Below are 228,758 nucleotides of genomic sequence, written 5' to 3'. Positions count from 1 at the left end.
GGCATAAAGAATGAGATTATAAATAAATTGGAAGAGCATAGGATAGTTTACCTCTCAGACCTGTGGAAGAGGGAGGAATTTATGACCAAAGAAGAACTAGAGCTCACTATTGACCACAAAATAGAAAATTTTGATTATATCAAATTGAAAAGTTTTTGTACAAACAAAACAAATACAGACAAGATTAGAAGGGAAACAATAAACTGGGAAAACATTTTTACAACCAAAGGTTCTGATAAAGGCCTCATTTCCAAAATATATAGAGAATTGACTCTAATTTATAAGAAATCAAACCATTCTCCAATTGATAAATGGTCAAAGGATATGAACAGACAATTCTCAGATGAAGAAATTGAAACTATTCATAGACATATGAAAATGTGCTCCAAATCATTATTAATCAGAGAAATGCAAATTAAGACAACTCTGAGATACCATTACACACCTGTCAGATTGGCTAGAGTGACAGGGAAAGACAATGTGGAATGTTGGAGGGGATGTGGAAAACAGGGACACTGATACATTGTTGGTGGAATTGTGAATGCATCCAGCCATTCTGGAGAGCGATTTGGAACTATGCTCAAAAGTTATCAAACTGTGCATATCCTTTGATCCAGTAGTGTTTCTACTGGGCTTATACCCCAAAGAGATACTAAAGAAGGGAAAGGGACCTGTATGTGCCAAAATGTTTGTGGCAGCCCTGTTTGTAGTGGCTAGAAGCTGGAAAATGAAAGGATGCCCATCAATTGGAGAATAGTTGAATAAATTGTGGTATATGAACGTTATGGAATATTATTGTTCTGTAAGAAATGACCAGCGGGATGAATACAGAGAGGACTGGCGAGACTTACATGAACTGATGCTAAGTGAAATGAGCAGAACCAGGAGATCATTATATACCTCAACAACAATACTGTTTGAGGATGTATTCTGATGGAAGTGGATCTCTTCGATAAAGAGTGCTAATTCAGTTTCAATTTATCAAGGATGGTCAGAAGCAGCTACACCCAAAGAAAGAACACTGGGAAATGAATATAAACTGCTTGCATTTTTATTTTTCTTCCTCGATCATTTATACCTTCTGAATTCAATTCTCCCTGTGCAACAAGAAAACTGTTCGGTTCTGCACACATATATTGTATCTAGGATATACTGTAACCTATTCAACATGTAAAGGACTGCTTGCCATCTGGGGGAGGGGGTAGAGGGAAGGAGGGGAAAAATCGGAACAGAAGTGAGTGCAAGGGATAATGCTGTAAAAAAAATTACCCTGGCATGGGTTTTATCAATAAAAAATTATTTAAAAAAAAAAAAAAAGAAAAAAAATTTGAGGCCATGCACATGAGTTCCCTTTTTACTCTCTCTTTCTCATCTAGAACTCTTATTATCTTCTATCACTGTCCCTCTTCATACCTATGGCCTTGTTCCTTACCAAGACTATCTGGTCAAGCAATCCCATTCCATTTTGTCTGCTCCAATAGATTTCCCCTTCTGTCATCTCGCCTCTATCACAAATTTTCAGTCTCTCCTTGTCTATAGACATATATATTCAACAGCCTTTTCTAAATTCTAAATCTTGACTTGTTGCAGCCCTTAATTCAGTTGATCACTGTAATGACTGTAAAATCAGCCAGAGTCAGGAATTCAGGTTAAGGGGAAAATCTTCAATCTTTATTGAAGTGAAGAGATGAATAAGGATTGCGATAGCAATATGGGCGAGAAGGATTGCGATAGCAATATGGGCAGCTGCGACAGGAAGCCAGCTAATAGAAGGGGATCTGAGCTGAAAAGGCTGTGGCAATGGCAAATGCAAGCAGTCTCTCCTTCCCCTTCCTTTTCCACTCCTCTGCCTCCACCTACCAAAATCGTCATTTCCTATACAACACATCAGGACTTGCACAAAGAGTGGACAGGGACCATTCTTTCTCCAAGCTTATATATTAATAGAGTATGTTCCAATTACTATTTTAGCCTCATGTGCTTGGGACCTCAGTGCATCAACTCAAATCTCAGCCCATTACAGATCACTCTTGTCAACTGGACTGAAACTGGCCTCTAACCTATGAGTAGTCAGAGCCAAAACAGACCAGACCAAAGGCAAGAGACTTTTGTTAATTATTTCAAAACAAGGAAAATAACATTTGTAAGCTTAAGCATTCCCCTTTCCTTACCCTAGGAAGACAACTTGCTGATACTTAGGCTACTTATATACATGAAAGGGATTGGACTACAACACAATCATTCTTAGGTCTTGAAACAGTTCCCATGGTTGGCCCTTCTTAAGACTATACAGGCATTCTTAGGTTCCATGAGAACAGTCATTGTCTCAAGTCTTGGAGGTCATGATTACTCTGCAGGGTATAGAACCAGAGTTAGAAGGGAATGGGAGTGCAGTAGTAGGTAGTTATGAGAAATGAAGATTATAAACATCTGATATATGGCCCTGGGAAATAGGGGGAGTGAAGTCCTTCAGTGTACATTTGGTGTTGGTCTAAGCAATATACTTTGCCAAGGGGTAAGGTCATCCAGAACACAAAGAATTATTGTTGTGCCAAAGTCAGGGCACAGCCTGCTTGCCAGGCCTTAGCTCTGGGAAACAGGATGTCTCCCAAATATTTTGACACTCTTTTCCTTGATACCCTTTTCTATGACATCACCCTTTCTACCCATCTAATTACTTCTCTTGTCTCCTTTTCTGGATCTTTTTCTAAATCATGCTTTTTAACTATAAGTGTCCCTCAGGGTTCTGTTCAAGACCTCTTTCTCTTCTTACAACTTCACCTGGCAATTTCTTCAGGTGCTATGGATTTAATCATTATCACTATGCTTATGTTTCTCACATCTACCTATTCTGCCCCAATCTTTCTGTTGACCTCCAATCTTTCATTTCCAACTGCCTTTCTGATCTCTTAAAACCAATTATCTAGTAGATATCTTAAATTCATTATATCCAAAACAGAACATCTTATCTTTTCCCTCTCCCCTGCTACTTCTAATTTCCCTAATTCTGTAAAGGGCAACAACATCCTCTCAGACTCACAACCTAGAATCATTATAGATTCCTCATTATCTCTCCCATACCTGTTGCTAAGATGTATTGGTTTCACCTTTCTAAGAATTTCTCTCTTATCTTCCCCCTTCTCTCCTCTGACATTGCCACCGTTGTAATATAGGCCCTCATCATCTCACTCCTGGATTATTGTAATTGCTGCTGGTGATCAACCAGCCTTAATTTTCTTCCCATTGCAATACATTCTTGATTCAGTCATTAGAGTGATTTTCCTAAACAGCTCTTGCATTACCATCCCCTACTCAATAAATTCCACTATGCTATGCCTGGTCAGAAATCAGAGTTATGTCAAACCGCTCAGGTTAAATTTCCCCTATAAATCTATCCTTAGCTCACACCATCTTTGCTGAACCCCTTTTGGGTTACACCCTGCCACAGTATTCTTCCTTGTGGTATCTTTCTCCTCTCCCTTCCCCCCAACTACATCTCTTCTTGATTTTTCCTTCTTATAGGTAAGTAACTCTTTTAGGTGCTAAATCCCTTTTAGGAGTTAGCCTGTCAATTAAGTGCATACTCCAATCTCATGGAATGTTCCCTTCCTCCTGGTTAATTATGTGTTTCACTGGGGAACTTATCTTTTCCATTATTAATTGTTACATACTCTCCTCAAATCTATTTCATACTTACCACCCCTGGTATCCATTATATTTCTTCATTTTATCTGTAACCTCTTCTAAATAAACCTACCTTTTGCCAAAGAAAATGGCAATTGTGAATTCTTCACAGGAACCTAACATTTGGTGCCTTAATATTCAATGCCTAACCTCAATCTAACTAGCAATTGTTCTCCTAATCACATTATTCGGTGCCTACATCAACCACAACAGTGACTTATTTCCTCCAGGAGCAAATAGAAAATGCTCTGTTTGGCATTCAAGCCTTTCATAGCCAAGATCCTACCTACCTTTCCAGTCTTTATACACTGAATTCCTCATACTCTTCAATATAGTGACACTGACATCTAGGCTCTTCCATAAAACAAGACACTCTTCATTCCAGACATTTTCTTTGGCCATCCCTTATGGCTGGAAAGTTCTGACTAGAGACCTCTCTAGCTTCCTTTGAGTCCCAAATAAAGTTCCACCTTCTATAGGAAATCTTCCCCCATTCCTCTCAATTCCAGGGTATTCCCTCTATTAATTACTGCCTATTTGTCTGTAATACTCTTCTCTAAAATGTAATGTTCTCTGGGAGCAGGTTTCTTGGGGGGCTTCTGGAGGCAGCTTTCATTTCAGTTCAGTAATCCCCCAAAATGCAGCCAGGTTAAGTCCAAATCCTTTATTGTCTCCTTCAAAGTCTTATCTCCACTTGGGGCTCGGCTAGTTTTTCTTAGAGGCCTTCTGTAGTCTTGGTTCCGAGAGCTTAAGCTACCTTCTCTGGCTTCTGAATCTTCTCGACTGAATCCTGGCTGAGGCTCTGAGAACTTCTAGTGGGCTTCTCCTTTCTGGCCCTGACAGCTCCTCCTTATATGTTCCACACTGAGTATATACCAATCATTATATCACTAGGAAACCATTATTTGTTGTAGGATTAAATCAATGCTAAACTAGATTTAACCACTGTCTACCTCAATTTCACTTACTTAGCACCTTGTAAGAATTCTAACATTTATCATATATGTGTATAAATATATATATATATATATATATATATATATATATATATATATATATATATAATGTGTGTGTGTATAGAGAGAGATAAAGAGACAGAAAGGGAGAGGGAGAGACAGAGAAAGGGGAGAGAGAGAAAGACAGACAGAGAAGGGAGAGAGATAGACAGACAGACAGAGAGTGCTTGCTTTGAATACATTTGTTTACATGTCTCCCCCATTAGATTGTAAGCTTGAGAGCAAAGACTGACTCTTTTGCCTTGTTTTGGTATCCTTAGGGTCAGGCATGTAGTAGAGCTTAATAAAAATTGAATGTTTGAATATTGTTTAAATTAAGGGATTTGCATTTGGTCACACAAGTGCCAGAAACAATATTCACAGATCTAACCAGACTGCAATTATTGTTATCTTTCCTCCAAACTTTACCTCTTTCCCTTTCACCTTTCTACCTTTTTTCAACTAGCTAGGAAATGATAATTTTTTTCTTAAATATAATTGTAAGAAAATACTTCCTTTCCAAAGACTATACTGAGATACTTCTCTATTCAGTCTTTGATAATTCAAATTAGTTTTTTAAAGATACAACTATTTATATAATTTGAATGCTTCTTAGGATGTTTTGTTGTATCCCCTACCTCCAGAGTAGACTGCAATATATTTCATGGAGTTAGAAATGTGCTTTGCAAAGTCCCTTGCTAAACCAGCAACTCCCAAACCCAAGAAAGAGAAAGTAAGGGACCAAAGAGAAGTTATTCTGCAAGCAATGATGTATACATTTGACACTAATACTTATTATAGAACACTCCTGAGGAGAAATTTTTTTTGTATTGTTTTCACTTTCTCTGTATCTTCTTTGCTCCACTCACAACAATCTTTTACGCTACCACAGGAACTAATATGGAGTTGGTGGGTGGGAAGTGTCCTTTACCCAGGGCCTAAATTACTCCTTAATTCACACTCCTCCACACTTCTATTATTTTTATTATTGCATTGGTTCTAATCATGATTTTGTTCCATTTCCTCCAGTACTTCTCAACTCTTTTCAGGAAATAAATGAGATCCAGGTGAAGTCAAATAGTATAAATAAAAGCAATTATTCAATTATGGAATATTATTGTTCGGTAAGAAATGACCAACAGGATGATTTCAGAAAGGTCTGGAGAGACTTATACGAACTGATGCTGAGTGAAATGAGCAGGACCAGGAGATCATTATATACTTCAACAACAATACTATATGATGATCAATTCTGATGGACCTGGCCATCCTCAGCAATGAGATGAACCAAATCAGTTCCAGTGGAGCAGTAATGAACTGAACCAGCTACACCCAGCGAAAGAACTCTGGGAGATGACTAAGAATCATTACATTGAATTCCTAATCTCTATATTTTTGCCTGCCTGCATTTTTTTTTAATTTCCTTCACAGGCTAATTGTACAATATTTCAGGATCCGATTCTTTTTGTACAGCAAAATAACGGTTTGGACATGTAAACTTATTTTGTATTTAACTTATACTTTAATATATTTAACATGTACTGGTCATCCTGCCATCTAGGGGAGGGAGTGGGGGGAAGGAGGGGAAAAATTGGAACAAAAGGTTTGGCAATTGTCAATGTTGTAAAATTACCCATGTATATAACTTGTAAATAAAAAGCTATAATAATAAAAAAAATCAATTATTCATCTTCTTTTATACTGTTTTACCTGTAACAAAGCGTTTGTGTTTAGCTCAGTAGATTTATTAAATGGTTTCTACTTAAGACCACAAGAGGGAGTGGTAGTAAAATGGACAGAAAATAACATCGTCTGCCTCCCCAACTGGTCATTGGAGAAGAGTCAGATTCAATGTAATGAGAACCACAAAATCAGGTGCTAATTCATCTGTACTGGGGATTCAGGCCAAATAGATCGCTAAAGTATTAAAAGTAAACGATTAGCTGTAGAAAACGGCAGAAAGGCAAATATAAGTAGAATAAGTATTTGTCTACTTAACCACAAAGGTCTATAGCTCATGTTACTAAATTCCAGCAAATTATTTTTGCTTGACAAATTTGCTTTTAAAATGAAATACTTCAGTTTAACCTAGGCTAATTTGAAATCCTACTAAAAATTAATTCAGTTTTAATATTTATTGATCACCCATGTCAATTGTAATTTTGCTTCTGCTGTGACTAATTTATCTGGTACTGATTAGAACTTCAGAAATAAAAGTAGGTAAATGGCATAAAGATATTGAATTTCTGTCACAAAAGATAATTACCAGTTGCTTAAGTATCTGTTGACAGCAACCAGTTATAAACTGGTCCTGCAACCTTTCTCCTTCCAATTTAAAGTTGAATGAACTTTAGTGAAGTCACACTGAGCTCATAATAAGTCTTACCTCATTCACCAGTCTGTCTTTTTTTGCTCTTCACAGTAAGTAGTCCCCCCTCTTTTATTAGAACATGGCATTAAAAATGTCTTGTGAGTGTTGTTATGTAATCAATATCAGTGTCAAAGTGTACACCATTACTCGTAGAATGCCAGTGGTCACCTCTCGGTGTGAGGAGGATGAATCCAATGGAAAGGGTACGGAAATACAAAGTATGAGCACTACTAGGTTCAAACCACGTTACTACGGATAATATTGCATATTCAAGGTGCTGGCTACGCATATCCATAACACAGCACAAACTAAAGTTTAGTGACTAAGCACTGGACATATATTTGTCTCAGGAAGATGAACTGCAGATTGGGTCCAAAGTTCTCAGTGCAAAGATGCACTGAGGTTTCCTACCTAAGAGTGTCGGGAATCTTAAAATTGATCACTCTTTCTCTGCATAGCAAGCTCAAGGCCGTCCCTTTCAAAATTCGAAGCTTCCCGGACTTCACACAAAGAAACAAAAGGTCACTCAAACAAGCGGCCCATAGAAGCAAACATCAAGAGCGGAGGACGCAGCACAACATTCCCTGCCCCGTGACGCCTCCTGTCCCTTTCCCACACCCCAAACACACATGCGCAGAGCGATCTCAGCACCTACTCCCAGCTGGGGACCCAGCAGGGTGCAACTTGACCCCCTACTAGACTCTCCTCTCCACCCTAAGAGTCGCGCGGGACTTAGGACCCGCCCCCCTCGCTAACGGAACATAGACGATTGGTCGACGGAGGCCCGGGGCGCAACCGGCGCCGGGAGGTGATTGGCTGTGTGCCGATGACGGCCCTGGAACCTCCCAGCTCCGAGTCCGAAGCCGGTGAAGGAGGCGCTGGCTGTTGCGGCGGGTCTGGTGAGCTGGAGGGGTGGGGTTAGGGGGGTCTAGAAGAGAGGAGAGACTCGAGAAGGCCGTTTGCTCAGGTGGGGAGGGGGCGGCTTCTGGATTCTGGGAGTTCCGGGAGGGAGAGGGCGATTGGAGCGGCGAGAGCGGGAGGCTGGGGCAACGGAGCCGCAGCTATGGGCTCGCTGGGCCCAGTTGGTGTCGGTAGCCCAGGGGTAGCAAAGAGGGAGCTGGTCGAGTCGGGGCGAGGGCCTGCGGGAACGGAGCGGGGCGGACTGGGAGAACGTGGGCACGCCTTCTATTTCTCTCACATGTCTACAACGACACGTCGTCCTTGGATGACTTGAAGTCACCTCCCTCGCACCCTCGGACACTCGCTCCCACGCGCGCTCCCTGGCACCCCCCGGAGGGTATGGGCTCCCTCGGGGTCGGGCTTTCACCCACGGCCGCCTCCATGAACCGGAACCGAGAAACCTCCCAAATCTCAAAGTAGCCGCTGCTAGCCTAGGGAAGACCGCAATAGCGCGCCGGGGAAGCCCCCCCACACCCACACACACGCGTTGGCTTTTGTTTTTTTAACCCATTTGAATGTGAGAGTCATTGCTTTAGAAAGTCTGGATGGTCTATAAGCATTTATTACGTGTCTGCTGCGTGCCAGCGCTGGGCAGGAGAAAGGCAGCAGACTGGGGCTCTCGGCGTAATAGGGGGAGACCGCGCTGTTTACTAACAAGCTGTGCGTGCTGTAGGATTGAGCTAGTCAAATTATGCTTAGCCGCCCCAAATGCGGGCTCGTAACTGAATGTGCGGTCGTGAAATAGTGATTTATTATCCGTAAATGTTTGATTTGTGTACATAATTTATGTACCTATACACCCAGGGTTTTGTAAAAATTTCTCGGGCGAAAAGGGAGGAAAAGTTTAAGCAGACAGTGATAAAAAGGGTAAATTAGAGGTAATCCGAGCACTAGTAATGGAGAGGGAGGGAGGGAAAATAAGCAGATTTGTTTTTATTCGAGATTGAGGGAAGTCAGAAGGGGAAAGATAATTTTTGTGTGTATGGATCACTATGATTTCTAGTCTTTTTGAAACTTAAAAATATCTTTTGAGTCTTGTGTAATTGATATTGCTTGCCTTCTCAATGGATAGGGGAGCGGCAGGAGGAAGAAAGAATTTAGAATTCAGAAATCTTTAAATGCAAAATATCCAAGTTTAAAAATGACTGCTTTCTTTGGAATGAACATTATCTTACAGCTAGGTGGAGATGGGTAGTGGAACTTGATCTGGAGCTGAGAGGTGGGAAATGGAACAGGACAGAGCCTTTTAAAGTTCCTGGTTTAAGACAGGCACTGTGCTAAACACTATAAATATCTCATTTAATCCTGCTTTAATTTAATCCTACCTTTAAGGTATTAAGCTATTGTGATTACAGTTGAGGAAACTAATGCTGAGAGGTTCATTGACAAAAAATTAGTATCTGAGACTGAATTTCAACTCAAATCTTACTGATTACAATCCCATCTAGTTCTATCCTCTGGGCCATCTAGCTGCTTCTGAATTCTGCTGCCTTCCAGCTGTAAAATGGAGATAATAAATACTTGAAAGGATTATTTGTGAGAACCAAGTAAGATAAGATTTGTGAAGTATCTGGCTTATAGTAAGTACTTAGTATTTATAACCTTCTCTTCCTCCTCTCCCCCAAATGTGTCTTGGACCATTTTTCAGAATGTCCTTAGATGCATAAAATCTAATAGGATTACAAATCAATAATAATTGAAGTAGAGTTATTACTCCCCAAAAAATGTTTTAAACAAATTCATAGTTATGAACCTTTACCTCAGTAGATATAGACTAGATCTTGAGTAGGAAGAAATCGCTTGGGGGTACAGCTAATTTTTATAAGTGAGTTAACAGGATAGACAGGTAGTAAATAGCAAAACACAAAGCATAAGTGAATCCAATTTAACATTTTTTCCACTATACATTTCATGAGTTTTTATAACTGAAAAAATTATATTGATGGCTATCCATCTGGAAACTCTAGGCCCCACTCCCAGTTAGCTAGACTGTTCCTCATAAGAAGTACTGGGAGTCCAATCCTGAGTCTCTTTAAAGATCTTTTTTCATGTTGGTAGGGTAGAACCCAGAGTCCTTACCCCATCAGTGTGATGCGTTAGAGTTAGATTTTTCCCGGAGGATAGTCAGTTATCCAGATTTTCTAGATTTATTTCATATTTATAATTTCCTCAGCAAATTGACCCACTTTCTGTTTTTGGAATTTGATATTCTATATCTAATCCTAGTCTAATCCATAATCTCAGCAAGCAGAAACAGTAAATGTCATTCTTCTTTATGATATAGAAAGACCACTGGATTTAGGTCTAGTGGAATCATATTAGTATATAGTACTTATAAGTTATATAATTTTCAATTTCCTCATCTCTAAAATGGAAGCAATACTTTTTCCCTGCTTCATAAAGCTCTTGTGAGAAAATTATTTTATAAACGCTAAAGAACTATACAATGTAATGTACTTTTAACTTGAAGTGCAGATTACCTTTTAAGAAAACAATATCTTTTTTATATTTAAAACATGTGAGGGCCTGTTAATGGCTTAAATCATCAAAAAAAAAAAAAAAAGAATCAGGAAAAAAAAAAGCAACTTAATTTATTTAGGGGTAACATTTGTATGTGTTTTGTTTTGAAAGTCACATAAAAGAGCTTAAACATAAACTTTGAAACTCAGATAACTTTTATATGAAAACTTAAACTGTTTAATAACTATGGCAAACATTTTAAAATAGACTTCATTTTTCTTTTGAGGGGTTAGGGAAGGCCAAAACCTTGTTTTGGGGACTATAAGTAAAATATTTCAGATTAAGTAAATTAAGTTTGTGTATTGGTGAGTAGTAGTGTGATTAAGCTGGAAAATAGGGTGGGATTTGATTGGCTAAGGTCATGTTTGCCACTGGGATTTGGACTTTATAAGTAATTGGGGGCTTTGTTTTATTGATTGAATGACTGGCTGACTGAATATTTTGGGTAAAGAAGTTCCTCACATTGAAAAACAAAATCATTCTTATTGCCACATATGTAACTCTCTATTCACTTGGTGAATTCACTTAGTCTCTCTCTCTTGCTCTTTGAAAATTTTCCAATTTGGCAGATATAAGGTTTTTTGGGGTTTTTTGTTTTTAACTTTTAAGCTCTCTGAGTTAATAGACATAGCTACCCACCCCAAAAAAATTTTTCTGTGAGCTTCTGTGGAATAAGCAGAATAATAACTTAAGTAGAATACCCTTTGCCTCATTTTCAATCTCTTGATCCAGTGATCTATTTAGAATTAATTCAGTTTTAAAATCAAGATAATTCTCTGAAGTTGTTGCCAAGGTCAATTCATCTTTATAAAATAGTAATTTCAATTTTTGTATTACTAAAATCTTGTCTAGTCCCAACCCTCTCCTTTTAAAAATGAGAAAAAAGCCCATTGGCTTCAATTTGTCATTCAAAATCATATAGTAACTTAATGGCCAAAAGAAAACTGGAACTCTGGTCTCCGGGCTCTTAATTATTTTAAGTTCCTTTTTTCAGTCATCATATACATTGTTGTTGAACATCAATTCTAATTACAATATGGATTTACTATAAAAAATGTTATATTTACGTTTTTAAAAAATACAAAAAGTGAAGCAACTAATTACATAGTTCGAATTTTAATTTTTTTTTTTCAATGATCAGATATTGCCAGAATAACCAACTTTTAGGTTGAGTACATAAGTAAAGGGGTGGTGGTACATGCTTCTTAAAATCTACTTCAGTTGATTATCATTTCCTTTATTGCATGAGCATCTCATACACACACACACACACACACACACACACACACACACACACAATCCTCCATTTAACTATTTTAGGCAGGCATTTGAAATAATTATTTTGTAATCTTTGCTAGTAATTCCGACTCATTTGAAAATTTAATAGACTTGCATAAAAGAAAAAAATGCCCTTCAAGAATCGCTAGATTGCACCTTAATACAATGCTTCTAAGCTTTCTGAGAGTGACTGCCCTGAAGCAAGTCCTGGAATCCTGGAAAGCTACATCCTCTAGAAAGTAATTTCTTTTTTCAGACCCTCATATGTATGTTCTCACCTCAGGTTTTCATTAAGCCTTCTAACCAGTTTCTCTTGTTCTATGAAAAGATGTAGTAGAATAGGTCAGAGAGTTTAAATTCAATTAATCATCTTTTTAAGTTCTGTGATTTTAAATTTTATCCAATTAAAATTCACCCATACGTTAATTTGTGATAAGTGAATGCAGTAATCATAAAGTGTTATCATACTATATAAAAGCTTCTGTTTTTTAATTTTGTAATTTATTGTCTCTGACATATGTTGGGCACTTAAACTTGTAAGCTCTTAAGACAGTGATTTTATGAAGAGAGTACTGGAGTTAGCTTGTATTTTTGTCCATCTATAAAACGGAATATGTGATTATCCTATCATGAATGTCCTGAAGAAAAATCAAATAGCCACTTCTTGGCATAGCTCCTATCATGAATGTTCTGAAGAAAAATCAAATAACCACTTCTTGGCATGGGCCCTGATGATCTTACCATGTTTTGAAGTTTATGTTTTTAAATATTTTTATTAGATTATTTTGATTATAATTCATTTATTTCAATCAAAGTTTGTGAAGAGTGATCTCCTTGCTGCCACTGTTTGTAATAGCATTTTGAGTCTTCTAGAACTCTTTTGGAAAAAAAGAACTCACTAACACCCATGGTTTTCCCTAACCATGCAGATCAAAATCCATTCATACTTTTAGGTCCATTTCTCTCCTGTGTTCTCCTATATCCTATAAGTGCTCCACAGAGGTCTTCCCTATATGTTGGAGCCCTTCTTCAATGTCTCTCATCACTTCTTTAGAATACAGCTTGCTTAAACTGTGGGTCACAAATCCATAAGGGAGTATTGTAACTGAATGAAAGAGTCACAAAATTATGATCTATTATCTTTGTATACCTATTCTGCACACACACACACACGGGATCATGTAAAAACTTAGTGAAAGAGGAATAGCAAGTGGGAAAAGTTTGGAGAATCCTTGCAGGACACAAAAAGTATTCTATCACAGATCCCATCACAATCACACAACAACTTGTTTAGCCATTCCCCAATTGATGAGCATCCCTTCACTTTGCTATTGTTTGCCACCACAAAAAAAGAAAAGCTATAAATGTTTTTGTGCATTAGGTCTTTTTCCTTTTTAAAAAAAAATTTTGGGGGATGGGGGGAGTGAATACAGACCTAGTTCAGGTATTGCTGTGTCAAGAATTACACCTGGTTTTTATAATCCTTTAAAAATAGTTCCAAGTTTTTCCCAGAATAGAAGAGTTCACAACTTCACTAGCATTATATCAAAGTTCCAATTTTTCTCCATCTTCTGCAGTATTTGTCATTTTCTAGTACTTTTTTTTAATAGTACAAACAATTAAATGTTCAAAATGACCTTGCTATATTAAATTCTGGGATATAATACAAAATACTTGTCAAAGTTTACAAATGGATTTAGTTCATCAATATGCACAATTTATTAAGGAGGGATTGGTTAATTGCTAACATTGGAATGTCAGTCTGTAAACATTTATAAAACACCTACTATGTGCCAGCACTGTGCAAAGCACTGGGGATACAAATGCAGGTTTAAAAAAAAACCAAAAAAACAGCCTCTGCCCTCAAGGAGGTTGCAATCTAATGGAAAACTGAGGCCCTGGAGTTCATGGTTCTGTTCTCCAACTAGAAGGACAGAAGGTACTGATAAAGAGGTGAGTACCAGACAGATTCAATCTTTGAGGATAATGAGGTTTCTCCATGATAAATTTCCTGGAGAAGAAAGGCATGATAGAGAAGTCCAAAAGCAGTATAGCTGGAAGAAAAGGGAATGTAGAAAAATAAGTTATTTCGTTTGCCAAGTTTTTCCTTTTATCAGTTTTTCTATTCCAATCATTGATTTCTGCCCTCTAGAAGTTCAGCCCCCTGGCATTCATGTTAGGTATTATGATTTCATTTTAGCCTTATCTAAATGGCTTACAATATACTAATGCTACTACACATAATTCAAAAATAGTGAACTTAAAGCGGATCTCTTATGTTAACAATGCAGCAGCTTACCGTGGTATCAAAGAACTATATTTTCACCTTACTATTCATGTCTGTAATCTACATCCCACACAGTTTATCAGTTAAATAGTTGTTTTACTTAGCTTATTATATTCTTTTGTGACAATGCATCATAACGTTTTCTTTTTTTTACTTCTTGCTAGATAGGTACCTTAATCTTGAACATAACTCGGCCACTTAAAATCAATTTGTCTGTAAGGTCATAAATATGGTTACTATATACATACATACATAGAGAATATTTTTGGCATTTGTAAAAGTTTTTGGTCTTGTTTTAATTTAGCTTATGGACGATAATTGCCATTAATTGATTAATCCTCATTAACATTCCAAACAAGATTTTAAAATAATAATAACAATAATAACTAGCATTTATGAGCCTAAGAATTGTAAATCACTTTACAAATATTGTCCCATAAGTGTTCTTCTTATATTTATTTTACAATGATTGGTGTTATCAGACATACTTGCACTTTCTAGTAATGTAACAGTATTCTCCAAACCATGTCCATTGAAGTCCTATAGTTCAACAAAGTTTCCTTGAGAAAATAAAGCTAGCAATGATTTTCCTTTTAAAGCATTAAATACAACAATATTTGTTGTTTCAACAACATTTAGAACGAGCAACAGTTTTTCTGGGTGAAAATTACTCTTAATTTCTTTTGTTTCAATTTTCTAGCCTTCCTGTTTTGCTAAGTTTTTTCCATATTTCCACACCAGAATTTATAGGATATGTGCATGTGTACATGCACATGTATATGAATTCATTTGTTGGTAGTCCTCAAATGTTCTATATTCAATTAGTTTGGAAAATACAGTATTAATGCACTGATTCTTTCTTTGTTAATTTCAGTGTTCTTTCCTTAAAAGGTAGTGGTGCTTATTTCCTATATGGTTCGGAAATGGAAGGGGTAGAAGAAGAGAAAGAATAGTGTTAACACTTTGGACTGTGTGTGCTAAGGTGCTGACCATAAAGGCAGTAAATTCAGTGTGGGCTGAAATAACCTTGGAATGGATATGAGTTGTGAGCTGTAGACAGATGGGTGGGTGGGTAGGTAGGTAGATAGATAACTCATGACTTAAGTTTTTATTTTCTATTCTTAGAATAGTAATGGGCACCTAATATTAAAAAGGAGGGAGGGAGACAGAAAGAAAAAGAGACTAGTAGTCAGTGAACTTTGTTAGAATGGGACAAGATCATGAACAGCATTGACAAGCAAAGGAATTCAACAATAAAAGAACACCTTAGAGTAGCAAGCTGCATCACTTGATGCACTGAGCTTTTTTTTTTTCAATCCATAAATTAAAGAAAATAGGTAGTAGGATGAAAATTTTTTATTTAAAATAAAATTTTAACATTTGGTGTCAAATTGACAGTGCCTGGTCATTTTAGCATTAAAGTCTGATGTGCTGGTTGAAAGCCATTTACTTCTTTGAATAAAATAATTAGATGAAAGTAGGACCTTAGAAGATTTATGCAGCATCAGTATGGAGAATGGATTGAAGGGAAAAGTTATTACATAATCTAGCCCTGCTCATTCTTCCTGTTCAATTTGATTGACAAGCATTTATTGATTGATTGCTTTGAGTCCCTAGCATTATGGCTCAAAGACAAAAATAATGCAGTTTTTATCCTCAGGGAGCTTCAATTCTTGGGGAAGTGGGAAGAATGAACAACAAACACACAAATACACAAAGAGAACTATACATAAAAATATATAGAGAGGAATTACAAATTAATGGGGATGATTTATCAACAAAAGGTATTAGGAAGGGCTTTATATAGGAGGTGGCCTTTGAATTGAAACTTTAAGGAAGTTAGGGATTCTAAGGCAGAAGCAAGAGAGGATGCCTGTGCAAAGAAAGGGACAGGGATGAATGAGAATGGTTATGTATAGAAAAATAAGCCATTTGGAAAATAGAATGTATTTGGGAATATTAGATGAAATAAGTTGGTAAAGATATATTGAAGCCAGATTGTGAAGAGCATATTTTATTAGTAATATTAGTACATGGACACATGTACTAGGTGTCTTTAAGATATAATTCAAACTTGGAGTTTATAACTATCAGTCTGGCACTCTAGCCACTCTACCTTGCCACTAGGAAGGGAAACTTAAGCTTGATATGTGGTAAACTATCTAGACCTAATTTTTTTTTTTTTTAAAGATACAAGAAATGGAGCTGAAAATTCCATTCAATTCAGTAGATATATTAAATGCCCCAGCCATGGTGTGGAAGAGAATGTGGATACAAATAAGTAAAAGGAATACAGTCCATGCCTTTAAGGAGCTTGTAATCTTTGGGAATAGCAGTATAACAGAAGGAAGCTGAAGAAATGTGTTTTGATTGGTGGTGATTATGATAAGTGTCAAATCAAAGGAGTCCAGCTGGTGTGAAGTGGTTAGGCAAACTGAACATAGGCTGGTAATTCATCAAGAAGTTTGCCCATGAGTATTGCAGAAGTTTTTCGGCCACAGTGACTTATGAAGTTGGTTTTCAGTGCTGTTGAACTTTGTGATATGCTTCAATGGAGATAATCTCCACATCAAAGAAATCATAAAACTATGAGCAGCAGTGTGCAAGATGTAAAATAAGTTGAGCTAACATTTTGTACTAATACTGAAATGAATGGATAAAAATGTAGACTACAGTAGTGGAAGAAGAATAAAGAGGAAGGGATGCATAAAAGAAGTATTTCAAAGAAGAAATTAATAGTAACAACTTAATTAATATAAGCGATTTACAAAAAGTAATTCAAAGACTGATGAGACTAATTCAAAGACTCATTCATCTAGTATCTCTGAACATATTAGTAAATGCTAATTTGAGCGTAGATGTATATTTCATTTATGTAGACAAATATTTAACCCATCTATACAGAGAGGATATGTGTGTGTGTGTGTGTATGTGTATTTGTTGTAATTATAGATTTTTTCCCCTACCTATTTTTGTTTATTGATACATATTTCATAGACATGAGATTATCAGCTTTCTATTCCATTATTGAACAAGCTTGGAAAACAAGTACAGAGTAGTACTCTTACTACTGTTATTGAATGATTGTAAATGGCTATGGGTTTGGCACAATTACTGAATAAATGCTGTTTCATTCATTCATTGATCAGTGGGAATAAATATAAATAAACTCACAGTTATAGAAAAAAAATTTTTTTTGAATAAGAAAGGTAAAGAAAGTTTCCTGCTACTTTTCTTTCCATTTCTGCCATGTTTTACAGATTTGGAGGATTTAGAATACTTAATGGAGACTTAAAAGTTTAAATTGAATAATTATCTGTAAGCTTCTTAGGGTCTACTTTGTGACTTTTGCCTAAGAGTTTTCAAAATCACCTGTAGCTAAAGGAAGAACTTTCCGAATTACAAATCCTGTTTCTCAAAGAAAATATGAAGAATTTATATTTATGTATACTTTTATATATAAAAGTGAATGTTTTTTGGGCAACTGCATTCTTCTTAGAATATTTTCCCAGCTGTTAGCAGTAGCATCTGTAGTTGGCTAGAGCTAATGATTCCCTTCAGGCCTAGTGGAACATTCCAGAAATTGCTATTTCCTGAAGACCAATTAGTAGGCTTGTGCCTATATCTTGACATGAGACTGAGAACCACAGACGGTAGCCAAAAATTTCAGTTCTATAAATCTGACTTTAGATATAATCAAAGATCTGTGTTGAAAGAGATCTAAGAGGCCATTATTCAATCACCTTACTTTATAGGTAAGAAAAGTGAGATTCCCAGAGAGGTAACTTCTTTACGAAATTTAGAAGAGGGTTGTGTGTATTATTTGTGGATTCTTTCGTCTTTTAGGTTTAACTTTTGATATAATGCAGACTCAGCCATGAAGACGACGTACTATTAAGTGAAGGAAAATTTCAGGAGAGGATCAACTCCTGCTCCCAGTTTCATTCTCAAGTTGGAATCCAATGCACATAATTATATCTGTATCTTCTAATTGGCCATGAGGTTTGGCAGAATGCAGGGGGCTCCAAAAGTTAAAAGTTCTATTATGTGGTCTTTCCAGTTATTTCATGTTTTTTTCCCTTGCTAAGTTAATAATAAGGTTTTTTTTTGAATATTTGGAAATAGTTTCCAAATATTTGCCATATCGTACAAGAAAAATCAGACCATCTATCTTGAAAAACAACAAAAGAAATGAAAATAGTATACTTCAATCCACATTCAGCCTCCATAATTCTCTCTCTGGATGCAAATATTATTTTCCATTCCAAATCATCATAAGTCCTTTGTGAATAGGAACAGTAGACCATGGAATAATCATAGATGTGCTTAACACTATTGGTACTTGACTAATGTTATAATTTCCCCCTGTCTCCCCACTCCTGGTTCTTTAGTCCCATGTAAGTTCCTTCAAAGCCAAGGACTGCTGCTTTTCCTTTTATCCCTAATAACTCAGATAGAAAAGTATTTAATAAATGTTTCTTGAAATATATCAGAACCAGAACCTTAAGAACCACAGCCTCCTTGTTTTAAATTGCTTTCCTAAGTTGTCCTGGGAAATAAATGGCAGAATTAAGACTAGAACCAATTTATTATCTTAGAGTTCTATATTCCTGCCACTCTATACTATGTTGATTGATAATGTTAATTTAAAGTATGCCAATCTAAATGCTTCTCTTTTAATTTCAGTCTGATAATGGACCATGTGCTGATGTGTGTGCTTGAAATGTTGCAAATAACAATTTGTGAAGACTTTGCCATCTAGATGCTTAACTGGATTAAACGCCTAATTAGGATGGTTTGCGAACAAGTTGGAATAAGTATGGAATCAGTAAGTATCCAAAATTGATTTCATAAAGCAGTGGTAAAATATATCTGTGAAACTGAGTGGTTCCAAATGTTGAAAAATCACAAAAGACAATTTTCTTATAACACTGTTGCATATTTCAGAAGTATACTTTTTTGTCTAAATTTATGTAATAGAATTATACTATGAATGAGAAAACTTAAGTGCTATAAAGGATCTTAGAGACCTAAAAATCCAGGCCAAGCCCATTTACCAATTTTAAGAAATTTTAAATTAGTATTTTCAGTTCCAAATTCTCTCTCTACCCATTGAGAAAGAAAAACTATCTGTTAAGTGAAAGGAAAATTATTTGAATATGATACTGTAATTTTACTTAATGCTAATGGTCTCTGTTGTATGTAAAAATCTAATAGTTTTTAGCTATGAAGAATTTAGGGCCTTTTAAGAAGGCAGTGGTTCTGCTAGATGGCTCTATAAATTGAGTGCCAGGCAGAGTCAGGAAGATTTTCTAAATTCAAATGTAGTCTTAGACACTTATTAGCTTTGTGATACTGAACAAGTCATTTAACTGTTTGTCTTGATTTCCTCATCTGAAAAATGAACTACAGAGGGAAATGGCAAATACTTCAGTATTTCTGCCAAGAAAACCCCATGGAATTATGAAAAATTGTACACAACTGAAAAATGCAGACAGGAAGATAATATAGTTTTAAGCTTTTTAAAAGAGTGTTTTGGCTAACAAAGGTAAAAATATTTCTAGCTTCATTAGAGGAAGGTTGTGGAAGAAAAGTACTCTAAATGATGATAATATATAAAACAAACTAAGACAGGTTATTAACATAATCTAAAAAGAGGATTGAGTAAAAGGAAAGGAAGTTGGGTGTTAATTAACAATGAGAAGGGAATATCAATTAAATATCAATAAGTGGTTTACCAAAGCATTTTTTCAAGAGCTTCTAAAAAGAAAGACTAGGACTAAAGATCTCATTTACAGTAAATGAAGAGTAGAAAAGCTTTTTCAGTAATATGAATTGAATATGAATGTGAGATGTTTTTATTTCTACATGGCCAAGCTAATTTCTCTCTTAAAAGAGAAGGTAAAGAGGCTTGAGGATGATCTCTTTGCTATAAGTCTTTAGGGAAAATGAAGTGGTCATGTTTGTGTTTGTGTGTACATTTTTGTAATTGCATTACACAGACTCACCCATTAAGAAAACATGCTACTAAGTGAAAAAAAAACTGTCAGGAAAGAATTAGCTGATCCTTGTAAGTCTCTTAACTGCCCAAAACATAAGGACAGATATGTAGACTTTTATTGCAAATATATTCTATTTGATTCTCGAATTGGAATCCACAACACATAATTATATTTGTATCTTCAAATTGACCATGCGTGCCCTGTCAGAGTGAAAGTCATGGCACCATTAGGTAGTCTTCACAGTCATGAGAAAAGAAATTAGGGAAGAAAGAAAGAAACTTTATTGTGAAAACTGAGAAAGGATTTGAAGAGACAGAGAATTTTGAGTTGGGTCAGTAGGAGAGCCACAGCAGCTCTTCCAAATCTTTACATTCCCTCTCAGATGTCCCATGATCCCCTTTCCATTTCTCCAAATGTAGTCTTCTACCCAGTGACAATGGTCTGCAGACTATTCCACAAAAAAAAAATTCCATTTCTTGGCCCTGTGTTTTCTCTGGCTTTCCCTCTGCCTGAAACATTCTCCCTTCTTATCTTTGCCTATTGGCTTCTCTGATTTTATTCAAGTCTCAGTGAAAATTCCATCTTTTACAAGAATTCCAATCCTTCTTAATTCTAGTGCCTTTCCTCTTAACTATCTCCTATTTATTGTATGTACAGCTTGTTTATAGCATGATTATTTGCTAGTCTCACCCATTTGATTATGAGCTCCTTGAAGGCAGGGACTATCTTTTGCATCTTTTTGTATCAGCAGTGTTTAGCACACTGCCCTACATGTGTTAGGCATTTAATCAGTATTCACTGACTGACTGCCCAATTGGTGTGTTGGACTTTTTAGAAGCTTCTCCCCCTTCTCCCCTCCCCCCCATTCATCTATCTATCTATCTATCTAGTTGTTTGTTGGTTTGTTTATTTATTAATGAGATATTGTGGCTGTTAGGCTAGGGGAGTAGAAGGAATATATAAGGAAATTAAGGTGAAAGAAAAACAAAAGCTAAGGGTATATAGGTGGCACAGTGAACAGAGCACTGGCCCTGAAATCAGGAGGACCTGAGTTCACATTTGATCTCAGACACTTAACACTTCCTAGCTATGTGACCTTGGAAAAGTCACAACCTCAATTGTCTCAGGAAAAGAAAAAAGAAAAAAAAAACAAAAGCTAGCAGTAATTTTAAAAAGTTCTTTTTTGACTCCAGCTGTGAACGGTACAACCTCCTATTTTCCTTTTTATGTTGAGATCTTTAACATTAGATCACATACTATTTGAAAATAAGTAAAACTATTTGTTTTGACTTTTGTTAACAGTTTTCTTTGTGAGAGTCAGAATTTTTTTTGGATAGCACCTAGACTTAAAAACTACACGTTCACATAGTTCTGAATAGTTTATCTTCAGTTAAAATCATATAAATATAAATTTGTGCTGAAAAGGACAAAAGGCTGAGTGGTGATTTTTACACATATAAGGAAACTGAGACTCAAAACAGTTATATTAATCTTGCTTCAAGATCATTCAATTAATGACAAAAATGAGATTTGAACTAAGTTTCTTAACTCTACCACAGTGCTATATTCACATTACCCTAAATCTGACAAATTGAATTAAATCTTATTATAGTAAGCTCTTCAAGATCAAAGACTTATGTCTTTTAACCTTCATATCTTTTCTTGTACAAAGAAAATGTTGCCAGAAAGTTAAGTGGGGCAACATGGTATAGTGGGTTCTGATTCCATTTTGTATTGGATAAAGCATTAAACTTTTAAGTCAGGGAGACTCAAGTGCAAATTCTGGCTCAGACACATACTAGCTGTGTGTGGCCCTGGGCATAGATATCTAGTTTAACCTCTTTCAACCTCACCTTCTTCATTGACAAAAATCACAGGATTGTTATGATTATCAAATAAATTAACACAAATTAAGTACTTTATAAATCTTAAAAGCATTCCAGTAATGCTAATTATTATCATCACTCCTACTACCACTATTACTATTACTATTACTACTGCTATTGCTGATACTACTTCTGGGGTGGGTGTGTGTGTGTGTGTGTGTGTGTGTGTGTGTGTGTGTGTATGTGTATGTGTATATATATGTATATATACATATATACACACTACTTGATTCTACTACTTCCCTTTCCTCTTCTTCCCTAGACTTCTGTTTCTTCATATATAAAATGAAGGGATTATACCTCTTTAATGAATTCCATATATCTTTTTATATTACTTTTTCTTTTTCCATTTGAAAAGGCAAGTTTTGTGGAACTGATGGGTTGCTGTTCTCTAGCTTGTAGTGGACAGCCAATATTTCATTTCTAGGCAAAGAAAATGGAATTCAGAAGTTTCCTATTTTAAGGAATGAACTTTGTTGCTTCCTATATTCTTAAGTAGAACATTTATATGGCTAAGAATTTTCAATGAAAAAGAAAACAACTAAGAACAATGTGTCCTTTGGTTAAGGATTTTTATGAAAATCCTAGGGTGTTCCACTGTCCTAAAATCTTTTTTTTTTTTTAATGTACAACTTAATTTTTCTTTTCTTTCCCCTTTCACATCTATAGTCTAAAAAAATCCAAGAGCTTATTTTTTCTGGCTTGTCTTTAAAACAATTCGTTCACTTAACGTGTTCATTGGGATTGAATTTACAGTTGGTATTTCCTACTAAATATTGTCTATCAGATTATTACATGAATCTGAGTAAGTTAATGCAGAACAAATTTAAAAATAGAAAATAAAGTAGAAATGTGGCAGCATTTAATTATAATTCCCTTTACTACCACATAAAATTAGGATATGTAGCCAGCACGACTCAGACAGATGACAGCTTCAGACTCAAGCCTCACACTTCAACACCTCTACTGTACCATTTCACAATGTTAAAATAGAACAAACTGCTTTCCTAATGTCACCAGATTCCCCCCATTTTGCTGTCATCACATTCAAACACTGTTGCTAAATGTTATGGACTGTCACAACTAGATACACATACACACATGCACACTGTCTCTCTACCTCTCAAGTCCTTTCCCAGAATTTCTCTTAACATTAATATAGCTATAGTTGCCTTCCTATGTGCATATGATTTTTTATATATGCATATGTACTGTGTGTATAACAAATGGATAAAACCAAAATAAAATTTTGCTGTTCAGAAAATTTTTTGAAAGTGATCCACTTTAAAGATTAGGCAATATTAGATCAATTTAAAGAAGCTTTCACATCTTCTCTGATCACTATCTGTGTATATCTAAATAACAATATATCTTTAATTGCCTCAAAATAGAGGAAGTCATTTTCTACACATCTACATTTACAAGGCACAGTTGAGCCAGGAGTAGAGGGAGAGAGACCCACTTGGGTCAAACAGCCTCCCAGTGTACAGATGGTGACTTTTCAGTACCATCTGTTCCCTATTCCTTTATAGCTATTTGCATTTTTTTCTCATGAGGGCTGAAGGGAAAAAATAAAGGAAGACCTAATTCTGTGACTCCTGGAGGTTAGCTGCTCTTTTTCTCCACTTATCTTTTTCGTCCTGTAACAGAAGCAGCTATTTCGTCCTCTCCCTAGAGGCCCCAGTGAGCAGACTGCACAGACCTTTGCCTCCTGTTTCTTTACACAGTGCAAGGTGCCATGCAGAACACAGGTAACCAAAGCAGAAGAAACTACTCAATATTTTTAGCCCACTGTGGCTAAAACTACCGTCCTTTCTGTATTGTTCAGGCATGGGGGTTTTTTGTTTGTTTTTTTTTTTTTTAATTACAACTTCCTTTTTTTTTTTTTTTTTTAAAGATATATATATAGTGGCCTTGTTTTATTTGTCTATAAAACACTTAAGAAAATAATAATATAAGTCAACTTAGGAAGTTTTACCTGCATGTTTACATACAAGCCATAGGGTCATAAGCTAGAAAAAAGGTATTGGCAAATACTTTTTTTTGACTTTTGTCCTTTCTCATTGTGGATCTACTTGTATTGAAAAGAAACTTGGATTTCTTTTGAACATTAAATTGTTTTTCCTCATGCCTTATTACAATTGTGATATCAAATTATATTTTGCTTTAACTAAATCCATTTCTTATGTCATAGTATTAGTTGAACTGTGCCTTAATGTTAGAATTACAGGGGGAAAATTAAGAAGGCAGAATATTAGTAATAATTTTTTTGCTATTTTTTGCCCTAATATATGATTCTATTTTTAAAAGATCAGAACTAAGGAAGCCCATTGAAAAATGTTTAAGGTAAAGATTTGTTTAAATGTTATCTGTTGAGTCTCTGCCCATTGCATGCCCATTCAATTTTTTTTTTCTTGGCTTGGCAATTGCTTTGTTTTATTTATCCATTAATAAAACTCTGTGTTGCCTCACACTTTTCCATTTTGTCAGATGTCCTTTCTCTCCCAAGGATATATTCAAATAATAGCCCTCTCTATTAGGTGGGAGTTGCATCATCTACATTTCAGACCTAATTCTTAATTCTCTTAATCTATTTTTTTTTTCCCCTGGCCTTTATGTACTTAGAAATTAGTGAGATTCTGAACATGCTAAAAGTGGAAAATCACATAGAATCCCTGAAGGGAAACAAATGCTGTTCCTGCCTTGTGTTTGGTCCTGGCCCAACCTTCAGAGTTCATGGTCAGAGTGGGAAGAATGGAATTTGACTTATAAAGAAGTTCTCCTTCATTTGAAGAATTGCAGAGTGATTAGCTTAAGCTCAGTCTAATTTGTGATAATGGATGCCCCAGAGGCCAGTCTGGATTTGGTTCCACAATAGCCTATGGCATTGCATTCTCTGAACAATAGTAAGGGAGAATCCAGGTACAATCATAGATTTGGAGCCATAAAGGGATTCAAGTTGAGTCTAAAGCCTAATTTTATTTCATAGTTGAAAAAAGGGAGGCCAAAAAAGAGTAAGTTACAGAACCAAGATTCAAAACCAAGCCTTCTGAGTTTTGATTTTAGGGCTTTTTGCACTCAGTGCTGATGTATGTTCCCAGCCTCTAAGCTACCTGGAGTGAGAAGTCTGTTTAATTATGTAAGATAACAGTATATAAACATTTAGAACATAGTCATAAATGTCACAGATATAAATGGATAGTGGGAAGTACAGTTCAATCTTGTATTACTTCCATTCCCTTCTTTAGGATTTACTCTTTAATGGCTCACTTGTCTTTCTTATTAATGACTATCTTATCCTGATCTTTCTACCAAATTATTTGCCTCTGTCTCATCTCTCTTTTCTTTCAAATAAAGTATTCATGCAATCACAAATATCATTTTAATGAAAGACCAGTATACTTAGAAAAAAACACTGTCAAGCTTCATAGAGTATCCACTTATCTACATGTGCCTGGTATTGTTTTCTTTTGCTTTTTTTGGTTGTTGTTGTTTTCTTTGGCATATTTTAATAATTATAGCTAATACTAAAGTGTTTTAAGGTTCACAAATTATTCTGTATTTGATATAAAGAAATCTGATAATGCTAATTCAAATCCCAATACATCTATGTTATACTTGATCTTATGCTTTGAGGCTAAATCTTTAAATTTTCTAACCTGAGTTAATCTACAAGATTATTCCTTTGTTAGAAAGCAGTAGAGGGAAATAATCTGAAAGTAGACATTGTGATATACTAATAAACATGATGTTAAATTAATTATTAGTTTCAGTATATTGCCATTGCACATGCTCTCTCTAATAACTTTTGTTGCATTATTAATAGTTTAAGCTATGTGCTCATAATTTTTAATTGGGAAACACTTGAGCTATTCCCCCCAAATGTGGAGCATTTCTCTTATTATAGTGTGCCATCTAATTATGTGTCACAGTTGGCGCCTGTGTTTTATAATTGACTGATACACTCATATTAGCAATGTTGTAAGGATTGTCATTAAACATTTGTGTTTTCTGCTTTCTCAGGTACTCTGGTCAGGCAAACCATATGGTTCATCTCGAAGTATTGTGAGGAAGATCGGTACTAATTTATCTCTGATTCAGTGTCCAAGAGTTCAATTTCAGGTATTTTAAAAAATGTTTTAAAATTATTAATTTTTATGTTATTATATAAATTTGGTTTTTTAAGATGTCATGAGACTTTTATATTTCGGTAGCCACATTAGTTTACAAGAAACAAAATAAGGATTGAGAATGCTCAATAACCTATTCTCTCATAAAACTAATTTTTCTTCTTAAGCTGAGTCATGTATTTGCATATACTTTCATTTTTCACTATTGGCAGCGTTCATGTTGCTCTTCACTAGAAATTGCATCACATTATATTTTGTAAAGCACTGTAGATTTTGTTGCAAAACAGCTCACAGCTATAAACAGCAAATAGGTAATAAATTATTCAACAGAGTTTAAGATTTAGCTTTGTTATGAGAGAAAGCCACCTTAATGTGTATGTGGACCTATAGAAGCATCTTAAATGAAACAAAAAGCTCCTAGACTCCAAATGACCATCAGGTATTCCCCTCTATCATAGTACACATATAAAATGCCTCCAGCACTACTGTTGCTTTCTATTAGTGCTAGAGTTGCTTCCTCTGCTGAAAGGGCTTCTCTTTGAAATTAACAGGGTTTCTTTTGAAATTTTTCCCTGCTATAGTCAATGGTAGATAGAGCTCTGCAATGACTACAGAATCACACTGGTATGTAGTAGTAGCACAGGGAAGGAAAACTTACCGTGCTAACAAGAACTGAGATACAGGTCCACACTGATCCAAAACCATTTGGAATAATGAGAAATCTTTCTACTTGTTTTTCTTGGAACTAGTTTGAAATTGGCCAATGATTACAAGCAGAGGGCCTTCCTTTCCTCCTGCTACAGAACCACTTTTAAGGTGATGAAGTCTACTGATGATATATCTGCTATGCAGTCAAATTGCTATCTGGGGCTCTTTTTTGAAAGTTTTTGGTTCCTTGGAGTATTCTGGCAATGAAGCCCTAAATCATATGGAACCCTTGTTTACCTGGTACTTAGGGATCCCCCTGAGTGTATCTGAGTGTCATGTTAGTAACGTTTCCCTTTTTGCATAGAAATATAGTCAATTTCTCTGGCTTAAGAATTGCGAACAATCCTGCTAATAAAGCTTTTGATACTATAAACTCACATTCTTAGTCTTCTCAAATATAAAACAGACAAAAATATGACAAAGCCTCTTTCAGTGTAAATTTTTTCAAATGTGACAAGTTAGAATTTTGTTTAAATATTTGGGGGGAAATAGAAGAAAGACACCTCCTATCCAGGAAACTACTAGTACTCTAGATAATAATTGCTAACTGTCCCTTATGTGAGAAAGTGACAACTTATCACTATTCATTTGAAGGAATAGAAATAGGTAGATAAAAAAAGATCCAGTTGTGTGGTTCAAGCAGAAAGACAGTAATAGAAGTTATTTAAATCCTTAATTCTAACAAAACTACACACTATAGTAATCATAGTTCTATAAACTAATTGTTTTAGACTTTACATGAGCCTCAAAGTTAACAAATCAGAATTTTGAAGAGGGAATGCAGAATTTTGGTAGAGTGTTTGCTTTGGGTTCAAATCAGAGCTTGAGGGTTTCTGCAGATATACTTTATGTAGCATATTCCTAGTAATTTTGTAAAATTTCCTTGATTATCTGCAAAATATTTTTTAAAATTTATTTTATTTGAAAAAACGTAAAAAAAGGAAAAATAGGAAAGGAATACAAAACAAAATAAAGCAAAGCAATAGAACATTGTCATGTGCCTAGTAGAACATTAGGGAGGTTTTATATATATATATGTCATAGGTTCAGAATATATGACAACAAATTAACAGATCAAGAAAGTATATATATAATTAGTAGAAGAAATTAAATTCATGAATGTCCGTTTTTCTTTACTGCCTTGTAAATTGTTCTTTGGTTTTCTGCTGCATATCTTATTTACTATATTCTTTTTCCCCTTTTTAATCCCTCCCAAGTAAGCTACAGTTAAAAAAAGATATATTTATGTATACATATGTAGATATATACATACATACACATATTCTCACACCCCACATATACATGTCTTTCCTATCCTGCTGCCTCTTTAATTAAATTCGGCTCCATAACTTGTCTTGCTATTCTTTAATCTTCCCCCACCGATGGATCCCTCCCTTGTTCTCTTCCCTTATCCTTTGCTTCCCCATCCGCCCATTCCTCACCCCTTATATATATCCTTCATGGTATGTGTGTAGTGTTGTCTGCTAAACCCATTCCAAATATTTTTGTTATAATTGATGCAGATCTTTTTTTTTTTCTTGCCAAGTTATAGGTGAGGTGAGATTTCAAAGAAAAATATAATTCGTGTAAGATTATTTGCAAATTTTTCACTTTTGTTATCAAAATTTTAAAAATTGCAATAAATGTTCTTTATTAAAACCACATTTTAATAACTATTCACTTTGACATGTGGCCAATTTTATTAAATCCCAGCATTCTTTTAAAAACTAAAAAGAGGGTAAAGGCTTAGTTTTTCTCTTCCTGTCTCCAGAATCTGATCCCAATCATTCAACCAGCTTAGTGATTTAAATGAACCTATTAAGATTGAGATACAGAATGACATACTTTTGTTCATGTAGTTGGTAACAAATGAAAGTATTTTGGGATAGCACTTAATTGTAACTTGAATCTGCTCTGATAATGGCCTTTTCTGACTCAGTATTTGAGAAAGAAAAGCTTCTTTGGAAAGTTTCTATTTTACCAAATTTATTCAAGTTTAGAATTTAAAATGTTTATGAAGCTTGAGAACTAGAAAGGACTCTAATTAGAGCTCATTCTAGCCCAGCCTGCTTATTTTATACATGAGCAACTTTAGCCTCAGGCAGGTGAATCAAAGATTATAGTTCTATTATCTGAAACTAAGGTGGCAGTTGCATATGCCCCAGTGGCTATTTCTGGAATGTGTTCTATTAAATACTGTTCAATACAAACAGTATCTTTCTTTGGAGATTCAATGAAAGACATTTGTTTATAAAAAGAGAGATTATATTGTGTATTTTAAAAGCCTAGTTTCTTGAGGCTAAGTTATTTGAAGTAATAGTAGGTCTGTGAGGGCTTCAAAAGCAAGATACTTTTCTTGATGCTTGTAATTAGTACTTTGTCTTTGTCACATGACCCCTTATAACATCTATTTGATTTGATCCTTAGATCCTTTTATTTATTTATTTATTTTTTTAAGGCAGAGTTAAATACCTTAACCAGACTCACTCACCTTGTAAATGTCTGAGGCTGGATTTGAACTCAAGTCTTCCTGACTACAGGGCCCCATCTAGTGACCCTTGTTCTCAGTCTTTTAAGAATTAGTCAAGACATTTGCTAATCAGTCCTCCTATTTGCAAAACACTGTATTAGACACAAAATATAAACTCAACGTTTATGATCTCTGCTCTCATTGGGATTAAGAGGAATATGGGTAGGATTGGTTAAGTTGATTTGATTGCCTTTCATAATTAGACTGATTTAAAAAAAAAAAAAAAGCAGAAATTTTGCCTTATTTCAACCATTTTATCCCACTTAATATTTCTGAATAGATTTTGTGTTTCTTCACATTTGTAGTATCACTAGCCCCGTGTTCAGGAAGAAAAATATGTTGGAGATATTTCTTAAAAGACTACTTACTTTAAAGACCCTGATTGAAATCCCCTAGACCTTTATAAAGTAAAATGAAGTGCTGCATTTCATTTTGTAGCACTCCACAAATTTCATTTATGCTTCCAAAATGCCACTCTGTGACCTGTGAAAATCACTTTAAAAAAACCCTAAATTAAAATAAACAATAATAATTATATATGGAGAACAACAGCTTGGGGTTTACCACAACTCAGTCCCTAGCTCAAGCTTGCTTACACATTTGCTACAGTATAATGCTCTTTACAATTCACAGGGTGCTTGTTCCAGTTTAACTTGGTAATCTCAGAAAAATGGACAGACTTTGACTTTTACACATAATCATCATAACTGGCAAATATATAGATATCTGCATATCTGTGCCCATGTCTATGGTTTGCAGAGTACTTTGCATAGGTTATCTCCTTTGAGCCTCATGCACAATAGCCCTGTGATCAGATGTTATAAGGTATTCTATTTTATAGGTCAGGAGTTTGAGGTTGAGAGAGGTTAAATAATTTGACTGTGGTCACAGGGCCGCTTAAAATGGCAGAGGCAATATTGGAACATACTTTTGCCTAAGTCCAACACTGTCCACAATGTTTTGGCAAGGTTTCTTCTTTTTACTGAAAAAATTATACCTATCTTAGGTTGTTCTTCTTTTAAAATTGTGTAGAAAACAATACTAACATTAATTTTTTTTAATGATTATGAAAAAGTATTTGCGGACATAGCATGTTCAAAACTAGTTTTTGTTTATTTTTGAAGACTAGTTTTCAATTAACCTATTTCCTCCTTTGAAAAGGTGGTTTTTGTTTTAGGTCTTTAGTGGAATGGCATTGCCATCTATTGACAGTCATGAAAATAGCCATTAAATCAGGAGTAAGCTTGGCTTCATTTTTGTCTTGTTGCACAAAACAGTCAAAATTATGTAAGGGGAAAAAACACAAGAGAAACTCAGTAGGCCTTTTTTATAGTTATGAGGTAAGAGAAAATAGTCAGCAGAAGGTTATGTCATATAAATCCACCCTGATTGCTTACCATCACATTAGGATCATTTGTGTAACTGAAAATTTTAACTGCATAATCTTCTCCCACCTTCCCCACTTTGAAATGGAATGATGGTCTAGGATGATTATCTTGAACCTTTGCTAACATGGCTACAAGAGAAAACCCAAGTTTTTCTATTCATGGGCTTTGTTCTAGTCTCTTTCTTCTATAAAATATTTGAAACAGAAAATACACAAAGGGTTTAGAACACATACCAGTGTTCAAATAATAGTCATTTCCCAGGCCCTTTTCCCTTATGTGTTATTTTTGTTGAAGATACAGAAAATGCTAATGTAATTTCTCATCAATTCCATTTTACGTAATCATAAGAGCTCAAATTGGGGATCTAAAATCACTTACTTCAACTCCTCTTATGCTGTTAATGAAACTGGGATTCATAGAAGTTGTAAATTCCTTATGGACACACTGTTAGTAGCAGAGTCAAGAGTAAGACTTTGGGTCTTAAAATTCATAGTAGTTTTTCACATGCTATATCCTCCATATAGAAAAGCAAATTTCATTGGATTACACCATGACTTATCTGTATTGTATTTCTTACATCAAAAATGGTGGGTGTAGAGAACCAGAATTGTTAGCCTTTTTAAAATAAAAAACTGAAAACCATTTTATTTACTATTGTATTTTTTTTTGTTTTACTACAAATATTGTAGTAGTTCTGATAATAAAGTTTAAAGTAGAAATGTTAAAAGATAGAAATGTCTATCAGTTAATATAGACTTATTAAGGGCCTGTTCCCTGTGCCAGTTTACTTGAAAGAGTGAAAGAAAAGATTGTTTACACCATAAAAAATGCTAGCTAAACTCTGCAAAGACATCAAAATTTTACTATTTTTTATTTTAAAAGCCAGAATTTAAAATGTGTTGTAACCTAATGTAGTGCATAAAAAATGAGAATTCACATGATAAAGTAGTTTGGTACACTAAAATTTCCTATTTTTTAATCTCAGTTCATGCAATTTTTTTCTACTTTGCTTTTTTCCCTTTTATCAATATTATTTCAATTACTCAGTTTACTTGAGTATTTAAAATTAAATCCAAAATTATTTCAAATTACATTTAAAAGTCCCAATTTAAAATAACAAGTCATTTTTATCTGCTGTTGTCTAGTATTTTGTCAAAATATTTTTCCACAGGATATGCTGTTTTATATGAAATGTTATAATACTTTGTGATATAATTTTACTCTTTATCAAGCAGTGATTTTCTTAGTGATGTTTAGTACTATTTTCATTTTTGTTCGGTAACAAACTCTTGAGAATATTCTATTTCTTTCTTTTTACTATTTTTCCTTTTTCTTTTCTGCTAACATTAGTAGGAAAGGACCATGCTGTGAAACTTCAGTAAGTCAGCCTTGTCTACTTCAAAATTTCTATCAGTTATTGGTGCATGTTGATATTAGTATCTAAATAATGCTATAGTTAATTATAAAACTTGACTACTAATATATGCCACAGACTCACCTTTTAACATGAAATTTTTATAAATTGAGTTATCCTTCGGGTATTAAGTTAGGTGTTTATTTCCCATGCTATAGCATCAGATACCTTTCCATTCTGAATGTTTTGTTGTCTTCTCTCTATATTGAAAATCATTGAAATTACTGTTTGAATTTTGCCTTTTGAGTGAGTTTTTAATATTTTGGGAGGGATGAAACTTAATTGAAGTTTTTTTTTAGTGGTACTAAACAATGATCATAACACATGGAAAACTTTGAGTCAAAATCCACTAAGTTGCTTGTATACTACTTTTAAAGTAGCCTATGGTTACTTTTCAAGGATAAGATATGGAGATCCAAACATGTCACTTTGAGATAGGTAGAGATTACTTTCACTGATTTTGAATTCAGTTCTTTACAACAGCTTGTTGAGTAGCTATTGTGGACATGACCTATTACAAAAGCATGGAATTTGCATGATTTAAACAAGTGAAGAGACAATACTTCATGTAAACAAGGAAATATAGATGATATGTGGTTTTTTATATCCTTAAAGAGTATTTTGAGAAAGTAATTATATTCCTTGATCTTTCATTGCCATAAGATATCTCAAGTTAGATTTAATTTATCCATGAGAACATGAGCCAAATAAATCTTTGGAGATTGAATTGGGCTTTATGTAGTGCTTGTGTATTTATTCTTTGAAAGTCATTTCTTTAATATTGACTCCTTTTACAAACAAAAATTCATTAAAATGCATGCTGCTTGGAGTCAAAAGTATATAGCAAGACATAAAAAGAAGAGAAATAAGACATGCTTAACTTTTTGATAGAAACAATTTTGCTATAATGTTTCTCTAAATTAATTTTTGTGAAAATAGTATCCAAATTGAAACCACTTCCAATTGTTCAGTAATAAAGAGAGCCATTTACACCCAGAGAGAGGACTATGGGAACTGAGTGTGGACTACAACATAGCATTCTCACTCACTCTGTTATTGCTTGCTTGCATTTTTATTTTCCTTCTCAGGTTTTTTTTTTCCTTCTACATCCAATTTTTCTTGTACAGCAAGATAATTGTATAAATATTTATACATATAGTACATTTAACATATATTTTAATATATTTAACATGTATTAAACTACCTGACATCTAGGGGTGGGGGTAGGGAGAAGAAGGGGAAAATTTGGAACAGAAGATTTTGCAGAATTTTTTAACATTGAAAAATTATCCATGTATATGTTTTGTAAGTAAAAAGCTATAATAAAAAAATTGAAAAAATAATAAATTTAATAGCATTAAGCACAGTGCCTGGAACATAGTAAGAACTATTTAGGGAAAAAAAAAAAAAAAGAAAATTGGAAACAGAAGATCAGACTGAGATTTTGAGGTTTACAGATTAGAAAGCCCATTAAAATGTGTTGTAGGTGTAATCAGTCTTTGTAGGACTTAGCAGATTCATATACCAAGGAAGCCCTAATCCAGAATCTTGACATATATAGTCCACCACCAACTAATTCAGGGTCCTTTCACCAATATATAATTTAATGTATCTGTTATTTCATTAATTATTTCATACTTTTCCCAAACTATGCAAAGAAATGCCTTCTCATCCTATATAGTTCTGAATCCTGCACTTCTCTTTTTTATTATTATTACTATTATTTTATTTTATAATAACTTTTTATTGACAGAACCCATGCCAGAGTAATATTTTAAACATTATCCCTTGCACTCACTTCTGTTCTGATTTTTCCCCTCCCTCCCTCCACCTCCTGCCCTAGATGGCAAGCAGTCCTATATATGTTAAATATATTCCTGCACTTCTCTATAAGGAAAAAATGCAAGCTTTCTTTTTTCTTTTTTCACAAGATATTAATGTAGGCAAAAATATAGATTGCATTTGCTATAAAGTCACAAAGGAAAACCTGTCAGATAATGAGATGGAATTCACATTTACTTTAATTTTTAAAATTTACTCCAAACTTTTCAATAACTAACTTCTTAGAATTTTTGTTTGTTTTTGCTGAGGCATTTGGGGTTAAGTGACTTGCCCAGGGTCATACAGTTAAAAAGTATTAAGTGTCTGAGATCAGATTTGAACTTGGATCCTCTTGACTTCAGGGCTGGTACTCTACCCATTGCAACACCTAGCTGCCCCTTTCTAAGAGTTTAAAAAATATATATTTAATATTCCAAAATCTTTTCATTTGTGCATCTTAATTTCAACTCCACTTACTATAATTTTATTTAATTTGGCCAGCTATCCCTCAGTATCCCTCAGACCTACTATATTTAGTTTGTTAGCAAAAATAACATCTCTCACACTTTTTCCATCTGATGAAATAAAGATGTTTTATCATATTTAAGAGTTTTCCATATTAGGATATATTAGATACAAAGAGGTGTGTGTGTGTGTGTGTGTGTGTGTGTGTGTGTGTGTGTGAAGCATGTTGAAAGGCAACTTTGAGAGAACAGTGAACAGGGTGGTCCTCAATATACACCGCCACGGAGGGATACTAAGCTTGAAGAAAAGAAAATTTGTCTACGATGTAGAGAGGGGGATAGTAGGCTTGTTCTGATCCAGCTCAGAAAACAGAAATAAAAAGAGTGGGTGGAAGTTTGCAAAGAGTCAAATTTAGGCTTGATCTAATGAAAAATGGTAATAATTTGAATTTGTTAGAACTGGAATGGCCTGTCTAGGTTGGAGGCCAACTCCAACTCTGAGGTTCTATTGGGCACTTTGCCCTAAATACTATATTATTACTATTCTAATTTTTCATGCCCTCTTAATAGTGTTACTACTGTTTAGAGGCTTTATGACACAGGGTACATCTCAGTGTCCCAGACAAAACTCTAAGACTTGTAAATTTCCGAAAAAATTCTCACCAGTATTCTGTTTACTGGAAGTTCCCCATGGCAGAAAAATCAACAGGTCTGGTTTCTGTCTCCTAAATACTTACTTGAAGAAACTGATTATGTTGGTTTGATTATTCCATTTATTGGCATAATAGCAGCTCCTATGGGGGTGTCAATAAATGATCCTTTAAAATTGTTCATTTAAAGAAAGTTCACCATCTTGTGGTAAAGAGCCTCAATGTTTAACTTATCCAAACTTAACTAAGCTGTTTGTCATAAGATTGAGCACTATATTGAAGTTTTTCTATCTTTGTAAGATCTTTCAGACTTTGAAACCTTGTTATAACATAGATTTCTTTCTTCTTTTCTTTAAATTTGTTTTATAGAATAATACCAGCATTTCCATAACAGTAGTACAATAAACAAGATGCTTTGTACATGAAACTTTTAGTGTAAATGTCAAGACATCCAAGTCATCCCCTGATCATTTTCACACTCAAGTGAGACTTTAGAGCAAGATTTTATAACATTCAAAAGAGCCAAACAATTAAATGCTTGTTGATTACATATTTGGCTGTTTTTTTTAAATTGGAGTTTACTGCTATTAAAGGCTAATTACATCCCTCAAGTCTTAGCCCATTCTTGTTCTCAGTTGTAGCTTGTAAGCTACCTGAGAGTAGGAACTCTTGGTTTTTGTCTTCATGTGCCCAATTACTAGCTCAATAATAAGTGCTTAATCAATAATTTTTAATTCCATCAAATAATTATTCCTAAATATCTTTCTAAAACTGTTATCAGTTGTTCTAGAACATCTTTCACATGACTGTCTTCAAATATTTTGATAGCTCCCAGAGTCTTCTCTTTTCCAGGCTAAACATTTCTAATTATTTCAACCAGTTCTCATTTAACATGGACTCAGTTTATACTTGCTAAAATGTGGTACACAAAAGTGAAAATAATACTCTTAGATACCATCTGTCTTAATGAAGCCCAAGATCACATTAGCTGCCTTTTTTTTTTTTTTTGGATAGCATATTATTGACTTAGGTTGAACTTTGGACTATTAAAACCCTCAAATCTTTTCCATACAAAATCCTATCTACCTACTTCTCTCATTTTATAATTGCAACATTGATTTCTTAAACTCAACTAAAACATTTAGTTCATAGTAGTCTTCAATGTGGTCTACAAGCTATTAACTTCCTTCTTGCTTTAGGTTAGATGCAAATAAGATAAATTTTTTAGCTATATCTTTATCCAAATAACTGATAAAAAATGTTAAGTAGGGGCAGCTAGGTGGTGGAGTGGATAAAGCACCAGCCCTGAAGTCAGGAGGGCCTGAGTTCAAATCTCATCTCAGACACTCAACACTTCCTAGCTGTATGCACCTGGGCAAGTCACTTAACCCCAATTGCCTCAGCAAAAAGCAAAAAAAAACCATGCAATACAAGGCCAAGCATAGATCCTTAGGGCACCTCACTAGACACCTTTGAAGTTGACATCAAATCATTCATTGCTACTCTTTGGGTTTAGTCATTCAGACATTTCTATACTCATCTAACTCTATTCTTCTGTAGTCCATCTTCCCAAGAATTATTTTCCCCAATTAAGTTATTTTGCCAAACTGTGTTTCTACCAAATTCCTCTGAACTGCTAGTCAAATCATCCTATAAAAAAAAAAGGATATAATTTTAGTTTGGTATGTTTTTTCTTGATGAAGCCATGCTCTTTGGGATTGCCATTTTATTCATTCCATCATTTTAATAATCTCAAATAGAATTTTGCCCAAATTATAAGTCAGACTTACTTATCAATAGTTTCCAGACTCTCAGAACAACACTTGACTTTTTTCAAATCTTTGAATGTCTTTATCACTTTCTGTTCTTTCAGGCATCATTGACATTGATTTGCGCTCAGCATTTCCTTATCACTGAAAGTTTTTTTAGTATTTTAAATCTTTCCTTTGGGCCTGATAACTTGAACTCATCAAAAACAACCAAATTGTTTTTTAGTATTCCCCTTCTTTCTTATCTTGAGTTAATCTACAATTCTTTGAATAATGGGTATATTGGGTGTTTTTTTCTGTGAGAAGGCATTATTCATGTAGTCTCAGGATTATACAGGATGAATGGAAATAATGATTGGTGTAATGGATGATTTTCTATTTGTTTCATTTTTATTAACTTCTGAAATTTATCTGGTAAATTCCTTGCCTTAGCAATTTTTTTTTTACAAGATAACTGTTGGTGTTTATTTTGTATTTTAACTCTTTAATTCTTCCATTCAAAAAAGATAACTGCAATCAGAAATTATATTTCCAAAATAAATCTTAATGAAGTTCTTATATAGCAAGTCATATTAATTACAAAAATATTTATAATCTTTGTTTTACAATTTCTAAATTCCTTTCTTGAGTTTACATATTTGAATATTTGTGATGACTAAGCAAAAGAGTAAGGGTTACTGAGGTTGGACTGAAGTTGAGTTAAGTTACTTTTATACTGATGCTCAATTGCATGAGTTCTTTTGACAGGCTTAGCATTTTTCTTACAAACAATGTAGAGATCAGTAAAAATGGCAATTGTTTTCCCTTTTATGCCAGTAATAAATTTGTTTCATACAATTAATAAGACTTTTCAATATAGAAAATGTTTTTAAGATCAGTTTAATAAATGCTTTGTATTTTTAGATTGTATTTTACAAATGAAAATACTTGAAAAGGAAACAAAACTATCCTGGCTTACTTAAAAAGCTAAAGCTATTAGAAAGATTGACCAATATTCAAAAATTGACAAATTATCTTAGTACTACATAGGAAATAAAAATAATATTAGTAAAGTCTTTACAGAGAATATATGTCAGGAAAGTTAGAAATAATGCTATTATGCGGTCCTAGTACCTGAGGGTTTTTTTTTTTCCTTTTGGCTAAGTTTTTCTTAACTTACTCATTTCAGCATCAAAATAATAACTTTTTGCCTTGTTTCTAACTTTTAGCTTACCAGTCATTTGACGGAATGGAGCCCTAATCAACATCAAGGGGATGCAGTGGCTTCTTTTGCTGATGTGGGATGGGTTGCTCGAGAAGAAAGAGAAGTTTCTACAAGATTAAGGTTAGTCTTGAAAGCTGCTAAAAGGAAGTAAGCTACATGTTTTTACCATCAGCAATAACTAACTAACCTTTACAATATTTTCTTAAGCATTTGAGTCTGTTCTTTGTTCTTATTTTCATTAATATCACAAGTTATTCTAAAACTTCTAAATTCTATTTAGAAACTTATAATTTCTATTCTAAAGCTTCTAAAATTTATCTAGCTCGACAGTTCTTTACTTGGGGGAAGGTGACATGATGAGCCCTACACTTGAGGAAGACTGATTACTGAGTTCTCACCAGGCTTTTGATATTATAGAAATTTGACAGTAATACATTTACAAGTTATTCTCACCCAAGGGAAGTTTTGCAGTATCTGAGATATGAAAGAACTAATACAAATGTGTTTTGCCAGTAAAAATGTATTTGAGAATCCATTTATAAATTTAAGAACTGTATATAGTTCTGGAAAAGTATTTTCTGAAGAAGAGGAATTAAATTGTGATTATCAGGGAAGGCTGTATATAGAATTCCTCGCACAGAAAGAGGAAGACATAATTAAGAATAGCAGAGAAGCACACTAGTTTGGAACAGAGGATAGAAACTAGAGTATAGGAAGAAATACTAGTGTACCGAAAGGAGCAGGGTTAGGTGGTGAAAAGCTTTGATTGCAACTTGTTCACTTTGTATTTGGTCTGGAGGAAAGCCAGTGCATTAGAAAGATCTAAGTTTCATTTTGTTTTAGTGATAAATATGAATAGTGGACTTTAGCTAGAACAAGCATGATAGTTTGAAGGACAGTAGGTAACAACTGCTCAAAAGATGGTTTGTTCTAGATCAGTCAGTAAGTATTAAGCATCTATTGTGTGCCGGGCACTCTGCAAGATGAGGAGGAAGAACTATTCCAGGAATGTGAAATAGCTAGTAAAAATGCCTGTAATCATGTGTGAGAAACAGCAAGGAAGCCATTGTAACTAGATAGTAGAACCTCAGGTGGGAAGGTAAGGTGTAATAAGATTGGAAAGGTAGGAGTGGGTCAGGTTGTAAAGGAATTAGACCAATCAGGATTTTATAATAGACCTTACAGGTGATATTTAGCCATTGGAAGTTATTGGGGGGAGGGAAGAAGAGGGGTGGATATGATCAGACTAGTAGTGGAATAGGTAGAGAATTGAGGCAAAAAAAGGAGGGGCTCTTGCAATAGTAGCAATAGTCTAGGAACGATGTAGGGGGTCTGCACCGTATCAAATATGAGAGTATGTGGGAAACAAATGGAAACAAATGTGAACTATCTGCATTTTTGTTTTTCTTCCCGGGTTATTTTTACCTTCTGAATCCAATTCTCCCTGTGCAACAAGAGAACTGTTCAGTTCTGCAAACATATATTGTATCTAGGATATACTGTAACATATCTAACACATATAGGACTGCTTGCCATCTAGGGGAGGGGGAAAATCGGAACAGAAATGAGTGCAAGGGATAATATTGTAAAAAAAATTACCCTGGCATGGATTCTGTCAATATAAAGTTATTATTAAATAAAATAAAATATTTAAAAAAATATGAGAGTATGTGCAAGAGATAATGATGTGCAATGGTCAACTGTGAAAGACTTCACTATTCTGATCAAGATAATGATCTAAGACAATTACAAATGACACATCATGAAAAATGCTATCCACATCCAGAAAGAGAACTGATGAACTCTCTGAGTTGCAAATTGATACTTTTTTCATTTTCTTTATTTCTGCATGTGGGTAAAATCTAAGATGTTATAAAGGTAATTTTACAAGACTTGGCAACAGATTGGAAATGAAGGTTGAGAGAATGAGGAGGAGGAGATGATACCTAGATTTCAAGCATGAGTGACTAGAAAAGTGGTGGTGCCTTTGGATAAGGGAAGGATTTGGAGGGAAAGATGATGAATTCAGTTTTGAACATATTGAGTTTAAGATATCTGTGGGACATCCAATTTGAGATACATATTTGGCAGTGGCAGTTAAGAATCAGCACCATAGAGATAATTAAAACTAAGGGAACCAATGAGATCACCAAGTGAGATAGTACAGAAGAAGTTTAGAGAACCCAGAACAACCCTTTGAGACATAGTAGCAGGCATGATGTGGATGAAGAATCCAATCCAGTAAAGAGGACTGAACAGTAGTAGTCATGTAATTGGAGGAGAACCAGGAGGGAAATGTCACAAAAATTTAGAAAAGAACAAGGTAAAGAGAGAGATTGATAGTGTTAAAGGCTGCAGAGGTCAAAAAGGATATGAATTGTTTTTTGTTTTTAAAAACAATAGATTTGGCAACTAAGAGATAATTGGTAACTTTGGAAATGAAGTTTCTGTTGAATGATGAGATTGAAAGCCAAATTGTGTGGAGTTAAAAGGAAGAAGAGGCATTACTTATAGATATGCTTAAAGAGTTTATCCTCAAGGGGAGAAAAAAGAGATAAAAGGACTAGGGCTATTAAGGGTAGAAGTATCAAATAAAGGTTTTTTTGAGAATGGGAAAACATTTTAGATAGTACGGGAAGCATCAATATACAAGGAAATATTGAAGATAAGTGGGAATAGTAGGAAAGGTGGAAAAAGGCAGCCTACTGGAGAAATCAGGATAAAATGATATTGCTTGTGCAAATAGAGGGAATCTCTGCAAGATTTTTGTTAACGCATACTTACAGAGTGATTTGGATTTTATTGGTGGTGTGGGGAAAAATGAAAGTATAAGAAGACAAAAGACTAGTATTGAAGAACCCCACAGTTTCAGGTACTAGAAAATTTAGTGGCATAACTTGCCATACTGGAAAACTTGGTCAGCATTGACCAATTGAAGTTCAGCATATGTATGGTATTTATGAATTCTATCTCATATAGATAATTATAACAACATAAATTTATTTGTGTAAAATCATTTAGAAATAGTAATGATGGAGGTTTGGGGCTTTTTTAAAAAAATAGATTATTCAAAAGATACCTCAGAAGTTTATTCCCATAGTTGAGAAATATTTGAATGAACTTAAAGAGAACCTGCTGTATCGAGAGTTGATTTGTCTCAGTTGTCTCCAGGTCTTTTCCATAAAGAAAATGAGAGATCCCTTCTGTGAAAGAAGAAATTCAAATAGGCAGTGTAGACAAAACATATTGTATTATTTAATATGGTAACAAAAGTTAAAATTATGTTTCCTGAAGGCAAAGATTCCTGAAAACTTTGGTACTAAATAGATAAGTGATGACAGTTTATTTTATATTGACAGATAATGAATATCTGAGACAGAAGTTTGGACAAGATGGCTTCTTAAAAATTAAAATATACTTTCCACTTGCCTTCTTTATTTGCATTTCTACTGACTCACTCTTACTAATTTTTCCCCAAAACCTTCAGATTCCTTACGATGTAAAATACCCAGTACATTTTTTTAATAGATTTAATTTGCATTCTAGACTGCTTAATTTTACATAGAAACAACCTATTCAGAGACTTCATTCTATTTATGGTAGTTTGTTTCCTTATCTCTCATATTTGTATTTATATGAAAGCAGAAACTCTTTTTTTTCTTATTTTTCAAATGAAGTTTATGTTGATGACATTTCAGCTTCAATTAATTGTGATATCAGCATTATATCTGTTAAGAATAGCAGCAGGGCCATATAAGTATGTAAGAGAGAAGATACTAATACTGTTTGTAGGCATTTTCTTTGTATTAACAGAACTGCTTAGGATTTAGAAAAACTTTTCTTCTGGTTTGTTTTGGGCATTCTTGAGTCTTTAATCAGATTAATCAATCCATGAGGATTTATTAAGGACTTAAAATATGCCAGTCATTGTTTCAGGTAGTGGCTACAAGTAGAAAAAATACATATATTTAGAGTTATGTTAAATCTTAACCACTGTGGAATATTAATAATTCAACGATATGCTACTTTATTTAAGGAACTTTATTTAAGGAGGTGACAAAGTATTAAGACATTGCCCTATTATTACATAGTTAACAGTTTTAATCAGAAGATTAGGCAAACAAATATAAATACACATTCTACAACTGCATAAGAGAATTGCAAAATAAAATGCTAAATGAGATTTGGAAGTAAGGAGAGGTAGGAAGTTACGTGATAGTCACTGGACACAAAAGTTGCTGGGAATCTCATGCAGATAAATCTGAATGTGAGATTAGACTGGATTCAGATTGCAGAGATCAGACAATCTGGAGATAACTCAGGAGATCTTTTGCTGTGGTGGATAGTACTGTCCTTAGAACTGCCTAGGTTCTTACTGTACCTTTCCCACACTGGCTGGTAACCCTGTGCAAGTCACTAAACATAACCTATTTCCGCCCTAATGTCTCCATCTATAAAAATGGAGTCAGATAACAGCACCTACTTCATAAGGTTGTTCTAATGGTGAAATAATATATGTAAAACTATGAAAACTTTAAATTGCTGTATAAATTGTTAGGTGCTGGTACTATGAATATCCTTTGAAAGATGGAAAGAGTGTGGAGGTAGAATGGCCTCTAGATAGTTAGTGTAATTATTAGTCCAGGTAAATGGTAATATAAACCTGATTTAATGATGTCATTGGGGAAAAAGAGAAGAGAATGAATACGATAGGGGTCAAGGAGGTAGCATTAGCAGAAATTGGTATGATAAGACATGAGACATAGAGAGGAATCCAAGTTATATCCTACTTCCTGAAGGTGCCCTTTAAACATTTGCACAATTTAAATATGAAAGATGTATGGTAAAGTGAAGTCATTTTTCTGTAATTCTTTAATGGGATTTAAGTTATTTCATCCAATGTTATTCTCCATTAATTGTGCAGTTTAGATTATTGATGCATTTTATTTTGCTCACAAAAGGCACTTTAGTTCATCAAATATGTTTATGCTACATGCAGAGCACTGTAGGTATTGGGAATACACAAATAAAACTGAAATGATTCCTATTTCTATTCTATTGAAAGATAGAATATTTTCAAAGAAGTATACTACAAAGAAAATCAAGGTGGAAGGGAACCCATCTGGGCTTAGACAAGCCTCTGCCTTCAAGAAACTTATATTCTAATAGATAACCACGAACAGGAAGTGATACAAACATTGCCTTCTGTTATGATTCAACAACCAAAAAAAAAAGATTAGAATTAAAAAGAAAAGAATCTGATTAAAATGGTAGCAAAATTTTAGAATTATTGAGATATTATTTGGTTCAAAATGAGATTGCATCTTTGTCATTTTAGGTTCTTTGTTAAAGCCTTAAATGAAAGGATTTTCCCTCAGTGTTTGTTTCTTTAGAGATATGTAATTTGTAATCTATGTTTGTCAAAGAATGTTGAGATCTTTCCATTTACATGGATTTGAAGGTTTATTTTTTCCAAGTCTGACTGATACCTAACTTTTATTCAGTTCAGTTCAAATTCTAATTATTCTATTATTGCTGGCTTTTAGCTTCCAAAATAGATAAACTTTGTATTTACATGATAGCATATGTATAATCCTTATCACATTGTTTGCTATCTCGGGAAGGAGGAAATGGGAGAAAGGAAGGGAGAAAATTTTGAAATTCAAAATTTTATTTAAAAAAAAAAAGGAATATTGGAAAAAATTAAAATACTCCTTACTCATAAATAATATGAAAATAGTTTGGAAGAGTAGGAGTATAAAAAGCATAAAAGTAGAATATATAGTCTGAATATTATAAAAAATAATATTAATATTTATTATTAATATACTATAATATAATTTAGAAAAAAGTTTAAAAACTAAATACATTTAATAGTATTAAGCTAAAGGAGAAACATTACTTAACTTTTTTCTTTTAAAATATTAGTTTTTTGTTTTCAAAATATATTCAAAGATAGTTTTCAACATTCATCCTTGCAAAATCTTGTGTTCCAAATTTTTCTCCCAACTCCCCTCCCTTAGACTGCAAGTAATCCAATATATGCTTACTTATTTTCTATTTTTAAAAAAGCTCAATTATAGTTCATAACTGTGTTTTAATTTGTTATCCTCCCTCGATTTTTACAAAATTGAAGAAAAGACATTGACATCACATAATAACCCTGAGCTACTCATAACTATAACAAATCATATAAAATGGTAAAATGTTGCACAATCTCCTAATCTCACTGGTGAATTCCATTATTCAGTATAACAAATAAAATTTAAATTCGAAAAATAATAGACGCCTTGATTCCAAATACAGCCTAACTATTATTCTCTCCTAAGTTATCCTTACCTTCTTCTCCCTCAGGTTTTCATTTTCTGTTAAAAATACTTTTCCTTATTCTTATTTCTCTGTTCTCATTAAATCCCTTATCACACTACTGGATCCTCATTCTCTCTTTGCCTCAATCAGCCTTCCATTGAATTATAGTCTGTCTGTAGATATATATATCCTTGTTTCTAGCTTTACAATTTGGTCAGAATATATTTGCTTTGATTAGAATGTGTTGCTAATAAAGGTAAACAATATGGTTTCGTATTCAGGTAGTTTAATTAGCTTTGCTTTGTTACTTGGCCTTATTAGTCACAAGGAAGACGAGAGAGAGGATGTGCATACATTGTCATGTAGTGATGTCTTAATTATATGTGATCCATTGATTGTCTCAGAAGGCAGAATTATAAAGATATGTCTGTATTTAAAAGAAGAAACGAGATAATTTAATTTGCTTAAGGTAATAGTGTATTTATTTGAGGATAAGTAATAAAAAATTTTCTAGCAGCTTTTGAAATTATCAAACAGTAATTTAGAATTTTCTTTTCAAAAATGTACGTTAAAATACTTAGTATTTTATTGCTAGTTTATAGCATATTTTAGATTTTTTGAAAAGTCAAGAACAAGAATGTTTTGCAAGGTTCTAAGCTTTGTTTTCCTTGTAATTACCGTATCTATGTAGCAACCCTCTGTTTAGTGTTAACTCAGATCAGAAATGATTCAAATTAGTTATTACTAAATCCTGCTCTTTACCTGTCCCAGTTTTCTCTAAAGTAATTCTGCTTGTCACTACCATCACACCTACCACAGGGGCACACTAATTCCCCTTATATCTCCCAACTGAGATATTTTTTTAAATTACTGTTGGAGGTTTCCAGAAATAAGTATGATTTTTTTTTTAAGGGATCAGAATGGAGAAGAATGCACAAAATCATAGGAAAGGACGATAATTTTTAAATAATTCAAGGTATAAAAAATGATTCATTTCTTCAAGGTGTTATTTCTTGTGACCTTCACAACAGCCCTCCAAGATATGGACTATATAGTTAAGCCTAACTTCTTTTTCTATAGCACCATAGTGGCTCTTTAGATCACTTTATAGAATCTGGTTTATGGCTCCAAAGATAGTAAAAGTTTAGCCATGGATAATATTTGTTGATACAACTTAAAAACATTCCCTTCCCCATACTTTTTCCTCCTATATCCCTGGGTAGAATGGCAAATAAAAATTTTAAAACTTCTAGTTAAGTTGGATTTTCCAAATCTTTCATCTCCTTTCTAAGGCAGGGGGCTGATTGTTTCTGAAACTGTTTTGTGATCAACATCTATACCTTTCTGGCTTGTAGATTATTTCTAGTTCCTGGACTTTGGGTGAAGAAACAAGACACCACAATCTCACTGGACAGAAAAATAAAAATTCTCTTCTTTCTCCTCTGTCCCACATAAGAATGGCTCCTTTTATGAATCCAAATTAGTCGCTCCCCTTTATTTCATCTACAGACTGGTCAAAATGAATCCCATTATGAATTTTGCTCACCAATTTCAGCAGACCCTCCAGTCTTATTCTAGTATCCCACCTCCAAGTAGATGAATTTATCTTGTTGAATTAGTTTTACCTTTCCTTTTTGTCTGCCTCAAGGAATTTTATGACCAAAATAGTCATCAGATTAGTCATCAAATTATTTACCTTTCTCTTGATGTTTATCCCGTATGTGATAGTTATTTATTGTTATCTAATATAAGAGTACTTAGAATTTCAGTTTTTAGTATGTAGGAGACTATAATAAGAAGAAAGGACCAGAGGTTCTTCCATTTGTCATTGGATGGTGATAGTTGTGTTTTGGTTTTTTAATTGAATGGCATATTCTAACCCTTAGTTTCATTACATTTCTAAGTAATATTTAAAGTTTTTGTCACTGAGATTACTTAGGTACTTTTAGGAGAAATGTGATCTTTGTTATACTACCATTCTTGAAATTTCCCAAAATTAAGAAAAGTTCTAGATAAAACTGCAATTTCGTGTGTGTATGTGTGTGTGTGTGTGTGTGTGTGTGTGTGTGAGAGAGAGAGAGAGAACGAGAACTCGCGCCCGAGCACGTGCGAGAGAGAATGCTCTGTTTTTACATTTAAATTTCAATGGCTATCTATTCTTAAGTATAATAAAACAGATTGGTTCTATTTCAGAAATTTTCGTTGGCTGTTTTTGTAAAACAGTTGTCTGTGTGGGTGATGGTATATGTTTGTTTTTCTTTTTTTTTAAGTAAGATGACATCTAAGAATTAACAGAATGCAATCTTAAACTTTGTCTCATTTATAATGAAAGATTATACTTTTCTATTACAGAATTTTTATATAATCGTATAGACTAACAGTTTGGAAAGGTTTGACCATCTCACAGTTACTTGCTTTCACCTTCTAAAAATTTTTGTCCTAAATAACAAGATGTTCTATATTTGGCAAGGATTAGGAAGGTGGTGTGAGATGGGCTAGTGATTCAAAGTAACAAACATTCCCTATTAAACCTATATCCAATGGTTTGTAAAACAATGAGATTTGTTACCATTATCTGAATGATTCTGCTAAGGGCCCTGACAGTTTTTTTCTGATTACACTGTATTCAAGGCTGGAGACGATTTTGTCCTTAATTTACAAATAGAAACAGAAGAATAATATTCTCCTTCAAGAATTATGTAGAGAAAGTAGTTTAAATCTGGCAGATTTATTAATGACCTCTTATACTATATTAAAGTTGAGAGATCTATTAAGGGAAGTTAAGCTAAAATTAATCTGGATTTTTCAGATGTTGCACATTTTACTCCAGAAATCCTGAACTGCTAAGTATGAGTAATCATAAAATTTGTGAATTAATTAGCCTTTGGAATGAAAGTATTAAAGCTTTGTGAAGAATTAGTGTAATGTTTACGAAACCTATAGTTTGCAGAAAAATTTTATTTTCATTTATTTATTTATTTATTTATTTATTTATTTATTTATTTATTTATTTATTTATTTATTTTATAGCTTTTTATTGACAGAACCCATGCCAGGGTAATTTTTTACAGCATTATCCCTTGTACTCACTTCTGTTCCGATTTTTCCCCTCCCCAGATGGCAAGCAGTCCTTTACATGTTTAAATAGGTTACAGTATATCCCAGATACAATATATGTGTGCAGAACTGAACAGTTCTCTTGTTGCACAGGGAGAATTGGATTCAGAAGGTATAAATAACCCGGGAAGAAAAACGAAAATGCAAGCAGTTTATATTCATTTCCCAGTGTTCTTTCTTTGGGTGTAGCTGCTTCTGTCTATCCTTGATCAATTGAAACTGAATAAGCTCTCTTTATCGAAGAGATCCACTTCCATCAGAATACATCCTCAAACAGTATCGTTGTTGAGCTATATAATGATCTCCTGGTTCTGCTCATTTCACTTAGCATCAGTTCATGTAAGTCTTGCCAGTCCTCTCTGTATTCATCCTGCTGGTTATTTCTTACAGAAGAATAATATGCCATAACGTTCATATACCACAATTTACTCAACCATTCTCTATTCCAGCTTCTAGCTACTACAAACAGGGTGCAGAAAAATTTTATATGAAAATTTAATCCTAATTAAAGTAACCATTGTCTAGAGTCATTAGCATCACTACACTTATGAGTATCATAAAAACAGACCACTGTCACATCTCACTGTGATCTTCAAATCTTGTGGACTATTGTTTAGATTTTAAAATTAAGGTTAAATTAACATTTAAAAAATAATAGCAATAATAAAACTTTAGAAAATTTTTTCTTAGTGTGGGATTGTGGCCTTAAGAACAACCAACATACTCCATTTTTGCTTCCTCTTACTAAGAGGCAGCTCAGCAGCACCATAGTACACAGAATCTGGAGTGTAGAGTCAGGAAAAACTAAGTCTTGCTAATCATGCAACCCTGGGTGAATCATTTACCCTAAATCCTAAAATGGTCTTAATAATAGCACCTGCCTCCCAGGGTAACTATTATACTAAAATGAGATAATAAGGTGCTTATCAGAATGCCTAGCACATAGAAAAAACTTAATAAGTGCCCATAATCACTCCTACTCCAAGACTGTTCCCAGGTATTCTTCCACACCCTTAAAAACCCCAAAATTCCTAATGCCTGCTCTCTGTAGATAAGGGAATATATCTGCTACCAGCACATTTATATTTTGAAAACTCTCATTATCAGGCCAGTTTCTAGTTCTCTTTAATTGTGAGGGTAGTCTACACTGTCTACAATCATTACTTCAATGCTTCTTCCTGCTGGAATTTTATTTGAAGTCCAAAATTCTATCTAAGCTCTATCCCAATGTAATGCCAGAGAAACTGAGACAAGAGAGAGGTTAGAGAATTTTTAATATTTTATTTGAGAGGGGAGATTGTGCTGGGGGCATATTGCCCCCAAGGCTGATGTCTCAAAGCATCCAGCAGATTCCCATGAAATATATATATGCGGCTCTAAGCTATTGGGGTAGACTGAGGCAGGGGCCGAGTCAGAGTACTGAGAGTGGTAAGGGACTATCAATTTGGTTTTGACAGGGTTGGGGGAGGCACTGGGCATTCTGATAAGTAGGGAAGGTCTAGTGTCATGATGTCTAAGATAGAAGGTCTTTCTCTTTATCTGGATTAAACATTTACAGTTTATAATTTTAGTACAGCCAGCCCTAAATTATACCAGTTCTAATGATCAGAAAGGAAGGGTGGTGTTCCAACCAGGAGGGTTGAGGCAGAACAATTTAAGGGAAACTGAGGCAGGACAATAAAGGAACTGTGGCACAACACCACTAGTTAATTTTCAATCAGTCATTCAAGAAATATTAAGCACTTACTGTGAGTTAGGAAATACAAAGATTGATATAATCCCTGCTTGCAAGGAACTTGAACGTCATCTGTTTTGTACCAGACACTATGCTAAGCACTTATAATTAATTCAGTTGATCCTCACAACAATCCTGGGAGATAGGTTGTATTATTATCCCCATTTTATAATTGGGGAAATTAAGGCAAACAAGTTGTGTGACTTGCCAAGACACTCACAGATAGTGTCTTAAGGCTGGACTCAAGACCAGCTGCTGTATCCATTGTACACCTAGCTGCTTCCTTCTAATGGGTAGACAGTTGGGCTGTTGTGCCACAGTTCTCTTAATGTCCTGACCCAGTTTCCCTAATTGTCCTATTCAGTTCCTCTGCTTCAGTTTATAACCATTCCCTCTTAATAGTTGATAGGATAAAGGTCTTATATCTTAGACCTTAGGCTATACTTATTCCCTTTTAGTGTTTAATGGGGTAAAGGTCTTTATCCATGTTAGACATCATTAGCATATCAGGAGCCTTTCCAGTACTTCCCTCCATTATGTCATCCTCATCCTAGGTTCCTCCCCCTTACTTAGGTCATCCCCATCCAGGTACCTCCCCCATTATGTCATCGGTCTTGTAACTCTATAAAAGAATCTTGTATCCCACATTCATCTCTGGATTCTTTGAGACAATAGTCTCATTCAGCCCTGGGACCAAACCATAGATCTATTGGTCCCAGTAAATCTCTCCCTTTTAAATAAATTATTAAATTGTTCTCTAATCTCTATCTTGTTCAGTTTCTTCGGCATTACAGGGCTAATATATACACAGTAGTTAAACAGAATATAGTTTGAGAAGGAAAGAACAGAAGCAAGAAAGAAGTGCATTCCAGGCATGTGGAACAGCATGATGGCAGGAGATGAGTGTTATGTGTAAGGAAGAGAAGGAAAGCTAGTTAGCCAGATACAGAATTGGTAATGATGCTCATTGAGACTGGCAAATTGGGTGTGAGCCAGGTTTGTTTAGAGCTTTAAAAGTTAAACAGAGAAATTTCCTTTTTATCCTAGATGCCATAGGGAGCCACTAGAGTTTGATTGAACAAGATATCAGATGATTAGGAATGTGCTTAAGGAAAAATTTTGTTCAGTTGTTTGATTCATGTTCAGCTCTTTGTGGTCCCATTTAGGGTTAAAGGTAATAAGGTGATTTACCATTTACCAGTTCATTGTACACATTGAGGAAACTGAGGCAACCAGGTTTAAGTCTCTTATCCAGATTTGAATTCAGGAAGATGAGCTTTGCTGAACTATTCTCTGCATCACCTAATGGTAACCATTAATTTTATTCAACCTAACAAGCATTTTTTAAGTATGCTCTGTAGCACTATGCAAGACTCTTAAGAATTTGAAGGAGCCATTCTCCAATTGATAAATGGTCAAAGGATATGAACAGACAATTTTCAGAGGATGAAATTGAAACCATCACCACTCATATGAAAGTGTTCCAAATCCTTATTGATCAGAGAAATGCAAATTAAGACAACTCTGAGATACCACTACACACCTGTCAGATTGGCTAAGATGACAGGAAAAAATAATGATGAATGTTGGAGGGGATGCGGAAAACTGGGACACTAATGCATTGTTGGTGGAGTTGTGAACGAATCCAACCATTCTGGAGAGCAATCTGGAATTATGCCCAAAAAGTTACCAAATTGTGCATACCCTTTGATCCAGCAGTGTTTCTATTGGGCTTATACCCCAAAGAGATACTAAAAAAGGGAAAGGGACCTGTATGTGCCAAAATGTTTGTAGCAGCCCTATTTGTAGTGGCTAGAAACTGGAAAATGAATGGATGCCCATCAATTGGAGAATGGCTGGGTAAATTGTGGTATATGAATGTTATGGAATATTATTGTTCTGTAAGAAATGACCAGCAGGATGAATACAGAGAGGACTGGCGAGACTTACATGAACTGATGCTAAGTGAAATGAGCAGAACCAGGAGATCATTATACACTTCGACAACGATATTGTATGAGGACATATCTTGATGGAAGTGGATTTCTTTGACAAAGAGACCTGAGTTTCAATTGATAAATGACGGACAGAAGCAGCTTCACCCAAAGAAAGAACACTGGGAAACGAATGTGAACTATCTGCATTTTTGTTTTTCTTCCCGGGTTATTTATATCTTCTGAATCCAATTCTCCCTGTGCAACAAGAGAACTGTTTGATTCTGCAAACATATATTGTATCTAGGATATACTGCAACATAGCCAACATATATAGGTCTGCTTGCCATCTAGGGGAGGGGGTGGAGGGAGGGAGAGGAAAAATCGGAACAGAAACGAGTGCAAGGGATAATGTTGTAAAAAAATTACTCTGGCATGGATTCAGTCAATATAAAGTAATTATTAAATAAAAATTTTAAAAAATAATCACACACAAAAAAATAAAATAAAATAAAATAGTTCAGGTCATCAGATGTGGGCAATTTATACTTCTAAAAAAAAAAAAAAGAATTTGAAGGAAAAAAACAGATCCTGCCCATATTGCATTCAATTTGAGGGAAAACAACTTATACCCAGATAAAATTTTCAGACTACAGAGGCCAGTTTTAGTACCATACTGTTATCAAAGGAGATAGAGATAGACACACATAGACAGATGCGTGTGTTTATAAGCTCATCTTTTTGCTTATCAATTAAACAAACTGTTTAATTAACAAAACAAAATAAAAATAAAACTATTATGCAGGAAATGTAAAGAGATTCCTGTAGTTAAGAGCTCCTGTTTTGTTTAGGTCCAGACCTGTGGTTGCATTACTGTAAGAAATTTATGATAATGAACCTCCTTCTTCTAGTGCAAATCCCTAGCTGTTTTGCAACTTAGTCTTAGAATTCCCTGGGGCATTGAGATGTGTCCAAGGCAGCCCTTGAACCCTGTTCTTTTCCTTCTTGGCCAGCTTACTATGCCAAATTGCCTGCCTTCTAATGAGGACTGCATAAAGAAGCAAAAGTCATCATCAAAGGAGATAGAGATAGACACACATAGACAGATGCGTGTGTTTATAAGCTCATCTTTTTGCTTATCAATTAAACAAACTGTTTAATTAACAAAACAAAATAAAAATAAAACTATTATGCAGGAAATGTAAAGAGATTCCTGTAGTTAAGAGCTCCTGTTTTGTTTAGGTCCAGACCTGTGGTTGCATTACTGTAAGAAATTTATGATAATGAACCTCCTTCTTCTAGTGCAAATCCCTAGCTGTTTTGCAACTTAGTCTTAGAATTCCCTGGGGCATTGAGATGTGTCCAAGGCAGCCCTTGAACCCTGTTCTTTTCCTTCTTGGCCAGCTTACTATGCCAAATTGCCTGCCTTCTAATGAGGACTGCATAAAGAAGCAAAAGTCATCATCAAAAAAGAAAAGAATAAAAATAATTATTAATGAATTGGCCACTTGTAAAATTAGGTCTCCAAACAACATCCAGATCTTCTCCCCTTAACATTAGGTTCTCTAAAAAAAAAAAAAAAAAAAAAAAAGGTTCTCTTGCTGCCCATTTATTTTTTCAATCTTTGATTATTTATCTTCAAAAGAATTAATTTAGCTTTAACATATTTAACATGTATTGGTCTACCTGCCATCTAGGGAAGGAGGGGGAAAAATTGGAACAGAAGATTTTGCAATGCTGAAAAATTACCCATGCATATATCTTGTAAATAAAAAGCTAAAAAAAAGAATTAAATAAATGATTAATAAATAATTATAATATACGATATTATAAATATCGATTTAGATATATATATAAACGATTAAGAAAGACCCTTGTGAAACTGATGAAGCTATGGAGTGTTTTTGTAGTGTTGATCCTCTTTATGACATACTCCATAAGATGTAATGTTATGTACAGTTTTGTAGAAAAACATATGCTCCCAGAAACACTTGCTTTGACCACTTATTTATATTTTTTATAATAATAGCTTTTTATTTTTCAAAATACATGCAAAGATCGTTTTCAACATTCACCCTTGCAAAACCTTCCGCTCTAAATTTTTCTCCCTCCCTCTTTCCTTCCCCCTTCCCTATATAGTAAGTAATTCGTTATAGATTAAACATGTACAATTCTTCTAAACATATTTCCACATTGTGATGGAGAGAGCCATTCACATTTGTCATGCTACACAAGAAAAATCAGATGAAAAGGGGGAGAACGGGGGAGACGAGAATAAAAACAAGCAAGCAAACGACAAGAAGGAAAAAAAGGGTGAAGAAACTATGCTTTGAACCACTTCAGTCCCCATAGTCCTCTCTCTGAATGCAGATGACTCTCTCCATCACAAATCTATTAGAATTGAGCTGAATCACCTCAGAGTTGAAAAGAGCCAAGTCCATGACAGTTGATCATCAAAAAATCTTGTTGCTGTGTTTAATGTTTCCTTGATTCTACTCCTCTTAGCATCAGTTCATGGAAGTCTTTCCAGGTCTCCCAAAATCATCCTGCTGATCGTTTCTTACAGAACAATAATATTCCATAACATTCATATACTATCACTTATTCAGCAATTTTCCAATCAATGGGCATCCACTCAGTTTCCAGTTTCTTGCCACTACAAAAAGGGCTGCCACAAACATTTTTGCACATATGGGTCCCTTTCCCTCCTTTAAGATCTCTTTGCAGTGTAATCCTAGTAGAAACACTGCTGGATCAAAGGGTATGCACAGTTTGATAACTTTCTGAGCATAGTTCCCAATTACTCTCCAGAGTAACTCCAAAGAAAAAATTATTTCTTTATTTTAAAAATTAGTTCAAAATATAAAGAATAAAATAAAATAAATTTTAGTGATATTTAATTCCACTTTTAAACATGAAGTTCCAATAAAAAAGTTTTTTCATTCAACTTTGAAATGTCTGTCCACATTTTAAAATGAATTCAGTTTAGGTGACCTTTTTCCATTATGTGTTGTTCTTTTCAGTCAGCAAATATTTATTAATTGCTAAATATGTTCTATACACTCTGCTGAACACCTAGAGGAAAGGGACTTCTTGTAATTTATAAAACTTAGGTTTTTGTTGGAAATGTCTGTTCTTAAAGTAAAATAGCACATTTTATCATATTAACTGCTAACATACATAATAGATAAGTAAATGACAGTTTGTAAAAATTAAGTTCTGATCACTTTACAGAGGTTTTTCAACCAATTCAATTGTGATCCAACAGTATGAAAGAAAAAATCTTTTAAAAGCCATTTCAATCCTTGGCAGTATTCAGAATCAGTTGGATGACAGTCCTAACATATCCTTCTACGTTCAGACCATATATAAAGTGGAATGCTGTAGTCTTTCTGGTAACCACATTTCAGTAAGGAATCTGAAAAATAAAATGCATTGAAAGAAAGTTGATCTGATTAGATATCATTCCATATAAGTCTCATATGAAGGAACTAGGAATATTTACCTCCAAGAAACAAAGATTTGAAGAATTCTGATGCAACTATCCCCCCTCTGTATTATTGAGTGGGGAGGGAGGAACCTAAATTTTAATCAGGGGCCTGAAAAGAATCCCTTGCCAAAAAAAAAAAAAAAAAAAAGAGTTCTAGTAAATGAAATTAAGAGACAAAAGAACTTAAAAATAAAAATTTTCAGCTTCCTTCTAGTCACATGAAAATAAAACTACTTGCCTTTTCTATCTAGCCCACAAAACTATTAAAAATTAAAAAGTTTAACAATTTTTTCCCTTTTTGAGTCACTGTTAGGTTTGCTTGTAGCATGGCAATATCTTTTGCAACATAATTTACTGAAACTATAATGCAAGGAAAATGCTAGTGACATTTATGTGCAGAAGCTTGTTAGTAAGATGAAGATCAAGTGAACTTTTAAAGTTAATTCTGCTTGTGATAAAGCTACCAGTTCAGATTGTCTTCTCTAAAAGTGTTAAACAGCTTCTTTTTACTTTAAGAAAGACGCAAACTTCACAAAAATAATTTTAGAATTTATGGCTCATCTTTTGCCAGTAATATGAAGATTATATGGGAATTAAGAGAATGATAGCAATATTTTAAGAAGTCTTGAGTTGAAAAATGTTTTGTTTTTAAGGATCTTATTAGAAGGTCAAAACATACAAACATTTATTAATTGTCTATTATGTGCTATGCTTTGAAAATACAAAGAAAAGCTTTCTTGTTTTGTTTCCAAGGAACTCACAGTCTAATGGGGTTTCTGACTAGCAAACAACTATTTATACTGTGTGTGTGTGTGTGTGTGTGTGTGTGTGTGTGTGTGTGTGTACACATATACATAGAGGTTTCATAGAATAACAGAGGGAAGGTACCAAGATGGAGGGGGATTGGGACTGATTGGAAACAGATGAGGGGAGAGTGAGACATTGGGGGCAACTAGTGAAAATGCTTAGAGTTAGGTAAAGAGATGTCTTATAAGAAACAGTAAAGTGTCATAAGGTCTCAGTACAGAAGAATAAGGGGAAAGAAAACTGGACGTGTAAAACAGTCAGGTTTGGGGGGGGACTTTAAATGACAAAAGGATTATAATTTGAAAGGCTCTAAACAAAAGGTTTATATTAGGGGTCCTCAAGCTATGGTCAGCAGATCAGATGCGGTAGCTGAGGACATTTATCCTCCTCACCCAGGGCAATGAAGTTTCTTTATTTAAAGGTCCACAAAACAAAGTTTTTGTTTTTACTATAGTCCGGCCCTCCAACAGTCTGAGGGACAGTGAACTGGCCCCCTATTTAAAAAGTTTGAGGACCCCTGGTATATATTTGATCCAAGAGCTAATAATATTTAGCCATTGGAGTTTATTGAAATAAAAAAGTGTTGTAACCAGATCTATAGTTTAAGGAAGATCAGCGTGATGGCTGAGTGAAGGTCAGATTGGAGGGCAAGAGATCTGAAGAAAGGAAAGCAACCATTAGGCTATTGCAGTAGTCCATGAATAATCTCATGCACTGGGATGGTGTCAGTGTCACAGAAAAGAAAGGAGGGTATTAAAGAAATGTTATAAGAGTAGGAAAAAAACAACAGAAATTTGCAACTAATTGCATAGAGGGAGTGAAGAAAAGTGAGAATTTGAGGGTGACTCCTAAGTTTGTGAGCCCTGGATAGTAATAGGAAAGTTGGGAGAAAGATAATGAATTTATTTTGGGACCTTTCAAGTTTAAGGTGTTTATAAGGAGATCCAGTTTCAAGATATCCAATAGTCAAATCCAATAGATTTGAAACTAAAGGACAAAGTTAGGATTGGATAAGTAGGTTATAAAATCTTCTTAGAAGTGATCATTGAATCATTGGGAGCTGAAGAGATCACCAAGTGAAATTATTTAGAGGGAAAAGAGGAAATGACTAAGACAAAGCCTGGGGTGGGGCACACGGATGTAGATCCTCAGACACACAGGAGGAGACAGGAATGCACTGAACACCTCACAGGGCAGTTTAAGTAAGGTTAATCTCTGTGGTAGGCATTTAGGGGAGGTTCTTTGGACTATTACCAGTTTTGGTGGCCAGGTAGCTCAGCCTTGTCAGGTAACAATAATAGTTACATTTACATAGTGCTTAATTTTGTGCCAGGTACTGTTTTTAAGCCCCTTAAAGTTATTGATCCTCACAAACCTGGGCAGTGGATACTCTTATTATCCCAATCCTACAGAGAGGGGAAAATGGAAGCAGAGAAGGGTAAGTGTCTTGCTCAGGGTCACATAGTTAATGTGTCTGAGGCTGGATTTAAAGTCAGGTCTTCTTCTTTTTTTTTTTTTTTTTTAATTTTAATAGCTTTTTATTTACAAGTTATATGCATGGGTAATTTCACAGCATTGACAATTGCCAAACCTTTTGTTCCAATTTTTCCCCTCCTTCCCTCCACCTCCTCCCCTAGATGGCAGGATTACCAATAACATGTTAAATATATTAGAGTGTAAATTAAATACAGAATAAGTATACATGTCCAAACCATTGTTTGCTGTACAAAAAGAATTGGACTTTGAAATAGTGTACAATTAGCCTGTGAAGGAAATCAAAAATATGGGGATTGGGAATTCTATGTAATGGTTCATAGTCATCTCCCTGAGTTCTTTCGCTGGGTATAGCTGGTTCAGTTCATTACTGCTCCATTGGAACTGATTTGGTTCATCCCATTGCTGAAGAGAGGCCACGTCCATCAGAATTGGCCATCATACAGTATTGTTGTTGAGGTATATAATGATCTCCTGGCCCTGCTCGTTTCACTCAGCATCAGTTCATGTAAGTCTCTCCAGGCCTTTCTGAAATCATCCTGTTGGTCATTTCTTACCGAACAATAATATTCCATAATATTCATATACCACAATTTATTCAGCCCTTCTCCAATTGATGGGCTTCTACTCAGTTTCCAGTTTCTGGCCACTACAAAGAGGGCTGCCACAAACATTTTGGCACATATAGGTCCCTTTCCCTTCTTTAGTATCTCTTTGGGGTATAAGCCCAGTAGAAATACTGCTGGGTCAAAAAGTGTGGACAGTTTGATAACTTTTTGAGCATAGTTCCAAATTGCTCTCCAGAATGGCTGGATGTGTTCACAATTCCACTAACAATGTATGAGTGTCCCAGTTTTCCCACATCCCTTCCAACATTCCACATTATTTTTCCTTGTCATTCTAGCCAATCTGACAGGTGTGTAGTGGTATCTCAGAGTTGTCTTAATTTGCATTTCTCTGATTAATAGAAAGTCAGGTCTTTTTGACTCCCAGACCCATCATCTAGGCTGCCTTTCAAATCTGATGGCCTCAAATATAAAAGTGTGGAGCAGAGGGCAGGCAGATCTTGTTCTGCCTCCAAGTATCTTCTTGATTTGATGTATATGGAAAGGAAGGGATATTGTATATAGTATGATAAACTTTCCATTTTCAGATTATACTTAGAATGTTTAAATAAAGTCATTTTAAATTGGATTTTATGATAGGCAAATGCTAAATTTGGGTTTCCTTCACAACATTTGGTGCTATGAGCAAAGGAGTTTGAATTTAAGAGTTTGGTTGAGAGAGATGGAGCAATTGTGTGTTTGTTTGTTTTTCCACTGGTATAGAAGAGTAAGCCCTGAATCATAGACTAGTTAATTAGAAACAGGTTCTTTCCTGCCAGTTAATGTCTTGGTTAGAACTTGTGGAAAAACTTCCTTTTGGAATAGAAATAATTTGTATTGATCAAAAAAGGGTTATTAAGGGGCATGTATTAGAGGAAAGTATAAATGTGGAAAGCACAGTTTAGTTCCTGCTAACAGCCATGGAAAAGAATACTGTATGATCAGAGTAAGGAGAACAAGCATGAGTTGTCCCTAAGGATTAAGCAATTAGAAGAAATAGCTTTTTTCTTTTTCTTTTTTTATTCATCACTGAATTCAGAAGTCTGCCTAAAGGATTTGCTAATTATCTAAGTGAAGAGATCAGTGTTAATGGAGGCAGGATTAATAGGCTACTGGAAGAAATGATGTTTTCAACTTAGATATATCTCTGAAGAATGGAATTGAGTGCCATATAAAGAGGATAATATAGAGTTATCTGACTTTTTTACATTAAGGGACTTAAAAGATTAAGGGACAGAAGTTTAAACCAATCATTGAAACTTTAGAAGAGTAGCTGATGATAGCATCACCTAATGGAATGACTCAGAACATTCTCTTTAGGAAGCAGTTAAAGATCTCAGAAGGGCGATCATCCCTTTTCTGGTTAGATTATATATGGGGTTTGTATAATAGGGAATTCTGATTTGATGGGTTGGAGTTTTGCCCCATAACCCTCTATTTCTTATGGCCTACCTGGTTCAGGTGCAGCTAGTGTTGCTGGTTGTTCACACAATTAGGTATTCTTAGGATAATGGGCATGATTTGCATTACCATCACTTGGTAATTCCATAAAAACTCCTAAAACACAAAGTAGATAAGATAATTGATCTTCTGCCCTGTTAAAATTTCAAATATTCCTGAAAGTTCCTATTTCACCTAATTAAATTCCTACCTTAAATACACACACATATATGACAATCTGAGAACTCTTTGTAATTTATAAGACCCTGGATGGGGAGAGCCAAAATTTATCTTTCTTTGTTCCCACCCCATGAGCCAAAGGCTGTATACCCAAATTACTATTGGTTTGAAAGAACAGGGGTCTGAAATACATAAAAGGGAATGCTAGAGACTAGCAGCCAAGTTATTGCTAATACCAGCATACCCTCTATGACTTTAAAAAGGTTGCCCCATCCTCTTTTTGGGGGGCAAACCACCAAAGTAAACCTATTTGGGCCTCAGTTATGGTGCCTGATCAGGGGAAATGTATTGTGTCCATGGGCATTATTGAATTCTTTGGAATACCTGCTCTGGATATTTACATTAGTAACTTATATGTTGGGCATTGCTGGTAGTGCACTATGAAAGCCTAAATCATCCCATCTAGTTAATGTTAAATGTGGGGTCGGGAGAGGGAGTTTAAAAGATATTTTGTTCTTAGTAATAGAAGTATTAGATGGAGTACTGATACATAAAAGTGCCCTTTTAATAACCCTATGTGGTCAGTAATGGAGGACAGTACCTAGCAATTAAGAGTAGATTATCAAGAATTAAATAAAAGTTATACCATTTGCTATAGCTGTTGCTGATCTTGGCATTGTTGAGCAGATAACCCAGGCCCCAAATAAGTGGTATGGAGTTACTGTTTTCACCAGCAATCAACTTCTCTCTCCCATTTGCTGGGACTGATTCAGGATTGGTTTGTTTTTACTGGGAAAGTTACTTCTTTTAGTCTTGTATCCTCTCATTATCTTATCCTTGTGATTCTTTGAACTCCCTCTTCATGTTGCTGCAGTTTTGAGGGCACAGACCTTAAAGGTCCCACTTGCTGAGCACATTTACTGACAATATTTCCTTGTGATCGTGTTTCCCCAAAGCCCAAGGCAACTCACATTTTTTTTAAATCTTTCTTTCTCACAGAACAGAGGTTGGATCAAAGCAGGCCCCTCCAGATGAATTTCATTTTTTTGAGAAGCCCCCAAATAGACACCTTTCTTTACCAAACCTCGCTCCAGAGGATCCAGAACCCAAAGTGACAGCTTTAGCCAATGATGAAGCATTGCAGAAGATCAATGCACTGGAACATGAACTGGCTACTCTCCGAGCACAGATCGCCAAAATCGTGACTTTGCAAGAACAGCAGAGTCTTACTTCAGGTATTTGAAGTTTGAACTTCTTTGCTTTAAACAGATAAAATAAAATCCAGTAGAAGAGTCACTTGTCCTAAAATTTACATAATGATGTTTATCATCCACTAATATTAGGTATTTTTTGGACATTAGCTTGCTGAGCACCATGTCCAATAAATACCATTTAGTACATTTTTATAATACTCTCCATACCACTGGAAAATATAGGCTCCATTGAGTCAGAAGACATTTACTTAATAGCATCACCCCACACAAATACTTTCTTTTAATATGATTAATTCTGGCATCAAAAGAACAGGGAAAGTGAAGGGAATAAGCATTTATCTACCAGATGCTGTGCTAAATCCCTTTACAAATATCATCTCATTTGATCCTTACAAGAACCCATTTTATACTTGAGGAAACTGAGGCAGACAGATTAAATGACTTGCCTAGGGTCCTGGTAAATATCAGAAATACTTGAGAGTTCTTCCGGACTGTAGTCCTAGCTCTTTCTGTCCTGTTCCACCTAGCTGCCTGAGATAATCCCAAAATCTTTATAATCTAATTTGGAATACATTCAGAGATATATTTAAAGAGACACACACTCAAGATACTCAAATTAATTCCCTTCATACCTAGCCTGGCAATATGGTAAAGTGGAAAAAATATCAAATATAGAGTAATTAGATTCACATTTAAGTTCTAGCTCTGCTAGTTATAGCCATGATGTTGGGCAGATCATTATAACTCAGCAAGCCTCAGTTTACTCATCTGTGAAAAAGAGAGGGGTAATACTTTCCCTTCTAATTGGTATTAGTGAGAATTATACATCGGAAAAGATGGACTATGGCATTTTAATCTCTACTACCTTTTCCATTGACTTGCAATTCTTAAAGAGTTGAGGAAACTGCTGTGAGTTGAAGACATGAGGGCAGTTAACCCATAACACATGTAGCCTACCCATGTAAGCTTTCACATCATTCAGTATACTTTTTAAACATTAGGTGATTTTGTTACTTCACCTCTTATTTTTTTTTAGATTAATCTATTCATTTAATAAACTTCACTCAGATAACTTTTCTCTATAGTCTTTTTTGTTTTAACTCTTTAAATTATTGTTTGTTTGGTTTTACCTCCCTCTGCTGGTACATTGGAAAAAGTACCACAAATGTGAGTTTAAATGAGAGAGTGAGTGGGAGTGAGAATAGGGGGTTATACCTTCCTGTATATGAGTATATATTTGTTACATTCTGTGACCCAGATTTTTTTTTGTATGTGTGTGTGTGTGTACGTGACCTAGATCTTAAAGAAAAATTTCTTTTGGATTGAAGTACTTCCCTCCTAGTAGCTCCAAATTACTGTCTGAAGTTCAAATTGTATAGAAAGTTTACATAAGTCTACTACAGTTAAATAAAGTAACAGATTTGGTCTTAAGTTTTATGTGTTAGATGAAATAAAATAGATGAATTCCCTTCTGTCACCATAATTTTATTGGATCCTAATGATTATGAATTAAATGTCTTAACTTGAATCTATTTTTTAAAATTATATTAAAAAAAAAGAATTTAGGTCAGCAGTCTAAATATAAATTAGACAAATGCCAGTGTATGTCATACCTTTGATCTTAAAAGTTGTCAAATAGTATAAATTTAAAAGGACTCTTTGTGGTATTAATTGCCATATAATATGGCAGAGTTTGCCACCACTACTGTTATGGATCCAAACTTGAACATTTGAGATCTCAAAAGCACCCCTGTAAAAGCAGAACTTTTCCACTCTGGGAAGCTTTGAGTGGAAAATTACTGTAACCTAGATTTGGGCATTTATAATGAAGTAACTGAAACCACAGTTCCATTTATGTAACCAAGATAACAAAAAATGTATTGTTTCAGTACTTCAGTCACATTCCAGATAACATTTTTATTCCCAAAAATATTTTTTAAAAATAAATCTGGAATATTATTTATTTTTCAATGTCAAAATAGCATTAATTTTATTATGATTATTATTTGTATAGGTGGCTTAAGTCCTACCACACCCTCAATTGCCCCACCATCACCTGCTGTTCCACCACCACCATTACCACCACCACCACCACCACCACCACCACCACCACCGCCACCTCCTCTTCCTTCATCAGGACTACGCCAAAGTGTATCTGCTATTGATCTGATTAAAGAGAGAAGAGAGAAGAAAACAAGTGCTGGAAAGATATTGATAGAAAATAGCCCAAAGAAACCTGAAGTGCCAAATATGCTAGAAATCCTAAAAGACATGAACAACGTAAAACTTCGGTCTGTAAAAAGGTAAAATGTGTATATGTTTTATGTATACCGTATATACTCGAGTATAAGCCGACCCGAATATAAGCCGAGGACCCTAATTTTAACCCCAAAATCTGGGAAAACTTATTATATCAGTAGGTTTAGGTAGCGCACCGGTGCCCGCAGAGGAGGAGAGTGGGTGCCGGTATACGTATGTAGAGCAGTTGCCAGCATTAGTCTACAATCCAGTTACCGACTGTGATACTACAGGAACAGCAGCATCACTGTAGCAACGGCCGGCCCTGTAGTATCACAGTCAGCACTCGTGCTGTATACTACACAGCAGGGAGGCATTCAAAGGGATATTTACACATGTTTTATCTAGTGACTCGAGTATAAGCTGAGGAGGGGATTTTCTGCCCAAAAATTGGGCAGAAAAACTCGAGCTTATACTCGAGTATATATGGTAATTTAATTTATACATATAAATATAAATATATATATATAAATTTATATATATATATTTAATTTAATTCTTGAATAAAGTTCTGTCCAGTGAAAAAGCCCTAACTGTTAACCCTCTTAAGAGACTAGTTAGGAATACCTTCAAGTCAATTTTGTTCTTTTAATTTTTAAAACAATATTTTCTCTACATAATTAAAAGTACACTGTTCTGGAAGACATATTTATTGTTACTTTATCACAAAGCATTGAATCAAGAGTGCACCAAAAAAAAAGACTGATTCAAAAAATACAGCTTTTTTAACATTCCTAGACTTCACTTTCTCAATGTTGTAAGTAAATATCCTTAGATAGCATATAACATGTTGGATACAGTGTTCACTAAAATCAGAACATGTATATTTATAACACATTAAAATCTGACCCTTTTTTTTTTATAACGTCTTTAAGATCAGAGCAAGACATAAAATTCAAACCAGTGGACCCTGCTGACCCTGCAAGCCTTATTGCAGAAGCTTTAAAAAAGAAATTTGCCTATCGGTACCGAAGTGATACTGAAACTGAAAAATCCATTCCAAAATCTGAATCAAAGACCACCTCAGAAACAATATTGGTCAGTATTTTTCCTTTCTAGTCATAATGCATACATGGGGAGTGGGAGCTTATATTTAAATGTAATATTGATTAAATGCCTATCATCTTTTAGTATTGTCCAAAGTGTCCTTCTCATTATTGTAATAAATCTTGATATTTGAGTTTTCCAGTATCTGGAAATGCAATACAGAGATATAATATTATCACCTTTTACATTGCATTTTATAGTTTTCAAAGCACTTTGTCATTTTCTTATTTGGTATGTATGCAAATTCATAGGCAGCATTGTATCAATGTTCTTTTTTTTACTAATACAGACACTAATGCCATAAGAGTGGAGAGGAAGAAGAAATCATTTGGCTAGAATGATTGGCATTGGTTTTGTGAAGATGAATTAGGACTTGGAGGGTAGCCAAAATTGAAATCATTTAAGTGTAACATAAGTAATAGCTATTTTTTAGAGGTTGATTACCTTGATTAATAATGGTTGTCAGATTATGCACTTTTGTGTTTGCAATGCTAACTTCTTAAATTAAGATTTTAATATTATTAAATTATTTGAACTTTCATTCCAGAAATATTTATCAGTAATCATGCATAATGTCATAAGGAGGTTGTTGCTGTTATTGAACCAAAGCCTTTAATGATTCCTTCTGTTTGTTTCTTTTTTCAGTTTGGGCCACACATGCTGAAGTCTACAGGAAAAATGAAGTCTTTAATTGAAAATGTTTCACATTCCTAAGTAGACACTAAGTAGAAGGAAAAGACTATTTTGTTGAACTGTTGTTTAGTTAGGGTTAAGTAAGACTGATAGAAATCAACATTATTTAGCAGGCTGCTTGTGGAACCAAAAAGTAAATTAAACCATGATAAAAACACTATTTTTTGTTTCTGAAAGATGGTCTGTTCTGAAGCCACTCATAGAATATGTGGATTCTGACAAGTTTTCATGTATCCAAGTTGCTTGGATTTAAATTGTCCATTCTTTAAAAAAAAAAAAAAAATGTTTAGATTTCAGAACATTTGTGGATATTACTCTGAGGTTTTTAATTCCTAAACACTATAATTTATCTGTACAAATGTTTTATTTGCATGTATTTGACAGATTTAAAACAGTTTGTGATGATGGCAATGAAGTACTGTTAAGTTATCTTCATTCATATTAAATATTAATTTTGTCTACAATGATGGAACAGCTGGTATAACATAAGTTGTTGCAGTGAAACATTTAATTTGAGATTTGAATCTTCTTGCCTGGAACAGAGCTCAAGATTTACTTTAAAACTCTAATTTCTTTCTCGTACTTGTTGGAAGTTAGAGGTCAGAAAGTTGCAAGAAGACAACTTAATGCTGAAATATGTGTCAAAATGCTCATTTTTAAGTTGAAGTGGATGACCTTGAAGGCTTCTTTCATCTCAGTACCACTCAGTACCAAGTGAAAAAAAATGCAGGAGAAAGAGAGGAATCAAGTTAGCTTTTGACTTAGAATCCTTTTGTTTGTAAAGACCAAATGTATCATTGTGTTTTTCCCCTTTTGATGGCTCATTGTTTAGTAGATAATTCTGAAATGTCAGCATAATTGGAGGATTTCAGAAAATGTAATAGTTGTTTGAAACATGATGTTTGAGTGTTTCAGAAAGTGTTTGATTGTTAGTGAACTTAGTAGATAGGGAAAGGAGTTGTTGAGTCTAGCAGTAAGAGAAAGTAACTTCCTATTAATTGGTATATATCTGGTCACTGTATTGTTTCCTAGAACAGCATCAAAAAAACAAATTCCAGGTATTAAATATTAAACACTTTCTGCTGTTTTAAGCTACATTTCCTACTTTTACAGCCCTCATGACATCTTTTGTAATACCAACAGTGCTGTGTCTCCACTTGACAAACACAGCTAGAGTCAGTGCTTGAAAAATCTTTAACCATGATTTTTTTTTTTTTACTCATTGAATTTAAAATTCTAATCTCCTAGGGAAAATCCTACACTTCTTTGAGAGGCGTAGGGAGAGTTTTCACTTTTAATTTATTTACAAATCTGTGCAATGGCCTCTTAAATATTAAAGTTTAGTTGAAGTATATGGTACAGTCTTCAAGGGTTTTGATTATTCAGCTTTAATTTTGAATTGTGACTACTCATTTTAACATGCATTTTAAAGTTGTGTCTCTTTTACATATTTTAAAAGACTACCTATCCTTAAAAAAAATTTCAAAACATCTAGTTTCATAAATATTTTGGCCTTCTGAGAGGGATATATTTGTACTGATATTGAACTTATGCCTGGGCACAGATTTAAAAGACATTACTATTTTAAAATAAAGCAAACTGTTGTTTCTCCTGGATTATGTGGATTTGTATCATTCTCAGTAGACAAGAGTCCTTTACTTCCATTACAAATGTAACTTCACTAGCATCCTTTGTCCTTGCCTTCAGTATTTTAAGGAGACATGTGTTCCCTAAAATAAGCTACCAGCAGAAGGAACTGTACTTAAATTTTAAATCTTTTCCAGTTTTAACTTTCTTAAGAAATCATTCCATAGAAATTCATACACACATGCACACACACACACACACACACACATACATACACAAACACGTTTAAGTAGACACTTTCTTGAAACTCTAGCTTAGTTCTTTGCCCCTCTTTGTTATCCAGTTTTTCAAGTCTAGTGTTCGATTTTTTTTAACCCTTTTCCCCAATCAACAGACATCTTAATGGCAGCGCAATTTTAAAGTTGGAAGACAACATTAGAGATGATACAGCTAATGCTAACCACCTCTGTGAGTACTACTGTAAACAGAACAAGAACTCCTGTTTTTAACTAGCAGGTTTTTTTTTGGGGGGGGGGGGTGTTGGTCTCAGGACTTTACACTCATAAAAATTATTTAAGATTTCTCCCCAAGAGCTTATGTTTATGTGGGTTATATCTGTTCTTACTATGTTAGAAATTACAATGTTTAAATATTATTGTGAAAATAGCTTTGACCTTTCAGATCCTTAAAAGGATCCAGGGTTCCCTCTGTGAGCCACTGACTTAGACAAATAATTCAAGATGGGAAAGTGAGGAAGAAGGATCTAAGCTACAAGATAAGCATGCATGCTCCTGAGAACATATTTGATACCAGTAATGCAAAGGAACTGCAGAGTTAAGTTGTGGACCCTATTGATGTTTCCTTATTTCCTACACGTCTTTGTGCTTTTTGTGTTGCAATCATGGAGCTCTGTAGTTGTGTGGAAAAAGGACTTTATACCTAGCCTTTTTATAGCCACATTTTCATATATCCCAGAACACGGGCAAGAAATGCATAGTGCATGTGGAGTTAGTCAACTAGGAAGACCAAATACTGACCTGGCATTGGTTGGTACAACAATAGAATGCAATGAAATGAATATACACCCATTTCTGTCATCTAGTGTGATGCCCGTAGGTTTGTCCTTGCCCCCAGCCCTGCCTGACAACAGAAGTTGCTATTGTGGCTATTCTCTGTGCTAATAACTTAAGCACTTTAGGAAGATGTTTGTAGAACCACAAGGGGGAGAAAAGAGGGTCCCGCATTAAACTGTGCCATTTGAAACGACTACTGGTTGGTTCTACAGACTCAATATGACTCCCTCCATTCTCCCCCCAACGCACCCCCAGCATGTGCCATTCATGGGTAGTGCAGAGAACTCTGAATTTTGCGTGAGAAGGATCTAGGTCCAACTTTTGGCTCTCACTGAATCCAGTCTTTTGTTAGCCCCTTTCACTGTGGTCTTCTCTGTAGGATGCCCATTCTGTTTTTGAAAGAAATTAAATACATTCTATAACATTAAAAGTTAAAAAAAAAAAAAAAAGGCTGGCCACAACATGCCACTTGACAGATGTTGCTAATAAGTGATAAACTGGAATGAGTATTTTGACACATTAAGTTCAAAATCTGTTCACTTGTCAAAAGTTTAATTCGAATAAAAGTTGGCATCACAATACGGTGTTCTGCACTTTTGTATGTACACACAGACATGAGCAGGTGTTGGGGGGAAAGCCTTGAGTCTTGTAAGACATAATTTTATTTAACATTATTCTATATCCAAGCCGTTTCCAGCTTGGAGAGAGATTCAGACTGACATGCTAGCCCCATGTCCTCAGACATTGTCTCACCAGTTTCCAATAGAATTTACAGGAACTTTACACAAGGAAAAGATGCCTTAAAATACAGCCAGAATTTATAGAATTGAGCAACCAAATCATTATTATATTTCTCCTTGACTACTCTCTTCATTCATGGGGGAGTGGTGGGGGGACCTTCTCAATAGAGGAACATTGGGTCTTGGGTCAATCACTTCTAGCAGGTGGCAATGCAATTAAGGGGAATAAGGTGGAAATTACTCTATATTGTTTTGTCCACTTTTTAAAAATTATTTTTCCAATTATAAGTTTAAATTATTTTTAAAATTTTGAGTTCCAAATTCTCTCCATCCCCACTTCCCTCGTTAAGATGACAAGCAATTCTAAAGAGAAAGTCTGAAAAAGAGTTCTAGGCTGGTCAGATAACACTGACTGAAATAAAATGCCTTGCCATTTCTCCAAAATGAAACTCCTCCCTGGTCTACAGGGGCAAAGGCTACCTTACTCTTTGCAGAGAATTATAAAGGGTCCTATTTTTTTCTTAAGTGAACACAGATCTTTGCAGGAGCCTTTGAATAGACACTCTCTCTGAGATGTTCCCAGGGCTTTAGATGTGCCAAACATCAAATTACTGCCACATTAGGTTGGACCCTCCTTCTCAAAGAGAATCAAAACTTCAAGGAGGGGAGGATTTGCAAGGTCACCTGCCTCACTTTCCCCTTCAGAGCCACCTGGGTCCAGTGGAAAGTACAGATCAGGACGACTGGAGATGGCCCAGGATGCAATGGGACACTTGGCCTTTCTAAGCTAAAGTCTTCAACAGGTCAGTTTGACTGAGGCTGAACCATTCGGTGATTAAGGCTGGGGAGCAACTAAGGCAAAGAAGCTCTTTTTTCACCTAGTCAAATAAATTTGGGAGGGAAAGCAGAAATTATTGGTATTTATATTCAATCATCTGAACTAATCAGGAACCAATGACAAATGGGTTTGGCCTAGGACCTACTGGCAGCTGATTAGAATCAGATTGGTTTTGTTTTTAGGCCTGGTTCTTAAGAAAGAAATCTAGCCAATAAAATACTAAGATATCTTGGGAAAGTTCAGAGATGTAAAAGAGAAAAAAATGCTTTTAAGAGCATCTGTAAGTAAGGATATGATACTCTTTGTGGACAGAGGGAGGGAGGGAGGAAAAGAGAAAAAGGGAGAGAGAGTTCTTCAACTGACCAATTCCAGCTTGTGTGCCAGCTTTCCCCAGAGGTTGGTTGTCCTTCAGTCTCAAGGACCATGACATTTGGGGAAAAGGTGCCATGACATGCAAGTGAATTGGATTTAAGTGGGGGAGGGCTGTACAAGGTCACCTGCCTCCCTTCCCCCTCCAGAGCCACCTGGGACCAATGGAAAGATACAGATCAAGATGAGTGGAGATGGAGCTGGATGCAATGGGAGACTGACCTTTTTAAGCTAAGGTTTTAAACCTTGATCTCAGTTTGACTGAGGCTGCACCCATTCAATGATTAAAGTCAGGACTTCTATTTAATTGGGGGACAATAAGACTAGACATTATAGCTCTTTTCAGTTTATCACAAGAATGAGTTATACTAGTCCAAGTTAAACAATGGACCCACATTATATAAACTGTGAAGTTTTTAAATATAATAAGGGATGGGAATTTTCTATTCATTGCAGAGAAATCTTTGTGAACCTGGAGAGCTTAGCAAGGTTGCTGTAGCTCCCCAAAAAGCTCTTCCACAATGACCTAAAAAAGCCTACACAGAATTCTGAACTTGAAAGTTGACATAAAAGATAGAAACTCAGGCTAAGGCATCTCCTTTCCCACCCTTCCCTCCTCCCCACAAAAATAAGCAAAACTCAAGAATAACAAAAGTCCTATGGCAGGAAGTAGGCTGGAAAAAAAGAGCAAAAAAAGAAAGAACCTGGCAATTAAAATAAAACTACTGTGGTGATCACGAAGTTCACTGTTGCAGCCATCCTCAGTGAGAGCTCAAAGCATGAGCCCTTGGATCTCAGAGGTGAGATGAATGAGGCGGGAGACTCATAGAGTAAAAAGAGCTCCAGTTCATTATGCTGTACAGCCTTGCTGATATGCATTTTTGCAAGTGCATGAACAGTAGGCAATCCCCAATCCCCCAATCACCATTCAGAGAAGCAGCTCGTGGGCTTTGTGCGTGCTAGGTATCTGCCAATGGGAAGAGAGCCAATCCAGCATTTCAGCAGCTCACTCACAGGCGAGAGAGGTCCTGTCAAGGCATTCCTGCTTATGAACCACTGGCTGTGACCCCGAGGCTGAAACCCCTTCCCATGATCACAAATCATTGCTTCTTGCTTAATAAAGGCTTTTCTGCAACATGGCAGAAAACTTATTGCACACCAAAGGTTAAGGTGCCCTAAGGTGCCCATAGCCTAGCAGTTTACAACACAGACTCAGAAAAAAGCACAAAAAAGTAAAAAACATATGCAGACTGGACACAAACATAACAAGAATTCCCAGAAATGCTTAATAAAGATGGGTTTGTTTGTTTTTTTAAAAACAATTTTAAAATCAAGAACAGTAAAGGAAAAATTAGGGAACAAATGCAAGAAAATTAGAGAATGAGAATTAACAAGTTGGTAAAAAGAGTATAAAAATTGAAGAAAATATTCTCTAAGAAATAGAATTGACCAAATAGTATAAAAGAAGTATAAAATTCATTGAGAAAAATAACCTATCAAAAATTTGATTTGGTCAAATAGAAAACTGACTCCATGAGACATTAAGAAACTAAAAAACAAAAAAACCTGAAAAAAAAAAAAAACAGAATATGAAACAACACTGAGGAAAAACAACTGGCCTGGAAAATAGAAGAGAGAGAATTTGATAATCAGTGGATTCTGATTTTTGATTTTTTCTTCTATCTTCTTCCATTTTATAGGTGACTTCATCCCATTCTCATTCACAGTTATGATAGTGTGTATTTCTCTCCATTCTATTGTGTTATATTTTTATCCTTCTCTTTTTGACCCTGCCTCTTCTCTGTGTCCATTTTACTTCTGATCACCACTTTTCTTAATCTACCATCCTCATCTCCCTTTCCCCATTTTTCTCTTATTCCTTTTTCTCCTACTTTTTCTCTTGAGGAAATTTCTGCACCCAACCATGTATATATATGCTTTTCTTCTTGAATTAGTTTGAGATGCTCTGCTCCCTTCTCCCTTCCATTGTATAAATTTTTCCTTGTGTGCCTCATTTATGTGATAATTTTCCCCATTCTTCTTTCCCTTCACCCTTCTCATTCTTCTGAGATCATCTCAAGATAATAGCTTTACATCCATAATCATCTTCCTATATAGAAATATAAACAGTTTAACCTTTAGTATTCCCTTATGACTTCTCACTCAAGATTCTCAGTGAATCTTAGGTTTGGATGTCAGATTTTCTATTCATCTCTGATCCTTTCATGTAGAGTGCTTAAAAATCCTCTATTTCAAATATTCATTTTCCCCTTGTAGGATTGTGCTTAGTTTTCTTGGGTGGGCGCTATTGGTTATATTCCTACCTTTTTTTGCCTTTTGGAATAGCACATCCCCCCCCCCCTCCAAAAAAAAAAATAAGATGGAGAAAAATATAGTAATCATAACTGTGAATGTAAATAGGATGAACTCATGCATAAAATAGAATCGGAGAGTAGAGTGAATTAGAAACCAGAATCCAACAAAATGTTGCTTACAAGAAACATACTTGAAAAATATACATAGTAAAAATAAGGGTTTGAAGCAGAAGCTATTGAGCTTCAACAAAAGTTAAAAAGACAAGGGGGCAATCATGATCTCAAGCAGCAAAAATAGACTTAATCAAAAGAGATATCAGGGTAATTATATTTGCTTAAAGATACTGAACATGTAAGCAATCAAATTCTGCAGTGAAAAATTAAAATTAATTATGAGAGGAAATAAAGAGAAAAATTATAATCACTGAGAACCTCAATTTATATGTTGGATCTACTAATAAAAACCTACCACATAGAAGGCACTCTTAAGTGCATAAGGTACAAAAAGGACACTGATCTCCAAAAGCTCATATAAGCATCTCTCAACAAAATTTACTATTGAATTCTGTGACATCACCTTTACATCTCTGTTTCTTCACATTAGAATCACAGAATTCTAAGTCAAAGGGGAAAGGATTCATCATTCAATATCATTTGCTAAATTCCAGAGCACACCCCTTTTTAAAAGTACCTACTGGTTCACAGTCTTCTGATTGGGAGATTGGTTTTCTCTATTTCTCCTTATATGTTTTAACATTGCTGGTAAAAAATTACAAAATTGCATTGCTTGCCTCCACTGAAATTAATACTGACTTTTTGCAGGTGGTTATGTCTCTTAAGATCTAGGTAATCATAAATGGATTTCTTCAACTTTTTTTTTCATTTCACTTCACTCACTCACCTTATTTCCACATGTCTCAGACCAAGACATAGCTTTTATTTCCAGGGTTAACTTCTCCATTTGGGTTCTTGTTTCCATCCCTTTTGATTTCCTATAGACATTTGTTCCAGCAATTACATCCTGTCTCTCTTTTTCAGTGTTTCCCTGCCTCTACTAGCTTTCTCCCCTCTGCTAACAAGAATGTTTACTTCCCCTGAAGCCTGGGAAAAAAATCACAAATCGCTTTTCCTAGACCTTACCATCCTATTCTCTCTACATTCTTGCAAAAAGAGCACAGTTGATATAACATAAATTTGTAGTAGATCTAATCAGCATAATTTTGTGACTTTCTCCAATTCATTCAGTAGTATGTAAGTTCTAAGGTAGCTATTGGTAGGAGTAATGCCAAGTTATATTGTGCCACAGTTCCTTAATTGTTCTGCCTCAGTTTCCCTAAATTGTTCTGCCTCGGTTCCTTGAATTGTTCTGCCTCAATCCCCCTGGTTGCAACCTCCCAGCTCTTGACCATTAGGACTGATATAATTTAGGGCTGGCGGCTACTCTAATGTTATAAACTGTAAATGTGTAATCTCAAGATAAGAGGGGGTTCAGACATCCTGGCTTCTAAGTTCTTCTAAGTTATCAAGAATTGATGGTCCTCACCCCCACTCTGTCAGAACGAGATAGATGGTCTGTCCTTGGAAATTCCCACCATTTACCAGTGTTCGGACTCCCCCCCTTTCTCTCTGATCTATGGAAACATATGTAATTCATTAGAACCTCATATTCAATGCCGGATTCTTTGAGACAAGAGTCCAATTCAGCCCTGGGGCCAACATGGATCCTATTTTGGCTACAGACAATCTCTCCCTCTCAAATAAAATATTAAAAACTCTCTAATTTCTATCTTGCCTCATTTTCTCCAGCATTATAGTTAGAGCTATAAGTCACAGGAAAAGGAGGTAAGGGACTTGAGTGCAGAGGACGGCATATAACTAGATTCAATAAGAAAGTCAAGAAAGGTTAGATTTATACTTAGTGTTAACTTTGAATAATAAATAACCCAAGAGCCACAGAGGTTATACACAAACTTGTTCTAAAAATGCCAAAAAGATCACAGAGGTGATAAAGCAAAAAGCTTGCTTTGTTCTTTTGGAAGAGGGAAATTGGACCCATGGGAACGAGACACCCAAGGCACTGAGGTTAAGCTCTGCTATATATAGTTGGGGCTAGACAACAAGCACTGAGGTCTAACAGCAACCACAAGGCAAGTTTGCCAAGTGTCAAAAAGTCTGTTGATAGCAGAGCTTCATGACCAGAATGTGGTTATTGCAGGTGCTGGTCCAAGTTCAGGGTGCTTTGAACCAATTATGTGATTTAGCTGCAGTCCAGAGTTCATCTAAAGGGTGAACACAAAGGACCTTTGTCATGTCCAACTTTGGGCAGTTTGTTTGCTGGGCCATAGCTCTGAAAAACAAGGTATTACCTAATACTAAGAAAAGGGAAGTAAGAAAATGAGGAGTGGACTTGGGAGTGAGGGGTCCCTGAAAACAGCAAATGGATGATAATTTTGTTAAGAAATGAGTGGTGGAGAAATCTGAGGTCATGATTAGGGGAAAAAATAGGATTAAGAATCAAAAGGCAAATAGAATGGTAAAATATCATGATCAGACAAAATTTCAGAGTTCTTAAACATGAAAGGACTCTTTGAGGGATGACAAAATTGAGAATAAGGCCAGCTCAGTGTGTAGCTGAAGAATGGAGATCTAGGTCATGGGAAATGAATCAATTGAACTACTAGGAAATTGAGTGATGAATCTCATCCTTTTCCTTCTCTTTATAAACATAGCCATTACCTCAGCTCAGGCCTTCATCATGTTTGGTGTAATAACCTAGTGCAATAGACTCTTAAATGGGCACCCAGCTTCCAGGTTTTCTTCTAATTCTCCCTCCATTCAACTATCAAATAGTTATTCCTAAAGCCTATATCTGACCTTGTCCGTTTCCTTCTCAAGAAAGTCCAGTTTAATTTATACAATCTGGCTCTTTCCAGATTTCACACATGTTTCTTTCTTTCCAGAACTACTTGTTTCAGTCAAACTGGCCTTCTTGGTATTACATAACTTCCCTTTTGTCTTTTCCTCTGCCCAGGCTGTGCTTGGTACCCACAACTCCCTCCCCACTTTTACCTCTACCTCAATCAGAGCTTCCTTTTCTTTCCCCCTCTCCCCACCTCTTCACTCCAACTGGCTTGTGCCATTCTTCTGTAAATTACCTTACATATTGCATATTGTTTTTTCTTTCTAAGAGACAATATATTCCTCAAGGGAAGGGATTGTTTTGTCTTTACATCCCAGCCCCTAATTCTGTACCTATAATGTATTGGGGGCGAATGAATGAATACATGGCATCCCAGTTTCTATCTCCAACTCCCATATTCACCTGAGTTCCAAAAGGATAATTCCCAACTGTTCTGGTTTATCATGACTTTGATGTACCAGCCAAAACTCAAAATCAACACTGGATTCATCTTTCCTCCAAATTCTATTCCTCCTCCTGATTTTTTCTTTCAGCTTGAACTACTCCCATGGCTACTGTTAAGGGGACTATGCAGGACTGGGGAGGTTTCTAAACATGCATTAGTGGCAATGCAATATCACAGGATTATTTTCACCATTATCTTTATTGTTCAGTCATTTTCAGTTGTGTTCAACTCTTCATGACCCCATTTTGGGTTTTCTTGGCAAAAACATTGGAGTGATTTGCCATTTCCTTCTCCAATTCATTTTACAGATGAGGAAACTGAGGCAATTGTTAAGTGACTTGCCCAGGATCACACAGCTAGTGTCTGAGAATAGATATGAACCTAGAAATATGTGCTTAGGAAAGAAATCATAGATTTACAAGAACTAAAGAATAAGTATTTGTCATCATTCTGATCACAAGCACATATAGAGTTGTCTGAAGGTATTATAGCATAATGTGGTAAACTGATAACTAAAAAAGAATAAAGATCCACATGGCAAGATTGCTTCCCCAATATTTCACAACACAGAAAAGTATTTATATTCTAGTACCAAGGTAATCCAGTGGATAGAATACTTGTACCTGGGGCTGACCTCAAAGACTTATATTCAAATTTAGCCTCAGACATTTAACCTCAGTATGTCTCAATTTTCCTTATCTATAAAATGGGGAAAATAAAAGCACCTATTTCTTGGGGTTGTTGAGAGGAGAGAATAAGATTTTTTTTTGGAAATTTTTTAAAATAAATTTTATAAGTACTATATAAATGCCAAATATTATAGCAATAATTATCAAGTTGCCATCTTGACAGAACATGCAGAATAATACTTGAGAGCAATTTAGAATTCAGCTAATATTTATCAACCAGCCAAATAAATATATCTTAAACACATACAATGTGCAAAGAACTAACTGTCCAAAGTCCTAGGGATGCAAAAAAAAAGTCAAAAACATAAAAATAGTCTCTGTACTCAAGGAGCTAACATGTTAATAGAAGAGACAACATATGACATAAAGGAAGGATAAGGCTCAATTATACAGGAAAAATCCTCAAAAAACATATTGAGGTAAAAGTAATCAACTTTCTAGGCATAGAAGATAGTACAAAGACAAGGAAATGGAAAAAGGAATGTTGGGGGTGAAGAATAGCAAATAGATTAGTATTACTGTATTATAGAGTATGCAGAGAGAAGCATAGTGTAAAAAACACTATAAAACTAGGAAAGAAACAGGTTAAAAGCCCAGAGTGCCAACCAGAGAGCAGTATAACTGATCCTGGAGGTAATAGGGAGCCAGTGGAATTTATTAATTAGGGATGACAGATTCACACTATAGAAAAATTACCTTAGGAGTTGTGTGGATCATGGTCTAGAGTAGGGAGAGATTTGAGGCATGGAGACCAATTCAAAGACTTTTGCAGGAGCACTAGAGAAAGGTGAGGGAAGGCCAGAACTAGAGCGATGGCTGTATGCATAGAGAAGGGGCCATAAAAGAAGAAAGACTGTGAAGGTAGAAATGACAAAACTTGGCTATCTGGAGAATGTAGAGGGGTGATGGTCTAGGAGAATCTAGTTGAGTGAGGGGATGGTAGTGCTGTGACCATTACAATCAAATTGTGGAAAAGAACCACCAAAAAAAAAAAAAAAAGCCTTTAAAGTAGAAGAAAATTTTCCAAATGGCTAGAAAGCTCTTAATTTTTGCTTTTCAAATAAAAACTTTAAGCACATTCCTTTAAACAGACGGAAAAGGACCAAGTGGAAGGAGTATGGGATATATGTGGGTTTCTTACCACATGTGTAAATTTGAAAAAGTACCTTCACTTCCCTGGGCTGAGTTTTCCCAACTGCAAAATAAGGGGCTTAGACTAGGATTATTTAAAGCCAGAAGGGAGGTTCTGTAGACACTGAACTCTTTTTACTGTGCCATTACTGCCTCAGATAACCTCTAGGATCTCATCTAGTTGTAAAGCTAGCACACAAAGACCTTCTCCTTCTAAAAGTCTGCTCCATTACAAATTCCAATTTAAGATTACAGGATGAAAATTTATATACTTTTTTGTAGCCAGATGGTATTACCTAATCATCCCAGAAAAGTTAGAATGCATGCTTTATAACTAAAATTTGGCTCTTCCCAAATTTCAGCAAACTACTTCAAACCTGTATACACAGATGCATGCACATATATGTATGTGCATAGAGCAATGGATTTTATGTACATATATACATATATAGAACATTTAATTCATATGTATGTATGAACATGTATATTTAATGTGTGTGAGGGGAGACAGAGAAGCAGAGATACAGAGACAGAGAAGCAGAAACAGACACACAGAGACAGCAGAGACACAGACAGATGGAGAGAGAGAGCAGAGACAGAGACATTCAAAGAGAATAAGTCTCTCTGTGGGTGCACATGCTGGACCTGGAGTCAGGAAGGCCTGGATTAAAATCTAACTTCAAACGCTTACTAGTTGTGTGACCCTAGACAAGTCATTTAATCTTTCTGCCTCAGTTTCTTCATCTATGAAGGGTATAACCTTGGCTAATTCCAGGATTACTGTGAAGATGAAAGGAGGTATTTAAATTAATAAACATTTATTAAGCACCTCCTATGGGCTGGGTACTGTGCTTAAGAGCTGAGGATACAAGAAAGGCGAAAGATAGTTTCTACCCTTGAGAAATGCAGTCTAAAGGGAGACAACCCACACACCACTATGTATATAGAAGTTACATACAGGATGAGTACAAATAATTCAAGAGAAGAAAGACAATAGAATTAAGACAGCCTGGGGGAAGCTTTTTACAGGAGGCAGGATTTTAGATGACTAGAATCAAGGAGGTAGAGATAAGGAAGGAGAGCATTCCAGGTGTGATGATAGCCAAAGAAAATGCTCAAGAAAGATGGATTACTTTGTATGAGGAAGAACAAAGAGTGTCATTGGCTCAGAGTACAAAATAGGGGGCAGAGTAAGTGTAAGATTTGAAAGGAAAAGTGAGAGGTAGAACAAGAAGGTAGGTTATAAAAGGCTTTGAATACGAGGATTTTATATTTTTAAATTATTTTAGAATAAACTTGATTTCAAGAAATAGAATCAAGGAGTTTGCTAATTTATTTGACGACATTCTAATTAACCTTTAACATTACAATATCAGAAGTTATAAACTGAATAGTTTTATGAAAATATTGATTATTACGCATGGTTAATTCTAAAATTTATTTCTTTACATATTGAGTAGGAGATATACAAACTGAAAGACTGAGAACCCTGATCTAAGCAACGAAATCTTTAGAAATCACCATCTTGTCACTCAATGGCACACACAATCAACATTGAAAGTATTAGTATTTATTAAACATATAATATGTTCAAGGAATTGGGGATATGAATGTATTTGGCCCAGCGAATACTTCCTTTCCAAAGAGACTGAGTATTCCCACCCTCTCCACAAATAAACGTTTTTCATAAAGTGTTGTTTGATTATAAATTTTATATTGTTGTGTCACAGTATCATAGAACTACAGTTTGAAATAGATCTCAAAGAAGTCCAACCCTTTCATTTTGCCAAAAAGGAAATTGAAATCTAGCCAATTTGTGAGGAGGTAAGATTTGACTCCAAAGCTCTTTCTACTATATTTCATTGCTTATAAACAACTTTTAAACATTTTGTAACTTGTACATTATTATCATTTCTTATAATCTCTCTCTACAATCCAACAACAGAACTATTCTTTTGAAACAATAGATTTTTTAAAAAAACCACCACCACATTCATCATATCTGACAATACGTGCCTTATTCAACATATACTTGTTGGCAACTTTCTTGATCATTAACTCTAAACCATTTATAGTCTTTTCTTAATCATTTTATATGCATATTACCCCTTAAAGTGACTTCCATCCTCAGGTCTAGTTGCCTGATTGATAAAACTCTCCCTGGAACTACCTTTTTAGAAAGGATTCCAATTTTGCTTACTTAACTCTGGCTTGAACTTGGATCTTCAGGCTACCCCATAACAAAAATGACTATAATGAGACATTCGTATCTAGTGCTTCGACTATTTGCAAAGTGCTTTACAGACATTATCCTATTCTGTTTTAGCAACACTAGGAGATAGAAGCTATTGTTATCCCATTTTACAGCTGAAATTAGACAAAGAGGCCAAGTTAGTTGACCAGGATCAGATCACACACCAGTAAATATCTCAAAGTTTGGACAGCACTTGTTTATAAGTGCAGCATTCTAACACTGAGCCACCTAGTTTATCTTTCTAGCTCTTTGCAAGGTGTTCTCTTTCCTCATCAGAAAAATCTTAGTATTTGAGAGGGACAGCCATGTTAATTTGTTACCCACAGTACTTGGCACATATTAGAACTAGTATTGCTGTATGTGTGTTATCCAAAGTCCAGGATAAAAATGAAAAGATTTATGAAGAGCTATATCTTAGCTTCTCAAATAATAGTTCAATCATTGGTTAACCATACAATGGCAATTTAATAACCTTTATTGAGTGCCCATATGCTAAGGACACAAAACCAAGAAGAAAAGTTCCCATTCTCAAAAACGTACATGATGGAAGAAAGACTAAGGAATACCAGTTAATATTACTTTTACAAGTAAATGCAAAATACAAAGAAATTAGGATATACATTTAGGTGGGTGGGGAAAAGCAGTTAACAACTGAATGCATCAGAAAAGATCTCATGTAAGTGAGCACTTGAGGTTATCTTTGAAGGAAACTAGAAATTAATTCCAAGAGACAGAGGTGAAGCATTCCAAACATAGGGGACAGTCTGAAAAGTCAGAAGCTAGAATTGGAATATTATATAAAAAGGACAGCAAATATGTTTGCATCAAATTGAAGTTAGTTTGAATATAGAAAATATATTTTAAGAGTAAAAATGTCAAATGAATTTGAAAAGGAAACTGGAGCCAGATTGAGAAAAGTTTCAAACACCAAAGGACTATTTATTTTGTTTTGTAGACAAAACAGATCCATTGAAACTTGAGCAAGAGAATAACCTGATCAGACTCATGCTTGGGAATATTATTTTGACAATGATATTAAACTTCATTGAAGTTACCGCAATAATCCAAGTTACTGGAAAACATTTATAGAGCATTTCAAGGTTAAAAAACTGGTGTGTGTGTGTGTGTGTGTGTGTGTGTAAATCTCATTTGATCTTCATAACAATTTAATAATGGAGGTATGATCATCCTCATTTTAAAGATGAAGAAACTGAGGATGAGAGGGTAAATGACATGCCCAGGATCAAAGAGTTACAAGGATTTAAATGCAATTTTTGATTCTCCAATGTTCAAATAAAGAAATGCTGCCTTTTAGTTTAACAGAAGTTATATACATGTATGTGTGTGTATACATATACACATATACATGTAACACACATATACATGTAACATATATATATGGAAAAATAATGTAACCATGTAGGATCAGTGTGAAAAGATAGGATTTTATTCATCAAAAATTAACAGCAACAGGCACATATTAAAATGAGTATGGCAAAGCCTGTACAAATGGCTTTACACTGAAGCTTTCTCCTCCAAAATGGCTGTTGCAACAAACTGTAAACATAATTAATAAACAGTCTTTTACAGTAACAAGGGAAATACAAATAAACTAAAAGAAAGCACCAGTTTCTCTTAAAACTAGGTTACAGTTGTGCTTACTGTACTTAAAACAATTTAAAACGAACTACAAAAATGGAATGTTTTAAGTTTAAAATTAGTTCTTAAATTTTGTCCTAGAAAAAATCTCCTTTTCACATCAAAAGGCCCACTGAGGGGTAACATTTCACCAAAGGGAGGGACAAGAAAACAATGAACTTCTTTTTTTTTTTTTTTTTTCCAAATCAAAACAAGAAGTTTGGTCACTTAGCTGTGTGCATAGTTTAAGGCATCTGTAGCAATTTGTTACAGCTTCCAAAACTCCCTCCCCCAAGTGTGGTTGCTCATTAAGTCATCACATTCTAAAAGAATAAATTAAAAGTTTGCAATTTAAATCCTTTCCCACAAGGATAAACACACACACACACACACACACGTACACACACACACACACACATTCACACACACACACACTCTCTCTCTCCTCTATACCCATGCAAAAGTTTAAAATTCCTTTTTCTCACTCTCACTGCAGCGAAAGGGACATTTGTACCCCTGGCTCTGAAGGACATATTTCCCCATCCCACTATATTTCAGATTGGCAAATACCCTGAGCTGATTATGGTGTTTTAAAATATTCCACCTTTTCTTGCATGTGCAGGTCAAGTGTACAGTAGTGAAAAACCACATGCAGCATCTTCCCTGCTGAACAGCATGTAGACAGCTCGGACATTGTTCATGTTCCCAGCCCCACCCCACCCTTACCCTCCCATCCCACCTCTTAATTCAAAACTGGGTATTTCTACTTTAAAAACAAAATTACATTCCCACGCAGCACTGGAGTGGAAATAGGGTTGTATTCTCTGATAAAAGCTTAGTTACCAGTGCATAAAGTAAAACCATAGAGAATGGGAGACTTGTGTGGCATCCAAATGACAGGAGAGAGTCAAACAAAAAGGGGATGTTTGGGTAAAGAGCTGCAGTTTCAGATTTGATCTTAAAATTTGAGTGGTTCTTTCACAATCATGCTCCAAGGCAAATTTAGAACCCACATTTTTAGAGTCAATTTGTAAACATCAAGTCTTGTCACAGGCAGCAGAGGCTGGGCACTTCACAGTCCCATAGTTTCCATAGTGAGAACTAGTGGCGGCAGACCTTCTTTACATTTTGTCCCATCAGCTTGGTTATGTTCCAAGAGACCTCTGCTGAAGGAGCCACTTTAAGGCTCACAGTTTTGCTTTGAAAAACACACACATGTGGCAAACCATGAAATGTCCTGATCCTCCAGGAGGATCCTGTCCCTGCTGCGATTTGCATATTAAAGGGTTCACGCAAAAGTCAGCTGAGGCATATGCATATTGCTATATGTTCAGGTCTTGTAACAGAAAGTGGGTTTAAAAGATCCATTAAAGGAAATAAATAATGCTGGCATCATTCATTTAGAAACCTCAGCAGACAAGAATTAGGTTCTCTCACCTCAAGACTTCATTTCACAGTTTGTAAAAAAAAAAAAAAATCCTCCAAAAGTCTGTTTTGTGCCACTGATTCTGGGCAGCTCAGGCGGAGGTGGGGTCATAACAATCGATTTTCCTGAGGTAATAATTCAGAATCTACTTCTTCAAAGGCAGTGTCAGTATCATCACCACTGCTACATTGTTCTCTCTGCATTCCCTTCCAACTGGCTTTATTGAGTCCCACATGACCAAGCATGGTCTGTGATAGTCTGGTATTTGAAAATCTGGCCCACTCTGCAAATAATGGTTCCACTAGATATGTCATAAAGCCTTGAAGAGGAGAAAACAAAAATAAAAACATTAAATATGAATATATTTTTACATATCTTAAAAAAAATCTGTTAGCAACTTCAAAAGTCCAATTCAACATTGCCTGTCTATAATTCTTCACATGAGACTAACAAATAAAATTTATTTATCTTTTTGGTGAACTCCATTTTTTGAAATTCAATGTACTACTACATTGTAATACATACAAAACTTCAAAACAGTTAAAAAAACAAATACAATCATGCCATTTTCACATGTGAGAACCTACAACTCAGCTGCCACTACTAGTCAAAATGTACTTGAACCCTTTCAGGATAAATGATTTGGGATAGATAGTGGCTTGGACATAAGACTAAAAAGCAGAGAATCCAACAAAGTTGTGCTAAGGACTTAAAAGAATCTATACAAAAGAGGTCATAAGAGCATAGTGACAAGAGCATAGGTTGTAAGCAGTGGGAATGGGGAAGGGGGAACTACTGAAAAGTGAACTTCTGTTGTGAAGTTCTTTTATCTTTTCTTTAACTTAATTAAAACCCCATCACTGATTACATTCTATGGTTGATTATTATAAATGTTATTCTACTAAAATGGCATGAAAGCACAAAAGCTGATTTCAAAACGCCAAAACTTATTTTGTGAAATCCAAATACTATCATTGACAAAAACTAATGTGCATAACAAAGCCAATAGAATACTTTTAAGCAGCTTAAATTTTTAAAAAGAAGTCTAACTAGTAATGTAATTAAATAGCTCCAATTTATTTTCTTTGATGCACAAAAGGTTAATATACAAGTATAAAATTTCAAATTATACTCTAGTGATCATTAAGGGGTAATGGGTCTAAAGTACCAGATTTGAAAACATCAAGAACAATTTGTACAGAGAAAATTCTGGATAAGACTCAGTAATAATAAAATTGCATTAAAAATAAGATCCTAAATGACTCTTTTCAACAAGGAGATGATTCAGACCAGTTCCAATGATCTTGTGATAAAGAGAACCAGCTACACATCCAGAGAGAAAATTGTGGGAACATGGATCACAACATAGTATTTTCACTCTTTTTGTTACTGTTTGCTTGCTTTTTGTGTTTTTTTCCTTTTTGATCTGATTTTTCTTGTGTAGCATGGTAATTGTGGAAATATGTATAGCAGAAGTGCACATGTTTAACATACATTAGATTATTTGCCATCTAGGGGAGATGGTGAGAGGAAGGGAGGGAAAACATTTGGAACACAAGATTTTGCAAAGGTGAATGTTGAAAATTATCCATGCATATATTTTGAAAATAAAAAGCTTTAATATAAAAAAATAAAATCCTACATAAGGTTTTAAACCCATAGACATTATGTAAATGTCAATTGTTATTATGCAAGTGACATTCAATTCAGTAAATGGCAACTCTGAATCAATTCTTATACTAGACAGAAAGACATATTTAGACAAAAGACAAAAATAAAATAGTTCTCTGTCCTCTAAAAGTCTGATCTAAGAATGAGAAATATAATAAAGTATATACTAAACATATACAAAGTAAACAAAGACAATTTTTGAGCACTGGATAAATTCAATTCCTTGGAGTCAGAGTCAAACTTTTACTAAAATGAAGACACTGGTTATCTTGATAATTAGTATCTATGAGGGAGAAAAATAACATACTTTCACATTTTCATTCCTACTAATTTTCACTACTAAATAGTTGCTTATCCAACCCTTTAAAATTCACACAATGCTTTGCATATATTATTGCATTTGACTCAACAAAAATCCTATGAGGTAGGTTTTATTATTTCCATTTTACAGAGGAAAAAGCTAAGACTCAGGAAACCAAATGTTGTATACCAGGCTTAGAGAGATAATAAATGAAAGAGATGGGATACAAGTTCAGGAAAGATCTGAAATCTGGCTAAAATAGTAGCCTGATGCAAATATACACATGAAAAAAACATCACAAATGAATTCCTATTCAAAAATTTTGAAATGAGCCATGAATAATACATTGAAGAAAAATTTATTCAGAGAAAAATTAAAGGTAATGGAGAGTCTAAAAATACTATTTGATCTCTAATCAGGAAAAGCTTCTTAGATGAAATGAGTCCAAAATGGGATCAAAGAATCATTAAATTATCCTGCTGTGTGAGAATAAGTGCAAGGATAAAGACCTGAAACAGTTTAAAAGTTCAAACTTCAGATTAATTTTGGAACTAAAATGAATTACAAAAAAATTCCAAAGGCTCTTTTTTTCTAGACATCAATAAACTCAAAATGTTTTCTATCTAATTGTAAAGAAAAAATGTCACAGAACACTGGGCAATAATGTAATTTAGATTTAAGAGTTACTGTAGGGTATGCAGTGAGAAAGCAATTAGTTCAAACAACAGGATTCTGCTTCTTGTCCACTAGTTGATCAGATCCTTCAGTTAGTAATAATAATCAATGAAACTATTAGATTATAGGTAAAAATAGGTATAAAATAAAACAGTGTTATATTTCTGAACTACAAATTAAAACTTAGATCACATGTTATAACAGATGGCTTACTTACCCTTTGAAATCTAGTTAGTGGCTTATAAGAACTTTGATGATTTAATTCAAACTGTCTAATTCACATTAGATATCAAAGGTTGGAATAGAAAGTAGCTTTACTATCTAAAAAATAAGATAGAAATCAAATAGAAAACTATGTTGAATAAATATACCTCTTTTCTATATGTGATAGTCAAAAGAAAGGGACACATAGAAATAAATCATTTTTTGGTGGGTAAAGAAAGTAGTAATCATCAAAAAAGGTAGCAAGTACTAGAGGAAAGAAGTGGACAAGAGGCGGAGCCATTAGGAATGAGAAAATGGGTAGAAGACAGTTGTGACGGAACAAAAAAGACAACAAAAATGATGGGGAAAAAAAAGGCAGGAAACTGGACATAAAAGTATGTTGGGACAGTGTTCTCATATAATATGAATACTTTTGAATTAGTTTTTTGCTTTTTTTAAAAAAATAGGGTTTTTTTTTTTGTTACATTTGAATTTCAAACTGTTTCTTTTCCTCCCTCCCAACCCCATACTAGAAAAGGCAAATAACTCTTCTCTGTTCCCCCCCCACACACACACCCCCCACACTCACATACAAACAAAAGATAAGACAATACATAGTTCCATTATCAAGTCTTTCTCTGAAGAATACCACCTTCCTTCATGGGTCCTTTGTAGCTGATTTGAATATCATATAACTCAGAATAGCTTAGTTATTCACATTACCTCTTTAAAAAAACCTGCTGTTTTAGGCATACGATGTTTTCTTTATTCTGCTCATTTCACTTTTCATTATCTCATGCATATTTTCCATAGTTTCCTAAAATCAACTTGTCATCACTTCTTACGGAATAATATTCGATCACAATCATATACTATAACTTATTTAGCAATTCCCCAAATTTTATCACAACAAAAAGAACTGCTATAAATATTTTAGATCATATAGGTTCTTTTCCTTTTTCTCTTATCACCATGGGAAAAAGACCTTATAGACCTAGTATTGTGGAATCAAAGGGTACAGATAGTTTTATAACTCTTTGAGCATAATAGTTTCGGATTGCTTTCTGAATGGGTGAATCAGTTCACAGTTACGACAACAGTGTATTAATGTCCCAATTTTTCCACACTTCCTCCAGCATTTGATACTTTCCTCCTTATCATTTTTGCCAATTTGGTAGGTGTGAGATGGCATCTCAAAGTTGTTTTAGTTTGAATGTCTTTAATCAATAATGATTTTAAATGGCTTTCATGTGACTACATATAGATTTTGATTTCTTTCTCCAAAAACTGCCTGTTCATATTCTTTGATCACTTATCAATTGGACAATGATTCATATTCTTATAAATCTGACAAAGTTTTCTATATATTTGAGATATAAAGTTTTTAATTGAGATGTTCATAAAACCTCTCTCCCAATTGTTTTCCTTCTAATCTTAATTATATTAGTTTTAATTGTACAATCTTTTTAATGTAAGGTATTCAAAATTATCCATTTTACATCCCACAATGTTATTGCTTGTTTATTCATAAAATCTCCTATTCATGAATTTGATAGGCAATATGTTTCATGTTCTTTTGATTGAGTTATGATATCTCCATTAATGTCCAAGAACCAATTTTGACCTTAACCTGGGGTAAATAGTGTAAGATATTGGTCTATACTTAGGTTTTTATCTGTCAGACTTTTCCAGTTTTCCCAATAATTTTTACCAAATGAATTTTTACCCTGAAAGATTAAATTTTTACATTAAAATATATATATATATAAAACACACAAATTAATCTTCATTTTATTTATTTGTTTTGCTGAGGCAATTGGGGTTAAGTAACTTGCCCAGGGTCACACAGCTAAAACGTGCTAAGTGTCTGAAGGCAGACTTGAACTCAGGTCCTCTTGATTTCAGGGCTGGTGCTCTATCCACTGAACCACCTAGATGCTCCTAAATCTTTACATTTTAAAACAAAATGATATGATCATTTATTAGTGTGTATTATATATCTATCCTATTCCATTGATCCACCATTCCATTTCTTAGCCAGTACAGATAACCACTTTATAATAATATATTTTAAGATATAACACATGTTCTTTTGACCTCTATGCAAGAACTTCTTTCCTTCAAGTGAGCACCTTCCTTGCACGAGTTCTCTGTAAAAGTTGTTCTGGCAAATGTATGTTTGGCATTTGAAAAACATGACTAACAATAGGAGTTGCATTTTCTTCAATAAAGTTTGAATGCTTGGCAGTTCAGTTCAAGAAAGTACTTCAGTGTCTGGGCAGTTTAGCAAGAAGTACCTCAGTGTCTGGGCCCTTATTTTGACAGGTGATATTTAGAATTTTCCTAAGCTAATTCATATGGAAACAACAGTTTCCTTGCAATGCATGGTGCTGGTAGACTTTCCAGGTTTATTGTTACATGTTTGTGAAATTTGTTCCATAGGTTGTTTAATATCTTTTCTTTACCATACTTCCTTTCAGAGCTACCCAAACACTGAAATAGCTATGGCAATGCATGCATTAACCCCATTATCTCTGTGTACATTCCCTAGAAAGGATTCTACCAATTTAAATGAACTTATCTACAGAATTCAAAATTTTTTTATTTGCTGCAATTGATAGCTCCATGTATGGATGGTGCAGTGCAGCTTAGGGGAAAACCTGTGTTTTCTTAGTGTTGTTACACCAAAATTAGCAAAAGCAGCAGAAAATCAATCTATACTTTGTTGCATCTCAGTGTTATAGATTGCATTGGGTTCTGACATCAATCATCTGTCAACAACAACAAAAATTCATGCACCAACTCTCCCTGCTTTGTAGCCTTTTTAAGTTAAATCAGTTTCCATTGATGCAATAGTTAACCTTGATACTATGTTCATCCTTGTTGAAGGCTACCTGACAATATTGCTGAAAATATGCTAAAAAGCATGGGAGCTTCACTCCGCTGGCAACTGAGAAAGTGCAACAGCCTCTTTTTCTCTCTTTTTCTAAAACTAGGCAAGCATGACATCATGAAAATGATGTACAATACTGATGAATTTCTCTGGGCAACCAAATTTGGATGTAATTTTCCATAAGCCGCCACAATTGACAGTATCAAAGACCTTAATTGGATCAACAAACATTTGTGTACAGATATGTTTTGTTTTTCTGAACTTCTCCTGAAGTTGTCAGGCAGCAATTAGCATATTGACCATTCCTTAGCCCTTTCTGAAGCCATATTGGTTCTCTCTCAGATAGATGACCATTTTCCAGGTAAAGGATCAGCCTTATTAAGGATGACTCTGGCAAAGATCTTGCCAGTAAAGATGAGAGACTCCTCACTCCACATCCCATTGTGATTGTCACAGGACACTATATTTCCTTTACCTTTATAGAGATGGATGATGGAGGCCTCCTTGAAGTCTGGGGGAATAACCTCTCTCGCCATATAACCTAAAAATTTCCAGTCATCCTCTGGATCCTCTGCCTTGTCAATCTCAACTAGAATAGAAATCAACACCATGTGCTTTTTCCACACAAGAGGAAACCTAAGAGCATTCAAAAATCTCTTCTTCCAGTGGAAATTCATCTAGAGAGAGACTGAAGTAACTGGTCATTGGCTTCAGCATTGATAGCAGTCTACTAAAAATATTATGTAAGTGTTCACTCCATCTTACCAGGATCATGTCCTCACTAATCAATATGGTTCCAATGGTACTGGGTAATTCAGATTTACCATATATGTTGCTGACCCAAAAATAGCTTTCAGAGCATCATAAAATTGCTATGAATCGTTACTATCAGTGTAAAACTGAATTTAATTTGCCTTCTTTCTAAGCTAAGGATCCCTAAGTATATCTAAGTTTGACTTGCACTTTACTTTTGATGGAGTTAAATGCTACTTTAAATTTTAGAGACAGATGAACTATCTTGCAGATAAACCCTATGGAATTCCCGTTTTAGCATTTATCAGCTTCTAAATTTCCTTTCGTTTTTGTCAAACTAATTTTGATATTTGCAAGATGATTATATGCATTGCTGTATATCAAATCTCTGAAAACTTCACTAGCATTTCTAATACAATACTGAATAATATCAGTGACAATGGCCATCTTTGTTTTATTCTTAATCTTCAAGAAAAAGCTTCTAGCTTATTAGCCTTTTACAGATAATGCCTGTGGATGGAGAGTTTTAGGTAGATGCTTCTTATCACTTAAGGAAAAAATCAATTTATACCTATTGTTTTGAAGTGTTTTCTAATAAGAATGAATGTTATTGTGTCATAAACCTTTTCTGAATTTATTGAAATAATATGGGTTTTGTCATTTTTGTTATTGATACAATCAATTATGTTAATAGTTTCCCTTATATTGAAAAAGCCTTCAATTCCTAGTATAAATCCCTCTTGATCATAATATATAATCTTTGTGATATGGTTTGTAGTCTCCCACCTAATATTTCATTTAGGCTTTTGGATTAATATTGAGAGAAATGATTACTTCTTCCTCATATTAATAATCAATTATTAAATTAGAACTAAACTTTTCAAAAGCCCTATAAGTTGTTCAGTCTCTGATGGGCATTACTGATAAGATCGAATTAATTTTTTTCTCTATCTTGTTCAGACTCCATTCAACCAAATATGGAATTTAATTTAAGGTTGGGAAGCCCACTGTTCCCCACAAGTATGGGTGGGAATAAATTCTTTGGTAAGACTGCCCTAAGGCTGAACAATTTAGAAGGAAAAGACAAAGTTACATCCCAGTGTCTCATTGGAATAGGTTTACCTCTCACTGTAATATTCATTCTCTCTCATTAATTGTTAACTAATCAATTGATGGCAACTTTTAGCAGAACCTACTCTTCTTCCAAGGGCACATAAACTGTAAGCCCAGTCATGATTTATCTTTGGTATTCAAGAGTGCCACTGACCCACTTTATTGGCAATATACTAGCATTTTTAACAAAATATCTATCCAGAAATTATGTCTTTTGAATTTTTTAAGTGTTATAACACTAGTGAAATTATTCTAGAATTTTATTTCTCTAGTTTTTTACTTTACTGGTTTAGGTATCAGCACCATATTTATTTCATAGAAGAAGCTTGATAGGACTTCTTTGCCTATCATTCTAAATAATTTAGTTAATATTGGAATTAGATGATCTTTAATTTGTTAGAATTCACTTCCGTATCCATCTGGTCCTGATGCCTTTTTCTTCTTAGGAAGCTCATTTTTGGCCTTTTCAATTTCTTTTTCTAAATCAGGTTGATTTAAATATTTTATTTTCTCTTCTGTTGATCTGAGAAATTTATGTTTTTGTATGTATTCTTTCATTTTACTTATTATATTTATTGGCATATAAATGAGCAAAATCTTAATAATTTCTTTAATTTCATCTTTGTTAGTGGTATAGTTACCTTTTTCATTTTTGATACAAGATGTAATTTCTAATAACTTATCTATTCTATTAGTTTTTTATAAAACCAACTCCTAGCTTATTAATTCATTGATTTACCTATATTTGATTTTATTAAACTCATCTTTAATTTTTCGGGATTTCCAATTTGGTGTTCAGTGAATTTTAAATTGTTCTTTTTCTAGAATTTTGAATTGCATACCTAAATCACTGATCTACTCTTTCTTTTATTTTGTTGATGTAAATTACATTGACTTATTTAAATATTTCTCTGAATATTGCTTTTGCTTCATCCCTTAAGTTTTGATATGCTGTCATTATTATCATTTCTTTTTAATAAAACTTTACCATTTTATTATACTACTACTTTAATCCACTCATTCTTTAAGATTAGGTTATATACTCTCTCCAATGACTTTTTAATGTGTTTTCATAGTCCTTTATCGAATGTAATTTTTATTGCATTATAATCTGAAAAGATGTACTTAATATTTTTGCTTTTCTGCATTTAATTATAAAGGTTTTATGGTGCAATAATACAAACCTCTTGAGAAATATTTTCCTTTCTATTCCCAGTTAATTCTCTCTAAAGTCTTTCATACAAAGTTTATTTAAGAATTTATTAATCTTCCTGACTTCTTATTTACTTTTTGATTAATCTAGTTTTGAAAGGAGAAAGGTTGAAATATTCCATTTATAATTTTGCTATTTACTTCTACATGTAATTTTGCATTTGGTGTATAGAAGTTTAGCATTGATATTATTTCATTATCTATGATACTTATATCATAATGTAATTTATGTTTCTCTTTTTAAATTACATTTATTTTAGTTTTAGCTTTGAGATCATGATTCCTACCCCCCCCCCTTTTTTTTGGCTACAGCTGAAGTATGTAACAAATTCTACTCTACTCCTTTAATTTGTGTCTCTCATTTTTAAATGTGTTTCTTATAGACAAAATATTTCACCTTCTAGTTTTTGATCCATTCTGTTATTTTATGTTTCTTCCCATTCACAAAGTTATAATTACTAGTTGTGTTATTTCCCTCCATCCTATTTTCTGTTTCTAGTCTCTCTCTTATTCCTCCTTCAAATACATAATTCATATCTGACTACTGCCGTCCAATTTGAATACCTTTCATAAATCCCTCTCTTACCCTATTATGCCCCTTGTCCTATTTCTTTATCCGCAAATCCTTTTAAGAATCCCTCCCTTGTTCTCCTTATTTCTAAGAAGACTTTTCCAACCCACACTACTAAATATATGATTATTCCCTCTTCAGTCCAGTTCCAAAGAGAATAAGGTTCCTGCACTATTCACTCTCTCTACCCTATCTTTCCTTCCACTGTAACAATTTATCCATTCATGCCTTTCATATAAGATAATTTGCTTCTCCATATTGAATATTATTTTTTAGGATCATTCCATCATCAATCAACTCCAAGACTTCTAGCTCTTTCAAACTACACTAGTGATGATAATGTTTTAAAAAAATCACAAGTACTTTTCTCCACAAAATAAACAAGCACATTAATCTTATTAAATCTTTGAAAATTTAGTCTTTCACATCTGCCTTTTGTTGCTCTTGTTTCTGTTCAGTTTGGGTTTTTCTTCAAGAATACCTGAAAGTCATTTAGTTCATTAAATATCTATTTTCTCCCTTGCATAATTACACTCAGCTTTGCTGGGCAGGTTTTTCTTGGGTGTAAACTCAAATTCTTTGCTTTTCAGGATATAATACTCTACATCCTTCAGTCTTTTATGTAGAAGATGCTAAATCTTTTGTGATCCTGACAATAACTCCACAGTATTTAAATTGTTTCTTACTACTCATAGTATTTTCTCCTTGACCTGAGAGCTTTGAAACTTATACTATAACTTTAGGTAGTGTGACAATTCTTTTATTATATTTCCTCTTAAGTAGTTTTTCCTAATAATATATTTCACATTCTTTTCTATTTTTTCATTGTTTTATTATTTCTTGAAGTCTTATGAAGTCATTAGCTTTCCCTTGCCCAATTCTAAAATTTAAGCACGTCTATCCTTTCCCTCCATTACGTTTTTGGATCACTTTTTTCAACTGAATAACTTTTCCTCCATAATTTTCTTACTTTTCTTGCATTTTTATTTCTTTTCTCAATTTTACCTCAACCTCTTTTATTTGATTTTTAAATTCCTTTTTAAGCTCTTCCAAAAACTCTTTTTTGGGCTTATGACCAATTCACTTTTTTTTTTTTGAAGCTTTATAAGAAGCTGTTTTGTCTTTTTTTCACATTTGAATTCTAATCTATATCATCACAGTACCATATAGTCAAACTATTTCTCTGTTTTTTATTCTTTTTAACAGCTTAATTCTTGACTGAATTTTACATTAGACCTGGGTTCTGCTTCTGCGGTGTGGGGATAATATCTCAGGTTTTTCATGCTCTTGTTTTTTTAACTTGATTTGGGGAGTCTCTAACCTCTTGGTACTTCAAATATTCTATAATTCTATTCTAATTATATATTATATATAATCTATTATAATTCTATAATTCAAGGTCAGGTGAGGTCATTGCTCTTCCAGCTGATGTCTTGATCTCTAAGTGACTTCAAGCAGTTTTCTCCACCCTTGAGGCTCAACCAGAGCACCTAGGATTGCTGTCACCACAAAGCCTTTTACATCCTGCAGTCACCCTCAGGTGGCTCCAAGTTTAAGATCTCTGCTGCCCTGGAATTGAAAAGCAAAGCCAGGAACTCTGCTCTCCTGAGTGTCACCACAACCAGCAGGGCCCACCACCCTTCTGTGATCACACTCACCAGTGTTTGCTTGCTCCCCTTTGCCTGAGAACCCATCTGTTTAGCACACCTAGGTCCCCTTCAACAGCACTGGAAGTGTGATCTGAAGTCTTTTCTGGAAATCATCTGTGGAGTGAAAGCTCCCAAAAGATAAGACTACAGCTGATACAGTTGCCCTAGGCCTTGCTATTAGTTGAATCAGCTGACTTATAAGTATCTCCCTGTACCTTCCCTCCAGCCAGGGCAATACCCACGGAGTTAAGATTTTCCTAATCTCTTCCTAAATTGTTTTAGGCTGATTTCTAGTCACAGGAAAAAATGTTCTAAATCACCACTGATGAGAGAAATGCAAATTAAGACATCTCTGAGGTACCACTTCACACTTCTCAGATTGGCTGAGATGGTGAGAAAAGGTAATGACGAATGCTGAAGGTGATGTGGGAAAATTGGGATATAAATACATTGTTGATGGAGTTGTGAACTGATATATTATGGAAAGCACTTTGAAAATATGTCCAACAGGCTATCAAACTGCATATCCCTGTGATCCAGCAGTATCTCTACTGGGTCTGTATCCCAAAAAGATCCTCTCCCTCCCGAAAAAAATTAAATAAATAGAAAAGAACTCACATGTGCAAAAATGTTTGTAGCAATTCTTTTGTAGTGGCAAGGAATTGGAAATTGAGTGGATACCCATCAGTTGGGAAATGGCTGGACAATTATGGTATATAAATGTAATGGAATATTATTGTTCTATAAGAAATGATGAGCAGGAGGATTTCAGAGAGACCTGGAAAAACTTAAATGAACTGATGCTAAGTGGTGAGTAGAACCAAGAGAACATTATACACAGAAACAACAAGATTATGTGATGATCAACTGTGACGTACTTGCTCTTTTCAACAATGAGGTTAATCAGGCCAATTCCAATAGATTTGTTATGGAGAGAGCCATCTACATCCAGACAGGAACTGTGGGGACTGAATGTGGATCACAACATAGTATTTTTATTTTTGCTGTTGATATTTTCTTGTGCTTTTTTTCCCCTCACAATTTTTCCCCCTTTTTGACCTGATTTTTCTTGTGTGGCATGATAAATGTGGAAATATGTTTAGAAGAATTGAACATGTTTAATTAACCTACACTGGATAATTTGCTATGTAGGAGAGGGAGCAGGTGCACACAGGGAGAGAGAAAATTATGAAACACAAGGTTTTGCAAGAATGAATGTTGAAAACTATTTTTGAATGTATTTTGAAAAATAAAAATACTACAAAAATTAGCTAGAATAAAAAAACTGTCTTAGGCTGAAGGACTGTCTTACTGTTAACTTTTAATTACTTCTGCCACTCTAAAATTGACTTTGAGGCATTATTTTAAGTTATTTGTGGGAGGATGTGGGAAAGCTATTTGCTTTCCCACCTTATTCCATCATCTTCTCACAATTCTCTCTAAATAATACATATTTTTTAGGAAGTAAAAAGGGTCATATTTTTATTTTTCCAGCCAATTTAACCACTATGTTGAAGTAATCATTAAAGAGATGTATGTGACAGTCTTTTAGGCTGTATTTACCTAAACTAGATATTTTTTGGGGGAGAACGGGGCTTCATATAAAATCAAATGTGTAAACTTGAAATAAAATAAAAATGCTGAAAAATATTTTAATAATAAATAAACACAATATTACAGGTGTACCATTCTTGAAAAAACTGAAATGAAAGCAAAAAGTAAATACACAAAACATATACACTTACCAATCTGAATGTTGGCTATTGATTCTGTTTGCCGATCACATAGTGGACTCACACTCAAATGATACTTTTTTTCAATATCTCCTATGCAGTAAAAAAAAAAACAGTAAAAGACAAGAATATTCTCAACTTTTATAACAGTAAAACAATGTCTCTAATGTCTTTCCCATATTCAAGACCTGATACTGAGTCAGCAGATGTAAAAGATTTCATTTTATAATATAAAATCATTCAATGTTAGAAACAGAAAACACACCTCAGAAAATATCTTTTTATAACAGTCTAAGAGATTAAACAAATTCCCAAGGGTGTACAATTGAGTTAATAGTAATGTTGAGATTAGAACTCAGGCTTTCTGGCTCCCAGATGAAAATTCATCACATTTGCTATTTATATAATGTTGGTAAAATTAAAGACTTAGTTTTGCCTGTAAATTTTTATTAAAACATGGCTACTAATCCTTCCATGAATTTTTAAAGCTAATTTAAAAATTATCCATAGTCTCTGAAGACTAAGTTAGCATCCTGTCGAATGAAGTAGAGATTGCATTAAAATGGAAATTCTTGCAAATAATGCAGATCACACTGCATTTAAACCTAAATCTGTTTCAATTTTGTTCATATATTTTGTCTTTGGATTTCCTTATTTGAGCTATTTCTTTTAACATCCTATGAGTATCAGGATAGGCTGTATTCAAGGCCTTTGGTATTTCAGTCAGCTTACTTGAAAGAACCTTTGAGACTAAATTTTTTACTATGCAAATACTTTTTTTTTTTAAAGCAGTCAACCAATGTATACAGCAGGATCCTATAAATGATGTAGTATATATTGTAGAAAAATTTTGCCCGTTCTCTTTTCATATTTCCAGGGCACATGTACTATTGAAAATTTTACATTCTGTGAGTAACTGACTCCATAGTCTTCTCATTTGATACCTTGATGGAAGAATTCTTCTGTAACTTTTTCACTCCACTGCTTGCTTAGTTCCCAGGTCCGACACGGGTTGCATATATCAGCACACTTCAAAGCCATCTAGACATTAACAACAATTATTACAGTCATTACATACAAAAATAAAATACTTTCATTTTTATTGTAGAGCATCAAATGTTCCCATTAATTTCTCCACTGCTAAAATTAAACTATGAAAAATTATTTTAAAAATGAAAAATTATCTTTTAGATTTTGAGATAGTGCTAACAATGGTATTGTGTGTGCAGGAAAGTGGGCTAAAATGCAACAGGATTTCTAATAAACATTACTTGAGACTGAATCAGTCTTTGCAAAGTTTTTGTAATTTTACAGGTTGCCCTTCTGGAGCTGCTCAACTTCACCATGCTTCTGCTCATATAAAACTTTCTAAGTTTCTTAAAAAATGTATCATCATTTCCTTTAATACAATAATGTTCCATCAAATTCATATTCTATAATTTGTTCAGCAAGTATACAACTTACTGTATTCTTTGAAGAAAGAGTTGCCATAAGAATTTTTGCATAAAACTCTTCTTTTCTAGACCTGTTCATGGTACACTGGTTCCAAGGGCTACAGTGTAATGACTTTGGTGGCAGAGTAGCAGATTGCTTTCTAAAGTGACTAGATCAATTCACAGTTCTACCAAGAGTGCATTAATGCATTTATTTTCCCTCAGCTTTTTTCAACAGTAGTCACTTTTCTTTTTGGTCATACTTGTCCTATAGATAGATATAAGATTTGTTTTAATGTGCATTTCTCTAATTATTAATGATTTGGAGAAAGTTTTCACACAGCTATCAATAGCTTAGATTTCTTCATTGGAATATTGGCCATCCTTATTTTGTCTTACCATAGTGAAGTTGGGGAATAGCTTTTTATTCTTATAAGTTTGAATAAATTACTTAAAATTCTTGAAAATGAGATCCTTCTCAAAGCAAGCTACACAAAAATGCACCCCCTGTTAACTGTTTCCCTTGTAATTTTGTTGCATATGTTTTCTTTATGTAAAAAGTTCTACATTTTATGTATTCTAAATGGACAATTTATACTTCTTGTGATCCTCTAAGCTATTTATTAGCTTTCCTTCTATCTGTAAATCCCAAAAGTATTTTCTTCCTTGCTCCTTTAATTTGGCTATGATGTCACCCATTATATTTAAGTTATGCATGCCTCAACTTTGAGTTTATCTTAATATTGGGGGTAAGAGGTAGTTCTATACCTAGTTTCAGTTAGATTCCTTTCCAGTTTTCCTTGCAGTTTTTGTCAAAGAGCCCCCTTATTCCTCAATAGTTAGGGACTTTGAAATTATTAAACACTGAGCTAAAAGTTTGTTTATCTGAGCTATTGTGTACCAAATCTTTTTCAGTGATTGCCTTCTTTAATCATTATCATATTTTCATGAAGTTCTATAGTATAATTTGAGATATGGTATTACTAGAAACTCTTCCTCTCCTCACCCCCACTTTTTTATGATTTCCCTTTAAATCTTGCTACTCCAGATGAATTCAATATTTATTTATTTATTTGTTTGGTTGGGTTTTTTTTGCTGAGATGATTGGGGTTAAGTGACTTACCCAGGGACACAAAGCCAGAAAGTGTTAAGTGTCTGAGACCAGATTTGAACTCAGATCCTCCTGACTTTAGGGCTAGTGCTCTATCCACTGCACCACTTAGCTACCCCCTCCCGATGAATTTAAAAAAAAATTTTTTTTTCCCTAGCTCTATAAACTGGTAGTGTGATAACTAAACAAAGCAATTAATTTAGTTGACAATGTCATTTTTATTACTGGCTTGCACAAGAACAATTTTTGTTCAATTATTTAGTTCTGTCTTTATTTCTGTAAAGATTTTGTAGTGTTATTCATATAGTTCCTATGCATATCTTACTTTATTTTGAATACAAATCTCCCTTTTGATTCTTCCTGCTACTTTTCATTTCTAACACAGAGAAGTTCTGTTGAATTATGTAGATTTATTTTATATCCTGAATCTTTGCTAATATTTTAGTTCAATTTAAAAAAAAATGACTGTGTACAATTCTTGAAATAAACCATCATTATCTTAAAAAATTCAAAAGTCTGCATCATCTTTGCCTATGCTTATTTCCTTAATTTTTTTTCTTCTTAGTATAGCTAGAATTTTCATTCCCATGTTAAAATAGCAAATAGTTAAAATAATGGTGATGATGGACATCATTACTTTAATCCTGTTCTTACTGGAAATACCTCCTTTCATATGTGGATGTTTTACAGAGACATAAACACACAGACACCATGTCAAGTTTTTGTTTAATACTACTATGTTGAGGAAAAATACATTTAATCCTACGTTTTTTAGTGTTTGCAACAGAAATATTAGATTTTAACAAAAGCCTTTTCTACATCTATTGATATAATCATAGTTTTAAATTATTAGTATGATCCATTATTGTTTACAGTTTTTCTTATACTGAACCAAATCTTTATCTGTAGTATAAATCCAACCAGTTTATAAAGTATACTCTTAATCAAATGAGAGAATAAAGGTGCCTAAAACATAAGTCAGCTAATATTATTATCACTTATTTGTTAATATGGTATATTTACCATTTCTGTATCAAAATTAGATATACTGGTCTACATATGCTTTTTTTCTCTCTCAGTTTTATCTATCTGTGGTTTAGATATGAACACCCTAATAGTGTTATTGGTGGAGTTCTTTTACTGTTTTTGCAAACAGTTTATGTAATAATGAGTACAAAATTCATTTCAAAGTCTATCTGATTTTGACCTTTTTTTTTTTAAAGGATATTTTATATTCTTTTTTTTTTCCGTTTATGATTTTTTTTTCCCTAAGCGAGTTAAGCAATCAATTCATTTACTGATTATTATAGGTATTGATATCTTTGTAAATAGTCATCCATTTTATCTAAGCTATTGGTTTTGTTAGCATATGATTGGGTAATATAGGTTCTGATAGTTTCCTTTGATTAATGCAGATTCTACTTTCTTATTTTTATAAGACAAATGTGGTCTCACTATTTGATTATTTGTGCCAGTTTAGCGAATTCTTAATTTATTTCATTCATTAAATAATTCCTATTTTTATTTTATTAACTTAACTTTTTGCTTTCAATTTGGTAAGCTCTTTGATTCTCAGCAGTTCTAATTTGTTTCTTTTTCTTTTTTGTTGTTGAATACCTAATTGACTTTTTTGCTAATTAAAACAATTTAGACAAACTTTTTTGATAATAAAGAATAAATGTTTTAAAAGTATGGATTAAGTAGAGTTGACAACTAAAAAGTATCAGATTGACTCTTTTTTCACATCTATGTGCAAGGTAATTTCATTAAAACATTAGTAATCAAATGCTAACAGTTCTCCTTTTCAAAAACATCATTATAATATTACATGTAGTTTTCTGCTAGTTATACAATGAGTAGTATATGCAGATTTTAAATAAAAAGAATACATAATCACCTGTCTTTAAAGGAATATCTTAAAAACAGAACTACTAACTTCACATATTATGAAGTGATACTACAAAGATATTGCCTGCTACTAACTTATAAACATTAAACAAACTCAGAGTATTGTCTCAGAATTTATACATAATTAGAATACTACTCTAAAGTAGTATATTTTTATTCTGATATCTATCCATATGTCTGTCATATATTAGAAATACAAGTTTTTTGAATCAGTGTCACCTGTAAAATGAAATGTCGATGACTGGCATCTTCTAAACATAAATCTCCTTTGTCCAAATGGGATCTAAACAATGACAGATATTCATTCTGTCGACTAATGTCCGTTGCTAGAATCAAAGCACCTATCTGGTTTTCCATCTGTTGCCTGGAATTATAAAAAAACACCAAATACATATTTACATAGAGTACAAAAACCATAAACATTTCTCAATTTTTCTTCAAAGTTTTCACCTAGCTAAGTGAATAAAACCAAGAGAACATCATATATAGCAACAAGATTATGTGATGATCAACAGTGATGGGACTTGGTTCTTTTCAACAAAAAGGTGATTCAGGCCAATTCCAATAGATTTGTGATGGAGAGAGCCATTGACACCCAAAGAGAGGAGTATAGGTCCTGAATGTGTACCACAACATGGTATTTTCACCTTTGCTGTTGTTCACTTGTTTTTTTTCCTCTCATTTTTTTCCCCTTTTGGATCTGATTTTTCTTGTGCAGCAGGATAAATGTGGAAATATGTATAGAAGAATTGCACATGTTTAACCTATATTGAGAATTGCTTACTGTCTAGGAGAGGGGAAAGAGGGAAAGAGAGGCAAAAAATTCAGAACACAAGTTTTTGCAGCAAGGATGAATGTTAAAAATTATCTTTGCATGTATTTTGAAAAATAAACTATTATTATAAAAGTTTTTATCTATAAAATATCCAAATTTCCAATAAACGGATTATCACAGGATGAACATATCTATTTACATCATCTTGTGATTTATTCTAGTCAAAATAACTTATTTAAATAACCAAAGCTAATTCTATGATGGTTTACAGAGAAGTAGCATATCCAAATACTCTAATGACAACACTTAGCACATTGTCAGAACTAAGATTAAATTTTCTACTTTGGTAAGCTTTTGGAAAATTTAAATGAACAATTATCCAATATGTTATAGAGGGAATTATTCAGATGTGAACTGAACTAAGGTGGCCACTAAAGTTCAACTCTGAAATTCTATGGGCTAAGATGGATCATTAAAATTAATTGCAATTTAAATGACTTTTAGGATGTTAAATATTGAAGTCATTACATACACTATTTTGGTTCTAACTTATAAGGTTCTGAGAATATATCTAGTCCAATCTCCACATTCTACAGGACAGGAAATTAAGGCCCAGGGAGATTAACTTATTTGCCTCTGGTTACTCGTATAGTGCCCACAAAATGAAATTTGAACCCAATTCCTCTTATTTTAGAGCCATGCTTTTCCCATTATACAAGGATGCCTTTGGTTCATACACAGCTTCTAATTGTTAGTCAATAAACTTTTTTTCACCCATGTCCAAAACTGCTTTATCTTATTCTATACTGGGTCCTTCATTTGTCCATCAAGAAGGTGGAAAGCATGTTTCACCATTACTCCTATGAAATCCTGGTTGATCATTGAACTGTTTAGAGCACAACGATACAGCATCATATTTATATATCATAAGTTGTTATTCTATTACCTAATTTATGGGGACTCTTTCATATTCCCATTCTTTGTCACCTCTAAAAACAAGCCAATTTGATGTTATAAATTATACAGCTCCCAAATAACTTCTATCATTTCCCTTTTATTTTGATGTGTTATATACCTTGACATGTCTTTTTGAAAGCAAATGAAATATCTACAGTGCAAAAACTTTTTTTTTTTTTTGGTTTTATAATAACCTTTGGTTTTTTATTGACAGAATCCATGTCAGGGTAATTTTTTTTTACAACATTATCCCTTGCACTCGCTTCTGTTCCGATTTTTCCTCTCTCTCCCTCCACCCTCTCCCCTAGATGGCAAGCAGTCCTATATATGTTAAACATGTTGCAGTATATCCTAGATAAAATATATGTTTGCAGAACCAAACAGTTCTCTTGTTGCCCAGGGAGAATTGGATTCAGAAGGTAAAAATAACCCGGGAAGAAAAACAAAAATGCAAATAGTTCACATTCATTTCCCAGTGTTCTTTTTTTGGATGTAGCTGCTTCTGTCCATCATTTATCAATTGAAACTGAGTTAGGTCTCTTTGTCAAAGAAATCCACTTCCATCAGAATACATCCTCATATAATATCATTGTTGAAGTGTATAATGATCTCCTGGTTCTGCTCATTTCACTTAGCATCAGTTCATGTAAATCTCTCCAAGCCTCTCTGTATTCATCTTGCTGGTCATTTCTTACAGAACAATAATATTCCATAACATGCATATACCACAATTTACCCAACCATTCTCCAATTGATGGGCATCTATTCAATTTCCAGTTTCTAGCCACTACAAACAGGGCTAGTGTAAAAACTTGAGATAATATTTTGGATACTGTATGTAAAAATTTTTAAACAGTGAATTTTGAGGATATTAAAAACCAGTGGATTTTGTAGATTAGTACTTTCTCTACCTATTTTTTCTTTCCTTTTCTATTTGTTTGAATTCAGGTTTAAAGAGAAGCCAATTTAACATCTACTTGAGAAAATCATGGTGATACAATCTTAATATATGATTCATTCTCTTGCCTGCTTGGACTGGAGTTGTAAACTAATCTACTGGAATGGATTCCTATACAATAAGTTTTTGATAAAATTTTTAGGTTAATTTAAAAACTAGTATAAATATCTTCTAAAAACAAAAGAAATACTGGAAATGAGAAATGTCACATCTACAGAAGTTTACATGAGAACCTTATAAATCAGAACCAAAATAGTATATATAATGACTATAATAATTTACAAATTTACAATATATAACAAATGTATACTTAATATATATTGTTTGGAGATATAGATGTATAGATTTTTTTCTTTTCCAATTTACTTACTATTAAAACAAAAACAAAATTTTGTTAAATGGCAATGTGTTGGGTAATGGAAAAATACTAATTTCAAAACATTTTGGTCAAATTATTTTCTATGGTTCATAATAAAATTAATTTAAGGTTAAAGAAGTGAATTACATCTATCCAACATACCTGTTTTCTAATGGCATATGGGCAAATAAACCAGATTCTCTCAATAACCCCACTGCTGATCTCCAATGATGATTTTCTAATACTGAGGTATTCTAAAAATAAAAGCAAAGCATTAATTTAACTTATTATTATTATATATTATATTACAATAGATATGTTAATATATTTTCATGATTGTTTCTAAACATAAAGAATGCTTATCAAACTGCTTAAAAACTTCATTCCAAGAGAATGTCTACTCTTTGTTTTCATGCAAAATATGTGATATTCTGGGTTTACTTAAGTTTTATTTTATGTTATAATTGTACTTACCTTGTACAAAGTTGCTAAGTAATGATTTGTTTTAATAAGGAAAGGCTGATTAACACCTGGGTGATCAAGATCATGTGTGGCAGCTGCAATTAAACTCAGTAGGATGTCCCAAGGAGTTACAGAGTTGGCAAGCTATAATTTAATAAAATGGATTATTAATCACCTGAATACACCTGAGAATTCTGTACTGTTACTACCACTATATTAGTCAAAATGGATATAATATCACTTTTATTTTAGTGACATTCTCAAAGTGATGTTCTGTAAGTTAATTAAAATTATTACATTTATTTTTTATAAACCTAATTAAAAGATCTATAAGCTTTTTCATTTCATTATTCATTTCATCACCCAGAAATCTCTCCTCTTGTCTTCCAGACCATTCTTCACTCAAATTGTCAAATTGATTTTAAAATGCAGGTCTAATCATGTCATTTCTCCTATGCAATAAATTATAGTAGCCCTTAATAACCTTGAGGATCAAATATAAAATCCTCTGTCTTTCATAAGCTGGACCCTTCCTACTTTTCGAATCTTCTTACAGTTCATTCCCCCTAGCATAATCCCTTCCTTAGACGTGACATTCTAGTTTGATTCTGAGCTTTTCCTCTGAATCCATGCCTGGAATTCTCCCCCTCACAGTTTCTGTCTCTCTGCTTTCTTGGCTTCCTTCAAGACCTACCTAAGATACTATCTTCTATTAAAAAAACTTTCCTTTGTTAAATTACCTCTAATTTATTCTGTATGTATCTTGTTTCTACATACTGTTTGCATTTGTCTCCTTCTCCATTCCCCCTACCTATTTGTCATTAGACTCTAAGCTCCTTGAGACCAGAGGCTGTTTTTTGTCTTTTCTTAGCACACTGCCTGACACATAGTAAGAATTTAACAAGTGCTTATTAATTGTTCATTAATTCTGGACTTGCCCACTAACATTTCTGATAATTTTCCTCTTGGGATTTCTTTCAGGAAATAATTGGTGAATTCTTATACTTTTCACTCTGCCCATTGGTTCTAATAGTTCTGAACAGTTTTTGCTCATAATGTATTTCATAACATATTTTCTAATCCAAAGAGTATAATGATTCTTAAGTCAACTTTTCTTGATCTGTTTTTTGATAGCTAACAGCTTACATTTTATTCCTTTTTTCAATCTTATGATTCTATTAGACTGATTCACAGTCTTCGTACAGGTTTCTGGGTCATGTGAGCAATAAGAGAGAGAGAGAGAGAGTAGAGACATTTTCTTTGATCTTCACAATGTTTCAAACCGCTCCAAAACAGAAATTATGCATTATATAAAACAAAAAAATTAGATTAAAAAATTATGCATTAGGATAAGTTGTCTCCATTGTCTAGAAACATCAGAAATTTAAAAAATATGTATTTTTAAAAAGCCATAAACTCACAACTACTTTGAGCTTACTTATTAAATTTAGGTTAAAAATAGTTTTTTTTTTTGAGTCAAGGAGAATATTGGGTCAATAAAACAACTCTTTATTTTCCCCAAAGTTATTGCAGCCTCTTCTTTTCCTCCTGTTCACTTCTTGGCCCAGCACATCATTCATCAGCTACATCATACCAATGGGTACTGACATGCTAATGGTTTGTCAGCTTTCTCCCAAATTCCTCAAGTTTTTCTCATTCCAAGAAAAAAAATATTATTGTTGTATTTGTTCTTTATTTATTCAACATTTATGAAGCACACATTTAATGTAGAATACTTCACTATATATTACTAATTCTGTTAGAAGATAGATACAAAGATGAAATACATATTCGGTTAACTAGCTTTAAAAAAAGTGCATATACAGGGGCAGAATGCTAGGTGAGGTCCAAAAAAGGAAAAATCATTTCTGTATGGAAAAAATAAATGAAATTTATGGAGGAGTAGGCATTTGAGATAGGCTTTAAAGGATGAGTCACCCATTTCTCCTCTAGGTCACCCAAGTCTATTTTGGATGTCTCATTGTGGAATGGGTGCTCTTGTTTTTTGAAGGCAATGCAACAAAGTACAATTCAATTTCAAACTAGTACAGAACCTAAGATGATATACATTTTTGTCATCTTTTTTTTTTTTTTTTTGCTGGATACATTTCTCATACTGGCCAAAAGTGATAGTATTTTTTTGCATTACTAAGATTAATCTGGCAACAGTATTAAGGATGAATTACACAGGGAAGTAAACAGAGGTGGGAAAAGCAGCTTGGAGACTAGGTGAAAACTAAAATACCCAGGCGAATAAAAAGAAAATAAGAGAAATAATCAAGGGAATTATTGGTAATGAAACAGTGACCATTATCTATCATTAACTTCAAGACCCAACTTTGTTGGCAGATCTAATCCAATCATTTCCCAATCTTAAAACCTAGGTTCTTCTATCATGCTACTCAGAATTCTTTATTAGTCTAGATCCTAATTTTACATAGGAAGTTACTAACTTTTGATTTAAGACATCAAAAGAAACATGGAGCATTTGAAAGTGAATATTCAAACATACAAATTATATTTTCTTCTTTTAATAGTATGTGAAATCAATGTCAACATCTTACCTTCAGTTCTTTTAAATAAGACATCTTACCTTCGGTTCTTTTAAATAACAGTGCATGGCCTGAGTCACATCAGCAGCATGAACTGCATTGTGATAAGGATTTTGACTGTGATAATCTTCTTGAATCATAACTAAAGAAAATAATATGAATTTAATTATAATGGAGAAATAAATTAACCTATGATAATAAATGCAGATTATCTGTTAATATACATTTCAAGTAATCACATAAAATAATAATATTATTAATAATAATATTATTTTTATTTTAATAAATAAAAATGGGGGAAAGAGCTGGATTTAGAATCACTAGATCTAAGTCCAAATCCTAGCTTTGCTACTTACTGCTTTTCTATGACTTAGGGCAAGTTATTTAATTTGTCACTTCATTTCTTCATCTCTAAAATAAAATCAGACTAGAGGATCTCTTTAGTACCTTTCAACTTTTAAGTCTATGGTTCTGTATACAAATGATATGAAATATATTCAATAATAATAAAAATAATAATAAATGATTTCTAAGCCTGCAGTTTATAGTACTGTCAACATTTTCTGTTTTGATTAAGATTCAATGCCCTGACTACAAGTTGAAGTGTCTGTCAAAAGTATTTTAAGAAATTTCTTAGCTATTTTCTTCTATTTAAACAAAGTTTTAATCATTCCCCTCCCATCCAATGAACAAAGATACATAATGTATATTACCCATTAGTTAGAAAAGATGATTCCTTATTTGGGATATATTTTGAAAAGTTAAGTTAATAAATAAATATTGCATGTGAATATTTAATTACATGTATATTTAAACTTAGGTTTCTATTACATCCAGGGGGTGTCAGAACCAGCTTATACCTAACTGTGAGAAAATATCATTTCAAAATGAGCATATATACCTTGGAAATTAGCAAATGCTATAAATCAAGGCTTGTTGTTTTCTTAATTGTCTTGATTTTTTAAAAAGTGATGGAGAAAATGCTAAAAATACAGATGAAACAAGTGTTTCTGCATTTTATGAGATCTGGTCACAAAAATTAACCAGCAAATACTCGGATTAGAGCAAATCCTAAAGTGCTTTCTGTCTCTATTTTATTGTTTACTTAATTAGTTAAAGCAATCAAGTAAGAAAAGAGCACAGCGTGAGCTATTACAGTGTACACTCTTCTTATAGTCTCTTAGAGAAGAAAAAACAGAAAAGAAATTTTTACATTTTGGGGGAGTAAGATACAACATGAAAATTTAAGCAAATTTTTTTATGTACTAGGTTACCTACCATGACATTAGCTAGAATTCCTTACCTAAAAACCTCCGAAGTTTCATCATATCTAAGTGGAAGTATTCAATTAGTCCATGAAGATTAAATAAGTGAAAGGTTAAGCTCACTAGACTGTTTCCTAAAAAGAAAAAGGGAAATATGTTATGCCAGAGAATAATCAACAGAGAAATTTTTATTGCATTTTCACCAGGAAGTGTATTTGGCATTTTTAAGTATTGGGGGAAATATAATAATGCATAAGACATGTTTCCTGCTGCCAGTGAGTATTTTGTCAAAGAAGATGATAATTATATTAGCATACTATTCATTGATATGAGATCGTTCTTTTCAAAATTGTTTTATAAGGATGATTTTTGTTGTTCACAATTCATAGCACTTATTCACCTTTTAAAATAAGTTGGTAAAATACAAATCGTCATTTTTTAAAAAAGTGTAACCCAAAAGAAATCATTTTTACATAGAATGTTAATAACATTTCATTTTTAGAATGTGACTTGGTAAAATTGAAGTTGAAAGTCACCATAAGGTGGCACATTGTATTTAATAATATCTGTACATATAGAGTAGTCTTTAAATGTAGTGAGAAACATTAATATTATAGATATGCCAAATACATTTCCAGAAGTAGAAAATTAAAGAAAACTTTCCAGAATGGGGGGAAAGAGACAACACCATAAAGTCAAAAGATAAAGTGTTTTGTGGGTTGAATATCAAATAGATCAGTATAGCTTGTGTGTGTGTGTGTGTGTGTGTGTGTGTGTGTGTGTGTGGGAGAGAGAAACAGAGAGAGAGAAAGAGAAAGTGAATTATAAGAAGAGGAAGGGACCAGGTTGTGAAGAGCTTTAGATGTCAAACTGAGAAATTTATATTTATCCTGGAAACAAACAGAAAGCCACTGAAATTTACTAAGAAGTGAAGGAGAGGCATATGGACAGTCCTAAATTTTTAGAAAATCACTTGACAGTCGAATACAGAATGGATTATTTGAAGTAGGGAAAGATTTGAAGCAGGGCAACCAATCAGAAAGCTATTGCAATAATCCAGATGAAAGATATGGAGGACATGTACTAAAGAGGTAGCTATATAAGTGGAGAAAGAGGGACATATCCAAGAAATTTTTAAAGGGAGAAATAAAATTTGACAACAGACTGGATATGGAGGATTAGAGAGAATAGGGAATCCAGGACAATACTGTGGTTGCAAACTTGGATAAGAGGATGGTGGTATCCTCAAAAGTAATAGCAAAGTTTGGAAAGACAGAAAAGTTTGAAGGAAAAGATAATGATTTCTATTTTAGATATGCTGAGTTTGAGACTCCACTTAGGGAACATCTAGTTTGAGATGTCTAAAAAGAAATTGACAAAAACTAATACTTTCAAAAACCTGATTAAGTATCACAATTTATTAAACAAATAATGATAATTTGGAAAAAATAAAACTATGTCAGTCTAGAAAATACTTGTAAAATGGTAAACTATTGTGATCCATGTTTCTTTCACATTTCACCTGAAGTATCTAATCTGTCTCAGGAAAGTTAGTAATTATTTTTATAATATTCCATAAATGGTAAATATCTTCTTATTCCTAGATTATTCATGTAGTATTATTACTACACAGTGATGCCCAATCATTTCTTTCGCAAGAATGTAATCTATTGATTTCCTATGGCTGAGGGAATATGGGCTCAGAAGCCTATGGTCTACTTTCATAGAAAAATATCCCCATCTTCTGGAGATCAGGAAAATTGCACATAAAAATGGAACAAAGGAGAAAATTTATAGCTATCTAATAAAGCCTGGAACACAAATTAAACCAGAGGGCTTTTGTTCACAATATGTTTCTTTCACTGTTCCAAAATACAAAATGACAATTATAATAATAGTGAATGAGAAAAATTACTCAGATCAATTCTCTGATCATATAAATTTTGATGATCTATCCAATGACGAAGATTATAATGAATTTATACTGGCTAATCTTGTGCTACTCTGGAAAATCAGTACTTTTTATATTCAATTTATAAAATTTTCAGGCTGCAATAAACTTTATTTTTAATCACCAAAAACTACTGAAATATTGCCCAATAGTTACTAAATCTAGGTATATATTATACACAAAATTGGTAAACAAATCATTTTTTGATTAGTTGTATCATTAAGAATTCCACTTATGTAATAAATTTCAACTTGGTCAGTAGCATTGCTTAGCACAGTATTCAAACACACAAATATGTGCTAGGTATAATTAATTACATGATAGGTATAGGGGGAAAGGCTGGATTTAGAATCAGTAGATCTAAGTCCAAATCCTAGCTTTGCTACTTACTACTTTTCTGTGACTTAGGGCAAGTTATTTAATTTGTCATTTCATTTCTTCATTTCTAAAATAAAGTCAGACTAGAGTATCTCTTTAGTACCTTTCAACTTTTAAGTCTATGGTTCGTATACAAATGATAAAAAACATATTCAATGTTCATAGATCAATTAGCTACCTACATTATGAAAGACAATATGGCGAAGTGGACAGAATGTCAATCTAGGAATGAGAAAGATGTAGATTTAAATGAGAGCAACTCTTAAATGTTTCATAAGCATAAAATTGGCAGAGTTTAATTTAAAAAAAAAAAAAAGGAAAATGACAAGTATTGAAAGAGCTGTAGGAAAATAAGCACTTTTTAGATGGAACTGTGAGTTGGTAAAGACATTCTGGAAACTGATTTGGAACTATGTCCAGAAAGTTCATGAATTCGCCTCCCTTTTGACCCAGCCATACCACTTACTACCTGACATGACTTTAGCCAAATTGCTTCACTTCTATATATCTATTTCCTTATCTCTATAAATGAAGGGCTTGAATTAGATGACCATTAAGATTTCCCGCAGCTCTAGATCTATGAGCCTCTAATCACAATAAACTACAGAAAACATCATTTCTCTAAAGTCATGGGTTGATTAGCTTCCACTGGGTATTATATTTCCTACTAGCAATATTTATTTTCCTTCCAAAAGAAGTGATAGAACTCACTCCTAAAAGGCACAGAGCTTAGCACAATATGGTAGAAAAGTACTGAACTAGAGGTAAAGAGGCCTGAGTTTGAGCCTTGGTTTAAATAGGTACTGGCTACAATTTAATTCCTCAGAAACTTTAGATTCTTCACATAAAAAAAAAAAAAAAGAAGCAAATACTAATTATACTACATACCTCATTGAGTGATTGTGACAAAAACCTTTTATAAATCATTAAGTGCCATAGTAACATAAGCTGCTGATAACTGAGTTGATTTGCTACCAATTAAGTTTTGTTGGTCATTCATTTCAGTTGTGTTTGGCTCTTCATGCCCATAACTGAAGTTTTCTTGGCAAAGATACTAGAATGGTTTGCTATTTTCTTCTCTGGTTCATTTTACAGTTGAGGAAACTGAGGAAAACTAAGTTAAGTGACTTGCTTGGATCACCTCAAGGTAACATAATAGATAAATCATCAGACATGGAGTCAGGAGGGCTCAACTTTCTGAGTTCAAATCTGGCCCCAAATATTTACTAGCTAGGTGAGCTTGAGGAAGAAAAAGATTTTGGGAGTGATTGATCTTATAGGAATCTTTATTAAGCATTTCCTTCAGACTTTCATTATTCTACAGTCTTTCTTTATTTCCCCCCTCATTTCTCTAACACAGACGACTTTTTCTTCGATAGAGCAGATTAGAACAGAATATTCCTTACTTACCATTAGTTAATCTATCAAAGAGAAAGATATCAAAATTCCAATTGCCAACTTTTTCCAACATACACTGAAATAAAATAAGAATGTTTTGAGTATTAACATAATTTCAATCAACATTTTCTGTGATCTGTGGTTACATCAAAAAGAAAAAATCAATAGAAATAGAAATTGATTTACTCATATTGTGAAGGAACATTTTATCAAATGATATATTTGTTCAAAGACCAATCTACTTGACTCAGAAAAAAATAAAATTAAGTGATTTGAAAAACAAATCATTTTATGTTACTCTATTAGTTTGGGGTGGGAAGGGAAAATGACAGGAGAAAAGCAAGAAGATGTTTCATTTTTCTTACTTTCTTAATACTCTTCAGAATTCTGTATAAGTATAATTTAAGGTCATCAACTATTGTGATCAAAGATTTTGCAAATTACAAAGTGTTAAAATGTTATTATGAAGACCTTTATTTGAGATAGAGTTAAGTTAATATGGATTATATTTTGGGTATTAAAAATTGCCTCCCTAAAAACAAAATTAAATGGTTTTTATATTAATTGAAGATTCTCATTTCTACAGGGATGTGGTTAAAACTATTCTCAACAAGTTAGCCATATCTGTATGGATATTAAAAATAGGTTGTACTGTAAGGTCTAGGTTGAAATAACAATTTGCCACCAACTACCTGGATGAGATTAAGCAAATAAGGTTTTTAAATCTCAGTTTTCTCATTTGTAAAACGAGATGGCTGGACAAAAATGTTTCTAAGGTAACTCTTAGCTCTAAAATCTTGTGAAATAACACTTGTCAATTCTAGAAATAGATGGCTCTTAGTCATCAATTACCCATGTTACAAATTGAGTAAATCTCTCTCAGATTTAGTTTCTTTATCTATAAAGTTACGGTTGAAACAATTTCAATGTTTTTGTTTCAAATATATCTCTATACTATAAAGATCTAATTTCTTCCTCAACGTTAAATCAAAATGAGAAAGTTTACTTTCTTTCATTACTGTACAAAATCATGCTTTGCAACTTTCAATTTCAAAAGGAGTCATTCAAAAGAGCATACAAAAAGTTAACTCAAAAATGTATATTAAACACTGGATTAAATCTCTACAAATTATGCTAACATATACGTGTGTGTGTGTGTGTGTGTGTGAAATTCTTTGCTTATGTTTATTCAGAAAACTGAACATTTAAAAATAAAGTATACAAACCTTAGCTTGTCCATTATAGTCGTCATCTAAAATATTTAATGAACTTGAAACAGCAACACCACGGAAAAAATGAGAAGATCGAAGATATCGCTGGAAACTTAATAACCTTCTTATATTCCTGGCCGACACAGACACTTCAATTTCAGATTGTGCTGAAAAATAATAATAAAAAATCAGTACATCAAGTCAAAACTCCCATTCTGTAAAATAACACAATTACCTTTCCTGCCTATTCAATTTACTTCTATAGCAAGTTTTTTAAAAAAAGAACTTATTAATAATTATTAATAATTACTATTATAAGGAAAAAGTCATTAAACAAAATTTTCCACTGAATTGGAATGTTGAAATAGTCTACCTGATTATCACTTAAAAAACATACTGAAACTTAAACAGAAGCCAAACTTTGTGCCTCTCAGACCATCTACCTCTAAGTTGCACTTCATTTGGACTCTTAAGTAGCATATGTACAAAACAGTCAAACCTAGATTTACACTAACTTTCATACTTAGAAAGAAACCAGTTCCCAAGATACATTTGAAACTCTCAAAATTATCCAGTACACTTTTAAAATGTTTTCCTAAAAAAAGAAAGTATTTACTGAGAGGAAAAAAAGGACCTAGTTAATTTAATTATGATTTCTATATAATTCATATAGGGATGGGAAACAAATTTCCTAAAAGTAACTGATTCTACATTGTTTCTGGAAAAGCACATCGAATATTTTACGAATGATAAACATACGTAAATATTTTAAGCTACTAAAATGTAAACCAATATTATAATTTGAAGTTTATTTATTTCCAAAAGAAAAGTAATATATTTAACAATCAACAAATATTTTGCGCCTCCAATAAAAGTTCTTCCAGAAAGAACAAATTTTACTTTCCTTTTCATTAAAAAAAACTTCAATTATATTATAAAAATAGCTTAAGTCACATTCAAAAGGTTTAAATTTAATAATTATGTGATTGATTTGAATACATGCATTATTCTTTCTTAAGTCCTCCTCTTTAAATATTCTTCCTTCTACTTTCTTTCTCAACTGTATTATCCACGATTAAAATTTATAGTCTAAATTCCAAAATACTCATGACGCAAAATGCTATCTATCCACATTCAAAGAAAGAATTGATAAAGCCTAAATGCAGATCAAAGTATACTATTTTCCTTTTCTTCAGTTTCTTCTTTCACAACATTACTAATACTCATGTATAACTTCTATCAGATTGTTTGCCATCTTGGAGAGGGAGAAGAAGAGGAAGGACAGTTGAATTTTGAATTCAAAATTTTATTTAAAAAATTAATGTTAAAAACTATATTTAATTTGAAAGAATAAAATACCATTTATATAAAATTTAGTTTTCCAATGTCACTCAGATTGCCTGAGAGCCATCAATAGTCATGTGGCTGAGGAAAGATAGTTGCTAAATTAAGCAACATTTAATTAGAAAGGTAAAGCTAGTGCTGCTAAAAATCACTTAACATCTGAATGTGTTAGTCAAATTTGTTATTAGCCATGCCCCTATTTTCACATCCCTAAGGATATCTCCAAATAACCTGATTCTAACATTCTGTCATTTGTACTTAAAAGAAAATATTTCCAATCAATTGTCAAATCCTCTCAAATCCACCTTCAACAAATTTCTTGTGTATGTGCCTTTTTATTCTTTGAGACACACCTAGACTATCACAAGAGCCTGTTGGTGGATCTGCCTATCTCAAAAGCTCCAGTCCAATGTCTACACGTGTCCAAGTGATTTTCTTAAAGTTCAGATCTAAGCATGGTGCCTAGGAGCTCCAGAAATGGCAAAACGATGCAATGAATAGAGCACTTAACCTGGAGTTGACTTCAAATCACTAATTGACCCTCACTAATTGTTTGACCAGGGGCCAAATCCTTTCACCTCTCCCAGCTTGTTTCCTTATCAGTCCTCTCTTACCTTATACTTCATCACCTACTATATACAAATCCAGTGACACTGGTCTCTTTGCTGCTCCTCCCAACTCTGAAAATTTTTCAAGGGCTGTTTCCCATGTCAAGATTTTTTTTCCTTTTTCAGCTCGACATGCAGACAAGTCTTTCTTACAGTCCAAGCTAAAATATTACTTTCTACAAGAAGCCTTTTGCAATCCCCTTTAATATTAGTGCCTTTCTTCTATAGAATACCTTATCCTATTTATATATTGTTTGTACATAGTTGTCTACATACCTTCAAATCTATCCTACCCTTACTGAACATAAGCTCCTTGTTCTCTTGGTTGTTCTTTTCTTGTTTTTCTTTTTAAGTACTTGACATTTATGAAGAGTTTAATAAATGTTTATTGACTTGCTTTTTTTTTTTTTTTTTTTTTTTTTTTTTTTTTTGCTGAGGCAATTGGAGTTAAGTAACTTGCCCAGGGTCACATAGCTGGGAAGTATAAGTGTCTGAGGCCAGATTTGAACTCAGATCCTCCTTACTTCAGGGCTGGTGCTCTATCATCCACTACGTCACTTAGCTGCTCTAGCTATTTTAATTTTTAAAGAACTTACGTTTAAAATGTAAAGAAATAACTGTATAAAATAAAATGGAATGCTGTAACTATCTCAGTCTTGGGCTTCTCAACCACTAAACTAGAATAAATTCCCCAAATGGAGTTGCCCAAAGCTTCTTCCCCTACTCTATCTTATCTCAATGAAAAGTAACTATTTCAACTATGAAACTAATTTTATAATCATTAATTTAAAATCATCTGTTTTCCCTATCTCATTAAAAAGAAACAGGTTTTGCCTACTATATTCAGTGTCAAGAACAAAGTGGGTCTGAAATATGCAATTACTAATAAGAAAAGAGTATAGAGTGCTAACAAGATTTTATATGATAGAAACTTGGAATATGCTAAGGACCCACTATGGAAAAAAGAGGTCAATGGAAACCACGAGTGATTAAGAGGAAGAAGGAATAGCTTAGGAAAAATATTAAAGGAAAAATTATCATGAAGTTCATGTGGCTTTTGAAGTCATATTAACTTGAAAATATCAGAAGAAAAAATATAACATTTGTTTAAGTAGGCTGAGCTATGGAGGAAAGGGAGGGAGGAGGTCCAAGGGATTCTGGAAATCAAAGAAAAACATATAACCATTTAAATTTCAACTCTTCTATCTCTGATTCAGTGGATGGCATGCCGGCTATCTGATCAGCTGCCTCTGGCACATACTAGTCATGTCACTGGGCAAGTAATTTAATCCTTCAGTACAGATGAGCTGCTGATTTTTGTCACTGAAGGGTGTTTCCCAATCAAGGAGCCCTCCACTGCAATTTTATTTATATATATATATATGCAATTTTATATATATATATGTATATATATGTTGTCATATATTAACAATGTTCAAATGTGATCATGCTTGACAGATTATAATAACATGAATAGGATGTAGGATGAATGTAAAAGGCAACTAACTGGTACAATGGATAGAGCAATAAACCTGGAGCTGAGAAGATCTGAGTTAAAAATCAGCCTCAGACATTTACTAGTTGTGTGGCCCTGGGCAAGTTATTTAACCTCTGATTACCTCAGTTTCCTCAACTATTCAATGGAAATAATAATAGTACATATCCATTTGAGTTAATCTAAGGATTAAGTGAATTGTAATTTGTAAAGTGCCTAGCATAGTGTCTGGCATATAGTAGGTGCCAAGATGTGGAGTAAAGGTAAATAAAACAGGATGTAACAACAGATTTTATAAGAAAAGTAAGGATGAATCAAGATGATCCTGATATTTTGAGCCTAGGTGACTGTGAAAATGGTGTCTAAGTAAAAAGAAATAATAAAAGAAGGGCCAATTCAGAGGGAATATGATAAATTCAGTTTTGAGTATAGCGAGTCTGAAGTGCCAGCAGTCCGAAAGGTCCAGCTTTACTGGAGTTCAATCAGGAGAGAAATTAGGACTAGAGATCATGATTTTTAGAAGGGGTGTGGCATAGTGGATATAGAGTTGGACTTGGCTGGAATCAGAAAAATTGGGGTTCAAATCCTAAGTCAGATACTGTGTGAATCTAAGCAAGTCACTTAACTTTTCTGAATTTCAAGTTTCCTCATCTGTAAAATGGGGATGATAGCAATTACATAAACCTCATAAGATTCAAATGAGGATCAAATGAAATAATACATGTAAAACACTCTATAAACTTTAAAAGTGCTATATAAATGTTAAGATCATGATTTAATCAACAGAACAAAGTTCAACTGCCAGTTCTGACATTTACTAGCTCTATGACTCCAAGAAAGTCTTTAATTTCTCTGTGCCTCAACTTCTTTAATAAATTGACAAGCACTTACTGAGTATCTTACTAAGAAGTAAGGTATAGTGCTAAGAACTGGGGATACAAACACAAAAGTGAAAAACAGTTCCTGCCTTCAAGGTTATAGCAATTGTACATACTGTTTTCCTGGTTCTGGTACTTCACTGCTTTATGCCATTTCATAGAAGCATTCACATGCTTCTCTGCTGACTTAATATCCCATTATTTACCAAGTTGGAGTTGTTTAATTCCAGTATACCCACATACCAAAATTGGTTTATAGCCACCTCTCAATCAATGAGCACTACTTTGTTCCTAGTTCTTTTTTGCCTCAACAACTTTCACTGTGAATATTATTTTAAACACAATTTTATGGCTTTCCAGAATGGCTGGGTCAATGCAATTTCACTCATCGGATTACTATCTTTGCATACTCCAACATCATCTATTCATCTTTTGTCATTTTTGACAGTATATACTTATATAAATCAGGTGGTAATGGTTAAGTCAATCATTTTCATTAAGGCCTTTGGAGATTCTTTTATATATCCTGTATATAAGTGCATTAAAAGAAAAAAGTGGACCTTTTTGTTGTCAATTTGACAGCTGCCTCAACAATTGAGTGACAGAATCAATAACCACCATTACTCTTCTCTTTTTCACTTTTACTCTTTGATTTACTCAAATTACTTTTTGCTAAAAAGCTACCCTCCCTCAATTTGTCACTTTCTCCTAACAATTAGTGCTTAAATTTCCATTTATTTCACAAAACCCAGGATCATTTCTGTTGCCAATGTTACTAAGATCCTATATTATTGCCTGAGAAGTAACATTACTAATAACATAACTTTCAATTGCATAAAATTTCTTTTACAACTCAGCTTTTTTTAGACTACATTCTTTTAAATTATAAGTTAGTTTTAAATCACATCATTATTAAATAATCCATCCCAACAAGTAAAAATAGTATGCTTGAGTGAACAAATTACTGTTATCTTTCTCAATTCAATAAGTACTTGCTGTGTACAAAACACTATTTTTTGAGAAGACAATTAAAAAAAAAAACCAACAGTTTTGGTCTTTCAGATACTTAATATTCCATTGGGAATGATAAAGACAATATATAAATAGTTGTTGTTTGTCCTTCACTCTCAAAGAGGACCATGACATCAGGGAGATGATGGTATGATATGCAAGTGAATCGGATTTCAGTGAGAAAGAGCTGTTCAAGGTCATCTGCCTCACTTTCCCCTCCAGAGCCATCTGGATCCAATGGAAAGATAAAGATCAAGACAACTGGAGATGGCCCTTGGTGCAGTGGGAGACTTCAGCCTTCTTAAGCTAAAGCCTTCAACAAATCTCACTTTGACTGAGGCTGACCTCATTCAGTGAAAGCTAAATAACAATTGAGGGAGGAAGGAGGGAGAAGGAAACAACCTAAAAAAAAAAAAAAAAAAAAAGAATGAAACAGAGGGGAAAACCTTTAAGGTTTCTGGCCAAAGCCAAGTCAATCTGGACCCAAACAATGATCAAATGGGCCTTGGCCTAAGGCCTATTAATGGCTAATGAGAATCAGATCCTTACGTACAGATGCTCTTAAATGTATATATTAAATGTACATAAAGACAAATAAATACAAGATAATTTGATGTGGAAAATAACACTAACTAAACAGAGAAATTAGTAAAGACTTTCTGAAGGAGAAAATACCCAAACTGAACCTTCAAGTTAAGAGAAAAAGTGGGGAAAGAGTGCTTTCTAGGTAAGTGGGACCACCTACATAAAGAAAGACTGGAAGGTGAAAGACAATACTGAAGAACCATTTTGGCTAAAATTTGGGATTATTTCACTCTTCATTTTGCAGCACCTAACACACAGTAAGTAATTTTTTCAATTAATTGATTTTAAAAGTAAGCTAGAGTGAGCCTTTAAAAGGCTTTAAATGCCTCCTAATTTTTGTTCCAAAGATTCATTATAGCATTAAGTGACACTCAGATTTCCCAACACTTAACAATAGAGCTCAAATTAAGGCAGATTGCTACCAAGATGCAAAGATTTTAAATACATGTCCAGCAATAGATACTGATGACCCAGGATCAGCCTAGTCTTAAAAAGGAGTTGTAAATTACCAGAAAGTAGAGACCAGGGTTTCCCCCCCTCCCCTAAAGTAATTGTTTTTCTTTACATTTCTTTCTTTAAAGTTTATTCATCTAAGACCAATTGTTATATATATCCACTAATCTTTATCAGATGGCACATACCCACATTAGTGAAATCATGGATCATTTTAAGTATAAGTATTATTCACATGATTATTCTATTCTAAAATAAGAGTTAGGTATGTGATAATAAGCAATTTAATATCCACCTAAGTTTTAGTGAATTAACAATTATGTACTAGGAACATGTCTTAAGACCATAAATTAAAACGCTGGATTCTCAAAAGACAAAACTGCTGAAATATAAGCTCTTGATATAGCTTACATAGAGACAGTCAAAGACTATGAAAGACTGAGTTTATACAAAGACAAAAATCAAAGTCTCTACCTTCAAGTGTCAAGTGTCAATGAAGGTAACACGTATGTGTACGTGTGTGTGTGTGTGTGTGTGTGTGTGTGTGTGTAAAACATGCACGCCAAAAAAAGTAGATAACTTGGAAGGCATCATGATATTGTGAGAGTGAAAGAGATAGTCATATAAGCTTTTGAGTCAGGATGATTATTTGGGTGCAAGTATCATCTGATAGAGCCTTATTGTACTTCCTCCTCCTTCCCCCAACTCTTTTATGTTTTAGCCAAATTGACATACTTGTTACATATTAAACCAAAAGAGGAAAAAAAAAGAAATGGTAGCATACTTGGAGAATTTTAATAAATGAACTGGTGGAATTATAATACCAAAGAAACTGAGGCAAGATAGAGATTAGAGAGTTTTTAATAATTTATTTGAAAGGGAGAGATTGTGCTGGGAGCATGCTGCCCCCAGGGAATATCACACACGCACACACACACACACACACACACACACACACACACACACACACACACACACGGCTCAGCTACAGGGGAAGACCAAGGCAGGGGCAGAGTCAGAGCACTGACAGTGGGAACGGAATACCAATCTGGTTCTGACAACAGGGTGAGGGGAGGCACTGAACATTCTGAAAAGTTGGTATAAAGAAGAACAATGACAGAACGGGGTGGGGGGGAGGTAGAGGGGGGATAGGATTTCAAATTCTAACAAACTGGGAGTTAAATCTGGCCTCCCCCTTATCTTGAGTTTACACACTGACAATTTATAAACTTAGAGTCATATCAGTCTTAATGAACTGGAAGTGGGGGTTTGCAACTAAGAGGAATGAGGCAGAACAATTAAGGAAACTGAGGAAGAACAATTGGGGAAACTGAGTCAGGACAATAAAAGGGAACTGTGGCACAATAGAATGAGCTGTATGTTGTTTTAGAAGGCAAAAAGAAGCAATTTTTCTTGGGATATTTGGTCAGCTTACATTTCCATATTCATTATAAGAACATATGAGATAAATAGGAAAGTAATTGAGGCTTATATGTCAACATCTGATACTACCAGTAAGGTGGCAGAATATTGATGAACTCAATAAAGATGTATCAAATGAAATCAGCTTAATACTCTGAAACTGAATTCAGTGCATAGGAAAAGAAAGAGAAGATGACAAAAATGTATGCTAAAATATAGTACTCAGTATTAGATAAAAGAGTTCAATGGCTTTTGAGGATACTTTTTTCCAAGACAAATCAGTAGATAGAGAACATAGTGAAAACTAACTAAAACATCACTTAAAAATAAAAATGATAAAAAAATTTAACTGACAATAAATAGCTATTATGAGTCACTTCTAAATCAACATGAACAAAATCATTATCGAATTAGAGCATAAGCATAAAAATGAGAATGACATGCAATTAAAAGCTTTAACTTAACAAGCTACTGAAAAATGAATACACATTGGCACTATTACTATTTTCTAAGTAAGTTTAATTAATGAAAATCAATTGTCATCAGGAGACAAAAAAGACCAGAAACTACCTCAGTTACCTAATCTTTGATCTCCTTGATAAATGAGGAGATAAATATGCAAAGGACAACATTTATCTTTTGCTTTGTGGAATTATCATATTTCAAGGTCTTTGTTTTTCAAAGATGGTGATAGTTATATCTTGAGTGATCCCGACCATGGCTTTTTGTTGCTGAAATTCTTTCTGGTTTCTTGCAGTATTTTTTCTGTTACCTAGGAACTCTAGGTTTTGGCTATAAAGTTCCTGGAAGTTTTCATTTTGGAATATCTTTCAGCAGGTAACCAGAGAATTCTGTTTTGCCTTCTAACAGATCTGGATAATTTTGTTTCCTGATTTCTTGAATTTTAGTGCCCAGTATACTTTTCTTATTATAATAATATAATTATCCCTCCTTGATCTGTTTTCCATATCATTATATTTGATGAAATCCTGTATCCTTTTTTTTAGTCTTCTAATATTTCTTGCTATTTCATGGTGCCATTCATTTCTTTGATCCTTAATTTCCAAAGAATCTGTTTTTGTGAGGTTTTATATTTCTGCTAAACTAATTTACTTCAACTTCCATGTCTTTCCTCTACAGGTGTCATTTTGTTTCCAGTACTTTCTTCTATGAATTATTTCATTGACAAAATCATTTTAACTAAATTTCTTTCTTCATTTCCATAGGAATTCTAGTTGGGTTTATGTCCAATTTGTCGTATCTGTCTTTGAAGCTTTGCTTGGAAATGTTTTGGAGTTATGGTTCTGAAATCATCTTTTGGACTAGTTTTTGTTTATCTCCTTGTCACCTAAGAGTTCTTTATGATGAAGTTCTTTTTTTCATTTACTAATTTCATCCAACCTTACTTCCTTAATACTTAAGGTTCTGCATACTTCTAGAATGAATGTCTGGGCTTTACTTAGATCTATTTTCTATTATCTTGAATCTGTTGCTGCTTTCTCAGGATACTACATGCTCTATTCTTCAAGTACTTCCAAAAGCAGCTTAAAACTATAAACTCTGAGTGTATTCCAAGCTTTCAGACCAAAGTAAATTTGCCCTCCTGGTCTGAGATTTGACTTGGGATTAGGCAAAACTGTGGGGCTTGCTCCTGGTTGGAGCTCCAGTAGACTACTGCTACTATCAGCTAGTCAGAAGGTTTCTACAGGTTTCAGACTAGGATGGGAGCTGAATTGGAGAACTCACCTTGAAGGTCCAAAACACACGGCTGCTAGTTACTTCTGTTTTTGTTCCTTGTCTAGTACGTAGCTTTGGGCTGAGGGCTATTTCTTGCCCTAGACCACCAATCTAGGGAAAAAAATCCTTTTTTCAGTCTGTACTGGATCTGTGAAACAGCTCTAGAGTACTAGTTATCAACCAGCACCATTTCCTATTGTTCTGAAGTTAATAGGCAGGTCTATCCCCGCTAGATTTCAGACTTCTCTTGGCTCTAATGCACAGATGCAGACCTTGATTCAATTTCTATGCAGAATATCTAGCTGCTCTTCTGGATAGATCTAATCACCAGTTCCAAAGATCTGTTTCCTTATGCTGAGCTGCTCTGAAAAAATGAATTGAGTGTCATTCCCTTCCCCTCTCTTCCCGTTCCCCCCCTTCTCCCCTCCCCCGCCTTATATTTCCTCATCAGGTGATCTTCTGATGCTTTTTCCAGGTCTTTTTGAAGTAGACATCTACTAGGTGGTAGAAAGAATTCTGGACCTGGAAAAGGAAGCCCTGAATTCAAATTCTTTAAGAAACCTACTAATTGTATGACTCTGGACATTCCTCCTCAGTATCCTCACCTATAAAATAAGAATAAAAATAGCATCGTCTAGGGTTGTTGTAAAAGTGCTTTGCAAATCTTAAAGCACTACAAAAATACTAATTATCAACAATAGTAAGTAGTATAGTTGAAGGGGTAGTAGGTGGTGGTGGTAGTGGTATTATCATTGTCATCACTGTTATTGAGATCTGGATTGTAACTATTATATTTTGCCTTTGTTGGTCTCCAGTAAATTTCTTATTAAAAATCTAGCTGATTGGTAATTTCTGTATGCATCATATCTTTCTTGGCATACAAATCTCAATTTTTAAACTATTTAACACTGACTTCTACAAATAGATATTTCCTGAAAAGATAGAGCAAGAGCAAATGTACAAATATCCCCCTCCCAAAAAAAAGTCTTGGCGTTTTGATCTCCCTTATGCCACTTGGGGATGGGGATGGGAATTAAGCTCATAACTAAGGTCAGTGCCTACAGAGCATCATTTCTACCAAGTTCAGGTCCAAAGGAGGCATCTCTGTCAAATAGGTCCTTGTTTCAAATTTTGTTGTTATGAAAGTTACTCCCAAAGATCACTCTTTGATCAATCCAATGCTACACTAGCTGTAAAATCTAGGCTGCATCCCTGTGGCTTACCTTCTCCAAGAGTCAAGAACTTCCCTTCACTTAAGAGTGGAAAATAATGAACAAAAAAGCTGAAAACTAAGGTTTATTTTTCACAAGGCAAGAAGACCTAACAGCACTTTCCTTTGTAGCATAATCTTTCACCAGACTCCATCACACAAGTGGGCAACTTAAGAAAAGGAGACTGAGAGAGGGTTGGCAGAAGCAGCTACAGACTTTTAGATTCTTGTAAGCCCAAGAGACTCCGACTGACTATGCAGTTGGTGAAACAGCATCTATACAGTCTCCAAAGCCTTCCTCATGCACTTTGTTTACACAACATCAAGAGGCAGGTTCTCTCTCTCAGGTAGTTTATAGAAGGTCCAGACTTCCATTCCATGGGTCCTTACACTTTTTTAAAAGCAACAAGAAAATGTTCTCAAAAAATTATCTAGCAATGTAAGATATAAATTACTTCATTTTGAAAAAAGATCTCAAAGGGCTGAAGCATTATATTTATGCTTTTGTTTTGAAAATACCATGTTTAAACTTTTGTCACTTCACTCCTGAATCCACCATTGCTTACAAAACTCAGTCAATAAACCATTCAGAAATAACTAGAGATTTACATGAATTATATGCAACTAGTTTTAATAAGCTAGCTGAATTCAAAAAAGCACATTTTAAGGTTTGTTGAACATTTAATATACCTTTAAACATAGATTTGAATAGATAAGAATTTAGGCAATCTGTTCCCTCAGTGAGTTTATTTGTATTCTTACATCTAGAACATTAACTGATACAGAATAAGCATTTAATAAATCCTTGATGACTGATATGTATGTATAATAATTGTCTATAAAAACAAATAGCATGGGGCAGCTAGATGGCGCAGTGGATAGAGTGCCAGCCCTGAAGTCAGGAGTATCTGAGTTCAAATCCAACCTCAGACACTTAATATTTCCTAGCTGTGTGACCCTAGGCAAGTCACTTAATCCCAATGGCCTCAGTGAAAAACAAAAAAATAGATAGACAGAAAAATAAATAAATAGCATTCAGTATTGAAGATTAGGCCCTTAAAGATTCATTTAATCTAATTTCTTTAAATTTACAAATAAGAAATTGCACCATTACCATATGATGTTATACTCCAAGAACCTTACAGAGGCAACTAAAAAATAACTTCAGCAAAATCACAGGATTCAAAATAAATCCACATAAAATCATCAAAACTCATTTTGATTCTTTAATTAGACTCTTCAATCCCTTTCTACTAAGAACTGAAAAGATATTTCTACCGTATTTTGTTATTTTTTAAAATATCCTAACATAAGGATGTTAATTCTTTGCAAATCTGCAATTTATGTCACTGAAATAAGTTAAAATTTCTACTTAAAAAAAAAAAAGCCTCAATGATATGCTAATTAGCTGCTAATTAGCAACGACTAATACTTACAGTGAAAAATACGAAAATCAATGTATGGATGAGAACCTCTTCTTTCTGATTCAAATCCTGCCCGACTCCTTACTCGTACATCTCCTAGATAGGGTCAAGAATAAAATACAAGCTTGGAAGACTGTAGAGATAAATACACAAATGAAAAGATGTTGCTGTCAGCAATACTGCACAGCAGCCTCAAAATTAGTGATCTATATATCTCATCTATTACTTATGTTATCTATGGATCAAGTAACTAAAACACTGATAGTACTCATTTCTAAGGACAGTCTATTGTAACTTTTCTATTACAAACCCAGTTATATTATTTATTTTAAAGTATGATATCTTAAAGGAAATGAACACAAATGAATAATCTATTTCTATGCAATGAGCACAGAGAGTGCTTCTGAAATCAACAAAAATCCAAATCCATCTAAACAAATGTAAATTTGTTAAATTTCAAAAAAAAATTGGTCAGCAAAGAAAATTTCACTTTAGTAAACCCAAGATTTAAGCACAATATATGAGTTGTGTTTTAATGTTAAATAATTTATCTGCTACTTTGATAAGTTAACTAACTTGGCATTTTAGTGAGTTTGGATAAGACACAAAAATATTGAGTACAATATCATATGTATCAGCTCTATTTTGAAGCATTTAATAATTTTAGCATTCTAGAGGTATTAAATTTCTTCATATGATTGATCTGAACAAGAAAGAAAATACAAATCATCTTTAAAAATTTCTTGCCTTTTAAATCTAACAGAAGCAAAATTTCACATATCACAAGGGAGAAAAAGTACTTTCTGTGGTTCTGTTTATTACTACAGTGAATATAATAAATGGGGTATTTTTTTCTGTTGATTAAAAAGTATGTTTGAAGTAATGAAACTGATTTTGGTGAGTTGAAGTTGATTCTTTACTTCATAATAATCTCCTATATTTATAATTCCAAATACTGAGGTAAGCCCCTTAGAAATACAAATTGATTTGTTACAGGTTAGTGAAAAATCAATTTACTTTTTAAAAAACATTATCCTTAAAGTAACATGGATCTCAAACTCTTATGTCCTAGGTAACTTTTATGATTATATTTTCACAGAATTCTCACACATAATAAATAATTCTGGAAGTCATAACTATTAAATCAGGTCTCTTACCTTTAAAATGAAGGTACTAAATTAGATTAAGTCTAACTTCTCTTACATCTACAAGATTTAGTTGCGTGTAATGAGTGGCTCATTTTAGAATTAGAATGGATTAAAATTTACAAAAAGAAAAAAATGAACATTTTCTAACTTAATGTTTGTTTTTACATTATGTAATTATGTTAATGTGTTTTTACAATGCACATAAATATCTTAAAAAGTACTTGATAATTATACAAGGAGAGTTAGCACCTCATCAGGTCTGACTGGCACTTATACTTGAATGTTTAATATCTATAAATCAAGGATACATAATTTCATTAGTTCAAGTATTGCCTTCAACAAGACAGACAACTGCACTAACTCAATAGTAATGTCTTTCCTAAGTCTTATGATCCTTCCAATCCCTCAAAAAAGCAAACACCTAGTATGGACTTGGTATAAAACTTAAAGCACTAGAGTTTTGTTCACTTCCCAACATAACTCTGCAGCAAACAAAACAAACAAAAAAAAGGTGATTATATATCAATAGATACTAGGTATTAATACGATCACCTAAAGCTTAGGAGGGGCAAGTTTTAGTCAACCAACAATACTGACTACTAAAAGAATAAAGTCCAACATTACTAATCTACAGACAGTTCTTTTTTTCTTGCCAGATAACTTTTTAAGGAAAAAGTTTTTTAAAGGGTCAGATACCCTGACAGTAATTTCAATACTGAGTACTAAGATAAATAGCCTTAACTGTAAGGAGAAAAGGGGTGGGTGGGGGAACAGAAAGCAGGCTATAACACAAATTCAAATTAGTCCTTTTTTTTATAGTCAAATAATAAATTTAATAGTTTTTCAATCAATAAGCATTTTAAAGGATAAACCATATTCAGAATACATTTGTTTTTAAGAATATAAATTTGTAGGCACTTTATCATTCTAATCTTTCTGATATATTAAAAATTGAGTCAGTTTAATTTTTTCTTTTCTTTTTTTTGGGGGGGGGGATTTTTTGCAAGGCAATTAGAGTTAAATGACTGACTTGCTTAGGGTCACACAACTAGAAAGTGTTATGTGAGGCTTCATTTGAACTCAGATCCTCTTGTCTCAAGGGCTGGCGGTCTATCCACTATGCCACCTAGCTGCCCCAATAATTGAATTTTTTCAACAAGGTTTGGTGTTTGTGTTGCAGTGTAAAGGAGATGGTTCCCCCAAATGGAGAGTTTACACAATTATACAGGCAGATAAACCAACAGAGATCTATTTTTAGGATGTTCTCTGACTTACCTGCCTATGTGCTAGACCTTTTATTTAGACTTTTTCTAGTGATCTCCTGGTATTTCAGCCTTTTTCTTGCATTACCTCTCCCTCTCTGAGTTCTCCTCTTTCCTTTAACATGAACAATCCTTCATGTTGAAGGGGTCATTTGGGCCTAGGCCCATGCCCTGAGTAATCTCTCGGGAAAGAATATTGGCCTCAAATACCTTATTAGGGGCTTGGTTCCTTCTGGCCTTTAGTTTTTAAAAATAATAGCAATTTTTCTGTCCTTTCCCAAAGTTTCACTTTATTATTCCCACCCCTTAGTTTCAGTGGCTGGGTATAATGACCACCTGTTGCTTTTTGAAGAGTTAGAAAAATTCATTATCATTACTATGCGAGAACCTTTAGTCACAAGTTTCTGCCTCTCCGTCTCCTTGTATCATCCTTATGAAGGAATCTGTTCTGCTGGTCAGAATTAGATTCCCAGTAGCCACTAGAATAGGTTGTGCCCATAACAGTGGAGGGAGATTCAAAGGTGGGAGTTTCCAGTCTTTTTATCTTATAGATTTAACTATAATTCCTCTATGTTGATCCTTTTCAATGAGGTTTGAAATTTGGAATAGCAAGTGAACTATTCAGCCATCTTGCTAGTGATGTGAAAGCCTAAACTATTCCATCTTCCACATGATAGCCCTTCAAATGCCTGAAGGTAACCACTCACCAGCAGCTCAAATGCAGTATCTTCATCTTTCCTTTAAAACATGTTCTTTATATAGATATCCCTTTTTCTGTCACTATCAAGATTAGTATTCTATATTCAAAAATAGTGTCATTATTTTTTACTCTTCTCTCATCTTTAATAATACACATCAATTAATAAATTTTGTTGAATATATTTCAGCTATTTTTCTCTAACCATCTCTTTGGTTTTCTATTTCTAACCTGGCACATACAGTTTTGTTGCAACCCACTTAGTTTACTGAAATAGCCCTCTAATTCATCCTTAACAGCCCTGAAAAGGCTTATTCTTTTTATATATATATATTCAGTTTTGCATTTCTCTGCATTAGAATCTTCAATGATTCTAGTGGTTCCTATTATACAGAAAAGTATAAAATCCCTAGCCTAACATTCAATCTACTATTCATTTCCAGTCTTATTTATACTAATTTCTTCATATATCATTGCATAGCCAAATTGTTTTATGCTATCTAAAGTATCTAAAGAAAGCTGATACCACCAACTCCCACAAACATTTATGCTTATTTAATTCTAATCCTTTTAAAAAGCTCAAACTCCATATTTTTGAGGAAGTATTGATTCCTTTTCTGCAGACTTTTATTTTGCTCATCATTAAAAATCATGAATTTCTAAAAAGTAGTTATTTATGTATACATGAATGAACAAATTTTTAAAAAGCATTATTATTAGGCACTATGTGTAAAGTTCTAAGTAATGGTGATATGAAATGTAGGAAGGATAGGCAAAGACACATACAAAAAGTAAGACAATCCCTGCTCTCATGGAGCTCACATTCTAATGGCAGAAACACATATAGAAAATTTCAGCTTTAAACTAGAGCAAAACAGATGGCAAAGTATTTAGTAATAACCTTAATTCTTTATTGTCCTTTAGATTAATAAAATCAATTTCTAATGTTGAGAGCCATTTGACAGTGCCAACTATGGTAGCAAAAACTATTTTTCAGAAGCTTTGCAGAAGCAAGTGAGAGGCTCGATTTCCACTAGTGTTGCTTCCTAGGATAATGGTTCTGAAAGCAAGGCTAGTGGTTCTTGTTGTTTCCTATATTCTAAAGCTCAGGGTGTTAGGCTATCTCTATTAGGGATCAAGGAAGCTAGTAGTCAAAGTAGTTTTAATTGCCTGACACTATCTCCTGTCTCTCCTTCAGGGTATTTTGCTACTTTAGCTAGGGTAGTAAGCCTACTAGCAATGTAGGCATGTGTGGCTAGCCTTTTCTGCATGGGAATTCCTGCCTTGGATAAGGGCTTTGAGCAGCCTAAGTTCCATCTTTCAAATGGACTGAAAACTACATGGAATCCAGTAAACAACTACAGATACTGTATACAAAGGCAAAGATGATTCGCAATATTATGCTCTGATAAAGTATAACCTTAATATATACTTTCTATAACTCACCTGGTCACTATTTCAAAATTTCATCTACATAGCAACAATAGTTTTTGATAGACACTGAAAATTAGGTCACACATATGAGATGTAATATATAGTTATGTAAAGCAATTTAATGTCAGTGAATTTATCTTTATTGTGTATCTTATATTTTTGTTATGCCTTATAATTTAAACTTATGAAATCATCTTAATACATCCTTGTACATGAATTTTTGTTTCAAGATCATTTTATAGAATTTTGGAACAATAAACAAAAGACAGTTAAGCATAAGTATAAATATTTATAAATATAAATATATAATAAACATATGTGTGTATATATATGTATATTATATATATATTAAGGACAGCATCCCAAGATTTGTCAAGTCTGAATATCACTACCCACTTCTGATGATTCATGCAGGAAGCAAGTACTACAGTAGGTATACAAAAAGCCTACTGGATCTCATGTCAGAAGACCTAAATTCAAATGCAAGTTCTGCCACTTATTACCTGTATGACTATGAACAAGACACTTTTGGGGGGCACATGCAAAAAATGCATAAATTAGAATGACTTTTAAAACCCCTTTACACTCCTAAATCTATGATCCTATGATACCACCAAAAGGACCTTAGAAAGCATCTTGAGAAATTATAAAGTCCTGAGTGAGAAACTAAAGGATTTTTATCACTATCAGTACTTGAAGATAAGATCTTCATTTAGAGAGAGGAGAAAATATAAAGTAACAGCTAATTAGGTAGATGCTGTCAAATGATTACATTTGGATTTCTGGACCAGAGTTTGAGATACACAAATGATAAAAGATTATTGGTCCTGATCAGCCACAATCAGACACACTGTAACTTGACCCTAACATAGTGATGTCATTTTGGTTCTCTTCAACAACGAATAAGCACCACCACAGGTCATTATTGTAGTATCTTGGATGGCCAAGAAAATATATTAATTAGTCTAGAGACTTAAAGAAACCCGATCAAGAGGATTTTAAACTGAACATAAGGCAGAGGTGGGTAAAACTATCTAACGAGATTTGCCGAGCAATCTACCAGAAAGAACAGTTGATATGATGCAGGTACGATTGCTATGGAAAGGACCATTAATTCATAAGAGACAATATTTGAGAGCCAACAATAAAATTCATGACCTCAGATGTTCATAAACACACAAAAGAATGAATAAAAGATAAGAGAACTTTAAAAGGTCAATTCAATCTAATTTGATATCAGTGAGACTTAAGACCAGACTAATGGAATATCTACAGAAAGACATGCCTTATGGAAAAGATTCCCATTAAAAATGGATGGTGGCAAAACAGAATTATACATCAAGAGGATCCTTTCATTAAAGACATCTGGGAAGCTCAGATAGAAAAATTAGCTGGGAAAGGCTGAGCAAGTAATTACTCTAAATACCTGAGGTCATTCACTTTACTGCCTCTCATTTCAACCCCGCCCTATCTTTTCTCTCACACACACACACACACACACACACGAACAGGAGTAAGGAAGCCTAATGCAAGAATGGGATTCTGGGTAAAAAATCAGAGCCAAACATGGGACAAGTCACACAAAAAATTTAAGTAAGTTTGGGCATAGTGAGAGCAAGAGAAATAGAAAGTAAAAAGGAAATTTTGACAAGGAAGAAGTGGAAAGGAGGGTACGTAAACTGAAGTTTATGAGATTATATAGATTCTGAAGACCAGAAATGGAGTAGTATATTCCAAGGATTGCAGACAAATTGCTAAGATACAAGGATGGGAAATGACATATTGTACTTGGAAAACTATTATCAGTCTGGTTTGGCTTTCTATCTGTGTACTTGGTCTTTTCCTTCATTACAATTTAAAGTCCTAGTGGTTCTTTCTTCTTGTTACAAAAATTCCTATGTCTTCCTCATTCTTCAAAAACCCTAGATCATACATCCCTACGTTATTTATAGTAGTTGCCTTCACTTCCTTTCTTCCAAACTCTCTACAATCTGGCTTTTGACCTCATTCAATGACAATTTCTCTGTCCAAAATTATCAACGATCTCTTATTACCCAACCCTCATTCTTGCCTTCTGTGCAACACTTCTGTGTCCCTATTGATCATCTCCTGGATATTTTCTCTTCTCACTGTTACCGTTCTCACCTTGCTTTCCCTATCATCTGTTTGACCATTAATTCTTAGTCATCCTTGCTACAGGTAGCATCCATGTCACACTCACTAAAAACGAGTTATCCTATGGTTTGTTCCTGGGCCCTTTTCATAATCTCCCTTTACAATATCTCACTTTTTGATCTCAGCAGCTCTCATAAATTCAATTATCAGCTCTATGAAGGTGATTTCCAGGCAATATAAGCCAATCCAAGTTTCTCTCATGAACTCCAACTGTCTCTTTTTTAAAAAACACATTAAACTGGATGTCCCAAACCTAACATGTTTAAAGAGAGCTCACTATCATTACCGCCAACCATTCCTCCTTCCAAACATCCATGCTATTTTCAAAGGCACCAGCATTTTTCAAGAATCTGAGTTTTCTAGGTTATATAACCTAGGTTATAATCTTCAACATAGTATCTAACTCCTATTCTACCCTCATACCTTTCTTATATATGTCCCCTTGTTTTTACCCACACACCAACACTATGGCATAGTCTTTTAACGTCTCATGTCTAAGATACCATAACTTTCTTATTTGTTGTCCCACCTCCAATCTCTTCCTAGTTTAATGTACCTTCCACTCAGCTGCCAAAAGTGATTTTCCTAAAATACAGGTCTGCATATGTCACCCAACAAGTTCCAGTTGCTACCAATAATGTACAACATATATGTTTTGTTTGGCATTTAAAGTCTTCACTACCTGTCCATTTCTTAAGTTTTGGGCATTTATATACACTTTACTCTTCAGCAAGCATTCCACAATCCAGCTATATCGGCCTACATATTTCTCATACACTATGCTCCATCCCACATTTCAATGCCTTTTCACTGGCTGTCTTCCATGTTTCTAAAGTTTTTCTTCTTTATCTGGGTTCCCCATCTGCCCTCCAAAATTCAGCTGAAATCTAACATTCTACAAGATGCCTTTCCTGTTGTTATTCCTCCCATTCCCATGTTAGTGCCTTGTTTCTGAAATACTGTCATTTTGTGATATATATGCATATGCAAGTATATATACACATGTCTGTTTCTATGTGTATGCATGTATATGGGTGTATTTGAATGCTGTCCATCATTAAATCTATAAACTCTTTGAGAGCAGGAACTGTTATTATTATCTTTGTATCTTGGCACTTAAGATAATGTGCATTTAATAAATACGTGTTCACTGACATGAAATCTACTCAAATTTATGTATTTTGTTCTTTGTTCCATTGCATCTATAGGTAGTAACTATTTTGTATTGATTGAGAGTAAGTTAAACAACTTACAGAAAACCCAAGGGAAAAGGTTATTTTCCAAAATTAAAAACCTTCCCATTTCAGTGATTAACTAATATCCTTGTATTAAAAGTACTGGTGTTCACTGTATTAAAAAGTAGATTAATCCCTAACACTTTGATTCCTAGCATCAACACAGTTTTGCTTAGCAACAACAAATTTTAAGCTTCTTCAGGAGAGGGAATCTCTTTTGCCTTTTTAAGTATCTTCATAACTTAAGTGTGATGCCTAGCATTTAACAGGTGTTTAATAATCATTTACAAATTGGTTCACTGACTTTATTTGTTTATTCACAAACAGTTGCTCTGACATTTGGTAACTTCTAACACCTACAATATACAAAACTTAGCTACAATAACTATACAGAGAAATTTTTTCTTTCAAAAGCAAAATTTGCACATAACCAAGATTTTATAATGCACATTTTATTCTGCACTTTTTGAGAGGCAATCCAGAAAGAATAGTAAAAGTATGTTTAGAAAAGCATAAGTTAACTTGAACCATCATACATTTGCATTTTCCCATTTTCCTAAGGGGGGAAAAAAAAATCTTCATCTATTACAGTATTTATTCAATTTTAGATTTTCTTCAAAATACAGAATCAATTTTAAGAACTTTCTTCCCATTTAAATTTGTATGGAAAGAGTTTTGTTATTCTAGGCTCTGTACTTTTATGAATGCTTTTTGTGAACACTTTTAATCCAGAATGCTCTCCTCCAACTTATAGTGGAGTAGCACACAGTTTGGCATAGTGATAACAACATTCACCCTCCCTTCACCCCCCCACCCCTGCAAAATGTAAGCTCTAATCCTGTTAAGAGTCAACTGTGTGGGGTTAAGCAAACCACTTAATTTTGTTGGAACTTCAATTTCTGCATCTGAAAAATAGGGATAGAAATATGCCATTCCTACTAAGAATGGTGGTTGTAAAGAATACATGGAATAAAGTGTAAAATGCTCAATAATGAAGAGGGACTTTTATGACTATGTTCTTCAAGAATCTTCTCAACAGTCTTTACAACTTTATTCTAGACTGGTCACTAGGTGTACTTATCACTCATTCTAGAGAATCCAAATAAAATCTATACATCATCATATATTCCAACAGTTTCCTATTTGTCTCCTGTCCCCAAATAGTTTAAGGACAAAGACAACAGCCATTTCTCTTGGTTCTTCTTTCACTTTCTCTTGTTCCCATAATGTACAGAGCAGTACAAAAACAAGTCACTATTCCAATTCTAGTTAAAAGGATTTCACATTAGCCTCCTAATTTTTTTTTTTTTACATGTAGGTAATTTCCTTTTTTTATTACTTTTTTGGCATACAGACCTAATAGTGATATAGCTTGATCAAAGTATATGCATGCACAGTTTGGGAATAGGTCCAAATTGTTCTCCAGAATGATTGGATCAGTTTTCAACTCTATCAACAAAGCATTAATGTCCCAATTTTCCCACATCCTTTCCAACATGTATCATTCCTCTTTTTCTGTCAAAATCTGAAATATGTGAGGTATTAATTCAGAATTATTTTAATTTGCATCTCTCTCTCTCTCTCTTTTTTTTTTTTAAATAACTTTTTATTGACAGAAACCATGCCAGGATAATATTTTACAACATTATCCCTTGCACTCACTTCTGTTCCGATTTTTCCCCTCCCTCCTTCCACCCCCCCTCCCTCAGATGGCAAGCAGTCCTATACATGTTAAATATAGCCTCCTAAATTTTAAAAATCTTAGTGTCTTATCTTCTTTCTTAAGCTGCTGCAGTAAGAATTAGGTAGACACCAGACTGATTTCTAAAAAGAAGAGGCTTTTTTGTTGCATAAAGCAAGACAAGCATCAGGGGCCTGGTTGGTTTAAGGGGGTATGTCAGGATGAGTATTTTATAGGGAAAGATAGGGCAAAGGGGGAGATGTTTACTCTTTACTTATTGATTAGGCTCTCTCAAAGGAGATATTTACTTCTTAACCACTGGCCAAATTTTGAGAAAAACAAGGAATAGAAACATGTAGCAATCACGTTTCCCAGCATCTTGTTTATTAGGATCAAAGCTCCTAGCACCTGGGTGTGTGGTTAATCATATCTTGTTTACCACAACCCAAGCTCCCTGCACTTGTCCTGGGGCGGGGGGGAAGATGGACACAACAATAATTTGTTTTTCTTTCTGTACCCCTAACTACAGAGGCCCTGCTGGGGCTCATTTCACATAAAGAAGCAAAACAGCTTCAGAAATGTACTTTCTGTATACAAAAGTAAATTCTGTAAAATTAACCTTGTTTGCCTCAGTTTCCTTTTCTGTAAAATGAGGTGGAGAAGGAAATGGCAAAGCACTCCAGTATGTAGACCACGAAACCCTAAATGGAGTCATAAAGACTCAAACTGAACAACAAATTTTAATCATTCATTTAAAAGTTATTTTCTTCCTATTAGAGTTTATACCTAATGATATCTACATAATGACTATCTGACCGATTTAAAACTGAGTGCATGTGGTCTGACAAAGAAAATTCCTCTTGTAAAATTTGCTAAAAATAGACTTCCTTTTCTCCCAGTTTGGACTGTCCTGGAATGGCCATATATAATAAATATAAGTATCACTAAAGTACCTTCCAAATATAAGATTCAATTACTTTAAATGATTATTAATACTAATTAATAATACAATTATTATTATATGTATTAACACATATATATTATATGCATATGTGTTAATAATACATTTAATACCAATTATTAATACTAATTAATACCAATACCAATTAATACCAAATCTGCACTCAAAGTGCAGATTTTAGAAGTATTGATAGAAAAAAGGAATTAAGACATTAAGCTTTAAGATCAAAACAACATTCCTTTTTTACTTCTATGTTTCTCCCCATTTTTGAATATTGTTTACTCCCAGTTTTGAGGAGGAATGCCCCATGTTCACCATAATTACAGTAGTGTTATTTCTACCTCCTTTTACAATCAGTATTAAAATACCCAGGGGAGAATAAAAAAAGGAACTCTATAAGAACAATACAAGCAATATTGTAATAATATTGTAATAACTGAAATAAAACATTCAAATCCCCCAAAATTCACACTCAACTTTACAAAACTGTATTATGTCTACATGTTAGAGAAACATTCTTTTTTGGTTAAAGTAATTTTAATAGCAAAATAGACTACCTCTTCTTTATTTTATTGAGTTTCCAATTGAGACTCAAATCTTAATTACATAGTTTCTACAATCATATAATACAATTTAATGTTTACTAATAAAATTTTAGATTAAAATATATATTTTTTCATGTAGAGGATCAGTGTTTTTTTAAAATGCTATTCCAGCTCCCATTCATTCACATTCAAGTAAGTGTAATCTCTGTGTGACTAATAGAAAACCAAGCAGAAAATACGATTAGTGTTCATGCATAAAATGTGTATTAACTGATGTGTCAGTTTTTGTATATGGATCTATTAAAAAATGTTTCAAGCATATATAAAGTAATATATAAGCAAATATAAGCAAATCATTATTTCTCTTCTAGATAAATGAAACCAAAATTGATATATAAAAAGTCCCAAGACTGGCCTATCTACACTTCAGCAGCTTAGAATTCTATCATACTACACTATGACTAAGATTAGAACTACTATCACTACAATATATGTATACAGTACTTTAAAAGGTTTACAAAATGTTTCACGCTATTATCTCATTTGAATCTCACACAACCCCGTGAGGTAAATATTATTATTACTTTCATTTTTCGGATTAGGAAACTATGACAGGTTAAATGTTTTATTCAGAGTTATGTAGATGGTAAGTAGTAGAAGCAGGATATAAATTAAATTCTTCGGGACTTCAAGTCCAGCATTTTATTTACTGTGCCACCTACAATATTTTTATATTTTTCTTAAATGCAACTTCAAATCATATCTTAGATAATTAAAAAGAAAAAAAAAATCTTACCTAGCATACGAATATACAACGCAGTTTGATCAGAACTGTCATAGGAAATTGCTCCTCGTCTCTGAAAAACAATAAAAACATTCTTAATACAAATTAATACACATATCAGAATTTAGCATGTATAATGAAACAAAGGAATGTACTATTATTATTTAGGAAATTTATAAAAATATAGTGTATTCAGGCCAGTATGTCTCTGTAGATTGATAGGAACAGAATGGAGAATTATTTACTTGAGAAACTATAATGTAATGTATTTTCAACTCAAAAATACCTATTAAAATTTATATATATATATATATATATATATACATATATATACACACATATATATGGCATTATACAAGTTCTGATTTTAAAAAAGAGAAAAGGAGGAAGAAGAGGAGGAAAGAAGAAAAAAAAACACATGAAGGAAGAGAGAAAAGGTACAATGTAATCTCTGTACATCTAAGAAGTTTTTAATAATCTAGCAAAAGGGACAAAATATGTATAATGAACTAATCATCAATGGGATCAAATTTTAATAGTATTATAATAAAGGGGAGATGCAAAAATGCAAAAAACAGCTTCATTTCCAATGAGTTTATTATAATCTAGACAAGCATATGAAAAGTTAAAAAAAAAAAAGTTAACAATACAAAGCAAAATATGTTTAAATGAAGTGTCCAGGGACTAACATGAAGTACTGGCAAGGGCTATCAGTAAAGATCCCACTGAGAAACTGTTATTTGTCTTCCATTCTAGTCCACTATAGTATCAAGAAAGTAATGACATCACTTGAAAGTAAATTGAATTTAAATGAGGGAGGACTGTGCAAAGTCCCCAATCTCACTTTCTCTTCCAGAGCCATCTGGGCCTAGTGGCAAGATATAAATCAGGACTGTCCCCTAAGAAGTAGGTTTTAGAGAAATAGCAGATGATCTGGCTAAATTGGAATACAAATTCTTCTACTTATTCATTTAACCCTGAGCATGTTTAAATCTTAATTTCTTCATCTATGATAGTAATTCTCATACCATTTACTTCATAGGGTTATTGTAGGAACAAAATTCTAAACCGCAAAAAGGGCACAGTAAATAAACAACTTCAAGATGAGTGAAGCAATTTAAACTTTTAATACACTTCTGCAGAACCTGGTGTGAAAACTTCATGTAAGTTCAAACTGATACAGAAAAGAAAACAAGCTTTTATCCTCTATTCTACTCCTCCCTTCAGAGTTCTGGTTGACCATAGTTCTCCCAGTTTATAGTTTTCTTTATCCATCCCTTTCATATTGTTCTAAATATGTTCCTTCTCCCTGATCATACAACCCATGTTCAAAGATGACAACTAATCCCATCCTTGTCGATTAATATGTATGAACTTCATTAAGCATGTGTAGCTGCTAAAAGCCTGTGTTCTGTTCTTGACTTTAGCTGGTTTTGGCCAGCTTTAGGCCTGGGTTCCTTTATCAGAAATTCTGTGGTTTGATTTAACTTCTCGACTCACAAAGTGATTGGCTGTAGATATCTTAACAGGATGTTTCATCCCTCATCTTTCTCTGCAATGTTTATGGAAATTGCTTTATAAACTTTAAAAGACTATGAAAACTTTTTTATTTATAAAACATACAAGAAAGGACGAACAACATTTAGGAAAAGTTTACATATAACAGAAAAGAGAAATATGCAAGACATTTGGAAACACACAAAACAGCCTAAATTGAAAGATCATGTTTAAGTTAGGCTTCTGGTCAGATTGTGGAGGAACTTAAAAATGTTGAGTGTAAAGATTAACCATATAGGCAACAAGTTAAGTTTTTGGGTTATTTTAAGTAAGGGAATAATAATATATTTCTTTTAAATTCTTTTCAAACTTATAGTAAAATCTTATAAAATAAATAATTGAGACAACAGCTAGACTAATTTAGTTGTCCTTTAAAAAATAAAAGTATAATTTTATTACTCAATCCAAAGAATTATCAAGTTATCAAGTCTTTCAGAAAAATCTGTTTTAGCCATTTAGATAGAATAAAGTACATCATGTCCACAGAAGTAAAAGTAAATGGATAACTTATTTAATTATCCACAGAGAAGTCAAACCAATTCATCATGGGCCTTCTTCAAATCTTAAAAAAAGGAGCACATGAGCTATGCAATCACTTACTTCTTACTCTGGACATTAGTAAATTCAGTGCCCAACATAATAATAGTTACTTATTACTTGCACTGATTATATAAAAGCATCCTTTTTCATTTGAACTCCTTTGAAAATTTTAGATCTCAAATATCAAATTTAAAATTCTGAAAATCAAAGATTAATAAAACTTAAAGAAAAATAGTGAACTAATAAATAAAACTAAGGGTCTGTTTTATGAGAAAAAATACAAATTGGCAAATTTGATTTTTCTTAAAAAGTAGAAAACCAAATTACCAGTATCAAAAATGAAAAGGATGAATTCACCGCTAATAAAGTAAAACAATAATTACCAGCTATATTATCCCAATTGTGTGCCAATAAATCTGACAATCTAAGTTAAATGAATGAATATTTACAAACACAAATTGCCCAGATTAACAGAAGAGAAAATAAAATATTTAAATAACCCCATTTTAGAACAAGCTATCAATGAGCTCCTAAGAAAAAATCTCCAGAGCCAGATGGACTTAAGAGTGAATTCTACCAAACATTTAAAGAACAATTAATTCTAATATTACACAACTATTTGGAAAAACAGATGGAGTTCTACCAAATTCTTTTTAATGATACAAATATGGAGACATCTAAACCAGGAAGAGCAAAAAATAGTTAATACTTCCTAGCTGTGTGACCCTGACCAAGTCACTTAACTCCAATTGCCTCAGCAAAAAAAAAAAAAAAGAAAAAAAAAAAAAAAGAAAAGAAAAAAAGAAAAGAAAAGAAAAGAAAAGAAAATAATACCAGTAATGCAGGGCTGGTTTTCTATTAGGAAAACTATCAACACGACTGACCATATCAATGACAAAACAAACAGAAATCATATGATTATCTCAACAGATGCAGAAAAAGCTTTTGACAAAATGCAGCACCCATAAAAACACAAAAATGATATAGGAAAAGATAGTTTCCTTCAAATGATAAGTAGCATCTATCTAAAACTATCAGCAAGCATTATAAGTAATGGGAATAAGCTAGAAGCCTACCCAATAAGATTAGGATAAAGCAAGAATGTCCATTATCACTTCTATTGTTCAGTATAGTACTAGAAGTAAATCACATTTATAAGAATACAAGTCATTATCCAAGTAATAAATGGTCAAAGGATGAAAGCAGACATTTCAGATGAAGAAAATAAAACTATGTATAGCCATATGAAAAATGCTTTAAATTACTATTGATTAAAGCAATTCACATTTAAAACATCCGAGGTATCATTTCACACCTATCAGATTGGCTAATATGACAAGAAAAGAAAAATGATAAATGTTGGAGATGTGTTAAGTTGAGAACACTAAGGCATTGTTGGTGGAGTTGTGAACTAATCCAGCCATTGTGGAGGGCAATTTTGAACTGTGCCTAAAGGACAATTAAATTGTGTATACCTTTAGTTCAGCAATACCACTACTAGGTCTATATCACAAAGATATAATTAAAAAAAGAGAAAAGGATCCACAAACACAAAAAATATTTATAGAAGCAAATAATTGGAAATTGAGAGGATACCCATCAAATGGGGAACGGCTGAACAAATTGTGGTATTTAAATGTAATATATACTATTGTGCTATATAAGAAATGATGAATGAGTGGATTTCAGAAAAACCTGGAAAGACTTACAAGGACTGATGCTTAGAGAAATGAGCAGAACCAGGAGAACAATGCATACAGTTAACAACAACATTGTGTCATGAGCAATATTAATAAACTTAGCTTTCCTCAGCAACACAATGATCCTAAGACAACTCCAAAAGATTCATGATGGAAAATGCTATCCACATCCAGAGAAAGAACTATGGAGTCTGAATACAGATCAAAGCATCCTATTTTCTCTTTCTCTTTTTTTCCCTTTCTTGTGGTTTTCCCCTTTCATTCTGATTCTTCTTCCATAACATGACTAATATGGAAATACCTTTAATATGATTGTAAATATATGACCTATAACAGGTAGCTTACCACCTTGGGGAAGAGAGAAGGGAAGAAGAAAAAAAATTGGAACTCAAAATCTTATGAAAGTGAATGTTGAAAATAGCTTTACATTTAATTGGAAATAAAAAAAAGAAAATTATAGATCTACAAAGTTCTAGAACTTGATCCAATCAGTAAAATAAATTTCAATGGCTCCCTATTATTTCCACTATCAATCAAGAAATTCTGGGATATTTAAAGCTCTTCATAAGCTGACATCTTTCTATTCTAATTTCTTTATACTCAACTCTCCTCTACACACTTCACAATAAAAGTACATCCTCATCTGCTTACTATTCTTTGAACACCATACTTTTTATCTCGTGACTTTTCTACTTTGCACTGGCTATCCTCAGTGTCTGCAATGCTCTCCCGATCTGCACCCTTGCCTTTTCATTTTCCTTCCAAGATTCAGTTCAGATCCTATCTTCTGCACAATGTCTTTCCCAATTCCTATCCCCCTTTACTTTTGAGATTAGAAGACAGGCAGTAACTGCTTTGTAAAGACCAATCCATAAACATTCTTCCATTATTAGAATGTGAGCTTCTTGAGGGTAGGGATTATTTACATGTTTTTTTGTTAACCCTAATGATTAGCACAAAGTCTAGCACCTATCAACACTTAAAAAAATACTTGTGGATTAATGACTGAATCTGCAAAGAACATTTGGAGAACCTCATTATTTAGGGAATTTTTGTTCCATTTGCATAGGACATCATCAATAAAAGTGATAAAATACTTTTGGCAAGCATTTATTTTCCGTCTTATGTACTGACTGATATTAATACATAAAAGATATCCTGCAGGACAGTGGTGTGGTAAATAGAGCACTGGGCTTAAAATCAATCGTTAAGACTAGAGTTCATATCTGATGTAAGAGCTAAAATATTATGATCCCGGCCAAGTAATTTAACCTCTTTCACTTACTTTCCTCATCTGTAAAATAAAGATAATAATAGTCCCCACCTCACAAGGTTGTTATAAGGATCAAATAAGGTTAACAATACAAAATACTTTTCAAATACTGAAAAGCTATATAAATGCTACCTTTTATCCTAAGTTTTTTTTTTCCTTAATTGAATCTAATTAAGGAAGGCATCCATGCATGCATCTTGATCTCTCTTTTTTTTTTTAACCTATTCAATATTTTATTAATTATTATTATTTTGGGGCTCATTCTATTTTGTTTTTTTTGTTTTTTTTAATTTACAAACATATGCACGGGTAATTTTTCCAACATTGACCCTTGCAAAACCTTTTGTTCCAAATTTTCCCTTTCTTCCCCCCATCCCCTCCCCTAAATCCAATATATGTATACATATTGCTGCACAAGAAAAATCAGATCAATAAGGAAGGAAAAGAAAAACTGAGAAAGAAAACAAAATGCAAGCAAATAACAACAGAGAGAGTGAGAATGCTGTGTTGTATTCCACACTCTGTTCCCACAGTCCTCTCTCTGGATGTAGGTGGCTCTCTTCTTCACTGAACAATTAGAATTTGTTTGAATCATCTCATTCTTAAGGAGAGCCACATGCATCAGAATTGATCATCATATAATCTTCTTGTTGTTGTGTATAATGCTCATTTCACTTAGCATCAATTCATGTAGGTCTCTCTAAGCCTCTCTGAAATCATTCTGCTGATCATTTCTTAAACAACAATAACATTCCGTAACATTCTTTTATTCAGCCATCTGAATTAACTGATGGACATCCTCTCAGTTTCCAGGTTCCTGCTACTACAAAGAGGGCTGCCACAAACATTTTTGCACATGTCTCTTTCCCTCCTTTAATATCTTTTTGGGATATAATCCCAGTAGAAACACTGCTGGATCAAAGGGTATGTATAATCTGATAATTTTTAAAGCATTGTTCCAAACTGCTCTCCAAAATGGTTGGATTCATTCATATTTCTACCAACAATGTATCAGTGTCCCATTTTTTCCACATCCCCCCCAACATGTGTTGTTATCTTTTCCTGTCATCTGATATGGTGGTATCTCAATTTGCATTTCTCTGATCAATAGTGATTTGGAGCACCTTTTCATATGATGACAAATAGTTTCAATTTCTTCATTTGAAAATTATCTTCATATCCTTTGACCATTTATCAGTTGGAATATACATTTTAGAATTGAGACCTTAATCAGATCCTTTAGATGTAAAAATGTTTTCTCAGTTTATAGCTTCCCTTCTAATCTTGTCTGCATTATTTTGCTTGTACAAAAACTTAATATAATCAAAATTATCTATTTTGTAATCAATAATGATCTCTAGTTATTATTTGGTCACAAATTCCTTTCTCCACAAATCTGAGAGGTGAACTATCCTGTTTTTCTAATTTGTTTATAATATCGTTCTTTATGTCTAGATTATGAACCCATTTTGACCTGATTGTGGTATACAGGATTTATGCCTACTTTCTGCCATACTAGTTTCCAATTTTCCCAGCAATTTGTCAAATAGTGAATTCTTATCCCAAAAGCTGGGGTCTATGAGTTTGTCAAATACTAGATTGCTATAGTCATTTACTATTTTATTCTATGAACCTAACCTATTCCACTGATCAACTTCTCTATTTCTTAGCCAGTACCAAATGGTTTTAATGATTTCTGCTTTATAATATAGTTTTAGATGGGCAGCTAGTTGGTACAGTGGATAGAGCACCAGCCCTGAAATCAGGAGTTCAAATCTGGCCTCAGACACCTAACACTTGCTAGCTGTGTGATCCTGAGCAAGTCATTTAACCCTAATTGCCTCAGTAAGATAATAATAATAATAAAGATATTTAAATCTGGTACAGCTAGGCCACCTTCATTTGCTTTTCTTTTCATTAATTCCCTTGAAATTCTTGACCTTTTGTTCTTCCAGATAAATTATTTTTTCCTAGGTCAGTAAAATAGTTTCTTGAGAGTTTGATAATATAAATTAATATAATCCAAATAAATAGGTTAGTTTAGGTAGTATTGTCATCTTTATTATATTTGCTCGACCTATTCAAGAGCACTTGATATTTTTCCAATAGCTTGGATCTGACTTTATTTGTGTGGAAAGTGTTTTGTAGTTTTGCTCATAATAGTTTCTGACTTTCCCATGACAAATAGATTCCCAAATATTTTATCCAATCAACAGTTATTTTAAATGGAATTTCTCTTTGTATCACTTGCTGTTGGATTTTGTTAGTGATATATAAAAATGCTGATGATTTATGTGGATTTATTTTGTATCCTCCAACTTTGCTAAAATTGTGGATTATTTCTAATAGTTTTTTAGTTGATTCTCTAAGGTTCTCTAAGTATACCATCATATCATCTGCAAAGAGTGATAGTTTGGTTTCCTCATTACCTACTCCAATTCCTTTAACCTCTTTTTCATCTCTTATTGCCAAAGCTAGCATTTCTAATACATTATTGAATAGTAATGGTGACAACGGGCAACCTTGTTTCATCCCTAATCTTACTGGGAATGGTTCTAGTTTATCTTACATATGATGCTTGCTGATGGTTTTAAATAGATGCTACTGTCTTAAGGAAAAGTCCATTTATTCCTATAATTTCTAGTGTTATTAGGAATGGGTGTTGGATTTTATCAAATGCTTTTTCTGCATCTATTGAGTTAATCATATGGTTTTTGTTAATGTGGTTATTGATACAGTCAATTATGCTAATATTTTTCCTAATATTGAACCAGCCCTGCATTACTGGTATAAATCCTACTTGGTCATGGTGTATTATACTGGGGATGATTTTCTGTAATCTCTTTGCTAATATTTTATTTAAGATATTATCATCAATATTCATTAGGGAGATTTTCTATAATATTCTTTCTCTGTTTTCATCCTATCTGGTTTAGGTATCAGTACCATGTATGTGTTATAAAAGGAATTTGGTAGGAGTCCTTCATTCCCTATGTTTCCAAATAGTTTCTATAGTACTGGAGTTAAGTGTTCTTTAAATGTATAATAGAATTCACATGTAAATCCATCTAGTCCTTGGGATTTCCTCATTACCTACTCCAATTTCTTTAATCTCTTTTCCATTTCTTATTGCCAAAGCTACCATTTCTAATACAATATTGAATAGTAATGGTGATATTGGGCAACCTTGTTTCATTCCTGATCTTATTGGGAATGGTTCCAGTTTATCATCATTACATATGATGTTTACTAATGGTTTTAAATAAATGCTACTGATTATTTTAAGTAAAAGTCCATTTATTCCTATACTCTCAAGTGTTTTTATTAGGAATGGATGTTGGATTTTATCAAATGCTTTTTCTGCATCTATTGAGATCATATGGTTTTTGTTAATTTGGTTAATGATATAGTCAATTACGCTAATAGTTATCCTAATATTGAACCAGACCTGAATTCTTGGTATAAATCCTACTTGGTCGTGTATTATCCTGGGGATGATTTTCTGTAATATCTTTGCTAATATTTTGTTTAAGATTTTTGAACCATTTTTGTTTTTTTCTTTTCAGGTTATTTTTACCTTCTTTCTAAATTTGATCTTTCTTGTACAGCCAGATAACTGTATAAATATGTATACCTATATTGTGTTTACCTATATTGTGTTTATCATATACTTTAACATATTTAACTACCTGCCATCTAGGGGAGGGGGAGGAGGGGAAAAGTTGAACAGAAGTTTTTGCAAGTGGTGAAAATAACCCATACTTATGTCTTGTATATAATATAAAGCTATAATTTAAAAAAAAGGAAAAAAAAAGATTTTTGCATTGATCTATAATTTTCTTTCTCTGTTTTCGTCCTACCTGGTTTAGGTTATCAATACCATGGATATGTCATAAAAGGAATTTGGTAGCAGTCCTTCATTCCCTATTTTTCCAAATAGTTTATCTAGTACTGGAGTTAATTGTACTTTAAATGTTTGGTAGAATTCACATGTAAATCCATGTGGTCCTGGGGAATATTTTTAGTTGATTAACAGCTTGTTCTATTGCTTTTTCTAAAATGGGACTATTTAAGTAATTTATTTCCTCTTCTGTTAATCTGGGCAATTTATATTTTTGTAGGTATTCTTCCATTTCAGTTAGGTTGTCAAATTTATTGGCATAAAGTTGGGCAAAGTAACTCCTAATAATTGGTCTAATTTCCTCTTCATTAGTGGATAGTTCTCCCTTTTCATTTTTGAGACTAACAATTTGATTTTCCCCTTTCCTTTTTAAATCAAATTAACTAAAGGGTTATCTATTTTGTTGGTTTTTTTCTTAAAACCAATTCTTAGTTTTATTTATTAATTCATTAGTTTTTTTAGTTTCAATTTTATTGATCTCTTTTTAGAATTCCAAGTTTGGTATTTGATTGGGGGGTTTTAATTTGTTCTTTTTCTAGCTTTTTTAGTTGCAAGCCCAATTCACTGTTCTCTGTCTCTATTTTATCCAAGTAAGCATCTAGAGACAAAAAATTTCTCCTTATTACTGCTTTGGCCGCATCCCACAAATTTTGGTATGTTGTCTCATTCTTGTCATTCTCTTGGATGAAATTATTGTGTCTATGATTTGCTATTTATTTCACCCATTCGTTCTTTAGGATGAGATTATTTAGTTTCCAATTACTTTTTGATCTATTTTCCTCTGGCCTTTTATTGAATGTTAATTTTTATCGCATCCTGATCTGAAAAAATATATATTTACTATTTCTGCCTTTCTGCATTTGATTTTGAGGTCTTTATGTCCTAATATATAGTCAATTTTTGTATAGGTTCCATGAACTGCCGAGAAGAAAGTGTACTCCTTTCTGTCTCTATTCAATTTTCTCAAAAGATCTATCATATCTAGCTTTTCTAGTATTCTATTTACCTCTAACTTCTTTCTTATTTGTTTTGTGGTTTATATAATTCTGAGAGTGCAAGGTTGAGATCTCCCACAATTACAGTTTTGCTGTCTATTTCTTCTTGCAACTCTCTTACCTTCTCCTTTAGGAATTTAGATGCTGCACCACTTGGTGCATATATGTTTAATATTGATATTGCTTTATTAACTATGTACCCTTTAGCAAGATATAGTTTCCTTCCTTATCTCTTTTAATTAGATCAATTTTTGCTTTTGCTTGATTCAAATCAGGATGGCTACCCCTGCTTTTTTTTTTTTACTTCACCTGAAGCATAATAGATTCTGTTCCAGCCTTTTACTTTTACTCTGTATGTATTGCTTTGCTTTAAATGTATTTCTTATAAATAACATATTGTAGGATTCTTGCTTTTAATCTAGTCTGCTATCTGTTTACGTTTTATGGGAAAGTTTACTCCATTCACATTTGCAGTCAAAATTACTAAATCTTTATTTCCTGCCATCTTATTAACCCCAAATTATACTTTTCTCTTTCCTTTTCCCCTTTCCCTCCTCCCCAGTATTTTACTTATGAGCACCACTTGCCTCAAGAAGTCCTTCCCTTTAGAGACCCTCCCTCTTTCTTATACTTTTCCCCTACTATCTCTGTTTTCCCTTCTATTTAGCCTACCCTTTCGCTTTTTGCCTTTCCCCTCCTATTTTTCTATAAGGTGAGAGAAGTTTCTCAGTGAAACCAAATATACTTAATATTCTTTTTTTGAGCCAAATCTGATGAGATTAAGTTTCACACAATATTCGCCATCCTCCCTTCCCTCAATTATAAACAGGTTTTCTTTGCTTCTTCCTGAGATGTAATTTCTCTCATTTTACTTCCACTTTCCCCCTTTTTTTCTGTTACAATCCTCTTTCTACTTCCAGTTTCTTTATACAAAATAACAATTAAAAAAAGTATGCCTATAATAGAAATAGTTCTTAAAAGTTTTTTTTTTTTTCTTTTTGCCTTTTTATGCCTTCTCTTAAGTTACACATTTGGGGTCAAATTTTTTGTTTAGCTCTAATCTTTTCATCAAAAATAAATAGAATTCACCAGTTTCATCATCTTTCCTGAAAGAAAATGCTCAGCTTAGTAGGATCATTTATTCTTGCCTGCCCTCCAAGTTCCTTTGCCTTTCGGAATATCAGATTCCAGGTCTTTTGATCTTTTAAAGGGGAAGCTACTAGATCCTGAGTAATCCTTATTGTGGCTCCTCGGTATTTGAATTGTTTCTTTCTGGCTACTTGTAATATTGATCCAATAGTTCTCAAATTTAGCCAAGATATTTCTTGGGATTTTAATTTTGGGGTCTCTTTCATGAGGTGTTTGGTCCTGAAAGATAATGTCTAGGCTCTTTTTTTCATCATGTATTTCAAGGAGCCCAATAATACTTAACAGTGTCTCTCCTAGCTCTATTTTCCAGATAGGTTGTTTTCCTAATTAAGTATTCTACTTTTTTTTCCTATTTTTTCATTTTTTTGGTTTTGCTTGACTGATTCTTGTTATCTCATTGAGTCATTCATTTCCATTTGTTCAATTCTGAATTTTAGTGAGTTATTTTCTTCATTTACTTTTTAAATTTCTTTTTTTTGTATTTGTCCAATTGAATTTTTAAATGAGTTGTTTTGAACTATGGAATTTTTTCCCATTTCACAAATTCTGTTTTTTAAGGAGTTATTTTCCTTTTCTGTTTCACACATTCTGTTTTTCTGGGAGGTGTTTTTCTTTTTTCATTTTATCAAATCTATCTTTTAATGAGTTTTATGCCTTTTCCAAACTCTCTTGCAAAGTTTTCATTTTCTTTCTCAATTTTTCTTCTAGCTTTGTCTTAAGATACTTTTAAATTTCTTCTAAGAGAACCTTGTGTGACGGAGATCAGGTTATATCACTTTTTGGGGCTTCATCTGGAGACATCTGCCTTTAGTCTCCTCAAGGTTTGATTGATATCTGTTCTTCTCTTTCACCATAGAAGCTGTCTACAATGAAAGTTCTCTTTACTTTTTTAATTCATTTTTTAAAAAATGTTAACGTCTGCTTTTAGGGCAGGGAAGGTTTTCCAAGCTTCCTCTACAAGCAGAAGCTTCCTCTAGAAGTGGCCTCAGCTGTGCTGGGTCAGTGCTGACTCAGTCCCAGTGCTGGGTGGGCATGGCCAGGTCCCATGATATTCTGGCATTTCCAGGTTCACTATTTACCTTTGTATTTGTGTTGGATGTTTTCTAACTTCTCTGCTGATCTACTGGCTTGCAGCAAGGGCAAAGTAGCCAATACTGCTGTTGTAGATTCCTCTCCGTAGATTCTCCTCCATGCTAAGTCTATACTGCCCTTGGGATTCTGTCCTGTCTGTGCTGGTGTTTTGTGTTCAGCTGCTTGTGCTGGCTACTTCCCTCCCATTTCCAACGAAACAGACCTTTTCTGGTGATCTTTGAAATTATCTTTTGCTGGTAATTTGCTGCATTCCCAATATTTGTGGGTTCTGGTCCAGGGCTAATTCAGAGGTTGGATTCACTAGTAAGTCTGAGGTTGTAGGACAAGGTCAGAAAGAAATATGTGTGTGTCGTCTCCACCATCTTGGCTCTGCCCTGGGTGTATATTATTCTCATTAAAATGTTATAGAGCAAAGAAAGTATAAGTTAATAATAGTCACTAATATTCTCTTGGTCATTTTTAGAGAGTACAATAAGATGCAAGCTGCCCTTCCCCCCAAAAGTATTTAGTATCCTCTGCTCTATGATCTATGAATCAATCCTGAGCCGTTTTACATTATTTTTCATATTCCGACCCATGTCCATTTTTATGTTGAAGTTATAAGAATTCAAATATATACAATGTATATATACCTTCAACATTAAGTTTACATATTTGAATCATATAACAAACATAAATATATATTTACTCTTGAAAGTAAAATTGATTTCCTCATTGAATTCTCTACCTCTTCATACTCTGCAATAAACACTGGACTACAAGTTGTAATTATTTTCAAAGTACTCTTCTGGTAAATGTCAATCACATATTCTAGTTCCATTTATGACAAGAATACAGAGGTATGATTTAGTTCCTCTGGCATTATTACTTCTATTCAATCACTGGAGAACTCTCTCCATTGACCATACCATTAATTAAGTTAACATTTATCTATGTTGTACAGAAAGCGTGATTCTTTATACCGTCTGTCCATTTTATGCCACAGTCACTAGTGCAGGGGAAGGCACTTCACAGGCCTCAGGGTCACTTTAAATTCTTTGCTGCATGGTTGTTACAGGCCAAGAATTCATCACCACACTCCTCAGAAAGCCATGTTTCTGAAATTTTGTAACATGGCAGAACTTGTTAGATCCTGAGTACAGTTTCTTACCTTCTATCACAATGGACTATGTCTTGGTAAAAAGAAGTTTTGCAGGGAAAACAATAGATTTAAAGTAAGGAAGATTTTGGTTCTAATCCTATCTTTGACATTTACTAGTTATATGATAAGGCCAAGTGTTCTCTATGTTTGTTTTCCAGTTTGACACATATAAAATCTAAAAAGAACTTAAAGACCATCATTTATTCCAACTATCTCATTTTATAAGTGAGGAAAACAAGATTCAGGAAGTTAGTGACTTTTCTAAAAGTCACAAAGATGATAAATAACAGAATTAACATTTGGACCAAGGTTCCTGGTCTATAAGGCCAATGCTCTTCTGTATATGACTGTATATTGCACATTTCCATCCTGCTCATAAGAATCTCAAGAGACTTTTTCAATGCTTGATGAAATTCAGCTCTGTTGAGTTGAAAGCTGATTTACCAGTTTAAGCTTTTCAAAGGAAATAATAAACCTGGCATGACCTAATCTTAACTACCTCCTCCCCACCCCACCCCTTCCCAGGTATCACCAAAATTTCCCTTTATAAATGCTCATAAATTATTTTGATAGCACATTCCAGAATTTTACATGAACTTGCAAAATTTTAATTCTAAACTTTGAATTAAAATAATCTGAAGAAAAATATATGGCTGTGTAAAAATAGTATTGGCTTATGCAAAAGCAAAGAGACTTGAATCTTATTCCTGGCTCTGAAAATGGATTAGCTATGACCATCACTTCAAGTCACAAATTCTTTTATGTTTTAGTTTCCTCATCTACAAAATTAAAACATTGGATGGACTACATAATTTCTGAGATACCACAACAATCTTCTATAAATTATATAAATATGTCTGTCTTCTATACATATAAAATTATATTCTAAAACTATATAACTAAATTTTTTTAGGCTCATATGCCTAAACTGACACCTTTTGGTGCTTAGAAATTGTAACTAAAATTGAACCCACTTCAAAATAGAGTTTATAACATAAAAGATTCATTTGCTGACAAGTAAGTTAATATAGAGAGCTGACCAGGCACTTTTTTTATGTACTAGGTATTCCTGGTTTGATTTTGCAAACCAATTATTAAATCAAAGGTTGTGTTCTGTTCTTCACAATGAACTAAATAAAATTATTATTCCCATTTAATATACTTTTTATTACATATTTTAAATGTCTAAAGGACTTGAGATAAAATATGCCTGTTACCAAACATAAATGTGCTTTCTTGCTACAATTTCTGTAGCTATTCTGTTCAATTTTATTCAATTTGAATAAAAGAAAAAATTCTTTCTTTTAGATGTTTAAGGAAAAGAACTTCTTTGCTGTCAAATTAAACTAAAAGAGAAAAAACATTAGAAAGAAGTACAATAAAAATTATTTTGCCCAATATTCTAGCTTAGATTGCTTAAAAATTGAATCAATTTACTTAATAAATTGAAGTCTACTAAAAGTCCACAAGACAACCCTACAGATGTTTCCTGTAAACTTATTCTCAAGCAAATACCCTGTCATCAATTGGTGCTAAAAAACATTGATTTAACAATGGCTTCCTACTCTCCCCATTTCTAACCTGCAAAAAATGATTAAGTTATACAACTCAATTTAATAATACTCATTATAGGGAAAACCTTATGGTGCATGACAGTACATGTGAAAATATTGATTTCTATGATTCTAGTCAGAATAAGGAAACCATGCTATGTAGTAGTGTATGCTATAAACAATCTCCATTAAGCTTCTAATGTCCAACAAGTTACTAAGTTTTGAGGAAAACATTTAGCTTCTGGGATAAGAGTGTAAGTACAATTAATTATTTTTCTGTGGTTATGCTAAAGTGTCATTCTAATGTGCTAACAATCCTGAATATTCTAATAGTAGTTCATTGTCAAATCTTACTGATTAGCTGAGTCAGTTCTTATACATTAAAAATTAATGTTAACATATTTCATAAAGGACAGGATTACAGTTAAATATATTTAACATAAATCTTGAGTTAAAAATCATAATCTCTTCTTATTACTTATTTTTAGCTATGCAATGTACAGTTATATTATCCCAACAAAAATCATCAAGTGAATCATAAAAATTAATTTATAGATATAATTATTTGATAAAATTATTATTATAACAAAATCAAGTTTCAAAGATATTATTTCCCAAATGAAATAAAAATTTATGAAATCCATGTGAAGGGAAAAAAATCCCTAAAATACAAAGCTTCAAAACTATTTCAATGTTTTAGTTGTGGAATCTTGAATAATGCACCAGATCTGACTATCAGCATAAACAATTACATGCTAATCCTTTTAAAACTTCCTACTTCATAATAAAAATCTAAAAATATTATTTCTGAAAAAGCTCTTCATATAATTTGTAACAACATGTCAGAAGTTTCTATCTAATAATCAAATCATAGTACAAAGTTTGTGTAGTAAAATATCTACTTGGAAAGGGTTGTTAAAGTTACTAGTAATTTTTGTTTAGAAATTAATATAGTAAAAAAAATTGAAATGCATCTTTTGGATAAGACTGTGAAGTGAAATAATAATCAAAACACCATATCAATTATCAATTATAAAACACTCAGCTCTTATCCACCTCATCAGTGAATGGAAATAACTGAGAGGCTTCCACTCGTGACTTTCTAATTTAGCCATCCTGGGAACAGCTTGTAAAGCAAGCCAGTATAGGTCAAAACATGGGCGAGGCTGAGCTAATCAGAAACTACTGACAGCTACAGAAAAAAAACAAACTACACTGCAGGTTCCCAAAGCGACACCCTTGGCTGCTTTGTAATAATATCACACCAACACTCTTATCCTACTTTCTGGTGTCAGAATGAATCCACCTCCTGCTGATACAGTTTCTCATTAGAAAGAAGTATAATAAAAATTATTTTGCCCAATATTCTTGAATATGTGAAATAAACTGGATTAAAGTTCAATTTTTCAAAATTGAAGAAAAAATTTAAAAATATTGCACTATTTTCAAATAGTTTCCATATATATCTGTATAAAATCAATCTTAATGCACAAAATACATAAAAATATGTACTCTACTTCTATTAATGTTCCTAAAAAGCTTTAGGTAAACAAATCACTTTGAAAGAATAGAGAAGTGAATTCTTTCATAAAACTCCTTCATTCACTCAACAACTTATCAACTACCTGCCACTAAAACTTGCAAAGGAACAGCACTAGAAGGAGTACTTGCAGGGATCAGTTAAACCTGGTACAAGATGTGATATATGAGTAGAACTTTGGAAAAAACTAGAGATTCCAAGGCAGGAGAAATGAGGAGAGCGTTCTAGGTATAAGGGACAGCCTGTACAAAGGCATGAAGATAGAAGATGAAATGTTATGTGTGAAGGCCAGTTTGGCTAGACTAAGGAGTGTGTGAAGGAGAACACTATGAACATTATATAGAACCAGCCTATGAAACAATTTAAATGTCAAATAGAAGAGGAGTTTGCTTTTGAGTTAACAAGAGAAACCCAGCCCTTGAGCTTAAAGTCGGATAGGTGAAGGAATAAGGCATACATAAAAGAAATAATTAAAGTACAAGTTAGGTTGTGATAACTACACAGGAAAGTTGTTGTTGTTTTAAAGAAAAAGAGTGACTGAATTGGGGAAAGATGATTTATAGCTGGGATTGGGTGACAATGAAGGCTTCACAGAGCAGGTGGTAGGGTGGGTCTTGACAGAAGGGAAAAGTTTCAACAAGCAGCAATGTGAGGGCCAGATTGAGGAACTACATACAGAAAGGCAGGAAAGGTCAAACTATGTGGAGGAAATGACTTCAGTTTAGCTAAATTGTAGAGTATGTGAATGGGAGAGTAGTAGAATATAAAGTAAGCAGTAACCTTTAATTTGAGTTTGTATTTGTTATAAATGTTATATTTATTATGTAGCTTGATATTTAATTATCCATTTTATTTAAAACAAGACAAATACAACAATTTAATTCTTAAGGGGTTTGATAAAAATTTAAACTGGCACTATCAATGAATACCAAACCATTATGTTGGGCTTATGTCAAAGGAAAAGCAGAAATCAGAACTTAATGAAAGTAAGTGTTCACATATTAGATAAATTGTTTTTAAAGCAAGGAAGACTAAATTTATAAAAATTTACAGAAAACACAGGCCTCAGGAATTTAGCAAATATGAACAGTAAAAACATAAGAAAAATGTTTTAAGTATCCTTCAAAGTTTAGAAAACATGTTCAAAATAATATTTAAAAACCAAAATACATGAGATTTTATACACACGTACACATATATATATACGTACACATATACATATACGTACACACAATCATGAACTTTTGGTTTTCTAGGATTTAAGGCTGGAATCTGTAAATGGTGCTGGCATGTGAACACACAGTCCAAAACTTTTGTCTGGACTCTTAGGCCTTAACCTAGACAAATATCTCTTCTCTTCATCATTCAAAGACTGATTTGTCCCCCAATCCCAAAGAATATAAAATTAACTCAGATTTGAATTACTATTCTTTTTGTGATTCATAATAGCTTAATAAAAATGCTTATTCTCAATTTCTATATCTGATCAAAAAGGTTTAAGTTTTATAAACTAAAATTAAAGTCAATTAAAAATAGCTACAGTTCCTACTTTCTGTTAACATTAATTTGATCTTTACTCAATAACTTAACAAGCTTTAGAAAAATACAATTTGACAAGTGAACAGTACTAAATTAAATCAATAAAAATAAAAATGCTTAAGATTTAAAACTACAAGTTTTATTTAAAATATATCCGTTTTCTTTATATTAGATTAAAAGACATCTCAAAAAACAATGTGCAACTTCACAAAATGTATCAAATTTTGTTCTGAAATTTTATACATAACATTTTATAAGTGTAATATTCCTTAAACATTAATTTTCTTAAAATTCTTAAATCAGCAAAATTTAATGTAATGATGATTTTATAAGCTTTAAGTAAAATCTACTGGATCTGATAATGAAATTGTTGAAAGAATAGGATGAAAGAAAATTTAAAAAATGATCAGAAAAAATTCTAAATATTATAATCACTGAAGATATTTCAAACGAACAGTTTTAGTCTCTAGATGGCAATAGGTTAAAATGCACTAATCCTTCAACAGCTTGGTATTTAGGTAGGAGGCCAGCAAGACAACAGGATATTTCATTCCTTTCACTAAAAAAACAATTTGCCAGAGTTTATAATGTTTTGAAATTTAAATGAATTAAGAAAAAGGTAAAAGAAATGAAGTATATGTTTTGGTAGAAATTCTTTTATGAGGGCATCTGATCACTATTAAAAATAATAAAATTACATCTATACTCCATCTAGATAATAAAAGCTTTTTAGATGGAGACATAGTTTGTATATATACATATAAATATACAAGTCTGAAATGGCAATTTCACAATAAGAATTATTCTGTTATTAGAGGACCTAATATAGAATTGGAAATGAAAGAGGAAATTAAGGGTCAAGTTTTTAAATCAAACAATAACAAAAAAAAAAAAAAAAACCCTCTGTCCTTACAAAAGACAAAGTTTACAGTTTATTCCTGAAATGTATTTTGGTCTCTGTTACTGATTTTCTCCTCCACCAGAAAATAGAATTTCTGTCATTATAAAAAAGCTGATGTATTTTATGGAGAAGAATTATTAACCCAGTCCTCAAAAAGTCCTTTATTAAGGTTTAAGAATAAATATGCTTAAAAACAACTAAAAAGGGCAAGTAGCAATTGTAAGACGGCTTGATGCTAATTTAAAATCTAATGATTGCTGTGTAATAAAAACTAGTTATGAGAAATCCACTAGTTATTCTATCCCATTTGTACGACAATTTTTAAATTCTGAAAAATTATGGCCTACCTTAGAGGTAATCCACTTGATGAGAACCAAAGCCAAACACCAAATCAATGTAATTCCCATTGGATCACCCAAAAGACTTCAGCATACTCTTTCTTTAAAAATCAGTTAGTACTGAAAGCTATTTAAGAATTTTGATAAATAACAAGTGATCCTGTGGCAGCAGAAGGCAGGGGCACTGACTGACTTGAACCTCAAGCAGCTGCCTTAATGCAACAATCACCTGACTTCTTTGGGAATGCACCACCCTGTAGGTCTCATTACAGAACATTTGCTAAACACTACAATACTAGGTAGGGGGTAGAAAAAGTTAAGCAACAATGAAAAATAAGAGGGTTCTAGAGGGACAAAAAGCAGGAACTAAAATAAGTGAGGTTTACCTAATAGTTTAGCAAAACATGGATGAAAAAGTTAAAGCCCGATTCAGTCAACTTAATATTCATAAAACAAATTGCAATTAAATAAACAAATGTCTTAATATTAATAGAATGTCCGCCTGGCTGAAAAATCTGAGCTTCCTCAAAATTTTCCTTAATATAATTTCACCAGCTATTTTCACATATACCAACGTCAAGATGATTATCTTTATTTGCAGAGAACATACATAGCCTAAAATCTTAAACTATTAAAACATGGTTTTTATGACCTACCTAATCTTTAAAAATGTGGATTTTGCATTAATTTCAAAAAAACATATTATCAGACTGTATAAAAAGAATCTAAGCTCTTAATAGCCCAAACATAATAAAAACATACTAATTTTGAGTAAAAATAAAAGACAGTCTGAATTACTAAAACATTTCATACTCATTTACATACAGCAGTAATATATACATACACATATACATACAAGCCCCATTTTAGCATTTCCAAAACATTTTATGTTTGATTCTCACAACAACCTTGTGAAATAAAAGATATTATCATTTTTAAAATGAGGAAACTGAGGCCTGGAGAGATAATAAAAATATTAAGAACCAGAGATAGGATTTAGTTTCCCAAGTCTTCCAGGTTTTCTGACTTTAAAAGGGTCCAGCATTTTTTAAGGCTGTCAGGAATATTTTCCTGTAGAATTTTAAACAAAAATTATTAAGTATATGCAGTTTTGTCATTTTAGTAACACTATATTAGGTTTTCAGCATGTATTTGATGTCAAAAGGCACAGGTTCAAATCCTTGTTCTGCCACGGTCTGACCTTGGATTATTCACTTCCTCATTTGTAAAATATATGTGATGAAATATTCGGTGTTATGGTTCATTCCAAAACTAAACTCCTTTCTTTCTCTAAATGTTCCTTAAAACTGGCTGGGATCAATCATATATGTATCAAAACATGGTTATTTTATTTTTAATTAAGCTCAAAGAAACTTATATAACATAAAGTTGTAACCTTTTCTTCTAACTACTGAAAAAAATCTCTTGCATATGTGTGTTGGGGGGTGGCAAAAAAAAAAAAGTTAGTTTATACATATACAAAATATGACTCCTTTTTTTTCTTTTCATCATTGTTTCTGTATTTGTTGTTTCTTAAGACTACAGTAACAAGCCATTATTCATGATTAAACTATTCCCTAATGAATAGACTACAACTCTATTTATAATTATTTGCTACTACAAAAATTGCTGCTATAGATATTTTGGTATATATGGAACCTTTCTTATCATTGACTTCCTTAGAGTATTTATGTAGTAATAGAATCTCTGCATCAAAGGGAAATGATATTTAATCCACTTTATTTACATAATTTCAAATTGCTCACCATAAAATTCACAGCTTTGTCAACTATGTATTAAATATAGCTATTTTCACTATGTAGCCCCTCCTCCAGCCTATAATTTTCCTTTTTTAGTCAAGGCTGTCAATCAGAGGCCATGCAGTGCACCTCAGGAGTTGTTTTAATCTAATTTCTCTAATTATTAATGATTTAGAGTATTCTTCATAAGGTTTCAGTCTGCAAATCTTCTTTTGAGAACTGTTTAGTCATATCCTTTGACTACTACTCTATTAGGTAATGATGTTTAGAACTAATATATTTCTTTCTAACATACTGGATATCAATCCCTTCCTAAGAAATCTCACATAAAAAACTTTTTTTTTTCTGGTTAATTGCTTTTTAACATCTGTGAATCTTGTTTATTCAAAAGATCTTGAATTACATGAAACCAAAATTATCTACATGTTGTAATTGCCTCTATACCTTATTTAGTTAAGAAGTCATCTACTAATCTACTTACTAAGCTACACCAGAAACTATTTGAATATAATTATGAAACACTACAGATCCAAATACAGATCCAAATAATTAAAGAAATATGATGATACAATTAAATTGTATTTTGACTCACTGAATATGAGTACAAAAGAAATTAAGAAAAAATTAAAAATTCATCTAGAGGAACAAAAAGTCAAGAACCTTGGCAAAAATAATGGAGGAAAAAAATGGAAAGGAAGAAGTCTTAGAAGTACTAGATCTCAAAATATATTACAAAACAGTAATTATTTGATTTGGTCACTAGTTAAGAAACAGGTATCAATTAGTGGAATAGGTTTATAACATAAAGAAGCAAATAAACAAGGCTACCAACTGTAAAACAAACCCAATGATCCCCAGGGATGGTTTAAGGGCTCACTCTACTACAAAAATATGGGAAAATAGTCAAGTAATCAGGAAAAAATTAGGTTTAAATCAACACTTCATAGCATATAACCAAAGTTTATAGAATTTATAAATGACAGCTACAAAAGGCCACAATGTAAATAAACGAGATAACTAAGGAAAAAATAGGGGAGGAGTTTATGACCAAATATAGAGAACATCATGAGACAAAATGGAACTATTTTGAGTACATATAATTAAGTTTTTACAAAAACAAAACCAAATTATAAGTAAAATATTAAACTGGGGGGAAAATTGCATTCGTTTCTCTGATAATGGTCTCATTTATAAGATATATTAGGGAAATGACTCAAATTCATGAAAATAAGAGCCATTATTCAAATGATGAATGGTGAAAGGTTATGAACAAGGCTGTCTGCAAAAGAAGAAATGAAAACTTTCCAAAGATACATGAAAAAATATTCTGAATCATTAATAATTAGGAGAATGCAAAATAAAGCAACTCTCTAATTTCATCTCAAACCTATGAGACTGAAAAAGTTGACCAAAAAAGTAAAAGGTCAGATGCCAGAGAAGCTGTGGAGGAACAGGCATATGGATGCATTGTTGTTGAAATTATGATTTAATTGCTATGCTGGAAAGAAATTTGGAACTTTATCCCTAAAGGTATAAATAAATTATGATATATTAATATACTGCAGGAAATGAAGAAGGGGGCAATTTCACAGAACCCTAGGAAGACTAGTATGAAAAGATGCAGAGGGAAGTGACCAGATCTTAGAAAAATAATTTATACAATAACAGCATTGTTAAGACAAAACATAATGAAAGTCTTGAACTTCTTATCAGTTAACACAATAATCAACTATGACGACAGAGGACCATGACAAATATTACATACCGACAAGAAAAGTGAAGCCTCAATATGTAGAATGATACACACACATACACATGCATATGCATTTTAGATAAGACAAAAGGGGATGTTTTCACTTTACATCTCAGATTTTTTTTTTATCTTTCTAATAAAAATGGGAATGAAAAATAAATACTTGTTAATTGAAAAATAAAGTGTAAATAAAATAATTCATTTCATATCTTTAGTTATAAAAGATAGATCTTTTCTAATATCTTATAATAATAATCTTTAATATTCATGTTAAATATAATTTTGATTTGTGAGATATGGGGTGAAATATTGGTCTAAGCCTAATTTCTGCCAGTTTTCTAGTTTTCCCACGCAGTGATCAAACAATTCTTTCCCAAGTAATTTATATTTTCCATTATATGGAATATAACGAACATTGGATTACTATATTCATTATACCCAATTCTCTTAATTAGGTATAATTGAGAGAGTTCTTTTGCTCTTCTTTTCTATTTTTAATCAATCCCAAATGATTTTGTTGGCTGTTGCTTTAAAATATAGTTTGAATTAGAAAAGTTATGGTCCCCCTTCATTCCTACCTTTTCACTATTTCTCCTTGATAATCAGATTCTATTGTTCCTCCAATGAATTCTATTTTTTTTTTAAGTCACCTTCTATAAAGTATCCTATTGGTAATTTGATTGGAAAAACACAATCTGTTTCAAATTTTTATATTAACAATGAAAAAAGATTTAATTAATACAGGTACTAAGTGAATTAAAAGACACTCTGAGGTATTATGGTATATTGAAACCCATTGTTTTAACTAAAGAATCTGAGATTCAGAGAATGACTTGATCATGCTAATAAAGCTGGCAAATTTTAGCCATAGCATTTGAACCCTGGTCCAGCAGTGTAGCTACTATGTAATAATCTTCATTCTTTTTCTGACAGTTTGCAAATTAGCTTACACTTTAAAGCTAGGTATGTTTTTTGTTTCAAAATCCCTCCATTTGATAAGAAGATAAAAGTGATGGTTGGATGAGACATTTTGAGGGTTCTACTCATCTCCTGTTTGATGATTATTTACAACATTAAAATTTCTTGAATAAACAGTGACAAAATATATTTGATCATTTCCCATTTTTCATAATTGACAGAATGTTAGTACTCAATGATATATGTGCATGTAATTATAAAATGATTATTACATATATAATAATCAATTGATTATCAAGATATAGTAAACTTAATCCTTTATGCTATCGGTTGCTAACCACATCAAACACCTTCAGACTCTTATTAAAAGGGGATAGGAATGAGACTTACAAGTGATCTATAATAAGCCTTTTGTTTCTTTCATTTCTTTCCCATTTTTGCCATTATTTCTCATATATACTTTTTGATACATCATCCAGTATTTAAGTTTACATTGACAAAATTAAGAATATCCTCAATAATGTAGAAATATTTATAACATGATTGCATATATATAATAACCTACTGCTTTCTGTCTTGTGGGGGGAGAAATTTTTGGAACTCAAAATCTTATAAAAATTAATGTTTAAAGCTATCTTTATATGTAATTGGAAAAAATAAAATTCTAAGGGAAAAATGTATCTTAGAATTTTACTTTTTCCAATTACATATAAAGATAGTTCTTGACAAAAACAATAGGTGCTTATTCATTCTCTACAATAAATGTTGACACATAGGCTGAATCTTTATACACAAACAACTTATGAGTATTATCTGCTTATTCAAATAATTTGGTATATATTTTACATTCATTTACCTATGTTCATTTTGAAGTTAGCATATCTACTACACTAGAATAGTGCCTTGAACTGAACTTTTTTTTGATTCAATAATTCAAGGTAGTATGGTAGAGCTATTAAAGAAAAAAGACATAATCAAAAGTCATAAAAGAGCTTTCATTCTTTAGGAGAGAGGGGAAGAGAGCAAATAGGAAGGGGGACAAAGAGAAGAGAGGAGGGGAAGGGAGAGACAGGCAGAAAGAAAGAAAGGGGACTTTTGTAGTTGTGCAGGGAATAGCATTGAAAATAGAGTTTAATAAGAAGAGGAATAAAATGGGAAAGGTAGATAGGTGCTATATAATGTTAGGAGCTTTAAATGGAAAGATGAAAAACTTGACCTTTATCCTAGAAGAAATAGGAAACCACTGATTTGAGTATGGGTGACACTGTGAGAGTTGGACACAACTGAAATAATGAAACAGGACATTGTAATATGAAAGCAGGGACCCCAGTTAGAAGATTACGGTAATCTTGGTAAGAGATAAAATCCTAAACTAGTGCAGTGGCTATATAAATCAGGAGAAGGGATGAATGTTGTGAGAGATATTATAAAAGTAGTAAGACAAAACATGGCAACTAATTTTGACTGAGGAATGGAAAAGTGTTATTCCCAGGTTGCAAAACCTGGGTTTCTAGAAGGTTAGTGGTTTCCTTTGAAGAAAAAAAAAGGCAAAAGGAATGGGCTTGAGGACCTTCCATAATACTTTATCATACTCCTCTAGAAGCTCTCCAGCTTATCAATACCCTTCCTAAAATGTGGCTGAACTGAACACAATAGTCCAGATAGAGTGTGAATAGGACAGATTATATCACCTTCCTAGTCTTGGATACAGCATGCTTCTTTGAATGTAGCTAAAGACTATGTTAGTTTTCTGGTTGCTTCATCACATTATGAACTTTCAGGTCCACTAAAAACCTCAGACAAATTGCTGTCCAGCTATGTCTCCTTCACCTTACTGTTCAGAAATTGGCATTTTGAAACTTCTCACTTTTTTACCTTAAATTTAATCTTATTAGATTTGGCTCAATGTTCTTAGCCTAGTAAAGTCGTTTTTGAAATATATCATTTAATGTATTAGCAACCTCCATGGCATTTAATTTGAAAAACATGCTATCTATGCCTTTATTCAAGGCAGTGGAAGACTTAAAATGCCAAAAAGAGAAACCTGCAATTTATCTTAGAGACGAAAGGAAGAAATTAAAGATTTTTTTAAGCAGAACATGGATAGACTTATACCTTCAGAAAGTTATCTTAGTAACTATGTGGAGGATGGACTAGAGTAGGGAAATAGTGAAATAAAAACAGCCTTTTCAGCTAGTACTTTCAAAAAATACTAAAACGTAACAACTTTCACCCAAGTGAGTTTTTTATTATATCACTATGTTTTAAAGAAGTACCGAGTATACAGCAAAATGTCAAAGATCTCAAAATTAGGTTCAAGATATTTAAATTACTGACTTTAACCAATTTAAAAATTTTGAGGCCTGTGAAAGGTTAATTGTGTTGCTATCAATTTTCTGAGAGAAGAGAAACAACAAAAAGTTCTACCTATTTAAATCTTTTCCAATTTGCTCTTGATTTTTGTTCATGCACATGCAAAAAAATTTTTTTATAAAACCATTATTAGTGATCTTTAAGAAATGCAACATTAATTTATTTTGTCAAATCAGGTTCACAGGATTTAGACCTGAAGGAACCTTAGAAATTACCTTGTCCATCTAGACAGAGTGAAAAGCTTAGAGGATTAGTGCTTTGCCAAAAGTTGCACAGTAATAATAAAAGCTAACATAATATAGTACTTTAAACTTTACAAAGTGTTTTATAGATATTATCTCATTTTCACAACACTGTAAAGTATGCTTTGTTTTTATTCTCATTTTACTGATGCTTTACTAAGACTAATAGAAGTTAAGTGACTTGTGCAAGGACAAACAGCTAGTGTGAAGCAGAACTCAAACTGGTTTCTCACTATAAAGCCTTTCTTTATACCTCCTCCAACACAAATAGAAAAACAAAAGAAAAATGGAAAAAATGCCAAAATAAGGTTGGGAAAACGAAAAGGGAACATTTCTCACAAAAATCTACCTTGATATGTACTCTCAAGTTTAATTCTGAGTTTTAAACTAAGAAAATTTCAAAGGGTTTGGAAAATTCAATTGAATTAATATTGTCATACTATAAAATATAATAAGTGAATTATTAATCTATATTCACATCTTTTAAAGTAAATTACAAATGAATCACATTTCCTAACAAGTATTCAATTTGCAGATTTGTCTGAACTTTAGATACTTAATTTTACAACAGAAAATCTCTTTTGTTTATGACTTAAAAACTAAAAAGAAAAAAATTGAGAAAAAGATAGCTTCTTAGGGAAATGAAAATAACTTTGAACATATTGTTTCTTATAGAAATAAGTATTATAGCAATGCCAGTAGCAAATTTTATCCCTGGGGTTCTCTGCCACCCACAGGACACCTGTCAATCTTGGCACTGGCCTTTATCTCTTCATGCAGTGAAGAGTTAGCATAGCACATCCCTCCCTTGACCAAATTAGGCCAACCTCATCTGCATTGACATCAGTGTCTATAATTTTGGAATCTCATGGCTAGAAATAGCCCATCACAGAAACTAGTATACAAATTAACTGAAGGCAGAAGACAGTGCTGAATTTATAGAAGAGTGATAAAAAAGCTAAAGCAAAAATCCTAAACCTACACATACTTGGTTTTTTGTGTGTACCCTCAAATACCTAAAAAAACCCATCAAGCTTGTTAATATTCATTTTTTTTAAATCAAACACCATTTTAGATCTTACACTTAATATGAAATTTAAAATGTGAAGAAATATAAAATTTAATGGAACGAATAATTTTATGTCCTAGAGTATAGGAATTATTTTAACAAAGGATCAAAATTCTATTCTAAACAACTTCCTTTACAGATAAAGAGAAATTTCGAAAACAGGTCTTTCAATGTCACATAAGTAATAAATTGCAAAGTGAGATTAAAGAGATTTGAATCAGAACCCTTTTACTTAAAAAATCCAAGGCACTTTCTTTACACCCTACTTCTTTTTGTTATTCAAATAAAGCCTTGATAATATAATAATTTTAAACCTCTAAATTGAGTACTTTAACAATAATATGCTTTATGGTAATCACATTTAATTCCTACTCTTCTTCTTAACAATGTGTATTCTAACCTTTGTTAAGAAGCTCAAGGCTGATTTTAGAAAAGTCTGGAAAGACTTACATGAACTGATGCTGAATGAAGTGAGCAGAACCAAGACAATGTTGTATGGCAAGATTATATGAGGATCAACTGTGACAGACTTGATCTCAGCAATTCTATAATCCAAGACAATTCCAAAAGACTTGGATGGAAAATACTATCTGCATACACAGAGAGAGAACTATGGAGACTGAATGTGGATTACCTTTGCGATTTTTTTTTCTCGTAGTTCCTTCCCCCACCCACCCACCCACTTTTTGGTTTGATTTTTCTTGTACAACATGACAAATATGGGAATGTTTTAAAGAATTGTACATGTTTAACCTATATGAGATTACTTGATTTGGGCAGGAGAAATATTAAGGGAGAAAGGGAGAAAAATTTGAAATACAAAATCTTATAGAATTGAATGTTGGAAGCTATCTTTATGTGTATTTGAAGAAATAAAATGAGAAAAAAAATCAAATTCACACACACACACACACACGTGCGCAAAAAACTAAAATGGTATTACTCACTTTAAGAGTAAAGATGATAATTTATCTAAATCTACATCTTTTCATTCTATGCACTTCTTTCTGTTAAACCTACAAAAATTCCACATACGGTTCAAAAAACATGCTAGGGGTGGAGTATTCTGCTAAATCTCTTGATACTGCTTGAATGCTACTGATCATTTCAAGATCTCAAAACATATCAGTCCACTTCCTTTTCTGGTATTTCTCTAATGACATCCTTCTATTTAATTCTATATCCAGGTCATTATCTACCATCTGTCCAAACACCTGTCCTGAGGTCCATCCAATTACACATAATTTAAGACATTTTTCATTAACAAAAGTTATGTGAAATGTGAATAACTAAGTGCTACCTTCAATGGGCCTTTTCTGGTACCTCAGACCAATATCTTATGCATTCAGGGTTGCTTTGTTTCTACTTTGTATGCGCAATATATACACCTATATAATATATGTTATCTCATTAGGATGCAAGTTCCTTGAGAGCAATCTTTGTATTCCTAGGCTTATTCCAGTGTTTGGGATATTTTAGGAGATTTTTTTTTTAATGATCATACATATTGTTCTCATTTCTGCCTCTTTCCATTAAAAAATAAGAAAAATAAAACCTTGTTAATATGCATAGTTAAGTCTCCCCTATCCAACTTCTCATTGCTATGTCTATAAAATCTATGCCTCCCTTTGCACTCTGAGTTTTGTGTAAATTGTTCTCGTTTTTCTCTTTTCCTTCAATTCAAGTTCATATCTGTCTTCCCAAGTTTCTCTGAAATCTGAAACTACTCTTTTTGTCATTTCTTACAACCCACTATTATTCCATTACATTTGTATACCATAATTTCTTCAATCAATCTTCAATATGCCCATTAATTAACGTGCACCTTAATTTCCATTTCTTTGCCACCACAAAAAGGCTTGCTATGAATATTTTTTATATATGGTTCTCTTCCTTTTTTTTTTTTTTTTTAAGAATACAGGCTTAGTATTACTTGGTCAAGGAGTATGCACATTTTAGGAACTTTTAGTTCCAACTTGCTTTCAGAATGGCTAAATCAGTTCACAGTTCCACTAAGAGGATATCAGTATGCTTTTTCTTGTACTCCATTCAACATTTGTCATTTTTCTTTTTTGGTTAACTTTGTTGCTATGATAGGTATGAATTGGAAGCTCAGAATTATTATCATTTTTATTTCTCTAATTATTAGTGATTTGGGGTATTTTTTCATATGATTATCAATAATATGGATTTCTTTCTTTAAAAAACTTCCAGTTCATATAGTTTCTTCATTTGTCAACTGGAAACAAGTAAATTATTTATAAAGACTTGCTAATTGATTGATATAGCCTCAAACTGAGACTATATATGCTAATACAGGTCAACTGTTCTATAAAACTTAAAAACATTCATATAAATGTCATTTAAGCCAGCAAATAGCTCATTTAGAAGGTAGAAGGTTCTTCAGTGCTTCAGAACTTGATGCAATCAGTCATCTTTATTCATAAAAAAAAAGAATCATATGAAAAACATCTTTAAGGAATCTCTTTTTATATTTTATATTGATCTATGTAGGTAAAGATTTTTAACAAACATTTATTTTTGTTTTATATGCTCACTTCAGATTTGTAGTTAGAAATTGGTGTTTACTTCCTAATTCTAGAAGGGTCAGAGATGATGTCTTTGAAAAACCAAGTGAATTTTATTTCACTCTGGATGTTGAGAACGTTGTTTTAAGTGGTTAAGCCATGAAAGGAAGTTTGGTATAGTGGAAAGAGTATCACAATCTGAGTATTAAGGTTAAAATCTTTTTCTATGTGCTACCTACCCAATACAACTTTAGGCAAGTCACTTACTTTTTCTGAAGTTTGGTCTCATTGTCTTCAAAATAACAAGGCTAAAATAGATAACTTTTAAAGTCTCTTCTAGCTCTAAACTCTAAGACATTATGATCATTTTAAATTGATATTATGTTTCATCTCCACCCTACATAGTAAGAACTTCAAGGGCTTGGAGGGTTCATACCTTATGAATTTTAGACAATGGTTTTACCTTTAAAAATATGCAAATGCTTTTAGCTAACTACCCAAAATTTTTAATCTTAGGATTTATTATTAAACCATTTTTTCCCCTGCTTAATGGGTATACATCTAACTAGAAAATGGTACACCTGACACATTTTTTAAAAATTAAAAAAAAGAAAGAAAGGTTTCTAGGCCAGTTAGGTCAATTTTTATGGTAGAAGTATGGGAAAACATGATCATGAAATATAAAGAATGAGGAAATATAGTGTAAGTTTTCATTTGAAACGGAAACAATGTCTATAGAAATGAAATTACACATCCAAAATACATACTGCTATTCTATGCCAAAATATAGTCTCCTTCAGGTCAGTTAATGAAATCATCCCATGGGAAGAGATTACTAGCAATCATAAATATTTGTTATCTTTGGCAGATAACTATTCTTGCCATATTCCCAATTTTTGCCATCTTCTTTATCAGTCCTAAGTCCATTACTCTGTCTAGAAAGCTACGGCAGCCACTATTCTGTCACTCTCCAAAGGCAACCTCATCTTCCTAGCTAATGATATGAGGACAAATAAATCTTTTTTCTTCGGTAATAGAAACAGATCGGTCAAAGTTGAAAATGTTGCAAGGTAACTTAAAGAAAAACTTAGGGAAGAAAAACTATAATCAAAATAAAATACAAAAGGACACAAACATACACACACATAAAAACCAAGAGTGTAAAAAATACCTTATAGTATTACTTTAAATTACCTTAAGGTAACTTAAGTGGGCCTACTTAATGATTTGACTGGTATAGCCTGTGGAAGGCACACAGTCCCTACTATGCCTAGGTTCTTCAAATCAGTCTAGAGAAAACCTACTGAAAAAAAGCTTCTCCTTTTAGCCGTTGGGTGTTTCCCTTAGAAGAAAAGGACCAGAACAGCTAAAGAAAATAAGAGGTTTTTAGGTAGTCAACCCTAGGATAGAATACAGGCAGAAAAGGAAACATTATACCTAATAAGGACAAATCTCCTTATAGCAAATAATATTAATAACAACAAAAATCTCAGAATATAAAATGATAATAAAATCTCATGAGGTGAAAGGGAACTCAGAGGTTAGATAGTTCAACTAATATCTGAGCATGAAAATTATTCAGTATCCTAGGTAAGCAAACATCCAATCTCTTTTCACTGTTATCTATATGATGACCTGCAATCTGCCAAAGATAACTAAACATATCAACAAGTTAGGAAAGAGTTAAGAGATCAAGGAAACTTTTAAAGCTGACTCATTTCACAAGGCTCTTCAGCAAGACCCAAGCAGAAGTATAGTTCACAATGAGAGGGAATCAGTTTACAGCTAAAGGAAAAAAAGGAATTGTCTCATACCAGGGAATAAGGGGACAGGATGAACAGTACAACTTGAGTGGAGGATGATGAGATTTTATTAAGCCATCACATAATAGAGGTTTCCTAGGAAGTGTTAGGTTCAAAAAAAGAGAGAGAAAACTGTCCTATTAGAAAATTCTCCCTGTGGCTGCTCTAATATTTACAAATATAACAATTTACCCTGATCCTTTATAACCTCCACACCCTACATCTAAATTATTTCTTTCCCTTTTTGCTAAATACTATAGTGTCTTCCTACTTTCCTGGATTTCATCTTACCTGCCTTTCTATCTATTCTTCAGACCTTGCCTCCTTTACATTTTTGCTTCAAACCCCACCTCTCCCTTACTTTTTTGTTTCAATCTATCTGAACTCTGATTCTAATATCACAAAGGGTGTGACAGATATTTTCAATTAAGTTAGAAATGATTATTTTCAGGAACTAAAATAATGTGCTTAAAGCAGTTTAGTAAAATTCAAACAAAAGAAACTATTCTTAAATTAACACCCTCCATTTACATTTAATAAAATAGAGAGAACAAAGAAAGTTATGTATTTAACAGCTGCAACTGTGATGCTTTGTTTAAAGGAGAATAGACAAAGGATGCAAAAATAATTTTCAAATTTGCATTGACGCACATCATACTCCTCTTTCAAGAAAAATGCATTTGTAATCATACTGAACAGGAAAATTTTAATCTTAAACTAAAACTCATCCATAATACACCATCATGCAAACATTCATCATTTTAAGTAAAAATTCACTACAGTATGTTACAAATTCTTTAATTTAAAATTTTAACTTAAGGAATTTCACTCTTCCTAAACAGAAATTATGAGTGTTTATCATCTTGCTCCTCTCTGCCTTTCAATGTTGCCCACTTTAAAGGGCACTGATTTCAAGGAGCTTATAATATTAATCAGACTTACATCTACACAATGTGGACAACAAAAGCCAAAATATGTGACAAATAATAAGTACAATAGAAAAAGTTAAGTTACAACTCACATTGAATGATGGCTCATATGTAATAGCCCTATAAGGTTTACAAAATCTTTCAATAATTCTTTCAGGTGAGGAATATAATAGTCCCATTTTACAGATGAGAAGACTGAAAATTAGAAAAGTTAAATGACTTAAAAGTAGACTGGTACTACTATTAGAAATAGAAATGGAATTCAATTTTATGAAATCAATTGCCATATCTTTTTTCTGTATATGACACTGCTTCTTATGAAGGATAGCATTAAATATGGAACAGAATACAGGAAATGAAAATAAAGGTGTATTTACAGGTAGATTTAGCCAACTGGACAAGATTAACATGCAGGGTTAGGGAACTCCTATATATTAAAACTTCAAAAACAAGATTAATGTTCAACAACAATCTTAAGTTAAAATATTACTAGTTTGGAAACTAAATACTGGTACAACCAATCACTGTAGTTATTATAACTGAATCCTGCTAGTAGGTTAACAATGACATAACTAACTATTTATTGGAAAGGCTTTTAATGTGAAGGAGAACATGTAAAGCTAAGGAATGTATTTATTAAATCTTGGTTCCTAAGATAAGACTGTACAAGTGTTCCTCAATAAAAATGTTTGGAGAGAGGTCTTTATGCTCATGGTATATGAAAAGTGTCAAAAAAATTTCTTGAACATAAAATTAACTTTATCAAGATAGTTTCAGAATTACGGATTTAAGATGAAGAAGCATTAAATGAGACAGATGAACGATTACATTCAGTTTCTCTAGCATCATATCATGGTTTCACTTTGTATATATATTTTTAAAAATCCTATGACAATTTGAATAATTTAGAGTAATTCATTCTGTGTTATTCTATTTAGCATGTAAAATATGTATTATTTTGTGTAGTTCTTTCATTTTTATAAGTTTCTCTATAGCAAGGACTAAGAATTATACGTTTTTAGTATTATCTGAGTTTTAATTGATTCCTAATATTTTAAGGTTATTTTCTTCATAAAGACTTCTGAAACTAACTTTTCTTTCCATCAATAACAGTAACACCATCATACTGAGGAAGTAGAAATGGTTCTAGAGAAAATAACTGAAAAGCAGCTCCTAATCAGGGACACATCGAAAACAGACAATTCTCAAGATGTCTGAAAAAAGGAGACCCCAGCAGAATATAATATTTTTAAGTATGGTATCATACTTATTTTTGCATCCTTCACTACTTATGACTAGCACACAGCACATATCTGATGATTCTTACATAACTGAAACAGAAAAAGCATGAGAATAAATGTCATGGACAATACTGTCAGATAATCAATAACTATTTATTAGCTCTTATTATGTTTTAGGAAATGTATTAAGTGCTAAGAATTGGGAATTGGGAAACAAAACTAATCAGGATCCTCAAAGAGCTCACATTCTAAAAAAGGAGACTGCATATAACCATATATGTATGAATATACGATACACAAAAATATGAAATATTTGATGGAAGTTAATTAAAGAAGGGAAGATATTAACAATTAGAGGAAATAAAGAAAGGCAGTCTTGTCAAAAATGGTATTTGAAAGGAATTTTGAAAGAAATCAGTAAAGCTAAAAGCTAAACATGAAGAGGGAAAGCATAGTTATGAAGGACTGTTGATGCACAGGTAGACAGAAGATGGAAGATCATGAATGAGAAACAGTAAGACAGTGTATCTTATATATAAGAGTACATGAAGGGAAGTAAAGTTTAACAAGATTAGAAAGACAGGAAGGGCCAAGTTATAGAGAGCTTGAAATGCTTAACAGAGGAATTTATTTTTGATCCTGGAGATAATAGAGAGCCACTGGAGCTGAAAGTGAAGTGGATAAACTATCTATAACCAGATAAAAAACTGACTTGGAATGAACACAGAATGCAGATAACAGCATTTTTTTTTTTCATTTACTTGATTCTTTCTATTTTTCCCCCCCATAATGTTTCTTTTTTCACAACTATCACTAATATGGAAATGTTTTAAATGACAACACATGTATATATAAACTATATCAAACTGCTTACCATTCTCAGAAGAGGAGAGGGAAAGGGAAGGAGAAAATCTGAATTCAATCTTATCTTGTAAAATGAATGCTAAATAGTTTCTCCCCATTTGCATGTCAAGAAAATTATCAGCTGAATGGAGAAGAGATGAGAGAAGGGATAGATTTGGGGAAGGGAGATCATTCAGAAGTCTATAGCAATAACCTACAGTAAAGGTGACTTGAAATAGGATTATAGCTATGTGAGTGAAGAAGGGAGGAGACGAGCCAAAAAATACTACAAAGGTAGAAATGACAAGATGTGAATATGTAAAAGAGTGAGAATAAGGAGTTGAGGAAGCAAGACTGCTAACCCACATGACTGGGAAATGATGGTGTCTCAGGAAGTTAAAAGAGAAGGGAGAAATTGCTAGTTTTGAATGACTTAAGGGTCATCCAATTCAAGATGTCTGAAAGGTGGTTAGTGATGAGAAGCTGTAACTTAAGGGAGAGATTAAAAATATATAGAACTGAGAATCATTTGCACAGAGAACTGACCCCCATGGAAACTGATGAGATGACCTAGTAAAACAGTATACAGCAAAAAAAAAAAAAAAAAAAAAGCCTTGGACAGAAGAATCTATTTATGAACTCTTTGCCCCCTAAAAAAGGTAACCAAGAATCTATCAATACCTACTGACCCATCTCTATAAAACCTTCATAAAGGTGGAGAGGAATGTTTATTTATATCAGTAACAAGGGGAAAGAGACTCTCGTCACAGTTCCAAGCACACAAGTCAAAGGCTCCCTTCCTCCTGAGAATGCAAAGGCAAGCTTTCTCAAAAAATAAGGTATCCACAACTCTATGATCACACAACTAAAAAATACATTTTTGACCATTTAGCAACTGGGGCACAGACCTTTTTTAAAATAATTAAGACTCAGTTACCTACATATTTGAGAAATGAGGCCTTTATTAGTGATGCTTGTTGAAAATTTTTTTTAATATTACTTCATAGTTTATGTTACCTTTTAGGGAAACTGTTTCTTTGTTAATCTCTTTTAACTAAGTCTCTTTTTACTTTTTGCTTTGTCTGGTATCTTGATTAGTACCCCTGCCTTTTTTTTTTTTTAATTTCAAATAAATGGATTTTGCTCCAGTCCTTTAAGAGTGTGTGTGTCCGTCTGTCTTTCTGTTTCAAGTGTGGCTCTTATAAATATGTTGCAGGATTCTGGTTTCTAATCCCTTCATCTAACTGCTTACATTTTATTACAATATAAATGGGATGAGCTATGACTTGCCTTCCATCCTATTTTATTCTTATCCTTCTTCCTTTTTATTCTGTCCCTCATTTTCCCCTCCACTATAAAAGCTCTTCTTTATATTCCTCTTTTGAGAAAAACTTTCTCATTCTACCTTTCCCTTCCCCCTTCTTCCTATGCATCCTTCATTCTCATTCCTTCATTTTTTCTTTTTTGGAGATTATTCCAACAGAAAGTTATGCTCTTTATGTAGACTCTTTTTAACTGTCCTGATGATAAAATTTTTAGGAGTTACATGCATCATCTTCCCATATAAGAATATAAACAGTTTGATTTTATTTAGTCTCCTATGATTACTCTTTCATGTTTACTTTTTTATGCTTCTTTTGAATCTTGTGTTTGAAAGCCAAAGTCTTCTATTTCCTCAGAATTATATTCAGTTTTGCTGCGTAGGTTATTTTTTGTAATTTTAGATCCTTTGCTTTAGAATGGAATAATATTCAAAACCCTCTAAACCTTTAATTTGAAAGCTGCTGATTGTGGTTCCATGGTTATTTGAAATGTTCTTTCTGGCTGCTTATATTATTTTGTTTTACCTGTGAGTTTGAAATTTGAATATGATACTCCTGGGAGTTTTCACTTTGGGATCTCTTTCAGGAGGTAATGGATGGATTCTTTCCATTTCTATTTGGAAAGCAGTTTTCCCTTATAGTTTATTGAAATAGGATATCTCATCTCTTTTTTTTGATCATGGTTTGCAGATAGTTTCACTAATTCACAAATTATCTCTCATTTTCCAAGACAGTTATTTTCCCAATGAGATATTTCACATTTTCTTCTATTTTTTTCATTTCCTTGACTTTGTTTTATTGTTTCTTAAAGTCTTATGGAGTCATTAGCTTCCCCTTGCCCACTTGCTAATTCTTAAGGAATTATTTTCTTCAGTAAGCTTTTATATCTCTTTTTCCATTTGGCCATTTCTGCTTTCCAAGGAGTTTTTCCCTCAGTTAATTTGTGCACCTTTCTATTTTTTTAAAATGTTGTTTTCTTCAGTATTTTGCACCTCTTTTTCCAAGCTGTTGTCTTTTCATAATTTTCTTGCATCACTCTTATTTCTCAATTTTTCTCTATCACTCAACTCTAACTTTTCCAGGAATTCTTGCTGACATTGGGTGCAATTGGCATTTTTCTTTAAGGCTTTGCTTGTAGTTGTTTTCACATCCTTTACTTCTGAGTCTGTGTCTTGATATTCCTTATCACAGTAGATTTTTATGGTCATGTTATTTTGTAATTGCTTGCTCATTAATCCAGCCTATTTCTTGATACTGAACTTTATGCTAAAATTAGGCTCTATTACAGGGATGTGGGTGGGTGGACAAGCTTCAGGCTTTTTCAGAGCTAGTTAATGGGAAAGGGAGAGAGAGTCTACAAGCTTTTCATGCTTCCAAGGTACTGTAATCTTGAAAGAGGTATGGTGGCCACTCTTGGAGACAATCTGTAGTCTGGTGTTTATCAAGAAAGGGCTCCTGCTCTCCTGTAGTCACAAATACAAGTGCTCCTTTTGGCCTTGGAAACGTGACCAAGTCCCCTAGAATCTTGCAGCCACTCTTGGCCCTGAAACTCTGACGAGGGTCTCTGTCCCCTTGTGACTGATATAAACATTCCTCTCTACCCTGCATTTGTGACCCAGAACTGTTTATGGGCAATAGAGTTACTAATAGCCCACTATCACCGTTACTATTTAATATTGTATTAGAAATGCTAGCTTTGGCAATAAGAGTTGAGAAAGAGATTAAAGGAATAAGAATAGGCAATGAGGAAACCAAATTATCACTCTTTGCTGATGATATGATGGTATACTTAGAGAACCCCAGAGATTCTACCAAAAAGTTATTAGAAACAATCTACACCTTCAGCGAAGTTGCAGGATATAAAATAAACCCACATAAGTCATCAGCATTCTTATATATCACTAACAAAACCCAACAGTTAGAGTTACAAAAAGAAATTCCATTTAAAGTAACTACTGATTGTATAAAATATTTAGGAATCTATCTGCCAAGGGAAAATCAGAAACTTTATGAGCAAAACTACAAAACACTTTCCACACAAATTAAGTCTGATCTAACCAACTGGAAAAATAGTAAATGCTCTTGGATTGGGCGAGCAAATATAATAAAGATGACAATACTACCTAAATTAATCTATTTATTTAGCGCTATACCAATCAGACTCCCAAAAAACTACTTTGATGAATTAGAAAAAATAACAAAGTTCATATGGAAAAACAAAAGGTCAAGAATTTCCAGGGAATTAATGAAAAAAAAATCAAATGAAGGTGGCCTACCTGTACCAGATCTAAAATTATATTATAAAGCAGCAGTTACTAAAATCATCTGGTATTGGCTAAGAAATAGACTAGTTGATCAATGGAATAGGTTAGGTTCAAAGGACAAAACAGCCAATAACTTTAATAATATAGTGTTTGACAAACCCAGGGACCCCAGTTTTTGGGATAAGAACGCATTATTTGACAAAAATTGCTGGGAAAATTGGAAATCAGTATGGCAGAAACTAGGCATTGACCCACACTTAACACCGTACACTAAGATAAAGGTCAAAATGGGTTCATGACCTGGGCATAAAGAATGAGATTATAAATAAATTGGAAGAGCATAGGATAGTTTACCTCTCAGACCTGTGGAAGAGGGAGGAATTTATGACCAAAGAAGAACTAGAGATCATTATTGACCACAACATAGAAAATTTTGATTATATCAAATTGAAAAGTTTTTGTACAAACAAAACAAATGCAGACAAGATTAGAAGGGAAACAATAAACTGGGAAAACATTTTTATAATCAAAGGTTCTGATAAAGGCCTCATTTCCAAAACATATAGAGAATTGACTCTAATCTATAAGAAATCAAACCATTCTCCAATTGATAAATGGTCAAAGGATATGAACAGACAATTCTCAGATGAAGAAATTGAAACTATTTATAGACATATGAAAATATGCTCCAAATCATTATTAATCAGAGAAATGCAAATTAAGACAACTCTGAGATACCACTACACACCTGTCAGATTGGCTAGAGTAACAGGGAAAGATAATGTGGAATGTTGGAGGGGATGTGGGAAAACAGGGACACTGATACATTGTTGGTGGAATTGTGAACACATCCAGCCATTCTTGAGAGCAATTTGGAACTATGCTCAAAAAGTTATCAAACTGTGCATATCCTCTGATGCAGCAGTGCTACTACTGGGCTTATACCCCAAAAGAGATACTAAAGAAGGGAAAGGGACCTGTATGTGCCAAAATGTTTGTGGCAGCCCTGTTTGTAGTTGGCTAGAAGCTGGAAAATGAAAGGATGTCCATCAATTGGAGAATGGTTGAGTAAATTGTGGTATATGAATGTTATGGAATATTATTGTTCTGTAAGGAATGACCAGCAGGATGAATACAGAGAGGACTGGCGAGACTTACATGAACTGATGCTAAGTGAAATGAGCAGAACCAGGAGATCATTATATACCTCAACAATGATACTGTTTGAGGATGTATTCTGATGGAAGTGGATCTCTTCGATAAAGAGAGCTTTAATTGATCAAAGATGGACAGAAGCAGCTACACCCAGAGAAAGAACACTGGGAAATGAATATAAACTGCTTGCATTTTTGTTTTTCTTCCCGGGTTATTTATACCTTCTGAATTCAATTCTCCCTGTGCAACAAGAAAACTGTTTGGTTCTGCACATGTATATTGTATCCAGGATATACTGTAATCTAATCAACATGTAAAGACTGCTTGCCATCTGGGGGAAGGGATGGAGGGAGGGAGGGGAAAAATCGGAACAGAAGTGAATGCAAGGGATAATGCTGTAAAAAATTACCCTGGCATGCGTTCTATTAATAAAAAGTTATTAAAAATTTAAAAAAAAATAGAGTTACTAATAGCATCAGTTTCACCCAGTGCCAGCAAAAGATCCCCTGTAATCTCTTTCAGACTAGTTGTCTTATCCCCTTACTATCTGTGAGGTAAGATCTCTCAAAGCTGTTATTATTACAGCTGTCTCTAAGACCCACCACTGATACTTTCTAGCACCCGCCAACTCTAACTCTGGTGTCAAAGACCTCTCCTCCTTCAGCTCTCTAATTTGCCTTAGGTTAGGGAAAAATGTCTCATTCTGGTTTTTGTTGGCTCTGATACTAAGATATTTGACTTGAGGCATTATTTTAAATTTGTTAGGACAGGAATGAAGGAAGAGTTCAGTTGGGTCCCAGTCTGTACTGCGCTATCTTCTCTCTACATAAAAATTTTACAGGAATCACCTTTACATGCTTGACGACATCTTTAAGAAGTATTACTAAGGAAAAGATCGTTCATAATATTTCACAATGGACTATACCAATATCATAATGCAATACATTGAAAGACAGAGAATATACAATTTACTACATTATTTTTAAATGTATTTAATAAAGCAAAATGCTGTTTTAAAAGATATTCCCACTGATATTTTAAAGTAATGTAAGAAATAATAGGTAAACCTCATTCAGTGATATTTTGATCCTAAAAATCACGTGAGATATAAAACATCAAGATTATCAGCAATGAAAGAGTTCTTAACAATAAATTTGAAAATATAAAAGAAATACATGTTCAAAATTAACAAAAACAATTAGTGGATAATCTAAAGAAAATCAGCAAAATAAGTTAGGCTAATTAAAAACTTTTTCTGCAAAAAAAAAAAAAAAAAAGATATCAGATCAGGCATAATCACAAGAAAATTGTACCAATATATTATGTAGAATGTTCAAAAAACACTGATCATACATAGAGTACCCACTTTATTTATAAGGCAAATATGGGTTTGATGCTTAAATTCAATGAAAAAGCTAAGATAACCAATATTATTAATTTGACAAAAATTTCTAAATAAAATATTTAGGTAGAATATAGCAAACCCTCCCTTAATTATCCATCATGCCCAGGTAGGACTTATAAATAATAGCAAGGATGGTCTAATACCAGGAAACAAATTTTAGCATTGTGAGAAAAACTGAATACATGATAATTGTTAGGAAATACAAAGAAAGTTTTTCATAAAATGCATAACTCATTTGTTTTAATAAATCTTTCCTTAATACATTTAAAAAGCACGCTTTTTAAAAAATACAAGCTAATTACATGCAACACTAGAAGTATTTTCATTAAGATCTTTATCTTTTCATTTTGACATGGTTTTGGAAGTTTTATCAAGAATAATTATGAATGGATAAGTATTGGCAACCAAGAAACCAAATATTTATTTGTAGATGACAAGACTGCATATATTGGAAAACCCATATAGGCAACAAAACAGTAATAAATAACTGTATAAATCATAACAGAGATAAATTCATAAAAAGTTATTTTCATTTCTATATACCACTATCAAGAGAACTATCCTTTACAAAAATTAATATATTTTTGGGAATTAACTTCTACACAAAGAATTTAAAAATAATTTTGAAAGAATTTAAGGAAATTCTGAAAAAATTAGACACAGTAAAAGTTCTGTGCTATATTCTGAGGATACAAATAAATAAGCCTTAAGGTTATATAGTGAAGGCCTAGGGCCTAGCAAAAAAAAAAAAAAAAAAACTATTTCTTATGATTGAGTGAAGCGAATAATACTTCCCCAAACAAACTTACAGATACACTATCAATAAAAATATCAACAGGCTCCATTTCATGGAATAAGATAAAATAATAAACTAGTATGGAAAAACAGAGAAGAATATCCTTAAGAACTATCATTAAAAAAACAAAAAAAACAAACAAACAAAAAAACTAGTGATGGGGATCTATTTGATTTTGAAAAATACTTAAAATTTTTTAAACTATCTGGTATTAGGGGGGAAAGTAAAAGTAAAATAGTTGAAGAAAATAAAAAACCTAGAAATGGAATAAGTTAGTGATTTAACAAAAACTTTTTTTTAAAGGAGAATGGAATCAATATTCAATGAAAACTTCAGAAACTGATTCATTAAATTTTTAAAAATCCAACAAATTAGGGATTCAAACTCACATATTTGGCAGCTAGACGGTACAATAAATAGATTGTGCCAGACCTGGAATAAGGAAGATAAATTATCTTCCCTGGTAAAAATCTGGCCTCAGATACTTAGTAGCTGTGTCTCTCTGGGCAAGTCACTTAACCCTGTTTGCCTTAGATTCTTATCTGTAAAACAAGCTGGAGAAGGAGATGCCAAACCACTCCAGTATTTTTGCCAAGAAAACTCCAAATGGGATTTTAAAGAGTCAGATAAAACTTTAACATTTGAACAACTCAAACATACTACAATAAAGATTTATCAGATAAGTAATATAATATTTTTCAAAATAATAAGAAGCCACATGATACATTTGTCTTCACTACAAAAAAAGGGACATTTTTATCAATAAAGAAATCATTGAAGAATTTAAAAATTAAAGGGATTTGATCACACTTCAATACTTCACCGGAACTATGAGTTCTTCAGCATGGCTATTCCCTCCAATGATGAAAATTAAAACTAATACTTTTTTTTTATTCTTGTCTAACAAATCTTGTCCATGCTCTAGCATCCAGAATCTTTCAAAGTTCACCCAGTAATACTGCAGAATAACAATGGAGTATGGAGTTAAAGTTATTGTTTGACCTGGCTACATGATCCTCCTTTTCCAGTCGGATATGTTTTGATATCTTTTATGCTATTTTTCTACAAATCATCCTTTATAATATGCTACAGCCCACTGACATCTATCATAATGTTGTTGTCCTTTAAGTGACCTGCAACTTTAAATTTTTGGAATTGAAAGTTTATATTTTAAAGCTATCTAGCAACACCAAAAGAATACCATTTTTTAAATAGATTTTTATTAATAGGATGAACTTGTAAAAATCTCTCAAACACAACTTTTCAGATAGAGTCTCCATGCCACATGTATTGTCTGTAATACATACACATCACATAAACATACAGATCAACTACCTAACTGTATGCCAAAATGAGGTCAAAAGGCAGTTTTTATCCAGATGGTTTTTTTCCTCTATAGTCAGGCTATCACTTAAATGATCACAGATCTTAATAATAATAAATAATTAGCATTTATATAATGCCTACTTATGTTCAAGGGACTGTCCTAAGCATTTCACAATTAATAATTATCTCACTTGATCCTAATAACAACCCAGGCAAGTACTATTACTATCCTCATTTTATAGTTCAAGAAACTAAGGCAGACAGAAGTTAAGTGTCTTGGTCAGGGTCACATAACTAGCAAGTGTTTGAGTCCTGTTTGAACTCAGTTCTTCATGATTTCTAGCCCATCATTTTATCTATGTACCAAATCTCTGTTCAGCTGCCTCCAGATCTTATTAGAGAGTTTGACAATATTTAGTGGGGTTTGAGGCAATTAAGCACAATGTTACTCACAGATAGAACATCTTGAGAATTTCAAGATCTATAAGAAATCTTCCATTTGGCTTCTAGGAATCTTCCATGACATGGATTGATTATATATGTGTTTGTATCTTTTTTATGCCTTGTATAACATTTATGATCTAAAGGCTGTTGAAGTTTTCTGCTTCCACGTCATCTTTGCATGAAACCCATCTCTAAAGAGGCATTTTACCAAACCAAATGGTTTTTGTACAGTAAAGAAGAATATTGTGTTCCCCTATAACTTTCAGTTAATTGTTTGACTATAAAGATGTTACCAAAAATTCCTTCAAAAATATTCTTGCTTTGTTTCATACTTTCATAATAATATGCTCAATATTGTGTAGACCATTCTCAAAAGATTTTAGAGAAATAAGAAAGAAGTCTTAAGATGTCAGTAGTTATTAAAATATCTATTTTTGGTAATATAATGTCATTTCCTCCAAGTAATTGTTACTTTCATCTTTCAAAGACATTAAAAAATTAATTCTTTATATCCTTCTAAGTTGTGTTGCATTCTACAGAGACAAACTGAAGATTGGATACATACTATTAGAGGCTTTTTGGATTTTTTTTTTTTAACAACAAAAAAATCTTTTAAATGAAAATAAATACATTGAGGAAAATATTTGTGCCATTGTGTATATAGAGAATGTAATTCTCTAATGAAGTCAAAGTACACAAACAAAATTTGGAAGAAACACAAACTATCAATAACTTCATGAAAAGATACTCAGATTTCCTCTCAACAAGAAATATAAATCAAAACAATCTTGTTACCACTTTAGGTCCATTAAAATGGCAAAAAGTAATGAAAAAACAATAGAAGTTTTGTTATGACAACTTGGATACATTGCTGTTTGGTTGAAGACAGGTGCCAAAAATTTGAAAAGTATGACAACATATGAGTCAAAAACTGATTGTGCCTTTCATCACAACATTATAAAGAAGGATCTCATCTCAAAACTATCATATATGCACAAAATATTTAGGAAAAAATTGAAAACAACCACTATGTCTTTCAACTGAAAAATGGCTGCATTAGTGTAATGGAGGATTTAAAAAACAAAAACAAAAAAACCCCCCATACTCAGTTTTATTGGTTCTTCATCCACCTATTTGATTGTCCCTTCTCAATCTCATTTGCTAGATTTTCACCCAGGTCAATTCCATTAAAAGTTGATGTCTCCATACTGTTTCACTTGGTGATCTCATGAGTTCCCATAAATTTTATTATCTCTATACTAGTGATTTCTTAGATCTACTTAACCAGCCTTAATTTCTCTTTTAATCTCCATATTCAAATGTCCACCATACACCATAAATATCAATCAACACATGGCAGAGGATTCTGGAAGATGGCAAAAGTAGGTTGGTAAATTTCAAGCTCTCCAGATTTCTGACACAAATAGGACAAATTTGTACCTCCAGGGCAAACATAGGCTGATGAAAAATTAAGACAATCTGGGGCAGAACAGGGATCTTCCTGATATAATCTAAGAAAATCTGAAGACCCACCCTGGGATTGGAGATTGACCTATGTGAAATGCAAACACCTTTGGGCTAATTCTCACCAAAAGATCAAATGGGGAGCCCTGAAGCAGCAGAGTTTGGCTGGAACCTCAGCAGGAACCACAGAAACTTTCATCATCAGGAATTAGGGGTCTGAGTCCAAGAAGACTGAAGGAGCTTTGGCTGATTAGGAACACTAGGCCCAATTGTGCTGCAGAGATCCAAGGAGCCAGCATACCCAGTGAGTGCAAAAGCAGTGGGGCAAGGATGCTGTTGGCTGCAGAAGGGTACAGCTCTTAGTTTGGGGTTCCTGATTTGAGGGGAAAGCTAAAGTGAAGCTAGAGGCACCATCCTCACATTTAGAGGCACAATTAGAGGTGTGTATACTAATATCTCTTAATTTTAAAAAAATGAAGTGGCTAAGAAGAAAGAGCTCAACCATAGAAATTTATTATGAGAACAGGAGAAAAATTTGGAAGAAACAAGCAAAAAACAATTCAAATACACTGGAATTACAATTAGAATTGTACTGGACATCCGCAGCCCCAATAAAAGACCAGAAGTGCTGGAACCATATCTACCAACAATCAAAAGACCTAGGCCTGCAGCCAAAAATATCTTATCCAACAAAATTATCCATAACACTGAATAAGAAAAAATGGACATTCAATGAACTTGAAGATTTTCAGGACTTTCCATCAACCAAACCCTAACTTAATGGAAAATTTAATATGTAAGAGCCAATATCAAAGATCAATTTCAAGGAATTCAACATGGACAAATTGTTAATTTTTTTGACATGGGAAATTAATACACCATATGTTTAAGATTGACATCAATAATAAGGTAGCTCAAAAAAAAAAGATTGGGGCGGATTAAGATAAAAATAGTAATCATGTTATACAAATGAGATGCAAAGGAAAAATAGACACAAAGGCATTAGAGGGGTGAGGAGGGCTCATTGGGAATGGGTTAAATAGGTAACATTACATTACTATGAAGGTTATAGCACTCTCCCAAAATCTATAAAGAAATAAGATGGGAAGGAAGGGCACATGGGGAAACAAAGGGTAAGGGAAGAAGACCAGGGAAATATTCATAAGTGGGGAAGGTTAGGGCAAGTGGGCAAGGCAAGTTAGGGAGTAGAATTAAAGCAGAGTCAGCAGGGGTAAGAAAGACGTGTGTGTGTGTGTGTGTATAGGAGAAACTCTGTGTATGGTGTGTGTGTGTGTGTGTGTGTGTGTGTGTGTGTGTGTGTGTATCTACATCTATATATTTTTAAAAATATATATATCAATATATATTTTCTTAACTACAGCTTGCCAGAGAATTGGGTTGGGGGTGGAGGGGAATAAAAGAATAAAATAAAAAAGTTGTGCATCAGAACAAAACAACTGGTAAGAAAAGATGGACATTTATGAATATAATTTCTTCTATATACATACATATACACACACTTTCTTGAACTGGTAATTTGTTATATATTTTGAATCCTCCCTGATGTTCTGCTGGGCACACGACAATGTGTGGTAAAAATCTCTTTTGTTCTATTTTGTTTTGTAGCCCTTTTCTGTTTTTCTTTTTTTCTTATTCTGTTTTTTCAAATAAAATAAATTTTTAAAAAATTTTACACAGAAACTTCACTCATTCCTAAACCCTCTTTACTTCCAAACTTCCTTATTACTGTTCAGAATACTGTCATCCTCTCTAGTCACTCAAGCCTGCAATCTGAACAGCATCTTCAAATCCCCACTCACCTTTCACATCCAATCTGTTGCCAAGACCGCTCAATATTGCCTTCGTAACTTCTCTCATATATGTCCCCCTCTCTTGTCATCACTACTTGCTGGGACAGTTGTTCTGCCTCAAGTCTTCCATTCCAGACTATCCTTTTAGTTAGCTGTCAAAATGATCTCCATAGAGTACAAGTATGACCATGACATCCCTTATTTAAGAAAATCCAATGTTATCCTGTTATCCTTAGGATCAAATACAGAATCCTCTATTTGACATTCAAAGTCTTTCACAACCTTGCCCTCTCCTACCTTGCTAGTACTCTGAAACCTTACTCTCCATCTAATCAATATACACATTGCAGTGCAGTGACACTGGTCTCTTTGCACAAGATGCTTCATTCTCCTGATTGATATTTTCCCTAAGTTGTTCCCTAAGTTTCTGAATATTATCCCTAGCTCAAATGTCTGAAATGTTCTCCCTCCTTAACTCTTCTTTCTATCTTCCTTAGTCTCAACTAAAATTCTACCTTCTACAAGAAGCTTTTCCTGATTTTCCCTTAATGCCAGTCCCTTCCCTTTGCCAATTATCTCCAAATTATTCTACACATTATGTGTGTGTGTGTGTGTGTGTGTGTGTGTGTGTGTGTGTGTGTAAATTGTTTTTACATGGCATTTTTTCTTCTGCCTCTTATATCAAATTGAAATTCTTGGACATAAAGATTGTTTTTTTGGGGGGAGTGGGGGGTTTGGAATCACCCATGTTTCACCACCATGTCTAGAACACAGTAGAACTGATAAATATGTAGTAACTGAATGACTGATAGGAAGTATATTCCTGTGAAATTCCAGTTCTAGTCATTATATCTCTCTATTACAGATGAAATCAGAAAACAAAGTTTCACGTAAATAAAAGGACAGTTCACAGATTTTTCTCTGAGAGGTAAGGGAAGGAAAAAAAAAAAAAAAAAAAAAAACTTGGGGCAATAGTTCCATGCTGTAATCAATCAAGAGGATAAAAAACAAAAACCCAAACTTGAGAGAAATTCATTCCATCCTTTGACCAAGGCAAAACAGCTAATGAGACACTTTTACCTTTAGATATTTATGAAATGAATTTTAAAAAAAGAATACCAAGGGGATAACAGCTTAATTGTTAACATATCTTCTAGAAGATCCAAGTAAAGAAATTCTAGGAAGAACTTGACAATTTTGTTGAAAATAAGCAAACATATAACTTGATACTTAGGGACTTAAAAGACACACATAGGTACAAAAAAGAATAAGAAAAATATAGTTTAGGTTTAGGAAAGGTAACAATGACTTAGATTATTCAGAAACCTAATGTTGATATGTAAATAAAAGCTTGGTTTTTTTTTTGGTTTTTTTTTTTTTTTTTTCAAAAAAAGAGTGAAAAGTTATGAAAAGCTGAAAAATCACACCCAAAATTATAAAACTGATTATATATTAATAAATAGGAAATAAATGGTTACAATCCAGGATTAATTTCAGAATAAGTTGTTTGTGGATTATTTTCAAGAACAATAAAAATACCAAAATAAACTAAGGATTAGACAACACTTGTGGGCAATTAAATTAGCCTTTTAAAACAAAGGAGGACAGAACTGTTGATCCTGAAAATGAGAAATGGATGAAAGAAAAAGCACTGACTATTATTACCTTTTCTTAGAGAAGTTTTGCAGCCACAATAAATATAAATCCCTCTCCCTAAAAAAGCACAGAAATTCTCTTGGAAAGTAAACACTTTTTTCCTTAACAATTAAAAGAATTTAAAGGGATAAGAGTTTTAAAAGTATGAACTAATTTTAAACCATTAGAGGAGAATGACAAAAATTAAAGGCAAAGTATTAACTCTAAAAATGATGATTGGGAGAAAGAAAAATAAGACAATAGATACTCTGTCTCAAAATTCATTTTACCCAGATCATCCCAAGAGCTGATGAAGAATGGAAATTAGACTTGAAGGAAAATACAAAAGAAAGACAAAAAGGAACAATTTTGCCATTGTTTCTGTGGTGATCTAGTCTCATTATTGATAATGGAATTACTATATTTGGACTCTTTCCTATTAACTTCAGCATCAGTTATAATTCAAGAAAATGACTATACAAGATAAAATCAGAAACTGTGGCTAGACCTCTCTAAAAGCTTGCAGATAGTCTATGATGAAAGCAAAACAATTGTAAAGGCACAAACACATATGTCTGCTTTCCCCATCTTTTTAAAGCTGTTATGAGAACCATCTAATTATGCAGGGTTTATCCTTGATGAAAACACGAGAAAGGAACTGGCAGTCTCTTTCAAAGTCTATTTTCTATAGCATCTTTACAGTCATTATCTAAAAGGAATAAAGAATACTAAGTCTGCCTGTTTATGATTTTGGAGAAGCGCAGAATTTCACAGTTGCAAAATACAATCAATGGTCATCAAATTTAATCCATTCCTAACAGAATTCTTAAACAACATTCCCAACAAGTGGTTATCCAGCAGTTCACAGAAGGCCCCAATGAAAGCTGCCTCACTAAGCACCACCTAAGGCAACATACATGTTGATTACAAACAGTAGTTCTCAGTAGAGCAACAATCTTAAGGTGTTGCCTATTTGACAAATAAACAATTTCTTATTTTGTTAACAGACTAAAATGATATTTCTTACAGATACTATAATGAAGGTAACATAGTTCAACAAAACCTCTGGAAGTGTGAAATTCAAATAGAAATGGAAGCCTTTAATCAAAACATAAATATCCAAGCCAGCTATATATTGACTTAAGTTTTTAAAATGTAAAAAAACAGCTTTGTAACTGCATAGGAGCTCCAAGTAATAATTTAGTCCAAAACTCTATACCTATGAAGAATATACAGGCAGATTTCAAGTACATAGCATATTTACATACCTCAGCTTTGTCTTGGTCCTATTAATCATAATTACACCTATCAGACTAAAATGACAGGAAAAGAAAATGATGAACATTGGAAGGGAATGTGAGAAAACTGGAACACCAATGCACTGTTGCTGGAGTTGTAAACTGATCCAACCATTCTGGAGCAAAATTTGGAATTATGCCCAAAGGGCTTTCAAATTGCTGCATATTCTTTTACACAGCAATACCAGTACTAGGTAAGAACTGCAAAGAAATCAAAGAAAAGATCTATTTGTACAAAATGTAGTTGTAGTAGTTTTTTTATGATGGCAAAGAATTGGAAATTAAAGGGATACCCATCAATTATAGCAGAGGTGGGAAACATCTGGTCCACAAAATCATTTGTTAAGGTAATAGCAGTTGTTGATAAGCTGAAAACTAAAAACAACAACTTCCCGTCCTATAAATTGACAATTTTACATGGTTCATGAATGATATTATAAATATCGAAATGGTTTTTGGCAGAAAAAAAGCTTCCTCACCCCTAAATTAGAGAATAGTGAACAAATTGTGGTATATGATTCTAACTGAATCCTACTGTGCTATAAGAAATGAAAAGTAGGTGGACTTCAGAAAAAATTAGAAAGACTTATAGGAATTGATGTAAAGTGAAGTGTGCAGAACCAGGAGAACGCTGTACACTATAACAGCAATTTTGTACAATAGTTGTACAACTTAGACTAACTTAGCTATTCTCAGCAGTATAATGAACCAAAATAATTCCAATGGATTCATGATGAAAAGTACTGTTCACCTCCAGAGAAAGAATTGATAGGAGTCTGGAATGCAAATAAAAGCACACTATTTTTCACTTTATTATTTTCCATGTTTCTTTTTTTTTTTGGGGGGGGGGAAGAAATGTTTCCTTTCACATGACTAAGATGGAAATGTTTGCATGACTGCACTGTCACTGATCTTTAAAAAAAAAAAATCAACAAACTGTAAAGAATAGAATTTGCCAAAGGATAAGAGGTAAGCAAATCTATCCAATTTCAAAAAGGAAAGTATATTTTCCAAACAAGGAGACTGTTAAGCATGACTTAAATTGTGCTTAACTCTAATTCCAAAACTCTAATAAGAGGTGGTTTTTTTAATACCTAAAAAGAAAAGCATCCAGGGCTATCTTCAGTCACCTGATCTATATCTAAGCAATGGACACAGATAGCTCTGGAGGAGAAAGTAATTAAATCCAATTCACTTGCAAGTCAAGGCATCATTTCCCTGATGTCAGGGTCCTTTTAGAGAATGAAGGCCAAACAACAATAATAACCATTAAAATCATTTCATTTTAAATGTAGAAAAGGAGAATTTAAAGAAGTGATCTATCGCCAAACCCAATGATCCTTTCTGGGTACTTATAATTTTTTACTCCTTCTAAAGCATTAGAAAAGTCCACAAACCAATTTCTATTCCTACATTTCTCCTGTATTTTTATAAAATTTGTTCCATATTTTTTCTCCAACTGACAGCTTTCTCATTCTTTTTTGCAGGATTATTCATGGCCCACTTCCTACTCCTAAACTACAGGTGTAGTTCATGGGCCTCTCAATTCTCTATATGATCTCACCAACTCTCATAGGTTCTATTAGTATCTGTATTAAGATGACTCAGATTTATATATTCATTCCACCTCTCTTCTGAGAACTAATTCTGCACCACCAATTGCTTATTACACATGTCCAGCAGGATATCCTATTAGCATGATAAACTCACCACGCCCCAAATAGAACTCATTATGTTCCTTGCCATTCCAGCCCCACCAAAATCCAATCCTTTCCCCTAATTTTTTTTACTTCACGTTGGAGTAATATCATTTTCCCAAACACCCAAGTTTTCTAATTACCAAGGTCTCAAATCCTAAACTTTTGATTCACTCTTTACTCTTCCTTTCCCCTAAAAACAGATAGAATTTTTATCAAAAATATGTCATGACACAAAATTGGGAAAGATAGTGGATATCTAACAAAATATGTAAGATATATATAACAGATTAAAAAAATCAGTATCCAAACTAATAAGATGAAATTTTATAAGAATAAAATGTTACTCTCTAGGATTGAAAAATGGCCTTGTGGTTATACTATATAATTTATCAGACAAAAGATCTAGGGGTTTTGATGAACTTGAATCTCAATATGAGTGGAATTTACAAAAGGTAGTAAAATCACAAACTCCAGAGATAAAATGTCCAGGAAGCAAAGAATTGCCTCGCTGTGTTCTACCTTAGTCAGACATCATTTGAAGTACTGCACTCAGTCCTAGCCAACAAAACTAGAGTTCGGAGGCTAGTCAGCAGAAAAGTGTTTAAGTAAGGGCTTCTAACCATATGTATAGATGGAAAAGTGACCTCATAGTCCATCTAGAACTAATCAAAGAAACTAAATTTGGAGGTCAAATTGACTTGTTCAAGGTCCCATAGCCAACAATTGTCACTAATAGGATTTAAACTGAGGTCCTCTGACTCCAGAAGCAATAATTTTTCCATTGCCTCCAAACAGAACTTTTACCCTAGATAAGAGACAACCTCACAATTCTGGGCTTAGGGCAATGTTTTATTGATATAATTTTTCCAGAAAAATATCCATCAAGGAGCTAGAGATATTTAGTCTAAAAGAAGATTAGTAGGAGGGGAGAAAATAATTCCTGCAATCAAATATCTGAAGAATTTCACATAGAAGTATTACATTTAGTCTTCTTGATGCTAAAAGGTAGAATATGCTATGGGAAGGCAACTATCACCTCAATATTAAAAAACAAAAAAAGCAAAACCCAACCAACTTTCTAATAATTCTGTCCAAAAATGTACTGTTGTACATAATGTGCTCCCCAGGAATTAGTAGTGTCTATGCAGATAATGAAAGGACACTTGTTAAGATAATTTTACAAAAGATTCACTCTCCTCCAAGGAGGGTTGCAATGTATATCTTTGCCGTCCCATTATATTCTAAGATTCCAAAATTTTATTACATGAAATGAATCCTGAAGAATAGATGGCAAAACACCTACATGCAAGACATGTTGTTTATCAGAACAGGTAAAAATAAGACAAGAGTTTCTTGCCTTCATGTAATTCAAAGTTTATTGATATTAAAGCATTAGTAGTTGGATGAAATAATTTTTAAGGTTTTCCCAGAATATAGGGCCATAGGAGAGAGGCCACTCTATAATAAATGGTTATTCAATCTTTTAAAACAACTTTTGATGAAGAACCCCCTACTACTTCCAAAGGGAGCCTTATTTCTCTATTTCTGGTTAGTTCTAATTAAGATTTTTGGCTTATATCCCATTTCAATCAGTCTTTTTGAAACTTTTACCTATTTTACCTTCTGAAGACAAATTTTTAAAAAATCAAATATCTCTTCCATCCTTCAAATACTTGAAGACAGCTATCTTATTTCTCAACTCCATCCCCAATCTTTTCTTCTCTAAGCTAAAGATTCCCTATTTAAAGATTCTTCTGTGACATGACCTAAGGTCTTTCATCTCCTGGTTGCCATCCTGCTCCCAATATTATTTAGCTTTAAAAAATGCCCTTCTTCAACTATGAGCCAAGAACTGTATATGACATTGAAAAATTCTCTAATACAGAACAGAAAAGAACAAGAAGACTATCATCATCTTATTCCTGAATTTTCTATTTCTCTATAATAGTTTCCTGGACTGTGATATCACACCATTAATTCATATTGACCTTTCAGTCCTTTGAATTCCCAGATCTTTTTCAGAACAACAACTGTTCAGCAAGGCCTCCTTTAAGATGTAGTATTTATGAAGGTGGAAGGCAAACAGGCAATAAGAAAATAAAGGCAATTTATGCACATGTATGCACAGCCATACACATAAAGATGAATGATACTATAAAGAAATTAAAGGAAGAACTTGATAATAAAATTAGCCAAATAAAATCAACATAGTCTTTTGATACTTGGTGATTTCAATTTAGATATGAGCACAAAAGTCATTTTAAAACAATGCACAATATAGTTTAGGGTTAGAAAAAAATAGGCAATAGATTTAAAACTACAAAGTTTCATACCTGAATATCATGAATATTTTTCTCAAGTGGAATCAGAAGATATTAAATGTGTTTATTAAAACTGAAACTGTTATCTTAACAGATATCAAACAAGTGGCTACAAATGAGTCATTTTTAATGACTGCTGAGATTCCTTACACCTCTAAAAATTTGTATTTTTGTGAATTATCTTTATGCAGTCTCGAGGTTTGTAACAAAATTCAAAATATCAAATAGGGGAAGAGGGAGATAAAGATGAGGACCTGACATTATATATGATTAAATAGGTTGGAGCTCTTTCAAGTAAATTGTCAATTCAGGAAAAAAAAAAAAAATCAACAAAAGCAAAGACAGCCACTATCACTATTCTTGGAGAAGTTAATCTGTTGCAAGTCACCACAAGGAAAAAGAAAAAGCCCAGAAACATTTGCACCCAAACATTCCACCTCCTTGCCAAGAAATGAGATAGAGCAGCCAAAAGTAATATCAATTACCGAGTAATTTGTAAAAAGCATAAAACTAAGATGGAGAAAGACTATACCCTACTATAGTAATATCAATTAGAGTAATTTGTAAAAAGCATAAAACTAAGATGGAGAAAGACTATATCCTACCATTACAGTTCTCAAAAAACCTTTTGGTCTCAGAACCCTTTTTGCTGTTGTTCAATCATGTCCAACTCTTTGTTACCATATTGTACATGAAGTTTTCTTCTTGTTGTTTATGGAGGCAATCAGTATTAAGTGACTTGCCCAATGTAACAAACAAAACTAGTGTTGGTGGTCAGATTTGAACACAAATGTTCCTGACTTCAGAGATTGTGCTTTATCTCCTGTGCCACCTACCTGCCACTCATGGAGTTTTCTTGGAAAAAATACTAGAGTTGATCAGTGGAAAAGGTTAGGTTCACAAGACAGAATAGTCAACTATAGCAATCTAGTGTTTAACAAACCCAAAGATCCTAACTTTTGGGATAAGAATTCATTATTTGATAAAAACTGCTGGGATAACTGGAAATTAGTATGGCAGAAATTAGGCATGGACCCACACTTAATACCATATACCAAGATAAGATCAAAATGGGTCCATGACCTAGGCATAAAGAACAAGATTATAAATAAATTAGAGGAATATAGGATAGTTTATCTCTCAGACTTGTGGAGGAGAAAGAAATTTGTGACCAAAGATGAATGGTCTAGAGACCATTACTGATCACAAAATAGAAAATTTTTATTATATCAAATTAAAAAGCCTTTGTGCAAACAAGATTAGAAGGGAAGCAACAAAATGGGAAAACATCTTCACAGTTAAAGGTTCTGATAAAGGCCTCATTTCCAAAATATATAGAGAACTGACTCTAATTTATAAGAAATCAAGTCATTCTCCAATTGATAAATGGTCAAAGGATATGAACAGACAATTTTCAGATGAAGAAATTGAAACTATTACCACTCATATGAAAGAGTGTTCCAAATCACTATTGATCAGAGAAATGCAAATTAAGACAATTCTGAGATACCACTACACACCTGTCAGATTGGCTAAGATGACAGGAAAAAATAATGATGAATGTTGGAGGGGATGCAGAAAAACTGGGACACTGATGCATTGTTGGTGGAGTTGTGAATGAATCCAACCACTCTGGAGAGCAATCTGGAATTATGCCCAAAAAGTTATCAAACTGTGCATACTCTTTGATCCAGCAGTGTTTCTACTGGGCTTATACCCCAAAGAGATACTAAAGAAGGGAAAGGGACCTGTATGTGCCAAAATGTTTGTGGCAGCCCTGTTTATAGCGGCTAGAAACTGGAAATTGAATGGATGTCCATCAATTGGAGAATGGTTGGGTAAATAGTGGTATATGAATGTTATGGAATATTATTGTTTTGTAAGAAATGACCAGCAGGATGAATACTGAGAGACTTGGAGAGACTTACATGAACTGATGCTAACTGAAATGAGCAGAACCAGGAGATCATTATACACTTCGACAACGATATTGTATGAGGATGTATTCTGATGGAAGTGGATTTCTTTGACAAAGAGACCTAACTGAGTTTCAATTGATAAATGATGGACAGAAGCAGCTACACTCAAAAAAAGAACACTGGGAAATGAATGTGAACTATTTGCATTTTTGTTTTTCTTCCCGGGTTATTTTTACCTTCTGAATCCAATTCTCCCTGTGAACAAGAGAACTGTTCGGTTCTGCAAACATATATTGTATCTAGGATATACTGCAACATATCTAACATATATAGGACTGCTTGCCATCTAGGGGAGGGGGTGGAGGGAGGGAAGGAGGGGAAAAATCGGAACAGAAGCGAGTGCAAGGGATAATGTTGTAAAAAAAAATTACCCTGGCATGGATTCTGTCAATATAAAGTTATTATAAAATAAAATAAAATAAAATATAAATAAATAAATAAATAAATTTAAGAACAAAAAAAAGAAAGAAAAAGAAAAAATACTAAAATACTTTGCCATTTCCTTCTCCAGCGGATTAAAGCAATTAGATATTAAATGACTTACCTAGGATCACAGAACTAGTAAAAGTGTCTGGAGGCCAGATATGAACTCAAGTCCTCTTGACTCCAGGCCCACCACTCTATCATTGGGTCATCTATCTAGTTTCTCCTCTCAAAACTCCTATATATTCTTAAAAATTATTGAGGACTCCCCAAAGAATCTTTGGCATTATTATGAAAATAGTTTCCACTTCAAAGACCTGTTGAAAAGATCCCAAGGGAATCCCAGACCATACCAGCAGAGGGCTGCTACCCTGCCATATCACCTCATAAATAAGTGAAAAGCAACTGTGTAATAGGAAAAAAAAAAAAAAGTCATCAAATTTTTGAGAAACAGCTGAGCCAGATCATCCTGACAACAATTGTAAATGAAATTAGAAGAACAAAGTGGACATAAAATGGAATAGATCTTCTAGTGTTTGAGGGACTAGTGACATAGAAGTCATCAATAAAAACTTATTTAAATTTTTTTTAAAAAGCAAACAGCAGCTGGATATCTGATCCCAGGAGCTAAATGGGGTCTCACTTCTAGCCTACATTCCAGTCTGAAGCCTGCAACAGGATAACATTGGCAGAAATCCAGGACCAAAGTAAGGCCTGCAGTTCTAAAACTCTGAAATTGCAGAGCTTTCTAGTTGGCTGACAGTTGAGTCCAGCAACTGCCTACTGGAATTTCCAAACAGAGCCAAGTTGACAACAGTGTTTGTTGCAGAGACCCAAACTCAGGTTAAGAATTTATATAGCTCAGATCAGGAAAGTAGTGATCAGACTTTGCTCTGGATTAAAACACTTCAGAACCTGAAACATTGGAACCAAATAGTTCTCTAGCCTAAGCAAATCTTGAGATCCTGAATGACATAATAGTCTACACTCCATGAAAACAAAATAAGGACTCAAGAGTCCAATTTTTTTCCCAGAAGAATATAAAATACAGCCTTAACATTTTAAGATATACTTTGAGTCAACAAACAAAAAATTCTTCCTTAAAAGTTATTATCTATTATGGTGACAGTTGACACAAACTTAAAAGAAAAAAAAATGGTCCAAAACACCTAGAAGGAAAGCTTAAAAAAACAAAAACAAAAAACAACCCCATAGTTTAGGCACAAATTCAACTAGAAATCCTAAAGAGATAAAGGAAAATTAAACAAAAAAAAAGTTTTAAAATGCTTTTTTTAATCAATTGAGAGCAAGAAAGAGAAAATGGAAAAAGAAATTAAAGCTATGAAAGATCTGGGAAAAGAATTAACAGCTTATAACCTGAGATATAAAACCTGACCCAAGATAACAAATTCCTTGAAAATTAAAATGGACTAAATAGAAGCTAATGACTCTGAAACAACAAGAAATATTAAAACAAAGTCAAAAAATGAAAAAATAGAAGAAAAGGTGAGGTACAGCACAATACTAGTAATAATAATTGCTAGCATGTATATAGCACCTACTTTGTGCCAGGAACTGTGCCAAGCACTTTACAATTATCTCATTTGAATCTAACAACAAGATATAGGTGTTATTATTATGCTTATCTTAAAGTTAAAGAAACTAAGGCAAATAGAAGTGAAGTGACTTTCCCAAGATCACACAGCTAGTAAATATCTGAGATCAGATGTTGACTGAGGCCTTCCTGACTCGAGGCTCAGTAATCTATTCACTGTACCACTGAGCTACCAAGCAAAAATAATTAACAAGAGGAAAAAAAGATCATGAAAAGATAATTTTAGAATCACTGTGGATTACCTGAAAGCCATAACCCACCTCCCCAAAAAAGGAGAGGGGGTTTAATACATCACATTCAAGAAATCCTAAAACTACCTGAATTTATTTAAACAAGAAGGCAAAAAAGAAAATAGAATTTACCAGTTCTCTCTTTAAAAAAATTAAACTAACATTCCCAGGACCATTAAAAATTAAAACCAGAACTTCTAAGTCAAAGGAAAAAAATGTCGTAAACAGCCAGAATAAAAGAATTCAGATACTCGGGAACTACAGCCAAGTTCATACAAGATTTAGCAGCTACCACTTATAAAGAAGAAAATTCAGAGTACAATATTCCAGAAGGCAAAAGACATAGACTTACAACCAAAAAGTATTCCATATGAATTTTGTTATTTTTTCTAGATAATTAAAATATTTTCTTGGGAGTCTGATTGGTATAGCACTAAATAAATAGATTAGTTTAGGGAGTATTGTCATCTTTATTATATTTGCTCGGCCTATCTAAGAGCGCTTAATGTTTTTCCAATTATTTAAATCTGACTTTATTTGTGTGGAAAGTTTTTTGTAATTTTGCTCATATAATTCCAGACTTTCCTTGGGTAGACAGATTCCCAAATATTTTATGCTATGGACAGTTATTTTGAATGGAATTTCTCTTTGTATCTCTTGCTGTTGGATTTTGTTAGTGATATATAAAAATGCTGAGGATTTATGTGGATTTATTTTGTATCCTGCAACTTTGCTAAAGTTATGAATTATTTCTAATAGCTTTTTAGTAGAATCTCTGGGGTTCTCTAAGTATACCATCATATCATCTGCAAAAAGTGACAGTTTGGTTTCCTCATTACCTACTCTAATTCCTTTAATCTCTTTCTCGACTCATTGCTGAAGCTTGGGTTTTTAATATTGAATAATAATGGTGATAATGGACAACCTTGTTTCACTCCTGATCTTACTGGGAAAGACAACCAAAAATTATTTAAACAACAAAACAAATATTGCTTTAAAAAATCCAATCATAGACCTTTAACAAAATCAAGGATTTTAATAAAAATGCCAGAGTTAAGTATAAACTTTGAAATACAAATACAAAAGATGAAGAGAGCCATCTGCACTCAGAGAGAAGACTGTGAGGACTGAGTGGAGATCACAACATAGTATTTTTTCCACTTTTTTTCATTGGTGTTTACAATTTCTTTTTTTTTTTCTTTTTGATTTGATTTTTCTTGTGCAGCATGATAATTGTGAAAATACTTATAGGAGAACTGCAAATGTTTAACATATATTGGATTGCTTGCCATCTGGGTGAGGATATGGGGAAAAAGGGAGAGAGAAAAACATAAAGGTTTTATGGGGGTAAGTGTTGAGGACTACCTATGCATATATTTTAAAAATAAAAAGCTTTAAAAAATAAAAATATATTTTAAAAAATACAAACACAAGAGTAAAAAGAAATCAAGTATAAGGAACTAAACAAGGACCAACTATATATTCTAAATAGGAAGATGATAACTATCATCATCTTGGAAAGTCTAATTAAAGAAAGAGTCTAGGAATGCTTTTTGTAATGTGTCGAGGATCTTAAAAGAAAAAGGGAAAGAAAGAGGATATACTGCAGTGGGAGTTGGGCAGATACAGTACAAAAGAGAGTCAGAAGAGAAAAATTATTGCAAATAATTGGAGTACTCAAATAAAAGTTGCACAAATGAGAAATGAGTGGGAGGTGGGAAACAGGTGACATTTGAATCTTATTACCATCTTAAATGTTTAAAGAAGAGAGAATATAAATATATAACCTTGGATACAAAAACACATTTCACTGAACAGGTAAAGAGGAGGGAAAGGGGGCAGCTAGGTGGTTCAGTGGATAGAGGACCATCCCTGAAGTCAGGAGAACCCGAGTTCAAATCTGGTCTCAGACACTTAACGTTTTCTAGCATTGTGATCCTGGGCAAGTCACTTAACCTCAAATTGCCTCAGCGCAAAAAAAAAAAAAAAAAAAAAAAAAAAGGAGGAAAAGGGTAAAGGAAGGAAAAGAGAAAGGGCAGATTAAGGGAGATTAATTTTAGGCAAATTATACTGAAAAGGATGGATTTCAAAGAGGAGTTTAAAAGAAAAGGACAAAAAGTTATTATTGAGCACTGGAGTTGGGGAGGACCAGGAAAAGGGGGAAGAAAAAGGGAAGCAGAAGCAGATTTTACCAAACCTAGAGAATGGGAAATAGAGAATGAAAAGTATAAGAGAATAAGATCTAGAGAAATGGGCAATTGGAAACCATAACTATGAATATGAATAGGATAAACTCACTCATAAAATAGAAGATAGCAGAATGGATCTGAAACCAGAATCCAACAATATGTTTTTTACATGAAACAATGTGGAAACAGAAAAACAAAGTAGTTTAAAAAAAAAAAAAAGACTGATGTAAATTCTATTCTGCTTCAGTGAAAAGTTTAAAAAAAAAAAAAAAGGCAGGGTAAGTATGATGTTTGACAAAGCAACGGCATAAAAGACAATTAACAAGAAAATTATCTTTTGCTAATAGGTACCATTGACAATGACTCATTATTAATAATACATACACTAATTAGTACAACATTCAATTACTTAAAGGAACAGTTAAGAGAAATATACTTTATATTAGTGGAGGGCCACAATTTACCTCCTTCCAGACCTAGATTAACCTAATCAAAAAAATGAAAACCAAACCAAAACCAAAAACAAAAACAAATAAATGAATAAAAGAAGTAAAATACTTTAGTAGATTTTAGGAAAGCTGGACAAGACAAACTTTTGGACATTACTGAATAGAAATTAAAAAAGCATACAAATTCCTAAGCTATCTATGGCAACTTCATAAAAACTGAATATTTCATTAGGGCATAAAAATTTCAGAAATAAATGCAAAAAAAAAGTACAAATAACAAAATGCATTATTTTATAGACCACAATGCATATTCAACCAAAAAAAAACCCATTGGAAAAAAATTGTAAATTGAAGATGGAATACCTTAATCTTAAAGAATAGGTGAATCAAATAACAACGCTATAAAAACTATTTATTTCATCAAAGATAATGACAAAAATTAAACAATTAAACAAAATTGGGGACAAATATAGTTTTGGTGCCTAAACTAGGAACAATCAAACTAGAGAAAGAAAATCATAGACCAATATCCATAATTAATATTAATACAAAAAATTTTAAAACAACTTAAAATAAGGAGAATCCAGAAATATATCATAAATATCATACATTATAACTAGCTTGGACTTACAGCAGGGACTTAAGGCTGGTTGATTATTTAAAAAAATGCAAATATTATGAACACGATAGTAAGAAGATTAATAAAAAAATGATTATTATCAATAGATGAAGGGAATCAAAGAAATTCATAGAGGAAAATTTCTGTTTCTAAAACACTTTTATCTATAAAATAGAAAGAATAACTCAATTCGTTATGAAGCTAAAAAACCTGAAAAACAAACAAAAAAAATAATTCCCCAATAAATACAAAAATAGAAATTCTAAAAATCAAAGTGATTAATAAAATAAAAAGCAAAGATTTTTTTTAAATTAATAAAACCACTAAGGTAATGTGATTTAAAAAGAAAGCCAAATTACAAGTATCCAAATAAAAAAGATGAATTTGCAACAAATAAAAAAAGAATCTACTAAGAACTATTTTGCCTAATTACATACAAATAACACTCCAAATAAAATGGATGAACAAAAACACAAAATGCCCAGATTAACAGAACGAGAAATCAGACCTTGAAAAATCTTTTAAAATAAATTCAACGAGCCATAAATTAATTTCTCAAAGAAAAAAACCTCAGGACCAGGTGGATTTACAAATAAATTCTATCAACTTTTTTTTTTATTACTTCAACACAATTCTACATAAACTGGAAAAAAAAAACAGGAAAAGAAGAGATCTTACCAGTTTTTTTCTATGATACAAATATAGTCTTAGTGTCTAAACTAGGAACAATCAAACTAGAGATAGAAAGTCATAGGCCAATATCCATAATATTAATACAAAATTAAAAAAACAAACAAGGAGAATCCAGAAATATATTATAAATATCATACATTATGATAAGCTTGGACTTACAGCAGGAACTTAAGGCTGGTTCATTATTAGAAAAACTGCAAACATATGAACATGTTAATAACAAGAATAATAAAAACATGATTATTATCAAGAGATGAAGAAAAAAGCTTCTGATGCTCTGTCATTCCCATTCTTGTTTTTTAAAAATCATTAGAAAATACAGGAAAATTTGTTAAAAATTGTGTTCTCCTGAGCAAATCACTTACCTATATTAGCTTCAGTTTCCTCACTATAAAATGGGGAAAATAACAGCACATACCTCAAAGAGATATTATAAAGAACAAAGCAGATATTTTTAAAGCCCTCAGCACAAGTTCTGGCACACAATAATATCGACTATATACATATTTGTTTATTTAAGTTTCCATAAATATTATCTACCTAAAACCAAGAGCTAGCATTATCTATAATGAAAATAGAAAGTTTTTTTCATCAAGGGTAAAGCAAGAATATTCATTAACATCTATTTATTAGAATGCTAAAAATGCTAACTATAGCAGTAAGACAAGAAAAGAAATTGAGGGACAAAGCATAAGGATAGGCAGGCATAGATTTCCATTCTAGAAAATTAACTTTAAATAACTAAAATAATAAAAAAAAACTATGACAACTAACAAAGTGATAGGATGTGAAATAAACTCACATAAACATTAAGTATTGTGGTATATTACCAATAAAATTCATCAGAAAGAGAAATTCTGTAGAAAATAACTATGGAAAATATAAACTCCTTAGGAATCTATTGCTAAGACAAATACAGGAACCATATAAATCCAAGTTCAAAACACCCTTACACAAATCAAGACAGAATTAAGTTACTGAAAATATATTACTTGTATGGGCAGGCTAAATCAATTTAATAAAAATAACAGTATTCTTTAAATTAACTTATTCCATGTTATATCAAAATAGAATGCTTTATACATTTAGATAAAGTTACAAGAATCTAAAGAGAATTGAAAAAAAAAAATGGGAAAGGGATCTAATAGTCTCAAATCTCATACAAAACTGAATCATTAAAACAATTTGGTATCGACTTAAGAAATGGAAAGGGAAGTTTGAGTTAAGAAATGGAAATTCAAATTAGTAAAAAACAGATTAGATACTATAATATAAAGAAGGGCATGAACCTAGCATTTGATTCCAGCTCCATTCAAAGATTCCAGCTATTAAGGCAAGAACTCGCCATAGTCAGCTTAGCTGACTTGTTTAGTTTTGAAAACTTTAATTTCTTCCAACTTGATTGAATATACTGGGGAATAATCTGAACATAACATGAATTTTAGTTTGCTTATTATGCTAGATTTAATTTTAAAAGAAAGCAAGAATGCAGAACATTACATTACTTCACAAAGTAAATTTACAGACTACAATCTTTCTAACAGACACATCAACCACAAAATTACTTTAGGGTTTTTTTTCCAAGGCAAACTATCATTTGTATATCTTTTGGTGCAGTATGAATTGTGAGCAGAGAAGCTGATCTTCACACCTTTCTACTTGATGACCTACCATGGTCTCAAATCCCTAAAGCTAATACGGCCCCATATTAAAGCAACAGATTAAATCCCACAATATATTATAGTACTTATGCATTTCTTCACATAACTATTTAATATGTAAAAAACTATATGCATTACCGTTTTTATGAAGCCTTTGCCTTTACCATTTTTATGACGTCTTTGTCTTTTCTATGTCACCAATGGACGCTTCTATTATATTCCAACCCTATTTTCCCCATAAGCCTTAAAGTTTCAATTTCTTGATTTTGCAGAGCACATTGAATTTTAATAAAGTGTATGTATCATCAGAGTAGAAATGATTGTATTGACAAAAATGTTGGGAAAACAAAAAAATAAATTGGCAAATAAGCTCTAAATGGATAAGAATGATTGACATAAAGGATGACATCACATATTATACAAAGAAGAAATTCTTAGATCTATTGATAGGGGAAGAATTCATGACCAAATAAAATAGAATCATAATAGGCAAAATAAAAAATGTTGATTATATAAATTTAAATTTTTGCCCAAAACCAAATTAGTTAAAACTAGACGAGCTGATAAGAAAAAAAAAAATCTTTACAGCAAGTTTCTTTGATAAAGATATCATTTCTAAGATATAGAGAAACCTGAGTCAAATTTATAAGAGTCATTATCCAATTGATACTTGGTCAAAAGTAAGAAAAAGGAAGTTTTCAAAGAAAGACATTCAAGCTATTAATATTTGTATGAAAATGCTCTAAGTCACTAATAAAGAAATGCAGATAAAACAAATTGGAGATTCTACTTCACACTTATCCAGACTGGCAAAATTGACCAAAAAAAAAAAAGAAAAGAAAAGAAAAGCAAATGCTAAAAGAACTAATGGGAAAACAGATTTATTAATACACTAATTAACATATCAGTGCATTAATGTTGGTAATTACGAATTAATCCTACCAATTAGGAAAAGCCTTAAAAGCTACTAAACAATGATCCTTTGACTCAGTGATACCAATAGTAGATTTATATTTCAAAGAAATAAAGGACCCTATGTACAAAAATATTTATAGAAATTAGGGGATGCAGGAGGTTTCAAAGAACTGGAAACTAAGAGAGTGTCTACCAATTAGAGAATAGCTGAATGAGTTACAGTACATAAATATGATAGACTACTATTGTGCTGTAAGATATAAAGAAAGGAAATAAGCATTTATAGTAGTACTATGTAAATATTATTGCACGTGAAATGATGAAAAGTATAGTTCAGAGAAACCTAGGAAGACTTGTAGAAACAGATGCAGAGTAAAGTGAGCAGAAACAGGAGAATAATTTGTACAAAAACAATTTTGTAGATACATTACTTTCAAAGAGGAAGTCTGATCAACAAAATGACCAACTACAATTCCAGAGGATTATGAAACAAGCTACTCACCATTTGATAGAAATGTGACAGACTCAAGGCAAATTAAGGCTTTTTTTTTTTTTTTTGGACATGGACAATGTAGTAATTTGTTTTGCTTGACTTTATATATTTGTAATACAAGTTTTATTTTTCTTGCAGCAAGGTAAGGAGAAAAGATGACTATTTATTTGAAAAAATAATAATATTTAATGAAAAAAAATAAAAACATGAAGAGAGAAAAGCTTGAACTTTACAATTTGTCAAGGCCAAGCTGAACTAGCCATGTCCAAAACTATGTCTCAATTGCAACTTGAGTCTATTACAGCTCTATCAAGATTTCGCTTGACTGAATTTGTCTTTTCCATCACATTTTTCTAAAGATAGCCTTCCCAAATTGGCCAGCTTCCTTTTAATAAAGATTTTTAAAAAGGAAAAAAATAATTTAGCAAAACTTAGCACCTAACCCATATTTGACAATATATATAACATTCCATGCCCGAAAAAACTGAATTTTCCCATATCTGCTATAAAGGAATAGAGAATCAACCAACTCATATTTATTAAGGATCTAATATGTGCTAGGCTCTTAGGATACAAATATAATTAATAAAACAATTAGGTGCTTAGGATACAAATTTAATTAAACAATCCCCACAAGCAAAGAGTTTGTATTCTAACAGGAGAGCCGATAAGTATATATACATACATATATATATATTCAAGCAAAGAAAGGGAAAAGGTGAGTGTGGAGGGAGGGAAGTGGCTGAATTGGTTTTGGCAAACTACAAAGATCAATAAACTCAAGATTCCCTCTAAAACAAAGACCCACATTTTATTTTGTTTTTGGTTTGTTGAGGAGTTTTGTTCATTTGTGGTGGTGTTGGGTCTTGGAGGGGAATGCAGCAGGCAATGGGGGTTAAGTGACTTGCCCAGGGTCAGAAAGCTAGTAACCTAATTTAAACTGAGAGCCTCCTAATTCCAAGACTAGTGTTCTACCCATGACATTACCTAACAGCCCCTATTTTTATTCTTTAAATTACATTAAAATTTTTTTTTCAAATAAATATCTACCTTTTCACCCATATTGCTTCACACAATGAGAAAGTAAGAGAAATAAAACCTCTATTACAAACATATAGTCAAACAAAAATTCCTGAACTGGCCATGCCCAAAACTACATTTCAAATTGCAACTGAGTGTAAAGATTCCAACAACTGTGTTGATAAGAGAGAGAATACATGTACACAAAAGTAGAGAGATCTATATATATGCATGTGCATACATACATACATCAAATATAAAAAATAGAATAAAGACAAAAAATAGAATATAGGAGGATGGACACTTAGAACTGAAGGAGTCAAGAAAATCTTCACTTAGAAGGTGATAAAGTGATTCTTGAAATGCATCTTGAAAGAAGATTGGGTTCTATGATGTAGAAGTAAGGAGGGAGTATATTCCAAGTATGGGGAATAGGCAACACAAAGGTACAGAAAAAGGACATGAAGCATTTGGTTAAATCACAAAACTAGAGATGAGGGGAGGGAGTAGGGTAATATAAAATGAGGTTAAAAAGCATTATTTTTTTTCAACTATTCCCTGAGTTAAGCTTGACCATTATAATTTACAGGGTTTAATTTCATTTTATTGTTTTGTTTATAAAGTTTCTCACTGTGCAAACTGTTTTTCTAGTGCTGTTTATTCTACCAAGCATCAGTTCAAAAGTCTTTCTACCTTTCTCTTAATTATTCACATTCATCATTTCTTATGGTGCAGTAACATTCATATAGTGTAATTTGCTTAACTGCTCCTCAAATTCATTGATACAGACTTTGTTTCAAATGTTTGCTTTGTTATAAAGTCTAGTTGCTTGATTACTTTAACCAATTTATGGAATTGTACAAAGCACTTAGAGGAGAAGTGATTCGCTCAAGACCACAAAACTAACTACTCAAAGTAAGACACACAATTGATTGAACAGTAGGTCTTCCTGACTACAGTCTTCCTGGTCCTAAACTACTAGTTGATCTACAAGCACACAAAAATACTAGATATACTCTGCTATTAAAATATATATATTATTACTTAAAAGAACTGAAAACTAATATTTTTGTGAAGTTCAAATTCCCTTTTAAAGAGAACAATCACCCCAAAAGTCCTTTATCAAGGTCTCAATGTGATGTGGATCATCAAAATTTTCTAAGTACTGGCAAGTCCTATAGTTTTCCAAGTTTTCAATATGGCCTGGCAACTTTGTTATCTGACGACTTGTACAAGTTAGCCAAGAACCAGACTAAATGCAAAATAATATATTCTGATCTCAAGCAGAAATCTCTTTTTTTTTCTTTTTTTTTCTTTTTAAATAACTTTTTATTGATAGAATTCATGCCAGGGTAATTTTTTACAACATTATCCCATGCATTCACTTATGTTCCGACTTTTCCCCTCCTCCCTCCACCCCCTCCCCCAGATGGCAAGCAATCCTTTACATGTTGAATAGGTTACAGTATATCCTGGATACAATATACATATGCAGAACCAAACAGTTTTCTTGTTGCACAGGGAGAATTGAATTCAGAAGGTATAAATAATCCGGGAAGAAACACAAGAATGCAAGCAGTTTATATTCATCTCCCAGTGTTTTTTCTTTGGGTGTAGCTGCTTCTGCCCATCTTTGATCAATTGAAACTGAATTAGCTCTCTTTATCGAAGAGATCCACTTCCATCAGAATACATCCTCAAACAGTATCATTGTTGAGGTATATAATGATCTCCTGGTTCTGCTCATTTCACTTAGCATCAGTTCATGTAAGTTTTGCCAGTCCTCTCTGTATTCATCCTGCTGGTCATTCCTTACAGAACAATAACATTCCATAACGTTGATATACCACAATTTACTCAACCATTCTCCAATTGATGGGCATCCATTCATTTTCCAGCTTCTAGCCACTACAAACAGGGCTGCCACAAACATTTTGGCACATACAGGTCCCTTTCCCTTCTTTAGTATCTCTTTGGGGGTATAAGCCCAGTAGAAACACTGCTGGATCAAAGGGTATGCACAGTTTGATAACTTTTTGAGCATAGTTCCAAATTGTCAAGCAGAAATCTCAAAGAAAGACCAGGTACCAATTTACCCAAGGATAGCAATCTTTCTCAAATGCCAGAGTATGCCCACCAATAAAACTATGTATCCAATTCTTTAAAGAAATCATGTTATAATTTACACCTCTTATCAGTTCACTCTTTTCTAACAAAAACAGCTTACATTTAGATACTGCTTTAAGGTCATTTCCTCTACTCCAAAACTGATCTTAAAGTCGCCTATTGACTTCAGAAGATCAAGGAACTTCCCCACCACCAGATGGAAGCAGGGAGCAGTAATCAAGGAGAATGGATCCAGTAAAATTGAAATTAAGAACAATACATATGACTCATAAATATGAGATAACAGCCAAGCTCTATATATACTTAATTATCAGAAACTATCTAGATACAGGGTGGAAAACAACTAAAATTTTAAAAAAAGAAGAAGAAACAACTTTGCTTGCCTCCCCAACTTATTTATTTCATTTCAATTTTATTCATACTCAAGTTCAAAATTTTTATATCAGAAGTCTTTAGATAAAATGGTATCACTTACACATGAAAACAGTTTTTTGAGGGAAAAAAGTATTTCTGGGAAAACTGCTTAAGAAAAAGTAAAATCTTTTATCTTACATAAAATAAAAATTCCAAGTTTTCTTGTCATGATTAGGTCATTCAAGTATAAATACTTTATTACAAAATATCCCAATTCAATAGGAAAAGTTTAAAAGTAAGAACCAATAGCTTCTATCATTGCTCATTTTATTGTATGTCTAACATTCTAGACATTTACCAAATAATAGATTTGAAAATGATTGTATTTCATTTACACCTGATCTTAAACTGATCTTCACTAATGTTTCACAATACAAGTGATGCTAACTCTTGGTTTTAGAAAGAAACTATTTGTTATGTTAAGAAAAAATTCCATTTATTCCTAGGCTGTTTTCACATTTAGTAATAGATTGTTGTTTTGGTAAAGACTTTTTCTATTATTACAATAACTATTGTTATTATTACAATATTTCGTATATTGTAATTACAATATATTACTATTACAATAACCAAGTGGTAACTATTGTTTTTATTATTAATGTGGTCCATTTTGTTTATAGGATTCCCACTATTATACTATGGTATGCTAGTCAAGAGTAAATAATCTTTACAATACACTGCTGTAGCATCTTTTATTCAGTCTTTTTGAAACATTATCTAAAATATTGTAAATCAATATTTACAGGAGTTGTCACACTTTGGTGTGGTGGAACCCTTTGGCATTCTCATGAAGGCTAGTGAACCCTTCTCTGAATAGTAATAAAGGGGTACCTGGAGAGGGCAATCCAAGTAATATGAACACATTGTAATTTCAGGCTACAACAACACACCATTTAAATGCATAACATAAAATGTACAGGCATACAAAGGAAACCAATTATAATGACAGTTATTTTTTTAAATGTTAAGTACAGACCCCAGATTAAGAATACAGAATAAAGTTTTCTTTTTATTATCTCTCCCAGAGCAGTGGAAGATTTGGCAAGTGATCAAACAAAGTGGCCGTTCATAAATCCAAGCTACTGCTATATCATAGCAACAAGAAGTCTGTTGGATAAGGTATTGAGACTTGAGAGTTAGGAAGGCAGGGGTTCAAATCCCAAGTGTGAGAGGTATCACTGCTGGGACTTCCTTCACTGGGCTGTTACACAATTCCAATGAGATTGATAACAAATGTAAAGTATTTTGCAAACTTTAAGTATTATTACAATGTCAGTTATTGTTATCAGTGTCTGAGCACAAAGTTAAAATTAGATACAATAACACTTAAGAGAAACTTTCAGACAGGTCGGTCTCTATCCCATACAGTTCACATAGAAAAGTCACCTCAAGCAATTTCCTTCAAGCCCCAGATGACTAACTTTTTAGCTTAAGTGTTTTATTCCTTCTAGGGCTCTTGAAATTTTAAAAGAGATCAGGAGAGGGCAATAAAAGTAATATATTAGCTTTGTAATTTCAGGCATCAGCAACTTCATTAAATAATGAAAAGCTTGAGTGTTTTGGGTTGGTTTTGGTTTTGTTTTGGGGGCAAGAGAGTCAGTGCTGTAGTTTTTTCCTGGAAAATCTTCAATCATAACCAAAAAGATTATTTAAAATATCCTCCTCTTTTGGATAGGACCTGTGACTTCACTGAAAAACGGTGAGGAAATGTTCTCTATAAGGTACCAGGTCATTTGCTTTGCAGTTTGAAGTCTTGGGAGAGTTTCCATGGAAGCAGCCCCATTAAATGATTCACTAAGAGTCACAGGGACAATGTGTCAGAGGCAATATTTTAATCTAGATCTTCTGTCATGACAGAAGAAGGGAAAAGTGGACTCTACCATTGTGCCCAGCAGCATTTAATTCAAACTAAGGCACCATACAACCAAAACTGTACTTCAAACTCACTGAAAATATCTTTTATTACTCTTGAATATGGATCTGAAAGAAAACTAAAAGCAAGCTCAGAATAAATGACTATGAAAAACTGTTTGGCTTTCAACTATGATTTAAGGGATTTCTACATGATCCAAAAGGTGAGAAAAGAGTTCTGAGAAGAAACATGCTCATTTGCATATACATGCATTCATGGTGCCAAGATGCCAGTCCTTACTCCCATCTCCTTATAATTCAGCATGATTTTAAAAAGAAATGGTGTCTTCAGAATGATTCCCTAGAGCAAACAAACAAAAAACAACTGGACACCATTTACGAAGGAATGGCTATTCAAACGTGATATACAAGTGGAATGGAACACTATTATAGCAAGTAATTTGAGTAATTTGGGGAAGATGTGTTATATAAGCAGAACCAGGATAAACAGTACTCAACTAAAATACTTAAGATGAAAAGTACACTCTAATCACTAAGAATTTAGCTTTCTTTAGTGAACAATTTTGGTCTCAGAAATGATGAAACACATTTTCTTCCCTTCAACAGAAAGATCTGGAACGTCTCATAAACTGTAAAATGTAAAATATATCAATAAAAGAGGTAGAGGGGAAAGGGTTTGTATAAACAAATCTGAAGACTTATAGAAAATTTTGTGAAAGAAAAATAGAAAACAAATTTGAAGGCTTATTATACAATTCAATGCAACTGTCAACTTTACAACTCATTAAATAACTAAACCAAAAAGTTATATCCCAAATTGTACTTATTGAATGGGATAACGCTAAATAAGAAAAATATAAATTTAAGACTTTTCACCTGATTATGCTGAATTTATGAATCAGACAATAGCATTATGTTAAAATTTCCTGTACAGATGGAAATTTCTACCCTAGGTAAAATTTCATTTCTGATTCTCCCAGGAAGATTTCAGACATGAATTTAAACTCACCAACAAAAAGCATTTCCTATTCCAATACAGATATTCCTCAAAATCACTACTCTTGTAATATTTTTTTAAACTGGTAAGAGAATCTAAATATGTACCCAATAATCAAATACATGCTTCTCTCATTTTATTTGGTAAGGCTCAAATAAGTTTAAAGTTAATCATCTGAAAAAAAAATTCATATTATCTAATAACAAAAATCCAATACAATTTAAATGTCATCTATCTAATATATCTGAGGAAGTATTCTACACACATGCTTTTTCCAGATCATGTGGGATGGGTCAGAAGATTTAGATTCACATCCAGTCTTTGCCAATTGTCACCTTAATAGATCACTTAAGCTCTCTAATCTGTAAAATGAGGGGGGCAGGACTAGATGACAAAGACCTTTCTAACTTTTAAGTCAGCAACTAAAAATTGTTCCTTGTGAACAACACTTTACATTTAAAACACCTTGACCATTTTTTATCTTTCAAAAATATCGCAAGTTTTTATCTTAAAGCTGGTGCCCATAACAATCTTTTCTTGTTGATTCTGAATCATCATTATGACAATCTATTATTGTATTTTAACAGAGTGAGAAAGTTGTGTTATTTAAGGTTCCCTTTCTCTCTCTCTCCCCCACTAAGAGCTTTTAAGAATTCTTTAACTGGCTGCCTAGGAGGTGGTAGTGATAGTTTTATGCAGCTATTGTTTCAAAAAAGCTGAAATTGCCAAATAAGCAATGGATTTGTGAAGTACCTTAATGCTGACAGTGTAGTCATTTATTTTGAAGCTGATATCTAACAATGACAGCGTTAATATGATTAACATGAAAAATGCTGTTAATGAACAAGATAACATTTCAAATGTTGTGCAATAGAAACGTGCTCATTATAAAAATTAATGCTAATCAAAAAAGTAAGGTTTATAAGTACTTCAAAAATGCAACTAAATCTAAATAGAAGTTATGTCTACAATAAATTTAAATAAGAAAAATAACTTTCAGGCAAGCATCTTTTCATTTTCCAGAGCTCTGAACAAAAGCTGAGAATCATTTCTTTTTTGCATTATTAGGCCTTGCAATGACTTTAAAAATATATCTGTTGCGCTTGGACATTAAGAAAATATAACCTATAGATTTCACCAGCATATACTTCTTTATAATATGAAGGCCCTGTTCTCCTATCTTTTCCAATCCTATTCTTCTCCCCCAAAAAACAACAAAAAATGTATTAATACCAAGTAACTCAATAAACACTGAGCAAAGAACTAATCAGGAAAAGTAGTAGTTTTAATTATGGAAGTTTATAATCTAGATTTACAAAAATCCCAGTCTGCTTGCTTCAGGTTTAGAAGGATGGAAAATGTCTTTGAGGTTGGTAGAAAATATCTATATAATTATTATTGCTTCTTATCTGCCACCAATAATGCTTTCAAAATTCCATCATATAGTTAAAATGCATACTAGGAAATGAGCTAAGAAAATATCAGGACTTAAAATTGGTCTCTCTGGATTAATTAAAACATCAGGTAAAAACCTCTGAGATCATCGTTACTTACTTTAATCCCTTTGGGATATCCCTTCTTATATCTTTTCTTCATAGGGAGCACAAATGATTTTATTCTCTTATAAGTAGTGATTGTGTTCTTGATTATATCTTGAAATGAAATCAGTTTTGAAAATCAACATTTAACTGCTGGCTTGTGAAAGCAAAATATTACTTTAGAAGTAGGGAAAAATAACAAGACTTCTTACTGCCACATATTTTAGTGTTATTTTAAATTCAACGATTCTGAAACCTAAGGATGCTATAAGCATATAAAGAAAGACATGTCATTGATTTTCAGAAGCTATTTCTGAATAATAGCTGACATTTACATAATACTTTAAGCTTTTATATATATTAACTTCCTCCCAATAACCTGTAAAATCATTACAATTATCATCATTTTTACAGAAATGGAAACAGTGATCAAATACATTTTAGTACTATGACACAATTTATTCTTTAATGAAAGTGTATGAAAAGTAACATTTACTGTTACTAGATTAACTTCTACTAGATTCCCATTAACAGTTACCATCCTATGAAGAACAGGTTTAGGAGTTGGAATTTAAATACTTTTTCTTTGCAGGTATTGAAAGTAAACAATTCATTTGCTTATTAACTAAAGAAATTTTTACTGACCACCTGAAATGAGCAAGTAGACATAATGGTTTAACATTCCCTTCAAGGAGCTTACAAAGGATGTAGGAAGTATAAAGAGAAATTAAGTCTAAAAAAAAAGAGGAACGGGGAGAGAGAGAGGAAAAGAGGGAAAGAGACTTAGAGAACACACTTGATCACAAAAAAGTAATAAATAACCGAACCAACTCTATCAAAGTGACCATTTGATGACTGGCAACTAAATTCTCGACTACTATTCGACTAAATACTAGAGCATTCATTCAATACAACTCTGTTCTGTCTGAAGTCTCATCAGCTGCTCCTGTCTTCCAAATAAGTTCTAAAGTTAAAAAGTAGGAATTACACTTAAAATTTCTGGTCACCATATATATTTTATCTTTCTCTAAACTTTACTTTTTTTTTCTTTCTTTATAATGTAAGGTACAAAGTTCAAGGGGTAAAGGCTGCCGAGAGAAAATGAGGAAGGTTCGTCCAGGATTGATTTTTTTTTTTTCCGGTTTGGGTTTTTGTTTTTTTGTTTTTATTTTTTAGGTTAAAAAGTCGCACTTAAAAGAACGAGAGAAGATTAATTTCAGAAGAACTTCGAAGATGGAGAAAAAATCTAAGCGGAAGGGTATAACTGGAGAAGGGTCAAGTGACAAGAGGACAGGTGTTCTTTCCTGGCTGTTACCTAGGGGGCAGGGAATTTTTAGATGGGAGATGGGTCAGGTTGAAAAGCAGAGGGTTAATACCGGGCATTTTATTTAATAGGCTGGTCATAGAAGGGAAGAGAAAGGAATGGGGGGGGGGGCGGTGTATTTTGGGGACAATTGGGGGGGTACTTGTGTGTGCAAGCGAATGGAAAAAGGCAGACGTGTGTGGCTGGAGTGAATAGAGGTTTGGGGCAAACGAGGTGTGTACGTGGTTGGGGAGACAGGACTATGTGTTGGGATGGGGGGCAGGCATGTGTATAGTTGGGAGGAGCTGAGGGGTGGTTTGTGTGTGTGTGGTTGGAGGGAGGCAGACAAGTGTGTGTGTGTGTGTGGTTGGAGGGAGGCAGACAAGTGTGTCTATGTGTAGTTGGGCGAAATTGAGGGGTGGGGAGGTAAGCATCCAAAGGCCACCTCTCTGGATGGAAGGGAGCAGGACTGCATGAACAGGCTGATTGCGGGGGATAGGGATGGTAACAGAAGGGATTCCCGAGGTTACAGAATGGAGCTCCACAGACAATGAAAGGGGGCGGGGGCCGGGGCCGGCGCGGGACGGCGGGCAGGGGAAGGGTCTGTCGGGCGCGCGGCTGCGGCGGTTACCTGCGAGAGCTGCCGGGGGTTGGGGCAGCCGAAGAGCGCCGAGCTGGAGCTGAAGCTGATGGCTCCTCGGCGGCTGAGGACGTGCTGAGGGACCGGCCTGTCCAGAGGCAGCACCGGCAGCTGGTAACATACTTCCATTGAATACAGCCGCTCTGCTCCCCGGCCCGGCCCCGGCCCGCCGCAGCCCCGCAGCCGCCGGGCGGGGGGACCCAGGCAGCGCCGGAGAGAAGGAGGAGGAGGAGAAGAAGAGGGAAGAGGAGGAGGAGAAGGAGGAGAAGGCGGCAGCGGCGTGGACCCCGGCAAGGGAAGCCGCACTCACGCCTCCCCGGGACGGGGGCCGGCCCTGCCTCCCCCTCCCCCTCCCTCCCACCCCAGCCCCACCGCCCCCTACTTCCCCCGCCGGGAAGACGCAGCAGCGACGGCGACTGTTAGAGACGCGCGCCCCGCTATTGTCAGGAGGGAAGGGGGGTGTGGAGCGGAGCGGGTCCCGCAAAGTCCCGGAGGTGCCTCGGGATCTTCAGTTGGCCGGGGAGAGAAAATCGGGGCAGGCAGAAGAATTTTTTTAAAAAGGGGAGGCGAGCTTAGCACAGAGGGAGAGAAGAGACCGTTGCTGCCGGCGGCGAGACCCAGGGGCGCGCGAGGCTCCGGGACAGGCTACTGGCTTTCTCTACCGCCGCACAGCCACCCTCCTCCTCCTCCTCCTCCTCCTCCTCCTCTATCTCCTCCCCCCTCCTTCTTCGTCTTCCCCTCCCCCTCGTCCTGACTTCACTCCGCTGCCAGCGCGAGCTCGGCGTAATTCACACTTTTCAGTCCCAGACAGTGCGCCAACCACCGCCGCCGCCGTGACGTCACGACGCCGCGCCGCCGCGCGCTGTCGGATGGCGCTGCCGCCCTCCCTGTCGGAGGGAGGCTGACGAACGGGTCCCGAGTAGTTAATTTACGTCTCCTCCCTCCGACTCTAACCACTTTGACTATCCATGCTGACTTCCCACTCCCTAGGATCCTCTCCATTTTTCTTTCACGCTCACGCACTCTATCTCCGAGCGTGTGCGCTCTCTTCCTACACCGTGGCGATATTCTCCTGATGACCCTCGCCCTCCCTCGCGCCCTTCTGAGGGGCGCACCCTACGCCCCTCCCCGGGGACACCGGACTAGCTTCTCAAATTCACCTTCTCCTTCCTTCCATTCAGGCACAGAAGTGCAATCTAACGTAGAACCCTTCCCTAGCTTCCAGCTCTGACCATTGGGTCACAGCTTTCTTCCAATCTTCCAAAAGGCTAATGCCTTTTCCCCTTTCATTTCTCTTAAGAATCTATGCGCCAAGTGACATAATATGCAGTCATGCTAATGACGTCATTCAATGCCCGCTGCACTAGCAGGTGCATTGAAATAGCCGGTGCTGGAAAAGTGATAAGGGAAAGGGACTGTGATGGGATATCTAGGAAGAGGAAGAGGGGAAAAAATAGAGAAGTGGAAGAAATAGGGATTAAAAAAAACAGATAAAGTAATTTGTTGGTGCTAGATAAAGAAAAAAACCGAATCGAAGCCCCTACTTCACCCTCACTATCAAAGATTTTGCATTCCTTTGCATATTTGGCATATGTTTTAATATGTTATATCATTGTTTCTCACATTTTTCCTGGAAGCCCTTAAATCCAACTTTACCCCCTAGATTCAACAAACCTTTCTCATTGGTATGATTGCTGACATGGCTTGGTTTTAACTGAACCCACCCTCCACTCCTTTTTTTCCTGCTGTGTAGCTGGTTCATTGTCATTTACCTCTGCAAATTCAATAGATTTATAAATGGAGGATGAAAGTAGGTTCTAAATTTATATGACCTAAACAATTACAGGTTATATTCTTCAAGAACTTTAATAATTCTATTTCTAAGTAAAGACATGTACTTACTATGTGCACTAGGGAAACTACAAAGTTGAACCATGCCTTCTTGGAGAGAGGAAAGGGGAGAAGGAGTGGGGAGTGGGGAGTGACAAATGAAACTGGAATATACAATAACATTTTAAAAATTAAGGAGATAAAAGAGTAAAATTATAAGAAGTGTCTGAGTTGGGCTTTAAAAAATGAATAGAAATTCTAATGACAAGAGATAGTCACTGTATGATATGAAGGAACATAAAAGTGTGCCATACAGATAAAACACACCTGACAGCATCTAAGGTTCAGTTCTATTAATCTATCCCCTAGTAAGCTTATACATGTACCTCAAAAATGTAGCTGAAAATTGCATGCAAATGGCATCTTAAAAGTTTTCTAACCAGAAGGACCCTTCAGATGATCTGTGACTTCATCTGTATGAGTATTCCAGCCACCTATGAACATTGTCATCCATAAAGAAGATAGATACCCTATGTTCACTGCAACCTCTCTGGGCCCTAATAAATGGTTTCATGAGTTCTGCCATCCCCAAATCAATAATTTGATAATGAGCCTCTCTGACTTTAGCCAGACTATTCCCATTCTGAGACAGTCTGTTCCCTTTCCTACCATTTTAAAACCTGTTAGAGCTTTAACAATGTTAGCATGTTTTTTGAGAACCCAGAGTCTCTTCCACTAAATTGTGAGGTTTTAGAATAGGACTTTTTAGGAAAAAAAGTACTGGAAACAGACTTTTAAAATAAAAGACATTTAGAAAAATAGAAGTAATTGAAAGAAAAATTTGAATTGGGCATAAGAGATTCATGGAAACTATTTTTTATATATTATAGTTTTTTATTTACAAAACATATGCATGGGTAATTTTTCAACATTGATTCTTGCCAAACCTTCTGTTCCAACTTTTCCTCCTTTTCCCCCCACCCCCTCCCCTAAATGGCAGGTAATCTAGTATATGTTAAATATGTTAAAGTATATGTTAAATCCAATATATGTATACATATTTATACAGTTATCTTGCTGCATAAGAAAAATCAGATCTAGAAATAAAGAAAAAAACCTGAGAAGGAAAACAAAAATGCAAGGAAACGATAACAGGAAGAGTAGAAATGCTATGTTGTGGTCCACACTCATTTCCCATAGTTCTCTCTCTGGGTATAGCAGATTCACTTTATTACTGAACAATTGGAACTGGTTTGAATCATCTCATTGTTGAAGAGAGTCACATCCATCAGAGTTGATCATCATATAATCTTATTGTTGCCATTTATAATGATCTCATGGAAACTATTTAGGAACAGTTTGCAGCACCTTAACTGGTAGAGCTCAAGGTGAAAGCAAGTTTATATTAAAAACCACTTCTCTCATTCACACAGCAATTGAAATTGGATTAGATACTCCAGATCAGTAAGTAATTCCATACATATGTATTACAGGCGCAGCATTCTCAAAAAGGTTAATTTTCATATTGGATGTTTCTTTAAAACCACAGTAATCAAGTGAGATGGTTTTTAGGGCACAGTGCAAAGCCCATCTGTTCAATTAAGCAATGTAGGAGGACTGGCAAGGTTGAAATCACAAATTTGAGTCTCTACATATAAATATTTAAGTGTATGCCCCACTGAAGTTTACATTTAGTTTTTTAAAATATTGTCATCCAGAACTATCTCTAAAGTAGAACAGTCTGATGGTAGTATAAAAACTCCCTTTCCCCACTAACAATCCACTCAATATAACAATTTAAAAGGATTTGCAGAATGAATATTTTTCAGTAACATTTTTCTCTCACAAACCAGCTTTCAGGATTTCATTATTTTCTTGTTATTAGTATAAAACAAATCATATTAAAAAAACTTTAAAATATTTGTAATATTTTCTTTGCTCTTAAGTACAAACATACTTCCTAAATTAGACTTAAGAGAACTTTCCTTTAAAATTTTTATATCTTTAAAATATAAGTAATTTTCTACAGAGATGCTAACAAAATTCTAATATCTATACTTAAAGCTGTAAATCATCATTGCAAAAGATGGAACATATTTGTATAATACTCTTCGAAGGGCTTGAAAAAGGGAACATTTTTTAAGCTTTTAAAAAATTTATATTTTAATAAAGACTTATAAGCCAAGATTTCTCAATTAAGCAGTATTAAGTATTATTTCTCATTACCTGAATTCCCTCAGACTAAGGATTAGAGTAAAACTCACTAAAGCAATCACATCTTCCTTTTGAACATATTAATCATGTCATTTAATAATTGCTCTAAAATGTTAGACAAATTTTGTTTTTTATATAAAAGTAGTCCAATATATATCTAGCTAGTAGAGCTAAATTTATCTCTCCCAGAGATTTCTAGGGACTCCCTGAGAAATTTGAATATATCTCTTCTCTCTACCTTTATTGGTTTGAGTCGCAACCAAGCTTTTTCCCCCTTCTTAGGTGCTGGTGACTAGCACCCCAGTTTCATTTAGCACCAGTTAGCTTTTATTGAGGGGTATTTATTTTAAAGATAGGGAAATAACAAAAATACAAAAATACAAAAAAAAAAAAAAAAAAAAAACCAACCCTCAATTCTTTTGGAACATACACTAGCTAACCTTAGTTTCTGGGGAGAGTGGGCTCACACTTAGTTCATTTTCTGCCTAACACCATTCTCACCAAGTTCATATCTTATGTAGCATTGCTATTGTGTGACTCATTGTCTCAACCACCAGTGGACTCAAGTCTCAAAGTCACTCCTTATTCCTCGGGGCATCAATGCTAAGCTGGATGTGAAACTCAGACCTTAAGACACAAAGACACAGTTCTCTCTTCACTTATAATGGAACAAAATAAACAGACAGGCAAGGAACTTGGATTCACAGGATCACATGGCATCATAGGATAAAAGATCCAAAGTCTAAGCAGAAGTATAGAAAAAAAGAATGAGACCAAGCCTTGAATGCTTTCAGAACCTATCAAAGAGCTCATATTTACTACATAGCAACCTGAACCAGCATGTCTATGCATGCTCCATCATCTCTTCAAGGCATCATCACCCATTATACATAATCATGACTAGAAAGTCGGCTCTCTACATTAGCTTCACCATGTGAGGAGATAGCATCAGAGATGCTCTGTGCATGTGCCAGATACCCATTACACAATTTATGCAATACCATCCAAAGCTAGAACTAGAATTAAAAAAAAAAAAAAAAACTTTTTACACACTATACCAACAATCACAACCTCTCATTTTTATTTTCATGTGTGTACTGAACCCCTTCACACATTTGTATTATGGAACTATATTAAAGTATCATATGATAAAACTTAAGCATACTAACAAGTTCTCACAAAAATCTGATCTAAACAGTTGGGAAAATATCAAGTGCTCATGGGTAGGCCAAACTAATAATAAAAATGACAATTCTACCTAAATTGGTTTACTTGTTCAGTGCCATATTCATCAAACTGTCAAAAATTATTTTATTAAGCTAGAAAAAATAACAAAATTTCATCTGGAAAAACAAAAGGTCAAGAATATTAAGGGAATTAATGAAAAAAAAAAATACAAAGGATGATGGCCTAGCAGTACCAGACCTAAAACTTTATTAATCAGCAGCAGTCATCAAAACTTTTTGGTACTGGCTAAAGAGTGGTGGATCAGTGGAATAGGTTAGACACACATGACACAATAATCAATGACTATAGTAACCTTGAATTTAGTAAATGCCCAAACTCTAGCTTCTGGGATAAGAACTCACTGTTTCACAAAAATTGTTAGGAAAACTGGAAAATGTCAGGAAGTTGGCACATCTCATACCCCATACCAAAATAAGATCAAATTGGTATATGATTTGGGCATAAAGGGTTATACCATAAGCAAAGATAGGAAGAAAAAGGGATAATTTACCTATCAGATCTTTGGAAAAGAGAGGAACTTATGACCAAAGAAAAACTAGAAAACATTATGAAATGCAAAATGGACAACTTTAATTATGTTAAATTAAAAGGTTTTTGCACAAACAAAACTAACACAAACAAGCTTAAAAGGATGGTACAAAGTGGGGGGAAAATTTTTACAACCAGTGTTTCTGATAAAGGTCTTATTTCTAAAGTATATAAAGAACTGTGTCAAATTAATAAGCTACAAATCATCCCTGAAATGATAAATTGTCAAATGATATGAACAGATAATTTTCAAATTACGAAATGAAAACCATCTATAGTCAGATGAAAAATGCTCTAAATCACTATTGATTAGAGAAATGCAAAGTAAAATACTTCTCACTTCTCAGATTGGCTAAGATGATAAATGTTGGAGGGGATGTGAGAAAATTGGGACACTAATGCTTCGTTAGTGGAATTGTGAAATGATCCTAGAAAAATTTACACAAACTGATGGCTGAGCAAAACAAGTAGAACCAAGAATACATTGTATATTGTAATAGCAAGATTATGTGATGAACAACAAGAAAGACTAGGTTCTTCTCAATGGCTCAGTGCTCTAAGGCAGTCCCAGTAGATTTTGGATAGAAAAATGTCATCTGCATCCAGAAAGAACTATATAGAGATTTTTTTCTGCTTTTTTTTCTTTTGTGGTTTTCCCCTTTTGTTCTCATTTTTCTCTCCTAACATGATTCATAAAAAACATATATTTAAAAAGTTAATATAAATGTATAACCAGAAAAAATAAAACAATAAAATAATTGTTTTAATTTTTTTAAAAAGCATATTAACAAGTTACTCTTGAATCAGAGTTGCTGTTATTTAGTCATATCCAACTCTTCTTGATCCCAAGTGGCGTTTTCTTGGCAAAGATGATGGAGTGATTTGTCCTTTCCTTCTCCAGTGGATTAAGGCAAACACATGTTAAGTGACTTGCTCAGAATCACACAGTTAATATCTAAGACCAGATTTGAATTCCAGACTCCAGGCCCAGCACTCTGTCCACAGAGTCATCTAGCTGCCTCTATCTGAATCAATTGAGTATTAAACATTAAAAACACTTGGGAAAATTGTAGGATTTCATTTGAAAAAAAAATTACTTGTTAACCAAAAGGGATATATGTTACCACTAATAATTTGGATGAAGAATAAAAGATATTATTGAAGACCTTTGTGATGGGAAAAGAAATTGATTGGTCATATAGAGACATAAATGACAATCTATGGGCAATACAAGTGATAAAATGGTACCTTTTTATAATAGGAGGAAAAAAGTAGATGATGGAGTAAAGGCAAGAACTCACTTAACCTCTCCCCCAGACTGCTCCAAATGCCTTTAAATAATGAGTAAACAAATTTTAGAGCATCAGAACACTTCCCCAAAAGATGGAGTAGAACATTTTCCAGCCAAAGGCAACTGACAAGCTCAGCAGAAAAGGTCTGTGGAACCAGAGTGGGCGATCAGCATGTAATCCCAGTGCAGTTCCAGCTCCACATCCAGTCCCAATCCCAGCCTTGGCCCAGGGTCCCATGTCAGTGAGGCAGGACCTCTGAATTAGCAGCAGTGATAGAAGTTTCTGAACCTCTTGATCCAGGGATGACCAGGGATTGGAAGGTCAGGGGAGGGCACTAGGGTGAGAGTCAGGCTTGTAATTCCTTTTTTTTTTTTTTTAATTTATTTTTTAATTTTTAATAATTTATATTGACAGAATCCATGCCAGGGTAATTTTTTTACAACATTATCCCTTGCACTCGTTTCTGTTCCGATTTTTCCCCACCCTTCCTCCACCCCCTCCCCTAGATGGCAAGCAGTCCTATATATGTTAGATATGTTGCAGTATATCCTAGATACAATATATGTTTGCAGAATCGAACAGTTCTCTTGTTGCACAGGGAGAATTGGATTCAGAAGGTATAAATAACCCGGGAAGAAAAACAAAAATGCAGATAGTTCACATTCGTTTCCCAGTGTTCTTTCTTTGGGTGTAGCTGCTTCTGTCCATCATTTATCAATTGAAACTCAGGTCTCTTTGTCAAAGAAATCCACTTCCATCAAAATATGTCCTCATACAATATCGTTGTTGAAGTGTATAATGATCTCCTGGTTCTGCTCATTTCACTTAGCATCAGTTCATGTAAGTCTCGCCAGTCCTCTCTGTATTCATCCTGTTGGTCATTTCTTATAGAACAATAATATTCCATAACATTCATATACCACAATTTACCCAGCCCTTCTCCAACTGATGGGCATCCATTCATTTTCCAGTTTCTAGCCGCTATAAACAGGGCTGCCACAAACATTTTGGCACATACAGGTCCCTTTCCCTTCTTTAGTATTTCTTTGGGATATAAGCCCAATAGAAACACTGCTGGATCAAAGGGTATGCACAATTTGATAACTTTTTGGGCATAATTCCAGATTGCTCTCCAGAATGGTTGGATTCGTTCACAACTCCACCAACAATGCATCAGTGTCCCAGTTTTCCCGCATCCCCTCCAACATTCATCATTATTTTTTCCTGTCATCTTAGCCAATCTGACAGGTGTGTAGTGGTATCTCAGAGTTGTCTTAATTTGCATTTCTCTGATCAATAATGATTTGGAACACTCATATGAGTGGTAATAGTTTCAATTTCATCCTCTGAAAATTGTCTGTTCATATCCTTTGACCATTTATCAATTGGAGAATATCTTGATTTCTTATAAATTAGAGTCAGTTCTCTATATATTTTGGAAGTGAGGCCTTTATCAGAACTTTAACTGTGAAGATGTTTTCCCAGTTTGTTGCTTCCCTTCTAATCTTGTTTGCACAAAGGCTTTTTAATTTGATATAATCAAAATTTTCTATTTTGTGATCAGTAATGGTCTCTAGTTCAGTAATGGTCTCTAGTTCATCTTTGGTCACACATTTCTTTCTCCTCCACAAGTCTGAGAGATAAACTATCCTATGTTCCTCTAATTTATTTATAATCTCATTCTTTATGCCTAGGTCATGGACCCATTTTGATCTTATCTTGGTCAGGCTTGTAATTCCAATGTGGGCAGCATTAATGCAGACCCAGACCCAGAACTAGCCTGGTCAGCAAAGCTGGACTCTGTTGCGTTAGCACACTAGATCTTACCACTTACAGTAGGACACGGACACTCCTAACTATTCCAGGGCAGAAAAGAATGATTGTGGTCAGGTCTCTAGAAAGATGTCTAAAAACAGCTGCATAAAATCCTTGAAGCTTGGGACAATCCCTTTAGCCTAGAGTCGTCCTTTAACAAAGAATTAAAATTCAAGTAATAAGACTAGGAAAATGAAAAGAAAACAAAGGTTTCTGACCACTGAAAGCTATTATGGTGACAAAACACTAAGAAGATAAAAGTCAAAGCTCTTACATGCAAAGTCTCCAAGAAAAATAAGAATTGGACTGAGGAGATGGAACTCAAAAGGGATTTTGAAAATCATAGAGGAAAATTTTAGGAAAGAATTGAGAGTGAGGCAAAAGGAAATACAAAAAACTTATGAAAATGCCTTAAAAATAAAACTGGCCAATTGAGAGAGGAAATACAAAACTCATTGAGGAAAATTCTTAAAAATTAGAATTGAGCATATGAAAGCTAATGACTTTATGAGGAATTAAGATACAATAAAGCAAAACTAAAAGAAAAAATAGAAAAAATGTTAAATATCTCATTGGAAAAAAAAAAACTGATCTGGAACATAGATCCAGAAGAACTAATTTAAAAATTATTGGTATACAGCAGGATGATTTCAGAAAGGCCTGGAGAGACTTATGTGAACTGATGCTGAGTGAAATGAGCAGAACCATATTTCAACAATACTATATGATGATCAATTCTGATAGATGTGGCTCTCTTCAACAATGAGATGAACCAAATCAGTTCCAATTGTTCAATAATGAAGAGAACCAGTTACATCCAGAGAAAGAACTATGGGAAATGAATGTGGACCACAACATAGCATTTCCATTCCTTCTGTTTTTGTCTGCTTGCATTTTTGTTTTACTTCTCAGGTTATTTTTTACTTATTTCTAAATTAGATTTTTCTTGTACAGCAAGATAACTGTATAAATATGTATATATATATTGTATTTAACATATTTAACATGCATTGGTGTACCTTCCATCTAGGGGAGGGTGGGGGGAAGGAGGGGAAAAGTTGGAACAGAAGATTTTGCAAGGGTCAATGCTGAAAAATTACCCATGCATATGTAAATAAAAAGCTATTAAAAATTATTGGTATATTTTAAAGTCACGATAAAAAAGAGCAGATATCTTTCAAGAAATTATCAAGGAGAGCTGTCCTGATATTTTAAGAGAGGATAAAATATAAATTGAAAGAACCCACCAATTACTTCCTGAAAGATTCCAAAATAAATCCAGGAATATTATAGCCAAATTCCAGAACTTTGAAGACAAGAAGAAAATATTGCAAGCATCCAAAATTCAGGGATAATGGAGCCACAGGGTAACACAAAATTTAACAGCTTCTACATTAAAGGTTGGAATATGATATTCTAGAGAACAATGGAGCTAAGATTATAACCAAGCATCACCTACTCAGCAAAACTGAGTATAATTCTTAAGGAAAAAAAGGCATTCATTCAATGAAATAATTTTCAAGCATTCATGATGAAAGGGTCAGAACTGAATGGAAAAACTGATTTTCAAATACTGGACTCTGGAAAAGCATAAAAAGGTAATCAGTAAAGTGATATAAGGGACTTAATCAAGTTTTTCTGTTTACATTCCTACATGGGAGGATGATACTTGTAACTCAGAATTTTCTCATTATTATGGAAGGAGTATATATAGACAGAGGGCACAAGTATGAGTTGAATAGGGATGATATCTTTAAAATGATGAAATTAAGGTGTAGGAGAGAAATGTGCTGGGAGAAAGAGAAAGGGAGAATAGAATGGTAAAAATTATTTGCCATAAAAAATGAGGCAAGAAAAAGCTTATTCATTGGTGGGGAAGAAGAGAAAAAGGTGAGTGAATAAACCTTATTCTAATCAGAATTGGCTTGAAGAAATAACATGCATATTCCATATGAGTAAGATAGATCTTAACCCTGCAGGAAAATAGAATAGGATATGGGAAGGAGGGGAGATGAGAAAAGAGAGGGCATATTAGGGGGAGGGAATGATCAGTACCAAAACACTTTTTTGAGAGGGAACTGTGAAAGGAGAGAGAGAATAAGGGGGTGGGGGGAGGAGAAATACAGTTAGCAATAATATAGACATACCTGTCTATATAGTGTATTTGTGTATGTACATATGTGCATATATATCTAGTAATATGCTTGCTGTAAATAAAATTAATTTCCAACCCATGAATTATAAAATATATGAACTAGAGACAATATAATATAGTAAACAGAGGGCCATCTTTGGAGACTGGAAGACCCACCTCTGACATTTACTGGCAGTGTGACTAGGTAAATAATCTTACCTCTCAGGGGCTCAGTCAACTCTCTTAAATCCAAAATTACAGAACAATTGCTATCCTGCCTTGGTAGAGAAAAACTTTAACTCACTGGGGTGGTCCCTACACCAATGAAACTACAAATTCAGGTAAAATAATTACATTGTTACCGTTTCCTTTAAAGTACAATGTGTAATTTCTCATTGAACAGAAGATGGCTCAATAGAAAGTGGGATAACTAGTATTTATCTGATAGCAGAAGTACTTAACTTTTTTATGTATCATAGACTCTTTGGGCAGTTATAACCTGAAGTCATTTTTCTCAGATTTATGTTTTTAAGTGCATAAAATAGGATTACAAAAACAACCAATGATATTGAAATACAATGACATGTGTGTGTGTGTGTGTGTGTGTGTGTGTGTGTGTGTATAAATTTCTTGGATCTCAGCATATAAATCTTTAGAGGAACTATTAGATGTTTTGATACATCTTGGGTAGCCTCCAGGCTTAATCCTGGTTTCCCAGTGCTTAGCTCCAAAGTTCTACCTCAAAAATCATAGAGTCATTAAGAGTCATTACCACTACAATGGACTGTAAGCATTTAAGAAGAAACATTTCCCCACATAAAACACTATGATTTAGTTACTGTAGGTATAAGAAATTTTACCGATGAGGAAAATGGTATAGATAGATTTTTAGTCACAATAAGTGGTCTTCTGATACCAAATCCAGTCCTCTTTACATTATACTAGACTATCTGAAAATAAAATCTGTATACAGGCACATAATTGTAATCTTCAATAGTTCTAGGTACAATAGCCCCTCATATATAATTGATGCTAGTTTTTTTTTCCTCCATCTCTTTATTCTTGAGATGATGTGGGATCATGGGAAAATAGACCTGAGATTTAATCCCTTCTCTGGTATGTGCTGTGTGAGCCTATGGATGTCACAATACTTCTCTAAAATGCAGTTCCTCATCTGTAAAATGAAGATATTAATACCTGTAATACTTCACTCATAGGACTGTTATGCTGTTCAAATAAATAATGTAAGTGTAGTTAATAGTATTTAAGATTTAATTGTAAAATTAATACTTAAATGTCAATATTGTTGCTTTTGGCAGGAAGTAACTTGCTTCCACTATGCATGACTTTTAGTCATGAAAGGGAGAAATGCTTATAAGAAATCTATAGTGAGCTTTGATCTGCCAAATAATTGTTAGGACAGTGGACAGTATCTCTTTCTTTGCTTTTAATTTCAAATGAAGTTTACTTCACATATAACTTAGAAGCTAGGAAAGAACTTAGTGGAAAGGATAGGGGAGAAATGTTAATATAATTTTGTGTAGATGGGTGTAAATGCTGATAGATCAGACATTGATGTGGTGACTAGTTTTAGTGACTCACTAAAACTATGTGCTCTCTTTTTTTACCTTACATTTGTAGGTATATGCCAATTGATAAGAATTCATGATGATTTTTGAAGTCTTAGATAGAATTCTCTTTGACAGTAATTTTATATTCATCACAATGGTAGTTATAATCTTCTAATGTGTTTACTAAGGCTAGTTAGGACAGTTACACTATTTTAGGGTGTTTATACATAACAAAAGTACCCTTAAATTATACTGAAATTTTTTTCCCCACAAAAGAGATTCAAATGCTTCATGGAAGTTATCTCATCCTTATCAGGCTATTGTTTTATTTTCTTTTTTCCTTTATTATTTAAAACCTCACAGAAAGTACTATGTAAATATGAAATATTGTCATTTACTAAAATGAATGTCATATACAACTTGTGTCCTTAAAAGATATAATTTCTGGTCTTTATCTGGGTAAACATCTTTTTTACTCTTCTCAATTTATAATTGAATTTTAAAAAAATATATCATTTCCACTGAAGACAAAAAAAAGCATTAACATTCACATCCTAGCCCTTCTCTAAGTAAATCTTTTAACTGTTGAATTATAAATGTCTCACTTTGTTCCAAAATTGAAAATAAACTACTAAGACTAGTTTGAGTCAGGCCTAACTGTGGGCCACGATGGGCAACTCAGCTAAGGAGATTTTTGCTCACCTGAATTAACTCAATATATCCTCAGTAAATATGCATGTTAAATATCCTTCTGCTAAAGCCAAATAAATCTTCTGTTAATGTAATGGGCTGAGGCTTGAGTTGACGCACTGAGGTCCCAAGCACATGAGGCTAAATAGTAATTGGACCATACTCTATTAATATATAAGCTTGGAGAAAGAATGGCCCCCGCCCACTCTTTGTGCAAGTCCTGATGTGTTGTATAGGAAATGACGATTTTGGTGGGTGGAGCAGGGGAGTGGAAAAGGAAGGGGAGGAGAGACTGCTTGCTTTTGCCATTGCAACGACCTTTCAGCTCAGATTCCCCTCTGTTGACTGGTTTCCTGTCGCAGCTGCCCGTATTGCTATCGCAATCCTTATTCACCTCTTCACTTCAGTAAAGATTGAAGATTTTCCCCTTAACCTGAATTCCTGACTCTGGCTGATTTTAAATATGCGGTCATCACATTTGGCGCCCAAGCGTGGGAACCAAGGACCCTACTTTCACTGAAGAAGTCTCCAGTGACCAGGAACTTAGGTGAGTATAAGACAAACAGGGAACTTATTTTCTTAAAGACTAAATTAGTAACCTTTTTTTTGGCTGAAATGGGACAGATCCTAGGTAAAGATTCTCCATTCCCCCATCCCAACCCCCCCACCTCCAGCCCCACGCAGGAGTGGTGCTATAGAAAGCCTGCTTAAGCTGATAGAAGATCAAGGGCTACTTGTAACTTGGGAACAGGCAGCTAGACTTCTGGGTATATTAAAACGTACCTCCCCTTGGTTCTTAGAGGAAGAGCAAATCTCTCTAGATAACTCGGCATTGGTCAACAGCTCTCCGCATATTACAATGAAAACGGTCCTCATTCAATTTCCATCGAGGCATTCTATTTATACAATATGATACAGTTGGCCTTAAGATACTGTATAAGTTCTGGGAGAAAAGGTAAAAATTCTAGGAATAGCCAAATGGGGAAGCCTGAGATAAAGGAGGAAGACAAAGAACAGATTAATGACCATATCCCCACAGGGCATGGAGACTCAAGTGAGGCTCAAGGGTGTGGTGAATCTGAGGCAGCTTCAGCCCCACCTAAGGAGCAGGTAATTGACTCTCCTCCATCAACTCCACCCTCTGGGATGGAGGGAAGAGGGATAGTTGGGGGGGGGAGGAGGGAAGAGCAGTAGACAGCACCAGCACCCCCCCCCCCCCCAGCATCCAGCTGCTCCTATGAGTAGATTGCAAAAGGGACTAATTAAGGACAAAGAAGAAGGGAAAAATGTATCAGAATTTCAACACCACATTTTTCCTGTAATTCAACAATTTAATTCTTCAGGTCAAGAAAGTAGAAGATACTCACCTTTTGATATAGAAATCCTCAAAGATCTGAAAAAAGCTTGCACTCTTTATGGGGCTACATCAGCTTATGTTAAGATGCTATTACAGAATTTGGCTTTTGAAATCTTGACCCCTAATGACTGGAAATCTATAGCAAGGATATGCCTAGAACCTGGACAAAACTATTTGTGGCTTTCTGAATATAGTGAGCTCTGTAGGATACAAGCCCAACAAAATAGTCAAAGTGGAGTTCATACTGCATTTTTATTCCTCTCAATTTATAATTGAATTTTTAAAAAATATATCATTTCCACTGAAGACAAAAAAAAGCATTAACATTCACAACCTTGCCCTTCTCTAAGTAAATCTTTTAACTGTTGAATTATAAATGTCTCACTTTGTTCCAAAATTGAAAAAAGACTAGTTTGAGTCAGGCCTAACTGTGGACCATGATGGGCAACTCAGCTAAGGAGATTTTTGCTCACCTGAATTAACTCGATATATCCTCAGTAAATATGCATGTTAAATATCCTTCTGCTAAAGCCAAATAAATCTTCTGTTAACTATTGAATGACTTCTAGTATCTCATTATATTCCAACATAGAAAAGATACTAGCAAGACTGACCTTAATTCCAGCCCACATTGCCCCCAGATTTTTTGACTAGTTGATGCCTTAAAATTTTTCCATCTATTTTCTATTATTGTTTTCTTGTAAACCTTGTATTTTTATATAAATCTATAGCCAGAGATTGAGACTGCCAAAGATGCAATCAATTTTGTATCATTGACAATATTTAAAAAAATATTTTGACACTGATATTACTGCACAGTTGGCTCCGAATGAAGCTTTTCCATTATATCTCTGAAGTTGGTATTTCTCTTTAAGAATTTTCAATTATTTGATGACATCAAATTCTACTTATCTACATTTATAAAAGCCACATATCAAAGTTTATTTTTTTCACCTCTCCTTTCCCTGCTATAGTCAACACCATTAGCATACTTTGTTTTTTAAAAAAATGTATGTCAATGTTCTGTTCTTCTTGATGCAGAAAGTAATAAAGTTAGTAGAAAAAGAACAGAGTAAGACAAATTAGGATGAAAGAAACAATACTTAAAGCACTAGGTTCTTTGGGCATATACTTCAATATTTCAATATTGATCCATGATGGCATTTGCTTGAGATCTCCCTGTACTAATGCAGATTACAACCAACCCATACCCTCTTATTTTCTTATTCTATTAGAGAATCTGGATGATTTTTTTGTAAAATGTCATAGAGCTTCCAGCCAAAATGCTGGAGATCTTGCACTATCCCCCCCAAAAAATATCAAAGGCGCTAGATTCCGTATTGAGCCTATCCATCATTCTAACTATATATCTAACCCACTTCCCTTTTCAGAACTATTACTCACAATGATTCTCCCTCAATTCTAGGCCCAGTTAATTTCCCATCTTTTATAGTCTACATAATATATGTACTGATGGACCAGATCAGTGAATTACTGACCCAACTATATATCCTAGTTTTGGAAATATGCCTTAGTTCTTTCTAGATAGAATTCTAGGTCTATCTCTTTTGAAAGACCATGGATCTTATTAAAAAGGCCCCATACTCAATGGGGTAATAAGTAATCCCATGCTCAATGCATTCTACAAACAGCATTTTAGAATCTTCCATCAACATACAGGATACAAAAGAAAAATAGTTATTGACTTTTAGGAATTTTCAGTTTAATAGAGAAAAACATAAAACACATAAAATGGAATCTTAAATTTAGAACTAGAGGGAAACAGTCCAACTCCTTGGTTTATAGAAACTGAAGCCTAAAGAAGTTAAATTATTTCCTAAAGATCACATACCTACTAAGCAATACAATGAGAATAAGAATTAGTGGACATTTATTATTTACCATGTGCTAAACACCGTGCTAAGTGTTGTGAATACAAAGAAAGGCAAAAGACAATCTTTATCCTCAAGGAGCTTACAGTAGAATGGAAGAAGACAGTACATAAAAAAGAAAATGAAAGAGGCAGCAGAGGGAAGGGAATAGAATTATTCAGTTTAGGGTTATGATAAAGCCCTGGAGCCAGGATGGGAAATAATCTGAAGAGGTGTGAATTCCCAAGTGATTTTATTCCAGAATGATGTTTCTGGAGATGATAAAATCTAGGAAACCAGCCAACTGGGAAATATGGGTGATTCCTTGACTACCGTTCTTAAATTGTCAAATCCTTAGAGTCAGGATTTGAACCCAGGTCTTTTGACTCCAAAGCCTTTCCATTATTCTACTGTTACAAATAATAGGACATACCATATAAATTGTGCAGAATACCATTTTTACACAATCTTAACATGCTGATTGGCCACAGAATTAAAAGGTAGGGAGGTAGAGCCATTATTGCAGAGTAGGGGCAGGGACTTGCTTATGACTTCTCCCAAATCCTCCCAAATACCTTTAAATAATGGCTCTAAACCAATTCTAAGCTGGCAGACCCCTCAAAAAGACAAGAGGGAAACAATTTTCCAGCCCAAAACAACATAGAAGGTCAGCAGGAAAGGAAAGGAAACTTTACAAGGTGAGAGTGGAGTGCAGTTCAGCGCAGGTCATGCCAGTATAATCCCTTCCCCAATAAACCAGGAGTAGGACCTGGGAACCACTGAATCAGCAGGCAGCTGTTGCTTCCAGAGCTCTCAACTCATGGGAAGGAAGTCAAACAACTGGTCAGAAGATCATACAATCTCTTCACTAGCACTAAGGCAGGTTGCTTTTCTCATACTTGGATCTAGCTCATAGTCCTGGGTGCCAGTACTAGTGTGAGAAGGAGTACTAGCACAACAAAGCTTGTGACAACAGTGGAGAAAGGATCTTTCTTATACTTTCAGGATAGAAAATAGTGTTTGTGGTCACTCACAGATCAGAACATAGACCAGAAGAGTAGTAAATAATCTCTCCTTAGTAAACTTACAGGTCCCTAAAAGGACCTGGAAATACCTCCACAAAACCCCTGAAGCTTAGAACAGTGCATATTCCACCCTAGAAGTAGAATTCTAGTTTAACAAAGAATTTTAAAAGTCAGGTAATAGACTGGAAAAAATGAGCAAACAGCAGAAAAAAATTCTGACCATAGAAAGTTACTACAGTGACAAGATCAAAACATACATTCAGAAGAAGATAAAGTCAAAAGCTTCTACATCCAAAGCCTCCAATAAAAATATGAATTGATCTCAGGCCATGGAAGAGCTCAAAAAGGATTCTGAAAACCAAATAAGAAGTAAAGGAAAAAATGGAAAGAGAAGAGTGATGTAAGAAAATCACAAGTCAACAGCTTGGTAAAACACAAAAAATTTAAAACACTTTAAAAACAGATTAGGCTAAATGATTCAAAAAACCAATGGGGAAAGTACCTTAAAAAGTGAAATTGACCAAATGGGAAGAGGTACAAAAGCTTGCTGAAGAAAATTCTTAAAAATAGAAATTGAATTAATGGAAGCTAATGAATTTATGAGAAAGCAAGAAACTATATAAAACAAGATAAAAGTCTGAAAAAATAGAAGCCAATATTAAATATCTTACTGGAAATACAATCGACCTGGAAAATAGATCCAGGAGAGATAATTTAAAATTTATTGGTCTGTCTGGTCAAAAAAAAAAAAGAGAGAGCTTATAGATCATCTTTTGTGTGTGGGGAGTCCATTGGGGTTAAGTGACTTGCCAGGGTCACACAGGAAGTGTTAAGTGACTGAGGCCAGATTTGAACTCAAGTTCTCTTTGACTTCAGGGCTGGTGCTCTCTCCTCTACATCAACTACCTACCCCTTATGCATCATTTTTCAAGAAATTATAAGGAAAACTTCCCTGATA

General features: G+C 33.6%; 2 protein-coding genes and 1 long non-coding RNA gene across 8 annotated transcripts; 1 reads left to right on the top strand and 2 right to left on the bottom strand.

Annotated features, from left to right (window-relative positions):
* The first annotated feature begins 7,855 nt into the window (after positions 1–7,855).
* Positions 7,856–67,663, top strand: MTFR1 (mitochondrial fission regulator 1). Of its 3 annotated transcripts, XM_051970114.1 has the most exons (9): positions 18,834–18,923; positions 23,633–23,734; positions 24,294–24,329; positions 26,007–26,105; positions 38,066–38,181; positions 60,172–60,407; positions 62,401–62,689; positions 63,560–63,722; positions 64,377–67,663. In XM_051970114.1, the coding sequence occupies exons 3-9, from the start codon at positions 24,321–24,323 to the stop codon at positions 64,443–64,445; spliced, it is 981 nt and encodes a 326-aa protein (XP_051826074.1). In that variant the 5' UTR covers positions 18,834–18,923; positions 23,633–23,734; positions 24,294–24,320; the 3' UTR covers positions 64,446–67,663. The 3 variants fall into 3 exon arrangements, with proteins under 3 accessions (XP_051826072.1, XP_051826073.1, XP_051826074.1); XM_051970112.1 differs by lacking the exons at positions 23,633–23,734; positions 24,294–24,329 and adding an exon at positions 7,856–7,949 and having other exon boundaries at positions 18,782–18,923; XM_051970113.1 differs by lacking the exon at positions 23,633–23,734 and having other exon boundaries at positions 18,825–18,923.
* LOC127543816 (uncharacterized) lies at positions 52,541–60,165 on the bottom strand. The gene is made up of 2 exons (XR_007949311.1): positions 59,005–60,165; positions 52,541–54,574 (listed from the first exon to the last, which is right to left on the bottom strand). It is a non-coding gene; the product is annotated as an uncharacterized LOC127543816 (long non-coding RNA).
* Positions 67,664–80,822: 13,159 nt separating the features above from the next.
* On the bottom strand, positions 80,823–212,664 carry PDE7A (phosphodiesterase 7A). Of its 4 annotated transcripts, none has more exons than XM_051970107.1 (13): positions 210,217–212,664; positions 135,443–135,503; positions 123,521–123,604; positions 111,357–111,508; positions 110,143–110,206; positions 106,442–106,537; positions 105,180–105,280; positions 102,599–102,730; positions 102,287–102,378; positions 99,296–99,440; positions 95,569–95,665; positions 94,637–94,717; positions 80,823–82,168 (listed from the first exon to the last, which is right to left on the bottom strand). In XM_051970107.1, exons 1-13 carry the CDS (start codon positions 210,352–210,354, stop codon positions 81,957–81,959), a joined length of 1,455 nt encoding a protein of 484 aa, XP_051826067.1. In that variant the 5' UTR covers positions 210,355–212,664; the 3' UTR covers positions 80,823–81,956. The 4 variants fall into 4 exon arrangements, with proteins under 4 accessions (XP_051826067.1, XP_051826068.1, XP_051826069.1 ...); XM_051970108.1 differs by lacking the exon at positions 210,217–212,664 and adding an exon at positions 154,659–154,790; XM_051970109.1 differs by lacking the exon at positions 123,521–123,604.
* Between the last annotated feature and the right edge of the window lie 16,094 nt (positions 212,665–228,758).

This window comes from Antechinus flavipes, chromosome 1 (genome assembly GCF_016432865.1).
Source record: "Antechinus flavipes isolate AdamAnt ecotype Samford, QLD, Australia chromosome 1, AdamAnt_v2, whole genome shotgun sequence".
NCBI classification, from domain to species: Eukaryota; Metazoa; Chordata; class Mammalia; order Dasyuromorphia; family Dasyuridae; genus Antechinus; species Antechinus flavipes.
This window is presented reverse-complemented; position numbering and strand designations above follow the sequence as displayed.

Bases quoted from the DNA above. Each gene is read 5' to 3' on its own strand.
- PDE7A (XM_051970107.1), bottom strand. From the start codon at position 210,354: ATGGAAGTATGTTACCAGCTGCCGGTGCTGCCTCTGGACAGGCCGGTC. The intron at 106,538-110,142 runs GTAAGTAAGGAA...TTTTCTTTTTAG, and splicing joins CTTTGATAGATTAACTAATG to GAAACAGTCTAGTGAGCTTA. The intron at 102,731-105,179 runs GTAAGATGTCTT...ATTAAATTATAG, and splicing joins GTTATTTAAAAGAACCGAAG to CTTGCCAACTCTGTAACTCC.
- MTFR1 (XM_051970112.1), top strand. From the start codon at position 18,858: ATGCTTAACTGGATTAAACGCCTAATTAGGATGGTTTGCGAACAAGTT. The intron at 62,690-63,559 runs GTAAAATGTGTA...AACGTCTTTAAG, and splicing joins AAACTTCGGTCTGTAAAAAG to ATCAGAGCAAGACATAAAAT. The intron at 63,723-64,376 runs GTCAGTATTTTT...TTCTTTTTTCAG, and splicing joins CCACCTCAGAAACAATATTG to TTTGGGCCACACATGCTGAA.